General features: G+C 41.1%; 11 protein-coding genes across 17 annotated transcripts; 7 read left to right on the top strand and 4 right to left on the bottom strand.

Annotated features, from left to right (window-relative positions):
- Positions 1-1,476: 1,476 nt before the first annotated feature.
- LOC148356575 (macrophage-capping protein-like) lies at positions 1,477-10,819 on the top strand. Of its 4 annotated transcripts, XM_088347596.1 has the most exons (9): positions 1,521-1,597; positions 1,674-1,698; positions 3,674-3,788; positions 5,253-5,446; positions 5,520-5,674; positions 7,038-7,199; positions 8,546-8,695; positions 8,780-8,866; positions 8,933-10,819. In XM_088347596.1, exons 3-9 carry the CDS (start codon positions 3,742-3,744, stop codon positions 9,704-9,706), a joined length of 1,569 nt encoding a protein of 522 aa, XP_088203722.1. In that variant the 5' UTR covers positions 1,521-1,597; positions 1,674-1,698; positions 3,674-3,741; the 3' UTR covers positions 9,707-10,819. The 4 variants fall into 4 exon arrangements, with proteins under 4 accessions (XP_088203725.1, XP_088203722.1, XP_088203724.1 ...); XM_088347599.1 differs by lacking the exon at positions 3,674-3,788 and having other exon boundaries at positions 1,477-1,597; XM_088347597.1 differs by lacking the exons at positions 1,521-1,597; positions 1,674-1,698 and adding an exon at positions 3,916-3,990 and having other exon boundaries at positions 3,757-3,788.
- Positions 10,820-13,559: 2,740 nt separating this feature from the next.
- capgb (capping protein (actin filament), gelsolin-like b) lies at positions 13,560-26,236 on the top strand. Its single transcript, XM_088347600.1, has 9 exons — positions 13,560-13,845; positions 18,345-18,538; positions 18,612-18,766; positions 20,873-21,034; positions 23,012-23,161; positions 23,246-23,332; positions 23,414-23,546; positions 25,846-25,937; positions 26,051-26,236. Exons 2-9 carry the CDS (start codon positions 18,346-18,348, stop codon positions 26,117-26,119), a joined length of 1,041 nt encoding a protein of 346 aa, XP_088203726.1. The 5' UTR covers positions 13,560-13,845; position 18,345; the 3' UTR covers positions 26,120-26,236.
- Positions 26,237-28,986: 2,750 nt separating this feature from the next.
- On the top strand, positions 28,987-39,780 carry LOC148356573 (butyrophilin subfamily 3 member A1). Its single transcript, XM_088347150.1, has 10 exons — positions 28,987-29,020; positions 29,923-29,972; positions 30,054-30,208; positions 30,281-30,382; positions 32,268-32,396; positions 34,301-34,408; positions 34,622-34,750; positions 36,755-36,833; positions 36,930-36,956; positions 38,247-39,780. The coding sequence occupies exons 2-10, from the start codon at positions 29,945-29,947 to the stop codon at positions 38,768-38,770; spliced, it is 1,281 nt and encodes a 426-aa protein (XP_088203276.1). The 5' UTR covers positions 28,987-29,020; positions 29,923-29,944; the 3' UTR covers positions 38,771-39,780.
- On the bottom strand, positions 39,285-72,295 carry focad (focadhesin). 3 transcript variants are annotated; one of them, XM_088347147.1, is made up of 44 exons: positions 72,251-72,295; positions 70,413-70,471; positions 69,430-69,504; positions 69,190-69,344; positions 68,507-68,605; positions 64,753-64,854; positions 63,393-63,600; positions 61,541-61,750; positions 61,376-61,463; positions 59,912-60,105; positions 58,728-58,988; positions 56,582-56,686; positions 56,371-56,472; positions 56,160-56,287; positions 55,923-56,049; positions 55,348-55,482; positions 55,224-55,274; positions 55,064-55,147; positions 54,748-54,880; positions 53,701-53,889; positions 53,508-53,629; positions 53,341-53,433; positions 52,701-52,789; positions 52,594-52,635; positions 52,403-52,511; positions 52,202-52,318; positions 50,809-51,047; positions 50,646-50,735; positions 50,418-50,568; positions 50,031-50,150; positions 49,041-49,163; positions 48,884-48,961; positions 48,733-48,804; positions 47,425-47,527; positions 47,274-47,354; positions 46,381-46,512; positions 46,173-46,288; positions 45,848-46,108; positions 45,695-45,784; positions 44,076-44,253; positions 43,904-44,001; positions 41,594-41,845; positions 41,453-41,528; positions 39,285-41,381 (listed from the first exon to the last, which is right to left on the bottom strand). In XM_088347147.1, exons 2-44 carry the CDS (start codon positions 70,464-70,466, stop codon positions 41,308-41,310), a joined length of 5,406 nt encoding a protein of 1,801 aa, XP_088203273.1. In that variant the 5' UTR covers positions 70,467-70,471; positions 72,251-72,295; the 3' UTR covers positions 39,285-41,307. The 3 variants fall into 3 exon arrangements, with proteins under 3 accessions (XP_088203273.1, XP_088203275.1, XP_088203274.1); XM_088347149.1 differs by having other exon boundaries at positions 50,418-50,565; XM_088347148.1 differs by lacking the exon at positions 72,251-72,295 and adding an exon at positions 71,995-72,146.
- A 1,198-nt stretch (positions 72,296-73,493) lies between these two features.
- mllt3 (MLLT3 super elongation complex subunit) lies at positions 73,494-95,118 on the top strand. The gene is made up of 13 exons (XM_088347122.1): positions 73,494-73,639; positions 75,887-76,067; positions 82,465-82,547; positions 82,622-82,765; positions 83,122-83,160; positions 83,673-83,795; positions 85,810-86,361; positions 90,752-90,821; positions 90,949-91,087; positions 91,907-92,003; positions 93,826-93,894; positions 93,966-94,037; positions 94,133-95,118. The coding sequence occupies exons 1-13, from the start codon at positions 73,628-73,630 to the stop codon at positions 94,262-94,264; spliced, it is 1,713 nt and encodes a 570-aa protein (XP_088203248.1). The 5' UTR covers positions 73,494-73,627; the 3' UTR covers positions 94,265-95,118.
- A 9,675-nt stretch (positions 95,119-104,793) lies between these two features.
- LOC148356570 (histone H2A.Z) lies at positions 104,794-106,911 on the bottom strand. The gene is made up of 5 exons (XM_088347022.1): positions 106,749-106,911; positions 106,379-106,456; positions 105,721-105,834; positions 105,254-105,383; positions 104,794-105,167 (listed from the first exon to the last, which is right to left on the bottom strand). Exons 1-5 carry the CDS (start codon positions 106,749-106,751, stop codon positions 105,106-105,108), a joined length of 387 nt encoding a protein of 128 aa, XP_088203148.1. The 5' UTR covers positions 106,752-106,911; the 3' UTR covers positions 104,794-105,105.
- An 8,657-nt stretch (positions 106,912-115,568) lies between these two features.
- lrch4 (leucine-rich repeats and calponin homology (CH) domain containing 4) lies at positions 115,569-141,329 on the top strand. Of its 2 annotated transcripts, none has more exons than XM_088347635.1 (18): positions 115,569-115,996; positions 128,289-128,433; positions 129,471-129,600; positions 129,678-129,783; positions 131,438-131,684; positions 131,753-131,849; positions 131,919-132,024; positions 132,456-132,538; positions 132,607-132,659; positions 134,446-134,628; positions 134,769-134,840; positions 134,921-134,975; positions 135,060-135,129; positions 136,477-136,578; positions 136,649-136,731; positions 136,803-136,940; positions 137,007-137,084; positions 139,816-141,329. In XM_088347635.1, the coding sequence occupies exons 1-18, from the start codon at positions 115,819-115,821 to the stop codon at positions 139,927-139,929; spliced, it is 2,040 nt and encodes a 679-aa protein (XP_088203761.1). In that variant the 5' UTR covers positions 115,569-115,818; the 3' UTR covers positions 139,930-141,329. The 2 variants fall into 2 exon arrangements, with proteins under 2 accessions (XP_088203761.1, XP_088203760.1); XM_088347634.1 differs by lacking the exon at positions 139,816-141,329 and adding an exon at positions 138,100-139,637.
- Positions 141,330-148,650: 7,321 nt separating this feature from the next.
- On the top strand, positions 148,651-208,359 carry adam19a (ADAM metallopeptidase domain 19a). The gene is made up of 23 exons (XM_088346799.1): positions 148,651-148,851; positions 153,917-153,996; positions 174,776-174,852; positions 182,336-182,417; positions 187,740-187,816; positions 189,477-189,666; positions 189,963-190,028; positions 190,109-190,180; positions 190,234-190,400; positions 192,378-192,462; positions 193,380-193,522; positions 193,615-193,792; positions 195,274-195,363; positions 195,624-195,819; positions 198,319-198,427; positions 200,008-200,212; positions 202,276-202,353; positions 202,643-202,751; positions 202,825-202,966; positions 203,046-203,139; positions 203,223-203,438; positions 204,503-204,681; positions 207,548-208,359. The coding sequence occupies exons 1-23, from the start codon at positions 148,734-148,736 to the stop codon at positions 207,591-207,593; spliced, it is 2,799 nt and encodes a 932-aa protein (XP_088202925.1). The 5' UTR covers positions 148,651-148,733; the 3' UTR covers positions 207,594-208,359.
- Positions 208,360-213,070: 4,711 nt separating this feature from the next.
- On the top strand, positions 213,071-219,266 carry rwdd4 (RWD domain containing 4). The gene is made up of 7 exons (XM_088347317.1): positions 213,071-213,257; positions 213,420-213,500; positions 215,176-215,285; positions 215,366-215,516; positions 216,803-216,911; positions 216,996-217,045; positions 218,934-219,266. The coding sequence occupies exons 1-7, from the start codon at positions 213,234-213,236 to the stop codon at positions 218,964-218,966; spliced, it is 558 nt and encodes a 185-aa protein (XP_088203443.1). The 5' UTR covers positions 213,071-213,233; the 3' UTR covers positions 218,967-219,266.
- An 88-nt stretch (positions 219,267-219,354) lies between these two features.
- On the bottom strand, positions 219,355-223,776 carry LOC148356566 (uncharacterized). The gene is made up of 2 exons (XM_088347316.1): positions 223,514-223,776; positions 219,355-223,031 (listed from the first exon to the last, which is right to left on the bottom strand). The coding sequence occupies exons 1-2, from the start codon at positions 223,643-223,645 to the stop codon at positions 219,492-219,494; spliced, it is 3,672 nt and encodes a 1,223-aa protein (XP_088203442.1). The 5' UTR covers positions 223,646-223,776; the 3' UTR covers positions 219,355-219,491.
- A 3,037-nt stretch (positions 223,777-226,813) lies between these two features.
- On the bottom strand, positions 226,814-229,295 carry ing2 (inhibitor of growth family, member 2). Its single transcript, XM_088347225.1, has 2 exons — positions 229,026-229,295; positions 226,814-227,700 (listed from the first exon to the last, which is right to left on the bottom strand). Exons 1-2 carry the CDS (start codon positions 229,153-229,155, stop codon positions 226,961-226,963), a joined length of 870 nt encoding a protein of 289 aa, XP_088203351.1. The 5' UTR covers positions 229,156-229,295; the 3' UTR covers positions 226,814-226,960.
- Between the last annotated feature and the right edge of the window lie 676 nt (positions 229,296-229,971).

Here is a 229,971-nt window from a genome sequence, read left to right as displayed (position 1 = left end):
GCCTAGTCATCCTGGAATGGGGATTACCTCTTATGGGGTCCCTTCTAAAGGTTTCTTCATTTTCCTCATGCTGAGGTTTTGAGGTTTTTCCCTTGCCCTCATGTAGGTTTTAGATCAGGGGATGGTGTAATAATAGTCTGCAGTCTGTAATAGTCTGTGTTCCGTGCAGTCCTTTGAGACTTCTTGTGATTAAGACTCATAAACATGACTTGAATTGAGTAGTCAATATTCGAATTAGCATTTTATGGTGTGATTTTCAGAGATTCGGAGTTGCTTAAGGTAGACATTAAAGTTGCTTAGTTTAAAAAAAACCTCAAAGTTTAAATGAGTTACGCAACACAGCGACATCTTGTGGTAGAGTGAAAAATGCTATTATAATTTAGTAGAATAATGAAGTTTATTTTTTTAAATGATTAGTTCATTTTGTGCATAATGTTACATTATTATTGATAATATACAGATTGAGGAACTGCTCAAAACCTGCCTTTTTTCGTTTTCTCTTTTTCCGGCAGTTTTATTATTTTTCACACAGACTGAAACATATAAACCAGTGTTTTTCAATCAGTGTGCCGTGAGACCTTGTCTAGTGTGCCGCTGGAATTTGCCCAATTTTATCTTTACAAAAAATCATGACATTATTCAGTATTTTTGCTATCTTCAGACAGTGAACTGTAATAGTCATCCATATCAGTAGGTGGCAGTAGATTTTTTATATATTTTTTATACACTAAATATCTGCTCATGAGGTAGCACAGTACATTTAATAACTTAATTTGTTTAACAAAGTGGTTTATGATTTCTCTGTAAAAAAATAAATACATAAATAAAGCACATCATTCTTTTTTGATTCTAAGTATTATTTTCTTCTTTTTATATACTAATTGTCTTCTTATGAGGTAGGACAGTGAAATATTTGACATAACCTTATTTTCTAACATTTTCGACAGACAGTGTGCCTCGGAACTTTTTTTTAAATAAAAGTGTACCTTGGTTCAAAAAGGCTTAAGAAACACTGATATAGACACACAGACACACACAATTTATATGAGTGCATGGCCTAGCTTGTTCTGCCTCAGAGAGACTGTTAAATAAAAGTACTGGAGCTTTAAACGTGTTAATTTTTGCTTGATTTGATTTTTACTATTATTATTATTTTAATGTTTATTAAATTACTTGAATACACCTTGATGATTTTCAATTAATTTTAAATTTTGTGTTCTTCATTGATGATTGGATGGTCTTTTGTGATCTGGTTGAATGTTTATTTGTATTAATAGTTATAGTTACTTAGCACGTGAGCATTTTTTTTACATTAAGCACTATGTCTTACTTTTATTTAAGCAATTATTTGGATGACTACTTTTTACTTCTACTTGAGTCATGTTATTCTGAAGTAACAGTATTTTTACTCGAGTAACATTTTGGCTACTCTACCCACCTCTGCTTCATAGCAACAGCTAGTAGTCAAATAATACACACTGTACCTTTAAAATACAAAGTAAAATATTATGGCGGTTAATGTCGTTAGCTTTAGTGATCGAGTTACGGGATGAATTCAAGCGATGTCAATTCAATCTGATTTGGCCAACGGGCAGGGGTAGGAACGACGTGAGTCAGACTGTGAGGGAAACAAATCTAACTTCATCCCTTTTTTCTTTTTGAGGGTGCTACAGACAACTAACGACCTTCTTGTTCAAGGTAAGTTTATCAATTGACTCGTGAAAGTACTTTTAATGCCGAATTTCTTAATTTGTGTATCATAAACCAATCCCGTCGGCAAGGTAATGTCAACACGTCTGTCAACTGACTTCCCTTTTTTTATTTGTCGTTGACGAAAAACTTTTCAAAACTCCTTCGAATTATTTTATTGGGTGAACTTTTCTCCACATATTGTTTCCATGTAAATTTATAATTTAATATATATGAAAACATTTACAAATGGGGTAAAAATGAGTTTTCTATCGGGAAATGAGCACGGCAACGGCCTTTTACAGTAAATTGAAAGGGTTTCAAAATGGCTCCCACTTTCCTGACAGATGCCACTCCATACCTGTCAACCTCCACGGCACCATGCCCTTACAAACTGTCGTATTTTCCCTTACAAAATACGAAATAATCTTACACCATTTTTTTCAAACGTGTTTATTTATGTAGTTTGACATGTTATATTGTAAATGTGTTTCGTTTTATCATATATATTGTTAATTAACATTATGTTGTGAGATCTTGAGTTGCTCGTTTGAATGAGGTTTATTATAAAAAAAGTTCAAAAATTAAGTGTGGAAGGAAAAAATACATGGAAATATAATTAAGTAGATTAATACATTTTCTTATTCAAATTATTTATTCAATTTCTGCATTAGATTATTGTTGGTAATATACTGATTAAAGGGATAACCACAAACTTGTCTTTTTTCATTTTCTCATTTTATACTTCCTTTTTTTCTGAGCTTCTTCATACAACATAATAATTTGTAATCTAATGCACCAAAGCAAGTGAGCCGTTTGAGAGCCGTCCCTCTTTAATGAGTTGAGCCGAAAAAGCCGGTTCTCTAAAAAGACGGACCTCCTTTCACTACATCAAACCGCTCGATTCGTTGGCAACGAAAAAAAACGATACCGAGATAGAGGCTTCTGCGGCGAACTCGTTTGACTTGATTGATTTGCTGTTTCGTGATAGTCTGTGTATACTGGATGGTACCCATCATTGACAAATTTGCGTTTTTCCTTACAGATTTTCTTGTACGTTGTACACGTATTAAAATGCATAATAAACATACTTTGTACGGCAAAAAACCGTACAGGTTGACAGGTATGCCACTCTATCCACCACTCTTTTCTACTTCTCCTAAGTTGCTTTAACAAAAGAACCTAGTGCTTTCCAAATGCACTTTCTTTGTTTACCTTTGACTCTCTTTAAGTTTGGGGACTGCAATAAGTAGGCGAGTGCGATTAAATCATAAACGTGACTTTTCAACTATTTAACTCGTCTTCTCGTTGCTCTTTAGATTTAAATTTGTATTATATTTGCTGCCATCTTGTGGTTGACGGTAAAATTACAGCAGGTGAAAAAAAGGGCCACATTGAAAGCTGTGCGCGTGCAGGGTTAAAGGGACAGTGTGTCTTATTTAGCCTTCCAGTGGTAAAAAACGTCATTCATTAAAAAAACCTATATTGATTAATAAAGAACAGATGCATCAACCATTCAATAAAAATGCTATTTTAAGTATTCCGAGGTCGAGAAATATGTATTTATTCTACATAACTCAATGGAGCTGAACTGTTTGTCAGCCATCGGTTTGCTAAGGGTACCCAAAAATCTTGCAAAAGACTGGGCAGAAGAATCTTTAAAAAATGGTGCAGTTTGGTCACTATTAGTCTCTGTAATTTGTGTTTTTATCACTCGGTTTTGGTTGCACTACACAATGCAGTGACAACTAGTTGTCAAATAATACACACTGTCCCTTTAAGCATACCTGTTAGACCTGAGTGACAAACATGTGCAAAAGTCGAGCTAAAAGATTATATTTTGTAATTTAGTGTGAAGATAAAAAGGCTCGAATCACCCTCTGAGGAAAAAACACTATACAAAAAATACATTTAGACTTTTGACTCACAAGTCTATGAACAGGAATTGATTGTTGGCAGTATTTTTGCTCCATGATGCGTACAGAAATATAAATGTGACTATGAATATGGTGACTGCACTTTTCACAATCGACATTGGGGCAAGGTGAGCTCATGATGGACTTTACATCAGGAAAACATGTTTTGGCGTATCCGGGAAGGTAAGAACCCGACTCAAGCACAAGGCCGCCCTCCCCAGGTAGGCTTTTATCCCAGCGGCTTCAGTTCCCTTCCCCCTGGCTACCGAAAGCAAGCCCAAACCTTTGAGCACAAACTCCTCGCCAGAAGACCGTCGCTCGAGTCTTCGTAGTGCTTTGGGATGGAGCCGGAACGGGACAGCGAGGCGCCGGGCCACGTCATCCAGTTGAGTGTCTCCCACATGGATTCAAACTCGCATCTCCATTTTGTGGGAGGGTGTTTTGTGTTTGATTATTCATCTTCTAATGATGGACCCTTTGCACCCTTTGCTTTATGATGTTATTAAAAGGAGAATTGTCTCTTACAATGTCTTATAGTAGGGTTGTCAAACTCATTTTTAGCTTGGGGGCCACGTAGGAGAAAAACTATGCTCATGGGGGCGGAATAGTAAACTAATGGCATAAAAAGGTGTGCCTTAGCTGCAGGGCGGGTCTTTCAAGAGGCTCACAATTCAGTTGTGATTCAGGTATGTATGCTTCAATTATAAAGCAATTTATTGAGGGTTTTTTCCCCTCAATATTTTTTTTTCTTCACTAAGATTTAAGGGTACTGTCTGGAATTTGAAAATGTTCTACTTGCTGATACCACATTCTGGCTTAAATCAGCATTGCAGCCTCCGTCAAGCTGCTTATGTGGTTCATGCAAGTACTGTACGTACAGTTCTTTGACGCGCTTGAATTTTTCATCTTTTTGGGGGTGTGGGTTGGCCTTTGAACTGTATTTAAAACGGTCCCTTTCTTACTCTTGCCATCTTCAAGCCACAGACGGATCACAGTCACCACTGGCAATAGATAACCCTCCCCCTTTTAGATTTGTTGCCATAGTGACTACGGATTTACAGGTTTTTGTTCAGAAAAAGTAACAAGTTTACATTTTTGTTGGCGTCCCGTTGCTATCTTTAGTGTGGTTTTTTTATGTGTTTATGTAAATTTGCCACAATAGCAGATTATGTTACTACACAAATGACACCTGGCATTGCCCTTTTTAGTTGTTGAAAAAAAGCCCACAACGCGCTGTGCTTCCTGTTTGCCTTTTTCATATTTAGCATCTGATAAGGCAGCGCACGTAGATTTGGCTCTCTCCTCTGTTTGGCAGGCAAGATGCAGCAGCAGGCTCTAAGTTTTTTGGTTTGAACAAATTTATTGACACTAAAAACAGAAAACAATCATGACAATCTCAACAGCAATTAAGTGTGCCTGTTAGTCTCACAAACAGGCATAAACTTAGAGAGTGGCTGAGTGCTCTGAATGAGAAAGAGAAGGACTGAGCTATCTACATATAGTAGCGGCGGAGGAAATTGGTGGATGGGTGAAGTATCAATACCAGAACAATAGTATCGATTTGATCCAATTACTTGTTTAGTATTGATATTATCGATATTCGGATCAATCCCCCCCACCCTACTGACCGTGCCTGCTTTTGTGCAGCATGCTCCCTTTCCAGGCCGCAAAGGGTCAATTCGGCATAGAGGCCCGTTCACCGGGACTCCACGTATGGAGAGTGGGGAAGATGAAGGCGGTTCCACTTCTTCCTGCTGAGGTTGGTGTGTTCTACAATGGTGATTCCTACCTAGTGCTGGAAAACCGTGGCGAGGAGGGATCCGACCTCCACATGTGGATCGGTATGTTTCTACTCCCCGCCAGACGTTCCCTAGGCAAAACCCCCACGATTTCTCCTGTCATGTCGAAATACAGGTGAGAAGTCGTCAAGCGACGAGGAGGTGGCGTGTGCAATGCTTGCCATTCAACTGGACAACTTCCTGGGAGGCGATCCCCTCCAGCACCGGCACTTCCAGGCTTATGAGTCTCCCGAGTTCATGAGTCTTTTCCCCAGAGGAGTCAGCTACAAGGTCTGGCTTTCACACCGATCGCCCTAAACGAAATTTTTAGAAATCTGTCATGTTAATAATTGGATACATTGTACATATTTTTCAATTCTTGAACAAAAGTTATACACATAGACATTTTAAAGGAGACATATCTTCTGATATCTAGCTATTATACAATAAACAATTGTCTTTAGATATTTAGATCTGACTTTCGATGCAATGGCAATGCTTTTCCTTATATAATATCTTGGTTATCCTGGTGTAGACCAGTGGTCTCAAACTCAATTAACGTGGGGGGCGCAGGAACTAGGGTACAGGTGAGATTGGGTCGAATCGGTTTGTCTGCAAAAAAGGCTCTGATAAAATTATTCCATTGGTCACAAATCTCTTTTTAAAAATTGCTACATAAAATAACATAGAAAAGCATAAAAACAAGAATTAATATGAAAAAAACAGTCAATCAGTAGTAAATGAATCTATAAATCATTAAGACAAGATTATTAGTTGACAAAGACAACACTCTTCAAAGCAAAACAGCCATTGATGCTCTGCGCTGGACTCTCAGTGCATTCAAAGAACTCGTCTTAATAAACAAATGAAGAAGGTGGGTTCTGTTGTGGGCACAGAGCTGGACAGCCTGACAACTGTAGCTGAAAGATGGGCATTAAACAAGCTGCGGTCAATCATAGACAATTCATTACATCCACTTCACAGGATCATCTCCAAACAGAAGAGCAGCTTCAGTGACAGACTGCTGTCACAGTCTTGTTCCACGGACAGACTGAGGAGATAATTTCTTCCTCATGCCATGAGGCTCTTTAACTCCAGGAGTAAAAGCCCACATTAAACCCCATCCCCACATTTGCATATTACCCTGGTTTTATTACAGTGTGTATTTTCTTTAGAACTATTTAAATACTCTATATCAATACGTTATATTGGGTATTTTTGTATTCTATATCTTTTATTTTATTATTTTATTTTTCAACACAAGGATACTGCTGGAATTGTGAATGTCCCTACGGGGATGAATAAAGTAGCTATCTAGCTATCTAACTATCTTTTACATATTCCCCCCCAAAAAACTCTGGCGCTAAAATGTTTTCAAGTTATGTTCCAGGCGTTTAAAACTCAAGTTTTTCAAAAGAGCCGCTATTTTATATACACTAATCCATATGGAGAGTGAAGCAAAATCCAAAGTATACTTTGTTTTTAGCAACAAACTGCCAATTACAAATCTCCTAAAGCTGCAGAAAGTTGATTCAGATGGATATGCCCCTATTGAAATGAAGTTGAATTCTAACCCACTCAAGGGCACAAGCTGCTTGTATTGGATCACAACACACTTAGCAAATGATTGTTCTGATCAAAATCCACTTTGCAGGACGGCGGTTTGGAGTCGGGCTTCAGGAGTCCTGCAGGTTCATCTGCTGCCGTGCAGCGTTTGTACCACATCAAAGGAAAATGCAACATCCGAGCCAAAGAGGTGGAGCTGTCCTGGAAGAGCTTCAACAAGGGAGACTGCTTCATCCTGGACCTTGGAGAGGTGAACGCACATGTTGCCACTTCAAAACCAGCATAGGAGAACTTTAAATTCAACAAGTCAACAAGCGGGGCAGCACGGCCGCGCAGTGGTTAGCGCGTGTGCGGCACAGTTCTGAGGTCATGAGATCGAGCCTTCCTGTGTGGAGTTTGCATGTTCTCCCCGTGCTTGTGTGGGTTTCCTCCGGGTGCTGCGATTCCCTCCTTGCATGTCAGGTAAATTGGCCGGTCCAATTTGTCCCTAGGTGTAAATGAGCGAGAGAATTGTCTGTCTCTATGTGCCCTGCGACTGGCTGGCAACCCGTTCAGGGTGTCCCCTGCCCACTGCCGGAGTATAGCTGGGATTGGCTCCGGCACCCCCATGACCCTACTCAAGATAAGTGGTGCAGATAACGAATGAATGAATGAACGAATGAAAGTCAACAAGCACATCTAAATTCTAAGTGTGTTTTTGGGCAATTGCAAACAATACTTGTTCATCTCAAAATGCTAGTATTAGGAGAAAAAAATAATGCTGATTTAGACAAGCTAAGGCTCATTTATCAAATAAAACATGTTAAGGAACACAGTCTGTCAAAAATTAATTCCCGGACACGCAAGATTTTTAAGTTATTTGATTTGTTTTCTTATTTTTAGCACAGCAATATCAAATAGCTTAATGAAATTAAATAAGTGATTAAATAGATTCACCTGTACTACTAGATATTGTTTATATAAAAAGGGAAAAAAAATAGTAATCTGTTTTCAACTACTGATGATGAATGTTACAGTTAAAGGGGAACGGCATGCCATTTGCAAAGACAAATCGGAGCATTTTCCTTCACACTAGACAATGTCTCACAGCATACTACTTTGCAGATGTCCAATAATAAAAACAACCGCATTCTTGATTGCATGCAAAACTAATCAGAACAAACATCGAGTTATTAATTTTCATGAACGAGCACATATAAATGCTAAGTGTGTTTTTAGGTGAATACATACAATACTTTATCATCTAAAACTGCTGCATTGGCCCCAAAAATAAAAGTGCTGCTTTAGACAATATTAGAAACAGAAAAAAAAAGACAATGCAGAGTTCGTAGCAATTGCTACGGCAAGATAAAAGGTCGAAGTTCAAATATTCTTATTATCAACGCATGTCTGGTTAATGAACCTTGTTAAGTCATCTTCCATGAACGCAATACTCACACAAAGATCAGGCTTAGGCCACAAACATCGGAAGAGGAAATTCTTTCCTTGCAAATGGAAATCAAACTAGTGTATTTTGAAGAAGTAACACAAAAGTAGCAAAAGTCTGAATCACTTTCCAAAAGAGCGCTCGCCAAATGCCCTCCCTCACGCTTGTAGGTCATTATGTCCTGGATCGGATCGCAGGCCAACGTCTTTGAGAAACAGAAGGCGAGGGAAATCGCTTCCCTGATTTGTGATGCGGACAGACACGGGAAAGCTCGCATTGTGGATGTATCCGAAGGGGAGGAGCCTGAGGAAATGCTTCAGGTAAAGACTGAGAAAGCCCGGCATTCCCATCCTTGTGCAGCCTGTCGAGAAATCGGATAAAAGCTCTTGAGGTTTTGTGAGCAGGTTTTGGGACCGAAACCCGAGCTTGCACAAAGCGCACCGGAGGAGGACGGACAAGCGGATGCCTCAAACGCCGCCTCCCTCTACAAGGTGGCCGAAAGCTCATTTTTTCGCTTAACGCCCTTCATCATCCCCACTCCAAACCTCTTTTGACAGGTTTCAGAAGCCACCGGCTCCATGGCCTCAACCAAAGTCGAGGCAAAAAGCCCCTTTGCCGAGGAACTGCTGCTGCGGGACGACTGTTTTATTCTCGATAACTCCCCTACCTCCTCCTCCTATTCTCCAACCTCACCAACCTACTCGCCTTCCAGTCCGCGTTATACGCTGCAGTCGCCCACCCACACGCCCAGCTCCCCCCCATACAGCCCCAGCTCCCCAACCTCGCCTAAGTACACCCCAACTTCCCCATCGTCCAGTCCCAGGTCGCCAGAATACACCCCCACATCGCCCAAGTACTCCCCTACTTCACCCAAGTATTCCCCTACCTCGCCCAAGTACTCGCCAACATCTCCGACGTACACGCCCACTAGCCCGAAATACTCCCCTACCTCACCTAAATACTCGCCCACATCGCCCAAGTACTCCCCTACTTCCCCCAAGTATTCCCCTACCTCGCCCAAGTATTCCCCTACCTCGCCCAAGTACTCGCCAACATCTCCTCCTTATTATCCAACTACATCCAAGTACAGCTCAACCTCGCACACTTACTCCTCCACATCTCCGACGTACACGCCCACTAGCCCGAAATACTCCCCTACCTCACCTACATACTCGCCCACGTCTCCCAAGTACTCTCCTACATCACCCACGTATTCGCAGACGAGCCCCAAAGGATCCACATACAGCCCCGTCTCGCCTGGATACAGCCCCACTTCACCTACTTACAGCCCGGCCATCATCCCCGACGACAGTGACGAAGAGAACAACTGAGCAGCTGCAGAGGAGGAGTGCTTAAGGTCATCAAAGCTGACAATTTCAAGAACACTAGGGTGTTTTTTTCCCCTTTTAGCCTATCACATTCAATTCTTTTAGATGTTGGGCTGGAAGAGAGTATTCTGAATGCTGCGTCTTTTTAGAATTGGGGAGAGTGGTTTCCCATTTAATCTCACTTCATTCCTTTTTTGGAGCTGAACTGTGTTCACGGTGGTCATGCATGCCGCCACTCTTAGTCCACCTCCCCTCACAAACTGAATGACGCCTTCACCAGCATCCTCCCAACCCCTGACAAAACAACAAAAAGGATCCATTGTTTCAATAACACCGCAAACTCTTATTTTTCATCAAAATGGTTGACACAATGAAGAAGTGTGATGCTTGTGGGTATTTCATGGTTGTTCAACTGAAGTATGACCAGACCCTGCCAGATCTGAGTTCAGATTAAAATTTTGACTATTCCATGTATTTAAGAAAGTTGAAACTACCATTTCGTGTGAATATTTCTTTTGTTGGTTCATTTGCTTAAAGTGACTCAAGTTAAATGGTTAAGACATGTTCACTGTTTTAAGTTGTGAGCCTACACGATAAACTTGAGTCATTTGAGCATGTTGGTTGATTTAATGAACCAGCCACAAGATATGGTAAGTGGCTTTGGTATGACTGCGTTTCCACATACTGTCAAGATAGTTTTGAAAAAGAAATTATATATCCTATGTTATTTTTCTTAGCTGTGTTTGCATACATCAATGTGGATTCTGTTGTATGTGACAGTCATAAAATGATTACAATGAAAGTAACTACTGTACACTGATTGTTGCCTCCTTCTGTACAAAAATGGGTGAGTGATGTGTCCTACTGCCACCTAATGAAGTTTGGATCATTTATTTGTTTCAGTTAATTTTTTTATTTTTTTGCATTTGGTAAACTTGTGCAGCCACTTCTTTTGCCTCGTCGGGGACAATGATGTCCGTTCAGAATTTGGAGGACATGCTGTTTTTGGAAGGATAGGTGAATGAATAAATAGCCAAAGAGCAGGCTAGAAGGAAGTAAATATTCCGCTGTATAGAAATGTCACTATCTCAATATGTTCTGCTTTGGACTTGGGTAAAAAATAAAGTTATACAACAAATTTTGATTACCTGTGGTTAAAGTTGTTATGCACCACTATCTTACTGAGTGTTTTTTTTCATGGTTTATTTTTACACTAACTGGAGGTCAAAAGGTTGAATTGAATGTATTGACTACAGTGACACCACGTGGCGGTTGATTGTATGGACGAACATTAATATTGCAATTTTAGTGTTGATCTGATTCAAGTAAATAACGTGTAGTATCGATACCTATTCTTGGAAATGTCATCATTGATAAACTGACATACCTCTTGAATTCCTAGTTCAAAATTATGATAAACACAACACAAACATTCTAAGTACTAAAAGGTTTTGTTTTTTATTAAATACATTGAAAACCTTAAAGGCGCTGTACGGAATTTGGAACCTTTCTCCTTGCTGATGCCATCTTCTGGCTTGTGTTATGTAGTCCCTGACAAGCTCCTTATGTCGTGCGTGCAAGTACGTGCACTTCAAATTCATCAAATACAGTACTGTACACTTTTAAAAAAATCTTTTTGGGGGTTTGGGTTGGCGTTTGGACTACCTGAAACAGGCATTTTCTTACTTTTGACACTTTTAAGCTACACTAACTAATAAAAAGAAAAAAAAACGCAGGGATGAGCAATAAGTTACTCCCCCTGTCTCCCCATACCGCCTACTAAATGTGTACTGCCAAAAGAAATGGCTGATAGGTGCAGTGGAAAAAATAACATAAACTTAAACTTTTACAACAGTTTCAGAATAAAAGGCAAAGAATTCAAACATAATGTGAAAAAAAACCCAACAGTGTCAGCATGATAAATATACCTTCCATCGCGCAATGTTTCTAAAATAAAGTGAGAAAGTGCAAATATTATAAACAATATGCAAAAAAGGGCACTTTGAGGAAATTGGTGGGTGAGTAAAGTACCAATCCAATGACAGTATTATTGAACCAAAAACATTAGTATCAATCCGATCCAAGTAGAGAAAAAAAATCCATTAACTATCATACAAACATGGATTTTTAAAACACTTGTAGGTGGTGAAATTATAATTTGTTTATACAGTATACATATCATGAACCTCACCATAAGGTACCTGACATGATTGTCTGACATCTTGCTGCTACGGGGACCCCAAAACCTCAAAAAAGGCTGGGAGGGAAAATGAGAGGTAAAATGGTGTGTTCTGGTCACTTTGAGTCTCTGTAGTGTGTATTCTTCCACGTGCTTTTAAGCACTTGTTTATGGTTGCACACTATACAGCAGAGGTGGGTAGTAAGGAGTTGCATTTACTTGAGTAAGAATTTGGACATTTTGTACTTCTAGGAGTATTTTCAAATCGTTATACTTTTTGCTTTTACTGTGGAACCTCGGTTCTCGACCATAATCCGTTCCAGAACCCTGTTCGAAAACCAATTTGTTCGATCACCGAAATCATTTTTCCCATTAAAGATAATTCCAGCACCCTGAATGTTTACCTTTTTAACATGAACGTGTAAAAATAAAAAAATCAGGTTGTGTACAAGTCATTTAGCACCCGGGTCTCCACAACAAGTGGTGAGCGGTTCATAGGAAAGGGGGCTCCATACCAACACTCTCAATGTTGGGCTCCATTCCAACACCCTGAATGTTTCCCTTGAATGTTTAACGTAAACTTAAAGCTAACCCAGGCTACTCGTACGTTCGCGTTATAGTAATCTTCCGTACGAAAGATTACGCTAACATGAACGTGAAAAAATAAAAAAAAGGATAAAGAAAAGAATTATGAATAGGATTTCTTACCTTTGTGGTGGTCAGCAGAAGGCGCAGGCAAGATCAGACACTCGCACACCTCCTTCATATTTTGCTATTATTTCTTTCTTAAATGCAATAGTTGTACGCACTACTTTTCTTTTTTCACCTGTAGCAACTTTGCTGCTTGCACTGACTTTCTTCTTAAGCATAATTAGGGGCTACAACACTTCGTACACCTATATTAAAAGCGAAAGCAAAACGAAGCACGTCCACACGCGATAACAGTTGGTCACGAAAAGAGCAACACAGTAAGACCTCGGTTATCGCGATTAATGGGGACCAAAACCACCCGCGATAAGTGAAAATCCGCGAAGTAGCGACGTACCTTCAAAAAAAAATAAAAAAAAATAAAATATATATATATATATATATATATATATATATATATATATATATATATATATATATATATATTTAGTTTCCGTCTGAATTAGTGATTTGTCGCTCATGTAGCCGGTTTGTTCGGGAATGTCAGATTTTTTTCCAGGGTATAAAAAGGTTCAAATTGTTTTGTATTTAATTGTATTTTACATCTGTAAATATTTTAATTCATGTTTTAATTGTTTTTAATTCAATGCGTTTTACATAACAAATATAATTGTTTTTTTCTATTACAATTTAGTTGTTGTTGCACTGAATACACTGCACTTGCAACACCCATTGCAGCCTGGTACTCCTGGAAGGGGGATCACCTCAAATGGGGTCTCTTCTCAAGGTTTCTTCATTTTCCTCATGTTGAGGTTCTTGAGAATTTCCTTGCCCTCATGTAGGTTTTAGATCAGGGGATGGTGTAATGGTAGTCCGTGGTTTGCAATAATCTGTGGTCTGTGCAGCCCTTTGAGACTCTTTGAGATTAAGGGCGTCACAAATAAACATGACTTGACTTGGTGGCTAATGTCATAAGCTTTATTGATCTTTCGTGCCTGCCTGAACAGGTTCAACGGGGGGATTCGTCATTCCAAGTCCAAATACTTATCCCTCTATGCAAAAAGGCACTGCGATTAAACTTTTAGCAGTTGTTTTTAAATGCGTCATTTTAAATTAAATAAGACAATAGGAGGTAGAACTCCAGTCACGGGATGGAATTCAAGCGATGTCTGAATTCAATCTGATTTGGCCAACTTGGGCGGGGGCAGGAACGACGTGAGTCAGACTGTGAGGGAAACAAATCTAACTTCACCACCCACCCGCTTTTTTTTCATATTGAGGGTGCTACAGACATCTAACGACCTTCTTGTGCAAGGTAAGTTTATCAATTGTCTCGCGAAAGTACTTTCAATACCGAATTTCCTAATTTGTCTAACATACGCCAATCCCGTCGGCAAGGCAATGTCAACTCGTCTGACAATTGACTTCCCTTTTTTTGATTTGTCGTTGACGAAAAACTTTTCAAAACTTCTTTGGATTATTTTATTAAGTGAACTTTTCCTCACGCATTGTTGCCATGTGAATTTATAATTTAATATATACGAAAACATTTACAATTGGGGTAAACGGGAGTTTTCTACCAGGAAATGAACACGGCAACGCCCTTTATAGTAAATTGAAGGGGATTCGAAATGGCTCCCACTTTCCTGGCAGATGCCACTCTATCCACCACCCAAAACGACCACGATGGTCTCTTTTCGATTTCTCCTCAGTTGCATACAACATAAGGTGCATTATTGGAGCGCTGCTTTAACAAGAGAAACCAGTGCTTTCCAAATGGACTTTTTTTTGTTTACCTTTGACTCTCTTTAAGTTTGGGGACTGCAACAAGTAAGCGAGTGCGATCAAATCATAACCGTGACTTTTCAACTATTTAACTCGTCTTCTTGTTGCTCTTTAGATTTCAATTTGTATTATATTTGCTGCCATCTTGTGGTCGACGGTAAAATTACAGCAGGTGAAAAAAAAGGGCCACATCGAAAGCTGTGCGCGTGCAGGGTTAAAGGGACAGTGTGTCTTATTTAGTCTTCCAGGGGTAAAAATCGTCATTCCTAAAAAAACTATATTGATTAATAAAGAGCAAATGCATTAACCACAAGATAAACATGCATTTTTTTAAAGAATTCTGAGGTCGAGAAATATGTATTTATTCTACATAACACAATGGAGCTGAACTGTTTGTCTGCCATCGGTTTGCTATGGGTACCCAAAAATCTTACAAAAGACTGGGCAGAAAAATCTTTAAAAAATGGTGCAGTTTGGTCACTATTAGTCTCTGTAATTTGTGTTTTTATCACTCAATTTTGGTTGCACTACACAATGCAGTGACAACTACTTGTCAGATAATACACACTTGTGCAAAAGTCAAGCTAAAAGATTATATTTTATAATTTAGTGTGAAGATAGAAGAGCTCGAATCGCCCTCTGAGGAAAAAGCACTATACAAAAAATACATTTACACTTTTGACTCACAAGTCTATGTTATGTATATTTATGTTCACTATTAAACAGAGATGTAGCAATTTTATCTGGCATAATTTTTGTATGTGTTTAATTGTGGTTATCTATAAGAAAAAAATAAATATACAACGAGATCAAATAAAGCATGGATCCGAACAAGAACACAAGATATTCAAAATAAACTGGAAAAAAACAAAAACAAATCTACCAGCAGTCACAGTTCTGTGACTACAATAAATGATTATCTCTAAGGACATTTTTTCACAAAATGTCCACAAGGGTGCGGCAAATACTAACAAATCCAAAGTAAACTAGGCAAAAGATGACTTGTAACCCCCTCAACACATACACACACAATAACACTGAACTACGATATGATGAACTTGCCACCTTACTAAGTCAGTTACGCATATTAGGTCAAGTCATGTTTATTTGTGACACCCTTAATCACAAGGAGTCTCAAAGGGCTGCACAGACCACATATTATTGCAAACCACAGACTATTATGACACCATCCCCTGACTTAAAACCTACATGAGGGCAAGGAAACACTCAAAAACCTCAACATGAGGAAAATAAATCCTTGAGAAGGGTCTGCACATGAGGTAATCCCCCTTCCAGGATGACCAGGCTGCAAGGGATGTTGCTATAACAAACAATACACAGATATTGTCAACATAAAATATAAGTTATTCATATGCTATAGAATATTAAAAAAGGGAAATCTGAGACATGTTATTTTACTTCTTCTACAAGACTGAACAACACACATGTCTGAAGGAACAGCTATGACATATTCAAAATGTCTCTTAAAGGCACAGCATGTTTAAAAGCCATGGAAATCTCCACAGTAGGCAAAAAAAATCTATTAAAATGAAAATCGTATTATATTTGTAGTATAACCATATTGACACGTTGTAGGATAATATCAAATGTGATAAAATCTTACAACCTCATAGTGTTAGGAATTATTATTAAAATGTACCGTTTACCATATTGTTTGAATTAGTTATCTGACTCCATTAACCAAACACAACCTGCATTCTCCTAACAATGCACGCTCGTTTCTTGATGGAAAAATGAACAGAAGACCGGCATTTCCACACAGGGGCAGATTTAATTTCTTAGTATTTAGCTAAGTGAACTCCATCGAATATATGGCCAAATTAGCCGAATTAGTGTCACTTGAGTCTCTGTCAAGCTTCCTCTTTCGATCTTCTGCCTTTTTTTTCCTCTTCCCGCGTTTTTTCCGCAAGCTGGTGTGCCGGCTCCTCCCATGGGCGTGCCAATGAAAGCCCCCACGTGGGGTCCAACCCCTCGCCTCAATGTCTGGAGAAACTCAAAACAGGAGAGCGTTTCTACGTCATCAGGGCCTTGTTTTCCAAACATTGCCTGCCGTCCCCCCATCAGAGTCCTGTTATCAAAAATCCCCAGCCAAATGAAATGAAATGAAATGATCTGCATTTATATAGCGCTTTTCAAGTCAATGACTTCCCAAAGCTCTTTACATTGTGCTTCACATTTCCCAATAGCGGCCGTAATCTGTGCAGCCATGTAAGGCGCTAACCTGCTTATTGGGGATTCAGTGTCTTACCCAAGGACACTTCAGCATGTAACACGGACGAGCCGGGATTCGAATTGGGATCCCTTAATCCTAAAACAATCGCTCTACCTCCTAAGCTACTGCCGCAAAACATTCCGAATTTGGAACAGCGTGACCTGAAGCCCACTCAGTGAAAATCTTCATTGCACTTGATAAATGTAACTTGTATGTAATCGTATAAAATCGTTTGTTGTAAAATGTATACAATCCTTCAATAGTTATGCTCAAAATGCATACAATTGAAGGTTTTATGTATTTCATTCTCACGTCTGACAGGAGGCAGTACAGGAGTTGATTGTTGCCAATATTTTTGCTCCATAATAAGTACAGAAATATAAATGTGACTATGAATACATGGTGACTGCACTTTTCACAATCGACATTGGGGCAAGGTGAGCTCATGATGGACCTTACATCAGGAAACCATGTTTTGGCGTATCCGGGAAGGTAGGAACCCGACTCTAGCACAAGGCCGCCCTCCCCAGGTAGGCTTTCATCCCAGCGGCTTCAGTTACCTTCCCCCTGGCTACCGAAAGCAAGCCCAAACCTTTGAGCACAAACTCCTCGCCGGAAGCCGTCGCTCGAGTCTTCGAAGTGCTTTGGGATGGAGCCGGAACGGGACAGCGTGGCGCCGGGCCACGTCATCCAGTTGAGTGTCTCCCCCATGGATTCAAACTCGCATCTCCATTTTGTGGGAGGGTGTTTTTGTGTTTGATTATTCATCTTCTAATGATGGACCCTCCGCACCCTTTGCTTTATGCTATTATTAAAAGGAGGATTGTCTCTTACAATGACTTATAGCAGGGGTGCCAAAGTCATTTTAGCTTGGGGGCCACATAAGAGAAAAACTATGCTCATGGGGGGCGGAATAGTAAACTAATGGCATAAAAAGGTGTCCCTTAGCTGGAGAGCGGGTTTTTCCAGAGGTCACAATTCAGTTTTGATTCAGGTATGTAAGCTTTAATTATAAAGCAATTTATTGAGGGTTTTTTCCCCTCAATATTTTTTTTCTTCGTTAAGATTTAAGGGTACTGTCTGGAATTTGAAAATGTTCTACTTGCTGATGCCACAGTCTGGCTTAAATCATCATTGCAGCCTCTGTCAAGCTGCTTATGTGGTTTATGCAAGCATTTCTTTGACGCGCTTGAATTTTTCATCTTTTTGGGGGTGTGGGTTGGCCTTTGAACTGTATTTAAAACCCTTTCTTACTCCTGCCTTCTTCAAGCCACAGACAGATCACTCTGACCATTAGCAATAAATAACCCTCCCCCTTTTAGATCTGTTGCCATAGTGACTACGATTTTACAGGTTTTTGTTCAGAAACAGTAACAAGTTTACATTTTTGTTTGCGTCTCGTTGCTCTCTTTATGGTGATGTTTTTTTATGTGTTTATGTAAATTTGCCACAATAGCAAATTATGTTACTACTGGCATTGTCCTTTTAAGTTGTTGAAAAAAAGTAGATTTGTCTCTCTCCTCTGTTTGGCAGGCAAGATGCAGCAGCAGGCTCTAAGTGTGCCTGTCAGTCTCACAAACAGGCATAAGCTAAGAGAGTGACTGAGGGCACTGATTGAGAAAGAGAAGGACTGAGCTATCTACATATAGTAGCGGGGCTTTGAGGAAATTGGTGGAGGGTTGAAGTATCAATACCAGAACAATAGTATCGATTCGATCCAATCACTTGTTTAGTATTGATATTATCGATATTTGGGTCAATCCCCCACCCTACTGACTTTGCCTGTCTTTGTGCAGCATGCTCCCTTTCCAGGCCGCAAAGGGTCAATTCAGCGCGGAAGCCCGGTCACCGGGACTCCACGTGTGGAGAGTGGAGAAGATGAAGGCGGTTCCACTTCCTCCTGCTGAGGTTGGTGTGTTCTACAATGGTGATTCCTACCTGGTGCTGGAGAACCGCGGCGAGGAGGGAGCCGACCTCCACATGTGGATCGGTATGTTTCTACTCAGCGCCAGACGTTCCATATGCAAAACCCCCATGATTTCTACTGTCATGTCGAAATACAGGTGAGAAGTCGTCAAACGACGAGCAGGTGGCGTGTGCCATGCTTGCCATTCAACTGGACAACTTCCTGGGAGGTGATCCCGTCCAGCACCGGCAGGTCCAGGCTTATGAGTCTCCCGAGTTCATGAGTCTTTTCCCCAGAGGAGTCAGCTACAAGGTCTGGCTTTCCCACTGATCGCCTACACGAAATTTTAAGAAATCTGTCATGTTGATTTGATACATTATACATATTTTTCAATTCTTGAAGAAAAGCTTAACACATAGACATTTTAAAGGAGACATATCCTCTGACATCAAGCCATTATACAATAAACAATTGGCATTAAATATTTAGATCTGACTTTTGATGCAATGGCTATGCTCCTCCTGCTATAATGTATAAGTCCTCAAATGTATATATAAAACTCAATTAACGTGAGGGGCGCAGGAACTAGGGTACAGGTGAGATTGGGTCGAATCGGTTTGCCTGCAAGAAAGGCTCTGGTGAAATCATTCCACTGGTAACAAATATCTTTTTAAAAATTGCTATATAAAATAACATATAAAAAAAAGAATTACCGGTAATATAAAAAACAACAGTAAATCAGTAGTAAATGAATCTATAAATTGTAAGAGCTGCACAACCAGATATCACTGTACTGTGTCGTGCAGACAAAAACAAAGAAGCACCATGTTTTGCCTTTCACAAGGCTTCGGGATTTTCGGGGTTCCCGTGTCAGCAAGATGTTTGACAATCATATCAGGTCCCTCGATATAAGGCTCATGTTAACGCCTTATATCCAAATCATAATGAATCTCATTTGTGCCTAACTGTTTGTTTCCAGGACGTAAACAAGGTAGCTTCTTGATAAACACGAACAAAAGCTGTACGTACTTTAGGTATGTAAACAAAATTGAGGACAAGGTAAAAAAAGATTGTCGTTTTTGGGGTGAGATTGAAATGTGTCACCGGGAGTGGGTGCAAGGGTCTGGCAGGTTTTGTGCTCAGGGTGAAGATACGATACTGATGTCCAGCTTGACCTTGACCTGTAAGTACCATATGCTCATTGGAGCAACATTGGTGTGAGAAACGCCGAGATGGTATTAGATGTAACGGCGAGATGCCACCTTGGTCCGCACCAAACATATAACACTGGAGAACACCCTTGATCAGGCTGATGTCATCTGAGCTGCTAAAAGTGATGGAAGGGGGGCTGGCCAGGCGCTCCCCTGGTCTGGTCGGGTTCTTGACTTCAAAATTTTTACAATAAACGAGATGTTTGTCACAGGTTTTACACATTATATTGTTATTAGAGAGTGAGGAAGAGAATGATGTGGAATGAATAATTTCTCGGAAACTGCAAAATACTGCATAAATCGTGATTCAATCATGTCGTCATTTTTTTAATGTATTAACAAATGATTGTTATAATGATGTAAGATACGATAATTTGTTTATATTAGTTATTGAAGAAGCGTCCCTTTTCCTTTTCAGGTGATTTATTCTCTGATGTGATGTTTGTTGCAAGAAAAGAAAATAAAAATAATAATAAAAATTCAAAAAATTATTGAGACAGGGGCCTTAAACGATCCTCTTGAGACTGGTGTATAAGATTCACTCTAGGAAGTACTGGGAGGTCGCTGGTTCGCGCCTCGACCGAGACATACCTAATTGGTATAATGGCGGCGCCCTCTGGCTGCGGCTGCACCGACTCGCTACAACGGGTCAGGTGTATCGACATTTCGTTCTGTGTACATTGTTACAAAGAATGACAATACAAAGGAAATTATTATTATTATTATTAAGATCATTAGTTGACAAAATCGACACTCCACTCCAAAGCAAAACAGCCATTGACGCTCTGCGCTGGACTCTCGGTGCATTCAAAGAACAGGCACACGTCGAAACTTTTACATATTCCCCCAAAAAACTCTGGCACTAAAACGTTTGTTTTTCAGGTTAGGTTCCAGGCATTTAAAACTCGAGTTTAAAAAAAAAAAAAAAAATCCCACTATATTGACACTAATCCGAATGGCAATTGGAGCAAAATCCAAAGTAGACTTTGTTTTTAGCACGGAATTGCCAATTAAAAATCTCCTGAAGCTCCAGAAAGTTGATTCAGATGGATATGTCCCTTTTAAATGAAGTTGAACCCAGTTTTATTCCAAAGGTGGAAAAGAACTGTGCTCTACTAAGTCTTTGCTCAAGTGTACAAGCTGCTTCTATTGGATCACAACACATTTAGCCAACGGTTGTTCCGAGTGATCAAAACCCACTTTGCAGGACGGCGGTGTGGAGTCGGGCTTCAGGAGGCCTGCAGGTTCATCTGCTGCCGTGCAGCGTTTGTACCACATCAAAGGAAAACGCAACATCCGGGCCAAAGAGGTGGAGCTGTCCTGGAAGAGCTTCAACAAGGGGGACTGCTTCATCCTGGACCTTGGAGAGGTGAACACACATGTTGCCACTCCAAAACCAGCATAAGAGAACTTTAAATCCAACAAGTCAACAAGCGGGGCAGCGCGGCCATGCAATGGTTAGCGCGTGTGCGGCACAGTTCTGAGGTCATGAGATCGAACCTTTCTGTGTGGAGTATGTTCTCTCCGTGCTTGCGTCGATTTCCTCCGGGTGCTCCAGTTTCCTCCTACTTTCCATAAACATGAATGTCAGGTTCATTGGCCGGTCCAAATTGTCCCTAGGTGTGAATGAGAGAGTAAGTTTTCTGTCTCTGTGTGCCCTGCCCCTGCCTGGCAACCAGTTCAGGGTGTCTGCCCACTGCGCGAGGATAGCTGGGATGGGCTCCAGCACCCCCAGAACCCTACTGAGGATAAGCAGTGCAGATAATGAATGAATGAATGAATGAAAGTCAACAAGCACATTTCAATACTAAGTGTGTTTTTGGGCAATTGCAAACAATACTTGTTCATCTAAAACTGCTAGTATTAGCAGAAAAAATAACGATGATTTAGACAAGCTAAGGCTCATTCATTAGATAAAATATGTTGAGGACCACAGTCTGTCAAAAAATAATTCCCAGCGCTAGTTTGATTTATTTTTTCATTCATGCTTCCTTTTTTAACTTTAAATCATTATGATGTATAAATGACAGTGTGATTTTCATTTGTGGTCACAAAGGCTTTGGGGATGATACAGGTTATTCATTTGGATTAAGAATTATAATGTAATCTTTGATTTTCCTTTTTTTTTTTAGAAAATTAACGGAAATACTGCTTAAAATGAGAAATGATTATCTGCCGGTCGAGGAAAAAACATTTTCTTTCATTTTAATTTTCTAAAACAAAAACATTAAAATTAAAAAAATTATATGCAAGATCTTTAAGTGATTTGATTTGTTTTCTTGTTTTTAGCCCTGCAATCTCAAATAACTTAAATAAGTGATTAAATATACCTGTACTACCCCAGGAGCAGATGTTGTTTATATAAAAAGGGAAAAAATAGTAATCTGTTTTCAACTACTGATGTAGATGAATGTTACAGTTAGTGAGGAACGGCATGCCTTTTGCAAATACAAATCGGGGCATTTTCAGGCACACTAGACAAGGTCTCACTGCATACTACTTTGCAGGTGTCCAATAGTTAAAAAAACAACAACTGCATTCTCGATTGTATACAGAATTAATCAGAGCAAACATTGAATTATTAATTTTCATGACCTAGCACATATAAGTGTGTTTTTAGGTGAATACAAACAATACTTTGTCATCTAAAACTGCTGCATTGGCCCCAGAAATAGAAGTGCTGCTTTAGACAATATTAGAATCAGCTCTTGTTGGTGATACGAATGAGTGGATGCGGCAGGGGTAAACCGGTGAAAAGCTGTCGGGCCGTGCGGTTGAACAGAAGAGTGTGTTGTGTCACCCTGACCTGAGTGACATGGCTGCTTTCTTGTGTCCCGTTTCATCTGGAGGGACGAAAGCATGACCAACTTAGGTGCAGAGGTGCCTAACTTGTTGGATGTTTGGGCATTTGGGTTGGCCATGGTCCAAAAACCTTTGTGTGTTTATTTGCTACTTTTACCCTTTTTATTTTTATTTTTTTTGTATGTGTTTGTCTTGCTGTCGGTCACCCCTCTCAAGGGATATGACCAGGGTAGATAGATAGATAGAAACAGAAAAAAAGACAATGCAGAGTTCGTAGCAATTGCTACGCCAAGATAAAAGGTCGAAGATCAAATATTTTTATCATCAACGCACGTCTGCTTAATGAACTTTGTTAAGTCATCTTCCATGAACGCAATACTCACACAAAGATCAGGCTTAGACCACAAACATCGGAAGAGGAAATTCTTTCCTTGCAAATGGAAATCAAACAAGTGTATTTTGAAGAAGTAACACACAAAAGTAGCAAAAGTCTGAATCACTTTCCAAAAGAGCGCTCGCCAAATGCCCTCCCTCACGCTTGTAGGTCATTATGTCCTGGATCGGATCGCAGGCCAACGTCTTTGAGAAACAGAAGGTGAGGGAAATCGCTTCCCTGATTCGTGATGCAGACAGACACGGGAAAGCTCGCATTGTGGATGTATCCGAAGGGGAGGAGCCTGAGGAAATGCTTCAGGTAAAGACTGAGAAAGCCCGGCATTCCCATCCTTGTGCAGCCTGTCGAGAAATCGGATAAAAGCTCTTGAGGTTTTGTGAGCAGGTTTTGGGACCGAAACCCGAGCTTGCACAGAACGCACCGGAGGAGGACGGACAGGCGGATGCCTCAAACGCCGCCTCCCTCTACAAGGTGGCCGAAAGCTCACTTGTTCGCAAGGGCTCATGTTGCTAAACACCCCTCATCATACCCACTCCAAACATCTTTTGACAGGTATCAGACGCCACCGGCTCCATGGCCCTGACCAAAGTCCAGGCAAAAAGCCCCTTTGCCAAGGAACTTCTGGTGCGGGACGACTGCTTCATTCTCGATAACGGCGCCAATGGCAAAATTTTCGTCTGGAAAGGTGATCCTGTCAGGGCAAAAGTCAGAGTTCTACTTCTGCGTCCAAGCTTTTGAAAACAGGGGTCTCAATTTTCTGGAACTAGGGTCTGCAGGGTTTGTACGAGTGCTTGAAATCCTTGAAAATGCTTGAATTTTAAGGTTGTGTTTTCAAGGATTGACGAGTGGTTGAATTTTGGGTTAGTGCTTGTAAATGCTTCAAATTGTTGCCGTGTTTCTTGACAAGTCTGCTTAAAAATGATCCCGACACTGCTCTCTGGTGGATTTACTTTGTCATTGCATTTCCTATTTAATCATGATTAACTGCAGCTGGCATTACTTAGAACGGCATTGTCCTATTAAGCGCCATCGCCCTCTACAGGTCACTCCCTAGAGGAGAGGTGCATGCTACACCTAAACAGGGCACTATGTAATGTGTATTAGTGTAAAGCTTACATATCAGTCATATACATTTATTATGGGCGATGCAAAAAACTAGGGTAGAGTTTCACAGTGTTAACTTGCATTGGGAAGAACTTACTACAACTAAAATTGTAAAATGCATTCATCATCATTTTTACCCAACGCTTATATGGTCCAGATCAGGGGTGTCAAACTCATTTTAACTCCGGGGGCCACACAATAGAACAAACATTCTCTCGGGGGCCGGACTAGTAGATTGGAGAGAAAGAAAAAGAGAAAGAGGGTGAGAGAAAAGAAAGAGAGAGAAGGAGAGAGTGAAAAACAAGAGATAAAAAGAGAAAATGAGAAAGGGGGAAAGAAAGAGAGAAATAAAATCCAAAGAGAAAGAGAAATGAAAAGAGAGAAGTAGAGAAAAAGGGAAGGGGAAAGCAAGAGAGAGATAGAGAAAGAGAAAATGAAAAAGGAAGAGAAACATAAAGAAGGTAAAAAGACACAGAGAGAGAAATACAAGTACAGCGTTTGTGAGAGGCACCAGGCTTTGGCAACATCAAGTGGACATATTTCAACCTGCTGCTCGTTTTTCTCTTGTGCTTCCCCCAGCGTTGTCTCGTGACCCGGATTCAATCCCTAAGCGGGCCTGATCGGGCCACCTGTTTAACACCCCTGGTCTAGATGGTATTTGTCTCAAAAAATGTATTGCAATTTACTCGATCTAAAAATCACATGTCTTAAAAAAATGCTCACGCAAGATTACATTCTGCATATGTAAATCGCAGATATATTTGTGGCTCTGCAAAATACACGATTCACAATAAATCTTTCTTTTAATGGTACTGCAGAAATTGCAAAATTGGTTTTGAAAGTCTTTAAAATTTGCTTGAATTTGGCCATGAACAGGGTGGTCAAACCCATGGATCTGGGTGAGATTGGGCTGAATTGGATTTTCCACAAGAAATCTCTGGTAAAAACAATCCCAGTTCTCAGATCAAAAAATGCTACACAAAGTAAGAACTAGATAAACAAAAATAAACCCCATCATGAATCATTATGAAAATAAATGAACCAGTCGTAACTGAATCCATATTGTGTGAGCTACACTTACATTAAGAGGACTGAGTAATAGTTGACCATTAGATTTTGCTGCAATGTGTAGTGCAACCGAAAACGAGTGCAAAAAAAGCACAGGGAAGAATACAAACTACCTATAGATGAAAAAAAGTCAGCATTTCATTTTCAAATTAGGTAACATGAGCAACACATATTGAAAATTGTTTTTCCCTCTATAATAGTTCTATAAGATAAGTCGTACAGATTTGTTTTTATTCCCTGAAAATACAGTACGTTTATTATTAACGTAACTATTTCTGCAAATAATCTTGTCACGTCTTCTTCTGGCATGCCTTAAAGGGACAGCGTGTATTGTTTGACTACTAGATGTCGCAGTATTGTGTCATGCAACTGAAAACGAGCGCTCAAAAGCACAAGGAAGAATACATACTACAGAGATTCAAAGTGACCAAAGAACCTTCCTTGAGTTTTCCCCCCCCGTGTTACCGTAGCAGCAAACTAGCGTGCAATTATGTCAGCTTCCTCTGCAGCCACGTCCTCTGGGTTGGACTAATTTAATGTCAAATATAAGTATTTTAAAATAAATGTTTATGTTGTCGTTTATGCGTCTTTGTTTATTTTTAAATTGTTGTTTTGTAATATGTATATTTTTTACCACCAGGAGGTCTTTAATGATACACACTGACCTTTTAAGCGTTCATATTACCCGAGGGCCTCAAATTATCATCGCACGGGCTGTGAGATTGAGACCCCTGGTTGAAATTAATTTTTGGGGCGGAGAGTTTCAAGACTTTTTGTCTTTAGAAGGGTTTTAATAAAATCCTATTTTGCAGGAGTCAAAGCTAACGCCAAGGAGAAGCAGGAAGCTCTGCAGATAGCCGACAAGTTCATTGAGCAAATGAACTACCCCAGGATGAAAACGCAGGTGCTTTCGTGCCGTCCGCCATTGCTTCTATTGTAGTTATTGCAATGAAGTTAATGTTTCGTTTAGGAGTCGAAAGTATAAACCCAACTCATCACTCTCTTGTTTTACCTCAGGTGGAGATTTTGCCACAGGGAAAGGAGACCGTCATGTTCAAGCAGTTTTTCAAGAGCTGGAACTCATGAAAGCGGAGAGAAGAAACTCATTGTTTTTTTATACTAGAAAAGTCACTATGCAAGGTACAAAGTTGATATTATATGCGGAACAGGTCTCCTCTTTTAATTAAACAAAATGGTACCAGTTGTAAGCACTTTTTTTTGTCATGTAACTATAAAATGTGACATGTGGTGAGGTTCGGTTCTGGTGAGGCACTGTCCGATTTACGAATAAATTACCTTACCTCTCTTCATCATTTGAATGACAGAGCAAGAAAATCAGGAGCGGGCAAGCATTTTAAGTCACAGGCCACATGGGGTTAAAATAACTTGCCTGTGGGGCTGGCCCAGGAGGAAGTAAACATTGAAAGAGACATTGGCAACATGTCATCAAAAAAATGTTTATGTAAATTACAAAGCACCTACAATTCTGGGATGTTTTAAAGTAAACATTTAAACAAAAAAAATTTTTTTACCGTTATTTTGAAATTTCACAAATGAAAACAGTCTTTATTATGGAATGAATTACTGATTAATTTCTTTCTTTTGTTTCAACAAATTGTCTTATATCGGATACTTCGGTAGTACATGAGGGAAAAAAGATAATGTAGACCTATCTAATTTTCTCATTTGAATTTTTGAATAAATGTAAATGCAGACATCTACATGTTCATGTTATATATTTTTGTATATTTTTATGATTAGATTAACGTATTCAAATTGGGTTTGAAACACTAACATTAACATAAAATAATAGATTTGGTTCTGGTTTTTAAACACTAAATTTGATCAAATGCATCGAGAACTTAAAATACAGATGGTCCCGGCTCAGGAATTTATTCCTTTCTTGAAATTTGATAAATGTTTCCTTGATAAATAAATCATTACAATAAATATCAAGGACAGAAAAATGTAGCCTAGACATCAGTAAACATATTTTTTTTATTCTTATGGAGACACCAAAGAACACTGGGTACTGGGGTTAGTTTACCCGTGTATATATATATATATATTATATTTTTACAGTTTTTTGTTTGGTGGGCCAAATGTATGTTGGGGCGGCAGTAGCTCAGGAGGTAGAGCGATCGTTTTAGGATTAAGGGATCCCAGTTCGAATCCTGGCTTGTCCGTGTTACATGCCGAAGTGTCCTTGGCTAAGACACTGAACCCCCAATACCCCCAATAAGCAGGTTAGCGCCTTACATGGCCGCTATTGGGAAATGTGAAGCACAATGTAAAGCGCTTTGGGAAGTCATTGACTTGAAAAGCGCTGTATAAATGCAGATCATTTCATTTCATTTCATGTAAAGGCCTGACGAGCTTCACATGGCCTGTGGGCCGTCGTTTTCCCACCCCTGATTTGAGCTGTAGCATAGGAAAAAAAACATTTGATTGTTTTAGCTTATACATGAAGTCTATGTGCTTCCTTCTTTTGAATAAAATTGAGTAATCCTCCCTGATGAAGAAAAGTCCATGCAAAAAAAAAAAAAAAGTATTCAATGGCTTAATTTTCTGTTTGCTAATATTAACACCGATTTTAATGTTTGGTGCTGAGGTGTGCAGCAAATCCGAATCCTTGGTCTCTCTACTGCCCTCTGCCCTGAGGCAACTGAATTGCGTGCCTCACTCTGCATCTGCAGACAATTAGCACGATAATACGTTACATACGACGGTAATCGTATTAATACTATTCATAAGTTGAAGTAAAAATTCACCGATTTTGACAAAGAAAAACCCCAAATTGTGAAGTTTAACGATAAAGAATTTTAACACTGAATCAATATAACTGATGTATTTTAAATTGTATATTTCCGTGACGAAGGGCGAGGCTGCCTCCACTGACTGCACGTCACTGGTGCAGTAAAAGTTAGCTCTGATCCATGGAAACCGAAACAGGGCAAATGTTAAACAAAAACAAGATTGGATGAATATGCCCCTCCTTACAATAAACTCAATATGTGCGTCACACTCCGTGTTAACCAAACATTTACCATCAATTATGTAACCATAATTCCGAGCACTCCCTCTCTCTAATGGGGGAGCTTCTTGAAGATAGCCTGCCAGGTCTCTTTCCTCATGAATAAAAGGGTGCAAAGTCCAGGGCAAGTTCCATCAAAACTGCTGAAATGGCAGCAGAAGATGACCACTTACACTGTTCCCGCCGCTGAGCTGCACCTTGACTCGATCTCACAAAAAGGTAAGCTACAACCCTCGTGTTGTACAGATTTTAAGGACGGTTGTTTTACTTTTTTATTCAGATTACAAGGAGATATGAATGAAAACGTTTTATTTTTCTACTGTTGGGACTAACATAGGAAAAGGCAAAACATTTAAAGTTAAATAAGATATTAACTCATTCAATGCCAGACATTTTCTCAGCTAATTTTTGCCATTTTGATTCATTTTAGAAGGCCTACAGAAGTTTGTTCTTTAGTTCTATGGGCATAGGACATATTGAAGAACGCTTGAATCATAGGAAGCAACAGTTGAACCTAGCTAAGTTTCTTAACTTTTGTGGAAGGATGCATTTCAAGTAGAACTTTCACTTGGGTGATTTTTGTTTTTGTTTAGTTTTTTGGGGGGGCAATTGTGCTACCTCCATTATATAAACAACGCTTCCATAAAAACTAAGGTACATTGCATGAAAAATAGCAGTGAACTTGTTCATGAACTTTGCGAGAACCATTTAGCGCCCAATGTTTCCAGTGATTTGATCACACGATTTTGGTCACTATGGCTAACGCGTTCCTGCGGATGTTCACCAAACGTCATCCCCGATGATGGCCCAATGATGAAAACTGATTGAAATGTTAAATTCTTATCCATGTCTATGCTTTTTCACCTCATTGCTTCCCTATGCCTACTATGACTGTATACTGTATTCTGTTTTTAATCTTAGACACCTGCAAAGCAGATCGCATAGGATGCCAGGTCATTATTTTGACTATTATACTAAACTGCTATTCATTATTTTGACTATGATGCTGTCATGGAATTTGCCCAATTCGGTATCTTTGCTTTCTTCCAGCCGAGTAATGTAACAATTATTCATATCAGTATTGGCAGTAGATAAGTATTATTTTTCTCATTGTATACTAATTACATGCCCATGGGGTGGTATAGAATTTTTAATGAACAAATTTTGTTTGACGGGTATGTTGAAGCATTGTAAAAAATAATAATAATTAAATAAGGTAAAAATCTCGCACACAATTTTGTTCATTTTCATTATTTTTTTATTTTGCTAAAGAAAAAAGGGAGAGAAAAATATGTTAACATTTTTTGTTTTACTGGCAGGTATTTTTCATGTCCCCCCCAAAAAATTAAAAACAGGTTAGAAATGTAGTAAAATCCTAAATTACAGTATAATTATTAACTAAAATAAATATCCTGACCAAAAAGGCTAATAAAATAAAGGTAGCCACCATGATAAGCATAAAAACAATAATCTGGTCCTGGGAATTATTTTTTAAAAACATTTTCGACCAAATAATTTTAACAGGTTCAAACTGTGTGCAATCATGCTTTTAGATAGGAATACGCTAAGCAAGGAAGGTCACAGCAACCTAGCGGGTCAGCTGAAGTCTTCTATTCGATATCTGGGGGCCCAAATTCCTCTGTTTGAGTGGCCTTATAGGTTACATAACTAAAGTTAAGCTTTTGATTTAAAATTTGTAACTCCCCTTGTTAAACTGGCCTAAAACGTCATCCCAGCCCGTTTGTGAATGCAAAATTCCCATCTGTGGTCTTATATCAAACATCTGAGAGGCATAATCTAACATTACAAATAACCAAGTACTAACATAAGTGCATATTAAATTTGCTGTTTGTAGAACCCAAGAAACGCTGAAAGAGATGAAAGGCATTCTAAAACAGGAGCAAGGTAAGGATTTAGTTTTTGCCGTCACCACTTTCGGAAATGCACCGTTTCACTGATAACCTAGTGCGATTTTTGCTTCATCAGGCATCGCAGTGCCGCCCCAGCTGCAGGATCGCAACTGCAACCAGAGCAGCTCGGTGTGCGTTGTGCGTTGGAATCTGCCCGAAGAGGACGTCCAGGTCCACAACTCGGCCCCAAGCGGGCCCGTTGTCAGTGGAAAACGCAGCGGACGCTCTCAAGTGCGTTTAGAAGGGACTCTAATCCCATTTCCTGGCCCATTTGATGGTCACTGACATTTGGATTGTCCACAGAACCAGCAGCCTCGCCAGAACAGCCTTAAAGACCTGCGCAGCCTGCAGGAGTGCGTGCACTTCATTCAACATTGGAAAGAGCAAGTGGACCAGGTTTGCAAGGTAGCAGCACTTTCGCCGTACATAAGTGCAATTTGCAAGAAACCATTTGAAAAATACCATGGCGGATAGGAACAGGGAAACAAGTTTCACAAATTTGAATGAATAAACTAGAAAAATCCGAGGAGTCCTATTAAAATGGAACAAAGGCTATATAAGAAATGTGCATCCTTGTTGAAGTTACAGCTGTGATAGAATAAAATATACCTTTATTGTCATTGTTACAACATGGGATATATTGTGACAACAAAATTGGACGTGGCACTCCAGTTCCACATTTTACAGTGAGGATAAGGAAAACAAAGAGATAAAGGAACAAAGAAGATGCTTTAACTGTCTTTGTTGTATAGGCTTTGTTTTCCTCCGGAGGGGAGGTGTATGAGGGGGTGAGGGACAGACAGAGATGGGCGGATCCAACTAGATTTTTGATCTTACTGTACACACGGTCCAGTGTTTTTTCCCCAATTGCTCAGTCCACGTGTTAAATGGATTTGGGAAGTACAGTCCTTAAACATGCCCGATTAAAGTCGCCGGCGACGATAAAAGCTCCTTTGGGGTGTGCAAGCTGCTATTTAGCAGCGGGCAGGAGATTTAGCGCTATGCTAACGTTAGCATCCAAGGGCCTTCTAAATAAACATGACTTGACTATGATCATGACAAAATATGACTAAATTGATCCTGGTAAGTCAGGTCAAGTCATGTTTATTGGTGTAGCACTTAATCACAAAACGTCTCAAAGGGCTGTACAGACCTTCATTAACATCCACTGATCTAAAACCTACATGGGGCAAGGAAAAACTCAAAAACCCTAGCATGAGGAAAATAAAGAAACCTTAAAAAGGGGCTGCACATGTAGTAATCCCCCCTCGAGGATGACCAGACTGCAATGGATGTTGCATGGGCATCAACAGACAAGACACAAAGAAGCCTTTCGCACGCCAATCACGATGCCTGGTTGTCCAGTGGACCGGATCCTTCCTGTCAAGCCTTCATGGAGTCCGCAAGATCAGTCCCCCCAAAAAAGGAGAGAAAATCCCAGCCTTCTCCATCGACCATGCGGCCCAAAATCCAGACGGATGCAGCATGGATGATGGCATACATAAGGCCTAAGTGCCGACACTGTGACCTGCACCAAGCAACAACCAGACTCAACCTTCTTCCTCAGGGACAAGAAAACAAGAGTATGAGTTCAACTCATAAGCTATAGAATATAAGTGCGTATCAAGTACCGATTCGAAAACTTCCACTGAGGTGGCAGATCGTATCTCCGAGTGTAGAGCACTGGTGCCCTAAAGGAAAACGCTTTTGAACCTGCAGATTTCTTCTTGGATCTTAGAATCACTTGTAGACTAGCACTTTTCGAGCAAAGGCTCCAAGCAGGAACATAGGAAAAGATATGTTGGTACAAAAAAAAAGACTAAATAATACAACAAATGACAAGTTTTCCCCCCTAAAATAGACTTTGTACTTTTTAGATTCCAATTCTTTATCATTAATGGTTAGTTAAATAATTATTACTTTTCTTTGTTATTGATAATTTTGCACAATCTCACGACACAGCGGCGGCTCGTGATCACGAGAGATGTAATGCGATAAAAAATTAAGTACAACACAAGCGCGCGGGATGAGGTCTGTATTGCAAAATGCGCGTGCTATCTGGGATGAGCTGGAGCTGGCGGTGTGCCGTCTCGAGCGGTCCCTAGTGGTAGGATCTGGAAATTATCGTAACTTGGAATTTCTGTCGGGCAAGATCAAAAAAAGAGTAGCTCGTTTGTTAAGGTATAACTGTATTAGGTTTGGTTCTTGAACATCTTATGCCACCCATTTGTCACCCTTGTGGAGAAGAAACGCTCCCAGCACAGCCTATTTAAATACTTTTCTTTTCCAGCAATCGGAATCTGAACCTAAGGCGGAGTGCAGCAAGGCTGAAAAGCCCGATTCGCGTACCGAACGCGGTTTGGAAGAGAGCCGTAAACTCATCTTGGAATGGGCCAATGAACTGCGCCATGTGGACAAGGTCTGTCTTTTCGCCCGGCAACGTCTTCCTGGGAGTGTGCTACAAGCGACTCTGGCGCTCCCCAGTGGCTCCCTGGCATTTTTTCAAAAATGTTTGATAATGGAAAATATGTTTTCTGTAGGAGGACAAACATGACACACACATAACATTTTCTATTGAAAGTACAATATATATATATATATATATACATATATATATATATATATATATATATATTCATATATATATATTGCGTCTAAATCATGGGACTACAACCTTTTTTACAAAGTGACTAAAAGGCATTTCACAAAATATATTTGTTTTTCATAAAACGTGCTGATCAAAATTAGAGAACACACGGATCCAATGGAAAAATATTTTTGAAGGTTAATACAGTCAACAATTAGTAAAAAGTGTACAGGCCTCTGCAGTGAATGACTTCAGCACACTGCTCTGTTGTGATTCTGGTCCATTCTTCTTCCAGCCTCCTCCACAGCTCATATATTGTAGTGGGTTTCTTGACCATAACTTTGTCACCAAGGATCTTCCAGAAATTCTCTATTGGGTTTAGATCAGGACTCCGGGCAGGCGATGCCATTATTTCAATATATCACCTTCAAGGAAATTCTTTGCTCGTTTTGCTGTGTGACATGGATCATGGTCCTGCATGAAGACTGCAGGCTTATTGGGCGATGAATGCAATTAAGGAACCATGTGCTGTTGAAGAAGGTTCTGATACACATTTGCATTCACTCAGCCATGTGGGTTTTCAAGAGGCCCAACTCCTGCTGCAGAAAACATGCCCTAAACCATGACACATCCACCTCCCCCTTTTACTGATTTTTTTACACATTGTGGGTTTAGTCTTTATCCAATATGTCGCCGAACATAATGCTTCCTATCACTGAAGTGAACTCTGTATCAGTACTCTTCTGTCCACACAACATACTCCTCAGAAAAGCTCAGTCTAGATTTTTTATTTTTTGTTTGTTTGCCAATAAGAGATTTGGTCACTCCAGTGTGGGCCTTCAGTCTGAATGCTCTTAAATAGCGAAACAGATCCTTACAATGTTTAGCACTGAACTGGTGAGCGGTTAAAGCTTCATTGTGGCAAAAATTGCCCATTGGCATCCTCCGCAGGAATCTGTCCTCTCTTGCATTTGTCTTCTGTGGACAACCAGCCTTCCTAGGCTACTTGATTGACTTTGTACTTTTGTGTAGATGAAATATTCTTGAAATCACAGATTTGGGACGTTCAACTTGTTTTTGATGGTTGATTGGGTCATCATTTTGACTAGATTTTTTTTTTTTTGTTGAAATGCCGCAATCATTTTGTGAAAAAAATGTTCTAGTAGCATGATTTAGACACTGCACGTTTACAAAATGGTAGTGCGACAGGATGCAATGGCTAACAGCTAACAGTGCAGGTTTTTGTATTTTTGGGGCTATTTTAAATGTTTGTATCATGTCACGCAAGCATTTATTTGAGATATTCTCGCACTGATCTGGTAAACCTAGGTGATCTGCAAGAAATGACCATTTCCAGCGAACTCCACCAAGTGACAGATACTGCACAAAAGATCATTGGCAAACCGGGGCCTTCCTTACATGACATTTACCATACCAGATGTCTGAACAGAGCAAAATGCATCATAAAGGACATCATTCACCCGGTTTCCATTTGTTCTGCCTGCTACCATCTGGTAGGCGATACCGACCTACTTGAGCCAAAACAAATAGACTCAGAGACAGCTTCTCCCCCAAAGCTCTCACAATACTAAATTCAAATTTGCACTGACCTAAACAGCACCTATTTGTTCATATCATTTAATCTGTATTTGCACTGTAAATAACCAATGATCTGTAAATAACCAAAATTTGTCATTGAACGCTACAATCTCAGTTGCTGCCTACTGGGTCCTCAGGTTCTGGAGGCGGCTGAGACCCAAGAAGCCCAGAAGATCTCAGGAAGCGCCGATGACATTCAATGCAAGGTCACAGAATGGGCCAAAGAAGTGCAGAAGATTTCCGAGGTGAGGAAGCACTTTGCCTACCATATTCATGTGAGTTGAGGAGATTCTGATGGCTTCTTTAAATTGACAATATTAAAGTGAGCACAGAAGCCTCCTGCAGTCTTGTTTACACTCATAGAGAAAACATTCTACTTTTAACTTTTTAAGGACACCTCAAATGACACTCCTGACTTTGTGATAATGAAACATATTTAAGTAAAAATGTATTTTCAGGACTGCGGTGTGCCGAGTGAGCAGCTGGGCAAAGCCCTGCGTTTGCTGGGCCTGAAGAAGAAGCGTCTGCTCAACCTGTTGCCCTTGCTTGAGTTCATTACATGGTCACTCCTCAAAGAGGACAGTGCGGTAAGACAGTCGCCAGCCAGGATATTAAAGAAAAACTCCCCCAAAACAAGGTCAGGCTGTTAGGGTGCAATAAGGTTGTAAATGGTAGAATCTGCCTTGCGGTCATTGAGGTAAGTAGGGTGATAAGGTGTGTGTGTGTAATGCCAGCGTGGCGCAATAAATGAGTCAGCTCCTTTTTATATAAGAGCACGTGTGCTGATAACCAAAACACATTTGTCTTTGACACGCTCACTTTGGAAATGCAAACTAGCGAATCAGCTTTCAAGTAACCAAACGTTTCTTGTTTGATTTTAAAAACATACCACAGTTTTGGTAAAGCACATACGAATGAAAACCAAAAGTCTTTAAGGAGCAAGGAAACCATATCACTCTGATGCATCTTTATTTATACTTAAAGGAGCTGTTTGGAATTTGGAACAGTTTTACTTGCTGCTGCCATTTCTTGGCTCGCGTCATCAATGCAGCCTGTCAGTTTATGATGCACGTGCAAGTACATGCATTTCTTAGACACACTCGATCAAACTTTTGTCTTTCATGGGATTTGGGTTGGCGTTTGTGCTCTGTCACCATTTTCATGCTACACTAACAAATAAAACCAACAATAAAAACTGCAGGAATGTGCATGGTGTCGCTCTCTGGCACACCCCCATTCCTTTTACCTAATGTGTTCCGTCCCAAACAGCTTTGATAAAAGCAGATGGGTGCCGTGGGAAATTTAATCTAAACTTGTATATAAATCTCATTTTGTGTGCGTTTGGACGTGGTTTATAGGCTCTGAAACGGCTGAACCGATTTTCGTGAAAATTTACACAATAGCAGTTTAGGCTTCTAGGAGTGTCTTTAGCTAGTTTTCGTGTCATGGCACCCCCAATAAATACCAACAAAATTGATAAAGATTTTGTACAAGCGGCTCTTTGGTACTCCCTAATGGCTCCCTGGCATTTTTTCGACAAACCAAGGCTATAATAACCACACACAAGTAGAGTACACTGCCAGGCCATTATACTTATAAAGAATAAGTGCTTTTTAAACTCAGTTGGGCATTTTTAACTCATACTTAATGGAGAACATACTCGACTTTCAACTCTTTAAGGACACTTCAGACAACGCACCCGAATTTGAACGTTTTGGAATTTCTTCACAATAAAACTGACGCCAGACACCAAACAGTTCTACATGTTTAATTGAATAAAATGATACCAGGTGTAAGCATTTCTTTTTCTTACGTAAACATAAAATATGTGTGGTTCAGGATGTGGACTGTGGAACGGTCGGATTAAGAAATACATGAACCTACGTCTTTCATTTGATTGGCAGAGCAAAAAGCAATATATAAACTGCAACATAGGAAAAAGTTTTTTTTGGTTTACCTTAACTTAGAAATAAAGTCTAAGTGCTGCTCTTTTGAATAAAAACCTCAATGGTATGTAATAATTGATTTAATAAAATAAAGTAAAAAGTCTATGCAACTCGAATAAAATGTTTTACTGGATAGCTTGACTTTATCTTGCTATTACCGGTACTCTCACAAGTCCTATTGTTTGGTCTCACCATCGCCCTCTGCCATGGAGTGAGACCATTTTTAAAATAGATAATCCCAAAACTGCAAAAGTAATAAATAAGAACTATAAAACTAAATGAACACAACCAATTAATGTTTTATTTCATATTTCCACGATGACAGGTGAGGCACTGCCTCCCCTGAATGCTCGTCACTTTAAGATAAAACCGATGTATAATACTTGATTCTTTACCTTCTTTAAAGATTTGTTTTAGAAAAAAAAGCTGTGACAGTGAATTTAAGCGGTCTTGATGGTGTTAACGCTTTTCTTTATGGTTTTATTCTCGGCCACAATAAAGCATGCCAAAGCCAATCCAATTTGAGGTCTTCAATTCATATTTGGATTAATGCTTTAGAGTGGTACTTTGAGCTTTGCTGTGATTCATCCAGGCATTTTTGTTGCTGGTTTGGGTCAAGGATTTTGTACTTTTTTTTTGTTCCAGGCGACCATGCCACAGTTGTGGTTGGCGGCAAAGCAGCGCACATGGGAAGGAGGAACTTCAAGATACATCCCCAACTCAGGTCGGTTTTTATTGAGCAGGTTTAACGACATCGCGCCATGCATTTATGATTTGGGGTCGTGAACTCACAACAATGTGTGATTTGTTTCGTTTGCAGTTTGGAGTTGGATTCTCAATGCCCAAGGTAAGGTCATCGCACGCATGTTTGCCAAGAGTCAAAGTGGGCCAACAATAAAAATTACGGTTGGCAAATAAACGGAAGGGCAAAGTGAGCAAGTTATCCAAAACAACCTAAAGGGGTCAATGTGGGCTGATGTTATAAAGTAGTGTTTGCCATTTTATTTTTTAACCAAGGCCAAATCAGTGCACTTCCCCTGTACTTCAACAGAGTTGTGGTTTAATATTGCGTGAAAGAGCTTTTCTTCTTCATTCTGTGACAATTGTTGAAGAAATTGTAAGAAGTTAAATTATTGGAGTGGACTATGCAAATCAGTGTTTCTGTCACAGCAAAATATTGGGCTAATAAGATGAGCTCTAATGCCTTTTCACATGTCATCTGCACCAGTGGTGGTCTAGTGGTAAAGTGTCCGCGCTTTCACCGCAACTATTTAGATTCTATTCCCATTGCAGTGTTTTGTGATTTAGGTCAGTGATGTTTATTACTAGCATACCATCGAGCCTTGTATGGTAATGCATACCTATAATCATAGTATGATTTCCAACTTTCTCTACCGTAGTCTGCAGTATGTGAGGCTCACCGTATTTCTTGACAAAGTGGGCTTCTTAAGTGAGCCGTATGGCCTAGAAAATACACTACCTTCAAATGACAGGGTTTGTCAGGGTGCTTAAAATCCTTGAAAATGATTGAATTTTAATGTTGAATTTTCAAGGATTGTAAAACTGCTTGCCTTTTGGGTGACGTGCTTGAAATTGTTACACTTATCAACAAGTCTGTTTAAAAATGAATTGAATTTCTTCCCTCGTGATTTACAGCAGCTCACATTAGTTTGTATGGCGTTGCCCTATGAAGTATTATTGTCCCCTATGGATCGTGCCCATGTGGACGGATGTATGCTTCACCTAAACAGGGCACTGTGAAATGTGTATTAGTGCAAGGATTACGTATCAATTATGGACATTTATTGCGGGCCATGGAAAAAGTTAAGATGGCATTTCTCAGTGGTAAATTGTAATGGGAAAAACTTCCTGCAACTGAAAATTTAAGCTACATAATATCACCATTTTACTCGACACCTATAAGGGGATTAGTCTCAAAAATTGATAAATGAACAGGCAAAAGTCGCATGTATAGTTTGCAGATATGTAGGTGGCTCTGCAAAATACAGGATTCACACCAGATTACTGAATGAATTGGAAAATTGGCTTTGAAAGTTCTTAAAAAGTGCTTGAATTTGGCCGTTAAAAAGATGTACAACCCCTCAAATGAGCTTGACTCTTGTACTGTCCATGACAGCGGATGTTATCCTGGACCCAAAAACCAACCACCCATGGCTCAGCCTGTCTGAGGACGGGCGCAGCGTCCGTGAAGGTTCGATGCCGGAAAACGCACCGTACAGCTCACAACGCTTTGACGATCGGCCCTGCGTGCTGGCCTGGGAGGGCTACGTGACTGGTCGGCACTACTGGGAGCTGGAACTGGCCAACAACAGCTCCTGGTGCGTGGGGTTGGCCTCAGCCAATTCTCCACGGCACGGCCGCTTCGCCATGAAGCCAACCAGCGGCTACTGGTGCCTGTGGCGAGGGCCACGCCGCTTTTACGCATGCACCGAGCCAGAGACGCCGCTACCGGCTTGTCTGGTACCGAAGCGGCTGGGGGTCTACCTGGACTACGAGGAAGGACAGTTGTCCTTCTACGACGCCCTAAGTAGGACACACATTTTCACCTTTAGCGCCCAGTTCAAACGAAAAGTGTATCCGCTCTTGGCGCTGCTCGACGGCCGTAGCCTCATCACCATTGTGCCGCCGCGCAATGTCTGAATTGTGGGCTTCATTTTCCTGCACTGTCTGCAGGCTAGAGGTAAGATGGGGCTTAAGAAAATCCGTCCGGGTTCATATTAAAGGTCGACCACAAACATTTAACTTGATTTGAAGGGACCGAGTCTGAAGACCAAAATTTTCATATTGTAATTGTGGCCAGGCTTTTTTCTCGCTAACAAATATAATCCAGCCGTCATGTTTGTGTCACACGGTGAAGGAATCGCACGATGGATTCAGTCCCCCTCTTGTGCAGCTCAGCCGGCATTGCTGCACTTGGTGGATGCTTCACGGCACAACAAAGAAACAAGAACAATGACAGGTGAATAAAAAAAAGTCAGCAAGAAAGAAGCCCGGCGCAAACCCGAATATAATGATTGACATTTTAGGCCCTACTCAGGCTTAAGATCTTACCTCTACTGCAGGCCTTCACCATTCCTAAGATAAAAAATGCCAACATCCGGCACATTCCAATTTTGGAGAGAAAACTAGGCAGTCTGACAACATTGTAGACATGTTTGATCAGAAGAACACTTGTAATTTTCCAATAACATTTTTTCAAGAATAAGGTCACAAATCCCATTTTCTAACCTTGACGAGCGGCTTGTTTTATTCTCAGTTCACAAAATTCCACTGTATTTTCTGTAAAATATCTATTCTTATCTTTCAAAAATGATTTGTCAAAAGTAACTATGTTGATGGCACTGGCTCACAGAAAGTTGGCAACCTTTCTCTCAAAACGGAAAAGGGAAACACCAAACCCAGAAAATCACATCAAAAAGAACGTTGTCCATGAACGTGTATGAGTGATGGCTACACTCTATACTGCACATGGTATATTATTGAACTCATCTTTCACATGTATTTATTCGACGAGCCAAAACAAGCATTAATGCATGCACTTTACAACATATGGAAAAAATCCGTTTCTGCTTTTATTTCCAAGATAAAAAAAATTGGTCTAGTGCAATATTTGTTAATGTATTTGTTTGTATGTTAAATGTTATTTGTACTCACTTGCACCGTTTCTCCTACAATGTTCCATTAAAAAAATACTGATCTGATTTGAGTCTGTGCTTGCCCAATTTTATTTCGTACTAAAACTTATTATTACATGTTGGGCTTGAATAAACAAAAGTAAAAACATTAAAAAATAAAGGTTAGCTTATAACTTGGATCGTATAACTGACTATTGTCAGCAATGCCACTTTTGGACAAGGTGAAAGGACAACTCGCTGACCAGCTTGAGAGGCCAGATTTCTATCTACTACGCATTATCTGAAATCTGACAGGATGTTGAGAGCATTGATAGTCTGATTAGACTGGAAAGCAGCTTTTCTTTGGGTATTGGATAACTTCAAACTGCTTATACGGTTGGACTAAGTTCAAAGCAAATTGGTGGTGTGCATGCATTTCTTCCTTTGGAACATTTTAGGTATACTGAACCCCTACACATTAAGACGATTCACTTGTACTTTTTAGCCCAGGTACCTCCATGAGAAGGGAATTAAGATGGATGCCCCCTCTGCGGGCATGCTATGGAACCATCCTATGGATCCTAGCATGACACCCTAAGCGTCATCACAGAAGGCTGGCAGTCCCACCACTCAGAAACACATTTCTCAACACGATTAAGAAATATGAATTTCAAAATAAGACGGATCCATTTAATTTGAAACAGCATTTTAAGTTTCAAGAAAAAAATGCACCCGTCATCAGTTTCACTTAAATTTGGAGACCATGTCCCTTAGCACAACCAGGATGGACGAAATGCATTGCGAAAATCAAACAAGCAGCCAACAATTTATGTTTGAAGGATTTACGGAATTATTTCAGGCCTTGAACTTTGTTTCATCAAATAAGGCAAATATTAAAATCTGTCGTAATGGGCCACAAACGAACGTTTCAAAAACCCATGGTACCAATTAAACATCGAAGCAGATCTCCTGGTTTGTGGGCAGCGCTTTGCAATGATACCTTGAAGGATTTTACCCCTATAAAAGGCTTGCATGGTATGTGCCTTGCGATTCTAGCTTCCGCTAAACCTTTGGCTTCGGATTGGGGTCTTCCATCATCCCACCTAATCGAGTCCAATCCTAAATAGATGGCAGCCATCAGTTGCAAAGGACATCCAAAATTGGTTTTAAGTTCATAGATGGGAGCTGATATGGCTGACAGTTTCCCCGGAGATAAAAGCACAAACGTGGATAACCCCACCACATCAGAGCCCACAGATCCCACCTTGGTCCAAGTGTTCTCACTGTCTCTCCTCAGACTGGGTGCAGAGCTTCCAGGAAAGCAGGGGAAATAAAACAACATGCTAAATCCCGCCTTGTCTTTGAGGAGCGTCCCTAACCGTGTGACAGTCACTAAAGGGGCACTGAAATAAGCTAGTAAGAAATCAAGAGGATTTAATCAAGTAATAAAAAAGGCAACTTCAGACTTGGCATCACCAATACATCACAGCCATTTGAGGGTTCACTCATCAGGCAGGCCATTCATGATCTTCAGGTCCTCATCAACTCTCAGTTTGCCGCCAATTACCAACCGTACGCTCTTGTCCACACAGACTTTTTCTTAAACTCAGTAGAGCAGCGCAAAGCCAGCAGAGCAGCTGAAAGGAATCAGAGTAGACTGGCTCACAACCACAATCTAATTCTTACCCAACACTTTGCACTTTCTCACCTCTTGCCACGTCCACCGTCGCCGCTGACAGATTTTCTTCAGGTCCTTCAATCAGGCAGAGAAGCCAATCGATGACCTAGTAAACGCACAAACATCTCGCGTCATTTCCGAGCTGAGATTGCCAGGGCGGGCTTCGATCACCTTGGTGGAATGGCAGCTCCACGGATCCTCATGGAGAAGCAAGGGCAGGCTGCAGGGCAGAGCCAGCAGGCATCGCGACAGGGCACTCTCCGTCAGTGCCTCAGTGCCGTACAGGTCGTGTGAGAGGAGGGTAGGCTGGCGGCCCACACTCTTAAGGAACCAACAGGCCCTGATCCCGAGCAGAACGGGCAGAGATCCCTCGCCCCAGGAAACCACAGCTGCGGAAAACACCTGGAACAGGAAGTCTGTCGCCTGGACACAACAGAATGTTGTTTGTTTTCATTCAGCCCAACCATGTCCAATTGCAAATCCTGCATGTCTGAGAGTTTCCGTCCCACAAACGCCAGAATAATTAGCAAATTTGGTTTGAATAAACTGAGCAATGCCGTGGATGATATTCAGCTGTGTTTAAAGAGGGAAACCTTATAAACGTGCAAAGCTCCAGCTATTGAGGAGCGTTTTACAGCAAGTGGCTGTAAAGTGGCTACGGGTTAGATGTTGAGCTCGAAACCTAGCTCGACCCAATTTCTGTCCTAAGAGGGGCCTAAAATGTCAACCACGTTCGGGTTAGGCCATGCTTCTCTCTCACTGAGCGTTTCAAGGCTGTGAGTAGTTCTGGGCACGAGCGACCGTAGTGCACCCAAAAAAAAAAAAAAAAGAGTTGCCTTATAACACATAGTGAACTAAACTTATGCAATATCAATTTAAAGAACTCCTGTCTCTGTGTATTTTTCAACCGCCATTGTTCTTCTTTGTCTCTCTCAAGACATACTGCTGCTGTGGTTCACGGCCCAATATTCAACCCGTCAAACTGACGACCGGCCATTAAATTTTCCTGTCAACTATTAACCCTCATCTTGTGTTAGAAATTGGCACCACTAACTGTTGTCAAATATTGACCCATGCGTAATCGTTCAAGCATAAAATGTCAATTAAGTTAAGCCGGCGCGGGGCTTCTCGTTCTTATTTACGGTGACGGCCAAAATCACCCTTCCTTCTCGCAAATAAAATTTGAAAATTCGAGTTTACTTTGGGCTCAGTCCCTCAAACTGAGTCGGCTCAGTCAGGTCGGGCTGGCTTTGTTAGACCTGATCAAACTTCTAACCTGGGGTCCAAGTCACGACCGCCAAAAATTATTGTTCAGTACAGTTAATAATGTATTTCTTATACAGCTCGGTGGCCTTGGGGGTGAGTTGTGGTTCAAGCCAAGTCATACCTAAGATTTAAATATTGGTACCCTTTGCCTCCCTGCTTGGCGTTCAGCATCAGGGGTTGGATTTGGGGAGTTTGGTCACCTAATGACTCCCAACACCTGTCAGGAATCCCCTCCTCTGTATCAATCTCCCAAAAAAGAGTCAGAAATGACTCTAGCCACCTCCCATTAGGGGGATATGGCTGCGGTATATATATATATATATAAAATAGTTAATATTACATCGTAGAAAACATTATATACATCTATATACTGTATATCCCCATTGTAATTTGATTTTATGGCTTTTAAACACAACAGTTATTATATTTTATAACCTTAAAACGGGTTACTGAAGATTCTAGCGCAACATTAGGGTTAAAAAAAGGTCAATGATGGAAAATTTGTCGATTAATGTAACCACTGCAGACACAGAGATATAAAATACGTAAATGTTTATAGTCTTGTTTAACTTAAGATTTCTTTACAACAGACATGCTCAAATTCCTCAATGATAACTTAATAATAAAATCACATTATAAAGCGGGGATGGAAAGTGACTTTATGCTTGTCACCACAGTTTTTTGTTTGTATAAGATTAAATTAGTGAAAAAAAGAAAAGGATTGTTTCAAGTACAGTCTAAACGCCAACTCAAATTCAAAGAACGATGAAAGAAAATAGATTTTTTTTTCAAGCGCGTTCAAGAAAACCACATACTTGCACGCGCTACATAAGGAGCGTGACAGAAGCTGAAATGATTAAGGCCGGAAATCATGTAATCTAATAAAAAAAGGTTCCAAATTCCGTACAGCACATTTAATATCATGATATTTATCTTATTACTCTATTTTTATATTTATTTACTCTTTGAGTTTTTAGTGATCAGGACGATGGTTGGGAATGGATAGTTTTCAGTTTTGGTGTTCAAGAAATTCTAGGTACCAACTTTATCCAGGAGCGAATTGATCTCGTATGCAGAGGGGCCACTGTACTCGGCAGTTTTTGAGGTTGTAAAGTTATTTGCCATCGTCTAGTGGTGGAAAGCTTTGAGTTAAATTCCAAGTCAAATCGGGGCTCAACAAATCAACAAAGCAAAAGTTAAAAAAGTCCAACACACCATTTTAGTGTTCCCACATGTGACAGCTTTGGCACCATAGGCAACATTTCGGATGAGACCCATCAACTCCAGCAGCCACTCGATTCGCTTGGAAACTTCTGCAACACAAAAGCTCGTGGCACTTTGCCGCTTTCCAAAAAAAAATTAAAAAAAAATCCTTTTTTTATTTTACCTGTATTGGGACCGGTGGCCAGGCGACAATGATAGAAGGTTTGCAGGAGGATCCAGCCGACCCGCTGGCTGGACCAAGCGCTGAGCACGCCGGCAATGACGTCATTTAAAGCTAGGAGGGGAATCCTGCCTTGAGAGGCCAGGTAAGCCAAGACAAAGCAGCTTTTTTCCATCTGTGCCTAAAATGTCAGAAAAAAACATTTTCACAGCATTTTGCTCGTACAACGTTACAGGAGTAGTAGTAGTTTTTAAACTCAAAATTGTTGGCCTATTTTCGAGTTTGGATTTTTTAAAGTGGGTGTGTATCCATTCTAATTTACTAGTTGGCAGTGCATTCCTTTCATTCAGAAGGTGATTGAAACCGGGTACTGTTGTTTTTCTTAGCATGATGAAGAAAGTCTATCCCTGTCAACTTGTACGTTTCTCCTGCATTTTAAACATTTTTTTGACCATTTCAAATAGTGGACGCCGTATAACAATTTTTGTACAGGTTTTTTTGGATACACTGCTACGTCTAATTAGCAAAACTGAATTTACTGCAAGAACTAAGAAAAATGCCGAAATAACTGATTGTGTCATTTATTTGGTAAAGAAGATAAACATGTTAAGACAATGGTCTTTGTTTTTATTCTACATAGTCTGTCTTGCTGTGATTAAGTGCCACATAACTTCAGACTGTTGATACACCAAGTCGTGTCTTCACTATCTCAACAGTCAATGACATACGTCATGCCACATATCATTGGAAAGCTTAAACCTTTGGGTTTTAAAAAGAAAATATACTCATCACAAAAACTTCCCTATCAGTCTGAAACAAGATATACAAAAACTATAAATTCAATATAGCTCAACAAAAAGTGCTTGGAAATTCTACCTGTAACACGATTCCTCGCAAATATGGTGTGGTTGCATTTCCAAGAGTCCAATGAATCCAACCGTGTAAAATATTTACTCAAAAAACATTGGATAATGCCGACAGACATTGTGACAGTGATTATTTCTGTTTGGGACAAAACTTGAGAGTTTTACTTTTCAAATGAGACAAACTGTCCATTTATTCCGATTGGTTCAAGAACTGCATTTGATGTACTTTGGGTAGGCCTTAGATTTGGATTTCAGGCGAATTTTACAGAAACGTTAAGGGGTTATCGTATTCGTGTTTAATAATCATTAATAAGGGGACCAATTGTTATCAGTTGCCAGGTGTTAAAGTCAAACCATATCCCATCCTGCTTTTTATACCTACAAAAATCAGTATCTTCATTAATAGCAGCCAAAATGTTTTCTGGGTCTCATTTGAAATATTGAGAATAAAAATTTGGCTACAAACAAAAGAGATTACCGAAAACAACAAAAATCAAGCCCTGTTAATACTTTGCAGTCGTGTGGACCTCCCCTGCAGGTTCTCCAAGTGCAGTTCTCAAGAACTCGATGCAGTCAGTTTTCAATTGATCTTTGACTATTCGAGTCAAGGGTGTTGGAGGAGTAAGACACTGAATACAGGCTGCAGAGAGGCTACTGCTATTCAGACTGTAAACCTATGCAGCACTCCTTCTGGTGTAGAGACTAGTGGCGAAAGACCAACAACTCCTGCCAGGATTTATTTTAGCAATCTGATACCTCAGTGACGCCCACGATGCGGTCAATCTCCTCATCAGACATCTCAGAAAAACATTTGGCCACGCCCACATATAAATCAGCTTCGCCGTCCTAAAGAAGAGAGGCAAAGCATAATGACTTCATTCAATGTGGCTTTTGAAAGAGGCTGGGTACCTTGATTTGATTTGGCAGGAGGGCAAAGATCTTTTCGGTGGTGGAACACAGGATGCTCCAGCATGCACTGGAGGAGGCGGGGGCAGCCAGAGCCTGAGCCAGCCCCGCAAGCAAGGCACCATGGAGGCAGGGCTGACGGGCTCCTTGGTCCTCCTGAAAGCTCTGTAAGCCTAAAGTATCCACCAGAAACTGAAGCTTGTCCTCAGGGACATGCTTCATCCACCAATACAGCTTTTCATACAAAAGGGCCCTGGTTCGGAACTAAAAAAACAAATTGTATGAGGGTTCACTAGCTTCTTTTACCCTGAAAAGCGCACAGACTTACGCTGAGACTGTACACCAGAGGCGATGAGAGCCAGGAGCCAAGAAAGAGCGAAGCACTAGGGGAAAACTGAGCTTGAGTTGTTGCCAACACCACACACTCGTGCTGAACCTCCTCACCTGCCAACACGGGGATCAAAAATTTAAAAAAGGTGTATCATTGAAAGACCTATTGCTAATATGTGCAGGCCTGCCAGCTGGCGAAAACCCACCAAAACGGAGTCTCATCAGAGGGGACAAGATAGCGTTCCAGTTGACTGGCGGGTATTGGACACCAGCGCTGCCCACTGAAGATAGAGCTGTCAGCACTGTTTTCACAACACTTGGATGTGTAAGCTCTGGGCCTAGGGACACAATTAAGATAAAATAATCCATATTGAGCTAACTTTATCAGGAAAACAGTATGTAAAAACTTGCAGGAACAAGAATTTGCCAACAATTTTGGAATAGTTTGAACAAAAATTAAATAATTATTAACCACAAATTAACATTTAAAAATATGTATACATGAAATATTTTCTAAATTAAATTACCGCATATTGTTTTCAATATAAAATATCAATGAACTTCGTTTTTATTTTCAATTACGGTATTTTGGATTTATTAAGGTACATTGGGTGGGAAGCAGTCCAGGATTTCAGCCCAAAATCAGCTGGGATGAGCTCCAACACCACAGTGACCCTTGGGAGGATGGGTAATTGGAAAATGAAGTAATAAATTCAATACCCTAGTCAGAAAAGCAACTTTACATATGTTTAACCAGGGCTGGGCAAGTGCTAACACCAGGTATTGGGATAGACTTTCAATTTCAATGCCTAAGCCCGGATGGTCATTTTGTGTCAACTTCCAAGTTGACTTGATAATAACGAAAGTGCCGCCTGAAAAAAACATTCGTAGCCATTCTCATTGCCAATTTCTGCACTAGCAAATAGAAAGCCTCCGACCATCTCATGGTAGAGATCTGTGAGCAGTGGACAAGCAGGATACCAAAGTCCTTCTTTTAAATATTCTGTCATTTTTCTTGAAAAGAGTTCAATTCTTCGACTAATTTTCTGAAAACCCATGTAGCAACAGTGTCATTCACATGATATACGAAAAAGCAAACCTTTCTTTCCCGCCTCGAGGAGTAGGTCCACAATAGCCCTGATGACACTTCTCTCCGTCAGATAACTGAAATCCGAAGGCACTGAATGCACGGCAAAACCAAAAGCGACGTCACCACCAGCAACACCGTTTTTCCTATGTGGTCGACGTACCTGCCGTGTGACTGTGGCTGCTGAATGTGTGAGACAGATGCAAGTGACCCAGTAAGCAGGCACAATTGGACTGCAAGCCGATGGCTTCCGAGAAGTTTATGATCTAGGATGCACATTTTACAAAGGTTGAGGGTTTTATGAAGTTGTGCAGGGCAGCAAGTTGATGAAGGATTAAGACTTGCTTCACATGAACTGATTAAAGTCAGTAATAGTGTTGGGGCTGACGCCGTGATAACAAAAATGTTCCCGGAACGCAATTACTTTTCTCGGTAAGGAGTACCTTAATGCGTTATTGAGAACATTTTGTGACTACTGTCGTTACATGGTGCGTTACAGCGTATTCCGCGACTTATTAAATGCAGATAAGGCATTACACTGTCCTCTAACTGCTGAAGACGCCTGCCTCACTCACGATGTCACATACAGCCCTCGATCAACCTAGAGACGTCAACTGGAGGGTGGTCGTGTGCATATTTATAATACTAAGTACAGGTTAATACAGTTATTGTGGCGCTGTCTCAACCACAGAATATGAGAACACCGAATTTCTTGTTATGGAGATATTATTATGTATATACCGTCATCCAAGGTGAATTTACATTTATAAATTAAACAAGGTCAGCTTAAATGCATATATTTGGTTGTGTGTCACCAGTAGCGAATGGTGGGCAGCATATGGGGAAAGGGTCGTGGCATATACAGGAACAACAAACATGCTGAATTTTGGTATTTTTATTTGTAAAATTATTTTTGCAATACACCATGGCATAATTAAAAAAAAAAGGAAATGTTTTGAACAGTCCTCAAAAATAGGGGATGAGATCTTCAATGGGTCTGAAGCCTAAAGACAAAATAGATATGGAGTGTCTCAGCTAAATACTTGTTTTCAAGCTATCAAGACTGCACAAGATATGAAGGCTTCATTCCTTCCTCAGTTCGGTGTACACATTTTCCTCTATTTCTTTCATTATGTGGCAATTTTACAGCAGTTTTCGTTCGATGTGAGTTTATAGGGCACTTTGTAACTAGATAGTTACTAATGCTCCTTTTTGGTATCAGTAATCTGGAGGGTAACTGGGTTACTTCTTAAATGAAGTAACTAGAAACCGTAACTATTTTTCCAACACTGATCAGAAATTATATCAAATGAAAAAGAAAACTTGAAAGCATATTATAAAAAAAAAGTAAAAGCGGTTACTGAATAGGAAAAGCAGAAATGCAGGAGGAAAAAGTGGGAGACAAGTAACGAGGCAAGTAGTGCAAGAAACTTGGCTTTATTACTCCTTTGCGACAGTCAAGATTTCTTACCTGCTCAATGGCCCGAATTACTTCACTGAGTCGATTCTGCTGAGCAGAAGAAAGCTCCAGTTGGCTCTTGAGCTGCACACGCCAAAAAAATAGAACACTCAAATCCCAGTATGGGTGACGGAGCTGACCTCAGATATCCACGGTGCATCACCTGAATGAGGTAATTTTCCGATCCAACTAAAGCCACCAGTCCGTTAACGGCAGCCAGGCGCTGCATGGTGGGACAACCCTGACAACAACAACCACGTTGGTATGACACTCAAACTCAGATAGAAGAAGAGTTTGCCACGCTTTATCATTCAGTACACCTCTGACAGTAGAATCTTGAGCCAGGCGGCCAGGAGACGAGGCTGGAGGTCTTGCGCTTTACCGTGGCCGCAAAGCGCCAGGCCGTGGACCGCCAAGCCAAGAGCTACAGAGAAGCCCGGCGTCTGAAACCAATAAAACACGAAGGCTGCGTCTGAGCTGTTGGAATGGTGATCGACAGTACATGGTAATAAAGCTAGGAAGGATGAAGAATCGCATGCAAGTGAAGATGGGACCACACGAGAAGGAGAGAACCCAGCTACAGTAATCCTTCGCTTTATCGCGATTTTTCATGGTTTGGCTACTTTTGTGGATTTTCACTGAGCATTGTGTTCCACATCCTGATTGGCTTAAACAGATGACCCGCCCCTTTTCTGCCTGTGTGTCAATAACGTCACGGTCGAAGTTGTACACAAACATGAAACAGCGTGACAAACTTACATTACGTACACGCAAATCTCCAATAGTGGAATATATCAGCAAGATCCTTGTCAAAGTTATTTGACAGTACAGAAGTTATTTGTAAAAAATGTTAATAAAATACAGTACTTTTGTTTGTTGTTTAGAATGTTCTTTTCACGCCACGTTTTGGTAATCCACATGATGGTCATCTACATTATGGCTACAAAATATAATCTGAAGTAAAGTGGATTGTGTCCAGAGTCTATACAGTAGTACAGCTGCAATCTCATTTTTTTCCATTATAATTCGACAGTAAAGAAGTTATCTATTAAAAAAAGACCTTATGACGTACAGTACTTTTATTTGTTGAACAAATATTTGATCCTGTTAATTGGGTTTGTTCTTTGGTTTCAATGTATAATGGTCTATTCCATAAATACATGGATAAATAATTAAATGTTTCTACTTTATAGGTTTATAAGATCAAGGGACCTTTTTGAAACACAATCCCTGTGAAAAACAAAGGATATGTGTATTTATAAGAAAACAATGGCGGCAAAGCATTAGGGCCGCCGAATGGGCGTTTTCACCTGCTGGCTCTCCTCCGTCAAAGCGCGCAGAGTGGCCACCATCTCGTCCGCCTTGGTGGGATCCAGCACGCCGCATGCGAAGGCCGAGACACTGACGCACGCCACAGAGTATGCCAAAACCTGCACGGAAGGATTCATGTTTAGCAAACATACGCGTTTCTATTTCGCCCCTACCGACTCCCAGAGGCAGTGCTTTGAAGCGCTGAATGTTCCCTTCGCACATCTGCAGTTTAAGATGTGCATATCAAATTAGTCATTTGTAACAACTGTGACGCATGAATGTGTTTTAATACCAGTATCACCAAATCTTCATTTCCTACGGAATCTTCTTGCGTGAACAAAAGGATTCTAAGTGACAAGATGCTCTCGCTGCCTTTTAATTCCTACCTCCTGGATCATACGCCCCCGCTCGCCAGCATCCCGCAAAACACGATGGAGTTTGTCCAGCATTTGGCCAACGTAAGCGTGTTGGTCCGTTTGCCCACTGTCACACAGCGCTGAAAGCGCCATTCCCAGACCAAGCACGCAGCCGGTACTGCTAAAAAGAATCATTAAAAAATACTTATATTAGCAGAGCATGAGACTGGTTGTCTCCACCTTCTACATGGCACTCACTTGTCCTCCCCATCGGTGCTGAAAGAGCAAGCCTCTAAAGCTGAAAAAGCATCCAAGGGGAGCTCAGCATCCTTCTCGAAAGACACGTCACTAGAGAAGATGGAACAAAATACCCCAGGGTTGGGCTGATTTGACACAACTTTACACCTGAGGACAGCCTTACCTGAACCGCTGCTTTCGTAAGCCGGATAGCAGCAGGCCCAGAGCCAGGCCCGAGTGGAACCGAACGGCCAGAGAATCGTCAGCGCCGGGTGATTCGGGCAAGCAAGCCCGTAGCGCAGACAGAACACTCTTGGGACTCTCCGGGTGCCACGGGAGCAACGACGGAACCAGCAGAGCCAGGGCAAGGCTGGAGCAGGAACGGGCGATGGCACTTGCAGTGTTCTCACCAGAATAGGAACGCTGGAAAAGACATAACATGAGAGGATATGCTTTTTAAGGCCACACACCCTTGTCCAAATCCCCAAATTTTGACAAAGAAATGTTTTTTACCTTTTGAATCTCTTCATAATATTAAATAATATGGGCTTTTTTGCCTTTGATTACAAGCAGAATGCTAACACTGTCATTTTTACGTGTTTTATTATTGTCCAAGAATAAAAGGACACACTTTTGTTTGCAGGAAAAAAACCTAACTGATCATGACAACATCTAAATTCTCTCACACATGAGAGATTGTTTGTTGTGATATACGCTGGCAACCTTTTTAGGGGCCAGATACATGAAGTAAAAATCCGACCTAACCCTAACGGACGTCACGTCATGCAAAACTGGAAAAAACAGCATGTTGGTGGGGTGTGTCATAGTAGGTATTCTTAAAGAGTTGAAAGTTAAATAATTTCTTCGTCAAGTATGAATTAACAATGCCAAACTGACTGCAAAGTGCCCATATGCTTCATTTTCAACTGTGCCCGTCTGCTTTTATCTTATCAGAGGTGTCCGAGACAGAACATATTAAGTTCGAGGGGGCAGAGGGAATGCTGGAGAGTGATGTAATGATGGTCCCCGCAGATTTCTTTTAAAATTTCAATTTTCAGTGGAGCATAAAAATAACTAAAATAAGCAAAAGTAGAGTCCAAACTCAGGTGCGTATAAGAAATACATGTACCGGCACACGCATCATGAACAAACCGACTTAAGGCTGTGCACGTTGAATTTCGGCTCTGATTTGAATAAACATTGAAAAAATATGTATTCATTTATGTTGGAAATTTCATTGGCTAACTAAAGTGTCAGTCATAATTCGAATTGGTTACTCCTAGCTGAGGCTATTTGGACAATCTGGAGGTGATCTACCTATTATCAAACAGGCCAAAATTTCAACTAAGGAGGGTCAACATTTTTTGCCCATGACTGCCACCTGTGTCCACAAGCGGAAGTGCAGGTTCAGTACCAAGATTGTGTATGCTGCCCTCCCATTCACGCTCCGGACTTAACGCAAGTTACAAAATGAAATTCCATCATTGCCGCCAGAGGCAGTTGAAAAGTCAAGTCTCTTAATGCTCATCTGGGCATTGGCGGGTGAAGAATGTTGAAGTTTGCTAAGGTCAACTTACATGAAGGTACCATGGAAAGACTTGTCCTTTTGCCTTATAGCTGCTGCTGACGATGCTTAGCAAGGTATCAAGCACCATTTGCAGCCAGCTGTTGGTGGGCACAAACTCCTGGCCAGCCTGAAGGTAACAAGGCCAAAAGGCATTATTGTAGGTGTTGGCCACGCAAAGATACCTTCACAAAAAAAACACCGGGCAACAAACCTGGAGCCGTGCCTCGTTGCTACTTGGCGCGTTCCGCTCGTACTTGGCTACAGCGGCAGCCAGAGCACTCAGGGCCAGGACTGAATTGCCCTGGACAACAGGACTGTCCCTGAACAATGCAGAGCACAACGGAATGTCAGTATAGGGGGAAAGAACGGATTAGGCTATGCAACAAGTCTATTTCCACTTACTTGGTTGCACCTTTGATGCTGTCGGTCAGGTGATCTCTGGCCCTGAGAACCAGCAAAACTCTTGTTTGTGATGAACGTTCAACTCATGTAAGAATTGCACAGCTCACCACAACCAGGCGTAGTGTTCTTTGTACTGAAATTCCTGTGGGTCCTCTTTGTCTTTCTGCTGCTGCATTTCCAGATCAGCTCGTCGACCCTGGCGCAAAAAACGAGGCTCAGATAAGATCTTAAGACGATGCCCAAGCAGAATTATGGCCCAGGTCAGGCGAAAAATGTCAATCATTACATTCGAGCCGGCTCGGCGTCTCTCTTGCTGCCTTTTTAAAAAAAAAAAAACTATCCACCTGTCATTGTTCTTTGTCTCTCTACCTCCCTTTTTTTTAAAGTTCTTTGCTAGATTCTTAAGTACATACTGCTACAGTGACTTATTGTCCAATTTTCAACTCATCAAAACGACGTACAGCCTAAAAACATTAGCATCAATTCTTAAAAGTATCCTTTAACAATGGAAAAGTTGTCCTTTAAGGCACCTCTTCCCCCGAATCCCCACAAATAAATTTTCTACGTACTCAGTCCTGAAAACTGAGTTCATTGGTTGGGCTCGGTCTGGGTCTGGTTTTAACACCCACAGGCCTGGGTCAGGCTGAATTTTTTTTAGGCATTATCTTAACTCTGGGGTGAGATGAGACTTGCATAGAAAGATTCTTATTTCTGTCATCCCTAAAATTGAGAGGATATGAAGACAACCTGGAGAACAGCTAGGAAAGCCCGATTCATGAAGCCGCGCCAGGCCTGAGGGAGGAGCAGTGCGCTGTGCCATTCGGATGGCTGAATGTTGACCTACGGACAGCACAGAAACATCAGCTTTCTTTTCTCCCGGTGAAACAAGAAAGACGAAGGGGGTGCTACATTACTTCATGAATGAGGATGTTCATGGTTTGTTGGTAACAACGGCCACGGCTGACCATGTGGCGTAGCACGGGCCGGCCTCCTCGATCCATCTGCTGTGGAAGCTCGTAGCAAAGCAAAAGACCAGCTGCAACACGCAACGGCGCTGAGTGACAAACAGTGAACGAGTTTGAAGGTACCTACGACACCAGTGCTCACCTGCAAGTCCCGGCTTGAGACCCGGCTGCTTGTTCTTCTCATAGGTCTTTAGCATGAAGCCGGGGATACCAGCCATGGTTTTGCCCTGGTCCGAACGCAGACTGCCAGCCCGCAGAGCAGAAAAAAACACGCCTCTCGGCATCTGGCTCATCTCTTGCTTGATAAGCGACGTGAAGAAAAGCTCCATTGCTGCACAAAGTGACAAGGTACATCAAGATCCCCCATTTTAATCTTACTGCAGCACTGTGAAGTAATGCATAGTTAGAAAGTTCTTTAAAGCTCAATAATGTATTTAATATAACTGAGTCATAGAAAACCCTTATAGTTTTCTTTTATTTTCAATATTTGATACAATAAGGAACAAAACATTTTATATATATATATATATATATATATATATATATATATATTTTTTTTTTTTTTTTAATCTATGTGCCCAGGCCTACACCACCTCGTGTTAGAAAGTCCACCTCCTCTCCGATTCCCGGCTGCGATTCACTTTTGAGAACTGTTATGCACTCTACCATAAAGCTTATTATACTGAAATAAGCTTTATGGTAGAGTGCATAACAGTTTCAATACGAGCGATTTGAGTAGAAAAAGGCATAATAAACATGTTACCTGCTCAAAAGCGATTTATATACGGTGTGCATTACCGTTCGATTACATTCCCAACAAATGCAAGACGAAGTGGTGTTGGTTATAGGTTCCCCATTACACTCCCGAAAAGTGATATAAAAGTGAGATAAAACGATGTAAAAGATGTTATAATAGCTAGGGGATTCAAATCTCGGCAGGGATGCATTTCCCGGCATAACACCGGCGCAAGAATTCTTCAGGGCAAGTTGATTCTGGCACCGCCAATAGACTTTTGTTTGAAATGGGACTTCGTCTCCATCTTGCGGTGGAATGTTTTTACAATTTTATTTCTTTTATTTTTTAAGGGGAAACCCGTAGTTTTTGTGATCCAACCGTAACACCGTAGTGGGTTCAAGAAAACCGTACTCATTACGGCAAAACCGTAGTACTTGGCAGGTATGCATTCACCTGGTAGAGCAGGCGAGGGAATGACACTCATCAACTTTACATAGGAAAAACCCGCCACTGAGAGATCTTCCTGCTCCTCATCCTCCTCCTCCTCTTCAGGCTTGCACTCAAGCAGCTTTGCAGGAGGCCTGGCCTTCATACGTCAACAGAGACGAACCGAGAAGATAGAGAAGTGAGCTAACAGCTCTTCATATCATATCTGTTCTGAACTTGACTTACTGGAGTCGAATAACATGTGTAATAAATAAAAGAAATCAAAGCAATTTTTATTGCGAATATTATTTCTTTAACTTGATCTTATATTATATAAACTTACTGCCTCAGGAAGATGATTTACAGTGTGAACCGCTTCAGGGAACTCTGCCAAAGCCCGAAAACCCCAGCTGGCCACCTCAGGATCCTTTTTCCCGAAATAAAAAATTAAATGTACATGGGGCATAAACAAGGGATTGTGTCAGGTTGTTTTCTCCTCAAACCTGGCGAACAGCATAATTCCACAGAAAGCATACTGCTTCGTTCTTTAGATCCTAGTAAAAAAAAAAAAAAATCACACTATCAATCATTTAGGTGTTTTTCTCACTTCATGATGGCAAAAGGCACCTCATACTCCTCAGACTTGACAGCGAGATGGGGAACTAGAGTCAGGAATTGACACACGGCCTTGACCATAATTGGGCGAGAGTCGCTCCTTAATTCCGGTCCCAGACTTCTCCATGTCGAAACTATGTCAACCACCTGCCAAACGTATTCCAATTTTTAAAATTGATTTTGGATTACCTTGCTTTGAGATGTAATTCTTGAGGATATACTTTCCACAGTCACAAAGTCCTTTTTAAGGAAATAGTTCAAAATTAAAAAGAGCCTCAGGCACTGTCGGCTGTGAACTCCATTAAACGCCGGTGCAAGCCAACTGTTGTCTTCATTTTGGTGCTCTCATTTGGAGGTAAGGTATTTGAAATTTATTTGAAGTAGTGAACATTATTTGCATGATAAGAGGCGCTGGTATTACAAAGGTTCTTTGTTCTTTTTGGATCTTAAGCCTAAATGCAGCCTCTATCTTTTTGACCTTTAAAGAAATTCAAGATTACTTCAAAGTACGAAAATATTTAAGCTAGTCAGAAATCATTCCTGTAAAAGCATATTTTTAAAAGCCGCCAATTTTAAGCTTCTGAAACCTCAGCACGGCACAGTTCCTCCAGCCCTTGGAGGGCGAGCACTGCAGGGGTCACATGCTCAGGTCTAGTGCATTGCTTTAGAGTCAACGCAATAGCAGCCAGCATGTCACTTCCATGCTGGTAAGGTCTGTGGATACACACAAGTTCAGCAGTGTTACATTCAATTCTAAAATGTGCCTTTTAATGTGTGGTATAAGCATATTTGAAGGAAAGAGCATTTTGATGCTTGGATCAGACCTCTCTCGGCAGACGTCTCGAAGGCAGGCGGCTTGGGCCAACAACTGCTCCCACTGGGTCTCACGCCCCATCACCACCCTGTTATCAGGCTGAGACAGAAGACGCTGAAGCTCAGGGTAGACACGGTCCTGGGTTCAAAAGAATCCCCCACCCACATAGTGTGAATACAATGCAGGCACTTGAAAAGTGTGGATCTGTTGAGCTGAGTCACCTGTTTCTTCCACAGAACGGTCATGAGCCGCATGGTCAACGCTTTAAGTTTTAGGTTGCTAGCGAGCATGCCTAGAGCCTGCAGGATTGTCGGCACACAAAGCTGCAATAAAGGTTTTGGTCAAAGATCTGTGTAACTACTTCTCAGCTTTTACTACCTTTTTTGTTTTGTTATTTCTTACAGATTTAAACAATGTCCCACATCTACTGACCTTGTGGGTGGCGAGATTTGGCAGGCATTTAAGCAGTGCTTGAGTAAGGCACGGATCTTTTTCTTTCCCCAACTTGAAGAGAAGCACCGGAAGAAGTGATGGGACCTGCAATGCGGAGGTTAGCCTCAAAGCAGGAATATGTTCCCCCCTTTCTTAACAGCACTTTGGAACAGTAGGCTGTGCTGTTGTAAAATCTGGATGACTTTAAAGCAGTTGATCATGGTCCAAAATGCTTTTGTGCCACTTGTAGGTGAGAGCATATAACTTGGACAACCAACAGTAGAGAGTCCTCATCAAATGGTCTTGCCCCATTAACTTTTCAGTGTTCGTCTACCACCACACATCAGTCTAGTGAGTTTAGAGGTATTTACTGGCTTTATTTATAATCTGTAGCTTTCCCCATCTTATTTTGGGACCCTTTTTTAATACTTCATTCATATCATCGCTAGGCAGATTTTCTTTTGTTGGAAACATGTGCACAAAATGGTATGCCTGTTTTCTTACTGATTGCATTAGTGCATTTCAATTTTTTTTCTCCCCCATATTTTTTGCAGAAAATTGTGTCTCAGACACCATGACGTTAGGTGCTGGCCTACCGGGAAAAGCTAAGGAGAACAATCCAATTTGTCAACAGGCTCCTGCAGCAACACAAATGCCCATTGCAAGTGGCACTGTGGGAGCAATTAGAACAGCAGGCGAACCCTTTTAACGAGGAGCCTTGGACCCGTCTGTTATTTCACATCATTGTCTGAAGCTGCAGTGACTCACATTGCAGTCCCAAGGGCTCAGAGGGTAGTCTGACAGCGACAGAAAGCCCACTACTCAATGCAGCAAGTACAAAAAGTCAAGTGGATCACAACTACATTCCAAAAATGTTATTTCAGAGGCCAACGGCTGGGATTCTTTCTGAAGCCCTGATCAAGCTCGCAAAAGGCAGCAAAAAGTGAAAAAGCAAGTGGCACGGGACTAAGTTGGGTGTGTGCTTGTTTAAAGCCTTTACGTTACAAGTTTCAAGCAAGTCTGAAGTCTCTGGAGCATGAAACAGGCAAACAAGATGGCATAATTTGAGGCACCCCAACAAGAGAGAGTTCGCTATTGCTTCCTCAACCAATAATGGCCCTTACTAAAACAATGGGATTTATTGCATCTCTATCCTAAAGCTTCATTATTTCACATACATTTAAGAAAATTGCTAGCCAGTTTTTAAATCCTGCCCGAACAATGCATTATGAATTGATGGATGTTCGAATCATGTGGTTTGATCATATCACCCTTATTCCAGATGACTTGCACTGGCTCGCTATCCCTTTAAGATGTGACTTTAACATTGTTCGGTTACTAACACACAAAAGTTTGCACATACTTTCCCCCTCTTATCTTTCTGATGTAGTTATGATCTATGTCCCTGCCCGGAGCCCCCTCTTGGAAAATACTGGTCTACTTGTGGCTTCAGAGCCAAGAAGAAATCTGCAGGCACGAAAGTACTGTGGAATGCTCTGCCCACTTAGATAAGATCTATAAACTCAGTGGAGGTGTTTAAATCTAGACTAAAGACTCACTCGTGTTAATTAGCTTATGATTGATTTTGAGCTCAAACATTTGTTTTCCTGTTCTTTCCTGCTGCCTGGCTGGTGGCATAGTGAGGGAGAATGACAAACCCCGATGAGTCAGCGGACCAGCACCTGGACCTGAAACATCTCATGATCTAGTATTATCATGATCACCTTGCGGACATGGGGACCTCCATTTTTCTTAAACCATTTCAGTTGTTACTTATGTTTATTACTGATGTTGAATATGTTTTGTTAATTGGTGCCCAAGCAACATCCATTGCATCCTGGTAATCCTGGAAGGGGGATTACTTCTTGTGTGTTCCCTTTATAGGTTTCTGATTTACCTCATGCTGGGATTTTTTAGTTTTTCCTATACCACATGAAGGTTTCAGATCAGAAGAGGTTAAAATCGTGGCCTGTACAGCCCTTTGGGACTTTTTGTAATTCGGGATATACAAATAAATGTGACTTGACTTGATTCAGGACCAGGTGAATTGGAGCGATTGGTTTATCCTGTAAACTTTCCAGGTTCCAGCAAGCGGAGCACGGTATTCAAATTCCATTTCCGGATCAAGGGTTGTCCCAATTCTAACCTGTTGAGGGTCAGCGGACGCAACGGCTTGCATGGCATCCAAAGCTGAGCAACATATTTCGTCTGGACCCGTTAGGAGGAGGTGGGCAACGAGGACGGTAATAGAACTGGGTAGGTGCCGGTTGGTCAAAGGGGCAGAGCTGAGTGCCAGAAGCCATTCGACAGCTGCTGATGGATGCTGGACCGCTTGACGAAGCATGGACGCAGCCACACTCACCTCACTCAGCCAGGGAGTGAGGAGACACGCCTCTGGTAGGTTGCACTGACAAGAAGGAAATAGTCACGTTTCAGAATGAACACGCACCAAAAGTCTAGGATCAAAAATAAGCCAAGTGTGCTTGTTTCAAGCTACCGTATTTAATCAGGTATAACACTCACTTTTTTGTACCCCCAAAAGAAGAAAGTTTGGGTGTGCATTACATACAAGGATTTACGGTAGTAAATTACCGTATTTGAGAAACTTTTGATCATTCGAAAAATATCGCACAACATTTGATGCAACCTGATTCAAACCCAGATCGTGGTGATGAGAGCTCCGATTCCTAACTAGATCACTTGGGTTATAGATGAACTAGGAGAAGCATTTAACTTTTATCTCATCATCACGCTATTTTAACTCACAGTACCACATTGTTGAATATGTCTGGCCATGATAAAAATCATTTATTGACAACGTAAACTATGAACACAATCCCAAAATTTACAATCTTTTGATTTAATATCTTTCAGATTTTAAATCCAATTCAGTGTTAATAAATGATTTTATTCATGGCCCCACGTATCCAGGAACGTGGTACGTGAGAGAAATAGTGTGATTTACCTGTGTCATCTGTAACCCTAGTGGTTTGCAAGTGAATAATCGGCGCTCTAACGGATCGTTCTCTACACTACATTTGTGACCTAGAATGCTTAATTTGACCTGAGAAAAAGGTAAACTTAATTTTTCATAAAAAAATTAGGGCTGCTCGTTATACGCAGTGTACTTGGAAATTAAGTACATTACCTTAAACAAGTACATATTTGTACTGCTTACACGCATTACATTTTTTATCTTTGTACTTCTTTGAGGGGGCATATCAAACGAACGCATGTCTTACCTATTATTGTGCAAAGACAAGGTCAGATCTAATATTTACAACCATCAATTTTGTACTCAGATTATATTTTGTTTGCAATTTAGGGTACCTGTTGGGGCTCAGCTGCCTGCCTGGTGACACTGTGTAAAACACTTCGAGCCAGCTTCTGGTTGCGGTCGTGTGTGCGGCGTTCTGCAAGCGGCTCAATGAGGTCTGAACAGGACAGGATTTGCAGCACAGGAAGAACCAGGACCGGGCTCATCCAATGGGAGAGCTCAGTCTGCTCTGGCACTAAAATTTGCACTAAGAAGTCAACAGATGGTTGTGCAAATGAGCAAAAATAAAATAGAATAATGCAACATCTTGAACATTATTGGGGTTACAATCTCATTTTTATATATTATCTGGAATATATTGCTTCAAGTATGTAAGTAATATGAAATTTGAATAATGAAAAATAGTTGCTTTTCGATGTATAGCGTTTCCATCCTGCAACAGACAGATGATTTACATATGCATACGGTATGTATATATATATCAGGGTTTCTGCAGGTTTCAGTAAATGTACCAAGTTAAAACAAATTGCATGCACACATCGTGATGCATGAACCTTCCCACATACAGACTCATTCCCAATGTTTGCCTGTGATTTTGATTTTAATTCGCTCAAGATAACTGAGCGAACCTGTAAGTATTTCAGAATCTTTTTATCCAACAAAATTAATTTTGTATTTTCACTCGTTTCGCTACATGGTTTGACTTTTATTTAACATTTGAAAGGAGTCTGAAACAATAAGCTGTGTTTTTTTTACTTTTTTCCCCACATTTTTATATTAAGTTTGACGTTATTAAGAGAAACCGTATGTTTTTTGTTTGGGGTGGCCACTGATATTTAGAACATTAGAAAAAGTTGTAAATGTAAATGCATTTATATAGCGATTTTCAAGTCAATGAAGACCTCCCAAAGCGCTTTACAATGTGTTTCACACTTTTACACACTAATTAACTAACCGGTAGCAGCGTCAGCCGTGCAAGGTAACTACCTGCTATCGGGGGCATTAGGGATTCGGTGTCTTGCCCAAGGACACTTCGACATATAGCACAGAGAAGCCGGGAATCGAACCTGCGACCTGTTGATCCCAAGACGAGCACTCCAACCCCTGACCCAATGCCGCCCCATGTATTAGGGATTGCTTTGTACAAATTTGTATGTGTAATAATGGTGAAAAAAAATATATCACATTTTCTTCATTAACCTATGTAATGCGGCTATGACGAAGCAGAAGTCAACAGAGATAAAATGGAACATTGCATTGATAAAACATGGCTTAGTCAGCAAAATTGACCAGTTTTATTTCTCTCGAGAGGTGGCCAATTTGGTACCTACTGTCCACTGTTCCTCCGACTTAAGTGAACCTCATACGTAATAACCTAAGCTATTTACGAAATTGGCCACCACCAGAGATGGATTAAAAACTGGTGGAAATTGTTTCAAATCTCATTCAGCAAAACTATTCATTGAAATGGCAAGTTTACACGAGTTGGGGGATACAACTGAGATTTTTTTTTTTACCAAGACTGAGCAGGCTACTCTGCTGCACTGGGGGTACCTCCAACAGGAGCAAGGCTACACCCAATAACAGCTCATCCAAAGGAAGCACCTACAAACCAAACACACACAAAATAAAACACAGTTGTCTTGACAAACGGTAATGAAATACAGCCGGCGTTGGCTGACCTCCCGGCATGTCGGGATGAGCTCGGTCATCAAGCCCACAAGTGGTCGGCAGTCCCCACCAAAGTCGAGGCAAAGCTGGCATGAGCAGAGCATCTGCATCAGGAGACGCACTCGCTCGCTCCTCCAAACTGCCCCGGGCTTTTTTGCCAGACTGGGGAAGAGTGCACCCGTCAACCAGTGCAGCTCCAGCACCGCCTCCGCACAGTCCACCTGTTATGGCAAACGTATTGCAACGGGTTGAAACTTCAGCTCCTTCCAAACTGCTGGATTGACCTGGGCAAACTTCATGGATTTTAAGAACATTAGATCTTTGTTTGAGCCCGTACAATTTTAATTCAACAAACAATGGTATGTCTCTAACACGATTAGGGCAATTAACAATTAGTCGAATAACCATCAATATGTTTTCTTAAATTTAGTATGGACTAGATTTAATTTTGTGGTGAATTATTATAAACACCAATGAAAAATACACAGAGATCAAAATTAGAGAAGAACTTATAAAACATGTAACAATTTTATAATAATAACATCTTCACTTGTTGAGAATTAAGTGACATTTTATTGTGTCTATATCATAGTACTAATACACTGTTTTCACAAAATGACTAAAGGCATTTCACAATTATTAAAGAACAACAATGACTCTTGCATGAAAAAAAATTCTGAACGTTACAACAATCGGCAAATATTAAGAAGTGTACAGCCCTCTGCTGTAAATGACTTCAGCACATCTACGGCCATAGGATAGCACCCTCTCCCACTGTTCTGTTGAAGAAGGTTCTGATACACATTTGCATTCACTCAGCCATGTCCAAGAAGCCCAACTCCTGCTGCAGAAAACCTGCCCCAAACGACGACATTTCCTCCTCCACCTTTCACGAACTTTATTTTTTACACACTTAGGGTTTAGTCTTTCTCCAACGTGTCGCCGAACATAATTCTTCCCATCGGACCCAAATAGATTAAATGTGATTTTATCACTGAAGGTAACCCTGGACCAGTTATCCTCTGTTCGTACAACATCCTCAGCAAAGCTCAGTCTATCTTTTTGATTTTTGATTTTTTTTTGCGGCTAATAAGAGGTTTGGTCACTGCAGTGTGGGCTATCAGTCCAAATGCTCTTAAACAGCGAGAAACTGTATGGCGAGATAGATCCTTACCATGTTTAGCACTGTACTGGGGAGCAATTCCATTTGCAGTGTGAAAACGATTACCCAGGGTTGGGTAGGGTTACTTTAACTTGATTACTTTCAATTACTTTTGGATTACTCCAATACGAAATATGCTAACAAAAGACAAAAGAAACTAAATATGAATAAAACTACTAAATTTTGTGCAAGCTTGGGGGTAACATGGAACGGCAAAAATGATGTTGGCAAGCTGTTTGGATTTATTTTCATTTTGTTTCTGTCGCATTTTATGTTAGTTTTGCCGGAGATCAAAGCCAGGAGAGAAAGCTTGTGAGTCATCATTTCAATTATATTTAGTTTATTTTGTCTTTTATTAGCATGTTTGGTATTGGAGTAATCCAAAAGTAATTGGAAGTAATTTTGTTGAAATGCCTTTTCCTGTGTCATCTGTAAACCTAGTGGTTCAGAAGTTAGTAATCGCAGCTTTAACCATCGTGATCCATGTTCAAATCCCGTTGCGATCGTTCTCTACACTACGTTCGTGACCTAGAATACTTAGTTTGACCCTTTTGTTGACTGATTGATGCAGCCCTATTCTAAACTGCAGGAATTACCTTGGAAAACGTCATGTATTTTATGAAATCCACATCTTTGTTTGAGCCAAGACAAAACAGAATCTACAACCAATGGTATGCATCCAACACTTGACTCCATCTTACCCGCATGCACGGCACCAGCTGGCAAAGAGACAAAAGAAAGCTGTCCGACACATTTGAATTCTCGTCCTGCTCTTTCTTGTTCTGATCTGCACGGAGTAGAGTCCAGAGGAGACCCTGGCGGAGGAGGCCGCGTTCAGACTTCCTCTCAGGCTCACAATAGAGGAAGCGGAGAAAGGGGACCAGCATGGCGACGTAAGCGTCTTCCTCTCTGGGGTATCAAAGACGGGGTTTGGGGGTAACAGAATAGATGTACTGGCATTACGTAAACAGGATACAAACCAAGTGATTGTATTCCATTACAGTTATGGAAACTGACTTAATTAAATTACGGGTACATTTAGTCAATGTAAGCATTACTTTGTAGGATTATAATTTCATTCAAAACTATATTTACAAATAAAAATGCGCCGATAGCCTACCGTAATTGTGTCTATCATAATTTCAATCACTTGACACTCGATAGACAGATAGAGATGCGGCACACGCGTGGTAGTAATGTCCGGATCTGTTCCGCAAACTGTAAAGACGGCAAACACCTTGATGCAGGTAAATGCACTTCTTTTAGTCTGTATTTTATTAACCTTTCAATGTAGCACTCATTTTTTTAAATTGGCGCAAGCCTGCAGTTTCGTGAGCGCAGTGCAGTTGCACGCTAGTGATGCGTTCAAGGACATTTAGTAAATATGATTGTTTTAATTTTTTTCTTTTTTGCAGTGAATTGGTGTTCAAAATCACCATACGATTACTGTACTGTTATATTGTTAGAATGTTTTACTTAGCCTAGTAAATCTGAATACTGTCAAGTGGTTTAGTATTCCCACTCTAAAAAGAAAAAACCTGGACACAAGACATCCTAAGGTTTGTAGAAAATTCAGAAAGTGAACACTTGGTGTGTTTAAAACAATATTTGGTTCTTAATGTGCTCTTAATGTAAACTAAAACAGCATATTTTGTCTGCTATGTGAAAGAGAAAGTTTTATTTTTGCTTAATAAACTATATTACATGGTTTAAATTTAGGGACTTTTGTACGACACCAAGCAACCTTGTTTTTCCTCCAACTCTTTTTCAAGGTTACATTGTTAATTTATCTTTTTGGGATAATTTTTAAATGTTTTGTCTTTTATTAGCATATTTGGTATTGGAGTAATCCAGATGTATTTGAAAGTAATCAAGTTACATTACTGCAATAATAAGGTATTTGGATTAGGTTACTGGTCATAATTCTTCGGGAGGTACCTAGTAACTGTATAGGATTACATTTTTAAAGCAACCTGCGTAACCCTGATCATAGACAGACCACATTACACATCCACAACAGCATCTAAAACACATTTCGGGATGGTCAGTCGAGGTGCTTGCCTGTCAACGGCCTGCACAACAATGTCCTGCACGGCAGCGAGGATGGCCGGCCAGCAGTCAGGACGGTTCTCCAGGGCTGTTACAAACGGGTGGGGGCGACTCCTGAAGTACCCAACAAGACACAAGAGGGCATGAGATTGATTTTATTTATCCATATATTCATTTTCAACGCAGGGTTTTTTTTCAAGGTGAACCTTGGGATTATAGTCCTGTTGGAGACTGCAGGAAAAAACATTTGACTTTCCGAGAGCAACTTTTACAACTACGAACATAAATTGCAGGAGAAAAACGGGGGGGCAGTAGCTCAGGAGGTAGAGCGCTCGTCTTGGGATCAAGGGATCCCAGTTCGAATCCCGGCTCGTCCGTGTTACATGTTGAAGTGTCCTTGGGTAATACACTGAACCCCTAATGCCCCCAATAAGCAGGTTAGCGTCTTACATGGCTGCAATACAAGGCCGCTATTGGGAAATGTGGAGCACATTGTAGAGCGCTTTGGGAAGTCATTGACTTGAAAAGCGCTATATAAATGCAGATCATTTCATTTCATTTTTTCATTTCATTTCATTAAAAAAAAAATACAGATGTAAAAACAAATACTGGGATGTTGTTTAATTTGTCAAATGTGTATATTTGTTTCAAGCCATTTGAGGTGGACCTTTGTGATTGTGAGCAGTACCAAAATCCTACAATTGTCAATTTAAAAAAAAAATAAATACAGAGTAAAGCTAAAAAAATGTAAAGAAATATATGTGTAGGGTATCGCCCTGATCCCGAGGCATTTCCCCGAACATTTTCCCAACACCATGCTTGACTTTAGGCACGACACAAACATGTAACTCTACAACATGGCGGCGCATGGATGCATGCATGCGGCTAGTTGCTCTCCAGCTAATCTTCTATTTATTGCTGTTCTCTGAACTAGTAACCTATGCAGACAAAATCATAATTATGGGGGACTTTAACATTCATATGAACTCCCCACTCAGTTCACTTACTATTGCGTTTAGGTCTCTAATTGATGCATTTGGTTTTAATCAACTGGTTGATTTGCCAACCCATAAAGATGGGAACACGCTAGACTTGATTCTGACTCGAGGAGTTTTAACCACAAACATGGCGTTACCGTGTACTACCGTTATCTCGGATCATTATTTAGTTACATTTGAGGTGCTAGCTAAATGTAGTGTTAAAAAGCTGAAGGATTTAGCGGACGCAATATAAGCACTGGCACAGTTTCTGAGCTCTTTGAACTCCTTCCTGGAGCAGTTGCGTCCTTTCCTTCATACAATGGCTCGATTGACTCACTCATGAATGAGTTCAATACCACCCTGACTAGTGTCCTGGATTCAATAGCGCCCATAAAGCTAAAATCACGTCCTAAAAGACGCACGCCATGGTTTACTAATGAAACTAGAACCCTTAAACAAGAATGCAGGAAATTGGAAAGAAAATGGCGCGCTACCAAGCTTGAGGTTTTCCATCAAACCTGGTGTGACAGCTTGTTAAAGTATAAAGCGGCCCTTGCCTCTGCAAAATCGGCCTACCTTTCGAAGGTGATTGCATCTCAAAAGAACAATCCCAAAGCCCTTTTTGACACTGTAGCATCGCTTACAAGGCAACAGACTATTGCAGATAGTTCGACGCACTCTGCTCATGACTTAATGGTCTTCTTTACTAAGAAGAATCAATGCATACAGGAAGAAATTGCTAAAGACATTATTAAGACCACACATATTAAAGGGCTGAAATCTACAGATGCACGACAGGGTGGCTGTCCTGGGAAATTGTCCGGTTTTAGTGAACTGTCACTTGATGATCTCAAACAGGTGGTGAATGCGGCCAAACCGACAACTTGCCAGTTCGACCCGCTCCCAGGTTCACTTATTAAAAGTCTTTTTGGCGTCCTTGGGCCTTCAGTTCTAAATATTATAAACATATCACTCTCCTCAGGTCTAGTTCCAGCAGCTTTTAAGTCCGCCGTTATTAAACCCACACTGAAACGACCCAACCTTGATCCAGAAATCTTGAGTAATTATAGACCTGTGTCAAACCTACCTTTCCTCTCTAAAATACTTGAAAAAGTAGTGGCACAGCAGCTGAATGTTTTCATATTCGAGAATAACCTTTTTGAATCCATGCAATCAGGATTCAGGGCTAACCACTCTACTGAGACAGCTCTGATCAAGGTAACAAACGATCTCCTACTGGCAATGGATTCTGGCGCTTCATCACTTTTGCTGCTGCTGGATCTTAGTGCTGCTTTTGACACAGTGCACCACAATTTCCTACTAGAACGGTTGGAAAAATGGATTGGTCTCTCAGGAACCGTCCTCTCGTGGTTCAGATCCTACCTCTGAGATAGGACGCACTGTGTTAAATATGGTGAAATGACATCTGAGCCCTTTAATTTTACCTGCGGTGTTCCGCAGGGTTCAGTGCTTGGCCCCCTTCTTTTCAGCATTTACATGCTTCCATTAGGTGATATTATTCGCAAGTACAATATCAGCTTCCACTGCTACGCAGACGACACTCAGCTATATCTTCCGTTGGAGGAATCTACCACACTAAACTGTGGAAATTTGGAGGCCTGCCTCATTGAGATAAAACTTAACTCTGAAAAGACCGAAATGTTAGTCATTGGTCCATCTAAATGCCGTGACTTATTCTCAAAAACTACTGTGAACATTGACAAATGTCACATCACACAGAGTGACTCAGTTAAAAATTTAGGCGTCATATTTGACCCTGATCTATCCTTTGAAACGCATGTAAAGAAAATTACTAGAACCGCTTTCTTCCATCTTCGTAACATTGCTAAAATCCGTTCAATACTGTCTCAGTCGGATGCGGAAATTATAATTCATGCATTTGTTACCTCCCGTCTCGATTACTGTAATGCACTACTCTCTGGTCTCCCGAAGTCTAGAATCAAGTCTCTTCAGCTGGTACAAAATGCGGCAGCGAGGCTTTTAACTAGGACAAAAAAGTACGATCACATAACACCGATTTTGGCTAACCTGCATTGGCTCCCAGTTAGCCATAGATGTGACTTCAAGGTTCTCTTAGTATTGTACAAAATCATACATGGACTTGCTCCCTCCTATCTTTCAGATCTGATTTGCCCCTATGTCCCGGTCCGAAGCCTACGATCTGAGAGTGCCGGTCTTCTGGTGATCCCGAGAGCAAAGAAGGGTTCTGCTGGTTCGAGAGCGTTCTCCATCCGGGCACCGGTGCTGTGGAATGCTCTTCCCCCTGAGATCCGATCTGCAACCTCAGTGGAAATGTTTAAATCTAAACTTAAAACTCACTTCTACTCCATAGCATATGAATAACCTACTCTTCTCGTCGGCTGAAAAATAGTCCGTGTAATATAATGTAATAATCTGTGAAGCCCTTTGAGACTCTTCGTGATTTAGGGCTATACAAATAAAGATGACTTGACTTGACTTGTTTCCTCACCCGGTTGCCGCCACACATGCCTGACACTATTTGAGCCAAATAAATGAATTTTTGTGTCATCAGAGTAGAGGATATCTTTCAGGTAACGCATGGCCATTGTTGTCAGACTCCTTTTCATTGTGTTAAAGCAATGTTTTTTCAGTAATGTTCTATTAAACATTATAATCAAATCTCTGCAGGAATGGGCGGGGTGTACTCACTTTTGTGACAGAGTGTATGTTGCATGTCATAATTTTAAAATTCTATTTTTTACATAAAGATTTAAGTGATTTGTTTATTAATCCAATTGACTGACCTGATGCCATACGGACATGAGAAGCATGTGTCCCGGTCTCGGCGGTCCACCTGCATCTGAAGCAGCTTCCCTAGTACATGAACCAATCCCTGGACGTTCCTGGGGACAGCTCCAGTCAAAAGAAACACAAAAGAAGCATTCCAGGAGATATACCGTATTTTCTGCACTATGAAGGTGCAGCCGATTGTAAGGCGCAACCCCAAAAAATAGATGTTTATGATTTTCTTTTCAAATATAAGGCGCACCAGACTAAAGGCGCAGGGAATGAATGCTGAGGGCTGGAATGGCAAAAAAAATTAAAAAGTGTCATATAGGTCCTCTGCATGGAGTACATCGGCTCCTATCCACAAGAACACTAAGAATACAAATGACACATGATAAGGCATCAGGTCTTATCTAACCATTACACTATTGTTGATATTATTGGACTGGGCCACTAGAGTTTTGTCAGACATTAAACTGGTCCGTGGATTAGCTTACTCGTGGAGTCATCACGAAGCGCTCTAAGCAGCCTGGTGGTAAGTAATCAGTGCTCTTGCAATTGCTATACGGTTCGATCACCGTTGCTAGCATTAATATGCAATTGGGGTCAAGGAAAAAATGTATTGACTGATCAATTCAAATTTCTGGCCATTTTGGGTGTGCCTTATAGTCCAGAAAATACTGTAATTGACAATCTGTACCGCGCAGAAGGGAGCAAGTTGAGGATGCTGTCGAGGACATGGGGCAGGTGGGCGTGGCCTTGATCGACCAGAAGTACAACAGCGTCACAGCAGGCTGAACGAACCGCGGCGCAGTCACTGCAGCACTGCTCCCAAAGTGTCTCTAGTGCAGAGCCCTGACACACACAGCAACAACCGCTTCAACTTGAAAAAACATGGCGCTGACTTGCATTCAAACAAATGTTTTTATAGAGTGTTCACCTGTGGTGGGGGCAAGCTTATTTGTCCATTCTGGCCTCTCTCTTTAAGCACCGCAGCAACAAGCCTTCTCATAGCCTGCACAACAATAAGTCAGTGGAGGGTCATCTGACTGGCCTGCCAAGAATACAATTCAGCCCATGGGGTGACCAAGTTATTCTCCAGGCTGCAGCCCAATAGGTAGTTGGGACATTTCCCTTTTCTTTTGAGAGTCAAGCTAAACACTTTAAGACAAAATTCAAAACAAACACCAAACACACTTTCCAGACAAAGCTTATTCTTCAGCACATTTATGATGATTTGATAAAATCTGTGAGATATTAATGCCAGCACCTGTGTCCCATATCAACAAATATACATCTTAAAATTTGCTTATTTCCCGCAGGTACTTAAGATTGTTGAAGCTCATTTTGATAGTCATCTTTGTTTGATGGTTTCAAAAGAAGGTCAGGCAGAGCTCTTTTGTTAAATATTTCTCAAAATACTGCAAACAAGAAGGCTACAGGATATATTTAGTAGAGTGTGCCGTGTGTGCAGAGATCCACCCACCCCTACTGCTCATCAAATTGCTCTGGTTGGCTAGCATTGTGAGGGGTTTATAGTCTGTTTTGTGGGTTTTTATCATAAAATGTCTCAACAGTGCACATAGATTAATTGAGGTTTGATATAAAGGATTCCGTAGAGACCTACAGCTAAAACATGGTCTTTAATTGTAACACTGTAAGTGTAAACTGCAGTTGAAACTTTGCACTATATATTCAAGACCGAACAGTTGGATTTCTGTGTTGCTTCAGCCTTGCATACACTAAAGTTGGAAAGTCACAAACAAGACAGCTTTGTTTTATCTCTGAGCCGAGTGAACTCATGAAAAGAGCCACATCTGGCTTGCAAGCCATATATTCCTGAAACCCCGATTCAGAGACACATTTATCATGATCAACTGCAATAAACAAAATGCAAAAAAAAAAAGATGCATTGATGCTCACCTGGGCTTGTACGACGGGGCTCTGGAAGTCAAGTCGCACTTTTACGGCCTCCATCGTGCCTATCATAACAGTACAAGATGCTAAGGAGTTAAATATTTTTTCAAAATGATATCATCGGGAGGTGGGGGAGGCACATGGCCCTCCCTGCTTTTAAAAACATAAGTATCAGGTGTCAGCCTGTGAAAGACAAGCGAGGTGGCCACCTGCGGCCTCATGCAATGATTGTGCAGGGGATCTGAGGTACACACCATTGAAGCATTGGAAAGACTATCCCTGCCCCGTGCAGTCATGTTATCAGTCAGCCTCAAACAGATAAAGGAATCTGTATCAGATACAGCATAGCAGGCCTGTGTTTGCTCGTCTTACCTTTAAGCCTAAATGTACCTCAATCGCAAGCTAGCAATGTAGGTTTGTTGATTTAGCAAAAAGGTAAACCGCTTGGATTACACATAGTAGCAGAAACAGTAGCCTTTGTAAGCTGATGCAATTCTTTAAAATGTCTAGAAACGCAAACAACAAGTCTAAATCCAGCAACCACCCAGAACCCATTCAACTTAACACAACCATCCCCTCACCCCACCAAAAACTGTTATCTATGTGATAAGCCAGTGTGCTGTACTGTCCAACAGCAGCGCCCACTCGTTCTAACCTACAAGCTGCTTGACAAGCGACAGGATCTGGTAAGTCTAATGCACCGCCTCCTATCAAAGACACATCAGCAAAAATTAGCAAAGAGAACAGGAATCATAGTAAATGCTCCTTCTGAAATTCCAAAATGAACATCTGTGAAACAAGACATGGCGCTAAAGAGTCATTCAAATAGTGAATATTTTGGAATCGTACTCTGTAATGCCTGAAAATGTTTGTGGGTCAACATGTTAAAACTGTTTCTTCTTTATATTTTCCATATGGCCGAAAAACTGCAGAGGTCTGCATTAGCTACACAAGAGAGGACAATGCTACAGCACTTGTTGAGCCAACAGAGCTTTAGAAAGGACACTGTAAAACAAACACAATATGGAAGTCTGTGGCTTTTTAGTTGGTCCGCCCTGTAAAAATGATTAGATATATTGAATAATATTGAAAATAAGAACACAAAAAACATATTAATTCACTGTTTTAGCTTTTTAGTCCACGGAAGTTATGACCTTAGTAGACGTAATTACAAAAGGCAGTCAAGATCCCCAATCATAACCGGTTTCTCGTTTAAGCACATATAATTCACTTTATGTCCAAAATTGTTTCCCTCCACTGTTCAATGTTTAGACGAGACAAAGAGAAAACACCTAATAGAAAAGTGTAGCAATGTATTTGCTGACTAAAAGTTTTCTGAACAATTGAAAACGAAACACGTGTCAAGACCAATGCCAAATAATAGTGTGTTACATGTTGTAACCAAGTTTCCCAGTGGCCGTTCCGAATGCAGTACAATAAAGCACAAATGCAATAGTTTTAACATGGACTCATTTTGAATGGGATACTTGTTATAAACCTGCCAAAAAAGTAGTGCATATGTGCAAAAACATTGTTTATTCTATTTAGGTACTTTGCATTACGGTACTTAGATAATAAATATACTGACCGAAAACAGCTGAAATAGGTTGCAACCCTTGTGAGAAGCGGTCAAATATTTAATAGGTTTATTTGTCGTTTAATCTTGCCGACGCTAACCTGCAAATAGCGTCAACCATAAACCTTATCAAACTAGTCAGAACGAGCAAAAAGTATGGAGAAAAAACTGTACCCCTCACATTGCTTATGCAGGTATACGCAGAGTTTGCGTTTTAATTAAGACCAAGTCAAAAGATTTTCAACATTATACATTTGATCAACATTACCTCGTTTGCAGTCACGCCAGAGCGTGGACCTACGGCAAACGACAAGGGTCAAACCTTACGATAACTGTAAACGCTTGTGCTTGCTCTTACTAAAGCAAAAATGTATTATGACCCGTATGAAAGAGTTTATTAAAATTTACACAAAGGTTCAATTGATCTGTGGATGCAAATGCTTGAATGATATCTATAAACTTATAGTGAGTTTAATGCTAAGAAAATAATGCTTGACGAAAGTTTAGGGATGGGTCGTTCGCGAACGTGATGACTCTACGAGCTGGTACTTTTTAGGGAACGACGAACGACTCTCTGTCTCCCCTCTCTCTCCATCTCTCGCTCTTTCTCTCGCTCTCTCGTTTTTTTTTCTTTTGAAAGCGCGTGTGAATGGTCAATATGCGTCGTGTCGTTTTTGAGAGTGCAATACAGAGAACAGAATGAGTCAAAGCAGGAAAGGGAGAATTTAATTTTCCATTTTTTTGCGGGTTTTGCAGTAGTTCCAAAATGGCTGAGAGTTTTAGCATAAATAGCCAAAAGTTCCATTGTTTGATCATTTGTTTTTTAGCACAGAAGGGTGTATAAGTTGCATTTTTTGCTTAGTATAAAACGTTAAATGTTGAAACGAGTTAAAAGTTCAGTGCAGGTTAAAAAGGCTATCATAATATTGTGTAATAACTTTTTAAATCTAATTATTATTTCATTTTGTGACCGATTCATTTCTCGTTTCCTTTTTATGATATTTTTTCTTCTAGTGTTTTTTTCTCATTTTGGTATTTTCATCCACCCCTCCCTTTTTTTAAAGTCTTTTTGTGCATAATATTACATAATATTTGGAATACACCAACAACTCTTTTTAATGATCCGAGCCGAAAAAGACGGTTTCTCTGAAAAGAGTTGGTCATCCCATCACTACTCCTGTTCTCCCATTGGGTATTCCCGTCTCGTGTTTGAGTCAACCACTGGACAGCGCATGCGCTTTGCAGGTAAATAAAGTGGTTGGTTTTGGATAGTAGAACGCGTATTACGTTGTATTCAAATTAAAGCTTTCTGTATATTGTAAAACCGTACACATAGAAAAATGGAAGTATTCTGTACCTTAAAGATATTTTGTATGGTTTTAGATTTTTACTTATAAAATAAATAACCATAAATGAAGGTAAATTTGCGCAAAGTTGCATTCAGGATCTTGTTTTGAAAGCTTAAACCGGATGTTCAGACTTTCTCCCTGGTATCTTGACGACCGGCGAGTCTTGGAAAGAGTTGAATGTGATCAGGAGCGCAATGAGTCGCGACCATGTCTGCCGTCTCAGGCGAACCGGATTTACCCCCTCTGTCTTTCCCAAATCCGTGCCCATGAAATAGCATTTACGCGCGGCCTCAGGAATGGCCATCCCGGTGAGTAGCCATCCAACCTGTATCGGTGCCAGCTCGCCAATGTTAGTCAAGGCAACGCTACAATATGTCACGTCCGAGAGGTGCCTACTTTTTCGATATTGGTTTGTGTGAGCCGAATGCACCTATGGCTTAAACAGCGCGGTGATTTCATGAATCATCTATTTGTCTCTTTAGCATTTATATTTTAAAAGAGATTTCAAGTATGAGCAAATGTGTTGTTCTGCATTATGCACGTGTTTAATTGAGTAGTAGCGATGTCCGATGTTGCAATTTGTTTCAATTTACAGGACTCCATTAGACTAAAAACTGAAATTGTTTGGAATGAAACATTATTGATTACGCATATTATGAATCTTTAATTGTGAATTTACTGCTCTCCGATTTTAAATAACTCATTATCATACCTGTCAACCTCCACGTCTCCATGCCCTTACAAACTGTCGTATTTTCCATCCATCCATTATCTGCACCGCTTATCCTCAGTAGGGTCGCGGGGGTGCTGGAGTCCATCCCAGCTGTCTTCAGGCAGTGGAGACCCTGAACTGGTTGCCAGCCAATCGCAGGGCTCACAGGGACAGACAATTCGCCCGCTCATTCACACCTAGGGACAATTTGGACCGGCCAATTAACCTGACATGCATGTTTTTGGAAAGTGGGAGGAAACCGGAGTGCCCGGAGGAAACCCACGCAAGCACGGGAAGAACATGCAAACTCCACACAGGGGGTTTGAACCCACAAACTCAGAACCACTGCGCCGCCGTGCTGGCCACTGTCGTATTTTCCCTTACAAAATACAAAAAATTCTTACACCATATTTTTTTTCAAACGTGTTTATTTATGTAGTTCAACATGTTATATTGTACATGTGTTTCGTTTTATCATTCTGCACACATTCATAATAATAAAAAATAAAATAAGAACAAAATCCAAAAATCAAGAACAATTGTTATCACCAAATATCCTTTAATAACACTTTAAATTTAAATTTGTAAATAAAGATATTTTTGGGAGGAAAAAATTAAAATTAAAATTTGAATGAATAAATGAATACTTTATTTCAAACAATAAAATAAAAACCGAACAAAAACAATAACTCAACAACCAAATAATTTTTTATTGTTTTAATAAGATTATTATATAGAATACGATTGCTATTGTCGGAAGCGCAGTAGAATGCGCGTTCACGCGAGGGGGGGAGGATTTTGCAGGGGAGTCGAAATTAGGCACTACAACAGCAGACGCATGCGCACAGTAGCATCAAACGCTCGCTTCGTTTGCAATGAAATAAACAATACCGAGATAGAGGCTACCTCGGCGAACTCGTTTGACTTGATTGATTTGCCGTTTCGTGATAGTCTGTGTATACCGGATGATACCCATAATTGACAAATTTGCGGTTTTCCGTACAGATTTTATTGTACGTCGTACACGTCTTTAAAATGCATAATAAACGTACAGGTTGACAGGTATGCCTTATTTTTATTATTTGTCCTGTCACCACACCCCGTAGTGTTCACGCCGAGTGCATTTTCTTTTTCTTTTTTTTTTTACACATTTAGAAAAAGTTGATAAACAGGTGTTGTAATGTTTACTAACTAAGCAACGTAGTAACTAAACCTCAATATCCACCACAGAGTAGGTGAGTGCTGTGTATGCTTCAAAATACCTTTTAAAAAGGTGTTGCATTTTGCCCTTAAGTTAAAGTTCAAACAAGACATGTTAAACACACGGCCTGTTGTGTAATATAACCGGACCTCCATACATTTCTGGGCATTTAAAAAAGAAGCAAGTCTTTAGGTCATTTCTATCAAAAGTTATAGTTTGTGAATAAATCCAAACCAAGTGATCTTTCCGGCCTTTAGAGGGCAGTGTCAAGTTTGTATAGCGTGGTGAGTTGTTTCAGGAGTAAAACTGCATTCACTCAACTGTCATACACAGTTTATACATTCATTGCCAACTATGAAAATCGTATCCCCCATTGTTTTTGAATTAATGTGCTTAGAAAAGATCCCTTGTCATCCGTAATAATAATATGTATGAATGTATATTGAATGATTAAGCCAAAAACTGTATACAAAGCTAAAGATTTGTGGAGGACAATATTTTACTGATCTGGCCTGCATTAGAAAAGAAAGTCTGGATCTGGCCTAAAAGAGCCACACTGACTTTGATATCCCAGGTTTAAACCCTTGCAATTAATTAGTTGTGATTGACACAGGGGTGTAAAATCAACATCTCCTTCCCCAGGGTGCCGTTCAGGTGAAACTCGAACTCGGCCACCGCGCCCAGTTCCGTAAGAAACCCACAGTGGAGGGCTTCACCCACGACTGGATGGTGTTCGTCCGTGGACCAGAACACAGCAACATTCAGCACTTTGTGGAGAAAGTTGTCTTCCACCTTCACGAGAGTTTTCCCAAACCAAAAAGAGGTGAGTTGTGCTGCTGTCCGTGCATCCACCGATCCATCAGTCCTTCCATGGCACTATACTGGTGAAAAAAGTTGTAGGGTTCTGCTCTGCTGGGCATTCAAGTCCCATAATGGTTACAGGATCCTTGAGGGGGGTGGGGTCATAGAGTTTGGCAGAGGTATGCACCAGGCAGATGACCTAAAGTGGAGGAGAGTCAATAACTTGGCTATTACCAACTTTGATCTTTTAAACCAGCCCATGTGTATATGTCTGTATGCGGCCCAAAGATCTCACAAGATTTTCTGAAGTGTGCATTGATTGGGTCTCTATCTGGAGGCACAGAATCTCTGTCAAAATGTGGTTTATTACACATTAAACCTCATGACAAACGCATTATCTTTAATTAAATTCTGAATCTTGAAAATGCCAACACTGTATTGCTTTGAATGGAGTTCAACTGTAACGCTAATCTCATTTTGAAGAGATATAGAGTCGCAATGGAATGTCATTGCTGCCTGGCACACTTTCAGGCCCGATTCAAAGGCTTTTGTCCGGGTCCGTGTCAGAATTTACGAGCGCCAAGAACTAAGCCGGAGTCTAAACAGACGCTTCCTCCATCACAACACTCCTGTCACTTTTTGTCTGCGAAGTGTTAAATGGCCCCCAAAAAAGATGCTGCTTCTTTATTATTACCACAAAATGTTCTCTGGGTGTTGCTATGGGAACCGCCATTGGCAATGCCTCCATCAAATAGAGCCAGGGAAGACCCATTCCGTTTTTGTTTTGTTTGTTTTTTTGTTCTCTCGCCATCTTTCAATTTGGAACTTGAGGCCACAGGATGGACTTCACGGCCCTTGTTTTGAAAGGGAAAGACAGCAGCACTATTAGTACGTTAAATGTGGTACAATGCAAGATGACTCCTTGGCCAGCTTAGTGTTGGCCAACTTGGAGACGGTATGTATAGGTGCACACGCCTGTGTGCATGCACGCACACACTGTATGATGGTGTAATGATTGGTTCAACATGTTAGCCTGCTGGCTGTCGCTTGATCGCCGCTAAGTACTGGCATTTCTTTTTTCTTTCTTCCATACCTGCATTAAGCAGTTTTAATGTTTGAGCAGGCACTTGTATAAGATACAAACAAAAGCTCTATTTCAAGCGACATCAAAAAGTGCTTTTAAATTAAATGCTCGTTAGGTGAGGTTACAACCAGGAGTGGATTGGTCATCGGCATTTTGGAGGTTTTTTTTTTAGTTTATTTATTTTTTAATGGCGAGTCTATTCTTGCAGTTTTTTATCTACACATCTTGATGGCTGCCAAGCCATACCCCATGAGGAAAAATGGAAATTAATTGGTGGATGTTGGCTGCCATGTCCCACTTCACATTATTCATGAATATGGACCAGCACATGTCTGTCTAATTGTCCTTAACTCCCTGGAGTTAATCATCGTTTTAGTGATCTTTAAGTCTATCGTTCTCATCCAAGGTAAAAGCTGATGTTGGCAAAAGATCCAACCAAGAATAATGAGCCTGCTTTTAAGGGAAGAATGCATTTATGGTTTACTTTAAGATAAAAAATGAGTGGTTATTCATTTCCACGGTCTGTGCATACACAATAGAAGCACCAAAAAAACCTAAACTCTAGACAGGAGTACAATACAATACAAAGAGAACCTGAGCAATGAAAGTTACGGATCGAGTGCTGCTGGGCTGGCAGCATAAAAGGGCCACAGGGGTGGGGGATGCAATTGTGGGCTGGGGGCGGGCAGCCACCACCTAAGAACAGGAACTGAGCCATAAACGCTGGCTTTGCTCAAAGAGAGGAGGGGAAAGAGAGGAGCAGGGTCTTTGTGTGCCCTTTTTAGCATTACTGTCTTTCAGCCCTTTTTGCCAAAGAACGTGCAAGCTGCACTACTCATCGCATCACTTTGAATTAAATGGCCCAAAAAAGATGAATGAAGTTGTTGCCTCAATAACTGTTTTTGATTGTTTCCATTGTCCTCAAGTCAAGTTTTTGTCTTTGTCATGTTCACTGGTTCAAATTCAAAGTACAGTGGAACCTCGGTTCTCGACCATAATCCGTTCCAGAACCCTGTTCGAAAACCGATTTGTTCGATCACCGAAATCATTTTTCCCATTAAAAATAATGTAAATCGTTTTAATCCGTTCCAACACCCTGAATGTTTACCTTGAATGTTTAACGTAAACATAAAGCTAACCCAGGCTAATCGTACGTTCGCGTTATCGGAATCTTCCGTACGAAAGAACAGTTGGTCACGAAAAGAGCCATCTACACCCGTACGCCGCTCAGCATCGCATCCTAGCGTACGCACTCACGCATTACCGGCGTTCGAACTCCGATTTTTTTGACCGAACAGCGAAGCAAGAATTTCTCAACATTTTTGGTCTGACTCCGATTTGTTCGAACTGAGAGGCGTTTGAAAACCGAGGTTCCACTGTACAAGACAGTCAAACGCTGGATATTGACTGTATCTACCATAAGCTTGTCAAAGGTCACCACCCTATTGTCAAGGGCACTGAGCCATGAACAAAGGCTTTTAGATCGTTACATCTTCAGTTAATTGCATGATGCCATTGGCCGCCAAGCTTTTCTTGTGGACTGCCCTCAGTTCGACTGACAATTCTGTTTAAAATCAGTTTTTGATGGGTTTTTTTTTCATTACCAGGCCCCTTAAAAAACTCTTCATACTGGCCACCTGCAGCGTGTCTTACAAGTGACTTGGCTGACTACACAAACTGTGATGTTTCTTGTAGAGCTGGCCTTTTAATCTTTCCAGATTAATCTGGAGCAGGTTTGTGCTGTCCAGTCTTGCTGTTGGCTGATTAGCGCAAGGTCATTTAGGTCAGCCGGGGCTGTTAAGAAAACATAGTGCCAGGTTGTTTTTAAAAGACGTGGCCTATTCAACCGTGCTACGTCACTAACTACCAACCACCATTGAAAACCTACAACATGCAAATTTATTATGCATTTGATTCCTCTAGAACAGAACATTTCATTTTGCTGAGTTTGTTTTTTTTTCAAATCATCTAATTTCTGGTCTCAGATACTGACTCTGGGATCATGATCAGTTTGAGTATTGTTTATCTGCTACAAGAGAAATTCTGTTGGTATTTGAGTTTATGAAAGATGAAAATCCATTTTGTAATTCAATAAGGAGCCAATCACAAAGTTGATGTCTTTTTTTTTTTTTGGAAAGAAAAACAATGAGATGTAAAACTGAACAGTGTCACTCAATACCATGAATTCTGGCGATCCAAATAATTTACACATCAGTGATGGACGTTTCACTAATTTCTAACCAATTTCCTTATGACATATACCGACGCGAAACAATCTTGTGCACGAATAAGATTTCAAATCTTATTTTTATGTCATCAGACTCAAGAAAAAGTTATCACTTTTTAGGTGACTGATTCCCTGCCTCAATAGGTAGACAAAGACTAAAACGTTTTTGGGACGAACTAAAGAGAACGTGTTGAGGAAAAAAGAAAGTTCCTTTTCCCAAAATCACTTTTTTTACTGTGTGTATTTTTAAAGTGGTTGGGTGAAATCTGAAATATCTGAGACATTGCTCTCCAAACTACACAGCCAACATTTATTGGCCGTTGTCCACTGTTGAAATTAGAGTCGCGGTTAGGATTAGGTGCTGTTAGGTCGGCAAACTCAAGGATTTTCCTTCCCCTTTTTTACTCTCAGTGCCAGTCTTGTTGTTTTCCCCTCTTAAGGTTGGTGTCCGACCTGGCCTCATTACAAGGCAGTCTGCGGAGAAACGCCAAATACAGGCTGACTGGCATTGTTCTGTGATTGGCATCTCATTTGAAAGCAAGACTTGGGCTCAAAGAAAGAGAGGGAAGAAACGCTCCAAGCGCTCCTTTTTTCTTCCAGGTCACTGCTTACTTTGTGACTGCTTGTCGTGGTTATTGGCTTAATCGCCATGCAGTTTGTTAGTATTTTTTTTAATTTGTAATGTTTAGAGCGGTAAATCTCAAGTGAAGCTGAAGGGTTTGTGATCCCATCACTCCTTTGTCACATCGATCGGGCCTCTTTTAGTTGGATGATTGAAAAAGACGCCGTCACTCATTAAACGCTAAGTTATTTGTGAAACAAATCCCTCTTATTTTTTAATGCACATTCAAGTCCACCGGGAAAGAAGACAGATTGACAAACAGGAACCTCTGAGCCAAGTACACCTGAGCTCGAGTTGACATTGTTTTTTCATAGTCCATTGGGAGAAGCGGTGAGGAGAGATGCAGGCACGCCCTGGTGGTGCTGATGTTATGCTTATTTTTTAATGTGTTTAATAAAGGAAAGAGAAACTAATGACAGTGTTCGTATGGGTGCTTGACATTCTTGAAAAATGCTTGAATTTTACGTTGTGTTTTCAATATCAAAAACTGATTGAATTTTGGGTGAAGTGTTTGAAAATGCTTGAAATTGTTGCCATGTGTCGACACAAGTGTGCTTAAAAACAATGTCGACACTGCTCTCTGGTGGCTTCGCTTTGCCATTGCATTTCCTCCCTCGTGATTACCGTAAATTCCGGACTATAGAGCGCACCTGATTATAAGCCGCACCCACCACATTATAAAAGGAAAACCGATTTTGTACTTACACAAGCCGCACCTGTATATAAGCCGCATGCGCCCACATTAAAGAAATGTAACACGAACACAAAATTAACCCAAACCCGACTATGTCCAGCGATTGAAACTGAATGTCCTCCATAATAGTACACAGTCCAAAAATCACAGCCGGCAAAATGAACGGTAAATGATACCGGTACTTAAGGTTTGATGCAGACCTGCAAAGTCCAGGTCCCGTTGAAAGTAATCCAAGGAAAAAAGTGTATATTTCCAAAGGTAAGGGTGGGAAAAATATATATCCACTATTGTCTGCCGCGTCCACAAACACTCACCTTTACCGGTCCCCACTTCCCGTCAGCCCGCGTTTTTTTTCGCCCCTTCTTTTTTATTCGCCCGTGGGAAACACATCAGAATAAGTGTCTGAAATAAAGACATTACAAAAATATACAGTTGCAAATACATATTATACATGGTTCCACATATTTACAAAGAAAGACGGTACACCGAGAGAGTTTTCAAAGCTTTAATAATAATAACTTTCATCCCAAACGGTGCCTGTAACGCAATACGCTCGCAACACAGTAAACAGGTCTGTTAATAAAACATACCGTACTTGTAAAAATCCCGGTAAACCGTCTTCATCTTCCTCCTTAGAACTGAAGCCATCGAAAAGCAACTTTTGTCATATAGACGTCGTCCCACACTCCCTTATTCCAAAACACGCTAGCAACACGCTCGCAACACAGTAAACGGGTCTGGTAAAAAAAACATACCGTACTTGTGAAAATCACGGTAAACCGTCCTCATCTTCCTCCTTAGAACTGAAGCCGTCAAAGTCGTCTTTCTCAGTGTCGGAAAGAAACTTCGTCATATAGACATCGTCCCACGCTCCCTTATTCTAAAACACGCTAGCAACACGCTCGCTCCTTCTTTATCGGACTGCTCGATTGCTTTTAGCTTGAAAGCTGCGTCACGTGCCTTTCTTTTTGCATTTTGCATGATGAGGGTATGGTTACGCTAATTTAATTTACTGTATGCACAAGCCAAGAAGTTGCAGTCTTCCTCGGCGCAGATATTCCACTGGTCTAAATATTACCTTTTGTGCTCGAGCGCTGCTGGCGGCCGTTAGAAAAATTACATAAATTGGCCACATCACTAAATAAGCGGCAGGGTTGAACGTTTGGGAAAAAAGTAGCGGCTTATAGTCCGGAATTTTCGGTAATAACAGCTGGCATTAGTTTGTATGACATTGTCCTGTGAAGTGTCATCGCCATCTGCGGGTCACGCTCAAGAGGACAGGTGCAATACAACACCTAGACAGGGCACAATAAAATGAGTATTAGTGCAAGTATTACACATCAATTTTGGATAATTATTATGAGCCATGCAAAAAATTTAGGTAGCGTTTCCCAGTGATTAAATGTATTGGGGAGAACATATAACTGAAAATGTAGGCTACATGACACCATCTATTTACCCAACACCTATATGGGGAGAGATTTGTCACAAAAATATTTACTCACGAATTGATCAGCTTCACAAATATATCTGCGATTTACTCAAGATCTAAAAATCGTATGTGTATACAAATGCACAAGCAAGATTAAACGTTGCATATGTTAATAGCAGATTTATTTGTGGATCTGCTAAATAAATAATTCACTCTGGATTTCTCTTTTAATGGTTCTGGAGAAATTGGCATTAAAGGTCCATAAAAAGTGCTTGAATTTGGCCATGAAAAAGGTGCATGAACCCTGTAATAATCCCTGCCTGGGGTGCGTCCCTGCAATAAACTCTTTCCTTTTTTTAGTGTGCAAGGATCCACCTTATAAAGTAGAGGAGTCCGGATACGCCGGCTTCATCTTGCCCATTGAAGTTTACTTTAGGAATAAGGTACTTTGTCACAAGTCTCTTTCTTTCTGCACGTGAAAGGCATTTCCCCATTTAAACCCGATCCATCATTGCAGGAGGAGCCGAAGAAAGTCCGCTTCGACTACGACCTTTTCCTCCACCTTGAAGGCCACCCGCCAGTCAATCATCTCCGCTGTGAGAAACTTACATTCAACAATCCTACAGAAGACTTCCGGCGCAAGCTTCTGCGAGCCGGAGGGGTAGGCCAGCGATGCCTGTTTTTTTTTCAATGTTAGACACCATTCATACTAGTCAGAAGCGACAGTCTGTGCTTAAAAGTTGCACCTATCCATACTACTTGCTGATCTGCTTCCATTTTCTCTGCTCGAGACCCTTGTCGTATGCGGCCTTTACGACCTACGCTAAGTTCTCACTGTTTACTTTGCCTGCACGCCTTTCTTAGTCTTCAAAGACAAACCCACATACCCGCTCGGTGTCACTTATACCAGGTGGAGCAACTGAAAGCCTTTGCACACACACAAGACCCTTACAATTGTTGATTCAAAGGGTATATTTCATGAGGGGCTTGCTAACAACTTGTCTTTTGTTTCAACAGCAACGAGATCCCCAAAAACACACGTCGGAGGACCCAAAAGTAAGATTTTAGTAATGCAGTAGCAGTCTACGACTTACAAGTGCAAGGCCCTCCTATGTAATTGTGACTGACAGGATTTGAATCTTTGTCATTGCTGAGGTTGGAAACTCCTACGGGATATCGAATATCTCAAGGGTGGGCATGCTCCGGTCACTTAGTGGATTTGTTTCAAACCAAGCACGGATAAGCAGCATTTATGGGATAGTCTTAAGTTAACAATACCCAAGTAAATCCCCTCCAAAATATAAATACTTCTAAATCTAGATTGACACTTTGATTGAGGTTTTTAGAGCACTTGGCTGAAATGAACAAATACATTTTGTTTATCCTTTACTTGCTTTTAAATGTTTTCATTCCTAAAATAAGCTCTGTTTCATTTGGTTCTGTAAAAGCCCATTGAATTGTCATTTAAATAGGTTGGTCTGCACTATTGAAGGAGCATAGAGGTGACTCCTAGAAGAAATGAACAATGTGCCTAACTTAAGTGTTGTTCATGGCTGTTCCTTTGTCAGGTGATGGTAATGCAAGAGGGTTCAACATTTGGGCCACAAATGAAGCTCCCAACATTTCCAAACAGCTCCTCTGCGTCGACTCTCTCGGAACCTAAGAGGAGCAAAAGCTCTCACCCACCCAAGGTTAGTTGCACATCTTTGATTAGCCATAAATGGCAAATGCTCCAATTCTTGATTCCGCTTAGAAGTTGTCCATCTACATTTCGAAGTTGCTGACAGTAGGTTATCTTTTTGCTCACTTAACCATCTTGCGTTTTTAAAATCCTGACCAGTGCTCCTACTTGCTTGGCCACTTTAAGTCTCCTGCAAAGCATTAAATATTTTTATTTGTTTCCGTGGTTGAGCCCCCTGTTAGGGCAGGGGTTTGGAACCCAAGATGTTGAATGAGCCATTTTAGACCAAAAAAAAAAAATTTGTCAGGAGCTTCAACAATTTAAAAGCCTTAAATAAGCCTTATAATGAATGTAACACATGCTGTATGTATCTATATTAGCCTACTATCAAAATGACCAAGTTGCATGCAGAGCAACCTGTGGCAAATGATGCAACACGAGACTAGCTTTCGTAAAAAAAAACATTATGGACTCTGCATAACGCGACCCTTATCTGAGAAAAGGAATGCGAAAAAAACGCAGCATGCATTCATGAAAATAAATTGCATCCTTTTGTAAATGTAAAGTAAATCACATTAAAGAGTTAAGTTGGATTTCTGTGCAGTTATTTTTCTCTTTTTACCTTTGGACTCCATGGCCGATCAAACACCAGTTTTAAAAATGGCCACCTACCTGGGTTGTAACGTTGCTCCATTAAAAGGGCCGGGGCTTGGGTCGCACAGATCATCACTCACAAAGGGGATACGGGAGAGAAGAAAACAAGAAAAAGCAGAAATGTGTCGTACCATTTTCCCTCTCGTCTCATAGTTTACACCCCTAGTTAAAATGTAAACAACATTATTTTAGCATTTTTACAGCATTGGAAAACGTTAAGTGTTTCTTTCATCTTTGTACTACAGAAACCATAACAAAAATGTATTTCCCTCCCACATCTTTTTTGATTTAACGCGCGGCAGCGCTAAGGAGCCGCAAGCAGCTCCTAAGCTGCGGGTTGCCCACCCCCGTTGTAGGGGAATTGCTTTACTGCTGTGACAGAGCACGTCTGAGTTTAGAATGGGTCGGCATCTTTATGTCCTCAAGGTCTGCGGGTCACAAGCCGACAGACAAAATAAAAAGGCTTTGGAAGTGAGTGAACGCAACCCGTCGTCTAGACTTTAATGGCTTTATTGCATGGAGGAAATATTGACAGGAGGGCCTGAGGTGAGACCTGGGGCCAAATGACCCCCATCGTTACAATCCATGCATTTCCTTTTTTTTTTCCTCAAAGGCCGTGTGCTCTGTTTTAGGAAACTGCGCACGTAGAATCCACCTCATTCAAACGGCCGTTCTTGCTTTTTAAAGTTTTCATCAAATGCAACATTTGTATTGTGCTTGAGCGGGCAGGCTTGAAAATGAAAATAAACTAATAATACTGGACAAAGCTTTGTAAAACAATGTCACGTTTTGCATGAAACTCGCATCTTTTGTAACTTATAAGCTTTAATGGCTCAGGGTTCCTGCGGATCCTTGAAAAGTCTTAAAATTCATTATTAAAAAAAAAAAAAGTAAGGCCTTAATTGGCATTAAAATGTCTTAAATAAAATTGTCGGAAGTCTTAAATGTGAACACATTAATAAGATTTCTCTTTGTTTGAATTAAAAAGTGCTAGTAAAAAAGTATTTTTTTCAAGCATCATGATGAAAATGTTTCATGAGTGTGCAGGAAAGTTCTTTGGAAGTAGTAGTTATCTGCCAGTTTTGACTGAGGATCCATGATGTACTGCACACATCTTTTTTTTTTCCATGTCTAAAGAGCTATTTTTTTCTGACGGACCAAAATGTGATTTTAAAAACAACAACATTTCTTTAAAATTGCCTCTAATTCATGTGGTGTTTTTTTTTTAGTTTCACTGCCCTTTTTTGTCGACTTGGTTTTAAACTTAATTTCAAAAGGCATTAAAAAGTCTTGAAATTAAACTCGCCTTTAGGTGTTTACTGCATCGCTCTTACGGCAAAATCAAAATACCTCATTCTTGTATCCATTAGGAAAGCTCCAAAGGAAGCAGTACAGAGCTTCTTACAACGGCCACCACCGCCAGCACAAACAGCAGCAGCTTTTCCAAACTCCACAAACCCTCAAAGGACCACAAAGACAAGCTGCTAAAAGACTCGAAAGAGACCAAAAGTGCCTTCAGAGACTCGAGCTGGGAGTCCAGCAAAGCGCCGAAAGAGCCTTCCAGAAAACCCAAAGAAAACCAGCCTCTTCGAAATAGCAACTCTAAAATGGGATTAAAAGAGCACAAGTCCTTGTCTCATCGAAGCGAGGTGTCGAACCACGGAGCAAACAAGCGACCGTCTGTCCCGGATGGGGACCATCGCATTGCGAAAAAATGCAAAAAAAGAACTGGGGATTTACATGGCAGGCAATCTGACGCTCAACATTCCGATAAGAAACTACTAAAGGACAGACAACTCGTAGCAAACAGTAAATTGCATCCAGAGGCCGATGAAGCAGCGCACCGCAAGGTCTCCACACTTCCCCTCTTCCACCAAGTGCCTGAAAATAATGATTCCGACGTGGAGTCCACTAAGTCAGACGTAAGTACTACACCAAAACCAATTCAATGGGACTACCAAAATACAAAAAATCAAATTATTTGGAAAAAGCTGCTTTGGTAAACAAAAAAATTAACAACCAACGTGTTGCATTTTTAAATGATAAAAAAAAATGTATTTGAGGTTTTTATTTCTGGTGTCACTTTGTAATGTGTGCTATTAATTTTTGAATTGCTCTACATATATTAGCAAGAAGGGAAAAATTTTGAACATTCATGTTTTTTGTTGTTTTAAGATTGCAGTAAACCCTCTTATATCACGGGGTTACGTTAAAAAAGAACACGTGATGGGCGAAATCTGTGACGTGAATCTAATATTTGTACAGTTAAATATTGAAACCAGGGCATAAATAAACTTCTGATTAACAATTAGTACTCTATAAACTTGTTTTTTCTTCAAATAACTACTCCACTGTCAAATAGTGATTTTAATCGGCAATGTGAACTGAAAGCTTCAATTTGTGGGTAAAAAGTTGTGTTATATCTCTTGGATGCGTGTCTGCTATTGGTCAACGTATAAAAAGCAGGTCTTCTATTGGTTTGCCTCATGGCATCACAAAAATCCCAATATGCTATTGGCTTAACTACCTCTTACAATCTCATTTCAGAATCTTGTGTGCTTCGTAAAGACTTAGCAAGGCACTGATTTCATCCAGTTTTTTTCCTGTGCTGTGTGTTATTCGCTATGGACCCCAAGTCTTTTAATGATGCTAAAGGGGCTTGCAAAAACGTGATTACCAATGAATGAAGCTTCTGATTATCAATTAATATGAAGAAGTTTAAGGAATCAATCCCCATGCTGAGTTGCATGGCTGTAACTAGGCCTTAGCGATACGACAACAATTTTATCATGACATAATATTTTTTATCTGACAATATTGATAATAATTGTGATCATCATCACATATTTTCATCCTTTAACATTTAGAGTTTCACTTTTGCCCCTGAGTTAAAATTAAGAACATCTGATGCCGCTATACCTAATATTTAATGTCAGAACGAAGACGCATGGTGCTGGTTACAGGTATACACAGGTAGCGCCTTGCTAGCCAGCCGTTTGTTGCTCACTGGCCTGGTGCTTGTTGAACGTCTGCTAGCACTTGTTTGGGACTGAATTGTGTTTCCTTCTGCGTATGCTAGCGGGCGATACTGTTATAAATGCATGTATGTGCATATTGCGCTTCTGGTTTTTTTATCTGATTCTGAGTAGCCAAAATACCTCCAAACAACTGAAGATGAGGGGCCTGTCTATGACTCTTTCGCCATGCTTTGAGTGAGTCTGCTGGGTGTCCTTCGTCTTTTTATCGCTCATTTTAGTCCTTCCGCTTTCACTGTATGATCTGCTATTCCTCCAAAATGATTGGCTGTTCCTCATCACCTCCTTCGTCTCTTGAATGTTGGTCTGGAACTTTTGTTTTCATTGTGTTGGCGCCCCCGTTCTCTCCGGTAGTCATGTGGTAATTACAGTTTAAATTATTGCCTTTCATCAAATGTTTTTAGTATTTATCGTGGCAAGAATTATGACTATTGTTATCGTCATCGTTTTATCGCCCAAGCCTAGCTGTAAAAAATGGACTGTTACTAAAAATAAGGAGGCAATTAAAGCAAGGAAATCTTCCTAAGGCATGACACCCCTCCCTCACAGGCAAATGTTTTTAAACCAGTTTCATTTTTAATATGCTGCCGCCGTCTAAGCCCCAGCACCACCCCCTTTGCATACACCACCTAACTCTGTTGTACCAGCTCAGGTTACGTCACACAAAACGACATAAAAATGCAATTTTTCATTTACATACATATTCATCCATGTTATTTCAGCACAATGATTTTATGTCCTATCCCAGGGGTACCGGTAGAGAACAGGCAGAACATACAATATTGCAGAACACTATGCAACTCAGTGATATAGCGAGAGTGTGAAAAGTAAAACCTTTTTTATGAAGCCAATATAGGCTCCATAGGCTCCAACATCATGACATGTTTCCTTGAAAATGCACCGGTGGCACTATATGTTAGACCTAGCTGGAAATCCACAACTTTTGGATTCTCATAACCATACGCCTTTTGACAAATGTCCCACTCAAGCCAAGATCTGGCCTGAAGTAGACGGATATGAAGATTTATGCTTTTACAAGGGTATAGCCCAGGATGTTTGCAATGGCAGCAGTGATTAGCAATAGAATAGTAGCCAGCCAAGCAGTATACCAGCTGGTGGTTCCATTCCTCCACATCTAGTGCTTACATAAACTTCTTTGTTCTTCATGTAAGATGCTATCACACTCCTGAACCCCCCCTCTTTTTTTTTTGTCTCGGATGTGCTTTTCTCGGGGGCTGGTTTTAAAAAGGGTCTTTGGGGTGGAGGGGTGACAAATGCCAGGTGTTGGATTCTTTTCAGACTTGCAACCCTGGTGGCCGCAAAGCGCCGGCCTTGGTTTGTCATGTGACCACTCGTTTGATCTCTGTGTTCCCGCTGTTCACTGGGCCTGAACCCAAACTTGGATTAGGAAATTGGCGCCGCCATTGGGGAGCACTCGGGAGGAGTGCTGAGCTGTTCATGCACTTCAAATTCACATTTTCAATGCAGGAAAAAAAGAGTGGCCACACGCAATGTTAGTTTTACACTAAAACGCTTGTTAAACAATCGGATTGCGACTTTCAAACCCCTCTAACAGGAGAACCCATTTGCAGCAGAGCAGTTGGAATCAAGTGGGCCGATCTTATTTTGATTTCATCAAATCAAAATGTATTTGTAAAGCACCTTTCAGGCAATGAATAGACACGCAAAGTGTTGCGTAAAAACATTCAATTTAAAATAAGCACATAAAATCCCCTCCTTATTCCCCACCCAAAACACCAAATACACAGTCACCCAATGGTAAGAATTAAATAAAAACAAAATAAGAATAAAAATTGAATAATAAAATGAACACCAATATGGCAAGGCAAAGACTAACCATGTGAGGATAGGGACCTGTGGGAGGCTCACCCACATTTACTCTGCAGAGTTGTTTTTATCTCAAAATAAATCAATCCATCTCTTGTTGCTGGGCTTGAATGAGTTTGAATGCCACTCGGAGCAATTCAATAACAGTATTTCATATTAAGGCAGGGACCTCAAACCATCATCCAGAGGGCTGCATGTTCTAGACCCCTAAGCTAAATCCACCTTTTTTAATCTTCCCCTGGAGTGACCGAGATGCTAACCACAGGCTAAAAGAGACACTCCTCGTAGCTTCTGTCTAGACAGAACGACAGTTATTTTTTATTATCACTTATCTTGTTTTTTTTAGTTTATTCAACCATTGTGTGTGTCTTTGTATTTGTCATTCCTGGTTATAAGGTGGGGATAAGGGGGATTTTTTTTATGTTTTTATACACTACTTTGAGTTGCAATTCGTTTTGATTGACTGATTTGAAAATTTGGTGAAATGACATTATCGCCAGTCTTTGAAGCATTTTTGCCTGCTATTTTTGGGTGGCTAGCAACCAATTTGCCTACTCGTTCCAAGACAACTGCAATAGACTCCAGAAGGATAAACCGTTGCAAAAAGGAGTCACATACTAAATCAGGGGTCTTCAATGTGGTGCTCGGAGGGACCAAGTACCCCCCTAAGAGCACCTGAGTAGCCCGTGGACTGGTTAAAAAATTGGCTCATCAGCAATGAGTCTTAGTAATTATCGTGGAAATTTGATTTCTAACTGGCATGAGAAATCATTGACATGATCGAAGTCTTTAAAAACAATATTTTAGTGGTTGACTGCTTATTTTAACCCATTTTCTAAAAATTACTACCTGGTAATAACAGTAATAACATAGGTTGCTGTTTTAAAAATGATTTTCAAACGGGTAGCTCTTCGCACTAATCAGGGACAAAAAAGTAGCTCTCAGGTTAAAAAAAAAGATAGGTGACCCTTTACTAAATGTTGAAAATGGGGATTCTTTTTCCAAACACTCCAGTTATACTTTCGAGTACAGTCAGAAGATGACATCAGTATGAAATGTGAAATCTTTTTGGTGCTGACCAGCCCTGTTTTGAAAGCGTTGACAAAAGGCATTTTCCTGTCTGTGAGGAGGTGTCTGTGTGGCTTTGAGAAAGGCACTACAAAAGCTTTGAAAAGGATTTGCGGCCCGCCATTGTGTGCCACTGATCAGACAGCGGTGATAACCACTCAAGTGGACTTCGCGCCTTTTGTGCCGGCCGCTCTGGTCTCCACGGTTGTGGGATGCCGAGACATTCGTTTCTAGTACAGATTCACAGGACACTTTGCACGCCTTGTCAGGCACTATCAAAGACCAGTTAACAATTGAGTGAAACCTTCCTTTGTATTTATTATAATCTTATTTTTTGTTTGTTTGTTTTTCTTCTCGCCAGTTGGAACAGCCAAGTCCAGACGGTTCCAGCTCCAGTTCAGGTTTTGCCCCAACACACCACAAACGCCAAGGTATTGATTGATGGGATTATGACTAAAGACATTTTTCATCGTCCCGTGTAACCTACAGAAATGTAGTTATAAAGCAGAATCTCTTCCTATTTCAATTTATCTCTGCTTATGTGTCCCTGCTGCTTAGTCCTTGGCCCGCTGCAGTCAGTGATGCCTGATTTCCACTCGGACAACCGCGAGGATAATTCTGAGGAAGACGACGACCTGGACTTGGATTTTGAAGGCGAACGGCAGGCACGCTCACATTTGGCCCACCGCCAAAGAAGGTTGGCTCCAAAAAGCCCCCATACCTCTTGAATTTAGCTCAGGGTTTGTACGGATCCTTGAAGTCCTTAAAATGCATGAATTTTAATGTGATTTCAAGGATTGGAAAGTGATCGAATCTTTAGTGAAGTGCTTAAAAATGCTTGAAATTGTTGCAACATTTCACAACAAGTCTGCTAAAAAATGACGCCGACATTGCTCCGTGCTGGCTTCTTCACTTTGCATTTGCATTTCTTCTTCCCTCATGATTAACGGCACATGTTATTAGTTTGTATGGCTTTGTCATACAAAGCGTCATCGCCCTCTGTGGTTCGCGCCCAAGAGGACAGGTGAATGCTACATCTCAACAGGTCACCATAAAATGTGCTTTACTGTAAGGATTAAGTATCAATTACTGGCATTTATTATGAGCCATGCGAAAAAATTAAGGTATTGTTTCCCAGTGGTAAATTGTAATGGGAAGAATTGAAAATGTAATCTGCATATTACCATCATTTTACTTAACACCCATATGGGGAGAGATTTGTTTCAAAAATATTTAAGTATTGTTCAGATGCAAAAACATATTCTTGATTTGATCTAGGTCTTGATAACTGCACACCCAATATTAAAAATTGCATATGTAAATCTAGGATATATTTTTGAGTCTGCAAAAACATGATTTGCTTTCGATTTCTTTTTCTAATGACACTGAAGAAATTGAAAAATTAGCTTTGAAAGTACTTAAAAAGTGCTTGAATTTGGCTATTAAAAAGGTGTACAAACTCTGTTACCTGACCGTGCATACAAAATACACAGTCATCTCGTGCTTTTGTTCTTAGGGTCACTTTAAGTGAAGGTAGTGAAAGTGACAGCTCCACCTCCTCACCTCCATCACATAGTGATGTCACGGCCTTATTAAAGACCTCCAATAACCAGGTAAGATATCTAAGTTGTTACCAGCTGACATGTTATTTGCCCAGACAAATTATGGTGTCAAAGGTGTGTAAAATTGTGTATTATTTAGCACCTTCTACTGGTCTAAAAACAAAACAAAACATAATTAAAAAAAAAAAAAAAAGATTTGAATAATGAGCAGAAATACATGAACTATCATATTAAAGTGCTTGTTCATAAATACATGTAGGTCAAAAAAATGTGTTTTTATTTTAAATACCAAAAGGATTACCTATAGGGAGCTGACATGATTGTCCACCATCTTGCTGCCAAGGGTACCCCATAACCACAAAAACCTTGTGAGGAGCTGGACAAAATCATAAAAACAATGGTGCAATTGTTCACTTTGAGTCTCTGTAATTTCTTTATGCTTTGCTGCACTCTTTTTTTTTTTTTGGGTTGCACTATAATACACAGCGACATCTCATGGTCAAATATTACACAAAGTCCCAGCTACCTACATAATATGCTCACAGTCACAGGAATCGTTTTGTCTTTTGTGAAGAACAACGGATTACAGCTACTTTGTGTATTTTAATTGGCTTTTCCATATAATGTAAAATTCAGACTATAAGGAGCACCCTATTTTAAGTCGCACCCATTTCATTTTTAAAGGGAAAAACATTTTGTACATACATAAGCCGCATTAGACTATAAGCTGATGTGCCCACATTGAAACATGGGATATTTACAAAAAAACGTTACACAGAGTTTTAATAATATACGGTAGCTTAACCCCTTAATGTTCTGACGGCCCGCCGGTGGGCCGGTAGACGTTTAATATGCAATGAGGCGTCTTTACGTCGCCACCAGTCACTGAAATAGGTCATGACACATATTAAAGCTTAAACTCTTGGAGTTCAAGATATGATGACCATTCCAGAATATACTCATCAGAGAAACATCACGATCGGTCTGAAACAAGATACCCAAAAACTATAAAGTTGAGGTAACTGACCATTACTTCCCCCGGCCCTCTTCAACTTCTTTGGATGTCCCCAAAATGGCTTCGTTACATCAAGGACAATCCATAGAATCCAACAGTGTAAAATATTTATTTCAAAACACATAAAAATGCCGACAAATATACAGGAATCCGCCTTGAAAAATTTTGCTTCGTTGGACGCTGCTTCTTGTAATCCGTTCATTTTGCTTTACTCATTCTGTTTACAAATAAACAGACTCGTAAAATTATTCCCAATATGGTTAATAGCCCTCCCCTTCCGAATGATACGTTTTCCATGATGAGGGTCTCGTCTTGCTAGTTTTATTTATGCACAAAGCGTGAAGTTACATTAAACTTGTGTCTTCCTCGCCACATGTATTCCACCTGTCTCACTCTTACTGCTCGAGCGCCTTGGCAGCTGTTAGAAAAAAATGTAAAATTTAGCCGCATCATTACATAAGCCGCAGGGTTGAAAGCTTGGGGCGGGAAGTCGCGGCTTATAGTCTGAATTTTATGGTGGTACGTTTTTCAGCTACAAATGCAGATGTCCGTAAATCTGTAGTACTGGCATGCAACCCCGAGGCATCTTACTGCTCCTACAAATGTGACATGTCACCTACTGGAACTCGCATCAGGATTGATTGAAATTTTTTTTTTCACTCTATTCATTCAAATACAAGGTTACTGTGAGATCAAATTTAACAACTTTATGGAACAATTGAGTAAAGCAGAAATAAAAAAGGGGTGACAGGAATAAACTGGTCCGCCTTGACAGTCCAAACACTTAACATTAGTACATTCATGAAACCAAAAACTTTTGAATCCTCGGGCTGATTTTCTTTGCGCTCTCTCCTTCAGATACTGGACGTCACAATTCCAAACAACCAGAACAAGCAGGACAAAAACAAACATTTGGAGTGCGACAAGGTACTTTTGTTGAAGTCAATTGGAATTCCTGGCCAGGTTTGAGTGATTCCATCTCGTTGACCCTTCTGCAGGCTTACCTGGATGAGCTGGTGGAATTGCATAAAAGACTGATGACCTTGAGGGAAGGTCACATCCTGCAACAGGTGAGCCACAGAGGCTTTTTTCAGCCTGGGCCGTGTGCCAAAAGGGCAGGATGTACCGGTCTCTTTGCTCATTCTGCGTCACCTCTATTTTCCAGATCGTCAACCTCATCGAAGAGACGGGCCACTTCCACATCACAAACACCACTTTTGACTTTGATCTTTGTTCTTTGGACAGAAGTACAGTAAGGAAACTCCAGAGTTACCTGGAAACTTCTGGACTGTCCTGAAGATCTTCGCAGCCAGCAGCCTCGGTTTTCAACTTATGAATTGGCTTTTTTTTTGGGGCGCAAGCGATGTGATGAAATGGGTGAATGAGTGTGGAAGGTTATGGGGTGTGCAACCAATCAAATCACCTGCAAAGCCTTGAAACCTTCGCATCCCTCCAAAAAACGTGGTTGCCCTTAACGAATGTGCGTGCGTGCTTAAAGTTTGCATGCCTGCAAAGTCCACATTGCCTTATAACGCTGTAATGTCTTATTTATTGAGTTTGAATTTGCCCGTGTGCGCAAGTGTATTGCAAATAGGAAATCATGGCAAAAGACTTTATCGAAGCACTTCCTGGCAAACGTTTGTCAGACTGCCAAAACCGACGACAACTTTTGCCACACAATCAGGTAGCTAGCGAGCTTCTCATTCGAAGTAGACTGATAGAAAAAAAGATGCGAGCTTTTGGGCCTCTCGGCAAGTTTGCAAAGGTTTCTTTCTGATGACTGAATAGTTTAATTTTATGGTTCATCTTTAAATTTGGCCCCGGAGTTGAATCGTTTGTACTTGAAGGGGTTGTGTTTATTAACTATTTTGGGGAGCAAATCTCCGAGACTGAACAAGCAATGGTGTGCTATGCTGACTATAAAATCGCTTCTCTACATGAGGTGCCCAAGTGCGATCGAGTACAAAGCGCACGTTGGCTAGAGTGTCCTCATAAGGGTGTGCGCGCCGACAATGTTATTTATGTTGCTTTAAATGACTGCAAGCTGGCCACGTTTTTGTTTTATTTGTCAACGGATGGCAGCGGCATTCTCCTGGGTTCTTGTTTATATTGTGGACACTACGACCAATAAATATTGTGAATGGCACATAGGCTGGTTGAGTGACTCACCTTTGCTGTCAATATACTGCAAACTGAAGGTTTTTTTCTTTTTACACTGCAATCGTAGGTCAAGAAATTTGCATTTATTTTACATTAACGTGAGACTCGCGAAGAGGGAGCTGACATTGTTGCCTGCTATCTAGCTGCTTTGGGTACCTGAAAATTTATTTCAACTCAGATCCTAATTCAAGTGCTGACCCGCTTGGGTGTTTCTGCAGTCCATCATGGAACTCATTCTGCTGGCAAATGCAATGTGTCATCCCAGCCAAAGAGACATAATCTCATCTCATCTCATCTCATCAGCCGTACCGCTTATCCTCATTAGGGTCGCGGGGGGGCTGGAGCCCATCCCAGCCATCTCCGGGCAGTGGGCAGGGGACACCCTCAACTGGTTGCCAGCCAATTGCAGGGCACACAGGGACAGACAACTCATTCGCTCATTCACACCTAGGGACAACATAATCGTTTTCTTTTATTTGTTTTATTATGTGGCTATTTTGAGCAGTTGTAGAAGGTCGTCTACAGCATGTGTGTATACGGTAATTTGTAACTAGATGGTTACTTTCAGAGCAATGCTCTACTTTTGTGCGTCAGTAATCTGGGGGTAACAATCAAATTTTAAGGGAAGTAACAATTTCCCCCCCCCTCAGTAACACGCCCAACACTGGTCCCCACTACTAATGCCAAGACTAAACCTTTGCCCAAGACCGTTTTAAGCGCCATGCAAGAAATGTCATTTAGAACACTTACTAGTGCCACCTATTGGCTGAACATAAAAAGTTCAGACTCCTTTCTTGTACCACACATTCATTAAAAATGCGAAATTTCCGAGGGGGCAACTTCAGGCTACCTGAGGTAAAGATAACAAACAAAAGCAGCCTTGATCAGTGTCCTGGCGTAGGTTCCCTAAAATGTAAAAATATAACACAGGAATACAATAAAGAGTCGATTGGAGTTTTCCTGCTAACCTTCCATGTGGCGAATTTTAAATGGAGCAAAAACCAACGAGGGCAAGGCCCAATTTGGTTAAAGTGATGGAAAAGACGTCTTTGATGTAGATGCATTGTTGGAGATACGCCGTCAAGTCCAACTGACTGCTGAAAAACTAAAAGAAATTGGATTATTAACAACAAATCTCACAAGTCTTACACTGAAAATAAAATTATGGGTTTTGTGGCTTGCATGATGCACTGACGAAATTCTTCAATTAAACGTGTCAACGCGTAAATATGAATAAATTACCGCGTGGTAAAATATTTGACGTCACTAAGATGTGACATTTTGATAACAAAAACCTCTCTGTCATACGTCTTCATTTTTTAAACTATTTAAAAACTATGGGCATTTCTAACTGCTTTTCACATTTCAACAGTGTTGGACATGTGATTTGAAACAAGTAATTAGTTAAAGTTACTCGCTGCTACTTCTAAAAAGTAACTGAGCAAGTAACTGAGTTACTCTAGCTGTAAATGTTACTGTTACTTTAAAAAGAAGTTGTATGTCAATGAAATTGAAATTTTATAACAAGTAGGTGTAATAGAACCATGTGATATTTATTGCACCTCACTGACAACAAAAATAATCAGAAAATAATTCAATCAAAAAACAGTCAGTAGTAAACAATATAAAAAGAGTTTAATAAGTTAGATTTAACTCGAATGGTTCAATAAAGATATGATAATTCCAACTCTTTTACAGAACCGGCTTGGCTCAGCAAAACGAGCCGGCTCCCAAATGGCTCTTCGGGTTGTTTTTGTTCTTTATTCCACATATTACCACTTATGCATCATTATGATTCACTTAAAGGGGAGAAATATAAAGAAAAATTGACACTTAAAAATTAACACTGAAATGCACAGGAAACAAATTAAAATACAGCAAGACCTCGGTTATCGCTGTTAATGGGGACCAAAACCACTCGCGATAAGAGAAAATCCACGAAGTAGCGGCGCACCTTCCAAAAAAATATATATATATTTTTTTTATTATTATTTTTTAGACCCGGTTAATGGGGAGCAAAACCACCCGCAAAAAGTTAAAATCTGCAAAGTAGCGACGACCCTTCAAAAAGAAAAAAAAATATATTTTTTTTAATTATTATTTTTTAGACCCGGTTATGGGGAGCAAAACCCGCTAAAAGTGAAAATCTGCGAAGTAGCGACGCCCCTTTAAAAAAAAAAATCTTATCTGCACCGCTTATCCTTATTAGGGTCGCGGGGGGGCTGGAGTAGCATGGTCCCACTGTATTGTAATGTCTGTTACTTTTGTTGCTGTTTGTGTTCACGCAAGGTCCCTTTAAGAAAGGACGTGTCACGAGGGAGAGGGAGGTGACAGTTGCATACATTTTTGTGCTTTAAAGTAGTGTGCTTTGAAATTAATCCGTGTGTGCACATAAACGGCGTAACAGAACAGTAGCTTTTATGTAAATGTTTATACCACCCGTTATTTTGTGATTCAATTGTCGACGAGACTTATCAGCAACTGAGTGCATCTTTGGTCACATGAAGGGGCATTACTATATTTAGAAATCTACAAACACCTACTTCAAGGATGAAGATTGCATGTCAGTACTACCCAGCCGGAACTACGAAGAAACCGCACCAAAGATCAACAAAATGCATGTCAGGAGTGGCAGTTCTACACTAAATTACTCCTTATCAGTGCGTGAATGTGTGTGTGAATAAATAAGTGTGAAATACATTATAGAGCGGGCAGCACGGCGGTACAGTGGTTAGCGCGTGTGCGACACAGTTCTGAGGTCAGGAGATCGAACCTTCCTGTGCGGAGTTTGCATGTTCTCCCTTTGCTTGCGTGGGTTTCTTTCGGGCACTCCGGTTTCCTCCCACATTCCAAAAACATGCATGTCAGGTTAATTGGCCTGTCCAAATTGTCTCTAGGTGTGAATGAGCAAGTGAATTGTCTGTCTTTGTGCGGCCTGCGACTGGCTGGCAAACAGTTCGGGGTGTCCCCTGCCCACTGCCTGAAGATAGCTGGGATGGGCTCCAGCACCCCCGCAATAATGGATGAATGGATACATTGTAAAGTGCTTAAGGAGGTCTTCTGTGACTTGAAAAGTGCTATGAAGATTCCGTCCATTTGTATTAAATACAAAACAAACTTAATCTTTTTATAGTCAACAAATTCAAACTCAACAGCAAAGAATCCCAGGGAAAAAAATGCATTTTGACCAAACACTTTTCTCATGAATGCAATTGTAACCAGTTATTATAACAAGGTATTATCTAGAAAATGAACGACATATTCAAAAAAGTAAGAAAACAATAAACACCTGAGTTAATATGAAGCCAAGAAATAAATCTAACATAACCTCTCATCACACCATCTGATTCAACATAACACACAAAATGACAAACAATTTTGATATGGACATATTTGTGTTTTTTGTGCGTGTGTGCGTGTTTTTTATTCACTTTTTCTCTCCCCTCGCTTCTCTACTTATTCCTCATTTTAGATCACGCCCCAACTTGTCTTAGATTTGTTTTTACCAGAAAATGTAAAAATAAGGGATAGACAAACTGATAAATCCAGGGTTGCTGATTACCATGACAACAGCTTGACATCTGGATTTATATATATGGATGAATAAGGTATGTATTCTATCAAAACAACTTTTCTTTCAGCAAACCTGTAAATTCAGATTTTATAATTTAAAAAAAAACATTAAACTGTTTAACTTTAACAGTGTTCTGTTGAGTTGAGAATCCAAGTTTACAGCGCAACCAATTGGTGTTTGCTTGGATCGGCCATTCATTAAACGCGCACAGATACCAACCAGTTAAACTTTGTGGAAGTTTTTCTCCACATAATTCGCCATCACCATAAAATCCTCGTTCGCAAGAATGACTAGACAGCATGGCGTCGCAGAAGCGCTTAAAAAGCTCACCACTAAGCGGCACTACATACCTTATTAACAGGATAGGTTCAGAATTTGTCAAGGTGAAAACAAAAATCCAGGAATTGGTTTTAGAAGGAACACTTATATTTTACCACTAGATATCGCTGTAATTTGTGTGCAACCTTAAAAACAGTGCTAAAAAGCCCAAAGAGGATTACAAACAATGGAAACTTAAGTGTTTTTTACCCTTAGCAGCAAGATGGCAGAAAATCATATCAGCTTCCTCTGGATCAGTGTTTCTCAACTGACGGGACGTGACTCAAAAGTGGGTCGCAGGCCTCTGCCCTGGCAAAATGCCAGGAAAAATAATTGAGGGCAGGGTTGGGTAGGGTTACTTGAACTTGATTACTTTCAATTACTTTTGGATTACTACAATACCAAATATGCTAATAAAAGACAAAAGAAACTAAATATGAATAAAATTACTAAATTTTGTGCAGGCTTGGGGAGTAACGGAATACATGGAACGGCAAAATGATGTTGGCAAGCTGTTTGGATTTATTTTCATTTTGTTTCTGTCGCATTTTATGTTAGTTTTCGCCGGAGATCAAAGAGATCAAAGCCAGGAGAGAAAGCTTACCACGTGTTGTGAGTCATCATTTTATTCATATTTAGTTTCTTTTGTCTTCTTTTAGCATGTTTGTTATTGGAGTAATCCAAAAGTAATTGAAAGTAATCAAGTTAACGTAACCCTACCCAACCCTGATTGAGGGTCGGGTACACCTTAACAGTAGATGGTGGTATTGCCATGCAAATGTGAGTTCAAGTTGACAACTAGTTTTTACACGGTAAAGTCTGTCTAAACATGTTGAGTTGGGCAAAAAGTAGACACAACAAAAAATATGATATACAGATTTCATATTGACTGTGTATTTTGTGTAATAAATACATCCAGGTAGTTGAAAGTTTTCATTTAATGTCCGTGCATGTTGAGTCTTTCAAAAATGGCTTGAAGCTATTGAAGTGAAGGGTTTTGGAAATTGGGTTTTATTAAAGATAGAGCATTAAAGGGAATATTACTTTGCTTAAAGGTGAATATATTCTATCTCTGGTTCAAACTACACAGTCCTTTCATGCAAAATATCTGAGAAGTGGAATTTTGATTTGGGTCCTGGATTGTATTTAGGGGAATATGGTAGGTCTTGGAAGTTGACAAGTTGATAACCACTTCTCCAGATCAGCCTCATAATGTAAAATACACATTAGGCCAATGCAGTATAATGATATAGCAGTGTCACTGAATATCAATGGTCTAAATAACAAGAAAAAAAGACAAAGCTTTAGCCAAATTTAGGAGAGAAAGAGCACCTGTTATTTTTCTTCAAGAAACTAATTTATCAAAACAGGAGCATTTAAAATTCACTAAAGGGAAGTACAAGAACTCATTCTTTAGCTCATTTGGCCTAAGGAGTAGGAGGGGTGTAATGATAATGAACTTATTAATGAGGTCAGGGACGAAGAGGGAACAAACATTTTGATAAAAGGTAAATTAGAGAAACAATTGTTCAACATTTACACTCCCCCAAAAGTAATAAAGCATTTTTTGAGAAAACATTGGACCTAATGACTGTGGAAGCTGAAGGAATATTGATAAGTGGAGGGGATTTTAATGTGGTAGTAAATTATAAATTAAACACTACAAGCTCGAGCAAACAACAGATAAATAGATATAAATGATGCAAAAACTGGATGTGCCAAGACAAGAACAGGAGGAGGACCCAGATGCGTAACGTTTACTCACAAGTCTATTGAGATATAGAGGAAAAACAATCACCAGCGATCCGGTGCTCGCTGGACGAGGGAAGCGAGACGCTCATGGGATCGGAGCGTATTCGAAATGCGCAAGTGGGTTTTCCGGAGCAGAAAATCGTAGCGTGGTCAAACAGGAAAACGTGTCGAGGAGCAGAGCATGGTCGGTAGTCAAAAACAGGTCGTAGCTGGAGACAAACGTGGAATCAGGAACAGACGAGTGGGATACGGGTGAAAAAACGGGACCGATGGGAGTCAAAGTCAAAGTGCTTGCCTTGTGTAAACAGAGGTTCGCTGACGGACTGACAAAGGGCGAGTGAGAGAACTGAGCTTGAATAGGAGGGGAAACTAATAAGGTAACCCGCAGCAGCTGGCGCCAAACGAGCGGGCACAGGTGAGTGCAATGAGTAATCATGACAGGATGTATGGGGAGAATTACATCAGATTATACCCAACTATTATACTCAGATACTCATGCAGTATATTCAAGAATCGATTATTTCCCGATGTCTCAAAGCGAATGACATAGGGTAAGGGATTGATAATAAGGGTTGCAAACATGGCGCACCATAATGCAATTTACCTAAAACTTCACCTAAATACAAGAAGGAAAACAACTACAGAGAGGCTTAATGAAACCCTTTATAATAATGATAAATTGGTTGAGGAGCTAAAAAATGACATAGTAAAATATAAAGAGGACAGTGGCAATGGGGGGGGGTTAACACAATTGTTGGGATGCCCTCAAGGCAGTGATCAGAGGCGAACTGATTTCATGCACAACATAAAATAAAACTAGAGACTTACCAGAAACACGTTATGGAATTGAGAGAATTGGAACAGCAACTCAAACATTTCCAGGACTCCAGAACTCCTACAAAAAGTAAGGAAGTTAGAAAAAACATCAATGGCTTTTTTCTGGAAGGAGTGGGAAAAAAAATGCTAGATTTATAAAACAAACATACTGCGAAGGGGGATACGGGGCGTATAAGTAGACAACAAGGACCGGGCAACCGGGGCAATTTTGTTGCAGCCACTGGAAATTGAGAAAGTGTTCAAGAAGTATCATAGCGATTTATACTCCCAACCACTGTCTGCAGACGAAGAAAGTATTACAATATTTTTAGAAAACCCAGACCTGCCAGGCATTGGTCTCCAAAGGAACGCAGCTTTGTCAGAAGAATTCTCTATAAAATAAATACAGAAAGCTATCAAGTGAACAAAATCTCAAGGAATGGATGGCAATGGAGCATCATTTTACAAAGAAATCCCAAGTCAACTAGTACATTTCCTGAGGAATTCATTTATCTACACTCTTAGATTGGGAAATATTTCACCCTTGTGGAAAGAAACAATTATTACCATTATCACGGACAAAGGAAAAGAAAGAATGCAGAAAAGGCTTTTAATATTGTGAACTGGAAATTTATCTATAAGACACGAAGAAGATTTGGTTTCAGTGACGAAGCAGTGAAATACATTATATCACTATACCAGGACCCACATGCAAGGGTTAAAATAAAGGGTAGTCTAAATGGACAAATTAATTTGGAAAGGGGTACAAGGCAAGGACGCTCTCCAAGCCTTTTCGCACTATTCATTAAACAGTTAGCACAGTTAATTTGACAAGATGAAGGTATAAAAAGAGTAGTCATAGGAAGAGAAGAACATAGAATAGCGTTGTTTACAGATGACAAATTGATATATTTAAAACTTAACTCGACAAAACTTTTCCAAAATTAATTTAATAACCACACCGGTTCTCACAACTAATTATGTTCCATCCCCCTGACTAAAGTAGAGATACAGTATTATTTGGAGGAGCAAAGTAGTACATTATTTTTGGAGTAAAACCTGTGAAAAGATTGGAGAAGTTTATTTGATGTCAACTATATGAAATTGAACGAAGAAATTCAGAGGGATGTTGAAAAATGTCCAAATATAGTATGAGATATGAGTTTAAGAACAGATATAGTTGAGATAAGTGTTTTGCCAAAGCTCTTGTTCTATTTCCAGTCCCGGTTCCCAGATTACAATTCATTGAATGGTATATGTGTCCTGGTTTATTGTAGGTTGGGGTAAAAACAGAATTTGCAGCAGAATTTCTGCAGCTTCCCAACGATAGCGGGGGGGGGGGGGGGGGGGGGGGGGCTGGCTTTGCCAAGCTTAGAGGAATACCTTTACAAGTTAGACTCCTGATTTATTGGTTTAAAGATGGTTATGTTGCAAAATGGAAAATTATACAATTAGGGATGGAAAACACTGTGGTACGAAACTTTATAGCATATAAAAATGTTCAAAAATTGTAACCAGCTGGGAGGAATAACTGATAATACAATATGGAATAAGATAGTTAGGAAATACTGTTTGGAAAGGGAGGAAAGAACTCTGAGCTGGTTTTCCTTGGACGACAGATCTATTCCCAGACAGAATTATAAAGGGTTCCAAGAATGGGCATGCAAAAGGTATTACACCAATATGATAGTTGAAAATGGCAAGCGGCACAATTTTATGGATTTGAAAGAAAGTTGACATCACGGGCTGGATTCAATCCCTTAGTGGGCCTGATCTGCCCGATGATTGCCGGGATGGGCTCCAGCACCCCCGCAACCCTACTGAGGATAAGTGGTTCAGCTAATGAGATGAGATGAGAAAGGAAATTTGGGTTACAGGGGAGTGACTTTTTGAATTACCCTTAATCAAAAGATATAAAACGGAGACTAGTCAAAAGTGCATCATCATTTTTGAAAGAGCCTGTAAAAGATATATCTTACAAAGCATTTTCCAGTGTGTATGAATGTCTGCTGGCATGTAGTGGGCATTCATCACTCTATTAAAGGAAAATGACATGGATTCAAAAATTTCAGGAGACAAGTAGAGGCATATTCTAAAACACAATGCACATCCACTATTTCACAAAATCTCAGGGAAGTCAACTGGAAGAATGTAGTTGAATTTTATTACCCCCAAAATTACGTTTTTTCGAGATTCAGCAACCATGCTGGTGAACATTTGGGGAGTTAGACATTGACCAAATGGATATATTTTGGTTTTGCCAAAGAATACAAGATTGCTGGGGAAAATATATATTGGGATATGGGATACCTTAAACATTCAAGGTGCCCTATTTGGGTCATCTAACAGAATAAATATTACCGGTTACAATTTTGCTGACAGCTAGCATAGCTACTATGGCAGAAACAAAATCAACCCACTGTGGAAGAAATAATGAGAGGACACTTCAAAAAACAATTACAGAAAACCCAAGTTATTGACAAATAGGAAAATTGGACAAACTAAAGGGGAAAATAAGGACACCGATTACAAACAATTAAGACTAAACTTTGAATGACTTGAACATGGAAAAGATTCCCCAGCACTGCCATTTAGTTTCCCCTTCTCCAACCTTGATTTGTCGTCGTGTGTTGAAAAAGCAAAAGAATTGGGTTATATATATATATATATAAACAAATTCTTGACACACTAGTTCAAAAACTGCTCATTTTGTGTTCATACACTGTAAGGCAAGTTCTATTTGACTGTTTAATGCAATTTCAAATAAAGTGTAAGAACAAGCTGAAGACTGAAAAACACAATTAAAAAAAAAATTGAAAAAGCAAATATTTTCCGCACACAATTAATTAAGCCATTGTGGCTATAGCTAGTGGAATATGGAACTACATCATAATTTCATAATTACTGATGTTGACAATCAAGTAAAATAGGTAAACAATTAAAAAGAGCAAATGCTAGATGTTGTACTGTTTTCAGTTCAAATATAATTCCTATCAGTGTTCACATTTTAGAGACATTCAAATAATAGGATCAGGACATTTTAATGCCTTATTATATACCTTTAGGGTCCGCAGGAATCCCGTAGGATTAGTGATATTCAAACAGCTAAACAGAGCCAACAGTTGCAACCAATTTAGTACAAGTACTAAATAGTGGATCAAAATGAATCAGATGTTTCATTAAATGTAAGAGGTATGAAAAGAAACTTCTTTATGAAGCCAGTACAGATGCACTTGGCCCATAACTTTATTAAACGACTTTGACAAGGAAATGCCACACAAAACAAAATCATTGGAACTGCAGCACCAAGAAAAGAAAGGAAAAAAAAACAAAACAAAAGAGCTTCTTTGAAGCCACTTTTTTTTTTTATAAAATACCCCCAGGTGAGTAGATGCAAGTTTAACCCATACAGACTACTACAGGTGTTCTACACTAAAGACATTGAAAAACTGCGCGATGTAGCCAGCGTCCTGAGATGGCCCGTCTTCCAGGGAACTTGCCCCCCTCCCGGAACCCCATTATACGGTCTTCTGCTGACCCTTCTTTCCGATCAGAGATTTGTGGATGTGGGGGATCACACCTGTTTACACACAAAAATTACAGCGAAACAACAATTAAGATACCACTTAAACACACAGTTGCAAGGCAGGCGTGGGCTAGTCATACCTCCGCCGGCGATTGTGGCCTTGATAAGGGAATCCAATTCTTCGTCTCCTCGGATGGCGAGCTGCAAGTGGCGAGGCGTGATACGCTTCACTTTCAAGTCTTTGGAAGCATTTCCAGCAAGCTCCAGAACCTTTAAGCACACCACCAAGATTTTAGACACGCATCACTGGGAATGTCAACGAATAAGTATTGCGGGAACAGGTGGACTATTCACATTACCATCATCAATTGTGGAGATACCTTTTTTAATTATGTGTGTTGTGTTCAATCTTATGCCATCATAGGCAATATAAGAATTATAGCAACGAAAACTGAAAAGCAGTGAGCCACAAGTCAGTTCTGAGGTGGAATTTCCATCTTTACATTATTCAGTATATTATCCTTCAAACCCAATCGTGATAAGCACTTCTTTCCAGCAAAAGCACCGGATATCTTACTAAAGAAACATGAATTCGCCCTTTCCTTACCTCAGCAGTGAGATACTCGAGGATAGCCGCGCTGTAGACTGCTGCAGTGGCTCCCACCCTGCCATGACTGGTGGTCCTGGACTTAAGATGTCTGTGGATCCTTCCCACGGGGAACTAACCAGTGAAAAATAAAACGAGAGTTTGGAAAAAAAAAAATCCTGCAGGTGTGAAAAATGGGCCAGGACTCAAAACTAGTGAGGGGTATGGGTAAATGCGTATGTGTATAACGCGCAACCCCAAAAAATTAATCAAAATGTTTGGCTTCTCAGCTCAAAATAAGCATTGAAAAGGGATGAGTGAATACATGTGGCCATAATAAAAATAATTTGACAACTATGCCCCAAATGCAAGCATAAAATTTTATGTGCATTCATTTCAAGTCCTTTAAATTCAGATTACTATCAGATAGACCCAAGAGTTGTTTCCCTAATCGTGCACTTGGCGGTATTTTTTTTCTTCCAGGGACTTTGTTTCTAGTTTCCAACATTTGTCTCTTGGCACAGTGAATAAATGCATTGTGATGAGAAAAGTTATTTCGCATAATACACGAATTATTGCAGCGCGGCCAACAGTGGGTCGTACAAAACTTTCAGATTTCTTTTAAAAGGTGAAAGATTTTCATGCCTGATGAATGAAAATACTGCCACTTGCAGCATACCTGCAATCCGGCTCGCTGAGAGCGCGAAATCGCCTTGGTCTTGGTTTTTCCGGAGTCTTTGCCCGCCTTGCCGCCAGCCTGCAACAAACACCCAAATGCACATCAGCGGCATCGAAATCACTCCATAAACATCTCAACGACAGAGGTTTCCATCATTTAGCCAACGTTGACTCTAAGCGCCATATTTTATCCATTGACCCACTCGCCGTAGCGAGGCTAAGCTAAGCTAGTCATGCTAAGCTAAGTGCAAAAAAAAAAAACCCTCGTGTAAAAAAAAAATTACATCGGCGAAGAATACAACTGTGCGACTACTTGAATTGTAATAAAAACAATGTAAGAATCGCTCAACAAGAAACAAAAAAATACCTACCATGTTTACACCTTCGAATAATTTGGGGCCGCACAAAAGCTAATTAAAAAAAAAAACTCACAGCGATGCTAGCTGCAGTACATCGATATAAGGTTTGAACTACAATCTCCGCCCACTATAGCCCCTTATTATATAGCCAAGTTAGCTCTGCGGTAGCTACAACGAAACGTGTAAGCCAATTGCGTCGTACAATGAGAGCCGTTCAGCCAATCAGCACTAGAAACTTGAATTTAGCGGGTAAAAAGACCCGCCTGTGTCCCCAAGTTGTTGTGGGAAATGTAGTTAGACCTCCCCGACCCTTTGTGTTGTCCTGGCAGGCAGTCGTTGGGTTTTTGTTTGTTGAGCGTCCACGTGACTCATTTGTAGTAAACTGTAAGTTTAGTTTTGAATTTTACAGAGATGGTAAAGAAACATTTGATTTGCAGTATTTCTATTTTGTCAAAACAACACATTTTGTTTTTTCAATGATACAAAATAAAATTGAGTCGACATTGAAACTTTTTTAAACACTTTTTTCAAAAATTGAAAATTGCAAGAATTAGGTTATAAATTACAAACACAATTGGCACGAAACAGTCTAAGAACAATCCAAAGTTAACAATTTTAAAGGTGACACAAAGTGCTGAAATAATAAGAATTAAAAAATTGGAAAAGAAAAATATTACTTATGACGTGTTTTACTCAACACAAGGAATATTTCTTAAGTTTATTATATACCACTGGCACACTGGAAATTTGAAATATATGTAAATATTTGCATTATTACGAACCAAATTGGCATGAAACATCAAACATTACCTATATTTCATGTTGATGTCTGTGTATTGCCTGTGTATTGTCTGTACAGCCTTTTGAGACTTGTGATTAAGGGCTATACAAAAACATGACTTGACAATTCAGAATTGACAGTTTTCTAGGAACCAAAAAGTGCAGAAAAAAAAGTTAAAAGACAAAAATAATTATAACAGATTTAACTAAACACAAGGGAGCGGGGATTGTTAAGTATATTTTATACTACTTTCGCGTTTTGAATGTCTATACATTTCAAGATTTAAGAAAAACAAAACTTGTCGATAAGATTTTGAAAAGTGGGTTTACATTCTTTATACAGGCCTACTGTATATTTTTTTTGTGGATAACAAAACTGTTTGCTTCAACATTCAAACTTGCATCCACATTTAAGCGAGTTGAGGGAAATGTTTTATTTGTTTTGCAAATGTTCTCGCTGATTGGTAAACTAAATGTATTTACTAAATGGAAATCATTTATTTAAAAAAAGTTTTGGGTTTGACAGTTATGGTGAAATTATTACATTATGATCTCGTATTTTTTTCACAGTAAGATATGTTTTTTTGTGTGCGTCTTAAATTAGAATTTACTAAAATTTGAATGCATTAACCTAGCTTAGGCTAAAACCACGGTTTTGAATTTTGAGTGTATTAAACAGCCACACGAGGGTAGTAAAAGATCAGTGTTGATCGTGCATCGACACCTGTATTGGACATCAAACACAAAAAACAAAAACAAAAAAACAGCCACAACATCTTCAAAAGGAGTCTTAGATATACGCTTGCTTTCTCCTGCTCTCTAACATACCTTATTTTGAATTATTTCCCCAAATTATGGTACCAGTACTTCTTATCTTGACTGATATTGTGGAAACGTGTTAATGTTGAAATAAGCCATCCATCCATTATCTGCATCACTTATCCTCAGTAGGGTCGCGGGGGTGCTGGAGCACCCTGAACTGGTTGCCAGCCAGTCACAGGGCACACAGGGACAGACAATTAGCTCACTCATTCACATTTAGTGCCCGGAGGAAACCCACGCAAGCGCGGGGAGAACATGCAAACTCCATGCAGGAGATTTGATCTCATGACCTCGGAACTGTGCCGTACTGCCCTGAAATAACCCATTGTAAAATAAATAAATCTGACATTTGTACTGCTAGTGAGTTTGATCTGTGCACCGCATGGAGAGCAGTTGTTGGGCCTGGTCAGCAAAAACCACATGCCAATCATATTTGGTAACGCCTCCTTGCAGCAGACACTTTCCCCTTTGACCTTGAGGAAGTTGTTCCACCCTGCTGCCAGTGAAGTTTACTTATTAAATACCCCAAATTATTTCTCCAAATTACTCATCTGGTGACAGCAGACTGGGTTCCTGGCAATCTCCTTGTCCTTCATTAGCAGACTGGGTTTATTCCCCCTTTGGTTTATTGACCCAATGTGCCAGGTCATATCCTCAAGGCAATGCACTGGGTTTTATACTCAGTCCAGAGTGGGAATTGCGGACTGACCGCCTTTAGAAAAAGGAGAGTAGTTGCAAAAGTTAATGATGTGAATTACTTTGAGACTATTCCTTCTGGAGGATGCAAAAGGAAGTGATACAAGAGCCACAGGAAGAAGGGACAGCCAAAGAGCGTGAGAATGTTTGACCCTTGCTGCTACAGGCTGTGTGCCCCAACAGAAGCAACACTTGCTGATATAATAGTTCACGCATCCATTTTGTTTTCTTTCTTTACACATGTCATTTATTATGTTTTACACGCTATGCATCCATCCATCCTTCCAAACTATTTAGATTCAGCAGTGCAGAGAAGCAGGCTTTGCTTCTCAAGTCAAGTCAAGTCACATTTATTTATATAGCCCTTAATCTCAAAAATGTCCCAAAGGACTTCACAGGATTACAATTACACAATTGCACAATTACCTGATCTTAAACCAGCATGCGGGCAAGGAACAACTCAAAAACCTCAGTGTGAGGAAAAAAGAGAAACCTTGAGAAAGGACCTCACATGTGGTAATCCCCCTTCCAGGATTAACCAGGGTGAATCACAACTAGCATTACTGTACACAGAATAGTAAACACTAGGTAAGATGTTGAAAATGTCCGGAAAGTGCATGACAGCAACGACGCCCACAGCCTGTAAACTAGTCCAGAAAGTCTATGACGGCCACGACGCAGCTTCCCATCTCTGCCAGCCGGTAAATGCAGGGGTTGAGATGCTTCAGCTCTCCTTTCTTCATGTTGTACCCTTAAGGTCTTGAAAGTTAAATTGTTATGGATGTGGAACGAGTGCACAACCCAGCTGTTTTTTTCCCCTCACACAAGTCTGCCTTAAAAAGAAAATACTAATAAGGATCTTGCTTTAAAGTTTTGCTATATCGTCTTGAATTTTTAAATGTACAAGATCAAAGCAAACATACATACATCCATTATCTGCACCGCTTATCCTCAGTAGGGTCGCGGGGGCGCTGGAGCCCATACCAACTATCTTCGGGCAGTAGGCAGCGGACACCCTGGACTGGTTGCCAGCCAGTTGCAGGGCTTTTGCGTACTAATGTGTGTATATATAGAGCAGAGATTCTCAAATAAAGGGGTGTGAACCTCAGGCGGGGCACGAGGCTCCATCAAGGAGGGCATGTTCGACCTTGGGAAACATTTTTCTTTACTCCTACAATAAAGTGCAATTGCAGCTCCTCTACACTACAGGGAAGTGGATTTCTTTTTAGCAGAGTGTTTTGTTTGCATTTAGCATCTGCGCTTTGCGCATAGCCCATAATATGAGTATGAACTGTAACACAAAGTGTAGCAGACCCTCAAGTGACCCCATGAAAAAAAAACATGAATAATGAGAAAGGTAGTGAGAGATTAAATAAGAAGACAACATAAGTCTCTCGAAAGCTAAGACGAGTAAGATCGACGAAGCGTATGTAATGGGTTATTTCCCTCAATATTTGTTTTTACTTCACCAAGATTTAATTTCATGGAGTGGTTATCTAATGAGAGGACAGAAAATGAGGAGCACTGGTAGAGTGGCACATCTAGCATCACAGACTATGGGGATGTAGTACAGTGTAAGAGATTATCCGGACTCCTATAAAGAGATGTTAGATGCGCAAAGCCCACTCTATGCACACATTATTCCCAGTTACAACATTGTTGAGGCCTGGCAGCACTTTGACAGATGGTCCAATGAGGTTGCAGAGGTGGGAGGAAGGGAGGAAATGAGGGCGAAAGAATGGGATGGACAAAGTGGACAATGCAAATTGATGGGCTGTGTGTGCATGTGTGTTTGGGTGTGTCATCTGGTGCTCAAAGAGGAAAGCTGAAAATCAAAGAAGGTGATAAAGCTGTCCACTAGACCACTGGTTCTCAACTGGTCTGACTTCAAGACTCACCATTCCACTCTAATGACAAGCTGCGACCCAGACAAGAATAAAATACATCTCCAATGTATCCTCTGACCACTGAAAAACCCTGGGACCCAATGAAAACGGGTCTGCTACCCACTTTTGGGTCCCGACCTTCCTGTTGAGAAACACTGATCTAGATTATGACTAGTTGTGTGGACTGTTAAACTTAAGTTTTTAAGACATTTATCTATACAGCAATTAAAGATCAGAGTTAAAGTAGGTCTTTCATGTATGAAGGAGAACAGACTTTTCTTTCCTCCGCATGTTCAATATCCTGGTCGGAAGAAGAGACGGGTAAAAACAAGCCCTGGAGTCAGCCGTTGGAGGTAAAACAAATCAATAACTAAAACAGAGTATTCTTGGCTTGAGAGTACAGAACAACACTGCAATTGTTTCACAAGTGCGCTTTCCAAATGGCACTATCCATAGGTGTAACCAGCCCGTTTTTTGGGGTGTCTCAAGCAAATGCAATCCAAGCACCCCCAAAAATTATAACATTTTAAAACTCTCTTCCTTAAAGCCCTAGTGTGTAATATTTGACCACTTAGATGCCACTCATATGGTTCGTTTCAACAAGCAGAAAAGACGGCAGACAAACATGGCGGACTACGAGGTATGGGTTTCACGTTGTAAAAAAAAAACAATTTCTCAATCCATAATTTAAAAAAAAACATTGCTATGATAATTCATGATTTTTTTGTGCCGCTAAGAGGCACTAAATATAACACACTGTCTTTAAAGCCCCAATGTGCAATATTTGACCACTAGATGGCCCTGTGTTGTCTGGTGCGAGCGAGGGCCAGTGATTCACGGCATAGCGAGGCAGCATCTTGCTGGACAAGCTTGGCGCCGACTTAAATGGGGATTCCACGGTGTAAAAGAAACACAAATTTCTCGACCTAGGATTTTTGATAAAAACTAACATATTTGCACAATCTACGTGTGAGTACTCATTCTGCATCACTTCGCTTTCTTGTTATCAGTCGTTTGAGTTAGTGTTCTCTAAACTTGTAGCAGGCATGAGTCGCAGAGCCTTCTTTGATGTAACCTTGACTCTTCTGATGTTTAAAAATTCAGAAACTTGGTCCGTCTTATCCTACCTAATTCTCTGTAAATAAATACTTTTCTAAATCTTATTTTTTGACTACTTTTATGGGATCCACCTCTCCAGTCACACGGAGCCCAAAAAACAAAAAAGTTAGTGGAACATATACCAAATCGACGCTTCACTCCAGTCCTTGTCCTTTGTCCAGATTGATTCCTGCAGGTGGTTGGATAAGACTCAAGGCCTCACTCCCAAAAGTAATTCGGAACATTACTTGCAAACAATGTAGAGACTGTATAACAACTAAATGAATGGCTACATCGAGACTAAATAAAAACTATATTCAAATGCATGGATAAAGGTGCATTAAATGGACAGTGTGTAATATTTGACCCATAGATGTTACCCTATTTTGTAATGCAACCGAAAACTAATGCTACAAAGCACGAGGAAGAAATCAAACTAAGGAAGCTTAAAAGGATAACATGATAAAAAGAGAGAAAAAAAGGCTAAACAAGCAAGAAGAAGCAAGTAATAAATAAAAAAGCAAAATAGAAGAGACTAAAGAAGGGAAGAAATTGGAAGAAAGAAAAAAAACTGAAAAGGAGAAAAAAAACAAGCAAGAAAACGAGAAAAAAGAAAAGGAGGAATGAAAGAAAGAAAAAAAAAGAAAAAAAGACATTTGTTTTCTGGGCGTACCCGTAGCAACAAGATGGCTGACAATGATGTCAGCCCAATGTAGGTGAGCCTGATGGTTTGTCCGGTCATGTTTATTTGTATAGCCCTTAATCACAAAAAAAATTGAAGGGCTGCACAGATCACAGACTATTAAGGACTACAGACTATCATTACACCATCCCCTGATATAAAACCTACATGAGGGCGAGGAAAAACTCAAAACCTCAAAATGAGGAAAATAAAGAAACCTTAAGAAAGGACCGCACGTGAGGCAATCCCCCCTCCAGGATGACCAGGCTGAATAGGAACCAAAGCATAATGGCCGGCCGTTGCCAGCATTGGCTTTGCCGGACATTTTACTTGAGCAAGGTTGTTGGGGCCGTGGTCTGTTGAAAATGTTCGAGGTAGCAACTAGGGAGTGCCAAAGAAAAGTATGGCTGCATGCAGTTCCAGAGCCGCTTATTGTCATGTCCAGCATGGTCGCCGTGGCGACCGGCTGGCCCCGCCCCTGGCCACCGGCTGTAGTAGATCATCTAATCTGCGTGTGTGCTTTTTAAGGGCGGGTTGTGGGTATTGCGGGCTGCTGGTTCATTGCGTTTTCTGTTTTGCATTATTCTGTTCTGTCTGTCTTGAGGAAACCTGTGTTTGCACGTTTTAAGTTAAAACCTGTTCTTATCTAAGTTCCTGTTTGCCTGTAAAGCCTGTTTTTGTTTTGTTTTGTCCCTGAGTGTTGGACGATTTTTATTTCCTTAATAAAAGTATCTGATCGTTAACACGAATGAGTTCTCCCCTTCCTGCCTCCTGCATCCGATCTGGTCCGGTCTCCTGACAGAATGAACCAGCCAAGATTTGAACTCAGGGGACGATCCCATCCGACTCCCGTGCCTGCCTGTCCGACTCCCGTGCCTGCCTGTCCGACTCCCGTGCCTGCCTGTCCGACTCCCGTGTCTGCCTGTCCGACTCCCGTGCCTGCCAGTCCGACTCCTGTGCCTGCCTGTCCGACTCCCGTGCCTGCCAGTCCGACTCCCGTGCCTGCCAGTCCGACTCCCCTGCCTGCCAGTCCGACTCCCCTGCCTGCCAGTCCGACTCCCCTGCCTGCCAGTCCGACTCCCCTGCCTGCCAGTCCGACTCCCCTGCCTGCCTGTCCGACTCCCCTGCCTGCCTGTCCGACTCTCCTGCCTGCCTCTCTGACTCTCCTGCCTGCCCGTCCGACTCTCCTGCCTGCCTGTCCGACTCCCTTGCTTTTTGCCTGTCTGATTTCGCCTGTCCGGTTTGCCTGTCTGATTTCGCCTGTCCTGTTTGCCTGTCTGATTTCGCCTGTCCTGTTTCGCCTGTCCTGTTTGCCTTCATGGACATCAAAGGTCCCCAAGCTACGGCCTGTCCTGTTTGCCTGTCTGATTTCGCCTGTCCTGTTTGCTTGTCTGATTTCGCCTGTCCTGTTTGCCCGTCTGATTTCGCCTGTCCTGTTTGCCCGCCGGACTCCGCTGCCGATCGCCTGTCCGACCCCCCCCTGCCGAGCGCCGAGTCCGTTCCGTCCGACGCCGATGGCGCCTGCCTCTCCCCGTTCCTGCGTGTTTGGAGGAGGGAGCGGGGTTGCCCCAATCGAGAGCGTCAACCCATTCCGGGGTAATTATTTTCTTTTTGGGACCTCAGGAGCTGTCCCTTAAAGGGGGGGCTCTGTCATGTCCAGCATGGTCGCCGTGGCGACCGGCTGGCCCAGCCCCCTGGGCACCGGCTGTAGTAGATCATCTAATCTGCGTGTGTGCTTTTTAAGGGCGGGTTGTGGGTATTGCGGGCTGCTGGTTCATTGCGTTTTCTGTTCTGCATTATTCTGTTCTGTCTGTCTTGAGGAAACCTGTGTTTGCACGTTTTGAGTAAACACCTGTTTTGTGAGTATTCTTATCTGAGTTCCTGTTTGACTATAAAGCCTGTTTTTGTTTTGTTTTGTCCCTGGGTGTGGGAGGACTTTTATTTCCTTAATAAAAGTATCTGATCGTTAACGCGAATGAGTTCTCCCTTCCTGCCTCCTGCATCCGATCTGGTCCGGTCTCCTGACACTTATTGCTTTTGTGAACTAAAGCAATGAATACAAATTACTCCAGCTACGAGTAAAAATGCACTTTTAAATGACTAAATCATGTACTTTTGCTCATCACCCAAATCAATTTTTTTTTAAATAAATGGCGTTTTTACCCAAGACAAACCTTTAATTACCACAATAAAATATACAAATATATAAAAGTTACAATATTAATAATAATAATAATAATAATTTCCTTGTATTGTCATTCTGTGTAACAATGTACACAGAACGAAATGTCGATTGCACCTGACCCGTTGTAGCGAGCCGATGCAGCCACAGCCAACAGAGGGCGCCGCCGACCACTTTTTAAGTCTTAGGAATGACTCGGCCGGGGCGCGAACCACCGACCTCCCAGTCTCAAAGTGTGATTATTAAAAGGATGAAAAAAGTATTACTGGAAAACTCTCACAATTATGACTATATACATGCAATGACATATTTCAATATTAAAGAGGATAAGTGGTACAGATAATGAATGGATAAAATATTTTACCATTCCGACAAAGTGCGTAATACAGAATGCTATTGTGCACTTTTAGGCCACCGTAGCATCATTTCGAGGGGCTTGTATTGGGGGGGAGTACATTCAAAGTAAATATCAGTAAAATCCAACCATTTGCAATAGCACTCGATTCTATTCATATTTTTAAATTCCGTGTATTTAGAAGATAAATAATTGAAGTAGGGGGTGTTGACTTCTGAAAAATGCCATTTTTTTTCGAGATGATGCGTTTTGAGCTTTTAATGTGAAGAAAAACACCGCCCTCGGTGTTATTGTTGCAACACAAGCGCACAGGAAGCCACTTCCTGGAAGATTGACAGACAGTTCTCCTCTCTCCACTTTTCTACACTCGGCGTAGCGGTATCCCGTTGCGAGCTATTATGTCGCTCGACGGCCGAAATGAGGGTTTAATATTTTTTCATCGGATTTGCGCCGCCACCATGTTCACCCTTTTGTAGTCCGATTCCCTGAACTGAGGAGGTTGCCACTGGCAAGCAAGCGAAGAGACGAGCCCTTCGCTTTGCCTTGCCTTACCTCCCTTCCCCTCCCTCGGCGAGGGTTTGATGGAGGCCGCAGCCGGGGATGGAGCCCATTTGCCGGCCACCGTCGCAGCCAGCCGAAGTGTGGACAAAGCTCTGGAAGAAGCCGCCGCCAGCGGGGCTCTCAACTTAGCCAACCGTAAACTCAAAGAGTTCCCCCGCAGCGCCAGGAACTACGACTTGTCCGATATCACGCACGCAGGCAAGTTGGCGTTTCGCCTTGTTTTCTTTTTGATTAGATATCTGATTATGTGGTCTTCCTCCCGAAACGTCTTGTGTCAAAAGGAATTGATCTAAAAAGTGATTCCAGGTCCAACAATGACGGATCCTCTCATCTCACTTACCTGGATTTAATTTTTTTCTTCTTCTGAGGACTCGCTACTATGCATAAATAATGTCCCGTAAAAAATAAAAACAAATCTACTAAATCATTATCCTGCCTCCCTCGGCTAATTTACTTCATGGACATCAAAGGTCCCCAAGCTACGGCCCGCGGTTCCTGATACGGCCCGCCTCCACATTAGGAACGACAGGTGTTGTGCCGAAAAATTGCCCCCATTTCATTTCCCCAAAGCAAATATTTTCAACTTGCTCAAAAGTGATATTTATAAAAGGTGCAAATGCTCTTTTCTATTGATTGGTTGGTTGGGGTTGGATCCCGTTACGACGAGGGCCCTAGGGGCCCCATATCCTGTGGTGTGTCATGGGAAAGTACAGCCTTTCGAACTGGGGACCTTTCGCGTGTTAGGCGAATGTGCTCACCACTGCACTACAGAAAACACTACATTCCCCAAACAATGAGATACAAAGTTCTTTCAGTGACAGGGTTCTTTCGGGTGCTTGAAATCCTTGAACATGCTTGAATATTAATGTTATGTTTTCAAAGAGCTCGACAATGCTTGAAATTGTTGCCCCCTTTTCGTGCTTCTTGTCAATCTGACTCTAGACCATGCAATAAATGAAGATGAGGATTTCTTTTTAAAGTACGTGACAATGACGCCGGCACGCCTGCTCTGGCGCCTTATCATGATGTTGTTGTCATCTGAAGCGTCACCTCCCCCTTCTGGTCATTTCCAAGAGGACAGCTCAATTTAGAAAACAGGCTCTTTAGGCTCAGCTCCCAAACGGATCCTCAGAGTTTTTTTCAATGTTATATTAGCAATAATAATAAAACTTTGTACACAAAATTATTTAGTGATAAATAATTTTGATGTGTTTTGCAGGGATCCCTGCAAAACACATGAAATCCACATTAAAATATTCTGACATCTACAAAAAAAATGAAAAAATACAAAATATTTTAGTGTCTTGCACACTTAACAGATTTAGTAGAACAACAACACAAAATCTCTAAAAATGCAAAACAATAAGACATAGATTTATAATATTAACTCTTTAGTGCTATGACTAAATGATCAAATGGAAAACAGTTAACTATTTACAATCCTATTTTTACACATTTAGACAAGATCTTCTGAAAAACATTCATAAGATACAAAATAAGTAAAAGAAAAAGCAAACGATCATCAGTTGATTGAAATACTAAATGTACTCTGCAGTATCATAAAAATGAGGCCAAATTTGGCTAGTTTTTCTGTTTTTATACATACAGTACTTTCTTTTTTACTCTTCCGTATTAAACTCGATCATTACCCAACGCCTAGAGCCCTTTCCATGTTCATTAACGAGTATGACGCAGCCAAGCTGCGCGTGCATTGTTGAGACATAATGGCAGAAATAATGTCAGTTTATAGCAGCCCATTAGCACAAAAAGAACACAGATCATAGATAGTTACAGTCCAAAATAGCACAAAATGTGTGCCAGCTGCAAGATAACGACTTTATTTTAGTCATCAAAGTCACCAACAAATAAAAGTGACCTACGCACGCTCCCATTAGGAGGGACATTTCACGCATCAGGCACATTTTTTGGCACAACACCGGCCCCCTGAAAAATACCAGAGAGTATTGTGACGCGCATTTTCTTTTTTAAATAAAAAAATAACCCAAAGCTTGGGTGCACGTTTTGGTGTAACGAGATCCAAACCTGGGTCGCTACAGTGAGAGTGCCTGCATCAACTCTTACACTGGACTACCAGTGATATAGATCGTATATGACGTATAAAACATTGGTTTTTATCTCTCTATCACAATATCTTTCATCAAAGTACTACAGGTTCGAGAGCGTTCTCCATCCGGGCACCGGTGTTGTGGAATCCTCTTCCCCCTGAGATCCGATCTGCAACCTCAGTAGAAATGTTTAAATCTAAGCTTAAAACTCACTTCTACTCTATAGCATATGAATAACCTAAACTGCTTATGTGTAATAACCTGTGAAGCCCTTTGAGACTCTTTGTGATTAAGGGCTATACATATAAAAATGACTTGACTTGACTTGACTTAATGTAATTTTGTTGTATATTTCAATGACAAACCCACAAAGTGTTATTTGGTTATTATTTACTTCATATAGTTATTATTTTCTGACTTTTGTACTGTGAAGAATCCAAAGAAGGCTGTTTGATTGTGGCTTTCTGGAAAACAAACTTTTAAATTTAGGCATTCCTGTAATCATCTAACTTTTTCTGTTACAAACTGCCCCTGTCCCCTCATCAGAGGAAAGATTAGTTGTGTGGAATAAGTTCAAGGACCCCTGATATACATACTGTAGATGTGTTCAATGGGAGGCAAAGCTATTTTGTCTGGTGCCTGTGCGAATTCACCCTTTTGTATTCAAGGACTGTCACACATACTGCTTTGCCAAGTTAATCTCACACCAGTTCTTTAGAATCCAGTGTTTTAAAAACTAAACAAAACCTGCATTAGTCAGACATCGATAGCACCTAACACAAACGTTCTTTCACTGTGTCGTAATTAAAGGTGGGCACTTCATGACTGATTGTAAGCTCAATGTTGACGGCTGAGTAATTTTTGGCGAATGCTTTTCTTTAAATCTTCATTTTCGTTGTTTGCTGTAAAACAGCAAGGCTTGAATAAGTACATGGACAGATGTTGATCCAGGTCTGCACGCGTACGGTACCCTCTGTTTGCCCTCTTTGGGACTCTCCTTCAAAAATTATTTTTTTGAGTGTTTTTATTTTGTTTTATACATTTATGTAACTGCATTGCTTTTTTTTTTAGCTATACGTTAATTTTTTTCACCCCACACCAAAGATCAGTCTTTCTCAGCTGGTGGGTCTGGAACCAAAAGTGGCTTGTGGACACGTTTTTTTGTGGGTTGCAGACTTTTGGCTTGGAAAAATAATGCTAAGAAAGGAAAATAATAACGTATGGCGATAATTCCCTGCATATAATAGTTGACACCCCCAATTTCACACTTACAGAAATAGACTGATAACATCTGTTTACTCATGTTGCAAATACAGAGGAGAATATATGAGATATGGATTTTATTATCTTGAAGACAAAGCCACTGAAGTAAAGGGTTATGGATTTCATTAAAAATGCAGATAATTGAGCTTTAAAGGGAATATTATTAAAATAGGTCATTTTTGTTGGATGTCCACTATACCTTGTTTAAACTGCACAATCCCTTTCCTTCCAAAAATCTGATTCGGGTTGCGGCTTTTAATTAGGGTGGGCTGGTGGTTTCCTAAGTCAGGCCAGTTGATAAGTACTGCTATTGCCTATTCATTCATGATAGTTTCCAAGAATCATACTTTTCTCCCGATAATGTGAATCTGTTTCTGTTTGAACAATTTGAGGGACAGCAAATAGTTGGAATCTGGCGGGCCTCATTCTCGAGGCAGTGTGCGAAAAGAGAGGGATTACGCCGTCCAGGTTGACTGAAATCAATCTTCAGCTCTGCCCTGACTTAATGCAGCACCCGCTGTCCTTAGCTAATTATGACCATCTGCTCATAACAAGACAGGTGTCCATTCAACTAGGGCGAAGAGGCAGAGCACACAAGCTCACATTTACGGTTTGGCCTTTTAGACATTTTTCCAAGGGGTTTACTTTTGTCTTTGTCTCAGATCAAGTTAAGGCAGGGCCGAGAAAGCCCAAAAGTGTGTGTGATTAAAAATAAGCCCCCTCCTTCCGGCTTTATTCTCTCCCTCCTGACTATTTCTCAGCTCCATGAAGGTCAGAGGTTGGTGCACACGCACGCAAAAAGACGCTTCTGGCGAAGAGGCGAACAAAGCTCGGGCCTTCTACGCTCAACGCACACCCACTACTGTGTGCTTTTCTTTGGCACACTTGCTGTTTGATGAGTATGTGCCATCCATCCTCAGGCTGGACTAACTATCAAGGGTCTACTATGGAAGCATACATATCTAATATCTTTGCTCCCGGACTAACTTTGATAGCGATATTTGTGTTTGGAATTCACTGCAGACGAGGAGAGGCATTTTTTATGTTGTATTACTTGTAAGGTGTCCTGTTACAGTGACAAAGCCAGCACAAAGTAATACACAATAAAGGCGGTGGTTTGTTTTTCTCCACAAACATGTTTTCCTGCCAAGCTAATTAGAAACAAAACAATGATGCAGAGATGGTTGATGCAGTTTGTATTTATACAAAACTACTAAGACCTGCGGTCAAAGCGGTTTATTATTAATATGTCATATCTTTTCTGATAGAGAAACTTTTCTACATGCAGGGATTCTATGAGGTAGCAGCATTCCCAAATTTAAATGGATCCCAACGGCTGACTCGTAAGTCACTCACCAATCATGGCCAACTGATGCGAAATTCCATGTCGAGAAAGGCCAAATCAAATTTTCATTGGAGAGTTGAAAGAACGGTCTATTATAAATTATTATCTTGTGTTTTTTGTGAGGGTCATTGTAGGATTTGTTTCCATCTGTATTGCACTTTGTGGCTAAAGCAGGGGACAGCAAGCTTTTTGAGTGGAATTGATTTTTAAAAAAATGCACAGGGGATGAGCGTAAGAGATCATTATTTGTCTTACTGCTGTAGCGAAATGAATTTCCCCATTGTGCGATGAATAAAATATGATCTTATCTTAATATAGCTGATTTATATATTGCATTTTTTTGTTTATGTTGATTGAGAGTCTTAGATCTGATACTTCTGCAATTGATATGGAAAATATACAACATAAGCCAAGCCAATAGAGTTGAGTGCCATCATATTGCCTTAAACAAATAATTCAATTTTAAATATAATAACATCAGGATGGGAGTTTCCACTAATGTCTCCGTTTTATAAATGGTGGTCAGCATATACAGGTACAGTGGGTGATTTGGGGTGGTGGGTGGCTTTGGCCACATCCCGTGAAATGTAAAAGGTCTGCATTTGTATAGTGCTGTTCAAGTCAATGAAGATCTCCCAAATCGCTTTACAATGTGCTTCACACTTTTCCTTTTTACACACTAACTAACCATAGCAGCCATGCAAGGCAACTAACTACATGCTATCACAGGCATTCGGGATTCAGTGTCTTGCCCAAGGACACTTTGACATATAACACGGAGGAGCTGGGAATCGAACCTGTGACCTCTTTATCCCAAGACGAGCGCTTTACCTTTACAGTGGACATATTTAAAACTGCATGTCATTGTTTGATGAGAAGCGGCTCATTTTTTTCCTTATCCTTCTCTCAGCATCATCTTGCGTGCCAGATTGATACGTTGGCGGGCCTGACTCAGCCCGTGGCCTATAGTGTGGCAACTCCTGGGCTAAAGTGAGAGCATGAGCGCCCCAATGCAGCAGCCTGCTTGATTTCCTACAGCCTCAGCTCATTTGTCACTTCTGCTTTGAGTTGTCTGGCTGTAGTGAACATGCCACGCACTGAGATTATGTTGAAGTGTGTCATTTTGGGATGGGGTGCAGTGTAAAAAGAAAAGAAAAAAAGATATTTTTTGAGTGTGTTTGTGGTTAACCCTGGAAGCACCAAGATGGCTGTCTGGCCATTTTGGCAATCATACCAATGTTATTTTGGTTGATGATTCAGCCTGTGACTTGCATTTTAAAAGCATTTCAAAACTCCATGGCAGCTGGTGGAAAGTGTATGTGGGGGATGGACGATTCGCCCCTCCTCAGTCCCACGGGAAGTCACCCGAGTGAAGGCAGTCCGCCCACAAGTACTTGCTTGACTGGCGAAAGGCCGCATTGAAGGCGGTACTTATTGGTCTTTAGATTCCTGTCCCAAACACGGTGAAAATCAAAGAAAATCACTGACTGCTGTTTGTGTGTGTCAGCACTAGATGTAAAGTAGAAAGGCCAAACTCCGTGGGTCTTAAGTAACCATGGTGATCGGTGAAGCTCCCTGCAAGGGTCCGGTTTTCAAGCCAGGCTTCCGCTTAGGCGGCTAGACACAATCCCGCTTACCCCTATGCAGCGTACGGCTGCGCCCATCACCGATGACGTTTAATTTTTCTTCTCTGTGGCGGGTGGCCACTGTGTTTTCACAGCTCGGCTGTGCGATTGCTGTTGCCACGGCAATCGAGACGTCTCACCACAGCCGCCATCTGTTTACATGTCTCTCACTTTTCACTGTGTGGCGGTGTAATAAACTGTATGATTACATTTTAGCCTCGCAAAAGGAAAAACAAGGGCTCTCAATAAAATTGGATAGCGTTCAAAAGACATAAAAGTGGCAGAATAGACACTGTGCTGCTGTTTCTGAGGGCAAATTGAGATTTTGAGCTATCTGAAAAGACTAACCAACTAGCAAGTAAAGGCCGTTGGTTTTAATATTTATTAAAGGTGGGGTGTGTTGTTTTAGGCGTCCTTTAAAAGTCGAAAGTAGAATGTTTTATTTACTAAGTATTTGGTAACAATACTCAACTGAGTTCAGAGAGCCTTTATGCTTTATTTTCCACTGCGCCTACTACAGTGTCTTACTTTCCTCAGAGCCGTTTGGACGGAACACATTAGGTTCCAGGAATGAAGGAATGATGAATAGCGACATCATGCTCGTCCCCACGGTTTTTGCTTTGTTCATATCTGTTCGCGTAACAAAAAAATGGTGAAATTAAGCAAAGGCTAGCTTCAAGTAGTCAAAACGCCTACCCTTACCCCAAGAAAGATGAAGAAGGAAGAGTTTATTTGAGTGTGCCTGAGAAAAAGCACGCACTGCAATGATGACATGAGACAGGAGATTGCGAGAGAGTTCCAAATTTCGTACATCTCCTTTAAGTCATTGATCATATTTCAGAAGTGCATGTTTGTAAATACATTTCTTGTATGTATTAAAGGACAAAAATGTTACTTTTAAATATGAAGTTGTTTTAAAAGCATTGGTCTAAAATTTGCGCTTGCTTCTAAGAGGACTGGGTTGCAAAATATAATATCAGTTTGCTCCTTCACGTGGATTTGTGATGCAAACAGTGTGCTATGTACTGTATTTCTTTAGCTATTGCCTTGAGCCGCACGTCAGTAAGGGAGTCAAAGCTTTGCAAGGAAGAGGAGGTGAAAATGCTAGTGTGTGGGAGGAAGTCAAGTCAAAAGGGATTTGTTGGCCAAGGACATAACACTCCGTGGTTTTCTGTCCAGTTAAACATCACTCAGCGCTATTTTTCTTCGCTTAAATGCTCTTTGGCCAAGATACTGTACATGCTTGTAGTACAGCGTGCACTCAGAATACTTGACATGAATTCACCCTGCCAAAAAGTGCCTGAGGAAGATTGTATTGTACTTGCAAACTAAGATCGGTAAATTTGATATAATTTCAAACTCACAAAACACAAAATAATAGCTTATATTAGGTTGATCTATCCATTGAAACCTGCCAAGAAATGTTTTTAGTTGTCTGATACAACCGCTAGTACTAAACTCCTCTATGGTGCTGATATAGAGTCTTAGTGACACAATTACGTTTTAATTTTTGCTCAATGTGGTATCACATAAGTACAACAGATACAAGTAGAATGGATACCTAAATATGTTTCCCAAACTATTTAGATTCAGCAGTGCATCGAGGCAGGCTTTGATTCTCCTTTCTTCATGTTGTACCCTTAAGGTCTTGAAAATTGAATTGTTATGGATGTGGAAGGAGTGCACAACCCAGCTGTTTTTTCCCCTCACACAATTCTGCCTTACAAATCTTGCTTTAAAGATTTGCAATACCGTCTTGGATTTTATGTGTACAAGATCAAAGCAAACATGCATACATCCATTATCTGCAGCACTTGTCTTCAGTAGGGTCGCAGGGGTGCTGAAGCCCATATCAGCCAACTTCGGGCAGTGGGCAAGAAACACTCTGAAGTGGTTGCCAGCCAGTTGCAGGGAACACAGAGAAAGAGCCCTTACTCGCTCATTCACACCTAGGGACAATTATGACTGGACAATTAACATGATATCCATATTTTTGGAATGTGGAAGGAAATCGGAGTGCTCGGAGGAAACCCATGCAAGCACGGGTAGAACATGCAAACTCTGCACAGGTAGGCTGGTAGCTGGATTTGAACCCATGACCTCATAACTGTGCGGGCACACTTACCACTCGTCTGCCGTGCTGCCTTAAAGCAAGCAATATTAAATTGTTTAATCCAGTCCTTAGTCCGAAAGAAGAATCAGAAATGTTTAAAAATTCTGAAATACAGCAAAAAGTGTCTTATGTTGAAACTAAGCACTCATGCTTTGTAGATTGGATGTTCAAATTTGTTCATTGCACACTGTAAATTCAGAATAAAATAAAAATACTTGGTTATCATATCCTATATTATTAATAAATGGGCGTAACTTCTTAAACATTGTTTTTAGCCGATTTGACATTCTTAAAACCTTAGATGGGGAAAAAACTTGGTGAGCCATTGAGATCTATTGTCATGGGAATGCAATTATGTTTATTCAAGTGAGGCAAAAGAAAATGCTCAAGACTATGGGTCACCCAAAAGTATTTGCCAGGCTATAAAGTTATGTGAAGCTTTGAAGATGAGGGCTGCACAAATGAAGTGGACTTTACTTGACATTTAGACGTAGAACCCCAGAAAGCTGTACCTTTAAAATTACTGATGTTTGTATGTGTGCCAATGAGGAAGGCTGATGTGAATGGCTGAAAAAAGTAATTCAAAAGACAGAAATATCCCATCTTTTTTTGTCAGAGGACAGAAAAATCCTGTTCTGGCTTTTCCTCCACTATGGGACTTCCCTTCGCGTGGCTCAACATGGAAGGTTGTCCCTGTTCTTGTGGGACGGTGCAGCGTAATACTCCCTTGTCCCATGACCCACATAAAAAGAAAAGGAAACACGGCCAGACAAAGGCCGGCTGAAAGAATGCATGTTCATGTGAAGAGGACCTCTTGTAAATATGAATCAAGCTTAAACAATGATCATGTGTCACTCACTAACAGTTGAATGTGCCAAAATGGCATTTGTTCCCGCAGTGACACCTTGGCAGCACTGCTGGCATTTTGTCTCCAGACTGCTTGTGTCCTGCTGAATCATGGCAGAGTTTGCATTTTTTTACCACCGCAGGACTCATCACTTTACACTGTTCGGTTGCTGAGTGCCCAGATCAGTCAAACGTTAGCAATGTCAACCACGTTGGGGTTTTGCCTGACCTGTGAGCAAAAATGTGTCAATGGCAGGTAACTGCTGCCTTGGCCAATCTCAACCACATTTCTTTCCAGGCATGTAGCTAAAGCCTGCCCCGCCCACTTGACCGACACAATGGATGCCGTGCAGTAGAGCCGGAACGAGAACAACTGTGTGATAATATCTTAGCATGAGCATCACTTTACACAGATGTTCATCTTTCATGTTACAGAGCAATAAGACAAAAAAAAAAAACCAAGTAAATTAAATGCCAACATTAGGGACAATTCTTGACTAGAAAGACTGAGTGTTTTTTCAAGCTAATTAGTTCTCTAACTTGAAATTGACTGAAAAAGACAAACCAAATTCTGGATTGAATGTCCTCCTTTGTATGTCCCTTAGGCCAAATTTTTAGATGGCAGAAGGCTGCTTTCTTCAATTCCCCTGTGGGGCTGGCGCTCCCCGCCCCCAACCCACCTTTTGTTCGCGCGTATCAGCCGCCGGTATGGGACGGCTAAGGTACATGCTCGGTCACTGTATGCCATCTCTATCCGTGCTAGCCAGGCAAGCTTCCCCTTCTATGCATTTTTTTTTAACAGTGCTCCTCAAGCCATGCCGCTTCAAAAAACAAATCAATAAGCTGCTGCTGGGCAGTTTGCTGTTCATTTACTTCTATGTCGATGAAAGCTTGGTGCTAATAGGGCTTTTAGAGCCAGAGGACTTCTTGCAATAGCTTTCAAATCAGGTCTTGAGCAACTGCAAATGTTTGCCTTCTGGTGTGTCTTATCTTAAGCCCATGCGCAAAGTCTATGCAATTAGCGTGGCGAATTTGGCGATCGAAGCCATTGGTTTCAGAACGCCTATGGCACTGTCCCCCGCGCACCAGGCCCTGGTTTCAGCGCCTCTGTTTTAAATTTTAATTCTAGTTGTCTAAGTCCCGTAGTTTAAGATCATGTAACCAATCAAGATGACAACTACCACAGAGCCACATAGCTATGACGAGGACAAGCACATTTTATTACTTTCTGGAATAAAAGGCGAATGACTGCCTTGTGTAAAAACAACATCATCAGGCCACTTTTAACACCCTATATTGAATAATTCTGTGGAGAATAGGCTCATATTGCAACACAAACGTTAGAAGTCGTCTTTTTCTGTTGTCATGGTTGTCACTGTATCGGACCAGATTGCATTAGATTGTCACAGTTCCTTGAGGATTAAGGGGAACTCCACTGGACAATGACTTGGATGATACCAAAAGGAAACGGCAGCGTGCTTGATAGATAAATTCCCCTGCTGTTCAATTCCGATGTATAAATTGTGACATTGCTTGATCTGCTGGTGAAAATGCTTAAAGGGACGGTGTGTAATATTAGGTGCCTCGTAGGAATACGGTTAGAGAGAGAGATTCTTGTTAAACAATAAAACAAAATTGAATTTACCTCTTACAATAAGTTATTTTAACCTCTGATTAGGTTTGCATCCAGCTGATTTTCTTCGCCCTACAATCGTGGATCCAAATAACCAGTGCATTTTCCATTCGCACCATGGTCTTAGTCTGGGTGTTTACAACCCTTTTGGCATCTTTCGTGAAAGATATTGCAGCAGTTTTGCGGATGTTCTTCTCTTCCTTCTTTATGTACTGTACCGTGGATTCATTCAGGCCATATTGTCGGGCTACGCTCCCGTAGCTATTTCCTGCTTTCAACTTGTCCAATAAACTCCCTTTTTTCGTTAATCGTCAACATCTTCCGCTTTTTCTTCGGTTCACTAGATGCACCAAGGGATAAAGAGCGTTTGGGAGGCATCACGAAGGGCTTTAAAAAACTTTTAGACTTAAAAATTCACCTCGAGAAAAAGGCTAACTAACTGCGAGCTATGGCGAGAAGCGTACAGTACTGTACTGTATACGAGGTAAGCGTGGTCTACTGTAGTGAATGGGCCAATGGGGAGTCGAGTATTCAGTGAGTGCTGGCCAATGAGCTTAGCGTATACGTGCATTTCGTTGTGTTTTAAAATTTTGTAAAATGATGCAATTACTAATTCCAATTGAATATTTTGTTTTCAAATTTTGTAAAATAATGTAATTTCTAATTTTAATGTGATATTTTTCGTTATTATTATTATTTTTTTTAAAATTGATATTATTTTTATTTTTTATTTTTCAACTATTACAGGCTGCGAAGCTCTGAACCCGCGAACGTTGAAGCGCGAAGTAGCGAGGTCCCACTGTATATTTGGACTAGCTCGGTGGCCTTTGGGATGTGGTTAGGAAAGTCGCTGGTTCGAGCCTCGGCCGAGTCATACCTAAGACTTATAACATTGGTACCCGTTGCTGCCTTGATTGGGGCTCAACATTAGGAGTTGGAGTTGGGGGGGTTTGGTCACCTAATGACTCCCAGCGACAGATGTTGCGACACATCAGTTCAAGAATGTAAGTGTGTGTTCTTGACTGTAGCCAGCTCCCACTAGGGGAATACCTCCTCTCAGTAGGATGTCGGAAATGTTTCCAGACGTCCTCTTAGCGTTTGGTATTTATAGTGGACACGTTGTGAAAAATGGCGGCTCACCATTTTCCCCAGTGGCCCACACACAAGAGGAATTTGGCAACAGAGTGCAGAAATGATCTAACATGTTTGATACTTGACGCATTTGGGCAGTGCTGCTTTTTTCCAAAAAGTGTGGCTGTGCAAACCTGACGCCAGAGCAAAATGCCGCTCCCTGGTGGCCTTGCACGCAGTTGGCACCAGGTGTATGTGTGGCTTTAGGAAAGGACTTAGGATACTGTTGAGGTTTGTAAAGCACAATATTATTATTGATGAGAGCCCATATAGATCTATTGTTTTCAGGGAATACTGACCCAAGTGTAAGTCTAAGCAAATGAACAAATAAACCTATGCAAAACAAACTACTGGGTAACAAAATAAAATACAAAATAACCTTTGTGGTGTGCACGCTTTCTCCGGTGGTATGTAAAGGAATTACAGGAGACACAGTAAAAGAGTAAAAAAATCTTCATTTGATTTCAGATCTGTCAAAAAATCGTCTTTGTGAGCTGCCGGAGGAGATCGGTCACTTTATTTCTTTGGAGACGCTGATTCTCTACCACAATGGCATGCGCTCACTCTCTCCCTGCCTGGGAAACCTCCAGACCCTCACCTACCTCAATCTCAGGTATGGTATGAACACACAGACATCCAGAAAATTCCAGTGTTAACTCTTGCCAAGAGGCTATTCGTGTCCTGAGCAGCAAGGGTCGAACCACGAATCACATTCAAACGGTGATAGGTTTATTCTGTTTACAATATTGGACAAATGTGAAAAGGATTTCATTGGGTTCCAGTTCTTTATTTTGACTCTTATTGCGCTTTCTGGTTTCTGACTGATACAATTGTCACTATCAGTCAATTATGTTGCTGTTCTTTGATATCCAAACCCTTTAATGCTGATCTGTGTATTTTTAACTTTGAAGGTTTAATAAAAAGAAGAGCCCATGGAGGGACGCTAGAAACGGGAAATGTAATTCTCTTATGTAAAAGCACCTCATGCCATTTCTCCATGCAAGTTCGAAATCCATTGATGTCTTCTCTCCTTATTTTGAATGTCTACTGAAATGCTAAAGTGTAAACTTAACAAATGGCAATGTAGAAGAAAGTAAGCTTTGAACTGCAGACTGAAAATATAGCAAAAATGTAGCTTAATTGAATTCTATTGCCATCATAATTGTGAGTTATTGAAAACTAACAAGCTGTACCTGCCTTTCATGAGTTCAGATAAAACGGAACCAAAACAAATTACTCTTGAAAAAAATATATATCTAGTCAAAAGTTTTTTCTAAAAAATAAAATAATGTTAAAGACTAAATTAAAAAAAACAACAAAAAAACTATTTGGCGACAATAAATTCGCGATTTACCATTCATGCATCAGCATTTTGAAATTTAATATTTGTGATCACCTGAACAAATTCAAACCAAAGTGTCTGGAAAGTTAAGTCTAATAAAAACAGACAAACTTTTGTCTATTAGTTGACGTTTTGTTTGGTTGGTTAACCATTTTTTGCGTCTAGACAAACCACTTATGAATAAGCTTGTTGTCTTTTCTTTTGTTTGGTCCCCCAAAATACTTGTGATACAAACGCCAATGACAACATTGAGTAAAAATGATTGCAACCACGTCAAGAATACAAAATCTTGTCGTTTGCATCCACAGCCGTAACCTGTTGTCCAGTCTGTCCCCGTCCGTGTTTGAGCTTCCCCTCCTAAGAGTGCTCATCGTCAGCAACAACAAGCTGTCGTCGCTGCCCGCCTCCATCTCGGCCCTGGCGCATCTCCGACAGCTGGTAGCATCCACCCACTCCAAGCCGGCCCAATGGCCGTCTGTTGGTTTTCGTCCTGACGTTTTTTTGTCTATGAGCAGGATGCGAGCTGTAATGAGCTGCAGCGTTTGCCGCCAGAGGTGGGCCAGCTCCAGTTATTGCGGGACTTGAGACTGAGGAGAAACCGGCTTGCCACTTTGCCCGAAGGTACGTTGAGGAAATTCCAGAGGTGGTTAGCGGAAGCCTTAAAGGTATTCCCCAATTTTTGTACATGCAAAATGTGAGGGAATAGTACGGGGTTTTTGCATAAAATCTATTTATATTTCTTCGGTATGTTCCAGATATTTTCCGAAGACAGAATTTCTTGTATTTACCATCTTGAACTGTAATGTCATCTGAAGAACACCGTCAGCCTCGCAAGCCAGTCGCCATATTGTTTTGCGTATTAGTCGAAAAGAGTGTTTCAAGCCAAGTTTTGTAGTTTTTATGGAGAATGCCCTAGGTGGATGCAGCAATGGTACTAGAAAAGGCGAGCAGCCAAAAAGGGCCTAACTGGCAAAAGAAAAAAAAAAACACACACAGAAAGCCGCCAACAAGGGGCTAACCGGGAAATATCAACGAAAGGCGCTCTCGAGCTTGGTGAAAAAACGCAAGGCTGGCAGACCAAACAACCAGCCAGGCTAAATGGGAACCAACAACGAAGGCTGGCAACAATTATGGCGACAAAACTGAAGCCAGCTGTTAATAAACCAAGGAACATGGCAAAACCGGCACTAACGCCAGGCTAACCCACCAACACACGGTGGGCAGCCCACGGGCGTAAATCGGAAGCAAACAAAACAGGAAAGGCCTCAGCAGGCCCAACGTTAACGTAATTGTACCAGCCTTGACACATGGGGTGAAAAACACAAAAGAAAATCCACAATTGCCTATCTAAAAGGAGGCGAAGGCTAACAAGAAATATTATGCTCAAACGGGGGCAGGTAAACTAACCCCACGCAGAGATAAAGAGCCACACCAAACAGTATATTTTAAGACAAAAAAAGCACCAACCTCTCTCTCAAGACAAAAGCAAAATCTTCAGCACATTTTTTTTCACTGTGTGCTGTTGATGATTTGATCAAATCTATAAAATTATAATGATGCCAGAACCTTTGTCCCATATGAATATAAATATACCACTTAAAATTTGCCTTCCCCCGCAGTTACTTAAGAATGTTGAGGCTCATTTTGATTGTCATCTTGGTCTAAATAAGGGTTTCAAAAGAAGGTGCGAGCAGAGATCTTTTGTATGTTTGTCACCAAATACTGCAAACAAAGATACCAACGTATTCACCTTCAGTGCGGACTGTGTTGGGCCAGAAGGGGAAGGAGTGCGCGCGTCCTGTGTAAAGCTCCGCCGACTCCTACCGTTCTCCCACTCTTAACTGCTCCAGGTGCTTTGCAAGAGCCTCTGGGTGTTCAAAAATTGTTATGTGGCTTTTCATAAAATAGTGTATCAAAAGTGAACATAGATTGTTTAACGAGATTTCATATAGAGGATTTTTTTGGAAATTTACAGCCAAAATGGGGTCTGTTGTTGTGACACCATGACTTTAAACTGCAGTCAGAATTGTGCCATATATATATATATATATATATATATATATATATATGTATACTGGACTGAACCCTACAGACAGTCTCTGCTTTGCACGTGCAACTATCTGCTCTAATTGAGACGCTACAATAAGTATTTGTGCAAATCTAAGCCATAGGTACCTAAGGAAAGTAGCCAAATATGGCTCGCTAACCATAGTTTACCAACTCCTGCTTTAAAGTTACCAGTGCCTCAGCATTGAAAATTTTCTCCTGTGTGCAGAAGTGGCTGAGCTACCGCTGGTACGGCTAGATGTGTCCTGCAACCGCATCACCAAAGTGCCTTTGTGCTACCGTCACTTGCGGCACCTCCAGAGCATCTGGCTGGACAACAACCCGCTGCAGATGCCTCCTGCTCACATCTGCTCTAAGGGGAAATATCACATCTTCAAGTATCTCAACATGGAGGCGTGTAAAAGGAACCAGGAGGTGTTGGAGACACACCTGAGGCCCACTGGCTTCAACGGCTGGTCAGTTACCTATCAAGTGCTATCCTGTTGCGCGGTGCGCCGGCCCTAACCATCTCCCCGCGCTGTAGTTTGTCTGAGCAGGAGCTTTTCGCCGGTCACTTTGGAGGCCTGGATTCTGGATTCAACAGTGTGGATAGCGGCAGCAAACGCTGGTCGGGGAACGAGGCAAGGACTACGCTCCGTCTGCCATTTACTCTCTCACACACTCACGTACTCACTCCAGTGCACGTTTAGTCAGCAGACGACTTCTCGGAACGTTCCCTGCGCATTTCTGAGCTCAGCCGGGACCAGAGGAACCTGGAGGAGGAGGAAGAAGATAAGGAAGAGCAAGCCAACAGAGGTGAGCGTGGCGAGAGCCCTAATTTCTTCTCAGACAGACATCAAAATAAAAACATTTTTTTAAATTTGAAAATGTACTCAATCTACATCTTGTATTGATGAAAGAATGAAAAACTCATTCTGATATACGTGAGCTTTTTGTATTTCATTTGAATACATTTATTTTAGGCAAAGCTCAATCATTGCAAAATTGAAGCTTACTTTAGTTGGCAATTACTCATGTTTATGTTCTCGCACTTGCGAAGTACTTTATTTAAAAAAAAAAATCAAATGAAGATCAAACCTTTCTAAAATATCCAGTAACAAATGTTAAAAAAAAAACGAAATATATGACCCTTTTTGGGGCTAGTCATGACCTCTAAGTTGCAATGTTTGGCCCGACTGTTGTTGCCTTACCAAAACTCCCTACACACTCTCCATTGCGCCGCTTAGCCGGGCCGGTGGACTTCATCGAAGGCAGTGTGACGGAAGGAGAGGAGGAGGAAATGAAGACTGATCCGCCCACGCCACTCTTGGTATGAGTCAAAAGATGATCGTTGCACAACATCCTGTTTCTCTTCTTGATTGCGTCAATGATGTCCAGGAGCTGAAGGAGAGAACTTTGTCGTCCCCCAACAAGGAGGCTCCACCTCACCGGTATGTCCTGTCTTGATTGTCAGGGGTCCTGGGAAGTTGTTGTCCCTTTCATAAATTAGCCATGTCAGGAGAGGTAGCCAATGAAAACCTGCAGGACTGTGGCTGTGAATGCTTTCCTACAACTGTGTTGACAAGCCAACGGTGTCCTTGTGTGCTAGCTGGTCAACGGACATGACACAATATTTGAGGTGATGGGGAAAGTCAATAAACGAGCGTTCCCACCACTTACTCCTGTCAGTCAGCTGGCTTCGGCCCTGCTAACTGTTTTTCAGCTGTTCGTGAGAAAATTTTCCCCAATGTTTACTTTTTGTACGTTTGGTGAGGGCTCCTTTCGAAATGGAATCGACTCCCCTAAATATTAATTTGGTTTGACTAAATATTAACTAGGTCTACAGAGTAAAAAGTAGAAGTAAGATCTTAGACTCGGGCCTAAAATGTAAATCATTACGTTCAGGTTTAGGCTGACGAGCGCACGCGCTGACAAGAATGCATGCTGCGCTTTGTGGATCCTCCATAAAGAAAAATAACTGAAAAAAGGCAGCAAGAGAAAAGCCGGGCCCCAACCAGACAATGATTGAGATTTTAGGGCCGGCCAACCAGAATTTTGGGCCAAGGCCTAAGGTCTCACCTCTAATTGTTTAATTGTAATTTGTCTCTCTGCCTTTCTCTCTCTTAAAGTGCCGCACTAGATTCTTAAGGACGTACTGCTGCCGTGGTTGATGGCCCAATTTTCAACCCGTCAAAATGATGGAAGGCCTTAATATTTTTCTCATCAACTCTTAAAAAGCAATCTGTCAATGACAAAAAATTGTGGCTTAAAGTAACCTCTGCTCACACATAAATATAAAAGACATAAATATTGACACAGTCTTGCCTAATGTGGATTTTGTTCCTCAAGTCAAGCTTTAATTTCTCCTCCTCCCAAGTACTCACCCAAAAATAAAATGAAATTTTATGTTTCCTTCGGGCTAGGTCCTGCAAATCAAATTAATTGGTCGGGCTCAGGCATGTTCAGGTTTTTATACCTGCGAGCTGGGTCGAGTCGGGCTGGAATTTTTTTTAAGCTCGATCTTCTACCAGGGGTGTCCAAACTTTTCAGAAAACAGGCCAGATTTGATAAGCTTAAAATGTGTGGGGGTCAATCAGTCTAGCATTCTTTGATCAGTCTCTAATAAATTCACTCTCAGTGAAAGGTTTGCAGTGCTCACCTTTGTAGCATTTTCATTTGACTCACGTCGTTTCATGAAAAAAACGCTGCTGTGCTTTTAAAACAGCTTCCAGTTGCTTTGCCTTTTCACAGTGTTCGTTTCCATTTAGCTTTTTGTAGTTAGCATGTTTAGTCTGACAGTGCCTCTTGATTCTTTGAGAACAGCCACAGTCTCTTGGCAAATTTGGCAGTTGCTTTGGATTTCAGTGAAAAGGTACTCCAATTTCCACTTGTCCTGGAATTGGCGGCCCCTCACAGTCAACTTTCCTTTTTTTTTTTATTTTTTTTATTTATTTTTTTTTTTTTTTACAGTCTCCGTGTCGGAAATGGGGTGGGGTAAAATTCTCACAGAAAGTCAAAGGCAAGGTGGCAAAAGGGCTAAAATGATTTTTTTGGAGTTGATTACTATTGCTGTTGACAGATGCGCGAAATATATTTTCAACAGAGAGCCGACCCAAGGGAAAAGGCAAATCATTGGCCAATTCTTTATATTTGTTTAGCACAATGGGCCACATGAAGCTTTCATCGCTGCTGCTTGCTTGCGTGCAAATGTTTCTTTAATTGTTGTCTCCAATGCAGATCAAGTCTTCAGCTTGAGTTGGCCGCGTCGGCGCCAGTGCCATCCTTGCCTTCCCCCAAGGCCCCCCAGTCTCCTCGGTCTCCCTCCAGTCCCACTGCTGAAGTGCGTCGTCGGCCTGAAACGCTGCTCATTTGGCAGGAGCGGGAGCGCCAGCAGCAGCAGCAACAAGGAGAGAAGGCCAGGCAAGCACATTTCTTTTAAACACTGTGGTTTAATATTAAACCAATCTCTTTGGAAAACATACCCTAGTGCTCGGAAATCACAAGTACTGATTTGTGAAAAGGTTGTTTTTTCGTTTACACATATAAGACTATGATTGCAGCGTGTTGAAGTCATTGAGCAGAACAGGAAGTCTTGTGGCTTCTGCAGCGCCAACAGGAAGTCCTAGCTCCAAGTGAGTTAAGACAAGCTTTAAGCAGGTCGATCACGGTTGCGCTTTCGCACGTTTCTAAATGGCTTTCTTACTCCCTCTAGTGGCCAGTTTCCAGCAAGCAGCCCCTCCCACTGCGGTCTCCGTCCGAGATGTCCAGTAAGTTGTAGAATTTTCTAACTTCCTCAGTGGCTTCTGATAGAAACCTGCAAGCGTGTTTACCTTTATCTTTTTAAATTGTAGAGCACAGAACAGGTTGCTGCTCCATTTGCTTCCACAACGCAGCCTCTTCAACGCTCCAGGAGCAGAACAGGTACTTTGAAACATGTCGTCTGGAGAACCATGATCTTAATATTTGACCTTATTATCTAAAACTTAAAGAAATGAGAGGGACATTACTTTAAAAAATGTATTTGAATATTTTTTACAACTTGAGGTCATCCTTCGCAAAAAAATCCACAGTTAGCCCTCGTTTTTGCAGGGGTTGCGTTCGAAAAAAGGGCCTGCGATAGTCAAAACCTTTGATAGAAGCCTTCATTCATCTATTAAAAAACGTTATCGATAATTGAAACCAAAGAACAAACACAATTTAAATACTAAAGCATTTGTTTAAGAAATTAAAGTACTGTACTTTTAAACATTTTTTGGGGGAAAATAATTTATGTACTGTCGAATAAGAGTTTAAAAATAATCATGCTGCTTCATTGCACTACTGTATTGATCAAGATTACGATCCACTTATTTAGGCAAAAATCATAATTCGGTCCAAAAAAGTAAATTATACACTTATTTTATTAGTGTGACAATGTATTATTATTACATTTTTGCTAGTTTTGTTGAGAAGGCCTTAATAAAAATAATTTTACTAAGATTAATTATGAACGTTTCAAAACTATTTTTTAGATGCTATTTGATGATATGCAGAGGATATTTCGTCGCCATAATGTGGAAGTTATGGGAATTGTTTCTACCTTCTTTTATTGTGTTGAGAGGTCAAGTCATGTTTATTTGTACAATCCTTAATCACAAAGAGTCTCAAAGGGCTGCACAGACTATTATTACACCATCCCCTGATCTAAAACCTTCATGAGGGCAAGGAAAAACTCAAAAACCTCAACATGAGGAAAATGAAGAAACCTTGAGAAGGGACCGCACATGAGGTAATCCCCCTTCTAGGATGACCAGGCTGCAGTGGATGTTGCAATAAAAAATAATACACAGATATTGTCAACATAAAATATAGGTTATTTATATGCTATAGAATAGAAGTGTGTTTTAAGCCTAGTTCAGGTTTGTTGGCGATTGAAAGCTTGTTCCTTTGCTTTTAGGCCCGGCCGCAGTTGGTTCAGAGCATTTTGTTGACCTGATGGCTTTTAGAAAACCTTGAAATTGAAAAAGATTTTCATGTTTATAATTTTAGTTCATCAAGCTGTTTTACGTAAAGCTTAAACCGCAACGTTATCGACGCACAGCTAGGAAAAGGGCTAGGTGACTGTTTAGCCAATCAGAATGCAGAACACAATGTAAGATAAAAATTCAGTCGGGAAACCGGCAATGTGAACTAATACGGAGAGGGATTACTATAAATTATTTTCAGAATTTATCAGACTGCTATTGCATGCACAAATTATTAAAGAAACACATGAATGTGCTGTTGCAGAGGGCTCAAACTCTTTGGAGAAATCCCCTCCATCGACATCCATTCAGAAACCCAACAGTTTCTTGTTCCGCACCTCATCCCGCAGCAACGTTCGACCCGCAAGTAAGCGCCGAAATTAAAGTGACTCTTGAGCTCAGCGAACCTCGCTTATGGCACCGTCACTGCTTCACAGATGGCGAGAGTAGAAAAAGCGAGACCCGGACTACTTTGTGCTTGCCACAAGAAGAGTCGGCTGATGCCACACGGCTTCGCAATGTCAGTGGGTTAACAGGCGTGTTTGGGAAATGAACGTACCAGGGTTATGCACTGACGCTCTTGCTCCTTAGACGCTGGAGACGCGGCTCAAAATAAGCCTGGGCGAGGACCTGAGAGAGGCTCTTTCCGACGGCGTCGTCCTCTGCCAACTGGTCAACAGCGTTCGAGCGCGCTCTGTGTCCATCATTCACGTTCCCTCGCCAGCAGTGGTGGGTCCACAGATCCTTTGCGACATGAAGCTCTGTGTTTTACACTGTCGTGTCTTTGTATTTCAGCTCAAGCTGAGCTCAGCTAAATGTCGACTCAACGTGGAAAATTTCATTTCTGCTTGCCGCAGGCTAGGCGTCCCCGAGGTAGGAAAATATACATATTTTTTTTTACAATTTGAAATCTTTCATGAAAGAAGAATTCATGCAAGATCGGCACTAAATGTAAGATCAGTTTTAAGGAGTCAAGCCCGACCCAGGCCCGCGGGTATTAAAGCCCCGACCCAGCCCGAGCCTGACAGATAAACTTGATTTGCAGGACCGAGCCCGAAGCAAGCTTTAAATTTCATAATTTGTTTGTAAGGACTTGAGAGGGAAAGGTGGTTTATGATAACATATTAAATCTTTTGTAACGAATTCGAAGTTTAACAAGACTCTATAAACAATTGCAATCTTTCATATTTCTGTGTCTGCAGAGGTAACATTAACCGACTGTTTTCCATCATTGATGGATCCTATTATGGATTGGCACGAATATTTTAAGGCCGCCCGTCTGGGCCATAGACCACAGCAGCAGTACCACTTTATGGCTCTAGCGCAGCCATTTATGGTAGAGAGGCAGAGAGACAAAGACAAACAATGATTTGTTGATAATAGACAGAGACAGGAAGGAGTTATTTGAATTGACATTGTAAGAGTTTAGTACAGTACATGTTGTGATAAGGCGATTTCTGTGTATTTTGTTGACCGTAGTCTCGCGTGGCGAAAACTACTCACGGCCTCAAAACGCCTCAACATCAGGGAAAAGGAAGCCCGACCCAAATGGAATTATTGACTATTAAGGCCCGATTCCGTCCAAAATCCAAATTGGGTCTGCCTCTGGCTTGGGTTTCAAGATCTTACCTCTAATTGACACCATCTACCAGTGATATGCTCCAAATTGTCTTGTAATTGTGTACTGGAGCCACAAGATGGCGATCAGGCATCTCAAAAATGAGCGTGCAGCCTAAATGGTTCAGTGTTGTGTGTGTTCCCCTTAATGATTGGACCTCCGACTTAAGCGAACCTCCGCAAGTTGATGGTCCAATCCCAGCTTTTGTCCTCCCCAACGTCTAACACTCTCTCTGTGGTGTTTTTCTGTGTCCTTTTTTTGCTGGTCCAGACGGACGTGTGTGTGTGCTCTGATGTGCTTGTATGTAAGCTGCCCCGCGTGCTGCACTGCGTGGAGGCCTTGCTGGCCCGGGAGAACGGAACCCCGCAGTCCCCGCTGCTGGCTGCAGATTTTCTGCTCTTCTACTGCGCTGCCATGATGCTGCTGTACATCCTCTACTACTACCTGCTCACTTAAGACCACACACTCACTCACACTAAACACTGAAATGCCTTGAAAGCCACGACAGGTCCTCCATCCATCATGTTTATAGCAAATTATACAGGGTGATGACATTGTCATACATTTTCTTTGTTTTGTTTTTTTTAATTTAATTTTGCACTGTTTGGGGATTCGAAAAAAACAAGGAAGTATTTTAAAGGGGACATATAAGCTGAAGATGAACTGTGAATGTCTACTACATGATCGCTTTTACCTTGTGGAAGTTGGAGCGCATACAAATTAGAGATGAGTTTCTCCCAGATTCCCATAATTTTGACTTTCATCCACACTACAAGGTGCAAAAGAAACACTAATACATATATATATAAGTCAAAGATCTGGGTGAACATTGCCCCCCTCCCCACAAAAAAGACGTATTGAGGCAATACTGCGATACAGTTCCCCAAAAAAGGAAAGATCTTGTTTGGCTGAATTTATTGTGATGGAAAAAGTGCAACGATACTTTAATTCATTATACTCTCCATCCATTAGTTTCTAAATAATTTATTTTTCATATATTTTTCTTGTGTGTGTATGTATCACATGACAGTAGTCTTCGCTAAGTGTATAAATGTGAACAGGTGATTACAATACATAGATATATATATATTTTTTGTATTTATTTTAAAGTTTTTCTTTGTTTACCTTCTTTATTTTACATTTCCACACCATTCTAGGTCTCAACAGGGATGGAAACGTGATTGATTTTTCAGGCTTTAATAGGGCCTGTGGGATTTCCTGAAAGGGGCTTGAACATGTCTACCTGACACGATCGCTTTTTCAGCACATTTTAACCAACCACCCGAGAAAACATGTCTGCATTGATGTTGAGTTCAAAGGGATGACAAAAAAAGCACACACAGAGAGTTGCGAAAAACGGATATCAGTCCTGTTCTGCTCAATGTCTTTGATTGTCTGATCGGACCGATTTTCCAGTCTTTACAATTTTCTGACTTGGATCCTCCATCCCCAGTAGGAGCCCGTTTGTGTGTACCTGACTGCGTTGCCTTATTGCACAAATGGAGTCAATGTCAACTAACTTGCCTCGTTGAAGAATTGTTTTGTATCACGTCTGGCAAATGTTAAACGTTTTGCCCTGTTGTCCTAGCTCCTGCTGCTTTTTTCTACAGTTTGTCTTTTCTATTGACCTCCTGTTTGCATTTTTAGTACCGAGTGAAATTCAAAATGTTGGTTTTCCACAGTGCAACATTTCCCGAAATCCCTTTTGAAATATACTTGTACTCTATCGGAATCTTTTTTCAAATGTATATAAATATATTTGTTACTTTGGTCCTCTTCTCCTGAATTTATTAAAAAAATGACTTCGATGTGTTGCTTTTTACTTGGGAATCAAAATCTTACATTGCAAATGTGTCAATATTTGCTTTACTGAAGCTGGATCTGCCAGTACTGTGAGTATCACAAAGTCTAGAGTGTGCAAGGGCTCCTTTCCAATTGAGCAACATTTGACGCTATGTCCGTCTTTCCTCCCGACGGCTCATGCAGGATGCCGTGTGCCCTCCACTGCTGAGCTCGGAAGAAGATGACCTGAGCCGCTTGTCCCGCACCGTTTGCGCCTTGGAGGCATTGGGAAGTGGATCATCCCAAAATCTCAGCTGACCTCTACCTCGGCATCTTGATGGAAGCCACTTAACAAAGCATCTTCTGTCCTTTTTTCCCCTTTTTCTCTGTGCTCAGTTTATATGACCCAAGACCATTCATCATAGTAGCCATTGCTACTGTTAAAAAACAATTCAGGGTTTGTATAAGTTTCTTGAAATCCTTGAAACTGCTTGAATTTTATGTTGTGTTTTCAAGGATTAAAAGATGCTTACATTTTGGGTGCAGACCTTGTAAATGCTTGAAGTTGCTGCCATGTTTCACAACAAATCTGCTTTAAAATGACACCAACACTCCTCTGGTGCTCGTTTTTTCCATTACATTTTTTCTTCCCTCGTGATTAAGGGCAACTGGCATTAGTTTGTATGGCATTGTCCTATGAAGTCTCATCGCCCCCTACCGGTCGCATCCAAGAGGACAGTTGCATCCTCCTAGGGCATTATGAAATGTGTATTAGTGCAAGGATTAGATACAAATTATGGACATTTATTATAGACTATGCCAAAACTAAAAGTACCGTTTCTCAGTCGTAAATTCTAATGGGACCTTCAATTAAAAACATAAGGTACATAATTTAACCCAATACCTATTTGGGGAGAAATTTGTCTAAAAATATTCACACATGCATTGCTCTGATCCGCAAATATAGTCACGATTTACTCGAGATCTAACTTTCACATCATTCCTTGATAAATGCACTTGAAAGATTAAAAATGTCATACATAAATCGCAGATATGTTTGTGGAATTGAATAATACATTATTCACACTGGATTTCTTGTTTTTAATGAAGCTAGAGAAATTGAAAATTTGCTTTGAAAGTCCTTAAAAAGTGCTTGAAATTAGCCATGAAAAAGGTGAACCCTGAATATGTGTGTGCGTGCACGCATTCATGTTCTTAATTATACCTCTTCAAAATACCTTGGCCATTCACGTGTATTTTGGACTAGCTGACTCACCTAAAGCCCGCAGGGGTGAACAGTAGATGTAGCAGTGTGATACCTGACTCAATGAATTTGAACTCTGATTCTAATGTCTTATATTTTCCTCCAGAGTGTTGTGAAAGACTCATTACCAATTATCTTAAATGTCTGATTTCTGTTATCGCTGCAAAAGGTGGCCCAACTTACTATTAGGTTGAGGGGGCAATTACTTTTTTGCATAGGGCCAGAGAGGTTTTGATATTTTTTATTTTTTTGTGCCTTGGAATCAACATTTCATTTAGTATTTATCTGGTTGTCTCTGTGTGATATTAAAATTGGTTTGATGATCTGAAACCTTTTGTGAGTGAAAAATATGCACGAAACAGATTCAGAAAGGGGGAGGATCCATTTTCAAGGCACTGTATGTAGTTGCTCAGTTTGAAATAAAAACACAATGAAAAGTGTAAATTATCACTTATGAGTGTGTAAACAACGTTTTCTGTTATTTATCTAACAATGACAATTTTGTTGCGCAAAGAGATATTAAAGCGAGGTCTCAAACTAAATTTACTGGTGGTCCGCTAGATGAGGTTGGGCCACAATGGCCTTTCCAAAAGAAAATGCATTAAACTGTTCAAAAAGGTTTAAAAAAAAAAAAAAAAAAAACTTTAGAATAAATGACAAAATCAATTTGTAATAAATAAACAAGATAATACAGCATTTAATAAAGACTCAGGAAACTATTAATGTGAGTGGAAATGTAACGAACTTGGCTTGAATGTAGAAAATCTAAAGTTAAGTCCGAAGTCCATCAAGCTTCAGTTCAACAGTTATGATGATCTATCAGACCCTCGTTTCAATTCAAGTAAAATATTTAGTGACTGGATAGCAAAAAAAAAAAATGATAAACTGAATCAGCTTATTTGTTGAACCTTTTAGTCACTGCCGTTGGTCGAACCAGGAAGTAGCTAGCCCATTGTTTTCTTGTGCAGATGAACATAAATCACAAAACGTGTGAATTTTGAGTCCTACCTAACAAGTAGGAAGGAGGTAGCATGTCATATCTAGGCGGGGGCCACAAACTATTGTCTATTGAGTTTGAGACCCCTGTATTAATGCTTTATACATATATATAAACAAAGGGTGGTTAATGTCAGTTACCAACAAACGACCGTTGCACTTTATTTAGAAAATATCTCAAATTCGCAACACCTCCATGGTGTTTTTGTCACCAATTTGTGAATTAGGCAAATGATAAGGTTCCAGACTTGAGGTCGTAAAGGACAAATGATGGAACAAGAAAAACATGCATGGATTGTTGTGTGCGGTTGGGCAGGCTAATAGTTCTTTTTATGGGGTGCTTTTAAAAGCTTTGCGCGTGGAGGGTTTTCAATCAGGTTAATGATCCTGGCCAGCCTCTTCTTGCCCTTGACTCAGTCACAAGCACACCTACACAATTCAAATTCATTGAGCTCTACAAACTAGATTGATATGCACCCGAATATGTACAATGAATAACCTATCCATACTATTACTTTGGAGTTAATCATAACACGTTCCCAAATACCTTTAAAATAACAAATGTTATGTTTCTTTCTATCTAAATGTCAGGCCCTTGCAAGGCTATTTCCCCCAGAGAATACCTGCCTTTGTTTCTGTTTTGCTGCATTTGGGTCCACTCGCTAATAGCATCACTAAAAGGTGAAGGAAGTGATTGAGTTCACCCTAAAAATGCATTAGGATAGTGGAATTAAAGGTGCTGTCTTGAATTGAAAAAGTTCCTACTTGCTGATGCCATCTTCTGGGTTAAATCATCATTTCAGCCTCTCAAGCTGCTTGTTTGGCACGTGCAAGAGCGTAGATTCCCTAGACGCCCTCGAATAAGCTTTTCATTTTTCATCTTTTTTGGGGTTTGGGTTTAAACTGTAATTGAAAGGTATTTTCTTATTTTCACTATTTTCATGCTACAGTAACAGAAAACCGCGAGCACAGCGATAAAATCGCTCTCTCTCACCTCCTTTCCTCCAGCCTAATGTGTTCTGCGGCCAGAACAACTCTGGTAAAAGTAAGATAAAAGCAGATTGGCGCAATTCAAGAAAATCTCATCTCATCTCATCTCATTAGCTGCACCGCCTATCCTCCGTAGGGTCGCGGCGGTGCTGGAGCCCATCCCAGCAATCATCGGGCAGTGGGCAGGGGACACCCTGAACTGGTTGCCAGCCAATTGCAGGGCACACGGGGACAGAAAACTCGCTCATTCACACCTAGGGACAATTTGGACCGGCCAAACCACCTGAAATGCATGTCTTTGGAATGTGGGAGGAAACCGGAGTGCCCGGAGGAAACCCACGCAAGCACGGGGAGAACATACAAACTCCGCACAGCAAGTCCGGTAGCTGGATTTGAACCCACACAGGAGGTTCCCTAGACCTTAGACCTGTGCCGCACACGCGCTAACCACTGCACCGCCGTGCTGCCCACAACGAAGAAATTATATAACTGAAATAGACAAATAAACATGACTTGACATGACTTATAACTCTTTTAACTCAGTTGGGCTTTTGTGGGCATATACCGGTACTTAATAGGGAAAATGTTCTACACTCCTCAAATGACACACTCCACCTTAAAAGTATGGGATATGTTAATTACATGTATTAAAACATGCAGCCTTTGCTATAGTAGAGGTGTAGGAATTCCAGTATATTTTTGTAGAGCAGTCAGACATATAGCATATTTATTTTTACAAATGAATTTTCCAACAAACCTTTTACTCAAACCATAAACCACGTTTGTGAGCATCATTCTCGCAGAGAAAATTAAGGTTGATACAGTGCAAAAAAAAAAAGAATGTGTTGTACTCTTGTCACCTATTGCAGGGATGTCAAACTCAGTTTGGCTTTGGGGCTGGATCCAGACTTTCTGATCCCGGACGGGCTGGATCAGTAAAAAAAATGTCAACTTCATGTTTATAGCTTTGTTTTTCAGTGTTATGCTTTATCATTCAGCCTACCTACGTAACCTACCATACATATTAAAATCACGGACAACACTTGATCTTTGCTAAACAACACATTTACATACCTGCCAACGCTACCTCTTTTTCACCCCTTAAAACCGCCCACCCTTTTTTAAAATGTAATCCATCCATCCATCCATTATCTGCACCGCTTATCCTCGGTAGAGTCGCTGGGGTGCTGAAGCCCATCCCAGCTATCTTCGGGTAGTGGGCAGGGGACACCTTGAACTGGTTGCCAGCCAGTCGCAGGACAGAGACAGAGATAGACAACTCACTCGCTCATTCATACCTAGGGACTATTTGGACCGGCCAATTAACCTGACATGCACGTTTTTGGAATGTGGGAGGAAACCGGAGTGCCTGGAGAAACCCAAGCAAGCACGGGGAGAACATCCAAACTACACACAGTTCGGTCTCATGACTTCAGAACTGTGCCCCAGAGGTGCCAACCACTGCTCCGCCGTGCTGCCCTAGTCACAAACAATAGGGAAAAAAGATTTTCATGTTTGGCATTGAAAGTGTTAACTGGTTTATTTTAACAGTTGAGGGAACGCTGTTTTACACGCAAACCAACTCACGGCGCCATACAAACTCAACACTGTCCTCTAGTGACCAGAAAGAGCATTTGGTTTGCATCTATTTCAAAAGTCATAACTTTTGATATAAAATACCCAAAGACTCGCTTCTTTTTTTTGACACACTGAAAAATTTATGGTGGGTCGAAATAAATCATCCACTGGGTCTGATCCAGCCTTCAGTCTGTATATTTGACATTCCGGACCCCTAGCTCAGTGTTTTTCAACCTTTTTTTAGCCAGGGCATGTTTTTTTGCGGCACACTACTAACCAAAAATTTAATAAAATGACACATAATATAAAATATAATTTTTAATACCCCCGTTTTTTACAGCACATGACACTTGAAAATGACCTAATATTTGCAGAAAATGGTTCATAAATGTTTTTTAAAATTTTAAAAAGTGACATTAGTTAATTTCTCACGGCACACCTGACAATCTCTCACGGCACACTAGTGTGTCGCGGCACAGTGGTTCAAAATCACTGTTTTAGATGGCTGCTAGTGGCCTCAGTTCATTGACTCCATTTGTGCAAATGGAATTATTGGTCAATTTTTTACCTCACTTAATTTAGACTTGTCGTCTATAATTGATTCTTTTTCATTCTGACATTGAAGTGTTCGACCCTTAATAGAAGAAAAAAGAAAAAATACAAATAAATTGTGTGTCACCAAACTTTTTGAAACTGAGTGCTATTTTTTGTGACTGATTGGAGCGAAAGGGCTACCATTTTGATATACATTTCTGAAAGAAAAATAACAATTTAGAATAGAATAGAATAGAATAGAATAGAATAGCATAGAATAGAATATAGCTTTATTATCATTGTTACAAAATGGGTTGAACATACTGTGACAATAAATTGGACGTGGCACTCCAGTTACACGTTTTGACTGTAAAGAGAAAAGATTAAAAAAGATAAAAAGATGAAAATAATTTGGACATATATGAACGCAAAATATTTACACAAAAAAGTGTGGGCATGTTAAAGCAGAAGATATTTACATTGGGTGTTATGTTATGTCAGTTAGGTTATTACTATGTTGTTACTATGATATTACCAGGTTTTAATCACATACCTATCAACTACAGCCAATTACTCCCCTTATTAATGATTGCAGTTCCCTTTATTAAAAGTCAATAAACCCCACAAACACAATGCAGCACTCATTACTCACAACATTACATTACTATGTAGAATACAATATGAGAAATCGACAATGACGTGGTCGTCTGCTACCAGTGACAGAGACGATTTGAATTGAAGCCGAAATGGGCGAGACGAGATCGGTCTAACAAAAAATGTTTTTTTTTTCCTGTACAAAAATTGTTATACGCCGTACACATTTTGAAATGACAAAAGATATATAAAATAAGGGGAAATGTATAAGGTGACAGGTATGTAATTACAGTGGCACCTCTACTTACAAATGTCTTTACATACAAATGTTTTAGGTTACACAGTACCTGAACGGGAAAATATTGTCTCTAGCTAAAAAGGCGTTTTCAGCATACAAAGTCCAAAATACAGTTAATTACCCTCTGCCATTTGCCGCTCGCAGAGGTCTACATGGTAACCCGATGTGTATGCGTCACTTCTGGCATGCTCTTCATGGCCCCTTCCCGCTCTGTAAACTCCTGGCAAACCGGCGCATATGGGTAAATCCTAGCACGCTCTTCATGTCCCTTTCGCTCTCTGTAAACAGTCTTCGTTATGGTACCGCCACGAACAGCTATCATTCACAATAAACCCCAAAAAAGACAGAAGATAAATGTGGACAAGGAGAAAAGAAGAGGAAGAGAATTTTTCTGGCCATCGAAGAGATAATAAAATGCTATTGAAACCCATATTGCCGTGCAAGAGAAGTTCAAAGACAACAAAAGGAGGAGGATGCAGACATCATTCCATCAGCCCAAACTAAACACATTTGGGAAAAAATCCATGAAATTTCAGATTTTTTTGGAAAGAAATTCCCCAGAAAAAATACAGTCAAGTTGGGCTTTTGCTCATTATGATCATCGCGCATTTCAGACAGATTGTCAAAAGCCGGCAAAAGCAAACGTCATTGGATAATTTTTTATGGAAATGCCCGGCAACTGCTGAGGAACAGTAAAAAAAGAGACCAGTTAAAATGAATATTATTTCCTTTACTCTTTGTTTTTGTACATTATGTGCCCCTCTTTTTATGTTTGTTGTGCGGTAATCTAATTCTAATATGTATTTGTTTCTTGTTCTGATTCTCTTTCAGGATTTAGTAAAAAAATATATCTGCAGGTTCGAGAGCGTTCTCTATTCGATCCCTGGTGCTGTGGAATGCTCTTCCCCCTGAGATTCGATCTACAACCTAGGTGGAATTGTTTAAATCCAGGCTTAAATTACACTTATATTCTATAGCCTATGAATGACCTATATTTCATGTTTACAATATCTATGTATTGTTTGTTAATGCTACATCCATTGCAACCTGGTGATCCTTTTTATTTCATTTTTATGTTATATTTCACTTTAACTATTTCAAATATTTTTATTAAATTTTATTGTTTGTTAATGCAACATCCATTGCAGCTTGGTCATCCTGGAAGGGGGATTACCTCATGTGCGGTCCGATCTCAAGGTTTATTCATTTTCCCTATACTGAAATTTTTGAGTTTTTCCTTACCCTCATGTAGGTTTTAGATCAGGGGATGGTGTAATAACAGTTTTCTATAGTCTGTGGTCTATGCAGCCCTTTGAGACTTCTGGTGATTTAGGGCTATACAAATAAACATGACTTGACTTGACTTTTGCGGGGCTTTGAACGGATTAGCGCTTTTACATTCAAAAGACGTCTCTACTTACAAATGTTTTAGGTTACAAAGCTATTCCCAGAACAAATTAAATTCGTAAGTAGAGGTACCACTGTGTTAGAAATTCAGTCAACCACTAAAACAGGGGTGGCCAACCCAGGCCTTGAAAGCCGCATGTCCCGCATGTTCTCTGAGTTTCTCTGCTTCAAAACAGGTGATTTTGATCACTGGAATTGTTATCAAGCTCCCACACAACTTGTTCATGAGCTGGTAGTTTGCATTACCTGGGTCGGGAAAAGAAACCTCAAAAGTATGCAGGACATGCGGCCCTCGAGGACTGCGTTGGCTACGTCTGCAGTCAAACATCTCATCTCATCTCATCAGCTGCACCGCTTATCCTCAGTAGGGTCGCGGGGGTGCTGGAGCCCGTCCCAGCAATCATCAGGCATTGGGCAGGGGACACCCTGAACTGGTTGCTAGCCAGTCGCAGGGCACACAGGGACAGATAACTCACTCGCTCATTCACACCTAGGGACAATTCGGACTGGCCAATTCACCTGAAATGCATGTTTTTGGAATGTGGGAGGAAACCGGAGTGCCCGGAGGAAACCCACGCAAGCACGTGGAGAACATACAAACTCCGCACAGTTAGGCCGGGAGCTGGATTTGAACCCACGCAGGAGGTTCCCACGACCTCAGAACTGTGCCGCACACGCTCTAACCACTGCGCCGCCATGCTGCGCAGTCAAACATGTCAGTTAATATTTCCTAGAAATTTACTGGTGAGCTATTTTCTCACCCTGTCCTCAGGCTACTCCGGTGTTCTCAGGGGGATACCGGGTACCTGTGGGCACCACGTTGGAGACCCCTGAAATAAATTAATGAGCAATCGAACGTATAACCCCAAACTGTAGTTTTTCTGAGCACAATGAACTAATATGTTTCAAGACCTTTGATAGTTTTTGTGATTAAGGGCTATAGAAATAAACATGACTTGACCTAACAGGTGCTTAATTAATATGATATGGAAGTATTTGGATGTAAAATTCAATTACGTTTCATACAAGCCACATATTTTCAAAACATCCAGGTCCAACAGATATTTAACAGTATATTAATTGCGCGTGTGTATGACTTCAAATGATTGTGTGTAGAGAACGCATGTAATATTCACACCCTTTGTTTCCATTGCCTATTTTATGCAAATACAAAGGGAAAAAGATCATTAAGTAGTACTGTAGTAGGCCGCTTATGTATTACATCTTGTCATCAAGTTCAACATCATGTTGGAAAATAGAAGCGACTTCAAAATAAAATGACACCGGATGTTGAATGGAAGTAGAGTTTTATTTTGAAGGCCTCAATGGGATGTATGGTGGTGGCCCCATCCTGCCAGAAAGCACACAACGAAGGGGAGGCGCCGAGGCGGTCGGGCAGAGTTGAGCAGCCCGCAGAGGACTACGGAGGACGCGGCGGCATCACCACGGACGCTCACAGGGATGTACAGTAAACACCGGCAGAAAAATGGCCACATGTCGCCAGCAGCGTTCGTCTCTTTCGTCCTGTTGTTCACCTCGCTCTCGTTCAACGGCGTCCCGGGAAGGGTCAACGGAGCGGGTGAGTCCAACTTGGGAGTCAACCAGTTGCGCGCCGATGCCCCCAAACCTTCGCACAAACATTGAGTTTCAAGCGTTCGGGACTGCCGCATTTAGCGCCAGAGAAACTTTTTAAAATGTCTTTCTTTCTCCCTTGCTTTAGCAAGGGCTATTAGCTAGAATGACACGCGTCGCTTTTTTGTTTCTTTTGTCCTTACAAGGCCGACTTTTGGGAGGCAGGGAGTTAGGCTCCGACTTACGAGCTTCATCGCTTTGCGCCTTCTCCTTGTCCGTATGTATTTTCCCGTTACGTAGCAGGAGGCAGAAGTTTAGGGGCGCTGTTGAAGATGATGATGAAAATGGACATACAGTCAGTTGCCTTTTTAGTCGCACCTTGGCTTTCATATTATGAACTTAAATGCGCCTAACGCCAACCATGCTTTTCTTATTGAAAGACAACATATCCTGCATCATACCTCTCAACCTCAGCCAAATGCTCCCTTTATTATTGACACTAATTCCCATTACTAAGCGATAATAAACCTTACAAACACAAAAAAACACCTATTTACTTAAAGAGAAACTATTTACAATACAAACAAAGATAAATCATGTGAACAAGTTTATTTGATATAGCAAATAAACTACACATGTAATTCTTTCAGTGTCTTTTAAAAAAAATTTCCCCTCCACTCGCAGTAAATTTAGTGTTGTCACAAAAGCAAAGAATGTAACGTCATTGCCAAAATGTTTGCTGTACGATATGATTGTGAACAACACAGTCCTACTCAAAATTTCGGAATAAGAGAGTTTTTCCCCAGTTATTTAGGATCTAGTATCAGTATTGTCTTACACACCGTCAATGCCAAGATCTGGGTCCTCTCTGAAGAGCGGTTTGACGCTTTGCACCGACAAAAAACAGCGACCAGATGACGAAGGTGCTTCGTTTGAATCAGATCAGGAGGCTTCTCCTGCTACTCGTAACCACATACCTGTCAACCTGTACATTCTTGCCGTACAAAGTACGTTTATTATGCATTTTAAGACGTAATCACTATCACTAAACGGCAAATTAATCAAGTCTAACGAGTTCGCCGCACTCGCCTCTATCTCGGTACCGTTTTTTTTTTTGTTGCAAACGAAGCGAGCGGTTTGATGCTACTGTGCGCATGCGTCTGCCGCCTGGGGATTTCCCGTCATGCATCATTCCGAAAAAAAAAAAAACTATGGTGTAAGATTATTTTGTAAGGGAAAATACGACAGTTTGTAGGGACGTGGAGCCGTAGAGGTTGACAGGTTTGTAACCATGAAAGCCAGTACTATCTGTTTCATGTGGGGGAGTAAACCTCGACCCAAAAAAACGAAAAGGATTGGGCTCCGCCAGGTTGTACTTGCCCAAGACACATCACAGGAAGTGGTGCCCCAACGAGTTAAGAGATCTGTGAACCGTGATTATTTATACAATTATTATAGTGCAGTATTTCGCAAACTTCATCTTCGTTAGCAATCTATGATGATGTTGTTGTCTGGTACCAGTGACTGAGACAATCTGGATTAGAGCCGAAATGGGCAAGAGAAAATAGTTCTTTTTAATTTTTCCTGTAGAAAACTTGTTATACGGCATACAATTTTTGAAATGAACAAAAAATACAAAATACAAATAGAATGTAAGTTGACAAGTATGCTTCATTGAGAAAAAACAAAATGTATTGATACATTTTGTCCGTTCTTTCCACATTTCTCTATTATAAGAGAATAGCATTTCAACCATTTTTCAGGTTTTGTCATCACTATCAAACAGGAGCTCGGCGGTAAACAGAAGCTGCTCTGTATTTCCTTGGCACTGACAATGCGTCATGTGTGCAAGGATGCACCATCGGGGCTGGCTGGAGAGATGTAGCCTTGCTGTCTACGCCACTGCGTGTGGAAAGAAGAAGAAAAACATGACATTCTTCTCTTTTGCATTACCTGGCAGAGCTTTACAGTGGGGATGTTTTTTAAATCCTCATAAGTCAATGATTATATCGTTCAAATGAATGGACTAACTTCCCTTGGTGCTTGATGTGGCATCTTCCCTGGGAAGAAGTGGCCACTGGTGGACTCGTGTGGGCTTTTCGCCCCACTTTAGTTGTTTTGCCGCAAGTAGAGTTTCTGAGAACTCTTTATGTAGAAAGTTACCTTGGCTCAGGGGTCAAGGACCTTTTTGACCCAAAGAGTCATAAAAACAAAGATAATTAAAATAATTTTTTGAAAGAACCACACCATATATTTTTAGAGAAAATTCAACCAAAACCGCCAAACCCGCTCTCCAGATAAAAGCTATTTCTTTAGAACATTTCCTTTACTGTGTGTGATTTGAGGATGTGATTAAATCAATGAAATAAAAATAATACCTGAGCCTGTGACCCATATCAATATAATTATACCACCTAAAATCTGTCATCCTCCCTCAGTTACTGAAGATTCTTGAGTCTCATTTAGTCTGTCATTTTTATCCTAAATAATTGTGGTGCAAGCTAAGTTCATTTGTAAAAATGTCACAAAACACTGCCAACGATGTCACGGTTGCCATGGTGCCCAATTGGACCCCGCCGTGTGGTGCCAGCTTCTGTCACAGTTGCAATGGCGCCCGATTGGCCCGCCCGTGGGCGCCAGCTGCGGCTTGTTGACAGATTGGCTCCCTGTCAGTATTTAAACTCTGTCTTGTCAGTCCCCTTTTGTCGGTCCGTCTGCGAATCTCCGTTTTTAGATAGATAGATAGATAGATAGATACTTTTTCATCCCGAAGGGAAATTCACATTTCCAGCAGCATCCCTGAGCTGAGAACAATACAACAATAAAGCAAAAAGAATACAATATACAAATACCCAGTGTGACGTGCAAATGCCCACTGTAGCGTGTTATATAGAATAACTAAATAGTGCTACACAGAATACATATTGCAAGAAGATTCTGTAATATGCAATGTAGGTGGTGTGGTTTACTGTGGGCTTTTACTCTGCCGGGTAGAGTTAAAGAGCCTCATGGCATGAGGAAGAAAAGATCTCTTCAGTCTGTCCGTAGTACAAGACAGTGACAGCAGTCTGTCGCTGAAACTGCTCTTCTGTCTGGAGATAATGCTGTGTAGTGGATGCGATGGATTGTCCATGATTGACCGCAGCTTTTCCAGTGCCTGTCTCTCAGCTACTGTTGTTAGGCTGTCCAGCTCTTTGCCCGCAACAGAGCTCGCTTTCCTAGCCAGTTTATTGAGACGAGAGGCATCCTTCTTCTTGACGCTGCCTCCCCAACACACTGTCGCATAGAAGAGGGCGCTTGCCACAACTGTCTCATAGAATATTTTCAGGAGATTTTTGCAGATTTTGAAGGAGGCCAGCCTTCTGAGGAAGTAAAGTCGGCTTTGCCCTTTCCTACATAGAGCTTATGTGTTGGCAGTCCATTCCAGTTTGTTGTCCAGCTGCACACCCAGGTATTTGTAGGTCTGGACAAATTCTACACATTCTCCTTTGATGGTCACATGAACCGGTTGAGTTCTGGTTCTCCTGAAGTCCACCACCATCTCCCTGGTCTTGGTGGTGTTCAGGTGCAGGTGGTTTTCGTCGCTCCATCGGACAAAGTCCTGAATCAATTTCCTGTACTCTTCCTTCTGCCCATTTCTGATACATCCCACGATCGCAGTGTCGTCGGCAAACTTTTGCACATGGCAGGACTCAGAGTTGTACTTAAAGTCTGATGTATATAGAGTGAATAGGAACGGAGAGAGCACGGTCCCTTGCGGAGATCCTGTGCTGCTAACCACAGTGTCCGATGTACAACCCCCCTGTTTCACATACTGGGGTCTGCCTGTCAGGTAGTCAGTAATCCATTCTACAAGGTGTGAGCAAGCCTCACATGGCCTTTACATGGCAAGCCCTTTTTTCGCCTGTCCAGTGTTTTTCCTCTTGTTTTTCTCCCGCTACGATCTGTTTGATCTCGACGACGGCTACTCTCCTCTCCTGGTTTTCGACTTTTTTCCGTTCCCGACACCGCCATTGCTCGCCACGGAAGTCCCACTTCCGCGCCTGAGCAACCTACTCCCCGCGACCAACGATCTCCGGATAGAGTGTCCCTTCTCCCCAATAAAACTGTGAGTAACGTTACGCGAGTGGGTCCTGTTTCCTGTTCTGGTCCTGACAAACGATAAGGATATCATCGTATTTACTTAAGTCGCAGAGTTTAGGTCGGTTTATCATTCTGGTAAATAAGGAAAATGAATTTCCCTGACATTATGAAAACCAGACCATCTTTATTACAACATATTAAAGGAGCCCTTAAGTGTACAGTATATCTATTTTTTTCTAGATGTAAAAAATGTAGGGTAGCATGATTTTTCTGATTTGTCATGAGTTCAGGTAGCTATTTTTACAGTTGAATGTCAATGACGTCACAGTTAGTCAGACGTCCAGTAAGAAACAATGACATGTGGAGATTTAGGAAAAGTCCTCCCCTTTTCAAGAAATGAGAGCATAAAACGAGTGTTTGATAGTTTTTGATGGGTCTGCATTCTTATGACTCGACGCCAATCAATTGTGCCTCTCGTCTCTTTGTGCTTTGTGGTTGCGTCAGCTTCTCGTTGCCCGCAATTGAATCGTATGCAAATGAGAGGCTTTAAAGTCCGGCAGCGGGAAGGGGCTGCTCCTTTTCAATTCTTCTCTTTCTTGGCTCAAACGGCATGGGCACGCCAGCCCTTTGCCTGGTGGATTGACTTTCAAGCCCAGAGTGCTGCCCTGACATTTGATGTCCATTGATCTTTCTCTCAAGGGGGCATTTGCAGAAATGAGTCAATGACGATCTTGCCTTTTGCTCAACGGCCTTCATTTTGTTGCCAAATGTTGTTGTTTAGTAATGCAAATGGCATCTTTTGTTGGTCTGAATTAAAACTTGCATTGTTTGTATGTATCTCTTGAGAATCTGCAGATTTATTTTGGGCTGGATTGCAACTAAGCTCGTGATTCTTTCCAGCAAAACGGGTCACGCTCGGGACACATGTTAAGAAACCATAGAACAGAGTGAGCTCTGTTCATCTTCTGCTTGTTTTCTGCTTTCTGAAGGCTTCCGGAGAGGTATCACTGTGACGGCAAGATGGCTTTCTCCGCACTCAAACGACAGCCAGGTTCACATTCCAGCTCAGGTTGGTGACTCATCATTTAATCCTCTCATCTTGGTGGCTACTTTTCATTAAATGAGCCCGCTTTGCTCCATTAGTGTGCAAATTGGTCTGCATGTTGAGACCACCCCAAAAATTTCTGGATAAGACTGCTAAAATACATCAATCATAATAATCACAAGTTTCGCCCTACTTGACTAAAGTAGAGTAGCCCTTTAGCTTGATTGGCACTGATTCCGCTTGGACGGTGAGTCCATCTGTGAACTCTTTGTGGCTGCTCCATTTTTGCCAATTTTTCCAGCTCTCACCATGAAACATTAGAGTTCAAATCATTTCTCAACATGTTGGACTTGGGAATTAATCAGTTTTTGGATCAAGTTAAACAGAGCCATCTGTTATTTTTACAACTTTTGTCTCTTTTGATTTTGCCAAAAGCCCAGTATAGTAAAATCACGATTTATTTTTAAAAGTAAAGTTATCTGGTTCCAATAAAAGATAATTTAACTCATTTGAGATATTTTTCTTACTGTACAATTATTTTTAGAAATACTTTTGGGTAAATTAGATAAAGTGTAGTTAAATATGAGAAATAACACTTGAAATAAAAAAAAATATCTGCGGGTGAAAGATTTAATATTTTCTCATAGTACCCTAGTGAATTTATGGGTACCAAATTAGAGTCCTGAGCTTGTTCGCTGTTTCACCCAAATTGGTTTCTTTAAAACCAGCTGCTTTAAAAATGTTATGCCTCGTATAGTTTGGTGTCATCAAAGTTTTATTTATTAATTTTTTAGAATAGCACGGGTTGCTTTTTGCCATTCTTTTTCATCACAAGGTAAAATGACCTGCCTTTATGATCTATGTTGTTAGTATGTTACTGCCAGGTGAATTATTTGAAGTATGGTTGAATAGACTCAGTCAACCACTAGAAAAAACACGAGTTAAATGTAGAAGTGTCCTCGGACAAAACACGGAACCCCTGTTGCCCCCGTTAGGTAGGCCTCTGTAAGATTTCCCAGAGTGACTCGTGCGTTTCTGTCAAGGAACAGAACAAGGACTCGGATCCAATAGCGTCAGTTAAAGGCTTTATTGTGACAAGATTCGGTGGAGCAGGCTTGGGACGTCGAGCCTTGGCAGTGGAAAGCCTCTTGGGACGATATGGCAACTCCGTGGTGAAAACGCGTGGCGAAACGTAGCAGGTAAGTCGGTGGCCGGGGCGGAAGAGTAGATCGTAAACTTTTAACAGACAAGGGTCAGGCAACGAGAATCAGACTTGGAATATACATGGGCTTGTGGTACCTTGAATGTTGGAGGTTCACTCAGGAAATGAGGAAGACACTCGAACGTCCATCTCTGGACGCTGACAGCTTATGTAGTAGACTTCCACCAATCAAGAGATCGCGTTCCAGCACACCAGCTGATTACCTCAGGTGACTCCGGTTAGGTAATCACGACAGAACCCCCCCCTCAAGGGACGGCTCCAGAAGTCCCCCAGGGAAAAATAAAAATAAATCCAAACACGTCACCTGGCAACACCGGTAATCCAAGGGAAGAGAAAAAAAAAAAAAAATCACAGGCCAGCTACAAATAATCCCCCAAAACCCAAAATACATCACCAATAATCCAAAATTGGAGGGCCCAGAGGTCGTCCGATGAACCCTCAGAATTCTTCCGAGTGGATAGAGGCCCCTTCGTCCGCATCTGAAGGGGTGGTAGCGGGTGGGTCTGCCGGTGGAAGAGCAGCAGCGTCAGACCTACGACGACGACCACGGCGTGGTGCTGGTTGGTCAGGATGCAGTTGATGGAATTCTGCCACAAGAGATCGGTCCAGGATCTGCCTGCTGGGAATCCATGATCTCTCCTCCGGACCATATCCCTCCCAATCGACCAAGTACTGGAAGCCCCGACCCCTGCGTCGGGAGCGGAGCAGGCGGCGCACTGTATAGATAGGCTCCCCGTCCAAGGAGCGTGGAGCTGGGGGAGGAGGTGGAATGGGTGCCAACGGACTCTGGCTGACGGGCTTGATTCGGGAAACATGAAACGTGGGGTGCACTCTCATAGATCTTGGTAGACGGAGACGGACTGCTGAGGAGTTGATAATTTTTACTATAGGAAATGGGCCAAGATACCGAGGAGCCAGTTTCCTCGACTCAACCTTCAGTGGAAGATCAGCTGATGCTAGCCACACCTTCTGGCCCACCTGGTACTTCGGAGCAGGACTCCTCCGTCGATTAGCTCCAACGGCATGAGTCTTGCTAGCCCGAAGGAGTGTGGCCCGAGCACGAGCCCAAGTTCGCCGACAGCGACGTGCATTCGCCGTAGCTGACGGGCAGTTTACTTCCTCTTCTTGACTAGGGAACATAGGGGGTTGGTACCCATACACACACTGGAAGGGGGACATTCCAGTGGATGAGCTAACCAAGGAATTGTGAGCATATTCCACCCATGCCAATTGCCGAGCCCAGGACAACGGTTCGCTAGAGACCATGCAGCGAAGTGCCGTTTCCAAATCTTGGTTCACTCGTTCAGACTGCCCATTGGATTGAGGGTGGAACCCTGATGAGAGGCTGACAGAGGCACCCAACAGACGACAAAACTCCTTCCAAAACGCGGATGAGAACTGGGGACCACGGTCAGAAACAATGTCCAGAGGGATGCCATGGAGGCGGAACACATGCTGCTGGACTATCATTGCAGTTTCCTTGGCGGAGGGGAGCTTCGGTAGTGCCACGAAATGGACCATCTTACTGAATCGGTCCACGATAGTTAGTACAGTCGTCATCCCCTCGGATACTGGCAACCCCGTCACAAAGTCCAAGGAGATGTGGGACCATGGGCGGCGGGGAACCGGAAGTGGATGTAACAGACCGGCCGGACGTTGGTGGGATGTTTTGTTCTGGGCGCACACTTGACAGGCGGAGACATATTCCCTAACGTCCTTGGCCATGGTAGGCCACCAGAAGCGTCGGGACAAGAAACTGTGAGTCCGAGCCGACCCCGGATGGCAAGAAAAGTGAGAATTGTGCCCCCATTGGAGGACCTCGGACCGTAAGGGTTCGGAGACGAATAGTCGACCCTCGGGACAGGAGCTGGGGCCCGCCTGATCGGGTATCGCCTCTCTGACTCGGGACTCGATATCCCAGGAGACTGCTGCCACCATACAGGAAGCTGGAAGGACCGTTGCGGGACCCTGAGGTGTGTCATTGGAATTCTGGAATTGTCGGGAGAGCGCGTCGGGTTTCACATTTCGAGATCCGGGTCTGTAGGACAGAGTGAAGTTAAAGCGGGTGAAAAACAGGGCCCAACGTGACTGGCGAGGATTGAGCCGCTTGGCCGATCTAATATATTCTAAGTTCTTGTGGTCAGTCCAAACTATGAACGGCACCGTTACCCCCTCCAACCAATGCCGCCATTCCTCCAGGGCTAGCTTGACGGCCAACAACTCACGATCCCCCACGTCGTAGTTGCGTTCGGCCGGGGACAACCGCCGGGAAAAGAAGGCGCACGGGTGCATCTTCTGGTCCTTGTCCGACCGCTGGGACAGGACAGCACCCACTCCCACATCTGAGGCGTCCACCTCCACTACCAGTTGGCGTGCAGGGTCCGGTACCTGGAGTATGGGGGCCGTAGAGAAATGGGTTTTTAGACGGTTGAAAGCTGCATTAGCCTCGGAAGACCACCGAAATGGCTCTCTAGGACTGGTAAGAAGCGTGAGGGGAGCTGCCACCGAACTGTAGTTCCTGATGAACCTCCGGTAGAAATTGGCAAAACCAAGGAATTGTTGGAGCTTTTTCCGAGACTCAGGGACAGGCCAAGAGGTGACTGCTGATACCTTGGCAGGATCCATCTGAAGGGTCCCCTCCGCCACGATGTAGCCCAGGAACGAGACTGTCTTGGCGTGAAACTCGCACTTCTCTGCCTTAACAAATAAAGAGTTCTCTAGGAGACGACGGAGAACCAGCTGGACATGTTTTCGGTGTTCATCGAGGGACTTTGAGAAAATCAAGATATCGTCCAGATACACAAAAACAAAACGATTAAGCACATCTCGTAAAATGTCATTTACCAAAGATTGGAAAACAGCTGGAGCATTGGTTAATCCGAACGGCATTACCAGATACTCGTAGTGACCGTTGGGTGTGTTGAATGCCGTCTTCCACTCATCACCCTCCCGGATTCGGACTAAGTGGTAGGCGTTGCGCAGATCAAGTTTAGTGAAGACCGTGGCCCCCTGTAGAAGCTCAAAAGCAGAGGCAAGCAGCGGCAAGGGATAGCGATTTTTAACCGTGATTTCATTAAGGCCCCGATAATCTATACAGGGCCGGAGTGACCCGTCCTTTTTTCCCACAAAAAAGAACCCCGCCCCAGCAGGAGAAGAGGAGGGTCGAATGATACCAGCCGCCAAGGCATCGGAAATGTATTCCTCCATGGCCTTCCTCTCGGGAACGGACAAGGAGTAGAGGCGGCCCCGAGGAGGAGCAGACCCCGGCAGGAGATCAATTGCGCAGTCATAAGGCCTATGAGGGGGCAAGGAAGAGGCCTTAGCTTTACTGAAGACCTCCTGTAGGTGGTGGTAACAGGCTGGGACCTTGGACAGATTGGGTGGAGCCCTCGTGGAAACAGGATGATTTGGGTAAGGAGCGGCTTGCAGACAGGTTTGGTGACAGTCCATGCCCCATTCAAGTATCGACCCAGTGCGCCAGTCGAAATGGGGGTTGTGTTGCACCAACCAAGGATGACCCAGGACAAGGGGTTGGTTAGGGGAGTGGAGTAAGTGAAATCGGATCTTCTCTCTGTGATTTCCAGACAACTGTAGTTCAATGGGTTCCGTTATTTGAGATACGGTGCCTAATAGGCGGCCATCCAAAGCCCGAGCTGATACCGGGTTAGGAAGGGTTTCAACAGGTATCCCCATCTTGTGTGCGAGTGACAAATCCAGGATATTTGTTTCAGCACCAGAATCGATGAGGGCATGGAAGGGTTGAGATGTACCGGAAATAATGAGATTTGCCCGGAGAACAGGTCTATCAGTCTTGGGGGACGATACTAAAGCTGAGCTCAATCGGATGTCCCCTATATCCGACGAGCGTTGGCTTTTAACGGGCAATTGACCACCCTATGTCCCTGGCCGCCGCAGTAATAACATAGCCGTTCAGTACGCCTTCGCTGGCGTTCTTCGACGGAGAGAAAGGTGCGGTCCACCTCCATCATCTCATGAGGTGCGGTAGAATTGGTTGGGGGGTTCGGTATCTTACTAATGTCTTGACTTAGCCGGGTGATGGGTTGGCTGGGATCTTCTCTCTCTCTGCGTCTTGCCTGAACCCTACGGTCGATCCGGGCGGTCAGTTCGATAGCATTGTCAAGAGTTACCGGAGGAGCGTGGGAAACCAATTCGTCTTTGATATAACCGGACAAGCTATGGAGGTAGGCGTCGACCAGCGCCTCTTCGTTCCAGTGACTCTGGGCTGCTAGTGTGCGAAAGTCAATGGCATAGTCGGCAATGGAGCGTCTCCCCTGGCGAATGTTCAAGATTGAACGAGCAGCATCGACTGATGAGGCTCCAGAATCAAAAACTTTAATCATCTCCTGGCTTAGCAAATTAAAAGAGGTGCATGCTGTCGCCCCCCGTTCGTATTCTGCCGTTCCCCAAAGGCGGGCTCTGCCAGTCAGATGATTTATCACAAAAGCCACCTTCGCCTTTTCGTTCACAAAGGCTCGCGGTTGTAGATCAAAAATTAGTCGGCAATTTATAAGAAAGGGGCGGACCTGGGCGGGCTCTCCACTGAATCTCTCTGGCGAACCTACTCGTGGTTCAACACTGCCGACCTGATCAGAAAGGGGCGGAACTGGATCTTGTGCTCGTGTTGCCGGGGGAGCTTCGCACTGTTCAAAAAATTCTTGGTGACGTCGTACTTGCCGGACTAGTGTGGATACGTCGTGGACGATCTGTTGTATTGCGCCTTCGGTGTGTTGTAGGCGCTGTAGCGCGGATTCCTGTTCGGCATTTCCGCATCTCTCAGAGGTGGGACGAACTGTCGCTGGATCCATGCTTAGGTTCGAGTGTTCTGTCAAGGAACAGAACAAGGACTCGGATCCAATAGCGTCAGTTAAAGGCTTTATTGTGACAAGATTCGGTGGAGCAGGCTTGGGACGTCGAGCCTTGGCAGTGGAAAGCCTCTTGGGACGATATGGCAACTCCGTGGTGAAAACGCGTGGCGAAACGTAGCAGGTAAGTCGGTGGCCGGGGCGGAAGAGTAGATCGTAAACTTTTAACAGACAAGGGTCAGGCAACGAGAATCAGACTTGGAATATACATGGGCTTGTGGTACCTTGAATGTTGGAGGTTCACTCAGGAAATGAGGAAGACACTCGAACGTCCATCTCTGGACGCTGACAGCTTATGTAGTAGACTTCCACCAATCAAGAGATCGCGTTCCAGCACACCAGCTGATTACCTCAGGTGACTCCGGTTAGGTAATCACGACAGTTTCAGGTGATGCGTTTAAATTAAAATCTGTGTAGTTTATGTGAGCAGGAGTATTGTATTTATCCGTGTGTAAAACGCTTTCGATTATCACACTATTTTTATTCATGATACTAGAGATGAATGTTAGAGAATGGAGAAAACAGAAAGTAAAGGGAAACAATTCCTTGGTGTATCTGATGATGAATCTGTATTTAATGGACACGAAATAAATACAGTACATTGTAAATTTTATGTTGGTATTGTGTTCATAGTTGTCATTAACTGAATCATGGCCACTTGTATTCAACAACGTTTGTCTCTTTCAATGCGTAGTTAGTCAAATGGTAAATTTGACTAATTAATTTCTGCATTTATATAGCGCTTTTCAAGTCAATGAAGACCTCCCAAAGCGCTTTACAGTGTGCTTCACACTTACCCATTCACACACACACACACCCATAGGGAGTCAGCCATGCAAGGCGCCTACCTGCTTATTTGGGGCATTAGGGATTCAGTGTCTTGCCCAAAGACACTTCGACATAAAACACGGAGGAGCTGGGAATCGACCATGCGACTTCTTGATCCCAAGACGAGCGCTCAACCTCCTGACTTAATGCAGCCCTGTCAAACTAAATTTTATATTGATTTTCAATAAACAACATCCACTCCCACACAGTGAATTTACGAAGGACAGCTTGGGGTTTGCACAAAGATATACCCTTGCCATTTTTAACAAAAAAATAAGGGTGCGTGTTAAATATAGGAATATGGTATTTCTTTTGCACCCTTCTCACCTTTTTAAGCCCTGACCTATTTTCATGTCTGGTCTTAGCTGAGCAGTTTATATAAGAACTACTTTTCTTTCTTTGGATGGTCGTGAAAGTGGTGAGAAGGGTAAAACAAGTGCTGGAGTAGAACAGTTTGTTGAGGTTCTTATTCAAAATATTACAGGCACCACAAATGAGGCACTAAACAAAGCTGTTTGATTCCAAAGTGTGCTGTCAAAATGTCTGACAATAACTTTTATACTAGCTGGGCTGGTCAGCCCTTTGAGTCTCCTTGGGTTTAAGGGCTATACAAATAGAGATAACCTGACTTGACTATGACCAATTAAAATAACAGGTAGTGGAAAAATCCTTACTTCACTAAAGTCCTTTGTCTAAACAGTTATGCAAGGACTGATAAAACTCAACGTTGTTTCCCAATCGCAAACTAAAAACACTACTTGTAACAAAGGAGGGATTAAATAACAACTGAAAAAAATGATACATCAAGATGTCAAATAATCATATAAATAAATCCAATAATTACACTCATTTAAATGAATATCCATGAGGTGAATTCATTATGACTAAATGACCGAATAACTTATAAAATGACTGAAATAATAAGAAGGTTACAAAGGAAAAAAATCATCCGATTATGACTCTATATATATGCAGTGACACATTTCAATATTATAAGTTCCTGACACGCATGGCAGCTGGGTGGTTAGCGCGCACAGTGCGGAGGTCCTGGGTCAAAGTCGTTGGTTTTCTCCCAAATTCCAAATATCCATGGTAGGTCGATTGGTGACTCCAAATAGTCCCTGGGTTTTTATGGGCGTGTGAATGGTTGTATGTCCAACCGGATAGATGGAAGTTCCTGGCACCACATGCATGGTGGCCAGTGACTCTTCGTCTCAACAAAGATGTTTATCGTTCACTCTTTTCTCTGCGAAATGTGTGAGAGTGTATAAGCAACGTGCTGTCTCTCCGCCATATGATGAGGTGATAAGTCAAAACGCACAAAGCACAGCGGCCACATTTCACCATTGACGTTAGTGCACACATGGTTTCAGCCTTTTGCACTGCTGAATGAATTGTGAGCATACATTGCTTGCTGACGTGCTCTTTTGTGTTCTTACAAATTCGGTCCCCCACTAGGGACACATAGTGGAAAATTGTTGGAATTTAAAAGAATGCATTAAAAGAGGACCTTGAGAAAAGAATTTTTACAATCACGAGAAAAAAACGTAGGGGTTTGATTTGCCTCTCAAACATCTGAACAAGATTCAGCCGCGCTTTTACCGCAATTCCCAAATAGTGGCAAAAATCAGAAAAGAGCCCATCGTCTGCATATTTTCTTGATGTTGTCATGCGTGCCTTTGGCCAAGAATCTTTAAGAAGTCAAGAAGCTTCCACAAAGCATTGCTGGTTAACCCCTCACGGCTGAGGCTCTTAATATGCAGCTAAAACGACAAGATGAGATTTGGGAAATCTGTAATCTGAAATCGATACCTCAGACTCTGCCCTGCAATGATTGCTGGCTAATAAAATTCGACTGTGCAATTTTCAGTGTCGGGAAAAATATTTTTGGGGTGTGTTAAGGATACTACCGCCCACAAGCTCAACTCTTACAAATGGGTTTTAAATAGACTTTAAATGCTTTTCTTAGATTTTGCCCTTTATGTGTCTTATCGTCCAAGCTATTTTTGTCCCAGCTGATGAATATATTTTGTTGTCTCCGTTGGTCCCCTAGGGAAAGAAAAAGCAGCGTATTTGACGTTATTGTTCCTCTGCAAACCGATCATCTGACTTTGGACTTTCTTAGCTCGTGCTTTTATTGTCACTCTGCCATCTCCGCCTGGCATTGAATGAGCATTGTCAGTAGTCAGTCGCAATGCCCGTGTAATCACCGAGCTTTACTTCCGCACAAGCCATTCGTTCATATTCGAAGTTTTTGTTTTGGTCTTAATCAGAGAATATAGGGTGACATTTATGTCATTGCCTTAATATTTCTGCAGTACTTGTGGAATTATTTGCATTTGAAACTCTACTTGTTCCAAGGGGTTGAGTATTTCTTGGTGCTTTTTTCTTGCTTGTGTTTGTCAAATAAAATACAAACTACGGATGAGGACCTACAAAAAAAGCAATTGCATTTGAAATCAATTGCGGTATGGCGGAAAACACATCGATGACTTTTCTCATTTGTATATTTGGCACTCGCTCACAGTTTTCAGGGAAATAAGTAAATTTGTATGTTGTGAGTCATCTGAACGAGGTCAGGCTTCAGAAATGTTTACAACGCCAATGTGGTTATTCTTGCAGCTTTTGAATTTTTCCAAACCAACAGTGACAGTCAAGGGTATATCTTTGTGCAAACCCCAAGCTGTCCTTCGTAATTTCACTGTGTGGGAGTGGAAGATAACAGGGGACTACAGAGAAAAAGGCTACCCATTAATGAGTCAAATCAGCAGCTCCTATTACTAGAAAAACAGAGGTGTCGTTTTCCGCCGCTTTTGCCGCCAGTGACTGATGTAGTCCACCTTCAAAGATGAAACGCTGCCGCTGCAAAATAAATTGGCCCACACCACCTTTGTCTGGTTTGCTACAACATTTGCATAAATAGCTTTTACAGAAAACGTGTGCTCTTTAAACTTTAAAGCCTTCACAAACCCTCTGCATGCTACAGACTATTGGGCACGTGCCCCCTCTTAAAAAACCAACACAGTCCACTTGTCATGTTTCAACAAACAACGGGATGTTGAGGGTTTACACCGGACATCTGTTTCCTTCCCTTATGAGCATTATTGAGCAATAATGTGCTGGCAAAGCGTTCATAGTAAAGCTCCATCTGGACACACACACACAACACAAGTGACTTCACTCGGGACCTTCTTTTTAAAGGCATGTCATTATTGGAAACAAATGTCCATGTGCAAATAGCTGGCCAGATGGCATCACGTGAAAGGCAAAAAATTCAATTGGGAAACGTTTTCTATTTTGTAGAATCATAACATTTTTTATCACCTCATTTTGTGTCTCACTTCAACTTGAAAGACGACACATGGGATTATCAGATCGAGCTGTCCTTTAACAGAAGGTAGAACTTCATATCAACAACATCATAAAACCTCTGAGGGGGGGGAAAGAATCTTTTGCTCCAACCAAAGTACAGAAAAAGGATTGCAGTGCTGAATGTTTGATTGAAATCCATCCTTGAGTTTCAATCATCTTGACTACAATGAGGGAGAAGCACATGACAGCGATGGTGGCGGCATCTATGGGGAGTCTGCCTTTGATGGCAGCGGGCCAGGTTTGTGAACGCGAGTCGAGACAAGACGCGTAGCTCCAACATGACGCCGTCTTTGATCACCACGTCATGTGACAACAAGACAAGAGACGTCAGTCTGTGGAGACTTTGGGATATTTCAGGGATTGCAAATGGGATATCGCTTGCTTTCAATCCACATTTCAAAAGAGAGCTTTACATTTTTGTCCAAGTACCCTGCTGCCTTGTAGCACAGGGGGAGGGGAAACAAAACTTAAAGCTGAACAAGCCTGATCTGAATCAAAGCTTTGCCAGTTGCGAAACAAACGGAAGGGTGTCACCGTCTATGCCCTTTCCAAGAAGTGGGTTAACATCTCACAGTAGTGGGGTCAGCCTGCCCGCTTTCACTGACTCACGTCTGACCAACATCATTGTTTTTTCCCACTTTTTTCAGATTTTCTTTTGGTAATTGTGAAAAAGATCCACAGAGCATATTGCAGGCTCTTAGTCTTCTACCAAATTTTAGCCGATTGTTGCTAGAAAATTCACAGCTTTGGTTTTGTTCTTTTCAGCAAAGATATGATTAACCAGCATGTGGTTTGTGTCCCCTTTTTGAATGGGATTGAATTTCTTTGTTGAATTGTGAGAAAGAGACTCGTAAAGGCACTGAGTGATAATGAGTGTCCCTTGGAATTACTATTGTCCTCATTCTAGTGACTCTATCAAAGATTGGCACTTTAATAAAGCTTTTCATCACATTTTTGTTAGAAAGCTGATGTATTTGTTCCGCGAATATTTTGTGATCGGATTGTCCGTGATTGGTTGATGAAAACCGGAGCTGTCTTTGTGCTTAGATGAACTAAATTTTGAAACGGCACTATGTTGTTAGAGCTAAAAGTGTTTGAGGAAAAAAAATTAATTGGGTCAATAAACAGCGAATCTGACCGTGTCCAGTTGACTCGTTCAGTGCCATAACTCATAAATATGCATTCTGAAGCATTCTTCTTGTGTGCCAAAACGCCAAAAAATATGTTTAAAAAATGAATAAAAATTTTTTTAAGTATTGTAAAGGCTTTAGCGCTGCTAATCGTGAAGTATCATAAATCTTGGAATCATTTCAGTATGATAAATTTCCACTAGATGGCAAGAGTGGCTTTTACAGATCTTTGTCCAAACCTTAAGGAGCCCCAACTGCCTTGTTTTGCTTTCTTTATCCAGTTTATGACAGAGTGTAGGCAGCCCAAATGGCGAGTATGCGCAGTGATGTGAGAAAAGCGAAAATAGTCAGGTAATGCTTCAAAGCTTTATTTTTTTCTAAAAAAGATTATTAAGTTCCCTTGTTATTGTCGGTGCAGAGAGGGTTTCGTGCATGTCCCTATCACCATGGTGACTGAAAACATGTGATCACCTTACCGGAAACATCGGGCGCTGAAAAATTTAAAACACACTTCAATTATATAGCATATGAATAACTTATATTTCATTTTGACAATATCTGTGTAGTAATTGTTATTGCAACATCCATTGCAGCCTGGTTATCCTGGAAGGGGGATTACCTCATGTGCTGTCCCTTCTCAAGGTTTCTTAATTTTCCTCATGTGGAGGTTTTTGAGTTTTTCCTTGCCCTCATGTAGGTTTTAGATCAGGGGATGGTGTAATAATAGTCTGTGGTTTGCAATAATCTGTGGTCTATGCAGCCATTTGAGACTCTTTGCGATTAAGGGCTATACAAATAAACATGACCTGACTTGACAATGTTCAACACTTCTCTACTAAACAATGGTAAAAGCTAGAAACATCCTTTTTTTGTAATGAAAGATGGTGGTTCAATTCTTCTTTTGATATGTCTTACAGATGTAAATTTTCTGGAAGGCCTTCAAAAATGAGTCAAAATGGCAAAAATGGCTGGCAGTTCCCACTTGAGGTCTGGCATTGGATGGGTTAAGGTCCTTTTTACAAGGCATTGATCGTGTCTTTGCACATATTGAGTCGTAATTTGCCTAACAAATCACATGTAAAATGACTGCTGCTGTGCACTGTGTTTTTTCTCGATGTGGCAGCATGCTTTAGCTTGACACTAAGCCTGCAGTTAAAATTTAGGCCATAGGTGGTAGTCGCATGTAAAAAAGTGCATCCACATTTGTGTTTTTGCTTAAGGGCCTTGGCTATCTGTTAGATACTGAGCTCTGTGCTGTCCCTGTCTTGTTTTAACTCTGGTGTTTTTTTCTGTAAGAGTTGCAAGTGAGTGATGACACGTTGGGACTCAACTGGGAGGCCTCTTCCTTTAACGAACATCCTGTCAAAAACAGAAGGTGACAAATGATCTTAAACGCTTCCAACTATCAGTTTCTTGTCAGACTGTGCAAAAAAGAAACATCTGCACTGAATTCATCACTTGAGACTAAAGTCTGTCACATGACAGAGCTGGGGTATATTTGAGATTTTGTGCTTCTCCTTCTTCTGCTTGAGGACGCCCCAAAAATGGGCTGAGATCTGGAGAAATGCTTGGCCAGTCCATCCCCTTTACCCTTAGCCCCTTTAGAAAAGTCTTGGTCATCTTAAAAGTGTATTTGGGATCATAATCAGGCTGGAACATTGGCTTGTGACCCAGTTTCTGGAGGGAGGGGATCATTCTTTGCTCCAATATTTCACAGTACATGTTTTTCCTCAATGAAATGCAACTACCTAACTCCAGTTGCACTCACACAGCTCAAACCATGACATTCCCAAAACCATGCTTGACTTTAGGCATGACACAAACATGTTTGTACTCCTCACCTGGTTGCCGCGACACATGCTTCACACCATTTGAGCCAAATACATTAAACTTTGTCTCATCAGACCAGAGGGTATCTTTCAAGTAAGCCATGGCCTTTATTGACAGACTTATTTTCATTGTGTTTAAGCAATGTTTCTTAAGTAATGTTCTATTAAACATGAAATCTCTGTAGAAATGTGAGGGGTCTACTCACTTTTGTGACATACTGTATGTGCTATTTGACACCGTGCCATTTGACGCTGTAAATATTTTAGTTAAAGCTTAAACCACAAGTCTCTTAACCCATTAAGAATCTGTTTAGCATCAACTCTTCAACATTGTTTTTTTTTTGACAAAACATCTCTGATTGCAAAAGAGAGTACTGTTTAATGGTTAATTGGCAAAATATTGCATTTTATTTCACACGAAGAATTCTGCAGAAAGGAACTACTAATAGATTGGCCCGGTCATGTGTGGACAAGTGAGGTCTACTTTCTCCCCTTGACAGCCATACTCATGCGCTAATCCTCCCTTCTGAAATGTGAGCTGCGTTGATGTTCAAGGCGGGAGCACCTGCCATATGAAAGAATTCTCTTTAATCTCCCTCTAATGAGCATAACTTGTGATTTGGGGATCTGGTTTAGGTGGAGCACATTAAACATTGGTTCACTCCATAGCAAAATATATATTTTTTAATATGACATCTTCTCAGAGTTGGTTGGTGAGGTATCAAGCTTTGGCGGGCACTCTTGAAACCCAGACTACCGTTTTGCTCTTTTAAACACAAAAAATGTGACTACTTTATTGGTCCTCCACAACTGGTCCAGTTGCAACCAAGAGTTTTTTTCATGAAGCAATGAAGTTTGGTCAGATGGGAGGCCAAACATGATTTAAAACAAAGACAGTCTAGTCATCACCTACTCAATCCAATCAGTTTTGGGGTTGCAAGCGAAATGGCACTGGTGGTTCTGGTCTTTTCAGAAGGCTGACAGGGGTGGGACTGGGTCAAGCAAGAAGCAACTCGGGTGGGTGGAGCAAGCAATGTTGACCTAAATGTGGCTCTGGTTAAAACGGCTTGGAGGATTGGAATTAGGCCCCCTTCTCTTCTTTCCTACTAGTCTTTTCCCATTCTGTCTGGAGTCTAAATACAAGGCTTTTGTTATCTTTCTCAATCTTTACTTGCCCTCATGTTTTTTTTTTTGTGGTTTCTGTGTATATCAATAGAAAATGAACGTTTATTCACAGCTGGCCTTCAAAAAGCAAGACTTTCTTTGAACATTCTTATACAGCACATTGATATGATTATTTGACTCTTTCAAAACAGTGGTGTCTTCCCTCCCCTTTCCAGGGCAATTTTTGCCACGTCAGATGTGCATTAAGCAAACTTTAAAAGATGGATGACTCATTTTCAGTCTTGCTTCTAGCATAAAGTGAAGAAACAATTACAAAAGGAATGCTCATGCTCAGCAGGAAATGATAATAGAATAAGCAGAAGGAACGAGGGATAGCAATTTCTAACAGACTTTAGTTACAGCTGCATTTGTTATTTAGAGTCTGGCAGCAAGACAGAAATTCCAAATGCGGAAGAAATACCCAGACCCCTTTAGTGTAGCAGCGGTCATTCCTGAGGCATCCGTGTGGCTCCCCGCTGAGGTGCTTACAGCTCCACAGGTAAACATGAAGGGATGACTTGAGACCAAAGCACGATGTGCACCAGAAACCGTCGTCCAAGTTTGAAGTTAATACATTAAAACTGACTGCTGGCAGGCTGTGGAGCACTACAGAGCCTGTCCCTAATCCACCCGCTTGATTCGCGCCTCCGGCTTGAAGTTTAACCTTGAAGTAGTAGTTTTAGCCAAAATCCTTGTTACCTTTCCCATCAAGCCACAGCCGTGGAGAGCTAGTGAGCAGTCATAGCGCTAAGTCCCTCACTGACCCTCAGAAAATTCTCATTTCCAAGCGACTACAACCTGAGCCGTCAGTTGTTTTTTTCTTATCAGATCTAGCATGAATTTATAATATAAAAGATGGCACAAGTGAAGGATTCCGAAAGATAAAATGGGTTTGGTGATTGTAACTTGCGTTAGATTTCACAAAAAAATTGTTGACAAATAATACAAGAAACAATTGTGTTTCATATATTTACCCTTGTGGAAGTGGAGATTAAACTAACGTATTTATGTGTGATATAAAGCTTTGTTACACTTTTTCTCAGCTCAAACTAAGCATTGTAAATGACAAATGTTGTAGAATAAGTGGAGCCATGATAGAATTAATTTATTGACAATGTAAACTATGAACACAATACCAACATAAAATTTACAATCAGATGCATCAAAGAGTTCTGTCCATGTCGTAATTTTTTTGCATTTATTTACATAATTCAGGATGGTTTTCTGTTTTCTCAATTCTCCAACATTTGTCTCTGAATAAAAATATTGATCTAATGAGATAAATTCGAATGCTTTTTGTATGTCGTCTATACATATAAATATATTTTTATATATATATATATATATATATATATATATATATATATATATATATAAAACACTCGAGGTATAGTGGTTAGATTTCGGCGCTTTCACCGCCGTGGTTTGAAATCCGTTGCAGCCAACATTTTCCAATTGTAGTCGGAGAATTGTATTCAACTGGTAAATCATTGCAAAAATACGGTAATATACTATTGTAAAACCTTGTGTGAAACGCACACCCGAACGTCTAGTTCTTTTTTTACGTAAAAAAAACAAATGTGCGGTATACACCAGTGTTCTCGTTTGCCCCCTGCGTCCTAGACGCATCATTTTTGCTGGGGACGCATTGGGTCAAATCAACGTGCGTCCCCAGGACGCAACGTTTTTGACACCAAATTGTCATTATTACCCGATTACTTTTTTTTTTTTAAGAAAGATTTACCGCACTCCAAACTTTTCGTCAGGCAGATCCACCATCCGCCATTGTTGTTTTGGTCTCGCGCCGATCTCGGCAAACGAGATCTCGTTGCTTCGAGATGACGTCATTGTTGTGGCGGTTGTCGAGTGAAAGAGAAGTATGCCTCCGAAAAAACAGTTGTAAATCGGTGCAAATCAACCAAAAATTGGTAATTTCTTCGGTGTCGGTAATAAGTCGAAACATAACACAGAAAGTGGTAACAACGGCAATAATTGCGGCATGAAAAAGCGGCGGAGAAATTCTTCAGAAGACTGCGAAGGCAAGGAAAACACGTGTTTTGAAGCAAATGATTCGACGAAAGAAAATGAACAAAAAATACTAGCAAGAAAAGGACTTTCCTGCCAAAATGGACTAAATTATATTCCTGGTTACGCTATGAGGAGGATGATAATGGATTGGACTTTGAGAAGGCATTACAACTCTGGCGGGACAGCAAACCACGAAGAATATATGAACTGAAAAATTTGAAGTGATAAATGCTTTGTATTACCAATTAACTGTGATGATTAAAACTGCATGAATATATAAATATTCCAGCAATATTATTTTGTCAAGTGTACAATATTGTGAACTGAAAAATCTGAAGTGATAACTGCTTTGTATTACCAATTAACTAGGATGATTGAAACTGAATGAAAATATAGACTAATATAATTATTTCAGCAATAATATTTTGTATAATGTACAATACTGTTGTGAACTTAAAAATCTTGAAGTGATAACTGATTTGTATTACCAATAAACTGTGATGATTAAAACTGAATGAATGTATAGATTTATTTTACGTATTTGTCGCCGATTTACAATTTCAATCGCGATAACACTAAATTTTGGGGACCCATAGTTCTCTGTTGGGACCCATAGATTTTTGAGCATGCGAGTCCTTGGGACCCATCACTTTTCAGAGGTAAAATGAACACTGATACACGTATAAATACGGTGATATTTTACGCTTGTATTCAATGCAAAATTTGCGAGAAACACCAAACTGTGAGTGTTATCAAAAAATCTACTATACTTAATGTGTACAGTAATCCCTCGCTATAACCCAGTTTACGTTTTCACGATTTTTGCCACTAAACAGATGTGTGCATTGTATTCTACATCCTAAATGGTATTAATATTAGTAGTTATTTGTAAAAAAATAAATAAAAAGCCCATACTGTACTTGTATTTACTAAAAAAAAAGCTTGAGGCTGTAAATAGTGTTTGTACGATTATTTAATTGTATAATAATAGTAACATGAATGAAAACACATTCCTATTTTGTAGATTTTGCTCATCACATGTTCTTTTTGGAACATAACTCCTGTGATAAACAGAGGATTACTTTACCAAAGTCATGATCATGATTTAGGATTATAATAGTTTGACGTATTATATGCAAAATTCTCGTGCCTGTTTCAATTTCACCCCAGTTTTTAGGATAGTTACTATTAACTTAGGTGTAGTAAAGGCTCTGACAAAGCATGGGATCCAATTTTGTGGCAGGGGGGTTCTCTGCCCCCTACCTTGTTATATGTGAATGGACCTAACTAAATTATCCAGTTGTTTTTTCGGGCTTGAACACAGTACTAAAACATTGTGTGCAGCTGGACAGCGGGTCATGCAGTCTCTGCACTTTCTCAACGCTAATGAAAAGTATAGTGCTTTGAACTGCTTTTCCCACAAGTAAAAGGATTTCCCTGTGCCACATTTCCCAGTTTTTATCCACACCTCTTGTTTGACCAGGAGAAATTGGACTCGAGAAGAGTAATTCTTCTCTAGCCATACGGTGGCCCAGATTCATTTGGATTAGATGGAGAGAAATTGAGTTGCCTTCTGTATAGCTAAAGCCCACAGTTTTTGAAATTATTAATTATGTCAAGCTGCCATCTATATCTGATTTAGGCAATTTTTAAATCTGTTACGGACAGTTGAATGTCATTCTCTGACACACACTCGACCCTTAGAACAAGCCAATAGATGCAACCACTGAATTATTCAGTCTGTTGAATGGCAAGACATTTCGGAGAATTATTTTACACATGCAAATTCCCTTCTAAATAAGAAATCTAGAATCAGGTCATCAAGTCAAGCAACTCAGTCCTTCTTTGGGTACAAGATAATGCAAATCCAAAAAAGTGCGTTGTCGTCTGGATGGAAAGCAGAAAATCATAGATTATTCTTTCTGCCAGACGGGAAAGATGACAAATATTATATTAGGAGGGCAAATATATTCTGTGCTTCAACTTTGAATGTGCTGTAAATGTAAAACAACTCCATGCCGACTCGTCTCTTTTGCTTTGGGGGCAAATTGATATCTGATTCATTTCTGCATTTGTATTTGTCACACACTCGTACACACTGTTTCAATCCCAAACTGGGCGCTGGTTTATCTTGACGTACCCCAAAAAACACAAACTTTCAATTTTCAACTCTCACACTGGAAAAAGCATTTAACAGAGGTGATACAATGTCAGAATGTTTCAGAACAACTAATTATTCTCTGTGTGTGCCACAATTCAACGCCTGTCTTTCTTCTTGTGGCTCCAACAGCATTTCCTACAGAATCCTCACATCCAATATTTTATCTTCTCATTTAGTGGCAAAGGCTTGGCCAAGTCATTAAATCCAAATGACGTTCAAAAGGAAACGGTCAGAAAGAGAAAGTAGCGTCGCATGCAGGTGTGGCCGCGAAAAGATGAAACATCCTTTGTCATTTCTGGCCTTTCATGCACACCAAAATGCAAATATTTGAAAAGCAAACATACATCAAATTATGGGTGGGCGATGATGACATTAGATCATTAAGGACTTCGTTAGGTTGTGTATTTATTTATTCATAATGAGTCGCATTCTACTTAGCATAAGGGTGTTGCTCAATAATTTATTTACTTTTTGGGGTTTCATTGTTATTTTCAAGTGATTTGTCTTAGAATTAATATAGCTTTGACAGAGCAGCTCTGTTTGAAGCCTGTTGCCCACATGCGTTTTGCAAAGCTGCTGATTTATACAAAGTAGTGCAGTGGTTAGCACATTCGCCTAACATGCGGAAGATCCCTGGTTCAAGACCGGATGGAAACATTTGTTGGCCTGGAGAGGGATGAGTGCCACCAGGCTGTACTTGCCCAAGACACACCACAGAAAATAGTGCCCCTATGATTCTAGTGGTTAAGGGAAAACCATACAAGGTGAAAATTCTCTGTGCTTTACTTTTTTATTACGTTCCCCGAAAAATGAGACACAAAGCCGTTTTAATGACGTTTGTGCGAGGGGTGGGCATTTAATGCAGGGGGGAGGGGGCATTTTTCTGCACAACACCAGCTAATGAGCTCCAGATGTCCATACATGGTCATAGCGTACGGATCGCTAAATGGCTCCATGCGAGTATTTATTTTGTATGTGTGTGCATGTGGGTTGGTGTTACTGTGGAATAGTATTATATAAATATTTTGGGAGAACAAAGTATTATAAAATACCTTGTGTGCTTAAAATTCCTTGTGTGACTGAATACATACAAGGAAGGCAGCTATGAATACAATGTATTTTTGTTATTGTATTCAAATTTTACACCCAGAGGGAGGGGCTAAGCAAATAAAAACAGCCCTCCACCCTTGGTTGATTTAAGGCAGTGTTTGCTAAGGGGCAAATACTAGCAGTGAGTACAAATAGCGTATTCTTAAACCTGTTCAGAAAGCATGGTTGTCTAAAGGGACACTGTGTAATATTTGACCACAAATGTCGCCGCTGTGCAACCAAAAACAAGTGCTACAAATCAAAAGGAAGTTCACAAAGTAAAGAGACTTAAAACGTCCGAACCGCACCATGTTTTTTTCTCATTGTTTTTTCTAGCCTTTTACAGGATTTGTGTTTTGGAGGAGCCCGTAGCTGCATGATGGCGAATAATTATGTCAGCGCTCTCTAGGAGAGGCTCATGTTGAGTTAAATAAATACAACATTCTCAACCTATGAGTTGTTTAAAAAATGCACCCTTTTATGATAGTTCATGTAATTTTTCTTCTTATTAAAATCAACATTGTTGTTTTCTTAGATGAATGATTTAAAAAAAAAATTAACACTATGAGGCGCTGAAAGATGGTCAATAAATATGTCAGCTACCTCCAAGTGAGGCCTATGTCACGTAAAAAAATATGTATATTTCTCAAAGTATGAGTATTTTTAAGAAAAAAAATACATGTTTACATGTTAGTTCATGGATGTTTTCTTATTACTGAAATATATTTTTTAATGAATTTAGTTTTTTACCACCCTGAGGCGCTAAATAATACACAGTGGTCCTCTAAGAAACGTTAAACATGAAAGGAGACTGGTCTGGAATTAACAAATTATTCCCTGAAAAACAGACAAAAATAAAATAGAGATTGTGATTTTAATGAAATAATTAATGATTTCAATGAAAAGCTGGAGTTTGAAGACACCTTGCAGCTTCAGAAATGTCCTGCAGTCAAATAAGAGCCAAGCGCCACTCTGACTGCGAGTAAAAGACGCCCCTTTAAATCTTTTGGCTGAACTTGCTGCTGATAAATCTCAACTTGCTGCAAATGCTCATCTTTTAACCTCTGACTGTGCTCATTTTGCTTCTTCATGGCCAGGATCATCAACCCATTTGGGGGGAAATCGCGCTCTCCTCCGCCGACCTCCAACTAGTGCTACAAGTCCAACATAACCGGTGAGTGTTGCCACTGGCGCCACGTTGCATCCCAGATTTGCGGCTGTGTTTGCAACCTTGAGTTGTTTGTGGCACTGCATTTCAGCACCAAAACAGCTCCGAGGCCCGAATCCTTTCTTTTTCTCTGTTTTCAAGGAGACTTATTGCGCTTAAATAAAATGTCCGTTTGTCACAAAACCCAAAGGATTAAGAACCATGACAAACTTGCTAAAGCAGTCTTTCTTGTAGGCACAAACTTGTTTTGTTTTGAAGCACTGTTTTCTGGATTTAAGTGATGTTATCCCATTTTAATGCATGCATGACTAGATAATTGTTTTTGTTGCTTGAACAAAATTACCCCATTTTACAACCTAATTAGGAGTACAAATCCCTCTTGTAGTTTTTTTCTTGGTTCAACTGGCAGACCACCTGACTTCCTTTTTCACACTTTTTCCTCTTATAGAAGGGAAAAAAAATCTTAAATTGTACCCTTGCTTACAAGTATATTTTCTGTCCTATCGTATTGTGAAAATGTCGAATTTTGAGGTCTTTATTAATGTCTTTTATCTTTGTGTATCAAAAATTATTTAGCATTGAAAAAGGATGACATTTTCTTCCTCAGCGTGTCCGTTTAAAATAAAACAAAAGCTGCAGTTTAGCAATTTCGTTGAGGTTTTCATTAATCCAGTTAACACAATATTCTGGTCATGTGAGTACATAACAAGGCTGTATGGTTACTCCAAATGTGCAGACAAATTGCTGCCGATCACTTTCATAAAAAGAGGGTGTCAGGACCAGAACGGAGAAAGGACCCACTTGCGTTGCATTTCTCACAAGTTTTATTGGAAGAAAGAGAAATGGCTGCACCCACGATCTGGTGATTGCTGAACGCGGGAAGCAGGTCGCTCTGAACGCGGAAGTGGATCTTCCGTGGCGAGCGATGGCGGTGTCGGGAACGGAAAAACGGGTCAGTAGCCAGGACAGGAGAGCAAAAAACCTGGTCGGGGTCGGAAGAGAGTCGTCAGCCAGGAAAGGAGAGTAGACGTGGTCAGGGACAAAAAGAGGTCGAAAGCCGTGACGGGAGAGTAGACGTGGTCAGGATCAAAAACAGGTCGAAGCCCGGGGACAGACGGGATCAAAAAACAGGTGGGAGTCAGGGTCTAAAAAGGCTTGCCTAGTGTTACCTGAGGTTCGCAGATGGACTGACAAAAGGAAACGGATAGGAGTGGGTTTGAATAGGGACAGGGAGCCAATCAGAGTCCGAGGCAGTTGGCGCCAAAGGAGCCGGCACAGGTGATTCACATCGGTAATCATGACAGAGGGTGTGCTATGAAGAAAATCAAGCTTTAGAGGCATTGGGAAAATCCCTGCTTCACACCAGCCTTTTGTCTAGACGGGATCTGGCAAGTATTGATAAAACTCAATGCCTTCTTTGAACTGTGAACTAAGAACACCACTTTCAAAAAACGCTAGTTGAAACAATAAGTACACAGAATATCATTAAGTCATCTAATTATATCGTGACATAAATAATTACACTCAAATACATCAATAATCATGAAGTGCATTTCTTAAGCATAAATAAGTAAAAGTAATACCATAATACTAAGGACATAATAACATAAAGGTTATAAATGAAGAACTCTTACAACCATGACTACTGTACATATGCAGTGACACGTTTCAATATTTCCAGCGCGTTTACACATGTTTGAATAGTTGGCCCATGATCTGAATCTCACTATTTGCATCATCTTAAGAGCTTTCTTAGTCAAATCTTACTGGTAAGTGGAGTCAGGAGACCCCGATAAGCGATGGCTCAGAAGTCAGTGGCCAGGGCAAGTAGACGGAAGAAGATGCCTTCGTTAGCCAGCCGCAAGAGCACATTCCAGTTGCCTGGAAACACATCAATGCCCACATGTACTATTTGGCAAAACCAGCGCTTTATACAAGGTCAGCAGCGACAAGAAAAATCTGTCCAATAACTACAGAAAATAGCTAGATAAGCCGCTCATCATGAGTTGCCTTTAGAAACTTAACACTTGCAGTTAAGCGCTCAAGTTTGTACCAACAAAACAATTCCTGAGTTTAAAAAGATGCTTGAATGGCAGGAGCGTGAGTCATACATAGCCTACTGTTTCATACAGAATACTGCAACAGGCAGCGGGAGATAAAAGCACTTGGCCTTCATCACCTTTAACAAAGTATTTTCATTGCCAGTAAGACCATGCAACAGTCAGATGTGTTACTCATGATCAACACCTCCAACTGCCATTTTAAAATCCTGTAAGAATCTTCTGAGTTAGTTGTTCACTTTTCTCCATCACTTTCTTTTTCAGAGCCGTGGAAACGATTTGTTTGAAATGAGCGGCTGTCCCATTGTGCTTCCAATCGTTGACTGAAAATCAAAAGTGGCATTTGGAGTCCAGTTGCGATAATGTCGATGATGATGATGATGACTGGCTCTAACAAAAAAAAAATAGCTGATGAGCTTTAATTATGCGGAATGCAGGGACAGGGATTTGAGTAGCAGTTCACTCAAGTCAATGTTTTGAAGATAATTTTCAAAATGTCCATCCACTCAACTAGTTTTCGATAAACCATTTATTGGGCAAGGTATAAAAACACTCACTGGAGCCCACCCTAGCTGACATCAGGCAGTGGGCAGGGGACATGCTGGACTGATTGCCAGCCAATCACAGGGCACTCATACATACATCCATTCAAACTCATATAAATTCTAAGACAATCAACATGCCATGCATGGTTTTAGAAAATGGAAGGAAACCATAGTGCCCTGAGAAAACCCACTTAGGTATAGGGAGAACACAGGAAGGCCAGTAGATGAAATTTAACCCGGGAGCTTCCAACTGTGAGGCAGATGTGCCAACCAGTCATCCATTGTGCTGCCATAATAATAATATTAGTATATACATAATTTTTGTATAAGCACCAGGAATATTGCTGGGGCATTAGTGAGACCGAACAACATCACCCGGTACTCCAAACGGTCAATAAAGGTTTTGAAGGCAGTCTTCCACTCAACCAGATGGTAGGCATTCTGGAGGTCAAGTTTTGTGAATATCATAGCCTTCTGTAAGGGGGCCAAGGCAGCATCAATGAGCGAGAGGGAATACTTGTTTCGTACTGTGATGCTGTCAAGACCACTGTAGTCAATACAGGGATGGTGAGAACTGTCTTATTTCGGAATGACTACAGGAGGGAGGGGGGCTGGGCTGACGTTTGCGCATTCGCTTGCGCTGGTAATTGTCAAGGCAAATGGCCGGCTTCATGAGCTCGTCTAAATTTCTTAGTCTCGTTCCAATTATGAGCGCGTCGCGCACGAAATCATTAAGCCCTCGGCAAAACACGCATTGAAGAAACCACTGCCAGAAATTGGAAATATATGGCGATATCCGCCACGGAACCGTTCACTTGGCTAATTGAGAGTAATCTTTTCCCAGCGTGGCTTGTGTGTTTGGGATGGTCAAAGACGCGGCCAAACCGGGCGAGAAATTCTTGGTGGGAGAGATCTTCAAGCCAGAAATTTGTGTGCGCCAGAACCCAATCTTGTTCACTCCGTGCAACAATCCAAATAATTAATTACTTTTCTCCCGATCAGAGGGGAATAGGCAGGAAGCCGCGACACTTGTCAAGTCCCCCATCAAAGGCTTCAGGATCACACGCATGGGATGGGACTGGCTGTCGGGGTTTGGGGCCACTCCTGGGAAGTGCTTTACTCAGAAGCTTTATCAGCGCTCCACTGTATGGGTTATTGTCGACAGACCCTGATGGGCAAACAGAAGGGATTGCTCATGTCTCGCAATATCGCTGTCCCCGCTTGTCATAACTGATCGTGTGTCTTCTGGGTCCATGGCGTGGTCACATCGTTCTGTTAGATTTGGCGGTTGAACTGAAATACGGACACACAAGTAGCATTGACAGTTTTATTTGGAGAATAGGGGGGGGGGTAAAATGAAAAGTGCTCCGCGCAGCGAGTAAAATGTTCAAAAGAGAAAACACAGATAGGGTCAACTCACGGCTGGTGAAATTTAGGCAGTCTTTTGGGGTATGGCATAGACGGTAAGGAGTGAGAACTTGGGCATGAAGGTACGGCTCGAAGCGCAACAACTAAGCTTGTCAGTGTCGTCTGTTTTTACCAAGTCCCTGATAAGCGATAGGTGTGGATAATGGGCAGCAGGTGTGGTGATGAACAATGGCAGACTGGATCATGACACTATGCCATCTAACAGATTTTTATTTGAATGGTGCAACTAAGAAAATTTCATCAAATGTGCATGGAGTTTAACAAAAACCACAGTAAACAGTTGTCATATGAGGCCATTGCTCACACAGCTATATTCAAATTGATGATTAAACAAAATCAAAAGCACACCAGAGCCCGAATGCCAACTGTATGATGAATTATTCAGATTTTTGGAAGCAAAACTGAATACACTGGACCTAAAGATAAAATAAATCAGATAGTGTCACGGTCGCCATGACGACCAGTATGCCACGCCCCAAACTCAAGCTGAAGCAGATCAGCTGATTGCTGTTCTGCTTTTTAAGGCTGGATTTTGGGTTTGGCGGGTGCTGGTTCATTACTCATGATTCACAATCCCGGTCTGTTATGCCTTGTCCTGTTTTAGTCTGTTATGCCTTGTCCTGTTGAGTTCGTGCCGGAGGAACTCTGTATTGTTCTGTTTTGCCTCGGAGTATTGGGCGACTTTTATTTTATTAAATAAAACCTATGGATCGTCAACGCATTTGAGTTCTCCCTTCATGCCTCCTGCCTCCGTTCTGGTCCGGTCACCTTCCACGCCACCACGCCATTCCGTGACAGAATGAACCAGCCAACAAATAGAACTCAGCGAACGATCCCAGCGCGACTTGGGGAGAGCTGGAGAGCGCAGTTCGGCAGGCGCCTACTGAGTTGGCCTTCCCTGCCCGTTCGAACCACGGCCCCGCCCGTCGTGGCCCTTGCTGTGCCTCGAATGGGGTCCCACGAAGAATTGACGCCTGCCTGCCCGACTCCCGTGCCGATTGCCTGCTATTCCCTCTCCCCTGCGTGCATGTCCGAATCCGACTCCGCTGCCCGTCGGGCCGACTCCGACTCCCAAGCCTGCCTGTTCGACTCCCAAGCCTGCCTGTTCGACTCCCAAGCCTGCCTGTTCGACTCCCAAGCCTGCCTGTTCGACTCCCAAGCCTGCCTGTTCGACTCCCAAGCCTGCCTGTTCGACTCTCATGCCTGCCTGCCCGACTCCCGTGCCGATTGCCTGCTATTCCGTCTCCCCTGCGTGCCAGCCCGACTCCGACTCCCAAGCCTGCCTGTTCGACTCCCAAGCCTGCCTGTTCGACTCCCATGCCTGCCTGTTCGACTCCCATGCCTGCCTGTTCGACTCCCATGCCTGCCTTGACTCTCCCTGTACTGATTTTGTTCAGTCTTTCCTGTCCTGTCTTGTCTGTTCTGAATCTGTTCCCCCCTGAGTCTGACTCTTCTGAATCTGTTCCCCCCTGAGTCTGACTCTTCTGAATCTGTTCCCCCCTGAGTCTGACTCTTCTGAATCTGTTCCCCCCTGAGTCTGACTCTTCTGAATCTGTTCCCCCCTGAGTCTGACTCTTCTGAATCTGATCCCCCCTGAGTCTGACTCTTCTGAATCTGATCCCCCCTGAGTCTGACTCTTCTGAATCTGATCCCCCCTGAGTCTGACTCTTCTGAATCTGATCCCCCTGAGTGCGACTCTTCTGCATCGGCCTGACCTGAGTGCGACTCTTCTGCATCGGCCTGTCCTGAGTGCGACTCTTCTGCATCGGCCTGACCTGAGTGCGACTCTTCTGCATCGGCCTGACCTGAGTGCGACTCTTCTGCATCGGCCTGACCTGAGTGCGACTCTTCTGCATCGGCCTGACCTGAGTGCGACTCTTCTGCATCGGCCTGACCTGAGTGCGACTCTTCTGCATCGGCCTGACCTGAGTGCGACTCTTCTGCATCGGCCTGACCTGAGTGCGACTCTTCTGTAGAGGCCTGTCCTGAGTGCGACTCTTCTGTAGAGGCCTGTCCTGTTTATCTGTCCTGATTTTGCCTGTCCTGTTTATCTGTCCTGATTTTGCCTGTCCTGTTTATCTGTTCTGTTCTCGTCGGTTCTGCCTGTCTGTCATCCCCTGTCCAGTTGGCCACCAGACCCCCCCTGCCGAGCGCCGATTCCGATCCGCCCGACGCAGATGGCGCCTGCCTCTCCCCGTTCCTGCGTGTTCGGAGGAGGGAGCAGGGTTGCCCCAATCGCGATCGTCAACATTCCGGGGCGCGAGGTAGTAATTTTTTCTTTTTTGGGACCTCGGGAGCTGTCCCTTAAGAGGGGGGCTCTGTCACGGTCGCCATGACGACCAGTATGCCACGCCCCAAACTCAAGCTGAAGCAGATCAGCTGATTGCTGTTCTGCTTTTTAAGGCTGGATTTTGGGTTTGGCGGGTGCTGGTTCATTACTCATGATTCACAATCCCGGTCTGTTATGCCTTGTCCTGTTTTAGTCTGTTATGCCTTGTCCTGTTGAGTTCGTGCCGGAGGAACTCTGTATTGTTCTGTTTTGCCTCGGAGTATTGGGCGACTTTTATTTTATTAAATAAAACCTATGGATCGTCAACGCATTTGAGTTCTCCCTTCATGCCTCCTGCCTCCGTTCTGGTCCGGTCACCTTCCACGCCACCACGCCATTCCGTGACAGATAGATGATCCAATGATTTTTTTGAAGTTCACAATCGCGTTAAAGTCTGATCTAATATCTTCATATTGCCCATCCCTTGAATACAATTAGAGAGAGAAAACACATTAAAACAGCTTTGGCGTCATTTCGTCATCCCCTTTGTTTGATATTGTCATGTGGTAATCATCAACAAGCAATTGTGGTGTTAATGTTCACTTTACTTGCAACAATAGTGTGTTCATTTGTGTGCAGTACATAATTGCTCCATAAGTGTGAGCGAGAGCAGAGAGCAGATGCGATGTGTGTGTTTGCAGATGTCTTCCACAAAAGCCTCCAATCCGACTGCATGTCATTACATTCACTGGAAAGCAAGCCTTTGATAGGTTTTTGGGAACCAGAGGCCAATCCATGGGAAGAAAATGCATGATTGTTTGGATTACGATCGTGCTTGATTTGACTCTTTCGACCCATTTTATTTCCAATTGTAATGAAAGGCGCGATCGCTTCTGTATTTCGGATAGGTGTGTGGGTTTTTCCTGGCAATTACAGATATGTACTTTGGTGGAGGAGGAGGCTCAGTCACTTGCTTCAGTCTATTTGCTTTCGTAATTCAGCTGTGTGAGCGCGTCTGATGGTAAAAGAAAAAGAAAATCGTCTGTCAAAAGGAGCATTCTGACATTTGCATGGAGTATTTAAATCCCCTTTTAAGATCAGCAGCCACTGATAAGACCAATGTGGCTTGGACTCAAAAGTTAAACTTGAGTCTTGACATTGACTATTTTCTATTCATTTGCTTGCAGTGAACTTTTGGGTCGCAACTTCAGCGAGACTTACTACACAGAACGCGGGGAGCCAGTGACTGTGACCAGTCGCAATTCCACCGTAAGTCATGTCAATAAAAACTGACATCAAACGTATTCCTTCTTCTTGCTGAACCAACCAAAATGCACAGTATTGTTCAGAGGAAAATTGTCAATATGTCAATTACAGTGGTCCATAGTAAGCTGGGGTTAGGGCAAGCACGCCAAAGTCAATCCGTTTTTTTCTGGTCAGATGGCGAACAAAATCCACTCCTAGTAACGCTATGAAAATGATCGGCCCTCATTGCAGATTTACAGAGTTTCCATCTATATTGGTGAACCTTTGGCTCTGGGGATTTATGGTGTTATTCCATACTTATCCCAAATGGGCTGAATTACATCGCTTGTATTCTCCAAGTTTCACTATTTTAAAACAGCCTTGTCGGCAACCTTGGAGTGGCTTTTGACAAATATACCTATACAGAATCTCGAAAACGATATCATGGCAATATAAGAGGAAAATATATTATGTACTTCTATCCCATTTTCTTCATATACATTTATGAATATATATATATATATATATATATATATATATGTGTGTGTGTGTGTATATATATGTGTATATATATGTATCTGTGTATATATATATATATATATATATATATATATATATATATATATATATATATATATATATATATACTGGACTGTCTCAGAAAATTAGAATATTGTGATAAAGTTCTTTATTTTCTGTAATGCAATTAAAAAAACAAAAATGTCATACATTCTGGATTCATTACACATCAACTGAACTATTTCAAGCCTTTTATTATTTGAATATTGCTGATTTTGGCTTACAGCTGAAAAAAACTCAAAAATCCTATCTCAAAATATTAGAATACTTTCTCAGACCAAGTAAAAAAATAATTTTATAACAGCAAAACTAAATCAATCATTTGAAAATGTCCATTGATGCACTCAGAATCCTTTTGCACGGATTACTGCATCAATCCGGCGTGGCGTGGAGGCAATCAGCCTGTGGCATTGCTGAGGTGTTATTGATGCCTAGGATGCTTCGATAGCGGCCTTCAGCTCATTTGCATTTGTAGGTCTGGTGTCTTTCATCTTCTTCTTAACTATACCCCACAAATTCTCAATGGGGTTCAGGTCAGGGGAATTAGCAGGCCAATCAAGGACAGTGATAGCATGGTCAGTGCACCAGTTACTGGTGGTTTTGGCACTGTGGGCAGGTGCCAGATCATGCTGGAAAATGAAATCCTCATCTCCATAGAGCTTTTCAGCAGATGGAAGCATGTAGTGCTCTAAAATCTCTTGGTACACAGTTGCATTTACTCTGGACTTGATGAAACACAGTGGACCAACACCAGCAGCTGACATGGCTCCCCAAACCATTGCTGACTGTGGGAACTTCACACTGGATTTCAAGCAACTTGGATTTTGCTCCTCTCCAGCCTTTCTCCAGACTCTGGCGCCTTGACTTCCAAATGAAATGCAAAACTTGCTTTCGTCTGAAAAGAGGACTTTGGACCACTCGGCAACTGTCCAGTGCTTCTTCTCCATAGCCCAAGTCAGACGCTTCTTCCGTTGTCTTGAGTTCAGAAGTGGCTTGACCATGGGAATACGGCTATTGTAGCCCATTTCCCGGACACGTCTGTGAACTGTGGCTTTTGATACCTGGACTCCAGCTTCAGCCCACTGTCTTTGAAGCTCCCCCAAATTCTGGAAGCGGCTCTTCTTCACAATTTTGTAGAGGCTGCGGTCATCTCTCTTGGTTGTGCAGCGTTTCCGGCCACATTTTTCCCTTCCAACAGACTTTTTGTGGATATGCTTTGAAACTGCACTCTGTGAACAGCCTGCTCTTTGAGAAATTTCTTTTTGTGTCTTACCCTCCTGATGGAGAGTATCAATGATGGTCCTCTGGACAGCAGACAGATCAGCAGTCTTCCCCATACTTGTGATTTAGTTTACTGAACCAAGCTGAGTGTTTTAAAGGCTCAGGAAACCCTCGCAAGGTGTTTCGAGTTAATTAGATGATTCAGGTGATTAGTTGAATAGCCTACTTGTATACTTTTTCATGATATTCTTATATTTTGAGATAGGATTTTTGAGTTTTCTTAAGCTGTAAGCCAAATTCAGCAATATTAAAATAATAAAAGGCTTGAAATAGTTCAGTTGATGTGTAATGAATCCAGAATGTATGACATTTTTGTTTTTTTAATTGCATTACAGAAAATAAAGAACTTTATCACAATATTCTAATTTTCTGAGACAGTCCAGTATATGTGTGTGTGTGTGTGTGTGTGTGTGTGTGTTTGTGTGTGTGTACAGAGATGCCTCGGTTTTCACGATCAATGGGGACAAAACTACACGTAAAAAGTGAAAATCCGTGAAGTAGCGTCGCACCTATATTAACGCCCCCAGGGGGCAAACTGACCTCAAGATGACGTCATTACTGAGTTATATGACTGGAACCAATTAACAACTCTAGATCAACAAATAATAATACACAACACATGTTTGCAGCTGAATGAATGTTTCTATTGTCATTTTACAAAATTAAAATCAAATTGGAGGACTTTTGTCAAAAGCATGCGTATCTTCAGGTACGAGCGAAGAGCATCCACTTACTTCAACACGCACTTCCTGTCTGTCAGTGTGTTGTCCGAGCTTTATCACCCCGAACCCCAAGCGGAAATTGGAACACCTTGACTCTCGCTAAACTGTCATGGACGTTGAGGCTATTCCGCCTGTGTGGGTACGGGGCCGAGCGGCTGGCTGGTTGGTGTTTGCTTAGCCGTACAGTAGGCCAGACATGCAGTCAGGCTATTGCTTGCTTTCCCAATTCCCGGATGCAATAACAATCCATGCAGCAGCCTCCAGTGATCAGCATTTCTTTGCGTTCTTCTGACCTTAGAGCTCGCTTTAATTTATGAATTTATTTTCAACGTAATGAGCCGTCAAAAGCTAGCTGTCGCTATGCTCCCTAGCCTGTTTTGATTTGGAGACATTGACTTGAGCGCCCGTCTCTTGTTTGACAGTATACAGTAGCCTTTCACAATCGCCCACAAAGAGTCACACCCACCCAACACAGATTGCCCACCCAATTCTGTTCCACGCTGTCTGATTACACGTTAGTTCATGGATTGATATCAATGATAATAAGAACAATTCAGTTAAAAATCCGCGATGGAGGGAACCAGCGATAACCGAAGCGTGGAATTGCGAGGGGTCTCTGTATACATACATCGATATATACATGTTGTATTTCTTTTATATTTTTTCATAAATAGACCAATTCAGCAATTTAGTTTTGAAACACAAAGTAATGCATATCATCTTACTTTTTGGGAATTAGATTTGATAATATGCCCTGAAAAACTCAAAATGCAATGGGGACAGCTCAGAAGTGTGTTGTTTTTGCATGAATTGCGATTTTAAAAAACGTTTGCCATTATATAGTTGCATATTGTTCTTATAGTATTACTGTTTTTGTTTGTCATGCCGGAATAAAAAGCCTGACTGGCCATATAAAGCCTATGGGCCTTAGATTGCGTACCTCTGGTATAAATAATGTCAGCCCTTTGCTGTGATGTCAGTCATGCTGCTGCTTCTCGGAGCCTCTACTCTAAATCCACACAACTGTCTTTGACTGACACTTTAGCTTATAGCTGAAGGTTTAAGTAAAGAAAATGCAACTGCTTATTTCTTTTAACTCAACCTTCAATTTCTCCTCTTGTCCTCCTAAAACCTTAACCATTTAATTATTATTAAAGGGAACTGGACATGCAATTTGGACGCCACGCCTGCCTACACCCACCATATTGGGCTCATACTCTGCCAGTTGTTAATTGCGGCAGGTTGAGTGGGAGTACAGGGCGCCTGTTCATCTCTCCTCCCTCGCCGACTATTAATTTGTATGTTCACTATAGCTGGAATGAAAGAGCTCATTTCTCGCTCCGATGAACTGACAATGTGGGTTGCTTAAGAAAAAAAAACTACCTGCCGGCATAATTTCAACCTGCCGGCTATTAAGTCTCCTTTTAAGATCAGCAGCCACTAATAAGACCAATGTGGCTGCTTTGCTTCTATGTTCGAGTGGCCTCTTTCTAATGAAGTCAGATTTTTACAATTGACTGAGGAGATTTTGAAGCAAGGTCATTTTCTGATACTTTTAGCCAATCGCTTGCAATACAGCTCACATTGTGTGCTGAATGTCAAACTCATCTCATTAGCTTCACCGCTTATCCTCAGTAGGGTCGCGGTGGTGCTGGAGCCCATCCCAGCAATCGTCGGGCAGTGGGCAGGGGACACCCTGAACTGGTTGCCAGCCAATCGCAGGGCACACACGGACAGACAACTCGCTCGCTCATTCACACCTAGGGACAATTTGGACCGGCCAATCCACCTGAAATGCATGTCTTTGGAATGTGGGAGGAAACCCACGCAAGCACGGGGAGAACATACAAACTCCGCACAGTAAGTCCGGTAACTGGATTTGAACCCACACAGGAGGTTCCCAAGACCTTAGAACTGTGTCGCACACGCGCTAACCACTGCGCCGCCGTGCTGCCCCTGAATGTCAAATTAACTCCCAAAATAAATTATACATTCAAACACAGTATACTGATAAATGTTGTCATCTCCAGTGTGTAATGTAACCTCCAAAAATTCACCGCATTTTCCGCACTATAAGGCGTACCGGGAAATAAGACGCTCCCCTCACAAAATGTTTTTGGTAATATTTTTTCATATATAAGGCACACCTGACTATAAGATACTTGGAATTAAAGTACTGTAAGGGATAGTGTTGCTCAAAAAAGGGTCATATTTGTGCAATAATTGATCAGTTGGAATATATCCCTGATCACAATTGCATGACATTAGATGAAATAGGAATTGAACCCAGAGCGTGACATCGTGTTTTGGATCTTATCCACTACACCACTAGGGAAACAGATGAAAAGGTCTCATCATCACCACACTATTTTTAGTCGCGGTACTGAATTTTGGGTATCGTTGGGCCGGGCCGCAAGAATATTGTCAGACATTAATTACGTTCATAGTACAACCGACTCACAAAGACTTTACGCAGCGCATGAGATTTTCAACTGAATGACAAGAAAAGCATTGTGGGAAGTAATTTGGTCGTTCTGAAAGGTATATTTAAACACATGGCCGCTCGTATTCAAAACGTTTGTCACTTACAATGCTTGAACTTAGAAACAGTTAAACAACATTCTCTCTACTCATAAGATACCTGGTACGGCGACTAAGAGCTAATGCCTTTTCATGTGCCGTCCCTAGTAGTCTTGTGAAAATGATCCAGTACACTCCCCTTATATCCTAGTAAAAATGATAACTAAGTCTATGTCTTGGCTAGGCTCACTGTTTCTATCACGGCGATGTAAGAGGACATCCTAACTCCTGGGTGGCCATCAGCACGTGCTCAGGTGTCAGGTTTGTACAGAAAGCAAACACTCTTGTTTTATTTTGTCAGGTGACATCAAGCTCCTCACCACAAACCAGCTCCTTGCCATCTGGTGCACACCCTGGTACAGATGAGGTGGAAAAACGATTGATTTCAATTATTACTTCATTCATCAGGCTGATTACTCAATTATCCTGGTTTTACTTAGCTAATTTTCACATTAAATTCCAAAATATCTTTGGGGCAGCCCCCTCCTTGTTCCAGTAGTTCAACTCCAAGTTGCCTTTGATACCATGCTGACATTGAAACAAAGTCGCATCACAGACCAATTTTTTCATCCAAAATAGGCCAGTGCGTTGTTTCAATGGAAAGTCCTTTCATTAGTTCTGCTCACCCTTTTTTGCTGCATTATGGACAAGTTAAAAACTGAATTAAAATATAGTGATACCTCTTCTTACAAACTAAATTTGTTCCAGGATCATGCTCGTAACTCAAATTGCTCGTGTATTGAGCAAATTTTCCTGATATGAAATAATTAATAACTACTCCCCACTCCTTCCCACTCCCTTCCTCTCTAAAGCATTCAAGCGAACCCTAGATAGCTGTAAAACACATCTTCCTGATCTCTAAAAACACAGTCAAATAGTAATTAAATAAAAAAAAATACAGTAATAAAATAAATAAGATGATATTATAAAACAAAATGCCTTGCTGTGAGTAGGTGTTGCATTGTTTGTAAGGTTTGGTTTGGTTGGTGGGTTGGATCCCTTAACCACTAGGGTAGTAGGGGCACCATTTCCTGTGGTGTGTCTTGGGCAAGTACAGCCTGGTGGCGCCTATCCCCCTTCAGGGTTTATTATAATCTAATAAGGATTCACAACCATTAATATGGGGATTATTTGGCGGAATTGATGGATATTAGATGGAGGGACTGTTGATGATACGAAAGCACTTACTTTACACTTAAAATTAAAGTTACTGAAACTGTTCACAGCATAATTTTCATTTATTTATTTTTTTGCCTGTTGTAGTTTGCTTGCTCGGACTGGACATGCTGACGCTGGCAGTAAGCAATCACGCGCAGTGAGTGGTCACGAGCGGTCTGTAGTTGTAGCCTCTGGGACTGCTTGTGAACTAGATTTTCCTTATAGCGAGCAAGATTTTTGTTAAATAAAACTTATATACCAAAATTCTCATGTTTAGAGGAGTTCGTATAAAGAGGTACCACTGTATTTAGTCTAGAAGAGTGTTCTGAACACAGGTTAAATGAAAACATGTGTCGATTGCACACTACTCATGCTTTTTTTTTTAATCAGCATTAAGCTACCGGACTTTCATGATGTAAGTTGATATTTGCCCTCAGATACAAGCAGTAACTAAAGGTTTTGGAAATAAAATTTTCTTTTGTGAAGGTCAAAACACAGAAAGTGACATTTTTGTGGCCACTTATTGGTGTTTACTCTGAATATTTGATCAAGCCTCGTGTAATGTTTCGTGCAAAAAAAAGTACAAAATGAATCAAAGCATGCATGGTCAGTGGCCAACTAGAATTGAGTTTCAAATAATACGGTAAGCTGCAGGCTCAATAGGTGTTGGAAGCAGCAGTCGTAAGCAAAACAACGAAAGCACTAGCGGCGCGTCATCTGTCGTGCATTTGAAGTAAAGTGAGTGGGTTGTCATTTGCCAAAGGGGCTTAATATCTCTGAACGGGAAGGAAAGCTACTACCTGGAGCCCATAACAAGCGCGGATCAAACTCAGCGCCACTCCTTGGTGCCCGCTGATCACCTTCAGGTGAAAGGCGGAGACTGCGGCCATACACACCACCCCACTTGGTCCCAGCACTTCTCTGACCTCCTCAGACCGCCGGCAAATTTGAGGGTGAGTCATTTCGGTCATTCATCTCTTGAAAGGTCTCACATCATTAAGCAGGGCCCTCTTAGCGCTCCACATTTTTTATCTGCCTAATTCTCCTGGCTGTCCGTATCCCCGCCATCTCATTAAGAATCCTCTTTTGGTGTGTGAAAGTGAGCTCATTTTGTTTGCTTCTTTGCTCCTGCCAGTCCCTTCACTTTTTGAGCTTTGTTTGGTCCATTTTTTTTTGTCTGGAAAACGCAGAAATTAGGGCATTGTCTGAATGCCAGATGGTCCTCACCATTATCTATCTTGCATTACAGCTGAAAAGAAACACGTTGGGAACCACCAAGTACATGGAACTCTATATTGTTGCCGACAACACGCTTGTAAGCTATACAACCCTCATATTCATTATTATCATCTTCTTCCTCCGGGCTGACTCTCAGCTGACTTTGCTTCTCCGCAGTTCAGACGGCAGAATCGAGACTATGAGCAGATCAAGACGAGGATCATGGAAATTGCCAATTACGTGGACAAGGTAAGACGGATCTCCGTCACTCACGTGGGACCACACAAACGCTCGTCTCGCAGTTCTACAGAGCCCTGAACATCCGCGTGCCGCTCATCGGGCTGGAAGTCTGGACCGAGCGGGACCAATGTATCGTATCCGAGGAGCCCAATGCCACTCTCTGGTCCTTCCTCCAGTGGAGGCAGAAGCTGAAGGCTCGCAAGAAGCACGACAACGCCCAGCTGCTGACGTGAGTCCTTGCCTCATTGTTACGTTTAATGGCTCGGCCATGCTGGCCAGCCATACAACAATGGAAATAAGTTTATCAAACGGTAGCTGCACGTTTTGGTCCATCAACTGCCAGACTTCAAATCTCTTTTTTCAAGCACTCCGATTTTGTAAGATTGAATTCATGCGTGTTTTCTATCTCACTAAAAATAGTCTATAGATCTTTCAGCAACCTTCTCATTTGGCGCATCTTTGTTTTCCTTTATGTTTGTGTTTATATAAAAAGTTTGAAGCTTTTATGTCTTCTTTTTCTCTATGATTTGTCAAAATTAGCCCACTACCTTTGCTGAATGTGCACACATTGCATAAAATATCAAGTTGAATTTTAGATCAGGTCTTACCGACTTTTTTCTTATTATTTGTTGGAAAGGGTTATCTGATCCAAGACCATTCATCATAGATGGCATCATTGCTCCTTTTTTTAAGAATGTGCGAGTGTGCGTGCGTGTATTCGAGTTTTTTAGTAAACTCATCATGTATTTTTGACTCCTAGCTGATTCAAGTAGTCAGAAAACTGCAGAGGTGAATAGTAGATGTACTGGTCACTAATAACTAGTGTGATACCTGACTCCATCCTCATCAACTCAGCATTCTGAAGAACAAAGCACAAGAGAATTAGGGGGTGGCGGGGCTTAGGTGGTAGGTCAGGCAAGCATGTGGCCCCCCCGGGTTCGCCAGATAATTTTTCCTCATTAGCTGCAAAGTTTCACAGAGGTATCTCCTGAAACTAAAAGAGGATTGAGTGTGAGATTAGCAGAGGCAGATTAGTAGCCTTTCCAACAATTGTATCACCTTTATGATTTCATGGCTCAGACAATAGTGTTAGCCTGTTGGCATACAGCATGTTTTCACTTACTAATATTTGCCAAAGGGCTGCAATAATTTATCAATTACATTGATTCAAATCAATTATTAAAATTATGGCAACTAATTAGATAGATTATGAGCCACTAAGTACGTGGAATCAATGCAAATACGTGTGCACACTATTCTTTTGTGACACTAAATGTCGTTCCACTTTAGTCCAGCAGAGAATGCCAGGAGTGGTTTGATTAAAAAGTTATTTTGCATATTTTTCAAATCTTTTTTTTAAATTGAACATTACATCTTTACAAACAAAAATGGCAAGAAAGTTTCCACTTTGGCTGTGTTTGACTGTTTCATAAAAAAAAAATTAACACTTTTCAAGGTAATAGTAGTACAGAGAAAAATCAGAAAATAAATAATTGAAATAAATAAAATAAAATTATTTTATATTCAAATATTTATTATAATAATAAGAAAAATAATGACATGGAAAACTCTTCACAGGGAGCAGATTCTTAAGCATATTATATAACATTTTCATATTGGGAACGTTTATCATATTCAAAGATCTAACCCAAAACACAATTTTTGACAACATTTTGAAAAGCGAGTATTTTTTATATTTTTTTGCGGGTAAAAAATTGGCTACACCTAAAATATAAATATTTTATGATCTTTTCATAATGTGGTAGGAAAAGAGTATCTTACATATTTGCAGGTGTAGCGCATATATTTATGTACACTAGGATTTATTGTTTTATATTATACAATATTCGTTTTTTTGGGCACTATTTTTCCAATCCGTCCAAAACTCCAATATTTGAATAAAGAGGATAAAATTTAAAAATGTCTTTAAAATATCCAATTTATTGATTCAGAGAAAAATAATTGACCAATTCATTGAATATGAAAATTATCGTTAGTTGCAGCCCTAATTTGCTATTTAGTTTTTTTCCCAGAGGCTACGGGAACGTAACAAAAAGTTGAATAGAGACTTTAGTTTGTGAATGCACATGGAGGTCATTTGTTTGGCATCCTTATTCTGCCGGCATCAGTGATCGATCCTCAGCCGCTGTCAAGGCATGACACCAACAGCACTTGGCTGATGTTAACATGCACGCATCTTTCACAGCGGCATGATCTTCAAGGGGACAACCATTGGGATGGCGCCGCTGGAGGGCATGTGCAGTCTGGAGAACTCCGGAGGAATCAATGTGGTATGTGCCCCCTACGGCTTGGTCCATCAATGGAAATGCCTTGTTACAAAATCCCACAATTAAAGGGGGAACAACCGCTACTTGCATTGGATTGATTTCTGTACAGATAATACTTTTTCCATTTAGAAGTAACCTCTTTAGGAGTAAGCAGGGTTCATACAAATGAACACACACACATTTTTTACACCCAAACACATACAACCGAGGTCATATTAACCAAAGTAGCTCTCAGTCTTTTTTTAAGTCATATATATTTTGTTATGTGCTTTTTCTTTGGGTTTTGGGTATTACATTTTGGCCACTATAAAGGCGCGCCAGATTATAAGGCGCACCTCCCAAAAATAGTCTTATGTGGTATATTTTTCATTTGTAAGGTGCATGGGACTATAAGGCGCATTAAATTCAAACTACAGTGAGAGCTAGGGTTACATACATTTTAATGAAAATAATTGTTTTCATAGAGCATATATTAAAATTGTGACATCTGGCTTTACCACTAAAATCAATTTTAGCAACAATTAATATTTAATCACAAGAGGGCTCTCAAAAAAACAATCTATATGCTTCTCAAAGGCAAACAGTTACTGCAGTATCATTTAACAACAATTCAAACAAGAGTATGTAATTTTGTAAAAAATGTTAACATAAATACTTTTTATGACAAAAAAGAGTGAATGTTTAATGTTTGAAAATGTATTGGGGGATTTTTTTACAACACAATCTTTTATTTTATATGAAAGTGTCCTTTTATGTGCAAAAGAACAGTAGGGTCAAAACATCTCACAACAAAATGTAAAAAAAAGTAACATTCATGCAAGCCAACAGTCCTGTACGGGTCGAAAAGCAAAGCAATGTGTTAGTCTTGTGATAATATTTTCTGGCTGAGAAGTTTTTGATGGATTACATTTGTGGGCCAGGACCACTCGGAGCTCTCCATTGGCGCGGCCGCTACCATGGCCCACGAGATTGGCCACAACTTGGGCATGAGTCACGACCACGATGGCTGCTGCGTGGAGGCCGCGGCCGAGCAAGGAGGCTGCGTCATGGCCGCCGCTACCGGGTAAGTTCCAGGGGAGTTCCGGGGGAATCCCAGGGGAGCGTTGGCTAGGATCAAGCCTCTCTGGGACTCACCTTTGGCCGTTTGCCCTCCAGGCATCCCTTCCCTCGGGTGTTCAGCCAGTGCAGTAAGCGGGACTTGGCTGGGTTTTTCCAAAAAGGAGGTGGCATGTGCCTGTACGACACTCCCGACATGAAGGACCTGGTGGGGGGCAAACGCTGCGGCAACGGCTTCGTGGAGGACGGTGAAGAGTGCGACTGCGGCCAACCGGATGTGAGCACTTTCATCTAGCTTTTTCACCTACGTTCACTTACTCCATCTCTGTTAACCGGCTGCCATAGTACACAAGTGCATTTTGTTTTTGTTTTCATCGCTCTACACACCTCATCTTGATTTTTGTCACAGCAGTGTAAAAATTGCCCCCTCCCCCTCGTCATTGCTCCGCACCCTTCCTCCTTTGTCCCCCTGCGCTAGTATCAATGCTCGGATTTGTTTAGAGGAGCAGAGTGGCGGCCTCTACAACCGGCACCATGGCAACAGGAGATGCTGCATGTGTGCTCGCGTAGACGTGCGCAGCAATTGCAGCGTGAACCGACAGCAGCTGCATGTCGCACCTCTGCATTTCTACTTTTATACCCGGAAGAAGCACCCTGGCAAAATTTTGTCAAGTTTTGCCTTGGTTTTCATCTTTTTGATCTTGGCAGTACAAAGCATCTACAGACTTATTTTCTACCTACACTACCATTTAAAAGTTTGGGGTCACTAAGACATGTCCCTATTTTTGAGGGAAAAACACCACTTTTTTCATTAAAGATTACATGAAACAATAAGAAAATTCACTCCATACATTGTTAACGTGGTAAATGATTATTTTAGCTGCAAATGTCTCATTTTAATTCAATGTCTACATAGGTGTATAGATACCCATTTCCAGCAACCAGCACCCCAGTGTTTTAATAGTGTTTGCTAATCTCTTATGAAGGCTAACTGATGATTAGCAAACCTTTGTGCAAAGATGTTAGCACTGCTGAAACCAGTTTAGCCGTCTTGAAAAGCTAGAAATTGACCTTCCCTTAAGCTAGTCAACCTTTCATTGAACTAGTCAAGTACCTGGAGCATCACATTTGTGGGTGTGATTAAACTTTCAGAATGGCCAGAAAAAGAGATGAAGGCGAGAAATTTCCATGAAATGTAAGATCTCCTGCAACTGTGTGTACTACTCCTTCAGAGAACAGCACAAACACTAGAGCAGAAAGAGAAGTGGGAGGCACAACTAAGAAAAAGGTTACATATAGTGCACAGTCTGTAGTTTGAGGAATGGTCCTCAACTAGAAGCTTGGCTAAATAGTATCCGAAAAAGACTAATGTCAACATCTTCAGTGAAGAGGCAACTCAATGCTTCTCTTCAAGGCTGAGTTGTAAAGAATCTCTGAGAGTGGCCAACATAAGGAAGAGATTCCTATGGGCAAAAGGACACCGACATTGGCCAATTTATTTGATAAGTGTGACAACACAAAATTGTCTGCGTGACCCCAAAATTTTGAACGGTAGTGTACCTAGCCACAACTTCTTGATAGATTTTTTTATGATAAATAATGGATAGAAAATTTAAATAATTATTGCTAAAATATATTATTACATCAAGAATATGCACTGAATACAGGTAACAAATACAAAAAGACAAGGGAGTGAGGTGGACACAAATGGAGTCAGTGGACTCAAAGAATGACGTTTGCCCTTTTTTTTGCTTGTAGGAATGTGCCAATGACTGCTGCAATGCTAATAATTGCACACTGAAGGAAGGGGCTCAGTGTGCCCATGGAGTGTGTTGCCAAGGTTGTAAGGTAACTGTTACACTCACACACACACCAATGCGCTCTTGGCTTACCTTCCAATTAGCAAATTATGAAATGGCAAAGACAGTCAAGTCAAGTCACATTTATCTGTAAAGCCCTTCATTACAAAAGGTCTCAAAGGACTGACTGCACAGGTTACAATTACACCATCCCCTGATCTTTTAGACTGAGCAAAGCAACAAAATGATATTTTTGATCAAATGAATAAATAGTATGATGGTTCTTGTTCTTCTCCCAATCAATCTCAGTTGAGACGAGCGGGCAGCATGTGCCGTGGTCCGGCCGGGGCCTGCGACCTGCCAGAGTACTGCACGGGCGCATCTGCTTACTGCCCCACCAACGTCTACCTGCTGGATGGGTCAGACTGTCAGTCTGGACGAGCCTACTGCTACAACGGCATGTGCCTGACCCACGAGCAGCAGTGTTTGCAACTGTGGGGCTTAGGTAAGGATTCATAACCACTTCACTTCAATTTGAGCTCTGGTTTTCAGACACACCTTGAGACCTGTCAAAATAAGGTAGTGGTATAGGGCCATGTAATGGCATTCTAAATAAAATATGTCAAAGTCATACCTGTCAACCTCAGCCAATTGATTCCCTTATTAACCCTGTAAGACCCAGAATTGTAAACTGACAAATATTTCATTGCGTGTCATTGTTCAGACTCACAAAGATATTTGGGTGGCAAATTCCTATAGAAGCCTGGCTCACAGGTAGAGAACGTTCACAATCTGCAAAACTTTGGCTGAGAAAGAATACTTTGTTACCTTGGACTGAATTTATAATATAGAAGTAAGCATAATAACGTTTTCATAAAACTTTACCCCAAAAAATTTTGGGGGCAAAAATTCTATTTCCATCTCCAAAGGCCTACTATAACACCAACTAAGTGGTTAAAATAAATGTATTTTTTGTTTTTATATATCTGGGTCTTACAGGGTTAAGTGATAATAAATCTTATTAAAACCAAGCTGCACCTAGTGATTCACAGCAAGAGAGAATGTAGAGTACCGCAACAATTTTAGCAACCTACGATGATGTTGTCGTCTTCTAGCAGTGTCTGAATTGGAAACAAAATAGACGAGATGAGATCGGTCAAACATAAAACAGGTTTTGCTAAAACAATAACAAAAAACATGTACAAAATGGGCAGCACAGCGGCGCGGTGGTTAGCGCGTGTGCGGCACAGTTCTGAGGTCATGGGTTCAAATCCAGCTACCAACCTTCCTGTGCGGGGTTTGTATGTTCTCCCTGTGCTTGCATGGATTTCCTCCGGGCACTCCGGTTTCCTCCCACATTCCAAAAACATGCATGTCAGGTTAATTGGTTAATTGAGCGAGTGAATTGTCCGTCCCTGTGTGCCCTGCGACTGGCTGGCAACCAGTTCAGGGTGTCCCCTGTCCACTGCCCGAAGATGGCTGGGATGGGCTCCAGCACCCCCGCGACCCTACTGAGGATAAGCGGTGCAGATAATGGATGGATGCATGTACAAAATGTGTTATAACGATCAATAAACGTATAGAGTATAGGGGAAAACGTATGCGTTTAGACTGGGCAGGTCAAACATACGGACATGGCCCGTTGGTTTAATCGGGCCCACCATAAATTTCCGAGGATGTCAGAAAAAAAAGCAAGTCTGTAGGTAATTTCTGTCAAAAGTTATGAGTTTTAAAATGAATGTTAAAAAAATGTTCCATCCGGCTACCAGGGGGCGTAAATGTGGAAAAGAGCTGACGTTCTGTGCGGCTAAAACTTATCATGTATTTCTTTTTTTATTTATTTCAAACCAGTCCGACAATTAAGGCAAAAATACAAACTAGAATTTGTATGGCTTGGTGGGTTGGTTCAAGTGTAAATTTGCATTCAGTCAACTCTTAAACCAGTTAACACATTCAATTGCGAGCATAAAAATATGTTTTCCCCATTGTTTGTGAATAAATACGTTGTGCTTAGAAAGCATCCCTTGTCCCCTGTATAATGGTATGATGGGGTAGGCTACTAATGTTGGCTGATTGATCAAGCATAGTCCTTAAAATATAGGCTCAATGTTTGGAGTTTACATTATTTTACCGAGAACAGGAAGTCTGGATCTGGCCCCAGAGCCAAATTGAGTTTGACATCCATGGTTTCAAATAATGTTTCAACTCCAACTTGTGGCACCATCAGGCTTTTATTGTTTTTTTAATCTTGTGTCTTCGATTTTGTTAACAATTTTATTAGTTGATAACTTGCATCCTGATTCTATGACCAAATCCCTTTATAAGATCTCACGGATCAGACAGACGACGACTACAAATGTGTCATGTTAAGAAAGTTTATTTAGGCATGAGGGAAACGAGAGAGAGGGTCTTGGAGTGAAGAGAAATCTTGAAGTGGAGATTTGGGACTACCTTTAAGGAAAACTTAAAAGATGGAACAAAGAGGAAATCGAGTAGGTAAAACACAACTTTGGAAGACGGGGGATAAAGAGAAGGCAGAATGGTAAAACAGGTCCAGGTTCAGAGTCAAAAGCGCAAACAAACAGAATCCGGGTGCAGGCTTTGCAGACGATCTGACAAAGGTAGGCTGTAAGGCCCTGCTTTAAATACAGAGCTTGATTGGCAGGGAATTCAGAACAGCTGGTGGTAAACAAGAACAGACAGGTTGAACAGGGTGCAGTGACAGAGAAGGGGAAGTGATTGGTGCTGGTTATCGGTCGAGAGAGATCTCATGACACAAGATGCTGCTTACCACTCTGAAATTTACAGATTTATGTTTTTTTATTATATCCTGTATAAAATCAAGTGCAAGTTTATGGGTTTTTTTCCCCCCCAGAATAGTGATTTCAAGTGATTTTGAACCGTTATAATTTGTATCTTATTGACAAAATGAATTTGGAGGATTTTGTCATTTGTTGTTGATAAAGTAGAATTTAAATGACTTGGGCCATGCCGTGTTTTCCAGGTGCCCGTCCGGCACACGATGCCTGCTTTGAAGACGTCAACGCGGCAGGGAACGCTTTTGGCAACTGCGGAAAAGATGAGCGTGGAAACTATGTCAAGTGCGCAAAAAGGTGAGCACAACATCGAGTCAACCAAATCTAAGAACAGGCCAAAGTGAAATGATGGAGCGGACCTGGACAAGGACTAAATTGCATCAACGTTTGTCAGATTATTTTCTGTTGTCCGGTCTGATTGGGACGACGAGTGAGTGCACTTAAGATGATTTGCGGGCGGGCCCAAGAGTTTTTCCACATTTGCAGTTGCTTTTTTATAGGGTGGATTGTACGACTTTTCTTCTATAGCGTGCCACTAATGAGCAATTTAGTTATGTTAATGAAGCCCCGGATTAAGGAGGTTGATTGCTGCGCCGCCCGCAACGATTATGCAGCCCCACAGGACTTGTTAATCGGCACGATTGCATTCGCAGCCTGCGTCTGATTAGAGGAGACAGAAACGCACCGCGATCTCCTCAAATAAGCCGTCATCGTTGCATTGGTTGCGGCTTCATAGTCCTGTAATTTTGAGCTTTTTCCTTCATCTCACCTTGCGTCTTTGAGGGTTTGGCCTCTTTAGTTTGCATATACATATTGATTATATTATCAAGAGTTGAGTACCGCAAAAATGGTCTGAAAATGGCGTTTTTGGAAAGCTGAAAATATTAAGTAAAGTGAGCTAATATATTTGTCATTAAGTCAAGATTATTGCGTGAAGGATAGTCTTTATTTTTTTTCATTTAAATTCATTTCAGGAGAAAGTTAGATTAATTTTTAAGGCGCTTTACCTAATTTTGAGCTTTTTTTTGCCGGCTTGTGTCATCATTGCAGCCCCAGTATGCTCGTTCGTGATAGAAGTGCATGTACGTGCATTTCTTGAAGTCGCTCAAACTCTTTTTTTGTCAACTTTGGCCTCCACTCTTGAGCACTCCCCCTATTCCCAATTCCTCCTACCTAATTTTTTTATGCCCCGAACAGATTTGCTAATTGTAAGATGAAAGCAGATAGTCACAGTGGAAAATAAAATATAAATGCTCTTTGAACTCAGTTGGGCAATTTCATAATTAGTAAAGAAAATATTTAACTTTCAGCTTTTTTAAGGACACCCTCAAACAACTTACTCCACATTTAACAAAGCTTTATATACATTTTGTTTAATTGGATCAATTTTAGGGCAGCACGTCAGCGCAGTGGTTAGCGCGTGTGTGGCACAGTTCTGAGGTCATGGGATCAAACCTTCCTGTGTCGAGTTTGCATGTTCTCCCGCTGCTGGTGTGGGTTTACTCTGGGCACTCCGGTTTCCTCCTTCATTCCAAAAATATGCATGTCAGGTTGATTGGGTTCAAATTTTCCCTCGATGTGAATGAGCGACTGAGTTGTCTGTCTCTGTGTGCCTTGCGACTGGTGGGCAACCGGTTGAGGGTGTCCCCAGCCCACTGCCCAAAGATGGCTGGGATGGAGTCCAGCACCCCCGCGACCCTACTGACGATAAGTCGTGCAGATAATGGATGGATGGATCATTTTTTGTGTGTGTGTGTGTATGACTTCAGATGGGTAAATAATCACTTTTAAGGTATACACTGCATTTTGTGATGTAATTTTGATTTTTTATTTTTTAAACCATTTATTTTTGTGGGTTTTAATAACCTGCATTCCAGTGATGCCAAATGCGGCAAGATCCAGTGCCACAGCGCCGCCAAGAAGCCCAAAGGCACCAACGCTGTGTCCATCGATACCACTATCAAAACGGGAGGCATCGAGGTTAAGTGCCGCGGAACTTACGTTTACAGCACCCAGGACGGCCAAGGTGACCTACCTGACCCGGGCTTGGTAACGACAGGCACCAAGTGTGGCGAGGGCAAGGTGAAGCACTGCTCATTTAACAAACACTTAGCATGCTTTGAGTAAAAAAATGTACTCTAATGTAGTCACACCCCATTTAGTGACAGGATGTTTTGCTTTTGTTTTGTTTTTGTCCACACACACAGCACCGTACCCTTTCTTTTGTATGGGCCCAATGCGCTGAAGGGAAATACACCCGTAAACTTTTTATTTGTAGTATTTTGTCATTTTTGACATTTTTTTTAAACTGCAAAATGAGCTTCAACGATCTTAAGTACCCTAGTTTTACGACTATAAATCACACTGGGTTATAAGGCGCACCCCCCCAAAAAAATGTGTCATATCTTTTTCATACATAAGCCACACCGGACTGTAAGGCGCTACAGAGAGAACGTCAACAAACAGTCAGATAGTTCAGTCAAACTTCTTAACCCCTTAACCTTCCGACGGCTCGCAAAGAAGCAAATACGTGTCTCAGACACGTACGGACACAGTGTCACCAATCACTCAAATGCGTCATTCCACATATCATTAGGAAGGTTCAAGTCTTGGGTTTTAAAAAGTGCCAACAATTTCTAAGTTTCTATTTTCTTCTTCGCTGACAACTGTGTGGACAGCAAAGTAAGAATTTCATTGTGCAGAGAAATGTGGGTCTTTACTGTGCATTAAATGAATTGAATTTAAAAATAGACTCATCACAGAAACATCAAGATCAGTCTGAAACAAGGAAAATATGAAGCCAAAGTCGTCTTGCAGCCATCAGGTTCAATAATAATACGCAACCATGGTCCTCCTACACCCGTGAGTGGAGTAAATCCAAACGTGTAAAATATTTACACACGCTGTAATGCTGACGAATAAAATAAAAAATCCCCCAAAAAGCATCTGCGTGGATAGACGTTGCTTGTTGCTAGCTGTCTGTTTAGCCCCATAATTCCTGTTTACAGATACAGACTAGTAAAACATGTTTTCTCCATGTTGTAGACTAACTTAACGCGTGATTCACATTCACCTGTCTCGACCAATTGCAGGCTTTGTTTTGCCCCGCTTTAGCCTATGCGAGTCTGAAAATGCGTTATTATTGTTTAATCAATGTTATCAAGTCATCAAACATCACATGGTGAAATAAAATGCACTGAAAAAATTAACTTGGGTCTGGAGAGCAGGTTTGGTGGTTTTGTTGAATTTGGTCTTAAACTATATGGTGTGGCTCTCCCCCCCGAAAAAACAAGAAAATAATTTTCTTACAGCTCTTTGGATCAAAAAGGTCTCCGGTCCCCGAACCTTGAACTAGCAGTTGGCAATTGTCTGCTCTTCTGTTTGTGTTGATTTTTTGCCTTCTTTCTTTATGTTGGATCTTTTTGGTCTAACACCTCTGGAAACTGTGAACAAAAAGTGGTTTGTTTGCACACCCTGCTCAGGTGGGAGAGCTTTGTTTTTCTGACTTGATGGAAACACACTTACGCAGGGTTACCGCAGAGCCTTAAAGTCTTAAAAGGCACATATTATTCTAAATATTGGGCCTCATTTGGCATTAAAATGTGTTACATACAATTTTCCAAAGTCTTAATAATGTGAACACATTAGTAAGATTTATATTTATTTGAACTAAAAAGAGTAAGTAATATATTTAATATTCTTTTTTAAAAATCAACCGATTATTGTTGTAGCAACATGCCGTGACCACAATAACGGAACTATCAAAACAATGATGTGGTTTCAGTCGGGGCTTTCAGAGCAGACTCATGTCTTAAATTTAAATACAATACACATAGCAACTTCAGACAGAGACTTTTACTTTAGAACATGGGAAAATGTATATAAAATGAGAAGTGGCTGTCCGACGAACGTTTTTCGCCATGGCCAGAAGCTGTGCCAGATAATGTGTTTGAGGCACGATGTACTGTGTGCAAGAAAAATATTCATATATGAGTGTGTGTTTGTATGTATATATATTATTTTTATTTGTATGTTGTTTTGTTTTGTCGAGTTTTTTGGTTTTAAATTCAATTTCAACAGGCATTAAAAAGTCTCAAAATTAACTTGCCTTAAGCTGTAGGAACCCTGTTATGTGATGTTCGCAGGTGTGCCGGGACCGCCGATGTCAAAACGCATCCTTTAGCGAGCTAGAATCTTGCATCTCACGCTGCCACGGCAACGGGGTGAGTACACCAAAGCAAATACGACAGTCCCACCCCTTGCACCCAATTGTAAGAAGTGCAAAAATCGCCAACAAGGAGACCGATAAAGAGACGCCATGCAAGATTTATGAGCCTGTAAAGCTGTGGGGTGGCCTTTTGCTGATAGTGGTGGCTGCAATGCTGCATGTTTGTCTGCCCCTTATCAGCTCATCCCAATTTGCTGGTGTGCATGTGCTATAAAATTGTCACATGGATTCACACTGGTTCTCTTTTTTATTTCCTGTCTTGACTGGACATGACCTCTCTGTAGGTGTGCAATAGCAACGGCAACTGCCACTGTCATCGGGGTTGGGCGCCCCCATTCTGCCAGAAACCGGGACTTGGAGGCAGCGTGGACAGCGGCCCCGTGCAGTACGATAGTGAGTTTCCGAACAAGCAAGCACTATTTGATAAGAGTAGAAGCTGAAGGTCACCTTTCTTTCGTGTGCTCAGGCCAGGTGGGCTTGGTAGTAGGCCTTTTGTTTGCCTTCCTGGTGGTCCTGCCCAGCGTGTTGCTGCTCTTCTACTGCTACCGGATCAAGAACTCTTACTTCCACAAGTGGCTTGCACAGAGAGAGAAGAACAAGAGCAACAAGTAGCAAATGCAGTTTTTCCCAAGTTGCTCATTTGCCAGCACTCATAACACTCCCACTATAACGTCTTGTCACGCTCAGGATCCAGATGGAGAAAGCCCAGAACAGCCGTCTGAATTCGGCCTTTCACCTCAAGGTTGTCGGGCCGATGGGCAAAGCCAACAGCCCCAAGGGGGTGCGTTTATTTGATTTTGTCTCATTTAATCTGAAAATAAATCAAGATGGAATTCAGGACGTTTGTTTTTATCCATTCTGCAGCTCTCTGCCAGCAGCAAAGAGGTTCTTCCCCTGCGACCAGATCCTGCGGCAGGCGGCCATCAACCCGTCAACATTGTGCGGCCCCTGCGGCCTGCTTTGTCCACTCGAGCAATCAAAGGGGCCCGACCGCCCCTCCCGGCGGACCATCGCAAATCTCCGCAGAGACTGAGCCCGCCCAAAAAGCCACTGCCCCTCAACCCCACGCGATCTCCACCGGTGAGGCTGCAAAAAACACAAATTTTGTTTTCCACTACTAAAAACGCAATAGTACTGTGTGGATACTGGATAGTAGTGCGATGGGAATTTAGCCACGGCAACTACGTTGCAGTATACATCACCCACCTGAAGTGAGGGGCACTTGATGTACATCCAGCCTAGGGGTAACAATGTCCAACTGAGTTCAGAGAGCCCTCATATTTTTTTCACCGTGCCTATCTGCTTTTATCTTTTTGCAAAGCAGTTAGGGCTGCGGAACACATTAAGTAGAAGAGAAAAGAGGGAGTTGGAGAGTGACCTTATGCTCGTCACCGCAGTTTTTAGTTAGTGTAGCAAGTAAATGCTGAAAGTAAGAAAAGGCCCGTTTAAGGACAATATAAACACCAAGAAGAACTCTCAAATAAATGAAAAAAGGAAGTTTTTATTTTCAAGGTGTCAGCGAATAGTTCCAAATTAAACTAAGTGATAAATTTAATTGCATTGGAAGACTCAAATAATTTAGTCACATTTTTTGTGTGGAATCCAATTAATATCTTGATGAATGAGAACAAATGATACAAAAGATATTTTACATTTTAGGGGAGGAGAAACCCCACAAAAAGGAACACTGGGAACAAAAGTAGCACCAAAACAATTTTTTTTTACTACCAGTACCTTAGTACCTTGTTTTAACATTTTGTTACACTGACGTATAACATTAAGTATTTTTTATGAGTTTGAGGAAACAATTCCTGTTTAAAAAGAAAAAATATTTCTATGTCAAGTTCATCAGGTTAGCAGAAATGGTATAGGTTTTGTTTTATGCAATATGAACAACATGGGCACCTATGCAAATAGTGCAGCTCTCTACGTATGCTGATATAGGCAAAAATCTTAATTTGTAGTGACCTATGAACCTGTCTTATTCGTGGAACGATGTGTCATTATATTTTCACAGCTTTTGCTTGGTAGACCGAATTAAACAGGCTGACTGTGTGTTTCCCATTGGCTTTAGATTGCCAATCCCGGTCAAGCCCATTCACTCAGTTAGTCAAGGTTTCCCTTTTCTATGTTTTCTTCCCCAGCCTAGACCTTCTCCCTTGCCCCCTCAGAGGCCCCTACCTATTAGTCCATCCAGAGGAAGCTCCCCCCTGAGGGTGCTTACCTCTAAACCTCCACCGAGCCTCCTGGTCATGAACCCTCCAGCAGGAGGACTCAAGCCTACCGGCAGATTTTCAGGCAACCTTCCACACAAAGCTCTCAGGTGAGCATTTTGAGCCTTTTTAAGTACACAGTGTGAAAAAAAAATGACTTTTACATTAAACATTATATTGTATTCATAAGATAAAATAAAACTATCAATGAAGGTTTCCTCTGAAAGTAACATTTTTATTTGACTTAATTCCATCTATGGGTTTTCACAGGACTTAATACTATTTTGCGAGATTTTCAAGGTATAGATAGAGTAGAACCATGTCATTTCATCAATAAGGGTTAGGTCGCTTGTTAAAAAAAATCCAAATCATTTATTCAAAATAAGCCAATTGTTTAGCTTCATGAGGATTGCAAAATGTAAGTTTTCGCACTAAAGGTGACCTGATGTAGACGAAGCAAATAGGTGTGGCTCATTAAAGAACACCTAATTCATCATGGCATAAACAACTTTGTAGCAATGATGGTAAATAATTGCTGCGTGTTCTTCAATCTCTGCTTCAAATGGCGCTAATGAAAGCCATAGGCCTCTTGTCTTGCTACAATCGTATAATCCATTGGTACAAAGTCAAATGGAGGGAAGAGCCAAATAAATGTTATTTTTTTCCTAAATTACCCATATGGCCTAGTGCAGTTGTCAGCAACTACTGGGTCGAGGACCGAGACAAGGCCACACAGAAAAAAAAGTTATCTTTTGATTGTACTGCAGTAGTCGTGTATACACGTTTTTTTTAACCCCCTCAAATGGTAATATATTACTGTATTAATCGACAAAGAGCCCTGATAACATATTCTCAGTGTTGGATGCAACGGGTATCAAACCCCAATTACGGCAGTGAAAGTGCCAAACCACTTTTTCTCAATAAATGTAGATGACATAGGAAAAGGCAGTATATTTTCATCTCATCATCACACTATTTTCACTCACGGTGTGACGTTGTATAACGTAATGGAGCATTATTAGAAACAGTTTAGCCAAAACCACGTTGTACAAAGGGAGTTATGATAGTGCAATGATTAGATGAAATCTAAAACCGTTTCCCATATCAACTAGATCCCTAGTGGTCTAATGATTACACAGTGGATGTAGTTAGTCTTATTGTAATTGTTATTGTTAGTTTTTCTAATGTTATTATCAGGCCGGCCGCGAGAACATTGTCAGACATTTAACCGGTCCGTGGTACAATAAAGGTTCCCGACTTATTGAAAAGCTAAAAAAAAATATATTCCAATATGATCAGGTAAATAAGCAATATTTTTCTATTGGCTCTGTCGGCAATCTTTAATTTTCAACAGGCACATTAGACAGATCTTCTTAATATAAGATAAAATCCCCATTAGATAAAAATGGAATATAATAAGCCAGTATTATTCAGGCCCCATCAGTAACCTATATTTGAGATTTTAGCAAAAGTGGGCCAAAATAACTGTAAATACACAATATAGTAGTAGTTTTACTAAAATTTAAATATAATTCACTTCATAAATAAAGTGCAATGAGAAATAACGTTCAGTGGTAACAAATACACAACAATTTTCTGGTGTATGATACAATAATGAATTAAGATTATATCAGGGGCAGCTTAAAACCTTCTCTGGGGCCGGATGTGGACTTGACTTTGAAATGTGCTCTCATAGCACATAAATGCCTTGTCCTGGTACCCTGGTGTGTTACAGAAGCATGAGGAAGAAAGGTTATGGAACTGAAAACTGTCATGATTACTGATTGGAATCACCTGTGCCTGCTCATTTGGCACCAACCACTGCGGGTTCTGATTGGCTCCCTGTCCCTATCTAAATCCAGTCCTGTTACTACCCTGTGGTCAGTCCGTACTGTCAAGAACCAGAACAGGATAGGGACCCAAACGCGCGACATTCTCACACTAGCCTTTTATTTTATGGGAAATGGGGAGTTATGCACGTCAGGCAGCAGTCTGGCGTGGAAAGACAGGAAGCCAGAGAACGACGAGATTGATTCTAATTGCCCGAGCAGATATCGAACAGATGGGGTCGATACAGGACGGGACAGACAGGATTGATATTGAAAGAGGATATCGAAATTAAACAGGACAAACTAGACGGGAATGAAAACTGGAGAGAATAATAAACAGGACGAAAATAGACGGGAACGAAAACTGGAGAGAATAATAAACAGGACGAAAATAGACGGGAACGAAACTGGAAACCGATATTAAACAGGACAAAATAAACAGGAACAATACCGGACAGGAAATACCAACAGGAAATCAGGATCAAGTCAGAACCCACGTCTTGAGGGACAGAGATTCGTTGACGGACTGTCAAAGAAAGAATGAGAGCACTGGGCTTTAGTAGACGGAAAGGCAATCTGTCAATGAACCGCAGCTGGCGCTACACGGGCGGGGCCAATTGGGTGTCATGGCAACCATGACAAAAACATTAAGATACATTTATCTCTCTTCCTGGAAAAGCTTGATCTGTGACAAAATTGTTGTTGAATTAAAACTTTGAAGAAAATTAACTTGTATTGAAAATAATTAGGGCAGTCTGAATGGGAAATGGGGCGGCACGGTGGCTGAGTGGTTAGCGCGTCTGCGGCACAGTTCTGAGGTCATGGGATTAAATCCAGCTACCAGCCTTCCTGTGCAGAGTTTGCATGTTCTCCTCATGCCTGCGTGGTTTCCTTTCACATTCCCAAGAACACGCATGTCAGGTTAATTGGCCAGTCCAAATTGACTCTGTGTGCCCTGCGACTGGCTGGCAACCAGTTCAGGGTGTCTTCTGCCCACTGCCCGAGGATTGATATACGGGGCTCCGGCACCCCCGCAACCCTATAAGGATAAGCCGTGCAGATAATGGGTGAATGAGCAATGCCACTTATTACAAAACGTATTACAGTTCTATCTTTTTGTAATTGTGTTCCATTGTTTGTGTGTCAGACCGGTCCCAGGTGCCAAAACCAACACGGGCTCACCCTCGTCGTGAAGCCGGCCTTCTTCTTCTCCCTCCGAATCCTTTTTTTGTTTTTGCACTCGAGTACGTTGGCGTGTTGGCAGGCCGCCAAGCGCTCCCGGCACACCAGAGAGCAGGACTGCATTTCAACAAAAGTGAAATCTTTGCCCATGTGACTGAGTTTTGCACGGTGAACTCTTAAACAGAGATGGACAACACCGCGTTTTAGCGCAACATTTTTCCATTACCGTCTTTTTAAACGTGTTTTGTGTACGAAAACCGTCGCCTTGTTTACGATTTTGTCTCAGATTTGTGTTCTGTGCCAAAGATCTCTTCGTGTATGTGTGTTTTTGCGTGTGTGTGTAAGGGGTGAGATCCATAATTGCTTGAAAATCTTTGCTACGAGACCACTCGTTCACGTGAAGCCATTTGAGCATTTTCTTAATGACGAAGGTAAACCTGTAGCTGGATATCGCCCATACTGAACAAAATGCTCCAACATCACACCGAGCAATAAATACCACTTTTTTTTGTATCTTATATTGGCGCTTCAGTTGCCAGCTCCAGAGTGCTCTTTTTTTTTCGCTCGGTTCTATTTTGTGCTAGCTGTTTTATATTTTGGGAGACAATGCAGAAGAGGCTCAGATGCTTCTTTTTACCAGTGTTTACACGTCTACCCGTATACTTGACGAAAAACCCATGTCCCCTATACTGTTTTTTCACATACAGGTTTTGATTTAAATGTGTTGTGCTTTGTGTCACCACTTTTGAAAAATGTTATAAAATATTTTTTACAAAACTTTTGTCATTCTCTTTGGCCAAACGGTCAATGTCGATTACTAATGTGTCAAGTTTGTGAGGTGTTGCTTTTGGGATAGATAACAACGCTTCAACGCGTATCATTAATTTACAGTGGCTTGCAAAACTATTAGGCCCACTTGAATTTTGTGGTCTCTTGCCACATTTTAGACTTCAAACATCAAGATATAAAACTGTCATTTCTTGTGAAGAATCCACAATAAGTGAGACACAATCATGAAATGGAACACACTTTATTAGGTATTTTAAACTTTTGTAACAAATAAAAAAGGATAATGTGGGTGTGCAAAATTATTCAGTCCCATTGAGTTCATACTTTGTAGCGCCACCTTTTGCTGGGATTACAGCTGCAAGTCGCTTGGGGTATGTCTCTATCAGTTTTGCATATCGAGAAACTGATATTTTTGCCCATTCCTCCTTGTAAAACAGCTCGAGCTCAGTGAGGTTGGATGGAAAGCGTTTGTAAACAGCAGTTTTCAGTTCTTTCCACAGATTCTCAATTGGATTGAGGTCTGGACTTTGACTTGGCCATTCTAACACCTTGATATGTTTTTGGTGAACCATTCCATTGTAGCTTTTGCTTTATGTTTTGGATCATTGTCTTGTTGGAAGACAAATCTCCGTCCCAGTCTCACGTCTTTTGAGGTCTTCATCAGGTTTTCCTCCAGAATGGTCCTGTATTTGGCTCCATCCATCTTCCCGTAGATTTTAACCATCTTCCTTGTCCCTGCTGAAGAAAAGCAGGCCCCAACCATGATGCTGCCACCACCATGTTTGACTGTGGGGATGGTGTGTTAATGGTGATGAGCTATGCTGGTTTTACGCCAAACATAACGTCTTGCATTGTTGGCAAAAAGTTTGATTTTGGTCTCATCTAAACAGAGCACCTTCTTCCACATGTTTGGTAACTGTAAACAACACTTTTAAGAAATGGCTTCCTTCTTGCCACTCTTCCATAAAGACCGGATTTGTACAGTATACAAGTGATTGTTGCCCTATGGACAGGTACTCCCACCTCAGCTGTAGACCTCTGCCGTTCATCCAGAGTGATCATGGGCCTCTTCGCTGCATCTCTGATCAGTTTTCTCCTTGTATGTGCTGAAAGTTTAGGGGGACGGCCCCATCTTGGTAGATTTGCAGTGGTCTGATACTCCTTCCATTTCAATAGTATTGTTTGCAAAGTGCTCCTTGGGATGTTTAAAGCTTGGGAAATCTTTTTGGATCCAAATCCGGCTTTAAACTTCACAACAGTATCTCGGACCTGCCAGGTGTGTTCCTCGTTCATCATGATGCTCTCTGCGCTTTAAACAGACCTCCTCGACTATCGCAGTGCAGGTGCATTTATACAGAGACTTGATTACACACAGGTGGATTCCATTTATCATTGTTAGTCATTTTGATCAACATTGAATCATTCAGAGATCCTCACTGAACTTCTGGACAGAGTTTGCTGCACTGAACGTAAAGGGGCTGAATAATTTTGCACACCCACCTTTTCGTTTTTTATTTGTCAAAGTTTAAAATATCCAATAAAGTGTGTTCCACTTCATGATTGTGTCCCACTTATTGTTGATTCTTCACAAGAAATTACAGTTTTATATCTTGATGTTTGATGTCTGAAAAGTGGCAAAAGCTCACAAAGTTCAAGGGGGCCAAATAGTTTCGCAAGCCACTGTATTTTGTTTGTTTCTTCGTGGCTTTTTAGCCGGGCACGGCACAAAAACATCAATGATTAAAGGGACAGTGTGTTCTGAAAATACAATAAATAAAATAGCTCACCGGTGATGGGTCATTGGGATTTCCTAGGAAATTTGTTTTCTTACTCGCATGATGTTTTCGTGGTTGACTAAGTCTATTTCAACAATACTTCTTAATATCACAAGCTGGTTCTAACGTAATAACGACATAGTAATTAAATGATAAGTTGGTAATTTAGAAATGCTATCAAATTGGTAGCTCTTCGCACCAATAGGTAACATGAAGTAAATCTCAGCTTTAAAAAGGTTGGCAAACCCAGCACTATACAAAACGTCATCTAGTGGTCAAATAAGACTCACTGTCCCTTTAAGCAAAGGAAAAACTATCTGCACACAGCTGCACAATACTATAATATACTGTAAAACAATCATGTGTCCAGGAGTAGTAGGTTGAAGCAGAAGCTTTTAAGTGCCTACACCTATTCCATTTTTTTTCTTGCAGGAAAGACAAATTCTTTATCAGAACAAGAAAACTAAACCCTACCTCACAAAATAAATTTATTACATATACATTACAAAAATATTACATTTTTTCTCACTGGTTTTATTACCTGGAGTAAATTTGAGATTGTGCCTGCTTGACAAGCATGGATTTAGACCAAGGGAGCTCATAACGTACGTCACGATCTACTGGTGGATCCCAGAGGTCGTGCTGGTAGATCATGGGAAAGTGTATTCAGTACTCTGTATTTTTTGGGACACGCTGCCATCTAGCAGTCGAATGCAGCATTTCAGCATGGAGGTCAATGTTGCTTAGCAGCATTAGCAAACTGGAGAACTCCAAATGTCGTCATTAAGAGGCGTAATTTATAATATGTGCTTTTCCTTATGACGTAGTAAATGGACAGTGTGTTATATTTAATGCCTGCTAGTGGTCCAAAAAAAATTATTTGAATACGAAGTAAAAATACACGAACTGTCTTAACAATGTTTTTTTTTTTTTTTTTAAAAGCATAGGTCGAGAAATTTGTATTTATTTTACCTGAGTGGAATCACTACTTGAGTCACTAACATCTTTGTACTGTTGTTGCTTGCTGTGGCAACAGTGCCATCTAGTGGTCAAATATTACGCACTATTTAACACTACACACTAAATTAAATTACCGGTACATCAAAATTAAATTACTGTTTAAGCGTTTGTTGAAATTTTGAAATTTGCATGAATAACCACGGATGTAAATATTTTGGAACAGTTTGAGTACAGCAGTAAAATGTTACTTGTTTTTTGCAAGAGCATTATTGGACAAAAACAATGGCAATGAAAAAATAATTGACTCAAACTGAGTCATGGTCTCAACTCATTAGCTACACCGCTTATCCTCAGTAGGGTCGCGAGGGTGCTGGAGCCCATCCCAGCAATCATCGGGCAGTGGGCAGGGGACACCCTGAACTGGTTGCCAGCCAATCGCAGGGCACACGGGGACAGACATCTCACTCGCTCATTTACACCGAGGGACAATTCGGACCGGCCAATTCACCTGAAATGCATGTTTATGGAATGTGGGAGGGAACCTGAGTGCCCGGAGGAAACCCACGCAAGCACGGGGAGAACATACAAACTCCGCACAGGAAGTCTGGAGCTGGATTTGAACCCACGCAAGGAGGTTCCCAAGACATGAACTGCGCCGCCGTGCTGCCCCTGAGACATGGTGTTGATATTCATTACAGCTTGACTGTTGTATTCAATGCTTTTATTTTCATTAAACGTACATGAATCAAATCATGTACGCGTGCATTGAGAAGTATTATCAGCATTAAAATACACGAATTGAGAAGTTTCTCTTAGTGCAGACTACTCTTAAATCTCAATTTTTGACCTGGTCATTTTCTTAAGATGCTCACATGCTGAAAAAGTACAATTACCCAGGATGTAGAAGCTAAACTTGTTTGGAATGTGAAAAAGTGATGTTTAAAGGTATATTGTGTAATATTTAACCACTAGGTAGCCATGTATTGCATACCTGTCAAACTCGAGGGCTCCATGCCCTTACAAACTGTTGTATTTTCCCTTACAAAACACAAAATAATCTTACACCTTATTTTTTTTCAAACGTGTTTATTTATGTAGTTTAACGTGTTATATTGTACATGTGTTTCGTTATGTATATTGTTAATTAACATTTTGTTGTGAGATACTGATTTGCTCGTAATACAATGCATCAAAGCAAGTGAGCTGTTCGAGAGCCGGCTCTCTTTAATGAGTTGAGCCGAAAAAGCCGGTTCTCTAAAAAGAGACAGACTTCTTTTCACTACACAACTACCACGGAATGATGCATAATGGGAAATCCCCAGGCGGCAGACGCATGCGCAGAGTAGCATCAAACCGCTCGCTTTGTTTGCAACGAAATAAACGATACCGATATCGAGGCTACTGCGGCAAACTCGTTTGACTTGATTGATTTGCCGTTTCGTGATAGTCGGTGTGTACCGGATGATACCCATAATTGACAAATTTGCGTTTTTCCGTACAAATTTTCTTGTACGTCGTACACGTCTTATAATCATAATAAAAGTACTTTGTACGGCAAAAACGTACAGTATGTAGTAGTAGTAGGTACGGTAATGTCTAATGCGAACGAAAACCAGTGCCAAATGAGGGCAGAGTAGCAGCAAGATTCCAGACAAACATGGCAGTGACCACTAGGTATAGACTCCGATATGTAACAGAAATACACATTCCTTGATTTCTTCATAAAAACAAACATTGATGTGATAGTTCATGTATTCTTATCATCACTACTACTATTATAACCATTATTCAAATCAATGTTTTTTACTGCAGAAGTTTTATTTGTACCAAGAGGAGGCACAAAATATTAAACACTGTCCCTTTGTAAAAAAAAAAACTACCTCGAGCGCGCTGCCTTCTCCCCACTAGATGGCAGTAAATGCATTGTTTTGCCGTATGGCAGCCGCCGATGAAAAGTAGCCTGTGCCGTGCGCATGTGCAAAATGTCCTACTACGGCGTTCCTGCCAGTATGTTATTACGAAAGTTACTCTGAACTTTTGTATTTTTCTTTGACTCTCACATGGCTTCTTTATGGTAACGTTTTGGCCCGGCTGAGAGTTCCACCGTGGCCAAACAAAAGCGAAACAATGACAGCGAATGAGGATCAAGATGTATGTGGCTAACTGTGACTCAAATGCTAATGTTATAATCGCTAGCATGTTCGAGCATCTTATTCCCCCGGTTAATATGTCTGGACTGATGTTAAATTTCTACTTCATATGCCTCATATGAGTAAAGTATTGTATTCAGTCAAAAGTTTCATTATTTTTCAGATGGAGTTGGAGGCTCTTCGCTCGATTTACGAGGGGGATGATAGTTTTAAAGAGCTCAGTCCTGTTTCCTTTCAATTAAGGGTCAGTGCTGCTTGTTTATCATTCTTCAACACAACTGCAATAACTTTATGATATCAATGATATAATGCATTATTTCGGTAAATCGTCATACCTGTATTACATTTCTTTTAACGCAGTGGTCGCGTTACTGAAAAAAGTAATCCGTCACAGTTATTTCTTTATAAAAATAATTGTGTTACCCTACCAGATTACTGACACCCAAAATAGCGTGTTTCTCTAAAAGTAACCAGTTACAAATTACTATATCCTCACAGTGAAGACCCCTTCAAACTGATTAAAAATAGCCATATATTAAAATAAGTGGAAGAACACGTGCTCAACAATCTGTGGAAGCGGTTAAGCTTTCATATTTCTGGCCTGTACAATTTGAGAGCTCTAAACTAACACTGCTGAGACAATCCACATCCATTTTGTCTTTTTTTTTTTCAAACCACTGTTTTAAAGCAGTGGTCCGAAATGTTTTCGATACCACGGACTGGTTTCATGTCTGACAATATTCTCATGGCCTGGCACAATAATTATATTAATATGGTCTGGTTATATAGTGCTTTTCAAGTTGCTGAAGACCTCCCAAAGTGCCTTACAATTGCTTCACACACTCACACACCGATAGCAGTGTCAGCCATGCAAGGCAACTACCTGCGTATTAATCATTCCAGTAATAATAAGCCTAAATCCTCTGTGTAATCACTAGACCACTAGGGGCGTAGATGACATAGGAAACATCTTTAGAGTTTATCTCATAATTATTTTATTTTTACTCGTACTACTAGAGACAGATGTTATAGAAAAAGGAAAGTCGTCCTGACTCCTGGAAGATAAACGCTAAATAGCATGACGAGGGAAAAAACTCTTAGGTGTATCAGATAATGAATCGGACTTTGAAGGACATTAAATAAATACATTTTAAATTTTATTTTGGTATTGTGTTCATTGTTTACGTTTTTAATAAATGATTTTAATCGTGGACCCATGTGTTCAACAAAGTGGTACTTAGTAAATAAAAAATAGGGTGATGATGAGATATGGTCAAATCTTTTTTCCTTTCCTATGTCATCTACATCATTGGTCTAGTTCAGCACTCTCACTGCTGGAATCTGGACTTGATTTTTGTTGCATCAAAAATTGTGCTAATGTGATCAGCAATATTTTCTGACTGCTCAATCATTGCCCGAATAAGGTTATATAGTACCATACACTTAATTATGTTGGGGTTACAGTAGCTCAGGAGGTAAACGCGCTCGTCTTGATTCAAGAGGTTGCAGGTCCGATTCCCGGCTCCTCTGTGTCATATGTCAAAGTGTCCTTGGGTAAGACCCTGAATCCCTAATGCCCCTGATGAGCAGTTGCCTTGCATGGCAGACGCTGCTAGCGGTTAGTGTGTAAAAGGGAAAGTGTGAAGCACATTGTAAAGCGCTTTGAGAGGTCTTCATTGACTTGAAAAGTGCTGTATAACGTACATTTACATTTAACTTTGTATTCCAAATTAAGGCAATTTTCGATGCGGCTCGGTATCCAACGACTCACAGCCTGGTAACAGTCCATGGCCTGATAGTTGCTGACCACTGTTTTAAAGTACATAGAGTTATTCTGTTGTATGTAATCTACTTTGTCATTCAAATGCCTATCCGTAAATAACGACTATTTCTGACTGATGTAATGACCACATTGACAGATAGGAGACCTAGAGGACTCCAAATCATTTATTTTAGACATCACATGGCCTGAGACCTACCCCCGAAATGGTCCTCAGATCTCTCTGGATGGCTTTTTTAACAATCGAATGTAAGTTGTGCAGCATGCATCGCACGAGGAAAATGTCAAAAGAGTAATCCATTATTTTTTGTATCTGTCATCGATGTCAGTGCTCCCGAAACCAAGCAGCTCATCCTGTCAAAGTTAGAGGAACAAGTGGAGGCAAATCTGGGCGACGCCATGACGTACACTCTTTTCGAGTGGGCCAAAGAGAACCAAGAAGCCCTGATGGAGAACCACAGACCCGTTGTGACTTTTGTGGTTGGTTTGAAGTTTGTTTCAGAGCAGGAGTGTTAAACTTATTTAGCTCGGGGGCCCGTGGTAGAAAAAATATTCTCCGGGAGCAGCACTATTAAGTTAATGCCATAGTAATTGTGCCTTAGCTGGAGGGCTGCGGGTCTTTTTTTCGGAGGCCACAATTAAATTATCATTCAGGGATGTAAGATTTGAGGATAAAACAATGATGGCGAGGTTTTTTTTCCTCAATACTTTTTTTCCTTTACTAATATTTGATAACTAGTAGTGTTTATTGCTGCATTTAAACAAAAAAAGCAAAACAACAATTGATTGCATTTCCATTAGTTTGTTAAACTCCAGGAAAATGTTTACCTTGATATGGGAACTTCACTGTTAGATTTCATATCTATTATAGAAAGGAGCTACCGCTTTAAAACTTCTGTAAAGACACCCCACATGCTTTTTCACTATAGTTTGCAATAATCTGTGGTCTGGGCAGCCCTTTGAGACTCCTTGTGATTAAGGGCTATACAGATAAAATTGACCTGACTTTTGTAGGCACTTCTATGACTTTTATATAAAGGTAGGTGGTGGGTCGTGTCATTTGAGGTGTCATTTAAAAGTTGAAATTTAAATATTTTCTGTCCTAACAATGTCCAATTGAGTTTAAAGAGCCCTTATGCTTTAGTTTCCAATGCATCTATCTGTTTTTTTCTTACTTTTATCAGGCTGCTCAGGGCGGAACACATTAGGTCTGGGCTGGGGGGAGTGTTGGCGAGTGACGTCAGGCTCATCTGCGCAGTTTTTAAAAAAATTGTACTTGTCAGTACAGCATGAAAATGGTGGAAGTAAGAAAAGTAAAGTCCAAATGTAAACCCAAACCCCCAAATAGATGAAAAAAAAGAATAGTTTATTCAAGTGTGTCTAAGAAATGTACGTGCTTGCACGCGCATCACTTAGGCTGCGATCATGACTTAAAGCAAGGAGATGGTGGCACAGAGAAACAAAGTTCCAAATTCAATACACCTCCTTTAAGTAATATAAATTTGGCATAAGTTTTATCAATGTTGTCTGGCTCATTATTCGTAGTCAGCAAATATGGGGTGCCTGGTTTAGTCGACATTAAGTGGACATTTTTTAAATTTGCACGTCCTTGTTTCTCTTGTGGTTCTCTACGCATTGTCTCGCGGTCACATTTGAATGATTTGCTGGGCCACATTTGGCCCGCGGGCGTTGAGTTTGACACATGTGTTTTAGAGAATTGGGAGCATGAATCTGACCACTGACTGCATATGTCCCGTCTCTGTCAGGCTATAACGTCCAACGAGGATGCGACAACGAATGCCTCGACAGCAAAAAAGAAAGAACGCAAGGAGCAGCTGACCAAATCGCAGAAGAGAAGGATCATCAATCGGACAGGTGGGCAATGGATGGGGTACACAACTCCAAATAACTGCGGAGAAAAACGTATTTCTTTGCGTAAGCTGTTGATTTTGTTCTAAGATAACAAAGGAGAACTGCCGAGAGGTTGGAACTGGATTGACGTCATCAAAGTAAGTACACGTCCAACATTTTTAGGGACAGTGTGTAATATTTAGTCCCTAATAATGGTAAAAAAATAATAAACTTCAATCATTACCAAAAAAAATTCTGTTTTTTCCGGACTAAATACCCCAAATTTGCCTGCGCCTTAAAATCCTGTGCCCCTTATCGACTATATTCAGTAAATAGAATTGGTTCCTAAATTGTATTTTCTATGAAATAATTGTTGTTTTTGATGCAACTCTTACTGTGGTTTTAATTTCAAGCCTCTTATAGTGTGCCTTATATAATCTTCTGGCAAAATTTGGGTTTGAAATGTAGGTTTCAAATCAGGGGATGTTGTAATGGTGATCTGTGCAGCCCTTTGAGACTTTTTGTGATTGAGGGCTTTACAAATAAACACGACTTGACTTTATATATGGAAAAAAATCTCGTAAAGGGATATTTTTAGGGTTCGCCTTTTATTTTCCGGCTTACAAAGCGTACCTGAAAACCCAACATTTTCCAGAAATTTGAAGGTGGGCCGTATTATGTCTTTCCCACTATAGACCGGTTATTCAACTCAGTAAATAAAATCAGAAATTGCTGATTTCCTCTTACGTATGTCCTACTAAATTCAGTTTTTTAGTGTTCTATTGTTTTTTTGTAATGCAACTTTTGCTGTTATTATAATTAAATGTGCCTTATAGTCCGGTGTGTTTTATATATGAAAAAAAGAATCTCGCAAAGGGATATTTTGAGGGTGGGACTTACAATTGGCTATACCGTATTTTTGGGACTATAAGACGCACAGAAAAATCCCAAATTTGCAATAAATTCCTACAGACCGGCTATTCAATTCAGTAAATAAAATCTGAAATGCAATCTGCTCGTATTCTATTTTTAAAATGTTTTTGTGTGTTTATGCAACTCTTACTGTCATATGAATTTCAAGTGCTTTATAGTCCGGTTCACCTCGTATATGACAAAATATCTTTCAAAAGGATGTTTTGAGGGGGGCGCCTGATCATCTGGTGCACTTTATAGACCAGAAATACAGTATAAAAAATGGGAAATGCATATCTATTCTAAAATCTCTTTACATACAGTAACCATTTATGAGTTAAGTTCATTTAGTTGTGAAACCAGAGTTCCTCATCTATGTCGTACCAAGTTTTTTAATTACACTCTTACTGTAGTTTTTATTTCAAGCGCCTCATATATGGAAAAAAATCTCATTGGAATATTTCCAGGGTGCGCCGCATAACAGGGTTCCCTTGGATCCCTGCAAAGTCTTAAAAGGCATTGAATTCATTGTTCTAAAATATAAGGACTTGGCATTAAAATGACTTAAATCCAATTTCATAAGTCTTAAAAATGTGAACACATTAATAAAATTCATATTCGTTTGAGCGAAAAAGGTTTAGTAACATTTATCGATTGTCTTTTTAAAAAATTGACCGATTTACTTTGGTGGCAACATTGCGTGACCACAATAACGGAACTATCAAAACGGCGATGTGGTTTCAGTCGGGCTTTCAGAGCATACGCATGTCTACCCACAATACACATAACTTTAGACAAAAACTTTTACTTTGGACCATGGGAACGAGTAAATTTAATGAGAAGTGGTTGTCCATGGATAAAAAGCTGTACAACCCTGTATAATTGAGTATGCCTTATTGTTGGGACACTTTTGAGTAACCGTAGTTTGTATTATTCATTTGGCTTTTTAGCACTCGTTTTTGGTTTTGCTGTCCCTTTGGGCACCGAACACAATTAACTTTTTTCTTCCTTTCTCCTCTTGACCCACCTTGCCAAAATGAACATCTAGCATGTAAGTGACCCCGCTCCAAAGGAATCTAATGTTGAACCAGCCGCTTTTTTGTCAATGTCTTTTGTTCTATTTTTACGTTGCAGTTGAGTAAAACGGGAGGCAAAGACGACGATTAGGCTTCAGAGCCATTTTGCATTTTGCACCCAGCGTGACCGCCACCTACCTCTTGAACGGTGGAACCCAGGGCCACCAAAGAGAGGCAGTCCTTTTTCAGTGCAATGTGTTTCCAAAAGGTCATTTAAAATCTTTTCTTTCACTGCCTGGAACCTTGAAGTGTTTGCCTTACTAATACATATTTTGTATTCTCCTAACTCACTAGTGATTCCATCAAAATTGACTTGATTTATTTTGGGTTTTTTTTTTTTTTTTTTTTTGTATATTCAAATAAAACCCAATTTAGATTGGCCTGTTCCCAACGATTTGTCTCTAATGAATATAAGTGTTGTGTCTGTTGTGCAAGAACAAAGTGTAAATGAAATGCCCAAAAAAGTGAGACAGAAAAAATAGATGGTGTAATTCCATTTTATTGGAATTACTACACAATTATGATATCATTTTTACAAGTAAAGTCAGCAGGGGAACAATAGCTTCCAACTCTTCCACTTGATTAAGGGGATTTTTTAATTTTTTCTTGAGGCCTGTTACGGCTTTGACGGTTTATCAGCTGCGCTCGACGGATCCTTTTCAGGGAAGTAATCGTTGACGGCGTCCAAGAGACCTCTTTTGAGGGATTTTTCTAACCTTTTGGAAAACTCCTTTTTGAACATGTTCTCAAAGAAGCTGTGGATGTCATGGCTATTTCCCGCTGAACGTGCAGTTTTGGCCCCAGAGCACCCACTTTTCCCATCCTCATCTTCACTTGGTGGTAACTCCACTGATTTGATAGAAGAGGAATGAGAAGCCCCACTCTCACTTTCATCGTAGACTTTAGTATACCGACTAGGCTTGCCTCTTCTGTCACACTTCACTTTCACCCGCTTGCTCTTCCGTCGTCCGTAGTGTGTCTTCCACATTGATTTGACTTTTTTGAAAATGGGCCTGACAGCTGGTCTTGCTCGAATACAGTCCATGACAGAACTGGGACATTCCTGCAGAAGTGGCGGCATCCTAGGACCCCTTTGTTTCCACCTCTTCCAAAGGGATGTCCTTGTTTGAAGTGTGACTTGTGGTTTTGTGTCATGGCTGGTTGTCGCTTCTGGTGAAAGTTCCTCCTTGGGCAATTTCTTGCAAAAACCAAATAGTGCCTCAGTAATAGACTTCCTGGATAGTCTACTTTTGGACAATGGGTGCTCAACCTCTCCCACCAGTTTTGATGAGGACCTGCTGGACAACTGCTCTTCCGACAATTTGGAGGCAGAGCTCGCCGTTCTTGATGAAGACCTTTTGGATAACCTCTCTTCCGTTAATCTACAGATGTTATCTATTGCTGCTTTTGATGAATGCCTCCTTTCTATTCTGCCTTCTGCCAATTTAGAAATCGATTCAATTGCTGCTCTTGATGAAGCCCTTCTTGATAACCTGCTTTCTGAGATTTTTGGGAAATCATCTTCTTTGGACGAAGATGACCTTGACAGACTGTCTTCTGACGATTTCTGAGACAGCCCCCTTTCTACTAGTGGTAAAGACTTTCTCGAAAGCCTGTCTTCGGATAATGTTGAGGTGACTCTTACTTCTGCTGGAGATAAAGACTTTCTCGAAAGCCTGTCTTCGGACAATGTTGAGGCGACCCTTACTTCTGCTGGAGATAAAGACTTTCTCGAAAGCCTGTCTTCGGATAATGTTGAGGCGACCCTTACTTCTGCTGGAGATAAAGACTTTCTCGAAAGCCTGTCTTCAGATAATGTTGAGGGGACCCTTACTTCTGCTGGAGATAAAGACTTCCTAGAAACCCTGTCTTCTAACAATTCAGGTTCGATTTCTTTGGAAAAGTAGTCCAAATCCACTTCAGCTGCAGGTGTCTTAGATTCCGTCGCATCAGACAATCTTGGGCAAATGTCGACGCCGGCACCAGAGGACAGGAATGTCTCGCCTTCTGACAATTTTGCATTTACATCTTCTGTTATTTCTGAAGGTATGTTAACATCCAACAATTCCTGAGAAACATCAGTTGCTATTGCTAGAAGAGGGCTCATTAGTTCCTGGTCTTCAAGTAGTGGCAGGTTAGTGTCTTCTATTGCTTCAACTGAAAGCCCCTGGGAATCGTACAATGGAAGGGCTGCATCTGCTAGAGGCTCCCTTACATCCTCATCTTCAAACAATTGAGGGTCAATGTCTACTGCTGATTGTATTGATAGCAGTTTTTCTACTTCGTCTTCAGGCGACTTAAGATCATCCTCTTCAAATGTTTCAGAGACTCTCTTATCAACCCTATCTTCAGGCCACTCCAGGTCAGAATTTACCACTGGTTCTAATGAAAGTTTTTGGGCTACCCAATCTTCTGACCACTGAAAATCAGTATCACCTGGCTCTGGTGAAGGTGTCCTTACCTCTTCAACATCTTGTTCTATCACATCAGCATCTGTTAGAGGACTTTTTGTTCCACCATCGTCTGTTCCCTGAGAAATCTCAGCCACATTGACTTGCCACTGTTGATCGCTATCTTCTAGGTCTAATGAACAACTAGTTGCTACTTGATCTTCTTGCCACTTAAGATCAGCATTTGCCAATTCTAATGAGGTCCCATTTGCTAGCAGGTCTTCTTGCCACTTAACATTAGTATCATCCATTTCTGTTAAACACTTATTTTCTACCTTGTCTTCAGGCCACTCAAGATCAGCATCTACTGGTCTTCCTGATGAAGGTGTCTGTCCATCAGGCAATCCGAGCTCCATTGACGGAATTTTATTTGTTTCTTCTGTCAACTGAAGGTCACTATCTGCTACTTCCTCTAATGAATACCGCATTGCCATCTGGTCTTTTGGTGATATTAAATCGTCATCCAGTGCTTCGGGTGAAGCCATCTTCAAAACATCATCCTCTGGCCAAATTAGATCAGCATCCAGTGTGTCTAACAAAGGTGTCTTTGCTCCAGAGACTTCCGTAAACACAGGTTCAAGATCTACTTTTTCAGGTGATAGGGTGGCGGATACACTATCTTGGGGCATCTCATTATCGGCATCTTCTAAAACATCATCTTGTGCTACAAATGAGCCTCCGTTTGCTGCCCCTTCTTCTGTCGTCTCAAGCTCAGCACTGGCTTCTCCATCGTCTTCCAATATGTTTGGTGATTTGATCCCATCAGAATCGGGGACATCAGAGCACCTTCCTTCTGATGACTCTAGCCGACTAGGTGATAAAACTTGACCTGTGTCATTGTTACTTGCCCTTTTGGTTGTCGTGGTTGATTCTGTCAAAATCCTTAATGGATCGTCATCAGGATTCAGTTCAATGGTGTTGTCCAATTCGTCAGGAAGACAAGTGACTGGACTGTAGGTTTCTGTATCCTTCAGCGGGTCTTTTTCCAAAAAGCTAGAATCCTCTATTGCTACTTCAGCTAAGATGTCACTCACATTTGGTGAAGCGGCTTCAAAGATAACAGACTGATTTGGTGAGATTGTCGACTCGTCTTCTAGCTCCACCAGCGGCTCCTTTGGCCCAGTTTTCTGAAAAGTGGACTTCACTTTTTCAACAATTGTTTTGCTGGCTGTGTCGATAGTGGCGACAACAGGTTCAATCACATGGCCGATTATATCTTTGGCTTTGTCAATGAAGCAATTGGGCGAGGTTGATGTGGACAGTGAATTGGGGGATGTTGAGCCATCTACTGTTTGACATAAGCTATCCACACGGCTAGGTTGCCTTTCAAAGTAGGCGGTTAGTTCTTGGGAGATACCGGCATCCTCATCTTCAAGATCCAAAGTGTCTGTGTCTTGAGTCCTGGCATTCCTTGCAAATATCCTTAGGGCCGAATTGTCGCCAGCGTGCTTACCCTCTTCCTGTTCTGCAATTATTATTCGCTCAGAGAAATATTTCTTGAGGTGTTGCTTGATCTTCTGCTGGGTGAGTTGGCCATACGATGACTCGTCAATGAAGGAGTTGGTAGCAGCGCGCTCTTCCTTGTCCCAAAGGGTGATCAGCTGCCTGAAGTTGGCCAAATCCAGCGTGCTCTTCTCCACAATGTTCTTTATGATACTGTCGATAGTGGCATCTTTATCTTTGTCCTTAAGACTGTGAATGATATTCTAGAATTTAAAAAAAGCAAACATTTGATTAGCATGCCTTACAATCACTTTGTTAATGGTTAATTGTCTGACGGTTTTGCTCTTTGCTAGTTTTCAATACGAAAGCTTGGATAATTTCTCAAAAGGCGGTTCTTATTAAAGGTTGATTCCAATTCCGGTTATTGAATTTTTTTCTACTTCCAAGCTAACACCCTCAAAACAGAGCACAAAACATCTGGAAAAAAACTGAATAGTTCGATGTATAATTGCTTTCTTACTAATTACCTTACGGGTAGATGTAATAGACATCTCATTTCTAAATTAGACACATGTAGTTCATTCAAAACCATTTCCTTATTCCTTTCCATTCAAGAAGATTCAACACCAATAGCCCTTCTATGTCAGTAAATGGCTTCAAAATTATTGCTTAAATATCTGCAACTGCATGGGTGATGAACCTTCATCAGTTACAGTAGGAAGTGCTGTCATGTTGTGTTCATTACCTGGCCAGTCCGGCAACCTTTCACGTTATCGCCTAACATCCCCTGTTGGGCAAAAAAGTCCTTAATGCCATTTTGAATCTTTTCAAGGCTGAGGTCATATCCCGGCCCAAGTGCATCTCTCTCACTGCTCATCTCTGCTCTGCGTACATAATTCTATGAAAGCAGTAATGTTTTCGGAGCTTTGGAGCTCCGAATTTCGGGGAGAGGTTATCCACTGGTTTCTTAGGTCTCAGATGCAGGCTAACAAAGACCACTTGGTTGTGTCACTGTCAGTCTTTGTCATGAGGAACGACATCATTTTGGTCGTCAAGGTGCTCCGCCAGCATGCGTCATCATCAAGGCACGCTTCCCTCCCACTCCAAATGAATGAATGAAAACTTATAAAATAAAAACAGGACAAAAACAATTGACTCAAAAAAAATATTGTCAACATAACATGTTCAAAAAGGGGTGGTAAGAAAGCAGATGCTTATTTTCCCTACCCCTTCATCTTCCTAATTAATCACATTTCACGGATAGCTCCTCTTTTGTGTCTAAATATAACAAAACCTCACGGATATACATATTACGTAGGTCGGATATCAATAATTATAGTAACAATAGTCCCATATTTTATACACTAATCATCGTAGTACCCATCTATTAATGTTATAATGCTACTAGTCACTAAATATCATTATGACACCAATGATTATAACAATAGCAATAATAAGAGTTATGATATAATAATAGTATCAATAACCATCTCGGTAGCCTGGATGGTAGGGCGCCCGCTCCAAGACTGGGAGGTTGCTGGTTCAAGCCTCGGCCGAGTCATACCTAAGACTTACAACATTGGTACTCATTGCCTCCCTGCTTGGGGGATTTGGTCACCTAATGACACCCAACACAGCAGTTGGGTCTAAAATGGCGGCGCCCTGTTTGGCTGCGGCTTCATCGGCTCGCTACAGTTTAACTGTACGGGGCAGGTGTATCGACATTTCGTTCTGTGTGCATGGTTACAAAGAATGACAATAAAGGTAAATTATATTCTGGCTGCGGCTTCATCGGCTCGCTACAGTTTAACTGTACGGGTCAGGTGTATCGACATTTCGTTCTGTGTGCATGGTTACAAAGAATGACAATAAAGGTAAATTATGTTCTATTTCTATTCTAACAACTAGGTTAACTATAGTTCTAATCTCTAGTATCACTTATACCCCATTTCCTTCTGCCGGTAATGTTTTTTGTATTTAAATTTGAACATGTGAATAGTTGGACATTGTTTCATCTCGTCTTGTAAATTGGTCCAAAGTTTGACTCCACACACAGACACACACATACTTTTCCTGGTGGTTCTCACCATTGGGATTTTGAATTTACCTTAAGTTATAACTTCCCTTTTTCCAAGTTAATGATTTTCGGATGTTTTCTGGTACTATGATTTGTTGACCTTAAATAGCAGTTGTGAAGTGAAAGATTTTACTAAATCATCCAATTTTAATAATTGGGACTGCAGGAATAAAAGTATAGTGAATCCACCCCTTAAGATGTCCTCAAAGCTCCATTTATTGTTAGCCAATAAATTTGCTCTAACTCTACACAAAGATATCTTAGCCAGTGTGCTTTTTTTAACCTTGTTACAAAAATAAATACAAAATACTGAACACCACACTGTCCTTCGGGAGATAGGTAATTTCAGGTTGATGATTTGGTGGGGTTTGATGGACTTTAGCAGACAATTTTTAAAGGCGATTAATTGATTTTGAAATTGGTGTCAGGATTTTAAATTGGAGGAAATAAGCGATAGATTCATGGGTTCATCACCTTCAAGGTTTGGACATTCTGGACCTTGGTTCTTTGCCTTTTGTTATAGTGGTTTCAGTAGAGTACCAGGCAGTGTTGGGGAGTAACGCAAATAGTTTTCTCATAAACGAGTTCTGTAAAGCGTTAATAAAATGTTGGAACTCAACTATCGTTAAAATATGGTGCGTTTCACTGCTACTTAATAAACGACAGTTTACTGTTCTTTGAACTTACAAAGTCCCATATAAACCTCAACTCGCTAGCAATACATTGATTGACACATTTGTATAAGATGGGCATGTGAAAGATACCTGCAAAATACAACTGAATAGTTCTGATGGCCCCGTCTCGAGGATGCTAAATTTCTCCCTACTGATAGACTGATGTTCTCCCTGCCGTATGTACTCACATCTAAGCCGAATTTACGACCCAAAAATAAAATCATGAAATCATGGGGTCGGCATATCTTTGGGTTTATGTACCCAGTAGCAAATGGTAGGCAGTGTGTGGGGAAGGGGCGTGGCTTGTACAGAAACAACAGAATCTGTTGGGCTAACGTGAGCAGCACAGAATTTACATTAAAAACATTTGGAAATTTCTGTTTTTCTGCAATATACCATGCCCGTAGGAAATAAAACATCTTGAACAGTAACTAGAAATGGATAAGGAGATTTTTGAGTGGTATGAAGACAACCGATCCTCATTTGCTCTTGATGTAAAGTCTAACCCACCAGCAACGGATAATAGTTAACTAGTTATAGTGGCACAATCTCAAGGACACTGAATTTTTCAGAAATATTCTTCCTACCACCACCTGCATCCAAGCCGCATTTACAACTATAAAAAAAAAGGAATCCGGGTCAGTTTATATGCAAATATTTGGTTGTGTGTCCCCAGTAACTAATGGTAAGCAGTGTACGGAGAAGAGGGTGTGGCTTATACAGGAACAACAAAATCAATGAGGCAAACCTAAAAACTGAACTCATGGTAAAAGTGTGGAATTTTTGTCCTTTATCTGCAAAATTATCTCTGCAATACACCATGTCTAGACAATATAAAACACTTTTCCCGTACCTAGAAATGGAGAATGTCATCTTTGAGTGGATTGAAGCCCAGAGACCAAATGGATATGGTGTGTCTCAGCTGTGTTCGTTTGCAAGCTCTGTGAATGTGAATTTCCATTCGGGGATGAATAAAGTATTTATCTATCTATCTCTCAAGATTTTAAAAGCCAAGAAATATAAAGGGTTCACTGCTTCCACAAATCTGTCCACGTTTTCATTCTATTATTTAGCTATTTTCAAGCAGTTTTGGGGGGATATGTCTCTCTCCAAGTATAAACAGTAATTTGTAAGTTACTGTCAGAGTAACGCGCTACTTTTGGGTGTCAGTAATCTGGGGGGGAGACGCAATTACTTTTTTTATGAAGTAACTACTTTTTTCAGTAACCTATACAACACTGGTACTAGGCTTCCATACAAAAGACACAAGACTTTGAAGAAAGTTTGAACTAACTTTGCTTCATAACGCGGATACTTTATTTTCACAACTCAAAAATAATGAAACTCCTCACAAACAACATGACGGAGACAACAGCCCAAATGAGTCCTCAGTGATTAATAAGTAGCTTGTTTGATTGTGCTGATAAATCTCATCAGGTCACTACCTGGACCGGCGGTCTTTTCTGTTCTTGTCCAAGCTTTTGTCCATTGTCTTTTCATTATCCCCCCGGCACTTGGGACAGTACCACTTGCCCTTAGGTTTGTAGGTCAGTCCCACACAAGAGAAGTGGAACCATTCAATCGGGCACTGGTCGTTGTCGCAACCGATCATCTCGCCGTAAGAAACCTGCTCGCACAAACAGTAGGTGGGCTCGTTGGGGTCGATGGCAAAATCCACCGGCGAAGCGTCCCGCTCCTGCTTGGCCTTGCGTTTCTTCTTCTTGGCAGACTTGGACTTTTTCTCCCTGGGAAGCTGGATGGGTGTGGGCTCCTCCGCGGTATCTTCAGCCAAGGAACCGTTGGCGGAGGGGTGGCTGGAGTCTCGGCTTTCGCTGTTGCGCTGACGTCGAGGACGGCGGGCGGAGATGCGTTCGGCGGCCGCCGCCGCGGCAGTTGCGGCGGTGACGGGGACCGCCGAGGGTTCCTGGACGCTGGTGTGGCGCTCTTCTGCCGGGCGTTCGGGGTCATCGGGCTCCTGGAGGCACAGAGAACGGGAGTCCATCTGGCGCGAACGGTTCTCCACCAGCTCGCTCATCTGAGTCACCACATGGATCTTCTCGTCGCCCAGCTCCTGGCTGACGATGAGCGCCCGCTGCAACTGAAATTGCAGGCGCTTTCTCTGCGCGCCGTCTTGCTCCGCCTTGTACTTCTCGAACACATCATCCACCTCCTTTAGTACTTCTGCAAAGAAAAAAAAAAACAAGACATCAAATTATCTCCAGCACCAAAACATAGGCACCAATACAGCCAACTTATGCATTAGACTACCACTTTTTTGTACTTAAAAACACCTACGGATTTAAAAATCTTCTCTTTTTTTCAAATGTAAACAACCCCCCAAAAAAATCTTGAATAAAAACTAGTATTTTAGTCCCCTGCTGTTTTATTTTGAAGCAAGACTACGTTTTATTGCATGAATCTATTGGCGTATTTAAGTGGAGAATAACAATAGTCTTACGTGTAAGACATTAGTGTTCACGAGTGGGCTTTTGTTCCGAAGAAGTTGATGTAATAAGACAGATTTTTTTATACTGTTTTAATCTATAATTTAGCCGCCAGAGGGGGTTAGAGACCGCACGACAGCAGACCACATCAAATCAGATGTGTATTGATTCTGTTGGTATTTATTGTGGGTGCCTTGACATGAAACAGCTTAAAACACTCGCAGAGGCCTATAATACAACTGTGAATACTTTCTCGAAATTCAGTTTAGACGTTTCTGAGCCTATAGGTCACATACAAAAACACACACACACAAATTAGGATTTATACAGTAGTTTATATGGATGGATTTTATATATTTTATTTTGAAAATATTAATGTTTGTGTAATCTTTCTCTTACAGAAACCATATCATTTTCCAAGATCATTTTCTATTAAAAAGCGTCGGGGAGCGCCAAACCCGCTTGTTGCCGACACCAGTGAGAGTTAGCATTTTAGTTACCTAATACAAAATAAGCATTGATATTGCCCCAATTCTTGATGCTGTCTTTACCACATTCGTAAACAACTAAAGGGAGAGGCGGGATTCAAGTATTCAATGATATCATTATAAAGTAGAAAGTATATTATCGTGTTGATATCGGTCGATCCCACACCGTTGCCTCACGAGCTGATCGATATTAAATTTAGAGTTATCGCCCACCCCAAAACGGTTAAAACAAACCGCCAACGGAAGTGACGTCATTCACGATGACGTATAGGGGGGCGGGCCACGGAGCCGCAAGGCTTCAGCTTTGGCGACAAGCACTCAGTCTACGGAGGTGTAGACCCATCGAAACAAAGTGACCGTTCCCATTCAAATAGCCTCCACCATAAAACGCTGCCATTCCTCACATTTTGAAAGCTAGCTATCAACAAATGTAGCAATGCCACAGCGGGAACCGACGTCAGCCTATTCCGACGGAGTTTATCGCGAGGCTGCATAAATAAAAGCGGGTAAATGAGGGGGACGCCCGGCTGCACGAACCGCAAACTCTTTCCCCGATTTCTCTTCAATTGCCTACCTTGATACTTTGCGTCGATTTCCCGCAGCACCGAAACGTTTCTTTGTATGTCGAGCGGCATGGACTCCACACATTCCAGATAATCCTCCACGTAGTGCGCCAGCCGCTGCGACTGTTGCTGGCCCAACATGCTCTCACGCGCGACGATGCATCGAAAAATGAGAAAGCCGAGAAAACGAATTTGAAATGAAATGCCTGACGACTTTGCGAGCTCGTAAGGGCAGTTCAGCAGCACTTCACTTCAAACAAAATGCTAAGGGTGGGTCGTTCGGGAACGGAACGGCTTTATAAGCCGACTCTTGGAAGTGAACGTGGGGAGTCGGTTCTCCACCAATCAAGGGCTGGTTCGCTTCAGTATTTCATATATAGAGCGCATCTTACATTAAATCAAAATTTCGGCAAGAGTGAGGTTTGCAAAAAAAAAATCCTCAAAAGAAAAACATAAATATCATAAGATATTGTTTCCCACTTTCATAAATTATTACTACCACTCCAGCAGCTCCCGTGTTATTTTCGATTGTTCTCGATTGTTCTCAGCTCAGGGATGCTGCTGGAAATGTGAATTTCCCTTCGGGGATGAACAAAGTATCTATCTATCTATCTACCGTAAATGTGGAAGGTTTAAGATGTAGTTACCCATATCTGATTTTACCATACTCCAGTCTATAAGGCACACTTTTGATTTTCTGACCAATTTGGGGTTTATGGTCCAGTTTTTCCGTTTTTAATTTTCTTCTGATGTTTCTTTTTGTGCTTATTTTTCCTCTCTTTTAAGTTATTCATTGCATACTGTTATATGATAATTAATAGAGAATATGGAAAAAAGACCAAAAAAACAATCTGAAGAGCCGTTTGGGATCCGAAATAGCCGTCTATCCTTAGTGAGTCGAGCCAAAAAAGCCGTTTCTCTAAAAACAGCCGGAATTTTCATCACCACAAAATGGCC

Source organism: Urocampus carinirostris, chromosome 11, assembly GCF_059441175.1.
Source record: "Urocampus carinirostris isolate Australia breed hairy pipefish chromosome 11, RoL_Ucar_1.0, whole genome shotgun sequence".
Classification (NCBI taxonomy): domain Eukaryota; kingdom Metazoa; phylum Chordata; class Actinopteri; order Syngnathiformes; family Syngnathidae; genus Urocampus; species Urocampus carinirostris.
The sequence above is the reverse complement of the archived record's forward strand: the minus strand, read 5'-3'. Positions and strand labels throughout refer to the sequence as shown.

Excerpts from the sequence above, each read along its gene's own strand:
- lrch4 (XM_088347634.1), top strand. The coding sequence starts at position 115,819 with ATGGAGGCCGCAGCCGGGGATGGAGCCCATTTGCCGGCCACCGTCGCA. Across the intron at positions 129,601-129,677 it reads TGGCGCATCTCCGACAGCTG|GATGCGAGCTGTAATGAGCT; the intron begins GTAGCATCCACC and ends GTCTATGAGCAG. Across the intron at positions 131,685-131,752 it reads CCCACTGGCTTCAACGGCTG|TTTGTCTGAGCAGGAGCTTT; the intron begins GTCAGTTACCTA and ends CCCGCGCTGTAG.
- LOC148356575 (XM_088347596.1), top strand. The coding sequence starts at position 3,742 with ATGATGGACTTTACATCAGGAAAACATGTTTTGGCGTATCCGGGAAG. Across the intron at positions 5,447-5,519 it reads CGACCTCCACATGTGGATCG|GTGAGAAGTCGTCAAGCGAC; the intron begins GTATGTTTCTAC and ends GTCGAAATACAG. Across the intron at positions 8,867-8,932 it reads ACGCCGCCTCCCTCTACAAG|GTTTCAGAAGCCACCGGCTC; the intron begins GTGGCCGAAAGC and ends CTCTTTTGACAG.
- rwdd4 (XM_088347317.1), top strand. The coding sequence starts at position 213,234 with ATGACAGCGAATGAGGATCAAGAT. Across the intron at positions 213,258-213,419 it reads CAGCGAATGAGGATCAAGAT|ATGGAGTTGGAGGCTCTTCG; the intron begins GTATGTGGCTAA and ends ATTATTTTTCAG. Across the intron at positions 215,286-215,365 it reads GGCTTTTTTAACAATCGAAT|TGCTCCCGAAACCAAGCAGC; the intron begins GTAAGTTGTGCA and ends CATCGATGTCAG.
- capgb (XM_088347600.1), top strand. The coding sequence starts at position 18,346 with ATGCTCCCTTTCCAGGCCGCAAAGGGTCAATTCAGCGCGGAAGCCCGG. Across the intron at positions 18,539-18,611 it reads CGACCTCCACATGTGGATCG|GTGAGAAGTCGTCAAACGAC; the intron begins GTATGTTTCTAC and ends GTCGAAATACAG. Across the intron at positions 25,938-26,050 it reads ACCCCAGGATGAAAACGCAG|GTGGAGATTTTGCCACAGGG; the intron begins GTGCTTTCGTGC and ends GTTTTACCTCAG.
- focad (XM_088347147.1), bottom strand. The coding sequence starts at position 70,466 with ATGGAGGCCGTAAAAGTGCGACTTGACTTCCAGAGCCCCGTCGTACAA. Across the intron at positions 54,881-55,063 it reads TAAATCATCTTCCTGAGGCA|GCCAGGCCTCCTGCAAAGCT; the intron begins GTAAGTTTATAT and ends TGACGTATGAAG. Across the intron at positions 41,846-43,903 it reads CATGTGGGAACACTAAAATG|GCGACAGACTTCCTGTTCCA; the intron begins GTGTGTTGGACT and ends TGTTGTGTCCAG.
- adam19a (XM_088346799.1), top strand. The coding sequence starts at position 148,734 with ATGTACAGTAAACACCGGCAGAAAAATGGCCACATGTCGCCAGCAGCG. Across the intron at positions 153,997-174,775 it reads AGGTTCACATTCCAGCTCAG|GATCATCAACCCATTTGGGG; the intron begins GTTGGTGACTCA and ends CTTCATGGCCAG. Across the intron at positions 192,463-193,379 it reads ACTCCGGAGGAATCAATGTG|GACCACTCGGAGCTCTCCAT; the intron begins GTATGTGCCCCC and ends TTTGTGGGCCAG.
- mllt3 (XM_088347122.1), top strand. Across the intron at positions 90,822-90,948 it reads AACACACCACAAACGCCAAG|TCCTTGGCCCGCTGCAGTCA; the intron begins GTATTGATTGAT and ends CCTGCTGCTTAG. Across the intron at positions 92,004-93,825 it reads TAAAGACCTCCAATAACCAG|ATACTGGACGTCACAATTCC; the intron begins GTAAGATATCTA and ends TCTCTCCTTCAG.
- LOC148356570 (XM_088347022.1), bottom strand. Across the intron at positions 105,835-106,378 it reads CTCAGCGAGCCGGATTGCAG|TTCCCCGTGGGAAGGATCCA; the intron begins GTATGCTGCAAG and ends TTCACTGGTTAG. Across the intron at positions 105,384-105,720 it reads TCGAGTATCTCACTGCTGAG|GTTCTGGAGCTTGCTGGAAA; the intron begins GTAAGGAAAGGG and ends GTGTGCTTAAAG.
- LOC148356566 (XM_088347316.1), bottom strand. The coding sequence starts at position 223,645 with ATGAGCAGTGAGAGAGATGCACTTGGGCCGGGATATGACCTCAGCCTT. Across the intron at positions 223,032-223,513 it reads AAGGTTGCCGGACTGGCCAG|AATATCATTCACAGTCTTAA; the intron begins GTAATGAACACA and ends TTTAAATTCTAG.
- ing2 (XM_088347225.1), bottom strand. The coding sequence starts at position 229,155 with ATGTTGGGCCAGCAACAGTCGCAGCGGCTGGCGCACTACGTGGAGGAT. Across the intron at positions 227,701-229,025 it reads AATCGACGCAAAGTATCAAG|AAGTACTAAAGGAGGTGGAT; the intron begins GTAGGCAATTGA and ends TTTTCTTTGCAG.
- LOC148356573 (XM_088347150.1), top strand. The coding sequence starts at position 29,945 with ATGAAAGGCATTCTAAAACAGGAGCAAG. Across the intron at positions 34,409-34,621 it reads AAGTGCAGAAGATTTCCGAG|GACTGCGGTGTGCCGAGTGA; the intron begins GTGAGGAAGCAC and ends ATGTATTTTCAG. Across the intron at positions 34,751-36,754 it reads TCCTCAAAGAGGACAGTGCG|GCGACCATGCCACAGTTGTG; the intron begins GTAAGACAGTCG and ends TTTTTGTTCCAG.